This window comes from Heteronotia binoei, chromosome 10, assembly GCF_032191835.1.
Source record: "Heteronotia binoei isolate CCM8104 ecotype False Entrance Well chromosome 10, APGP_CSIRO_Hbin_v1, whole genome shotgun sequence".
Classification (NCBI taxonomy): Eukaryota; Metazoa; Chordata; class Lepidosauria; order Squamata; family Gekkonidae; genus Heteronotia; species Heteronotia binoei.
In genome coordinates, this window is record NC_083232.1 from 71,372,139 (window position 1) to 71,599,936 (window position 227,798).

At 41.9% G+C, this 227,798-nt stretch overlaps 6 protein-coding genes and 1 long non-coding RNA gene across 9 annotated transcripts; 5 read left to right on the forward strand and 2 right to left on the reverse strand.

Annotated features, from left to right (window-relative positions):
* Nucleotides 1–7,739: 7,739 nt before the first annotated feature.
* On the forward strand, nt 7,740–20,216 carry LOC132577925 (lysosomal acid phosphatase-like). The gene is made up of 6 exons (XM_060247715.1): nt 7,740–7,907; nt 12,272–12,367; nt 14,010–14,096; nt 15,328–15,480; nt 16,672–16,770; nt 20,043–20,216. Exons 1-6 carry the CDS (start codon nt 7,779–7,781, stop codon nt 20,214–20,216), a joined length of 738 nt encoding a protein of 245 aa, XP_060103698.1. The 5' UTR covers nt 7,740–7,778.
* A 6,618-nt stretch (nt 20,217–26,834) lies between these two features.
* On the forward strand, nt 26,835–31,422 carry LOC132578672 (uncharacterized). The gene is made up of 4 exons (XR_009555896.1): nt 26,835–26,919; nt 27,868–27,978; nt 30,233–30,408; nt 31,328–31,422. It is a non-coding gene; the product is annotated as an uncharacterized LOC132578672 (long non-coding RNA).
* Nucleotides 31,423–56,149: 24,727 nt separating this feature from the next.
* Nucleotides 56,150–120,035, forward strand: DNAJC13 (DnaJ heat shock protein family (Hsp40) member C13). The gene is made up of 57 exons (XM_060248895.1): nt 56,150–56,455; nt 69,333–69,413; nt 69,584–69,659; nt 70,797–70,946; nt 71,745–71,786; nt 73,875–74,075; nt 74,466–74,672; nt 75,763–75,858; nt 76,152–76,243; nt 76,727–76,893; nt 77,029–77,108; nt 77,190–77,359; nt 79,837–79,936; nt 80,519–80,626; nt 80,863–81,018; nt 81,898–81,954; nt 83,491–83,612; nt 84,280–84,355; nt 85,872–85,967; nt 86,178–86,321; nt 87,991–88,005; nt 88,708–88,790; nt 91,248–91,401; nt 92,936–93,039; nt 93,145–93,304; nt 93,717–93,779; nt 94,221–94,322; nt 94,723–94,827; nt 95,437–95,639; nt 97,246–97,330; nt 97,504–97,658; nt 97,957–98,002; nt 98,558–98,712; nt 98,897–99,098; nt 100,469–100,584; nt 103,095–103,173; nt 103,765–103,900; nt 104,791–104,975; nt 105,650–105,724; nt 106,067–106,186; nt 106,600–106,779; nt 107,394–107,561; nt 108,480–108,593; nt 109,098–109,214; nt 109,607–109,784; nt 110,361–110,452; nt 112,679–112,778; nt 113,634–113,708; nt 114,178–114,290; nt 114,875–115,044; nt 115,354–115,396; nt 115,672–115,845; nt 116,370–116,549; nt 116,944–117,084; nt 117,654–117,797; nt 118,080–118,179; nt 119,180–120,035. Exons 2-57 carry the CDS (start codon nt 69,346–69,348, stop codon nt 119,275–119,277), a joined length of 6,738 nt encoding a protein of 2,245 aa, XP_060104878.1. The 5' UTR covers nt 56,150–56,455; nt 69,333–69,345; the 3' UTR covers nt 119,278–120,035.
* Nucleotides 120,036–120,964: 929 nt separating this feature from the next.
* ACAD11 (acyl-CoA dehydrogenase family member 11) lies at nt 120,965–160,013 on the reverse strand. Of its 2 annotated transcripts, XM_060248880.1 has the most exons (20): nt 159,786–160,013; nt 157,680–157,779; nt 156,811–156,936; nt 155,967–156,128; nt 153,915–154,079; nt 150,701–150,848; nt 149,620–149,741; nt 147,708–147,814; nt 147,443–147,569; nt 145,709–145,786; nt 141,406–141,544; nt 140,924–141,031; nt 139,812–139,910; nt 130,180–130,246; nt 129,377–129,462; nt 126,428–126,499; nt 124,445–124,599; nt 122,693–122,809; nt 121,978–122,087; nt 120,965–121,786 (listed from the first exon to the last, which is right to left on the reverse strand). In XM_060248880.1, the coding sequence occupies exons 1-20, from the start codon at nt 159,920–159,922 to the stop codon at nt 121,672–121,674; spliced, it is 2,340 nt and encodes a 779-aa protein (XP_060104863.1). In that variant the 5' UTR covers nt 159,923–160,013; the 3' UTR covers nt 120,965–121,671. The 2 variants fall into 2 exon arrangements, with proteins under 2 accessions (XP_060104863.1, XP_060104864.1); XM_060248881.1 differs by lacking the exon at nt 157,680–157,779 and having other exon boundaries at nt 159,786–159,925.
* Nucleotides 133,451–139,238, forward strand: ACKR4 (atypical chemokine receptor 4). 2 transcript variants are annotated; one of them, XM_060248894.1, is made up of 2 exons: nt 133,451–133,502; nt 137,013–139,238. In XM_060248894.1, the coding sequence occupies exon 2, from the start codon at nt 137,021–137,023 to the stop codon at nt 138,080–138,082; it is 1,062 nt and encodes a 353-aa protein (XP_060104877.1). In that variant the 5' UTR covers nt 133,451–133,502; nt 137,013–137,020; the 3' UTR covers nt 138,083–139,238. The 2 variants fall into 2 exon arrangements, with proteins under 2 accessions (XP_060104877.1, XP_060104876.1); XM_060248893.1 differs by having other exon boundaries at nt 133,464–133,512.
* Nucleotides 160,014–162,527: 2,514 nt separating the features above from the next.
* On the forward strand, nt 162,528–171,290 carry UBA5 (ubiquitin like modifier activating enzyme 5). Its single transcript, XM_060248890.1, has 12 exons — nt 162,528–162,833; nt 164,362–164,407; nt 164,500–164,589; nt 165,738–165,847; nt 166,205–166,291; nt 166,656–166,737; nt 167,439–167,543; nt 167,717–167,844; nt 167,993–168,128; nt 168,284–168,362; nt 169,003–169,109; nt 169,568–171,290. The coding sequence occupies exons 1-12, from the start codon at nt 162,676–162,678 to the stop codon at nt 169,649–169,651; spliced, it is 1,212 nt and encodes a 403-aa protein (XP_060104873.1). The 5' UTR covers nt 162,528–162,675; the 3' UTR covers nt 169,652–171,290.
* A 3,700-nt stretch (nt 171,291–174,990) lies between these two features.
* On the reverse strand, nt 174,991–214,904 carry NPHP3 (nephrocystin 3). Its single transcript, XM_060248879.1, has 27 exons — nt 214,542–214,904; nt 213,205–213,330; nt 212,823–212,973; nt 208,564–208,716; nt 207,300–207,433; nt 205,158–205,318; nt 203,249–203,396; nt 200,476–200,550; nt 198,838–199,017; nt 198,256–198,359; nt 194,672–194,786; nt 192,636–192,779; nt 192,074–192,171; nt 189,697–189,799; nt 188,195–188,277; nt 186,624–186,762; nt 185,361–185,525; nt 184,673–184,770; nt 183,742–183,864; nt 182,861–183,050; nt 181,900–182,141; nt 181,432–181,507; nt 179,675–179,802; nt 178,274–178,514; nt 177,877–178,002; nt 176,296–176,411; nt 174,991–175,531 (listed from the first exon to the last, which is right to left on the reverse strand). Exons 1-27 carry the CDS (start codon nt 214,893–214,895, stop codon nt 175,351–175,353), a joined length of 3,954 nt encoding a protein of 1,317 aa, XP_060104862.1. The 5' UTR covers nt 214,896–214,904; the 3' UTR covers nt 174,991–175,350.
* Nucleotides 214,905–227,798: the final 12,894 nt, after the last annotated feature.

A 227,798-nucleotide genomic window follows, 5' to 3' on the forward strand; every position in this document is an offset into this window, starting at 1 on the left:
CATGGACGATTGTTGCCCTCAAAGAAAAAATCACACACACACAATTTAAAAATTTAAGACTGCCATCACAAAAGGGACTGCACACCTTTTAAATGCCTTCCCTCCACTGGAAATAATGAAGGATAGGGGCACCTTCTTTGGGGGCTCATAGAATTGGACCCCCTGGTCCAATCTTTTTGAAACTTGGAGGGTGTTTTGAAATGAGGCACTGGATGCTGTTCTTAGAATTTGGTGCCTCTATCTCAAAAAACAGACACACACCCCCAGAACCCCAGATACTCACAGGGCAATTCACTATTATACGCTATTGGAATCGGTCTCTACAGGGAATAATGGAGTGCCCAGCAGACATTTCCCTCTCCACCCCTTTCAGATGACCCTGAAGTGGGGGGAGGGTCTCCAAACCAGGAGATCCCCTATCCCCCACCTGGAGATAAGCAACCCTGCTCCTGTTTCACTGCTACAGACTAACATGGCTGCTCAGGCATTAAGCAAGAAAAGTCTTTTCCAACACCCTGTACTTTGTGTCTTATATCAGGGGGTGAATGTGGTACCTTCTGTATGAAAATAAGCCTTCTCTCAGTGGCTGAGAAAAAGTCACATATATCTGAGGAGGTTCTTGTTAGCATATTTGTTGGTTTGCATAATATAATATGTATAATAAGACAACCTAGAAGATCTGCCTGCTAATCAATGCTGCTACATAACTAGGGCTGAGCTGGAAAGGAGATGGTTTAGGCAAATGTTGTTTGCTATCACTGGCATCATCCTGGGATAAACTACAATCAGTGAAGTAGCATCATTTGATCATCTGATTAACTATCTTCACTAAGCTAGAGCTAAAATGTTCAGGGGAAGAAGTAAGTGCTATCTTTCTCCCTTTTCTGCTCTCAAATAACTGATGAGCACAATCACTTCTTTTTCTCAATAAAGCTATTGAGGCATAGCTTGGTTGCTGGATGGAGGGATAAACTACACACATGGCAGCAAATGGTATAAGTATTTCCAGCTACTAATATGCATAGGAAATCCTCTTTCTCTGCCTCTTTTGCAGGATCAGGAAGAGTTGCCAACCTCCAGGTGGGACCCAGAGATCACCCAGAATTATAATTGATCTCCAGACCACAGAGATCAGTTCCTGTGAAGAAAACGGCTGCTTTGGAAGATGGACTGTATGGTGTTATACACGGCTCGGATACCTCCCCCTTGCTCTCCCCAGGCTACAGCCTCTTCCCCCCCCCCAACCAAATCTCCAGGAATTTTCCAATCAGAAGTTGACAGCCTTAGGATTGGGATATCAAGTGGCATGATACAATTCACATTCTCTGGATGAAATAATGTGGGGAATGTAGTCTGAAGAAGACAAGTAGGTCAAACTTCACTGCATTGAGAAAGACAGAGTAAGATAATGCATAGATTTCATATCCCAGTGTTTTAATTATTTCCCACAGAACAATATTCCCTGACTTCTACTAAATTTAACAGCAGGCTGCTGTCATGTGTGTATCTCTTCTGACTATATGGATATTTTTGGAGAAGAAAAAATCTGAAGATACATTAAGTGGAAACAAAAACATGAACAAAGAGTATTCCCAGAACACCATTGTGTGTGATATTCCATCTAAGCAATCATTAAGTAATAATTTTCACTGTGTAATGATTTCTGGCCAAATATATCTGAAATTGGGGGGGGGGGGGGGTTGCTATTAGCCACGTTAATACATGTTAACAGTAAAGCTTGCTTTCAGTAATAAATTTAACATTGCCTGGGATGTGCTGGATAAGGGTTCCACACAAGAGATGAACTCCAAACATCTGGAACTCTTACAGTGCCATCTTAAGGAGAATTACACCTTTCTACTCCCATTGAACTCAATGGACTTTCAAGGGTGTAACTGTTCAGGCTGTCTTTGTCAGTTACAGAATCTCAGCCATACAAAATAACAATTTTAAATATTAAAAATTCTCATGTACAGAATGGAGTTCATAATATAAATTGAGAATTAGCCAGTTTATTTGTGCAATGGATCGATCAAAATGCCTCCCCAAATATCAGTTCTATTGCTTTCTGGCCACTGTATCAAATTGGGGGATAGTGTGCATATTGCCTGTTTGCATGTGTAATTCTCCATCCATTTATGGACATGTCTATAGAATGTTAGGTGCCCAGATGGACCGGGGTCAATGACCACAATCAATGGCTTGGATCAACCCAGCTTCATCACTCAGTTTCCCCTAATTCTTCTTTTCACTACAAACTCCATCTCACATGGCTTTCAACTATGCAGTTTCCATAATCCCAACATGGTCCTTGCTTTTTCACCAGTGGAGAGGTTGGTTGGCTTCAACCCACTGTAAACTATTATCACTCAACTGTACAATAATTACATGCTGCAAAGGGTTCAGTATGGTCAGTGTTCCATTACTTCTAAACTTTGTAGCACCATCATGCACCAGATCCCTGTAATGTTCTCTGTCCAGTGAACACAATGCACTCATTCTATTAAGACTGTTGTATTGTTTTGTACTTTTTCTCATTGACTAGCCATGCAGTGGAACCTTTTTGTATTTATACTAGGCCACTGATTTCCATGTAGAGATTTTATTTGTCATCACACCGAGGACATTGTACGGGGCACAGTCTGGTTTTTGGGGAATGTTATGGTTAAACTTGGCTTAAAGCATAGAGTTTACCCAAAAACCAGAGCATCCCCCATGTGATGTCCCTATTTAGGAGAAGGGTTTCCCCTGCCAGCCAGCTGGTCATTGGCAGAGAGGAGCTCCCAAAACAAAGGGATCCCCTGCTAGGACCTAGGGACTGGCAACCCTAGCTCCATCTGGTCTCTCCCACTTTCTAAAAACATTTGGCAGACTCCAGAAGAGATGTCAGAAAATGCCATGATACCTACTGGCACTATATTGGGTACTCCTGATCTAGAGAGATTTTCAGACATTTTGGAAATAGCAAACATAATACAGCATATAGTTGCCAAATTATGTTTAAGCAATAAACATGTCCTTGTATAATCTATGGTATAATTATCTAATATTGAAGATTGTCTGCAACATTACATGGAATAATCCATAGTATCATTGTCTGATGTTGTCGATTGCCTTACAAAAATGTTCATGATTCATATTTTCAGTAAGTAAAACCTTGTAGTAAGCATTTCACTCATTAAAAAAGAAAATACTGCTTAGGAGTTTTGTTGGGGACTTGGATTTTGTTCTAAGAATTCCCCCCAAACTGGCCTAGGGGCAGAATTTTAACGTTTATGGGTTCTTCTCCCCAGGCCTTCATATTTTTAAGGAACATTCTAACTAACCCTGCTTTAATTCTGTTTTCATTTTGACTGATTTGCTGAAAAAGTGCAGACAATCACTTAAGGAGAACTGGAGTAACTGGACACTGCTCGTTTGATACATCAGGTAGCTCCTGGAGCACTGAAGTAAGGAGAGAGCTATGGATGCTGTAGAGAACCCCAAGAATGACACAGGATTCACTGAGAGTGAATTTTTAAGAAGGCTGAAACAATACTTCCCATGCCTCACTTCCCATATAGATGAGCGTCTCATGGTGGCTTACTTTGTATAGACATCCGTGAGGTTGTGAACATATGAGGAAAGCCTACTCTCCAGTCTTCCTCAAGAAAATTGTAAAGTTAATATGTTTTTACTAGAGAGAGTTGTTCCAGAGAAAGAGTGAAAAAGTATGATAATATGGAGAAGCTATATTGTAAGGAAGTATTGCTATATCTAATAAATTGATAACAATAATACATGGGCCCAACATCGCTTTTTATTCTCTGGCAACTAGCTATTTGCATAGGTTCTCTGGTTCCTTCAATGGCACACCTCCACAAAATCTTTATTGCCCACACTGAAACTGTGAACTGCCATGATTTCCACAAAAACACACCCACATTCACATTTCTTGCCTTGCCATTCTTATGGCCAAGCTATGCAGCTACAGGGAACATTATTTTTCAAGCCTGTGGGAGCCTAGTTTAGGACTGTGGTGTAGGGAATACTCTCCTCACATACACCATTTTCTCAAGCCCCAATGTCTCAGTGGGGAGTTATTTCATCTTATGGAAAAGGCACAGAGAAGGGGATTAAGAGCCCTTCTTTCCCCTACATCACAGTCTCAAACTGATTTGAGTTCCCCTAGACTTTAAAAAAGATGTATCCCACAGCTGTTTTGCAGCTGCAGAGAAGGAGAGTTGGATCCAGGAAACCCAGACCTGACTCATTAAAAAAAAAACATTGTGTACTTTGGCCCTTAGTAGCCCCGTGTTAATTAAAAGGGATGACCTTAACTGATGTCCACCTTCTTTGCAATCAGTGTCCATAACCAACTGTAATCAGTCCGGCAACCATTGACTCCCAACCCTGAAATGACTGTGCTCAATGTTCCAATAAAGGTTAGTGAAACTAATGGTGCACTAGCTGCTCCTGCTGTTGTAGTATTATGTGCCGACCCCCGTTTTAATCTTTCTTTTTCAAATAATCTATCAAGATAATCTGCCTGAGACCCTGGAGAGCTGCTGCCAGTAGACAATAGTTACCTTGATGAACCAATCGTCTTAATCTGGATTTTTTTTTTTTTTTTAGCAAACAGAGTCAGATACCTTCAAAAAGGGATAGGAGACAAGTCCAGCAGATAGAATATCTAGTATGCCCAGAAGAAATAACAAAAAAGGACAGTATCTGGAGGAGGTGCTGCAAGAGAATGCTCACCATCCATCTGCTGAAGTAGCATCAAGTGGGTCCCCGACAGGATTTGGGGAGGGGAGAGACTTGAAGTTCAGTGGGCTATACCACAGAGTCCGCTTCCTAAAGCAGCCTCTGATTCCATATACGGCAGCTCACCTGGATGCAGCTCGATATGTTCATGGTATTGTGCTGCACTGATGTCCACTGATTGACTATGCTTTGGAACAACTATGCCCACGTATTCTAATGCAAATATTTCAAATGTCTATGGGAATCTGTCCCAACTTTTCAAATAAATAAGGATCTGTATATTTATATTATTATTGATACCTTCATCCCTGACTGTGCTACTCTCAGCAATAGTTAATTCACAGTGCATACACTTTTTGAAACAATTATCCTAAAGAAAAAGGAACAGTGGAAGTCAGCTCTTTTTCCCCCACCTCTTTGGCAGTCTTCTTGCATACAAAAATCAAACCAAAGGAGCCATGGCAACAGGTGACCAGCACATGCTCAGAAAAAGCAGAAGCACAAACCAATAAGAGGAAAGCTGTGAGGGATATTTGTGGATCTCAAGTATTACACTGGTAGAATCTCTCAGAGGGCACTTTCACACACACTAAATAACTCATTTTCAATCCACTTTCAGTCCACTGTGGAACTGGATTTTACTGTGCGAAATAGCAAAATCCACTTGCAAATGGTTGCCAAAGTGGATTGAAACTGCATTATATAGCACGTATGAAAGCACCCTCTGACTTCAGCTGAAAAACTATTGGATAGCTGCCATTCCAGGCAATACCACTAAGAAACCTGTAGACACAAGGTCTTGATTTTCTTAAACACCATGCATATATCTTTTAAAGAGTCATCATTGGGCATCAAAGAGTCCTCATAGCTATATATTTATTTGAACCCACTGTTCAAACTCAGAGTTGGAAGACTGAAGAAGGTAATTAACTCCAACTTTGCCACAGTGCAAGATGATATTGAACTAGTTTTTGAAAACCCAGAGAAATATAGAATAGAAAAAATAGATTTTAAAATGAAGCTTCTTTTGGAAAACAACTTATGACTGAGTTAATCTGCCACTTCATTGACAAAACCAAGAAGCATAGATGTTCTTTTGAATTATAATTTTATATATATGCAGTACAACCATGATAAATACATTGAAGCATCCTTATCAGGCAGATAATTTAAAAAATGTATAAGTTATTTAGTGAGATAAACAACCAATATGCAGAAAATCATATATCCCTATGTAATCTAAATCAACTTTAAATTAAAGTTCAGTATTTCCATTTTTATTAATTCTTGCGGTCTGAGTTTGTTCTGATGTGTAAAAAGGGGGCCCAAATCTGCAAACATTTCTTTTGTGAATGTCTATCCCTGTCCCAAAACTTTCTGGATGTAGAACTCTCCCCCATTAGCCTTGTGGACCACAGGTTCCTTAACCATTTGTCAATTTCAAGGGCTTCTTTTTGCCTCCACGTGCATGCACAATCAACATTTTGGCAGCGGCAAATAAATTTCTCATTAAACAAATCTTATTAGATGAAGTTCTTTTTGGCATAAAATTTGAAAGAGCCATTCCAGGATCCAATTTTATTTTTATATGAATAATTTATCCTGCAATTTTAAATACTTTATTCCAAAAGAGTTCTATGATTGGGCATTGCCACCAGGTGTGTGCAGAAGACCCTTCGTCCTCTTTACACTTCCAGTATTGATTTCATACAGAAGGTAGGTGATACTTTCCTTACCCTTTCCAGTGTTGGCTACATCACATCCATCTGTTAACAAGAGCCATGAAGGGCACTTAACTGGCCAACAAAGGCAATCTACCTAGGACCAGATCTATGTTTTATTGGGGGCGGGGTTAAAAAATGATGCCCCCTTACGGGCCCATTCTATCTCATGGGCTCATAGAATAGAATTGACTCAAAACCCAATTTGGTGCCCCCCTCCAGCACCGCCCAGGGCAAGCACCCCCTCTGCTCCCCGCTAGATCCGGCCCTGAAGCTACCTTGTGAAGGACTGAAGCAGAAGCTTAGAGTCTTGAGAGTGGAACAGCCTCAGAGACACATCTTGGTGGGGAGGGGGGGGAAGGGAGATCATCTGGAGTTGTGGCCCTGCTGGTGGACCTCCTTGATGGCACACCAGGCCACTGTGTGACACAGAGTGTTGGATTGGATGGGCCACCGGCCTGATCCAACATGGCTTCCTTTATGTTCTTATCTCTGGTAGTTATGAAATACTTTGAATGTAGTTGGGCAACTGATGATAATTTGTGAATGTTGTATGGTTATAGTCCCTTCCAAGAAGGGAACCATGACTTCTGGATAGGTTAAGAAAACAGACAGAAATGATGCGTAAACTCAACTTGCATGGCTACAGAGGGGAGGCAAGTGGCAAATTCTGCTCTCTGGTAAGGTTGCCAGCCTCCAGGTGAGGTCTGGAGCTCTTTTACAATTGCCCACTTTTACAAGAGCTCTCGTGGGCAGCAATCAGCTCCCCTGTAGAAAATGGCTGTTTTACAGGGCGGACTCTATGACATTGTATCATGCTGAAGCTCCTCCCTTCCCTAAACTCCACTCTCTTCTGGATCCACCCCCAAAGTCTCCAGGTATTTTTCAACATAGACCTGGCAACCCTATGCTCCCAAATCTTTCCCCTCCTTCATTTGAGACACTAGATGTAGAAAACCAAAGTTAAAGCTCGCTGACAGGACATCTGTGACAATTCCATGCTATTATAAGCAGGCTCAGAATATGCTGACAGGCCCCAAAAGGCAAGGAACCAAGTCTCAGGAGTCAGCAGTAGCCCCAGCATGTCAACAGAACATATTATGAGACTTGGCCAAAATGTATGCTGAAATATCACATGGGTTGCCCAACTGATGTGTTTTCCAGTTTCCAGCACTCCATCATATGAAGCGTGACCAGAAAGAGGCTGGGCAGATGGGAGCAGCATGGAGTCTCCACCCCTTTGTCAGTTCTTTATAAAGTTGCTCCTCAGGGACCACTTCTCCCTAAAAGTATTTTTGTCTTGACATCAGGATGATCGAGTCTGTCCCATATCTGGCACAAAGCCTCAGTGGCTTTCGGTTCTCCCTTCTTAGCCTCTGCTTCTTTCTGCTTTTTCAAAGAGCCACAGGTGCAGGGAGGGAACTGAAGTTTGTGACAACGGTAAGTACGAGGCTCCTTTTACTGCATTGCTGACAATGACCCTGCTAGATGCATGAAGCTACAAGTTATTCTTTCTGCACAATAAACTCTCCCATTCTGTTTATCCACCAAAGGGAAAAGATGTGTTTCCTTTTACTGCGTCCATCTTTTGCAAAATAATTGAGCAATACTAATAGGGCAGTCCCAGCCATCCCCTGATGCCAGTGGACTTAGCCTGGAGTAATTGTTCATACAATTGAACTCATAGGGTTCCCAGTCTCCACATGGTAGCTCCTATTACAACTGGTCCCCAGGTTACAGACATCATTTCCCCTAGAGAAAATGGCTGCTTTGGAAAATGGCTTTATGGCATTATGCTCTGCTGAAGTACCTCCCCTCTCCAACCCTCTCCCCAGTAGTACCCAAAATCTCCAGACATTTCCCAACCCAGAGTGGGCAACCCTAACTGTAAAGCAACAAAATTCCGAAGAATAATGAGATCCTGGTTCATGCATACAAGAGAAGGAGATGAATGGAGCAGAATGGACTTCAGGCTGCAGGAGTCAACCCAGGGCAAGGTTTTCTGTCCTTCTTACAGCCCCTGTTGTCCTTTTTCTTCCATCTTTTTTTCTCCTACTCTGTTTTTCTTATTTCGTTGTCAAGGGGTCTGGTCTGCCGAGCAGCAGATTTTTTTTTTTATATCAAGTTGCATCCAACTTATGGCAACCCCATACAGTTTTCAAAGCAAGAGACATTCAGAGTAAGGGTATGCATTCGGTTCGGCTGAACCGAATCAGCCGCCGAATCACCACTGATTCGGCTGCATATGGAATCGCCTGCAGCCGATTCCAATTGGGGCCCATTAGTGAGAGGACTTTTAAAAGTGCAATGTCCTTTTACTTTTACTTATTTGGGTGGCTTGGATTTCTTGGGGTTAGGGTGAAGGATTTTTTTTTGGGGGGGGGAGGGGTTGGTAAAGTTCCTGTATTGTTAAAAGTTGTTTTTTACTGTTTTAAAAGGATTCTGTGTTTGAGTTGTTGCTGCTGTGTTCTGCTGCTGTTGCTCCTTTTCTCTTCTGGTTCTTGGAAAGGGGGTGCTGTTTGGCCTAATTTTCATTGTTTAAAAGGCCACTTTTTTAACAGTTGTGTTTCTTGGCCTTCTCCTGTTGTCCCTCTTCCTGGTTCTGGTTTTTTTTTGGGGGGGGGGAGCTGGCACCTGGGTGAGAGACCCAGAACCAGCAGGCTTGTTGTGCTTCCCCAGCTCTCCCCGTGTTGTTTGGGGCAGGGCTGGAGAGCTGGCATCTGCAGATTGTGTGTTCTGTGGCAGGGAAGCTGGCACCTGGGTGAGAGACCCAGAACCAGCAGGCTTGTTGTGCTTCACCAGCTCTCCTCGTGTTGTTTGGGGCAGGGCTGGAGAGCTGGCATCTAGGTTTGCTGCAGCCAGGTCTGCAGAGCAGACCTTGAGCAGATTGTGTTTTGTGTGGCAGTGACGTTGGCAACTGGGTTTATATTGGTTCCAGGCCTGCAGGGTTCATAGAGTAGATAGAGGGATGTAGTGCATTTGGGTCCTATAGAGATTCTCCGGTATGAAGTTAGGTTTGGCTTTGGTGCCCCAGGAATTGGACCCCCTGGTCCAATTTTTTTTTGGCCTTGTGGGTTTTGTGTGGGACAGTGCCCTGAAGCTGCACGGCAGTTTGGGGGGCTCTCCTCAAAACCTCCTGCTCACCAGAGCCACTTTTCCCACGACAATTACAGCGAGGAAGTGGCTCTAATTGTTTTTTTTCTCACCATTGGGAGCAGTGTTCCTTTTGGAGTGCCCACAGATGGGTGCAGTCTTTTTGGGCCAGGGGGGTTGCATGCTGGGGAGTCCCCTGAAGCTGCCCTGCAGTTTTGGGGCCTCTCCCTCAAACTCTCCTCTGGCCAGAGCCACTTTCCCCACAGCAATTATAGTGGTGGAAGTGGCTAATTGGGCTTTCCACATCATTGTTGGCAATGGGCCTTTTGGGGAGCCCAAAGACAGGGACCCCCTGGCCCAATCTTTTTGGAACTTGGGGGTTTTGTAGGGGAGAGTCCCCTGTGGGTTTCCTGCAGTTTTTGGAGCTCTCCCTCAAACCCCCTGCCCCCCAGTAGCCTCTAATTATGCCCAATGTTGCCATTGATTTCAATGGCCCATAGGGTATAATGGTGGGATAGGGGCACCCTCTTTGGGTGCCCCTGGAATGGGACCCCCTGGCCCAATCTTTTTGGGACTTGGGGGGTTTGTAGGGGAGAGTCTCCTGCAGGTCCCCTGCAAATTTGGGGGCTCTCCCTCAAACCCCCTCCCCTCCAGGCGGCTTCAAATACACCCTATTTGCCATTGATTTCAATAGCCCATAGGGAATAATGGGGCCGTATATTCGGAAATAGCCTCTCCCCTCCAGGCGGCTTCAAATACACCCTATTTGCCATTGATTTCAATGGCCCATAGGGAATAATGGGGCCGTATATTCGGAAATAGCCGCGCATCTACCGTATATGCGGCTATTCCGACTACAGAATTCAGAAATATACGGGATTCCAATTTTTTTCCCCCCGTATACTTACGAATCTGTGTAATTCCGAATTTTTTTTTTTTTTGCACATCCCTAATTCAGAGGTGGTTTGCCATTGCCTCCCTCTGCAGAGCAGCCTGAGACTTGCTTGGTGGTCTCCCATCCAAATACTAACCAGCTCTGATTCCACTAGCAGCCAATATCACGAGAGCGAGTTAGCCTTCCCCCCACCCTCAAAAATGCTGTAAGTTCCCTTCTTCCCTTAAATACCTTCTTCTTAAGTTTTTGTATATTATACTATAATACTCCCATACAAATGGCTGTGCACTTTCTGTATTTTATTTAAATTAGTGTTTTGCTCTATGCTAGCCATGGGCCATAATAATAAACTGACTGACTGAGAGCAGGTTAGCCTGGGCTATCCAGGTCAGGGCAGCAACAGACTACAGACCAACAAAGTTTTATTCAAGGTATAAGCTTTTGTGCACAAGAACACTTCTTGCACACAAAGCTTAAACCTTGAATAAATTTTGTTGGTTTTAAAGGTGCTTCTGGACTCAAACTTTGTTCAGCTGCTTCAGACTAACATGAGTACCCAAATGAATCTAATTAAAGTGATTCCAATAAGATTTGTTTGATTTAACTTCTATATCTAGAACTTCTATATCTAATTTCTGTATCTGTCTACCAGCTAAAGTAACATTTTCATAGTATTGGTGGGACATTACAGTAATGTTATGTATGGGAATTTAAGATTACATGTGGACTATTGAGGGTATTCCAACCTGGCTCATTGGAGCCATACAGACCAAGCTTGGGGAACTGGGAATAATGGACAGTAGGATCCAAATACCTGCTGCCCGGGACCAATCACAGGGAACCAGCCGGTTTGAATGACCCAATACCGTGCTTGCGCGGGAACCCAGAGTTGTATATAATTCAGGCCCCGTTGACCATTTCCTGAGTCTTATGCTTAGCCTTTACTATGCTGATTCAACAAAGAGCTGATGTTCACTACCACTTTGCCTCATCGATGCATAGAGCCAGTTTGGTGTAGTGGTTAAGTGTGCAGACTCTTATCTGGTTTGATTCCCCACTCCTCCACTTTCACCTGCTGGAATGGCCTTGGGTTAGCCATAGCTCTCGCAGGAGTTGTCCTTAAAAGGGCAGCTGCTGTGAGAGCCCTCTCAGCCCCACCCACCTCACAGGGTTTCTGTTGTGGCAGGAGAAGTTATAGGAGATTGTAAACCACTTTGAATCTCTGAGTATAAATCTGTATAAATCTCTGGGGTATAAATCTGTAGTCTTCTTCTATATTATAAGTAGTTAACATTAGAACAAAGTGGCACCTTAAGACCAACAAAGTTTTCTTCGAAGTGTGAGCTTTTGTGTGCCAAGCACACTTCTTCAGAAAGTATGAAACGGAAACAGAATCTTGCATATCTTATATATTTTACATATATAGTGGGTGGGTAGCAAATTACCATCCAGCATAGCAAAGATGTTTTAAACAGATTAAAAGAATAATAAACTTCGTTATATGGCTATCACTGTTAGAGTTGAACTTGGAGGGGAGGGAACAACATCACAAGGATATAAATGGCAGAATTGGAGATTGCAGTGTCCTCGATGGTAGTAATGAACACTCCAATCCTAGACAAAGCTACATCCTTCCTAATACATTGAAGTCAGTTGGCTCAGAAAAGTGTAACTCTATTTAGCATTGCCCATTGTTAGTTATTTTTAGAAGCCTGGAGTATTGATCTTCCCAGTGGGGATATTAAGCGCATGAAGTTGTTCAACTCTATTTATTTAGTTCCTGAAAGCTAATTCAGTCTACAATCCATTCTACCAGGTTTACCGACATGGCGACAGAAGTCCCATTTCGACTTTTCCCACGAACCCCCATAAAGAAACCACTTGGAATCAAGGATATGGACAACTCACCAGGGTCTGATGTTTGCTTTTGAAAATTATTGAATATATATTTAATCACCATGAAGTTGTTGGCTTTCCATTATGTGATTATTAACTGAGGCTGGCTCCACCAATAGCAATGCCAGTTTAATTATAGTGGAATACAGTGGAGTCAAGAAAGTATCTGTTCCAGTCTGCACTCCTGAAAGACAATTTCTACATTCCTACTTTAACTTTTTTTCTTAAAAGCCAGATTTTTAAGTACTGTAAAAAAAACAAACCCTCAATTTAGTCACATTTGCACCAGATTTTACTGCCATAGGGTCACTTTAATAACAAATTGTTGTCCAGGTTGCAACAGTTAATGGGTTGAATCCCGTAAGTATTTTGCTCAATGTTACCCAATTCAGTCCTTGCTACAGGTCCCTTCCTAGATAGCTTTTGACTTTACCAGTCCCCATGCTTCCTTTGTCACAAGTGGAAAAGCTGGTTGGATCCAAACCATTGGTATTACTGAGTCTGACTGAAAGTTATATTTGATGATACTGTGTCCTCAAGCCCAACAAGGGGACATGGTGTTATTTTTAAATTTATTTTTTAAGTTTTCAAAATGGCTTGAGATTCCAATTCTGTTTGGGAATGTGGTGCAGAGGGATAAGGGGCTTGTCTCCCTCTTCACACCATTTTCAAGAGCCGAATGGTGCCAGGGGGTGGGGTGGGACAGGACTCTAGTGGTTAAAAGCAGCAGACTCTTATCTGGAGAACTGGGTTGGATTCCCCACTCCTCCACATTCAGTCACCTGGGTGACCATGAGTCAGTCACAGTTCTTTCAGAGGTGTTCTCTCAAGAGCAGTTCTCTCAGAGCTCTCTCAGCCTTACAGGGTGTCTGGTTTTGGCCCTGGCCCCGACCTGGTGAAATCAGCTCCCTATGGAGATCCGGGGCCTACCTGGCTTGTTAGCCTTTCATAGGACCTGTAAAATGGAGCTGTTCAGCCAGGCTTTTGGATGAGGCAGCAGGCATCTATCTGTTAGATCAGTTGGACTCCCCTGCTGCACCATCTTGCTATACCATCCTGCTGAACCATCACCTAAATACTGTAATTGATTTTATTGCAATTTTATTGCGATTCTACTGTGATTTTATTACTTATATAGATGTACTCCGCCCTGAGCCCCCAATGGGTGAATAGGCAGAATATTTTTTATTTATTTATATTTAGACTTATATCCCGCCCTTCCCACCGAAGTGGCTCAGGGCGGCTTACAACATTATAATTCACATAGATTCAGCTTAAAAACATTTACATAATAAAGTTAAAACCATAATTAATAAGACATAAAAATAAGAATAAAAACCAGCGGTCTGTAGATGCATTTCTAGTTCCATCCAGAAGATGGAATATAAATAAACTAATAATAATAACTGATAATAATAACTAATAATAATAATAATAATAAATGATTATAAACCACTCCAAGACTCCTTTGAGTAGTGAAGGGTGGGATATAAAACCAACTCTTCTTCTTTGAGTCAACTGTTTTACTGTTTTGCGATTGACACTTGTACAATATGCAAAGTACTTTCCTTACTCTAAAATGGTTTGTCCAAGCAGGTAAAAACAAGTGGCAATAAAATAAACAAAAGCCATAACCCATGTTATTATTGCTCCCACAGATCGGAATAAAGCAGCAGCACAAACTTGGTCGATTCTTTAGGAATAAATATGGAAAATTTTTAAGTGCTGAATACAAAAGAAAGGAGGTGAGTAAATATTTCTATAAATATTTTTATCAACACGTGATGCATCAGCCTCCCAAATAGGGCTGCCAAGCCCCCGTCCAGGTGGAGATTCCCCTGCCAGGAGGTTCCCAACCCACCAGCCCATAGAATAGAATGGACTCCATACCCAATTTGGCACCACCACCTCCAGCGGTGCCCAGGGCAAGCACCCCCTCTGCTCCCTTCTAGATCCAGCCCTGAGGCTACCTTGTAGAGGACTGAAGCAGAGGTTTAGAGTCTTGAGAGTGGAACAGCCTCAGAGACACATCTTGGTTCTTGGTGGTGGTGGGGGGGAAGAGCCTGAACGTTCTAGCCATTTGGGAGGGAAAAACTCTATGGTACATTTTGATGACATCACTTCTGGGTGACATCATTGCATCGTGCACATGCTTTGCTACAGGAAGTTGGAGACTTGGCAACCCTATTCCCAAACAGATGAAAATCTGTACCAGAGGTGACCAACTGGTGGCCAGTGTGACTCTCCAGAAGATCCTGATGTGCAAAGATGAGATGATGGGATAGCTGATTGACTAGTGTAGATTCCTTGGGAAGGTACTTTTTGGAGCTAAAGAATCTAAACTGGTTGGTGATTTGCTTCAAGGGACAATTCAAATGGTTGGCTTTCACCTGTAAAGCCCTCTGTGGCTGGAGACTAGGCTGTTCCCATAGACATCTATCTATTCATTAAATTCTTCCTCAGAGGCCCTCTCTGTGCTCTCCTCAGTTCTAAGGAAGGTATTCACTACAGACAAGGAGGTCATTCTTTGTAGTGGCACTATTACAGAATCCTTGTGTCCCCCACCTTGATCCTTATAGCCAGGAAGACTTTGGGAATACCATGTTCTTTGTAAGATTGCACTGTTCTTCACCTACTGACTTTCATTTACCAACTGACCCCAAGAAAAAAAATATTATTGGGCTTCATTGTCCACTTCACTCAGCATCTAAGATTTGCCTACAGAGAACATAAAATTGAATTTAAGACCATACCATCACAATGTTAACTTTTAGATGTTTTTAAACTGCTTTATGGCTTTTATGTTTTATATGTTTTATTCTCATGCATATGCATGAGCATGTAAGCTGCCCTGAACCTGCTTCAGCGGGGAGGGTGGGATATAAATGAAAATAAATAAATAAATCTTATCTGGTGTTTGGTCCACGGGAACCAAAGTCAGCACTACTCTGATCGACTCATGTTTTGCCTCTCTAGATTTATGTCCTAAGCACAGACGTTGATCGAACTATAATGAGTGCTCAAAGCAACTTAGCTGGCCTCTATCCTCCAACTGGTAGCCAAATATGGAACCATCGCATTGCTTGGCAGCCTATTCCAGTTCATACTTTGCCTCGTAAATATGATCAGGTAAGAAAGGATATTATATATGTATCTACAGCTAAACATTAGATTCTCTCACTCAGAGATATACTCAGGCATCTGTACTCAGACATATACATGGAGTAAGAGGGAGATTTGCAGGTGGGAAGAATTGTACATTCATAGCCTGATTTAGGGATGCCAGCCTCCAGAAAGGACCTGGGGACTTCCTAGAATTACAGCTCATCTCCCTACTACAGAGGTCAGTTCCCCTGGAGAACATGGATGCGTTGGAGGGAAGACTCTGTGACATTGTCCCTTCCTCCCCCACAGGCTCCAGCCCCAAATCTCCAGGAGTTTCCCAACATGGATCTGGCAAACCACCCCTCCCCGATCCCCCACTGGTGGCCAGGAAGCCCCTGGGAACCCTATAACTGGATTATTTTGAGAATAAATACCATAAACGCTGCAAAGGTTTTTGTTAACATTGATGTTCATTAGGAACATCTTGGTTGTACTCAGGTCTTTTTTTTTTTTTTTTTTTAGCAGGAACGCAGTTCCGGCTGGCTTGGTATTAGGGTGTGTGGCTTAATATGCAAATGAGTTCCTGCTGGACTTTTCTCACAAAAAACCCTGTGCAAAACAATGGTGATGTCAGGGGGTGTGGCCTAATATGCAAACAGGTTTCTGCTTAGTTTTTTCTACAAAAAGGGCCCTGGTTGTACTACAAAATAAATAGATCCAGATGGGCAGCCGTGTTGGTCTGAAGTAGTAGAACAAAGCAAGAGTTAAGTAGCACCTTTAAGACCAACAAAGTTTTATTCAGAATGTAAGCTTTTGTGTGCTAAAAGCACACTTAATCAGACGATAGCTGCCTATTCCAAACTATTGTCTGATGAAGTGTGCTTCTAGCACACGAAAGCTTACATTCTGAATAAAACTTTGTTGGTTTTAAAGGTGCACCTTGACTCTTGCTTTGTTCTACAAAATAAATAAAATATAGAAAGACGACTTCATCCTAGTAGTAGCATCTAGCTTGATGAAGATTTCTAGGGAACTAAAAAAAAATATTGTGCAGTATTGTGTGTCATTGGGATGGCAGTAGTAAAAGGTACTGCATGGATTGTGTCCTTGGCTTTCCAACTTTTATTTTTGGATCAACATGACTGTAAACAACTTGAATAGATTAGGGACAAGCCACAGTAACAGGAGCTTGCATTCTATTATTTTTTGTTCCAGCTATTGTCCTATCCTCGCCTTGACTGTCCACGATTTCTTAAACTTCTGAAGGAATCCTTGGACTCAGCTGCATTCAAGGTCAAGCTGAAAGACTACATGGTAAGAAAAAAAAAAGCATTCTCGGTGGATGACCTGAAAACCAGCCTCGCTTCATTTCTTGAAATTACTTTTACAGCTCCACAGATTTTCCTCCCTAATAACATTATGGCATTTCCCAAGGTTGTTTTATTTGTAATAGAATAAATAGTGCAGTGGTCTCCAACAGTTTTGTGAGCTACTGGTAGCTTAACAGATGCTACAAAGTAATTTGTTCATCTCCTAGAAGACTCAGGAGAAGATTGTGAAAAGATCTCCTCGGGTCTTCTTTCAAATTTTTTTTTTATTTCATAGGATTTTTCTCTGTAATGCTAAGTTGACAGCTTCATTTCTGCTGGCGTTCTTAATCCATGTGTTTGTAAAACGGAACAAAACTTGGTAACATGTGAGCAGAGAAGAAATAGCCTAACAAAAAGGTTAGCAACCTTTGCAGTAGCAGGTGTGAAGGAAGGTCAAGTCTCTAACATATCATGTGGCCTGTCCTAGTAAATATGTTAGAAGGAACTGGATTGTTCACTGAAAGAATCTGGATGGGACATTTTTGAGGCGTACCAATCCTATCAATGGTTGAGGCTGCTGCTGTTTCTTCCCGCTTGGTGAAGGTGGAGGCATCTGGACAACACAAACCTGCTTTATTGATCCCCAGCTGGAAAGAAGGTCTGTGCTGGACAGCCACATAGTGCCAACATTTTCTTTGTCTGACTAAAGTGTGGACTTCTTGCAAACTGCATGCACAATGAGTTTTCGGATCACCTGCAATTAATCCCTGCCTCTGAGAGGTCAGTGGAGGAATGTGGCTACTGAAGTTCAGGAACCTGACACTTTTGGAGAGGTATTGGTGAGTGCCACTGAAGAAAAGGAGTTCCTTTTGTATTCTTGTCTATTTGCTCCCTCTGGAAACAGCATGCAGCAGAGATGCACCATGCTGACCTTGTTGCAATTTCAGAATGACAAGACTGAAATATTCCTGCAAACAGAGCAAGTTGTCAAGATGCCGCTCTTGCTAATCAGTGCAGAAAATTCTGAGGTTGGACCATAGGTTGTAAAAAAGGTAATGAGTCAATGTCCTTTGAGACCTGGCACCAAAGAAACCCCAGGCCAGAGGTGCAAATTCAGTATGATTTTGTACACAAGGTGGAATTCTCCAGGGAAACCTCTCCAGCTGCTTGACTGTTTCCAAGCCTGAACAGGGAGTCAATCTTCAGACAAACAAGGATGAGTCCTTTACCTATGGTGAAAAACTCTGTTATGTTCTCCAAGATACAGAAGGTTCATCCAGTGGAGAAAGGGCTAATGAGAGATTCAAATTCAGGTTTCCTGAAACAGGAATGCTTTGGGCAGCTAAATAAAATGCATGTTATTATAAGGCAAGAAAACATAGAGATAGCTTTTGAGTGGACTAATACCCAGAATTTCAGTGGATTTGATCTGTTTCTAGGGAATGGTATGAGAACTACACAACACTGGTGATCTTGATCCTGGGAAAGTATCCATCTACCATATAATCCTCCAGAGAGAGAGAAATAATTCCTACAGCAGCAGTGGGAAAGGTCTGAACAAATGACCATCTTTTGTGGCTCATGAGAGATCTCACACTGGAAATAAACTTTATGTCGCAACTGTGGTAGCACACTCAGTGTGAATGGGAACCTGTTAGGGTTTGGATATACGATTAACATGGAGAGAACCACAAAATAACAGCCAGGCACACAGTTTAGTTTAAGAATAAAAGTAGTTTACTAATGAGGAAAGGGATGACTGGGATTTCTAGAAAACAAGAAAGGATTCCATATCCTATCTAACTTCTAAACTACATCTTGACTCTCTTGAGTCTTAACTTCAACTGCATGGAGATCTAAGGGCTTAACACAAAGGGCAATAGAAGTTACCGTATGCTGTCCCCTAGACCACCACCCAAATATATGGATTAGCCTATTAGGGCTCTCCCTCAATGGTCACTATGCATATTGACACCTAACCTTGGCGGGAAGTACATGCAAACATTCTCATTGGCTCTACCAATCTCACTGGCTAAACATCAGCATGCATATACAAACAATTAACTCATGACGACAGGAAGTGAAATTGCATCAAAAACCCAACAGAACCTCATACTGGAGAGAAGTTGTAGAAATGTCCCAGTTGCAGACATATCTTTAGGTCACAACACAGTGGGCATTACTGAACATTTGATGGCTGGGAGACACTTTTCCACCAGCTAGTCCCAAACCACCATCACACTAAGGAAGAGAATGTCACAAAGAAACCCTCTCACTGCCCTGATTGTGGGGAAGACTTTGCTCACAAATTAAGCTTTCCCAGGTATCAGAGGTGTCACAGAGACATGGCTCAGAATTCAAGGCAAGAGAAAATTTACAGCTAAGCTTAAAACCAGTCTCTTAGCCCAAAGACCCAGTCCAGAAAGAAACCACTTTCCTGTCTGAAGAGAAATCTTTTTACTGCTCTCATTATGGGAAAGGGTTTATTGTCAAGTCAGACACCAGCTGCAGCACCAGCCAGAGATACCCTTCCAGTGTCTTTATTGTGACAAAGGCTACCTAAACAGGTATTACCAGGGAAAACATTCATTGTACGAATGGAGCAAAGAAGGACATGTCCATAGTGTCAGAGTTTCTGTTCTGTGTGTGTTTTGCTCTCTCTAGTGGTCACGTTGATATTGCATCATTTTATCTCCAGCATATTTCCCTGCGGATTCGAACTACATGTTTTTATGCTGGACACTTAACTATGTAAAATAGAATCAACCACTAGAGGAATCTAAACATGTGCAGAACAGAAAAAATACCTGAAGCAACAGGAACACACAAGCAATGAGAATGCAGAAAAGCCTAATGGTAAATGGTAGAAACAAGAATAAACTTCTGGGTTATTTGCCACAGGCAGTTGTGTGGGTCTTGGGATGTTCTGTAATTGCCAGTAAATGCCAATGTTGAGGGCATTTATGGTCATTTTATTGTAATCAGGGCCTTTTTTTTTTTAGCAGGAACGCAGTTCCGGCTGACTTGTCAGGGGTGTGGCCTAATATGCAAATGAGCTCCTGCTGGACTTTTTCTGCAAAAAGAGCCCTGTGTGAAACAATAGTGACATCAGGGGTGTGGCTTAATATGCAAATGAGTTCCTGCTGGGATTTTTCTACCCAAAAAAGCCCTGACTGTACTACGTATCATGTCACTCAGTGCAGGGACAGAGTCTATTATTCTGTTTGCTGATTTGCATCTACAGGCTATTGATCTTTTTTTGTTTTTATCTTCCAGCCATTCTTAGGTGGAATAGCACCTAAACTCGGATATGATGTGAAAACTCTTCTAGATGTGAACAATCACAAGCTCTGGAATGCATATGATACCTTACTTGTTCAGGTATTTTTATTAACTATTATAGCATATCCATCTTCCACAAAAAGAGCCCTTCGGGACCACATCACATAATCAAAGATCACCTCTGGCCATGCCAGAATTCAAGGTGAATGACAACTGATCATGTGAGGGGCAGAAAGTGACTGCTTGCTCTTCTCCTTGGCCAGGCCAAGATGGAGCTGTGCTTAGTTCTTTGACTAATACAAAAGATTTTCATTGTCTTTACCAAACTAACTGCTGGTTTTGGAGGGGGAGAACAAAATGGAGGTGAAGGACTTTTTAATCCCTTTTCTCCCTGCCACTTTCCTGCTGAAATATGCCTCTTCCTCCACATTTAGCCCCACTGAGTACCCACATATTTTCTCAAGCTAAGATAAAAGCAGCTTGGCAGGGGCATTTTCCAGTTGGAAAACAGCCGAGGAGGAAAGAACTTTTAAGATTTGTAATGTCCTAGGTTTGGACATGAGTAAGTCAACATACTTTATTAGCTAGTACATCACAAAGACAACATGGCAGGGCTGGGTCCTTGATTATATACATTACCCAGAACAACCCACTTCCCAGTCCAGTCCAGTCCAATCCTGACCAGTTAAACTTCCCGCCACAGATCGTCATAGGCGGTTAGCATCTGACCCTTACAGTCAGGTGACCCACAGTTTCCCGCTGTTCACCTCAGGGCTCGTAGCTGCGCTGTGTTGTAAATTCAGGGACTGAATCGCAAGACACAACAAGATTCTTATAAGGAAAGGTTCTTATAAGCAGCTGATTATGTGGAAAGACACATACGTGGCTTGGGATGGTCATCCTCTTCCACTGAGCACACAGCTTTGGGAGGGATGCATATGGAGGGGTGAGGGAGGTATAGGACACCCACCTGAGCTAGCCAGATCATCCCTGGTGATCAATGGAGTGACAGATGTCACAGCCAGATCGCCCACACATCACTTCTCAGCCTTTGGGCTACAATCAGGTACGTATGTGACTTGGGTCTGTGGTAGCATCCACATTGTTGGAAGAATGTGCAGGCCGAGCAGCTCTAACATGGATCACATTAAGCTCACTTTTTTAACACTAGCAACTCCATAAGCGTCCAAATCCTGACTGGGTAAAACAGGAGACAATGGACAAGCTGAAATCACTGCTGGAGGTAGCCACAAGTGCAGTCTTTGGGGAGCACAAAAGAGAAGAAAAAGCACGAGTGCAAGGAGGCAAGTATCCAGTAGCCCCCTCCCCCCACTTTTCCTGTGACACATGTGCTATGTGTCCTGTCTTGCTTCCTTGTGTATGTACAGTTTTTGCTGAAGTAATGCCGCCAATGAACGCAGTTTTAAAAATATAAAATGCATTGTTCTAAAAAAACACCCAACCCTTTGCATTCATATGAACTGTGCTCTTGTGTTTTCTGATTATGAAAAAACCTGTAAATTGAAAGAGTGGGGTTCACATATCAAAGTCTAGCACAGGTTTAAGGACTAGAAATTTGGTGTCTAATATACAATTTCACGTGTGGGTTTGTTTGAAGAATACAGAAAAGTCTTAGGAACAAATCAGATGAGACAGTGGAAACCAGCATGGTGTAGTGATTGCAGGATTGGATGAGATTATGGTTCAAATCTCCACTCTGCCATGGAAGTTTAACAGACCAGGAGTAGCCAAACTGTAGCTCAGGAACCACATGTGGATTTTTCACACATACTGGCTTGGAGAAGCATTTCTCTCTTTAAATCATTTCTCCAAGCCAAGCCAGCCAGCCGCTTGAAGAATACATTTAAAGTTGAAGTTGCTTTCTTTCCACCTCCCCTCTACCTCCTTCCCCATCTATTTTCCTTCCTTCCTTCCTTCCTCCCTCCCTCCCTTTCCTTCCTGTCTTGCGGATCTCAAACATCTGACATTCATGTCTTGCAGCTCTCAAACATCTGACATTTATTCTATGTGGCTCTTATGCTAAGCAAGTTTGGCCACCCCTGCCTTAGAATGAGATAGAGTGACTGGCATAACCAACCTCACAGGGTTGTTGTGAGGATAATATGGAGGGACAGGAGAACAATTGATCATCCCTGCCACAGCTGTAGTCTGGTTACCATTCCCATCCACACAAAGGTTCTATTTGACAGTTTAAAAAACAAACTACTGTGGGACAACTTCTAGAACTTTGGTTGGTTGGACCCTATTGCCATGTTTGCTGTTATTCTCTCTGGCTATGAATGGGCACAAAATAGGACTACTGTTTTCACAGTCAGATATCAAACAATACTCTTGAGATTCTGTTAGATAAAATCTAAAAAGGGCTTTGTGACCATTTGAGTTGTAAAAGATTTTTGCTGTTAACATGCTCTTAAATACATTTACAGGGAAGCAAGCCACTGCCTCTAGTAAGGTTGCTAGCCTCCAGGTGGTGGCTGGAGATCTCCTGCGATTACAGCTGATTTCCAGACAATAGAGAGTAGTTGACCTGGAGAAAATAGCCACTTTAGAAGGTGGACTCCATGGCATTATAGCCCATTGAAGTCCCTCCTCTCACAAACCCCACCCTCCCCAGGCTCCACCCCCAAAATCTCCACTTATTTCCCAACCTGAAGCTGGCAACCCTAGCCCCTAGTTTGCTGAAGATAAGTCCTGAAGTTATCTGCTGGATTTACTTTCATATAGAATCATAGAGTTGGAAGGGGCCCCCAGGGTCATCTAGTCCAACCCCCTGCACAATGCAGGAAATTCACAAATACCTTCCTCTAAATTCACAGGATCCGCATTGCTGTCAGATGGCCATTTAGCCTTTGTTTAAAAACCTCCAAGGAAGGAGAGCCCATCACCTCATGAGGAAGCCTGTTCTGCTGAGGAACCACTCTAATTGTCAGGATGTTCTTCCTAATGTTGAGCCAGAAACTTGTCAGATTTAATTTCAACCCATTGGTTCTGGTCCTACCTTCTGGGGCAACAGAAAACAATTATGCACATAAATGCATTTAATTGCATGTTAACATCAGATTCAGCAGGCATAAAAGGGTGACCCTGACCTGGATAGCCCAGGCCATTCTGATCTTGTCAGATCTTGGAAGCTAAGCAGGGTTGACCCTGGCTGGTATTTGTATGAGAGGCCACCAGGGAAGTCCAGGATTGTGATACAGAAGCAGGCAATGGCAAACCACCTCTTGCCTTGAAAACCCTAAGAGACTGCCATAAGTCAGCTGTGACTTGACAGCAAAAAAACAACAGAAGGGTATAATTCTGTTTAGGCTTGTATAGTGTTCTAAAATTCAGGTGGGTAGCCATGCGGGTCTGAAGCAACAGAATAAAGTTTGAGTCCCGTGGCACCTTTAAGACCAACACAGTTTTATTCAAGGTCTGAGCTTTCATGTGCGCACACACTTCTTCAGAAAACATTGAAACAAACTTTCCCAAGCCTTACATATAGGTGGAGGCAAGCCTTGAATTCAGCAGGAGCTCACAGGAGCACAGCTCCTGAACCTTTCTGATGGTCCCCCCTCCTCCTTCCCACCTTGTCCATTGAATAGTAAATGGAGCTGCATAACAATTCCTGGATGAGCTCCACCACCAATTTTTCTACAAAATGATCCCAGGGTGGAGAGTTAGTTGCCAGGAAGGGCTAGTTAGAGTCAAGAAGAAGAAGATATTGGATTTATATCCCACCCTCCACTCCAAATCTCGGAGTGGCTCACAATCTCCTTTATCTTCCTCCCCCTCAACAGACACCCTGTGAGGTAGGCGGGGCTGAGAGAGCTCTCACAGCAGCTGCCGTTTCAAGGACAACCTCTGCCAGAGCTATGGCTGACCCAAGGCCATTCCAGCAGGTGCAAGCAGAGGAGTGGGTAATCAAACCTAGTGCTCCCAGATAAGAGTCCGCACACTTAACCATTACACCAAACTGGCTCTCTGGTTGGCCCTGGCTGGTATTTGTATGAGAAACCACCAGGGAAGTCCAGGATTGTGATACAGAAGCAGTCAAGATGCATATATAATTTAACAATAAGTATAGCTAAGATTGGATTAATGAAGTTGGTAAGACCTGTGAATAGCAACAAATTAGCATTCAAATAACAAGAGTTAAACAGATGATGAAGAAGAAGAGATTGGATTTATGCCCTGCCCTTCACTACCTGAAGGAATCTCAGAGTGGCTTACAATCTCCTCTCCCTTCCCCTCCCCACAACGGACACCCTGTGAGGAAGGTGGAGCTGAGAGAGTTCTGACAGAAACAGCTCTTGAGAGGGAAACTCTGTGAGAACTTGTGACTGTGGTTCTCCCAGATATGGAACTAAGTCTGAGTTCAGTGGCACCTTTAAGACCAATAAAGTCTAATTCTAGGTATAAGTGACTTCTGGGTATAAGAACTGAGTGACTTAGCATGTGTAGATGCAATCTTCTTCAGATACAGATAATCACTCTTTCATTATCTGTATGCTAATTTGCTGCTATTCACAGGTCTTACCAACTGTGTTAGTCCAATTTTAGCTATACTTATTGCTCAGTTACTTATATATCTTGACTCTAATTAGGCCTTCCTGGCAACTACCCTCTCCCATGCAAGGTTTGAGGGAATCTGTTTCAATGTATATGAAGAAGTGGACATGCACACAAAAGCTTATACTCAATTAAATGTTGTTGGTCTCAAAGGTGCCCCTGGATTCAAACTTTATTCTAAACTGAGATCAAACCCTTATAGGTTCAAAAATTAGAGAGAAAGTAACCAAAAAAAAAATAGCCCTGACCTACCTTCCGGGCCAACAGAAAACAGAAAAGCAGGGTTGGCCCTGGCTGGTATTTGTATGAGAGGCCACCAGGGAAGTCCAGGATAGCCTAGGCCTAGATAGCCCAGGCAAACCGGATCTCATCAGATCTCAGAAGCTAAGCAGGGCCAACTCTGGCAAGTACTTGGATGGGACAGAACACGTCCTTGGAATACCAGCAGTCAGGAAGCAGAAGCAGGCTTTATTCAGCCTTCTCTCTGAATATCCTCCAGGCCCCCAGTAGGGGTCAGTCACCAGAAGTCGCCATGACTTCCATGCGCACACACACACATTTTAAAACACACACACACACACACACCAAAAAAAATCACTTGAAATATTTGCCTAAAGAGAGGTTGTCAGACCACTGCAATGAGAAGCCACTTTTATAGGCTCTGGGAGAAAAATGAAAGTGAACACAATATTCAGAGCCTACAATCCCTAATACAATTATTCTTGACATTGGTTACTATTCAGAATTTGCTTGAATTAAGGACAGTAGACTTTCTCAGTTATAGTCATCCTTTATTTGATTTAATTAATTGCCCCATCCTGGCTCATGCTGGGCTCTGGGTGATGTGCGGCTTATATTAAAAACAATATATAGATTAAAACTAGCACAGCAATTTAAGTTAAAAATTTATAAAATCTCAGATGGCAGTGCCCTATAAGTTCTTCTAAATTCTGCACTACCAGGGCATCATACTGGAGGGGGAGGGAAACATAGAAAGCATCTGGAGCGGGGGGTAGGAGAAGGGAGGTGCCTGCCAGATAATAAACCATTGCTGCCCTCAACCAAAAGCCTGGCAGAACATCTCTGCTTTACAGGCCCTGTAGAATTGCATAAGGTCCTGCAGGGTTCTGATGTTGTCTGGCAGAGAGTTCTACTAGGTTGGGGCCAGGACCGAGAAGGCCCTGGCCCTGGTTGAGAACAGCCAGACCACTCTAGGGCCAGCGATCACCAGAGCGTTGTTATCAGCTCAGTGCTCTTCAAGTAGGGTTGCCAAGTCCAATTTAAGAAATATTTGGGGACTTTGGGGGAAGAGCCAGGAGACTTTGGGGGTGGAGCCAAGATCAAAGCTGTGACAAGCATCATTGAACTCCAAAGGGAATTCTTGCCATCACATTTAAAGGGACGGCACACCGTTTCAATGCCTTCCTTCCATAGGAAGTAATGAAGGATAGGGGCACCTTCTTTTGGGGCTCATAGAATTGCACCCCCAGGTCCAATCTTTTTGAAACTTGGGGGGGGGGGTATTTTGGGGAGAGGCACTAAATGCTGTACTGAAAATGTGGTGCCTCTACCTTAAAAAATAGCCCCCCCCCCCACAGAGCCCCAGATCTGATCAATTCTCCCTGATTTTCTATGGGAATAAATCTCCCTAGGGAATAACAGAGTTCCCAGCAGACATTTCCCTCCCCTCCCTCCCCCCGCTTTCTGACGACCCTGAAGCGGGGGGAGGGCCTCCAAACCGAAGGATCCCCTGCCCCCACCTGGGGATTGGCAACCCTATCTTCAAGGGCCATACTGAAGTCCTGCAGATATATTGGTCCCAGACTGCTCAAGGCCTTAAAGGTCAGAACCAAACCCGTGAATCTGACCCAGTACTCCACCGGGAGCCAGTGCAGCTGGCGCAACACTAGTTGAATATGTGCCATCTATGGCATTTCTGTCAGGACTCAAGCCACTGCATTCTGAACCCGTTGAAGTTTCCGCGTCATTCTCAAGGGTAGGCCAGCAAACAGTGAGTTACAGTAGTCTAGTCTGGAGGTGACCATTGTAGATTAACTACTGTGACTAGGTTGGGACAGAACAGGAGAGGAACCAGTTGCCGGGCTTGGCTTAGTTGAAAAATAAATTCCTCGTAACTAATAAAAGATAAATGGCAGCAAGTTCTGAAAGGCTTCTCTTCTTTCTTGGCTTCTCTTCTTCTCATGACCATCTAGGCCTCCTTGTGAAAGCTATTTTAGAAGACATTGTAAAAGCTACTACCACTGCTGACTTCAAAAAAATGATGATGTATTCAGCAGTAAGTATTAACACTATTAAACTTCTACTGAAGGGAAAGGACCCCCCCCCCTTCTGTGATTAAGACAGATCATGTTATATACTAAGTGAGCAATCTCATTATGTGTTGAAAGTTTAGTGTGAATCAAGGCCTAGAAGAATCTGTTTGTATGAATGAAGGCAGGCTGGGCACATATAGTCCCACCTCTTTTTGTAGCAGATATGTGGAATATATTTTATATACAAAAATGCACACATTGCCCCAGTTTCATGTGCAGAAGTATATGTGGCTTATTTAGAAAGCAGGCACAGATGTACATGAACTACAAATATACCGCAACTGCACATTAAATTCTGGATTGTAAGAACTGTACAGAGCCAGCCTAAAGATCTTAAATCTACATAGTTAAAAATTTCTTCACATTTAAGCTCCTTCCTTCTTCAGGTATTCTTGCAAGAATGATCCTTTTATCAGCAATGCAAATCTGAGAAACCCTTCCTGGGAGTAAGCTCCAATGAATAGACCTGAGCAGGAATCTGAATAGAACTACTTAGGATGGTATTGGGAATTTGGGTTTTTCGACACATGTTAATTTTGTTGGTTGTGTGTCTATACTGTGTCCAGGTCCACCCCCCCCCCTTTTTTCCCCCATGCATATCTTGCTCCCTCTGGTGGCCACTTCAATCATTCCTTGCTGTTTCTCTGGGTATTTTACAAGCCAGAAACAACAAAGAAAGATCAAAGTGACCACTAAAGGGAGCAAAACACATGTGGAAAAGGAGGGAAAGACACAGTCTGAGCACACACCTGATGAAATAACACATGTGGAAAGTTTGTTAAAAAGACTGTAAGAAAGGATTCTATTATGACGTCCTTCAACCCAACAAAATTTGCAAAAACAAAAATGGTATTATAACCATATACATACACACACAGTATTTCATTTGAATTTCGTATTCTTCTTCATAGCATGATATTACAATAATTGCCCTCCAATCAGCCCTGGATGTATATGATAAAAAGCTGCCTCCTTATGCTGCCTGCCACATTTTTGAACTCTATCAAGAAACAAATGGGCAAGTATTCACTCAGGCGCAACATGCAACTAGATGACCCTGGAGGTCCCTTCCAGCTCTATGATTCCATGAATCTATGGTTCTATTAACCTTATGGGAGCAAGGATGGAGGCATCCCTGGGCTTTTGAAGGATTCTGGAGACAGCTTCAAGCTAAAGCATCTGTGGTTGGGAAAGAAGAACCCTTCCATGTCTAGAATTGCCAGCTGCCTGGAGAGAAAAAGTCATCCTGTCCCATTAATAGAGACATACTGAAATGATTTACCTCTTTTGTGCCATGAAAAGCTCCCCTCCCCCCAAAAAGTTCAGAATAATTTTATTTCAGAAATCATATACAAGGTAACAAATATACAAAGCCAAAATTGATAGTTTACAAGTAGATTGTTACATGTTAATATAAGATAAAAAGATAATTGGTGCTTATTAATGCCAAATCAATAAACTAGCATTAGACATGCCCCCTGTCCAAAAATACCACAACCAGAATAATCTAGAAAAGGGGACCACTTAAGAAGAAGGGGAGACCTGTGATCTGGTCTCATCCTACCACCCAGATTGTGAGCAATTTTATCCAAGATAAAATATTCCCAGCTGCCCATCTCTACACATTAAACCCCTATTTAAAAGATACGACATTTTTCTCCAGGCTTGTTGGCAAGGGTCTTATCCTGACCCTGAAGTAAGGGTAAAGACATAGACAGCAACAAGAAAAAAAAATGGGGGAAATGTCCTCCAGGAGCTGAGCTAGAGGCCAGGATATAATGAAGGCTGCATCCCCACAACACTGGATCCACACATCATAGAATAAGTGGCCTTTAACCTGACTAAAGGAAGATTGTTGACTTCCTCCAACAAAGTCTTGTGTTTTAACAATTTATTGATATCATATGGTTACAAAACTCAATTATTAATTTTCTACCAACAAAGTCTTTAACATATCCCTTATTTAGCTTTTCCCTGGAATTCTTCGAAAAGGGAACTGGATCATCAACCCTAGAGATTCTTTGGGCAAAAAGAGGGGTACACAAGGTGTTAAAAATCCACACTGGATAAATACCTTTAAGATTAGGATGTGAGGGTGATCTGGCTGCAACATCTGTCACCCCACTGATTGCCAGGGGTGATTTGGCTGATATAGCTGGCTATCACTGTCTTCCCTCAAATGCTCAGCTTTGGGAGGCCCAGACATGAAGCGGTGCTCCCCCCCGCCCCGGTCCCCCTGGTATCACTCTTCTGAGCCCAGTTGGGTTACCAGGTGTCCCCCTTGCTCCATGTGCATCCCTCCTGAAGCTGCACACTCGGTGGAAGAGGACAACCACCCCAGAAAGAAGGAGTATACTGCTCTTTATTCCAACAAGGATTGTCTCCATTCTCAGGCCGCATTCATGTATTGTTGGATATTTTTCTATTGTGGCACTATACCAATAATTTACTGTAATCTTAACAAAATGAAATTGCAAGTGGAAAATCTACCTGCATAGGATTGGGCTGCAAAGATGCAGTCCTTTGCACACTTGTTTCATAGGAAGATCCATTGAAATCTGTAAGACTTCCTCTAAGGGTCAAACTACACATTATGGTGGCGGGGTGTGTTTTTTTTTTCACAATTTGGATTTGGGTTGCCTGGATGCAACTCACTTTCCCCACAGTCCCACAGCAGCAGCAGAGGAAGGCATTTTAAAGTCCCAGTAACCCAACTGGGCTCAGGAGAATGATACCGGGAGGATGGCAGTGGTTCCACTTCATGTGTGGGCCTCCCAAAGCTGAGCATTTAATGGAAGACAGTGACCATCCCAGAGAGAAACAAGGCTCCTGCTTTCAAACAAGGCTCCTGTTTTCCTCCTTGTCTTGTTTTCCCAAGCTGAAACAGCTGGGAGGCAGTATTTACCCACTTTTGGAGATGCATGTAGCGTATTCTTTGCCTTTCCCCACATCTGCAGAGAGACTCTCAGAAAAATATAATGTGTACTTTGGCTCTAAGTCAGTCTACCCAACCTCAGAGTTTACAACTAAGTCATTTTCTTCAAGGCAAATGACATCTATAAACAAAATTTCTATGATCTTTCTGTTTAGTTGAAGACATCAAAAGGTAGTTTTGATATTTACAGTAGTAAGCTGTGTACAGTTCCACAAATCGTATCAGAAAAGATCTCAGAACATTATTTTAGAAAAAAATGCCCATGTTGCATTTCTCTGTGGTACTAAAAGAAAGTAATAACCTAATTCTCTTCTTCTCTTGGGTAACATAAAATCAGCCAGTACAGCATTGAGATGTACTACCTGACCGACATTGCTAAAGATCCTGTTCCACTCACACTGCCAGGCTGCACAAAGGCTTGCCCACTTGACAAGTTTAAAAAATTGGTTCAGCCTATCCTAGTAGATGACTGGGCAGCAGAATGCAAGAAACCATAGGAAGCCATTATAAATGGGAGGTAAGTAATAGTATTATTTGTCTGTCTGTCTGTCATCTGGGAACAATAGGGGGAATGATAGTAAAAAGATATAAATATGAGATGGTGTTCTTAAAATTCTCAAGTTGGTATTCCTTTCAAAAAAAAGTTTATATTTATTTGTAGGTTTGTACCTGCTGCTTTTATAATTTCAGATCTGAAACCCAAAGTTTCTGGTATCTTAAAATCACAGTTTTCTACATAACTCTGCTTCATGTATACTTGAAAACCTTCCCTTTGAACATATGAACATATGAAGCTGCCTTATACTGAATCAGACCTTTGGTCCATCAAAGTCAGTATTGTCTTCTCAGACTGGCAGTGGCTCTCTAGGGACTCTCAAGCTGAGGTTTTTCACACCTATTTGCCTCGACCCTTTTTTTGAGATGCCGGGGATTGAACCTGGGACCTTCTGCTTCCCAAGCAGATGCTCTACCACTGAGCCACCGTCCTTCCCCTTTGAACATTAAGTTTGAGAAGGCTAGTGAGGATAGGGAAATGTGGTGCTCTTCCCACACATTTCACAACCAAACATTATGTTTAGGGCAAAGTGGAAAGAACCTGTTCCACTATTTTAAAGAGTTCTCACCCAGGAACTCCTTTAAACTGCACCCTAGGGGCCTGATTCTAGTTGAGATCAGATCAGCACAGGGGAGGTCAACTGTATAGAAACAATGCATAAACCTGCATAAAGATTGTATTAAACAATGAATTGGGATCAGCTAAGGACAAACGGCAAGGACTGACAATGGCAACATACAACAACAAAAGAAACAAGAGGACAGATTGGAACATACAGTTCTTGTAATAATGATATCTGTATTTTGCTAATATATATTTTTCTACATTTTGAGAGTATTTTTGGCTTTTTGACATGTTGTTATTGTGTTTTATCTGCCAGAAGCAAAACTAAAGTCAAAGGAAGGACAAAACAGCATCAGCATCTTAAGAGGAAGGAAACAAGATGCACATTAAGTTATGTAATAGTAAAACATGCGATAATTGCTAAATCTTTCACATTGTCCTGAGCATCAAGATTTTCCTTTGTCACGGAACTCATCTTTACATTATCTTGCCTATTTGAACCTAGAAATCACTTGAGTAGTAAAATGGAAATCTTACACAGCCTGGTATCATGCTGGCTGCCTTGTTACTATCGTGGTAAATATGATTAAAGAGACACCTACAGGTGGTTTGTCCTGTAGATAATTTGCTTCTCTGGCTTTCCAGTTGACAGTGTTCCTCTGAAATCAATGCAGCATATTTTAAGACTTTCACATTATTCATCACATCAAACTTGTTTGTACCATACTCTTAAACTGGATGGCAAAACAAATATTAAAGATGTCTTTTCCTTCTAACAATATCTGATGGGTTTTATTTATGGTTTTGCTTCAATTTTGCCTCCAGCATTCAAAAAGACACCTTCTTTGAGGTTTTGCACTATATGCATGCAAATTTAACAGATCAATTACAAGCAGGTCTACTCAGAAGTAAGTCCCATTTATTCAATGGAGCTTAATCCCATGGAATTGTTGTTAAGATTGCATGCTATAAATAACTTCACAACCTCTCTGGGAAGTAACAATATTATTTTTATTTATTTCTGTTATTTATAGCTCACCTCCTTCTCTGGGGCTCAAGGCAGATTATACAGAATAAGTCAATACGATCAACATGATGGGACACCCAGTAGACAATGCAATAAGATTTAACTTGTAGAAATCTGGGAAATGATAGGTCAATTTGTGGTTTTGGACTCCTCCACTAATGCCTGGACCCCAGAAATGCAATCTATCAAGGAACAGTTGCATACATTCAAGAACATAGGTTCTTCTATGGAGCCACAATCAAAGTGATATGTGTGTAAGCAGGCCTCAGATTCAGTGGGAGCTCACAGGAGCACAGTTCCTAAACCTTTCTGAGAGTTCCTCCTCCTCCTTCTGAGAGTTCCACCTCCTCGTCCATTGAATAGTATGTGCAGCTGCATAACAATCCCTGGATGAGCTCCACCACCTATTTTTCTACAAAATGACGGCTGTGTGTAAGCAAACGAATGATTTATAGCACTCAGAGTACATGATATCAATTGTGGAAGAACTAATAACCACTAGAGGACACTCATCTACTCCTTAAAATCTCAGTGAAACATTATTCTTTTAACTCAGTTTCTTCTGCTCACAAGCCTCTTGGGGATTTCAGAAGTAATCTTGGGTTAAAAGCAGTGGGAATGTGTTTTAGAGAACTCTAGCTAACATAAGACTGGGGAAGGCAATGGCAAACCACCCCGTAAAAAGTCTGCCATGAAAACAACGTCACCCCAGAGTCGGAAACGACTGGTGCTTGCACAGGGGACCTTTCCTGTTCCTAGCTAACATATGTTTCAAGTTTAGCACTAATTATAGAAAAGCAAAAAAGACTGATGGTGATACAGCATCATTTGAAGGAGATGTTCACTTTTACTTTGAGTACTTTCTAAATACTTAAAATAAAATATTGATATAATGTACATATATAACAGAAGCGCAAAATTTATAGAGGCTTGAAAAATACACTGTTACTTCAATGTCTATGCTTATTATTCCAAAGCACAATAAAATGTCCATTCCTCAAAAAATATACCTGTACTAAAGTCAGTTTCAGACAGTTGTTTATAAGAGGGTTGCTAACAGACCTGGAGAAAAATACCCTTTGCCAGCTGTTATTTATGAGGAAATGCCGTTTATCTCCATGCCATGAAAAACTTCAGCTACCCATTTCCACCCTTTAACCCTCCAGTAAAAGGACATGAAGACATTTTTCTCCCAACCTGTTAGCAATCCTATTTCCAATCTCCAGATTTTTAAAAAAAAAACCAATGAGAAACTACAGATGTATAATCACCTCAAGACCCTACCCAAACAATTATTTGTTGGCGTTGCTAGCACTATGCTCTTTGATTTGTGACTCACTGAACATCACCACACGTCAGGGTATTTACTTTTATTTACATCATTTGGAGAACTTAGCCCCCACCTTTCTGACAATGGTAGTACCCAAGGCTATTTGCAAAGTTTTAAACAAGAATTGTCCTTGTTTCGAAAATGAACCCAAGCTGCTGCATATGATGGGGGGAAGGGGAAGTGGGCAAACTTCTTTACTCAGGCCTCAGACAAGTCCTGCTGCTCCACATTAGGTCTCTACTTCAGCAACAGAGATCAACTGTCCCTGAGGTGAGTAAGCTTCTCTTCAACAGTGTATTTCCACACATTAGGGCTGCGATTGCACACACTAAATAATGCACTTCCAATCCATGTACAGTGCACTTTTCGACTGGATTTTACTATAAGAACTGGCAAAATCCTGTTGGAAAGTGTACTGAAAATGGATTAAAAGTGCATTATTTAGTGTGTGTAATTATTTAGTGTGCCTCTATTAAAGGGACAGGGCCTTTTTTCCCCTGGTTGTTGGCATCCCTAATTATGAATAATAAGCTTCTGACAGACTGCCCTCTTATTATTCTGCCTTTAATGTACATGTCAGAAATACAATATGTGCCACTTTTCCTCCACCGTAAAGATAGTGAAGGTTTCATTTCTTGAATGCCTGCCATAAAAATTATTAAAGCTTCAGGAACACAGCTTGGAAAGTGTTGTGTCTTGTGTTTCAGTCCTGAAGTTACAACACAGCGAATGCTACAGAGGTGACCAGTGGAAGTCCATTGGTCCCCGGACGTAGCTCGCAAATACGGTCCGCCAATCAAGATCTGTGGCGGGAAGTTTAACCGGCCAGGATTGGGCCTGGCCAGACTGAGGGTTGTTCCAGGGTATTTATATAATCGGGACCCGGCCCGCATTTGCTTGCCTTGTGATGTACTTGCTAATAAAGCATGTTGCCTTCAACACGTCTTGTCACTCAGTACATTACAGTGGCGACGAAGGTGGGATTCTAGCCAGGTAACTCCCCAAGTGAGATTTGGCTGACCTGGCCGGAGACGAGGAAGGCACGCAGTCTAGGGAGACTGAAGTGCCCGCCGTCGCCGTGGCTAACCCAAGTGGGACGACGGGCCACCTTGCAGAATTCAACCCCGCCAACCCCAATAGGTGGGAGACCTACACGGAGCGGGTCAACTGCTACCTACGAGCGAACATGATTACAGACAACAGCCATAAGAGAGACATGCTCCTGAGTGTCTGCAGGGAGGCCACATTCGAGATCGCAAAGGGTCTCACGGCCCTGCGAAGATCATGGAGAAAACGTACGAGGAGATAGTCAGACTCCTGACCAGGCACTTCTTGCCCCAGCCATCCATCATCGCCCTCCGATTTCTCTTCCACAAGAGGTATCAAGGGGCAGGAGAGACGGCCGCCATCTACCTGGCCGCCCTCCGCCAAATTGTGGGGAACTGCAGCTTCGACAAGCTGGATGAAGCCCTGAGGGATCAATTCATCTGGGGCCTCCGAGACGAAAGACTGCAGCAAAAGCTCTTCGCAGAAGAGGAGCTCACCCTCCAACTCGCCTTCAACAAAGCCACCGTGTTTGAGAGAGCAATCAAAGCTTACCGCAACCTGCAAGCGGAAGCCGTCCACTAGGAGGAGATGGCACCGGGCAACCCAAAGGAGGAGGAGGCAAACCAGCTCCGTTGCCAACCAGGAATGGGGCTGAGAGCGCCCACTCGGCCACGAGCGACCGAGAGACCAGCCAACACCAAGTGCACCACACGAGAGACGGGACTGCCCCTATCGCAACGTGGACTGCAGGAACTGTGGAAGAGTGGGCCACATAGTGCAGGCTTGCTGGGCCAAGGCCACCCGCAGTCACCAGTCCACCAACCACGACTCGACCGATGCTTACTCGACCGCATCGACTAGCCTGCAGGTAATGAACTTGCCCCTCACCACCCCTGATAAGGTCAGGGTGTCGGTCCTAATTGAGGGCACTCCATGCCTAATGGAGCTGGACTTGGGCTCCTCCATCTCCATAATTTTGGAGGAGTCTCTAAGAAAACTTTGCCCCCGTGGCTGGCCCCGGCTGCGACTGGCTGATTTCATACTGCGGGACTTCCAAAAAAACCCTGTACAGAGTTTGGGTTCGGCCACTGTAAGGCGAAGTTACAAAGTTTCTTGGGCTTATTAAATTTTTATCATTCATTTATGGCCATCGCAGAACCCCTTCATAGGCTCCTTGATAAAAACACCCCGTGGGCCTGGGAAAAGAAGCAGGCTGCTGCTTTTCAGGCAGTCAAGGACCTCCTAGTTTCCAATGATGTGCTCCACCATATTGACGAATCCCTACCAGTGATTCTGGCTTGCAATGCTTCTCCGTACGGGGTGGGCACCGTTCTGGGGCACCAACTCCCGGATGGGAGGGAGGTTCCCGTGGCCTATTATTCGAGGACCCTGACCCCTGCGGAGCGCAACTATGCCCAGATAGACAAAGAGGCCTTGGCAATAGTGGCGGGTGTGCATAAATTCAACGACTACCTGTACGGTAGGCATTTCACGATTGCCATGGACCACAAGCCGCTACTGGGCCTCCTCACCCCAGATCGCCAAACACCGCAAATTCTGTCACAGCGCATCCTGCGGTGGAACCAGTTCCTCAACTCATACACATATGCCCTGGTTCACCGCCCTGGCAAAGATATGGGACATGCTGACGTCCTCAGCCGCCTGCCGCTGCCCTCTATGGACCCAGATCCTGCCCCTGCCCACCATGTGATGCTTATAGAGACTCTGCCAGAGAGGCCCCTCCACGCCGCCGAGGAGAGCCAGTTTGGTGTAGTGGTTAAGTGTGCGGACTCTTATCTGGGAGAACCGGGTTTGATTCCCCACTCCTCCACTTGCACCTGCTAGCATGACCTTGGGCCAGCCATAGCTCTGGCAGAGGTTGTCCTTGAAAAGGCAGCTGCTGTGAGAGCCCTCTCCAGCCCCACCCACCTCACAAGGTGTTTGTTGTGGGGGAGGAAGGTAAAGGAGATTGTGAGATGCTCTGAGACTCTTCAGAGTGGAGGGTGGGATATAAATCCAATATCATCTTCTTCTTCTTCTAGCTAGGGCCACGGGTAGAGACCGCATCCTCGCACGCATTTTAGACTGGGTAGGAAAGGGGTGGCCCGTGGGCAAACTGGACGCAGAATTCAGGGCATTCGCAACACAAAGAGAAGAACTGTCCATGCACAAGGGGTGTCTTCTCTGGGGTAGCAGAGTGGTGGTTCCCCCCCCCCCCCATTACGGAAGCAAGTGCTGGAAGCCCTACACGAAACACACCCAGGGATAGTGCGTATGTAGGCCCTGGTACATAGGTATGTATGGTGGCCAGGGATGGACAAGGAGATAGAAGGGTGGGTTCGAAGGTGCCAGCCCTGCCAAGAGTCCCGGCCTGATCTGCCCAGTGCCCCTGTCCACCGCTGGGAGTCCAACAGGAGGTCGTGGTCCCGGTTACATCTAGACTTTGCGGGGCCATACCAGGGCCAAATATTCTTTATTCTAGTCGATGCATACACCAAGTGGTTGGAAGTGATTCCCGTAGCTTCAACCTCCACCACGGCGGCGGTCAGAGCCTTGCGAAGGGTCTTTTGCACTCATGGGATTCCCGAGACCCTCGTCACAGATAATGGGAACTCTTTCACCTCCCAGGAATTCCAGGAGTTCTTGAATAGGTACCTCATCCAGCACATTCGGTCCACCCCTTTCCATCCAGCCACCAACGGCCAGGCAGAGCGCATGGTGCGCACCACTAAAGAGGCCCTGGGTCGCATTGTACAGGGAGATTGGGACCACCACTTGGCAGCCTCCCTATTTGATAACAGAATCACACCCAACCCCGTCACCCTGCCGAGTTACTAATGGGGAGGAAGTTGATCACGAGGCTAGACAGGTTGCATCCTGACTGGGCTACGGACCTCCGCAGTTCTCCCGAAACCAGGGAAGCCACTAGGGGATTCTTTCCAGAGGATCCGGTATACACAAAGAACTTCACAAGCGGGCCGGAGTGGTTAGCCACCCGGGTGCTGCAGATCACTGGGTCCCACTCCTACGAGGTCTCGTCAGAGGCATATTGACCAGCTGCGCCGTCGCACCTTGTTGGAAGAACCGACAGCGATCGGGGGAGCGAGGGAGAACTAACAGCAACACCCCTGGGAGCTGCCCAGACTATGCCAGCCGCACCGACTATGCGGGCGTAAGAGCACCACAGTGGAGGGAGCGACCCCGCCCCCCAGGAGATTCCGGAACAGCAACAAGTGGCGGACAGCCCTTTTCCGCCATCACCCCACCACGAGGAACCAGCCGCCCCACCGGCCACTCCAACTCCCTGAATAACCCCGAGGAGGTCGACCTGGGAACGCAGAGCGCCAGCCTACTTGAAAGACTTTGTGTCTTGAACTGGGGGGGAGGAGTGTCGTGTCTTGCGTTTCAGTCCTGAAGTTACAACACAGCGAACGCTACAGAGGTGACCAGTGGAAGTCCATTGGTCCCCGGACGTAGCTCACAAATACGCTCTGCCAATCAAGATCTGTGGCGGGAAGTTTAACTGGCCAGGATTGGACCTGGCCAGACTGAGGGTTGTTCCGGGGTATTTATATAATCGGGACCCGGCCCACGTTTGCTTGCCTTGTGATGTACTCGCTAATAAAGCATGTTGCCTTCAACACGTCTCATCACTCAGTACATTACAGAAAGTGAACATTCTTTTCCCTCAACTGCTTCTAAACCAGTCACAAAATTCATGTCTGAGAAGGCAAACTCAATAGAAATTAAGCTTTCACTTCAGTGCTTCTGTTAGCCAAACAATTTGCATCCTATACACATTGCCTTGCCTGGAAAGCAATCCCAGTTAGTTCAAGGGGCCCTGCTCCTAAAAACTAGGATTGCAGCCTTAAGCTTCTTGATACAGGTGCTAGTTGTTCACAGGTGAAGTTGATTCCTTCACTTTTTTCTCTGAATGTCACAGTACCCAGGGAGTTGAGTGACTATCACTGGTCCTCTGTAAACTAGCCACATGGAATGCTAATTATTTCAAGCAGACAGGAAAAGAGTACAATGTATTAAAAGACCATTGCTGATTAACTTTGGCTTATAGCAGGCTATAAAGGAGATAAAGCAAGAACAATGTGGTGCTGAAAGAACATTTGCTATTGGCATTCCCTCATTATTGTGATAGCTTGCCTTAATCTTGGGGACTTCTCTAGGCATGTGCCAATACCTCAGTGGTTCTCAAACCACATCCTTAATGGTTTAAAGGAATCTTATGCTACATTTTCTAGGAAATTCTTGTCAGAAGTGTTACCCAGTTTTTTACAGCCTGTTTCAGTGCAGTGCCTGGAAACCCAAATGGTGATAGTGGTCCATAGCGATCTGTTTGGGATAGGCCAAATGACCCAAGCATATGATCTCAGCCTTGGCCAACTAGTGCTTTCAATGACCTGGTGATGTTTGAAAAGGAGTTTCATGAATGTGGAAACAAAGTACAGGTAATGTGGAGTTCATCTGTAAGCAAGATACAGCTTGATCTCACACTGAAGTGCTCTTTTGGGGCAGACGATTGGTTCAATATTGGGGTCCTCCAAGTAAAAAGATGGCTGCTAGCCTGTTGCCTTAATTAGAACTCCATAGATCTCTGCTGAACATATGTTCTAGTATTCTTTTATATTAACTTCATTTCACCTCCATTGCCAACTTCTAAATTAAAGATGCAAAACAGTTTATATATATATAAAATGTTATCACATGATGTAACCGATGCTCCGTGCTAATGAACCTTGAACAGCTAACTATAAGAGGCCAGACTGAGCAACTAGTATTTTCCTGGCTGGCTCAATAACTCTAGCGCCGTTATCTTCATAGGAGAACAGCTAGTGCCAGCTGTTCCTAGAAGGCTTGGGTGCTCAAATGCACATCCTGGCTCTGAACAAAAAAAGGATTCTTAGAGTCTTCTCACTCTGCTGAGCTTTTTGTGGTGGAGACTGATCATTTTCCCATGAAATAACTGTATCTCGGCCTCTTTGGAACATAGTAACTGAATGCTTCATTCTTGTCCCAAACTTATGCTTCCTTTGTAGGAGATGTGTCGCTTAATAAGCATCTCTGGCATGGCCTCTGCTCTTCTAACAGAGGAGTTGGACATGTTAGTCTGTTTCTGCAAAGAGTCCAGTAGCACCTTTAAGACTAACAAATTTTACTGTAGCATAAGCTTTCAAGAAACACAGTTCTCTTTGTCAGATGCATCCAGCTTGATATTTACCCATTTGGGTACAAGTAGTGGCTTTTAAACAATCCTATCACAACAAGTCATAAAATTCTCTCCTCCACCCCCTACAGTCTCACAGCTAGAAAGCTAACCGGATCTTAGGATTGCCAAATCCAATTCAAGAAATATCTGGGGACTTTGGGGGCGGAGCCAGGAGACTTTGGGGCTGGAGCCAAGAGACATTGGATTTGTAGATTGCAACTTACACTGTAGTAGGGTTGCTAAGTCCAATTTAAGGAATATCTGGGGGCTTTGGGGGTGGAGCCAGGAGATATTAGGGGTGGAGCCAAGATCAAGGCTGTGACAAGCATAATTGAACTCCAAAGGGAGTTCTGGCCATCACATTTAAAGGGACGGCACACCTTTTCAATGCCTTCCTTCCATAGGAAATAATGAAGGATAGGGGCACCTTCTTTTGAGGCTCATAGAATTGGACCTCCTGGTCCAATCTTTTTGAAACTTGGTGGGTATTTTGGGGAGAGGCACTAGATACTATACTGAAAATTTGGTGCCTCTACCCCAAAAGACAGCCCCCGCCAGAGCCCCAGATACCCGAGGATCAATTCTCCATGATTTTCTATGGGAAAAATCTCCATAGGGAATAATTAGAGTTCCCAGCAGACATTTCCCTCCCCTCCCCCCGCTTTCTGACAACCCTGAAGTGGGGGGAAGGTCTCCAAACCGGGGGATCCCCTGCCCCCACCTGGGGATTGGCAAGCCTACACTGTAGTCACACAAGCAGAAAAGGAATTTAACCCTTTGGCACTGCTTGGGGCTTCCTGTACCATCAGCAATTTAAAAGGGGAAAGGTGTCCTTCAAAATCCCATCTTTCTCCCATCTAAAATGCTAATAAAGCATAGGGGACGGCAGAAGATGAGATGGCTGGACAGTGTTACTGATGTAACAAACACGAATTTGAGCAGATTTTGGAGGATGGTCGAAGACAGGAGGGCCTGGCGTGACTTTGTCCATGGGGTCGCAAAGAGTCGGACTTGACTGTGCGACTGAACAACAAAAAACTGCAGGTGAGCTGCAGAGTTTAATTCTGCTTTCCACACATGGCTCCACCACTATTTAGTCACTACTAATGGATAGCTGTAATGCCTCTTAATGGGTGTATAGTTTAAATACTATCGTCTTTCAGCACAGTTAAAAGAAACTAGTAATTAAGTCTTCTGCACTGATTTTTTTAGCCTAGTGCTTATGTGATGCAACTATACCTGCAGTTAAAATTCTGCCTTAGGCTATAGCTACTGGTTGAAAGCAAAAATGCACAGTCCAGGCCTCTATAAATCTCTACCTATCTCACCTTGTAACATTTTCAGGTTTGAACTGTTCATGTAAACCAACAGTGCAGGATTGGCAGCTCTGAGAAAGACATGCTAGCCTAGGGATATAAATCTACTGAATAGGAGGGTTAAGGCGTACAGTCTTTCAAAGGCATCTTTCAAGTGTCTAAGGAAGTGTGTGTGCACATGAAAGCTCGCACCTTGAATAAAACTTTATTGGTCTTAAAGGTGCCACTGGACTGAAAAATTGTTCTACTGCTTCAGACCAACATGGCTGCCCACCTGAAAGGCATCTAATTTCTTATTCCTTCATGGTAGTTTGCATGCTGGGGTTGCCAGCCTCCAAGTGAGGCCTGGAGATCTCCTGCTATTACAACTGATCTCCAGCCAGCAGAGATCAGCTCCTCTGGAGAAAATGGCTGTTTTGAAGGGTGGACTCTATGCCATATGGCATTGTACCATGCTGAGGCCCCTCCCCTCCGCAAACCCTGGCCTCTCCTTGATCCACCCCCAAAGTCACCCCCAAAGTGTTTTCCAACACAGGCCTGGTAACCCTAGCATGTACTGAACACTTCTTGAACATTGCCCAGAGGAAGAAAAGAGGTGTTTAAAACCCATGTAATATACTGAACCTTATTTAAGAATGTTTTTTTAAAGGAGCTTCAGCATTCCTGGAATCACATTTAACACGAGTACTATGGATATTGACTCCAAAGCAGCTTACTAAACAGTTCCCCCACCCACCAGGACCTAATTTATATGCCTTTATTTATTTATTTGCTGTTTTGGCAGAGTTACACACAGGAACCATATAAAAATATAAAACACATAACTAAGTTGATACAATGGATATGCGGACCAATTGGGCAACCTCCTTAAATCCTATATATAAATTTTCAATCCACCCAATTGCAGTTGAGGAGAGTTCAAAGAGCTCAATCACATCACCCTGGAAAGCACGATGCTCACATTCCTGTGACAGATGGAAAATAGTTTGGCAGGCTCCACCACAATCGCATTGGGGTCCTGGTATTTTGCCCCATTTAACAACAGGTCCTCACAACTAGCAAAACCTGTTCTATTAGCTATCTTCCATATTTTATGTGCTAAGTTAAATCTCACAGGCCTCTTGTTGATGTTTATCAGGTTATGGATATTGGGTGAAACTGATTGCACCCATGCCTTTAAATGATTTAATTTCACAACTAAGAATATCAACATATGTGATTAGGCAGCACTGGATGCTTTTCACTCAAGGTACTAAGTAAGGTTCATTAGGCACATATGATCTGAGATGTAACATTCATTCTAACTACACCAGAACTTCTGTAAGATTCTAGTTCCTGATAGGTTGGAACTTCCACATTCTTACCACTGCCTAGCTAACTTGGTTCAAAAACAGTCTGGGTTACATGCAGAGCCTCAGGTTAGCACCTGTCCTCCCTGCATAATAATCTGTGTTTCCTGGTTTTTGGCAATTGATGAAATTGCATGCTTACTTATTGATAGTGGTGAAAATGCAGAACGGCAGATGGAGAGGAGGAAATATACAAGGGTGCGGTCAGACGAAGCGGTTAAAATGCAAGCAGCATGCTCCAATTAAACTCACATAAAAATGAAGTGTTTTTTACCAATCAGACAGATCATTTTGAAGTGGTTGTATCCAATCATTGAGCATGAGTGAAAAAACTGGGAAGGTCTGATTTCTAAAATGAAGATGTATTAAATGAATAATTATTGGAGCGTGACTTATTCAAGCGGTCAGTGCTGTGAGAACACGGTGAGGCAAAACAGGAGAAGCCAATAAAGACACCAGATTCTCAAAAAGACACATCATAAATTCATATTCCCCTCAAGGGACAAAATAGACTATGTAGACATTAAAACTGTTGGGAGAAATTTCAATAGGCACAGTTACCATCAGCTTTGTAAAAGTTTCATTTTTAATTGATTACATCATAGCTCTTTAAGTTGATTCTATGATGAATGGATGATTATATATTGTAACACTGGTGATACTGTAGTATTGACTGCCAAATTGTGTATTTATTATATTCTGAAAATAGTGAATTGTATGCTTATTTACATTTGACTAATAATCACAATACATAGATATTTTTGCACACAGAGAGTTTATTTGGTATTTTGGATTTGACACTCCCTTGGTTCCTGCATTTCCTCTGGAGAAAATGGCTGCTTTGAAGGGTAAACTCTATAGCATTGTACCATGCTGAGGGCCCTTCCCTCCCCAAACCCCGCCCTCTCCCAGATCCATCTCCAGGTATTTTCCAACCCAGGGCTGGCAACCCTAAAACTGAGACAGCTGAACAATAACTGCTACAGATCAAAGGAAACAGTGAAACGTGTTCTGTTCACTTAACTTTGAACTTTGGCAGGCTCCAGTCTCAGTGTGTTTTCTCCCTAATTAGCAAGGTCTGCATTTTGCCATTGTTATGTTGGCTGAACTGAAGGATCTGGCATTTGTCTGCCGAGTCATCATTATATGCCTTTAACATCCGGCCATGTTTTTATGTAGCTAAGTTTGGAGTGGGAATGAAAGCATACAATAATAGTGCTGGGAAATGATGACAAAAGGAGAGGGGAAAGCTCAGTGATAACTGAACAGATATTCTAAAGCATGTTAAAATTCTCTTTTGCCTCAACAAATATTTTAAAATTGCATAACAACTTCTGTTTAAGCATGAGTTTACACTACCATGCCACAGTTCTAAAATAAATGTCTTAGTGCCCCCCCCCCCTTAGACTGGGTTTAACAAATATAACAATCACTTCACATGTATAACAAATATTAACACACTTCACATTTTACTAGTCAGCTCTTACAGACAACATTCAGTCATTATAAATATCCTGTTTCGTGGTAATATCGCTTACCTTGATTCTGTCACAGAACTGTCAAGCTTTGTACCAAACAGCTGCTCTGCTCAAGTTCTAGGCTCTTTTAGCTTCAGAATATAAAATATATCTACTGTTTAAGAAGGTTAATGAACAGTACACTATATTGGGAGCAATATTCCCTCTAAGCTGTAGAGTCTTGTGAGCAAAAACTCTATTTTGTTGGCTACTGGCATTAAAGTTGTGGGCTACTGCATAAATTAGTTTGCTCTGGGGCCATTTTTCCTGAGTTAAAGCTAAAAAACTGTGAAAGACCTCACACTAACTCAGCTTGGAACACTGATTGGGAGTATCTAATTGTTACAGGGCTTAAAGGGCTGAAGAGATATTTAGGCAGTAGTACTCACAGGACTAGCGTTTTGGGTGGAATTTTTGGGTTTGGGGTTTCACCTGTAACAAGTATTTGTCTTGCCTATATTGATAACATTCTTACCTTCTTTCATGGCTGTAGAATCAGGTTATACTATAAGAAATGATAGAAATGTGTATGTGGAGATGAGGAAATGAGATGAACCTGTTCAGTGTTCAATCTATTTTTCACATTTCAAGTATATATTACCATCTAAAAAGGGCCCTCTTAAAGCCATTAGGTAATACTCTCTACTTAATTTTACTGGTTTTTTTCTGGAAAGAAATAAAGCTATTTGTTTCTGGGAAGAAACAAAGGAATCCTCAAAAGGTTAGGTCCAGGGCACTTCTTTGTAGAAAAAGCCCTGCAGAAACTCATAGGCCACACCCCTGACATCACCATTGTTTCACACAGGGCTTTTTCGTAGAAAGGCCCAACAGGAACTTATTTGCATATTAGGCCCCTGATGCCAAGCCAGCTGAACTGCGTTCCTGTGCATTCCTGCTCAAAAAAAGCCCTGGTTAGGTCCACCCTACTTCCAGCAGTACTGTTCTCACATATATAGGACTGGTGCTCTGAGAATGCAAGAGTGGCTTGCTGCCAAAATATCCTCCTTACTTCCTTCTTTCCATCCTGCTTCAGGAGTTACATTTTCTACACCAGAGCTTTATCTCCAGCCAGGGTTGGGGTTGTGGTACAAGTACATCAACCAAATAGATAGCCCAGGGCTGCTACTTTTCCTGTTCTGACTCAAGTTCACCTACCTATAACTTGACCAGGCTTGTCCTTCCCTCCTTGTGTCCTGATAGTGACCACTGTTATCTGCTGTCTTTCTTCCTCACTAGCTACGACTAGATATCTCCCCCACCCTGTGCATCATTACCTTATCATCATTATAGAAATCAAAATGCAGAAGTGCTTTCATGTGAGACATCCAAACCCTGATTCTGATTGATTCTTTGGAAGACAGATGTCTTGTCACAACTGCATTTTCCACTCATCAAGGGAATGTCAGCTTTCAGCAGACACACACACGGCTTTTTAGTCAGCAGACAGCTGTGGAATCTTCTAGCTTTGGTTTGAGCTAGGCCCAAAAAACAGACAGAAGCAAAATGGGTAAAGAAATAACAAAACTATTATAAGTTTGATCCTAGATATTCCAAATAATTTGTTACAAGAAATTCTTAGGCACATTCTCCTGACACAAGATTATTATGGCTGAAAACAAAATATAATTCCATGAATTCTGCTATCAATCCTGTGAAAAAAGTGTATTGCCAGCACAGATTGGGGGTGGGGGTGGGGGTGGAGCTGTTTTTCCACAGTTGTATTTACCAGATTGCTTCAAAGTGGATACAAGAACAAAATAGCTCCAATGAACCACGGCCATTTCTGGATTTTCAGGCCAAGCCACACTTCATGCTGGAGTTTTATGTCTGAATGTCCCAAAGTGTACTTCAGTCTTTAAAAGCAGACATAGAGGAATATGGATCAGGATACGGTGCTGGCGAAGGGGAGGTTCTCTTTACATCACATCGGTGTTGTTTCTTCAGTTAAACTGAGAGCTTTTAGCCCTGATTTTTTTTTGGGGGGGGGGGGGGTAAAGGCACTATTTTCCCACCTATTGGAGCTTGTGGGGTCCTCTTTCTGTGGTAGAAATGATGTGTAAAGGAAGAATTAATTTCCTGGCACCATAGTCTCGGTCCTATAAACACACACACACACACACACCCCCGAACTATCTACCAGCAAACAATAGAATGTGGCTCTGTTCTTGAGCTGGAGTTAGTTTTGTACAAGTGCTTTTTGAAGACTTTAAACACTAAATAAAGTGATATTTGTTGCAGTATTGTCACATTAATTGTTGTCGTATGCATCCTGAGGCACCAGCCCTTTTCTTCCAATGCACAAAGTGAACTGAAAGGACACACACAGTTGGCAACTGTGTTTGCAAGGTGAGAGTTTAAGATAATCAAACAGGCAGTATTTGCTTGAGCACCAGACATGTGATTACATCGTTGAGGCAAATGGGAGAGACAATTTACTTTTTGTAGTGAGTGAATCACCCTTAATCCTTATTCAAGGATCTGGGCAATTACCTTTTCCTCTGTTCAAATTTGTAATGGTGTTTCTGGAAACTATAAATGAATCAGCTACCCTTTAAGGATAAAAGATCCATTAGAAGTCATGATTAATATAAGGGCCAACTCTGAGACTGACTAGTTTGAATTTGTTTTTGAGGAAAGCAATTAGACTGGTCAATATATTCTACATGCATATTCCTGATATGCACTAAGATATGTGCAGAATGATGCAACTGTACCTTTCAAAATTAATCCCATATCCTGCCTGCAATTTAGGTTGCATTCATTGCCTTTGCAGCAGGAGGAGACACCTCATCCATTGGTGTAGTCTTAGTGATTCTTGGGCCCTGGGCAAAAGTCTAGGGCAGCCCCACAAAATCACTGCAACCCCACTACTGGCCCCTGTAAGCTAAGGGGTGGGTGGATGGAAGCCACTGGAAACCAACTGCCCAAGCCCCAGAAGGGGTGGGACATGCTCTTCTTCTTTCCCCCCAGCTGAGGCTTGAGGCCATGGGGCATTGAGTTCTCCCAAGTGCAGAGTCTGGGGCAGCTGCTGCTGTTGTTCACTGGGTAAGACCATCCCGATCAGAATCACAAGACACTGCTGGACTGGGTCTTTTGTGCTGCTCTTATTATGTGTGCTTATTGCTGCAGTAAGCAGTTCTGCAACAGGGACAATTGGGATCAGACCAGCAACAGAAACCAGTTTACTTTTTGACCCATTAAAAGCCCAAGAGACACTGCAGTTTAGGCAGCAAGTGGGAGTCCAGCAACAAAAGTAAAAGCAAACTGTTCTGAAATGATTATATAAATCCAAAATATAACTGAATAAACAGGAGATCACTGACTAGTACATAATGAAGGAAGAGCTGATTTCTTGTTGCTAGTTAACATACATTTGATACTGCGCATGGTTTGATTTTCCATAATACATACAATAATATAATAAAACTGGATTACAAAACATTTTATTAACATTTTTCACATACGCTAAGATGACAACCCCATTCCCTTTATTCAAAAGACCCTGCTTATTTGTCAAGTGCTTTTATTGCACTGTCATCCACAGCAAACAACAGAGAATCATAAAATCACAACACAGTTGCATTGCCAGCTATAGTATAAAATGCACAACCATAATTACAAAGATTAATTTCATAATATCTTGCATAATAATAAACGACACCATAACAAAAATACTTATAAAAATAAAACCATTAGTAGGACACTTAACAATTCTGCTTTACACATTCTGCAGAATGATCAAAGTGTGGGAATGAACTTGTCAACAAAATGTTCCATCTGGTGGGAAGATATACAACAGAGAATGGAGGACTTTCAGACACTGTTTGTAAGGTACTGCAGTCATTTTGTAGAAAAATAGGTGGTGAAGCTCATCCAGGGATTGTTATGCAGCTGCACATACTATTCAATGGAGGAGGTGGAACTCTCAGAAAGGTTCAGGAGCTGCGATGCACACATTATGTCAATAAATTTGGAAAATGCAACAGTGGTCACAGGATTGGAAAAGGTCAGTTTATATTCCAATCCCAAAGAAGGGTAATGCCAATGAATGTTCAAACTATCGCACCATCGCACTCATTTCACATGCCAGCAAGGTCATGTTAAAGATCCTACAAGCTAGACTTCAGCAGTAGGTAGATCGGGAGCTACCTGAAGTTCAAGCTGGGTTTCGGAGCCATAGAGGAACTAGAGATCAAATTGCCAACATTCGCTGCATTATGAAGAAAGCACAGGAATATCAGAAAAATGTCTATTTCTGCTTCATTGACTACGCTAAAGCCTTTGATTGTGTGGATCACAACAAACTGTGGCAAGTCCTTAAAGAGATGGGAGTACCAGACCACCTCACATGTCTCCTGAGAAACCTGTATAAGGGTCAAGAAACAACGGTCAGAACGGGATATGGAAAACTGATTGGTTTAGAATAGGAAAAGGAGTTCAACAACGATGTATATTGTCACCCTGCTTATTTAATTTATATGCAGAGTACATCATGCGGAATGCTGACCTCGATAAAACAGAAGCCGGAATTAAGCTTGCCGGGAAAAACATCAACAACCTCAGATATGCAGATGATACCACTCTAATGGCAGAAAGTGAGGAGGACCTAAAGAACCTCTTGTTGAGGGTGAAAGAGGAGAGCACAAAAGTAGGCTTGAAATTCAACATCAAAAAAACTAAGATCATGGCATCTGGCCCCATCACACCATGGCAAATAGAAGGGGAAGACATGGAAGTAGTGACAGACTTCATATTTCTGGGATCTAAAATCACTGCAGATGGTGACTGTAGCCATGAAATTAAAAGACGTTTGCTCCTTGGGAGGACAGTTATGACGAATCTGGGCAGTATAATAAAAAGTAGAGACATCAGCTTGCCAACAAATGTCCATATAGTCAAAGCGATGGTATTCCCAGTAGTAATGTATGGCTGTGAGAGCTGGACCATAAGGAAGCTGAGCGCAGAAGAATAGATGCTTTTGAGCTGTGGTGCTGGAGAAGAATCTTGAGAGTCCCTTGGACTGCAAGAAGATCAAATCAAGTCAGTCCTAAAGGAAATCAACCCAGACTGTTCTCTGGAAGGTCAGATGCTGAAGCTGAAGCTCAAATACTTTGGCCACCAAATGAGAAGGGAGCACTCCCTGGAGAAGATCCTGATGCTGGGAAAGACAGAAGGCAAAAGAAGAAGGGGATGGCAAAAGATGAGATGGCTGGACAGCATTACTAATGTAACAAACATGAATTTGAGCAGACTTTGAAGGATGGTGGAAGACAAGAGGGCGTGGCGTGACTTTGTCCATGAGGTTGCAAAGAGTCGGACTCGACTGTGCAACTGAACAACAACTATATATATGTGCAACTGAACAACAACAACTATATATATATATATATATATATATATATATATATATATATATATATATATATATATATATGATAGGCGGGCCTAGAAGTATGTGGATCCTAGCCCTGAAGGTCTTTTAGGTGATAACCTATAACCAAGATGATTGGAGAGATTTCTGTAACCGTACTAATGTACTTCCACAACTGCAAGTATAGTTGTCTGATAATTACCATGAAACAAGGATTATTCTGGATGAGAAATTCACTGCTGCAGGAAGTGGCGGCAGCTACAAGCGTAGACAGCTTCAATGGATAAACATATGGAGTAGAGGGCCCTGAGTGGCCATTAGCCACAAAGTATAGATGGAACACTGTGTCTGGAGTAGTGATATTCTATATTCTCAGTGCTTGGGAGACCACAATAAGAAGGCTTCTGGAGTTCTGGCCCGACTGGTGGGCCTCCTGATGACACCTGGGGTTTGGCCACTCTATGATGCAGAGTATTGGACAGGATGGGCCATTGGCTGGATCCAACATGACTTCTCTTATGTTTTTAGGATATAGCTTCTGTGACTGTTTTAAAAAGCCAAAGCTTGATCTTAAAAGGTAGAAAAGTGTTGTAATGAAATAGAAAAGTGTTGTAATAAAGTAATAAAGCAGAAAAGTGTTGCCTTTTGCATGCTAATAACGGACTGCTTCTGGGCACACATCCACTTACTTTTCTTAGAACATTCACTTCCTCATGCTTCAAAGTGCATAAGCAATGCTCATGAAAAAAGGGAACAACTTTAGCAAACTATATCAGTCCTTTCCTTGTCCTCCTGGGAGAGATAGAAAAAGCAGAATAAATTATGCAACACTTTTTTAAAAAAATGACAAAACTGTTTATTTCCAATAGTGCAGTCATCTTCAAAGCCCCCTGCCATCTGTGACTAGAATGATGGCAATTAATCTGTTTTCTTCTATCATTGTCTTCCTCCGGTGGGTGAAGACCTTTTTTGTTTTGTTTTGTCTGGTGTTCCCTCGCTTATTCTCATTGACCCTTCCTCCTGTTCATGTTTTGATTTAATCATTTTCAAATATTTACATGTATTTGCAATCTTGTTCCAATATTTTTTATTGCTTGCTGACTTAGGGACAGTAAGTTGCATGGAAGAGCAGCTTTAACATTTTTTTTTTTAATATGGTGGTTTTGAACACAACTACAGCCTTGATTGCAGCCTTCCTACATCCATGGTGAAAGTGGAAATGTTTAGTAATCCACAGCATCCTGTAAATTCACAACCTGTCAACCCTAGACAATCTGTACCTTATGCCTGCCATGTGGAACTTTGATGAAATAGTTTCCACATTGACTTTTGCATTTCATGTAACAGGTGGAGGGCACTTGAAAGTTCAAACCATCTACACATAAAAAACTAACATGAGAGGCAGAACTCTTACATGCTACTTTTGTGTTTGTATAAGAAAGATTTCAACCCTGTGACTGACTCCCCATCTGTACACTGATGTGATACAGCCTTGGAAAAGCTGGACTTTGATTTTGCTGATTGTATAAACTGGGCGAGTATATGCTTGCTAACATAGCGCAGAACACAGCTGTGATCCTCTAGCTAGGCTGAGAAAGCCATGCTGCTTCTTCCTCCCAGGCTTCTTTTATGAGATCAGAACTGCTTGTGTTGTCTTCAGAATGGAAAGATGAGAAGCTGGCCTAAAATACAAGCAGGGAAATTAGAGTTCCCAGCCTCCAGCTAGGGGCTGGAACTCGCCTGGAATTTCAACTGATCTCCAGATGACAGAGATGGAGAAAATGGCTGGCTTGGAGGGTGGGTTTTATGGCATTATATACCCTGTGAGGGCTCTATCTCCTCAACCCTGCCTCCCCAAGGCTCCAGCCCCACATCTCCAGGAATTTCCCAACCTGTAGCTGGCAACCCTAAGGAAAATCCCTGCTCAACTACCATTGCTCTCGGACTTCTAAAGCAGAGCTGGGGTGTGTGAAACTGTGGACTGATTCCTGACCTCAAAACCAGAGCTGTGTTTTGCACTGTAGTTTGTATGTTGTCTCGGGGAGGGCTGTGTGGCAGGAAAATGGCATTGGGACAAGAGAGAAAAATCTCCTTCCAGCCCTGACTTGATTGGGGTGGGAGTTATAGCTGTTGTATAGCCATACAAAAGAAAACTGCTGCTGATCATCTAACCTATACTTTCATTTCTAAAACTTTCAGGCAAGCCTCCAAATTATTCTTCCTATTAAATGTTGCATGACCTATGGTAACAACAAGAAATTTGTTTGTATCTACACATTGAAATACACAGTATATATTATACCAAATTTTTACTAGTTTGCAGAGTGCAATGATGACTTCTGAAGAAATACTGCACTAGGTTGTTTATAGCATTTCAAAAGAGCTATAAACCAAAAGTATATAGTTTAGATGACCAGCTGTGAATTTCAAAGTATCAGGACTTCCTTTCACATTTAAAATGAAAAGGTTTATGCTATCTGATCTATTTGACACAAAGTCTCAAACATATCCTGAGAACAAAACTCACCTGTTTCTAAGTGGGGAGTGTGAATTGTGGCCTTTGTCTTTAACAAAGAATGGTTCCTGTTGATTGCAAAAAGCCCTTTATTAATATTTACAACCCCTAGTGGCAAATTGTCCACCAACATGCTGCTAATTCAGTCATTGGGCAGCTTATGGCAAATTACTCATCATAAAAGCTGAGAGAATGTTTATAAATAAGAAATAAAGAAACAGCATGAACACTGAAATTCTCGGAAATATCTCCAAAGACTTATCCAGAGAGCAGTTCCTGTCCTGCTCGCTGCATAACAGAACTGCTTGAAAGAGGGCCAGAAGGAAAAGAAGAGAGGTACTAAGTAGGGATGGGCATGAACCAAAAAGCAAACCACGGTTCAAACACGAAGTAGGCCAGTTCGTGGTTCGTTTTGAACTGGTTTGTTTGCTCATGCCATGCCCAAACCAGAAAATGAAACACCTTTTTTCCTTGGTTGTTCATTTGGTTCGTTTTTGCTCTGTTCGTTTTTCCAGACAGTCTGGCACCAATTCAATCAATTCCAAGGCAACACTGGGGGTGGACTTCTGGGAGCCTTAGAAACACCCACAGCAGTTGTCCATAGCTTGCCTGGCAGTTCTGGGAGCCGATCACAGAGCTCCCACTCTGCTCGAAGGGAGCAGACACTCTGCCTCAGCTGCTTTGTAGCACAAAGAAAGAAGCGTTAGCTGTCATGAGAGCTGAAGTTGAGCTTTCCTTGGACACCTACTTTGTGGGGGGGCTATAACTCGGACATTCCAAATCTAATCTTCACCAAACTTGGAGGAGAGCCTGTTGAAGACTCCCAGTGAGTTTGGTGTCTCTAACTCCTGAGGGGGTTTTTCTACACTTCCCAGACCAAACCATGAACCAGTTCAGGAAATCAAAGGAACCATGAACCACTGGTTCAGGCAATCAAACCAACTACAAACCATCTCAAACTAGCATTTTTCCAGTTCATGTTCATGCCTAGTACTAAGTTATGCAAGGAAAGCAAACAAACAAAAAGCAGGAGAGCCCATCATTTCAGCAGTATTCAACTCAGCTTAACTCAGTTTAGAGGGAACACTGGTCCTGGCAACCCTAGTCCTAGCTCAGGTGTGGCCAAACTCGCTTAAGGTAAAAGCCACACATTATAAACATCAGATGTTTGAGAGCCACAAGACAGGAAGGAAGGTAAACAGATGAGGGAGGGGTGGAAAGAAAGCCACTTTAAATCCATTCTCCAAGCTGCTAGTTGACTTGGAGAAATGATTTAAAGAGACAAATGCCTTCTCCATGCTGGCCTACAGGGCAGTAGGAGCTTTGAGAGCCACACAATATGTGTGAAAGAGTCACATGTGGTTCCCAAGTCACAGTTTGACTACTCCTGTCCTAGCTGTAGAAAAGTTTAAAACCACTGCATTATTTGGTTTGTGCTGGGTTTGGTATTCCCCTCCCCCAGCTGCTATTCGGAATACCAGGAATCCACTCAATGACTGTCTCTGCCTCCTACCAGATAATCTTACTATACTGTCATTGGATCTTAAATTTGTACCGGTTTGCATTCTGAGCCACTGACTACCAGCTATGTGTGGCTTTGCTCACTGTACTGGATTTGTCTGATGAAGTGTGCTTAGAGAGCCCACGAAAGCTTACGTTCTGAATAAAACTAAGTTGGTCTTAAAGGTGAAACTTGACTCCTATTTTGTTCTGCCTCTGTGTGACTTTTGCAGCATGCTCAGTTATGAAGAGTCTGCTGAGTCAACAAATGTGATACCAAAAATCCCCCAAACTAATGCTGAAAGAGCTCATCATTTCCTTATGAACCATTTGATTCTTGATGATATCACTTGAATGAGCTCAGCTTGGCTGAGAATACCAGTCAAAAGAGATTTTTAAAAAGCACTTACATGAACTAAGGTGTGAATGCTGTTTGAGGTCATTACAATTACTGTATATTTATGCAATACTGTGATTAAAAATACTTTTACTTTACCCAAATACTAGAGAGCCAGTTTGGTGTAGTGGTTAAGTGTGCGGACTCTTATCTGGAAGAACCGGGTTTGATTCCCCACTCCTCCACTTGCACCTGCTAGCATGGCCTTGGGTCAGCCATAGCCCTGGCAGAAGTTGTCCTTGAAAGGGCAGCTGCTGTGAGAGCCCTATCCAGCCCCACCCACCTCACAGGGTGTCTGCTGTGTGGGGGGTGGGGAAGGTAAAGGAGATTGTGAGCCGCTCTGAGACTCTTCGGAGTGGAGGGTGGGATATAAATCCAATATCTTCTTCTTCTTTTGGTTTCAGCAATGAGTCTCTCCACATTTTCAGAGCTCATCCACTGAAATCCACATTTTCAGGGCTCATTCACTGAAAATGTGACTTGCCATTATGTAGTCATGCAGAATAAAAGCAAGTTAAGAAAGAGGAGATTAGATTTATATCCCACCCTTCACTTGGGAGTCTCAGAGTGGCTTACAATCTCCTTCCCCTTCCCACAACAGACATCCTGTGAGGTAGATGGGGCTGAGAGAGCTCTTCAAGAACTGCTCTTGAGCAGAACAGCTATGAGAGGGTTACAACTGACCCAAGGTCATACCAGCAGGTACAGATGGAGGAGTGGGGAATCAAACCTGGCTCTCCCAGATTAGAGTTGGTGCACTTAATCACTGCAGCAAACTGGCTTACAAAAGACTTAAGGTTTTTTTTGGGGGGGGGAGGGGGTATTTTTGTTTGTGACTTCTGGTGATCCCTAATGGAGCATGGAGAATGTTCAGAGAAGTGGCTTAATACAACTTGTCTCTGCCTTCCACTCCTGATATTCCAAGCCCTGCTTCGTTTTCAAGATCTGAGGAAATCAGGCTTGCCTGTGCTATTCAAGTCGTGGCACTTTTTTCTGTCTGGGAAAGGTATGTTAGACTTGCTTTTGAGCATAGACACAATACAAGTTGAACATTTCTTTCCCAAATGGTAAATTCTGACTCAGGGCAATGGGGGGGGGGGGGGGGTTGAAGTCATTCCTCTACCTACCGCACCTTAATTCTGTCGCATTAAAGTAATTCTGTGTCTCACACAATACAAGGAAGAATACTGAGGTGACAGAATTCTGAACTGCATCACTTCAGACTATAGGTTTGTTTGTGTGGACGTGTGAGGAGATCATTAGCAAAAGAAATTGATTTAACTTGGCTATAATTGTTTTTAATGTTATCACCCTTAAAACCTGAGGTATACAAAGAAAATTGATGCAAGTTCAGGATGCAGTTCATGGTTTCAGATTTGAATTCCTGCTCAGAGCAAAGAGAATGCAAAATATATTCTAGTAATTGCAGCTGCTGTGCACACTTCTGTGTCCCTGCTTTAAAACCCCATTCTATTTAGAGGCCAAGAACGATGGGTAACACAGCGCAATGTGCTGTTTTTCATGAGCAACAAGAGTTCACAAGGAAGGCTGGCCTGTGCATTTAGAATAGAGTGTTCCTTTTTTGAAGGAAGCACAGCTGTTTGACCCTGCTCATATTTTAAAGAAAGGATGAAAGGTACAAAAATGCATGATAATCTGATTTGAAGACCTGAGGTATTGCATGGAAAGCAGGCTGCACACTGATATATAATTCTGCATTTTTAAGTTCAGACACCAGCTTCACCAACATGCCTAGCAGTTTTCAGAGAGGTCAGAGCAGACTCAAAATACATTGCAATATATAATGCAATAAATAAAGCAACATCCAGAGAGCTGTACCGCATCTCCCCACCCCAGTGCTCCTGCACGTAGGAAAAGCCTACAGTGGAATGTGTCGACAGCACACTGTGATAGGACTGTAGGGAGACCAACCTACAGGTGGAGCCAGGAGTCCTGCTGGAATGACAACTGATCTTCGGATTACAGAAATCAGTTTCCCCAGAGAAAATGGCAATTCAGAAAGGGCGGATTCTATCGCGTTACATCCCCGCTGAACTCCCTCCCCTCCTCAAACTCTGTCATCCCCAAGCAGGCATTGCCCTCAAATCTCCAGGAATTTCCCAAACCTGAATTGACAACCTTATAAAAAGTGGACTGCAGTTGCAGACAGAGGTACCTTTAAACGCTTCCTGCAAGTTTTTTTTTTTAAAGCAACAACTGGCCCTTGGAAATGAAGGGTCTAATCCAATCAATTCCCTGTGGAGCTAGTTTTCTAGCTGAAGCGTCTTCTAAAAGCGAACACTGCAAACATACAAGTTGCATGATGCAACCCCACCCACCGCAGTCTACAATGGTGCTGGCCACTCGTTTCTACCTCTGATTTCACACCTCCTTTTCCTCTCTGCGCTTCCCCGTGTCACCCTTTACTCCTCCTCCTCTCTCCGAGCGTGGGTGTTCCCTCCCCCTCAGACGTCCCCGTTCTCGCCGCTGGGTTCACGCATGTCCGCATCATCTCCTTAGCAGGGGGAAGCGAGGTGAGAGAAACCGAACTCCGGGCGACTGAGAAAGGAGGGAGGGACAATCAGCTGAGGCCGTCTCGTGACTGGCTGGAGCAGAGGCGGCGCGTGCGCGGGGAGGGCGGCTTCCCTGCCCGAGCGAAGATGGCGGCCTCCAGAGCCAGGCTCTGAGGGAGGCAGGAGCTTTCAGTTGTAGCGGCTGGAGCTCAGCCGGGGAGAGAGAGAGAGAACCCGCTCAGCCTCGGCGGGGACAGAAGCAGCTCTGAGGCTGCTGGCTTGTGGCGTTCCTTTTGCAGTGCAAGGCTTGGGGGGACTGGGCAGCGCCGCACCCCGGCCAGGTAAATAGGTGGGGTTGCCCAGGAGGGGCTGAGAAAAAGCCCCCCCCCCTGGGTTTGCTAGTAGTGGTGGTGGGGAGGGGGAGCGAGAGGGATGGGGGAGCACCTTCGCTTTCCTGTAACGGACCCTTCGCCCATGGAGTCACACGGTTCATCCTCACCACCAAAGCCACTTCTCTCGAGCGTTTTCCCCTCCCTCCCCTCAGGTCTCTTTGGATAGCTGGAGGGTGCAGTTTTTAGTTTGCAAGAATTCCTGCTCTATTTTTCATCCTCGAAGGAACAGTGAATTGTACAAGTCTTGTTTATGGTTTGGCTCAAAATAGTGTTTGAAAAATTGCATGTTTCTCGAGTTGCATCCAGAAATTGGTGTATAGTATAACTTTGGGTGAGGCTTCTCCTGGTTGCCCCTGCCAAGTGGGCTTTGATAAAGACACTTCCTCCAGAATACAGGCAGGAAGTACTTCTCTCAGAGGGAGTAACTAAACTTTGGCGTTTCTTTGCCACTGGATGAAGTGATGGTCACTATAGCATAGTTAAAACTATCTTCTTTATATTTTGCTTCATTTATATCCTGCTTTTCTTTCCAATGGGGATCCAAAGCAGCTTATATCATTTTCCTTCCTTTTATCCTTACAACAGCCCTATAAGGTAGATTAGGCAAAAAGTTATGTTGAGTCAAAGTCACCCAGTGGGCTTCCATGGTAGAGTGGGGGTTCCAGATCCTCAGTCAGCACTCTAGCCACTATACCATATGGCTTTAAAAGAAAGTAGGATGACCTAATTGAGGATAGGCCTGGCAGTGCTGTTAGCTGTGATAACTAAATGGATCCTCCATATCTAGAGGCAGTCAGCTAGTGAATGCCAGTGCTAGGAATCAACATTGGGGGAGGCCTTGGCCTCTGTGTCTCATATGTTGCCTCCTCAGGGCAATTGGTGACTGTGAGACAGGGTGTGGAACTAGTTGGATCATGGATTCTACTCCATCAAGGTATCTCCTATACTTGGAACGCTTCTGTGTTGTTTTTCTTTCTAGCATAGTGGCTCATAGTGGCTCATGTACCTCATGCAGCATTGGAAAGAGGTCATTAGTAATATTCACATAAATGATTAACTGGCCCAATTGGTATAAACCTCTTATTTTCTAACACCTTGGAGTTGCCCTGAGGTGTGCTAGGAGGGGCTGAATTGTGCTCTTCCAGTTTCACAGTGATGGATGAAAACTTCAAGATGCTGTTATTGATAAATATATGTTCAGTTGTGGTATAGACTGTGTTTGAGATTTTGGGCAAAGAAATTTACTGTCTTATGGGAAAGTGATGCTTGATATGATTCGCCACAAAGTAGAACATAAATTAGTTGCATTTAAACTGGTGCATGGCAAACTGGCTATCACAAGGAATGGTTTCTAATAGTTACTGTTTCCATGTTGAGAGCCAGAGGGGGGAAAAGAGCAATCAGAACATAGTAATTAAAAAAAAAGATATTAGTGGATATGGCTGCCTTTGGCTTTCATTGTACAATCTCCTCAGTGCAAAAGTAATTCCGGAATATCTTGTATTGGTTTTGTGCATAAATTGAATTACATTTCTTCCCACAGGTGGACCTGGGTAAATTCTCCCCCACACTGGTTCATTCTACAAATGTTTTGCCTTTCAGTCCTTATAATTTCTGTCTGTAGCTTGTATATCTTTTTAAAAACCTCCCCATTGCTAACTTTTATGATGGGGATAGGAAATGGATGCATCACTTGTAGAAATGGGTATAGAAGGCAAGGGATTCGCAATAATTTATAGTTCTATATATAAGCATAGGGATCAAAGTTTGGGCTTGTCATTCTTTGAGAGTGCATTTTAAAAGTGAACTGACAATATTGTAGTAAGCCATGTTGGTCTGAAGCAGCAGAACAAAGTTTGAATCCAGTGGCACCATTAATGTAAGCTCTATCTTGAGGTTATCGTGGTAGTGCTGATTTTGATGGAAGATGGGTGCACTAGATAGGAACATTAACATTTAACCATGTTTTTCTTTATTGCAGTAGTGAAGAGTGAGATTACTGAAGTTTTAGGACAGGGGTGTCAAACATGCAGTTCGGGGGCCGAACCAGGCCCCCGGAGGGCTCCTATCAGGTCCCCTAGCAACTGGCTGTCATCTGGTTCCTTCTCCCTCTCTCTCTTGCTACCTTCTGCATAACAGCTTGCTTTGCAAGGCTTGCTCAATTGCACAGGCGCCACAGAGCAAAACCTCTATTTTCTCCTTTGGCTGAGGGTCCTCCCCCCAGTCCCCTGGGGAAGGAAGGAAAGAGCCAGAGCTTCCTTTGTCCAGTTCCCTGGATCGTATGGGAGAAATACAAAGAAAGTGCTATATAAATGAGTGCCAACGTTTTAAGCATATTTTAAGTTTTTTAAAAAATATATATTTGTGATTGTGTTCTTTATAAAATTTATATCTCTGCTACTTAATCTTAAATAGGTACACCCATGGCCTGACCTGACATGGCTCGGCCCAACCTGACTTGGCTCGGCCCCTCAAGGTCTCATTTATGTCAGATCCGGCCCTCATAACAAATGAGTTCCACACCCCTGTTTTAGGATATAGAAGCATTGTTTAGGTCCTTGGTTTTGCAGTGTTTCCTTATAACAAATATATGAACAAATTTGAGATGAGGGGGTAATTTAGGGTAGTCATTGTAGACTTCTGTTGGTGATCTCTCAGCTGCAATTTCTTGCTTTTAATCTAAATACACAAATACTGTATGTTATGAATGGCAACATTTTAAATTTGTTTACAAGTATCAAAAGCATTCATGATTTGTTCCAAAGATTCCCTTCTGTTCTTACTTTTCTTGAATTGAACCCTTTGCTGTTGTCCTACTTGAAGCTTTGTTCTTGATAATCTTACTTGCAACCATCATGTCTTCCATAATAATGAATTAATTAGCTTTTCCTGGATTAAGAGGGGGAACATGGATTCTGTTTCAAAAAGGTTGTTCTTGGTCACTTTAAATTGCCTACTAATACAATATGCAAAGAACAGAAACCAATAAAGACAAATTTGATTCTTCCGCATCTTGTTGGAGAAGTAGCCACCTATTACAAGTTACTTTTAAATAGTATTAAAAACTCATTTTCCTTTTATTATGCTCATTAAATTTTCTCTTCATATACTTCTCATTTCATAACTGGCAAGCATTGTGTGTCTACATGTTGGTTAATATGGCTGTCAAACACATAACCAATCACATGCTAACTGGGCAGTGTACCACTTCAGGTTTGTGGCAAAGAAAATTGTGCCTTGAAGCAAAGAGAGCTCACATCTAATGAAAGATGAAAATGAAGTCAGGTTTTATTTTGAAATCATAAAGAGTTACATAACAATTTTTCATCTGGAAATTTTAATGGGATGGACTTTGAAAGGGTGGAAGTGAAATTAACATAATAGAACTGATATTGACTTCATAATTCTATGAGTGTGAGAAACAAACTGCCTCTCTTTTAGAGGCGAAGCTGTACTAAACTGTTACAGAAACTCATAAATGAGTTTTGAGGCACCTAAAAGAATATGATGCAGTAAATCTATTCTCAAGTGTTACGAGACTCCTTGTTTCTTCTTTTCTTTTGTATTCTCACTGAAAAAAGTCATTGTGGAGTTCGGCGTTAACTTTGTTTAAAACTTGAATGCAACAGCTGTAGTTTGTCTGTGGCTACTGTGAACTGCAAAATTTCATGAAGTGAGAGCATAAATAAATAGATTACCCCCATTAGAATTGCATTGCCCCAGACTGCTTGGTGAATGGAACTGCAGAGCAGAAAGGAGTAATATTTGTATGTGAATACTTTGTACATTAAGTTGGTTGCTAACTCTTACCGGAAGTGCAGTTTTCTTCCTCTTTTCCCATAAACTGTGTTGATCTACAGCTTTAGTTTCTGTTTCAATTTTTTTCTCGGCCTCACTTCATTTTCTTTTATTATTCCTACTGTTGTTGTTTTCCTACTGCCAGATGGCTTTGAGTAATAGGGTATTTTTCTTCTATGTAGTTGCTGGGTTGGTAATTTCTTGACGGATTCTTAAAGGAGTATTCTAAGTGATAAAATGCCATTCCTTTTTTTATTCAAAAATTTTAATGTACTTGCAACAGGAAAAGAAATAACGATGAATTATATAATTATTATAACAAAAAATATTCTGCCCACTATACTTTATGTATATGGATGTCCAGTACATATTAAAAACACCATTCTTTCTTCCTCAGTCTGTAGGAATTCTAAACTATAAAATCTACATTTGTTGTTTTCTTCATTACTACTCAACCACCATTTTAGTAATTAAATTTTGTTTACTCCTTCCAGATTTAGGCAGATATTATTTTTTTCCTGAAACAATCAGAATACTGAGTTATATCCTGACTAACTATAGCTTGAATACAGCAAAATATTTAAAAATTCTTAGGGAGCTGGTTGAACGTAGCCAGTCATAACATGAATAATCTGAATTCCTAATTTGTGGACTCTAGCACCATGCATGAAAATACATATGCTTTGTTTCACATATTTTCCATCATAACATTGTAATGGGCATTTTAGATAGTATACATCAAGATAATCCATCCATCCATCTAGTACTATGAATGAAGTATCAAAAGGATTATCCCAAATATCTACTTCTTTCTCATTGATTAGCATCCATGAATTTTAATTTTTTAAGTAGGAATTGAAGCATGGTTATTACAATAAATAGACCATAATATTTATTTATGTTTATAGTCTCTCTGAGACTCAAGGTGGATTACATAATGTAAGTCAGTACAATCAGTAGTTTGAGGAGGCATATAATAAACAATGCATTAGCCAGTTGGGGAAATTTTAAAGTGCAAGGATAGTAAATATCTCACTGGTGATCTAATGGGATCACCAGTACAGTAACAACCGTGTTATAGCTCCTTATTTAAAGTGCTTAGGCAAAACTCAGTTATCTCTTTAACACTTAATATGGAAGAAGCTTAGAGATATTATTGGAACAAACCTTATATGTTGATGTTTGAATAGCTATCCTTTTTATTTTTGTAAAACAATGTTGTCATTTCTTTGTTTGCCTATATACTACATTTTATGTCAGTGGCTTAGATCCAAAGATGCTCTACCTGTTGAAGGCATCTCCAGTATTATACCTTACTCTCGAATGTTGCATGAGGATAGTGCAGCTCAGTCTTAAGATATTGTTCCATGAGCAAGAGGCTGGCAACCTGTTGGACATGTGGAAGCAAAAGAACTACTAAAGAACTTGCCTGTTCTAGTACTGCAAGAACATTTACACAAGTGTCTGTGCAACAGCTTTAGCAGCTGTGTGCTTCTTTAGAAGTAGATCATGACTGGGCATGAAAGCTTTAAGCAGAGCAATATTTAGAAGCTGAGATTCTGGTTAAGGATATAGGATCAAAGAATGGAAATTTGCCAATATCTGTAAATGATATTCCACAATTCACTTGAGGCTGTATTCTCTGTGAGGCAGTTTACCTGGCAGATGTACTATTTATTTAATTTTGGTAGACTTGGTTGTTTTATAAGTTTCACTTGGTAGTACATATTGCTTACAGCACAATATTTTCTAATGCCTTGGTGCTTGTAACAGGATATAAATCTCTCATATACATATATGGTCATTTAATATCAAAGTAGCCTATTCATGAAGGGTTTTCCAGTACAACACAGTAAGTAAGTGACCTATTGGGTAGAGTGCAGATGCTGACAACCTGCTCAAGGAAGACCCTTTGTCTTTTGTATCGCTTGCAGTAGTTGTGCTTTTTCTTATCATAACAAAGGGAAACTTTTGTTGTGTTAGTTCCCAGGACTTTAAAGGGTCTCTCTCTCCCCGTTATAGGGTAGTGAAAGAGAACTTTTAAGACAAACTTAAAATGCTAGAGAACCTATGAAAATTGTAGGCTGGAGGTAGAGCTCTCTAGTGTGTCATTACAGATAGAAATAAGTTATTACATTAGATGTTGGTTCACAAATGAGTCTGTATTCTATAAGATTTTCAGATTTTGGAGAGCCCATCTACCTCAGCTCATTTGTCAAAGTCCTATATGCTTCTCAATTGATCTTAAATGTACCCCACAAAAATATCTGATTTGTGTTCTAGGACACATTCTCAATTTCAAGTAGGGTGTGTACCTGTTAGTTGTTACTGCCATCCTTTATGAATAGAGCATAATCTAGAACACACCCAGAACTATGGCTGCAGATTTCAGGAAAATGTTTATAAGGGAAGCCAAGCTCTTGTTCATTATTGGTCTTCTGACAAATTTCCACAGAATGTTGGAGAGGGACAGTGGCTCAGTGGTAGAGCATCTGCTTGGTAAGCAGAAAGTCACAGGTTCAATCCCCGGCATCTCCAACTAAAAGGGGTCCAGGAAAATAGGTGTGAAAAACCTCAGTTTGAGACTCTGGAGAGCCTCTGCCAGTCTGAGTAGACAGTACTGACTTTGATGGACCGAGGGTCTGATTCAATATAAGGCAGCTTCATATGTTCACTGAAAGTGTTTTAAAAACCATTACTGAAATTAATTTAATTGCTATATAGCAATAGCATGTGTGCCATGTTGAACCAGCGCACGTGAGTTCTCTGCCTCAAACACCCCCAAAGTGCTGGTATCACTGCTGGTATTCAGTTTGTTCCTTGTGTGCTGAACAAGGTACTTCCTTGCCTCTTGCTGCCCTGCTGTCTTCACAGGTAGATACAGTGGGGGTTTGGGCACTTCGGTCAGAGATGTTGCCTACCTGTATTATATATAAAAGATCATAGGCATTGTTAGAGAAAATAGCTGTGCTCTGAGAGGGAAGTTCATAAAAATTCGTGCACATAATCATACCCAATTCTTATGCAAGTTGCAAATGGTGAGTGGTATGACAGTTGCCTTGCACATTCACTCCAAGATGTTAGTTCTTTGCAATCTTGTATTTATGTCTACAAATAGACAAAATGAGTGCAGCTTAAATTTGTTTTTGTTTTTTTATTGGCAAGTTGCAGCTGACATTGGACCCTGTAGGCCAGGGGTGGCCAAACTGTGGCTCTTTCACACATATTATGTGACTATTGAGGCCCCTACCACCCCATCTGCTGACTTGGAGAAGGCATTTGTCTCTTTAAATCTCTTTGCCAAGCCAGCTAGTGGCTTGGAGAATGAATTTAAAGTTGCTTTCTTTCTACCTCCCTCTCCCCATCTTCCTTCCTTTCTCCCTCTCTCCCTCCTTCCCATCTGGTAGCTCTCAAACATCTGATGTTTATTCTATGTGACTCTTACATTAAGCAAGTTTGGCCACCCTTGTTCTAGGGTTTTCAAGGCAAGATACTTTTAAAGGTGATTTGCCACTGCCTGCCTTTGTGTAGCAATCTCCCATTCAAATACTGACTAGGGCAAACCTTGCTTAGCTTCACAAGATCTGATGAGATTGGGCGAGCCTGGCCTATCCAGGTCAGGGCATGTATGTAAACTAAACTAAAGCAGTTTGTTGGAGTAGAATATTTACATATTGAGGCATGACAGCTGGTCTTACAATGTTTGTTAAACATAGATTTCAATAAAAATGGAAATGTGTAAAGTTGGTTGTCAAGACATGACCATCAAGAGGAGTGCTTAGCTTTAAAAGCTGATGCTAGGAATTGCAAACAGATTAACAGGAGAAAGAGGACTAGAACTAAGAACATTATTGGATAGCTATACGTCAGTGGCAGCATTCTAATTTTAAGAATTGCAAAAGAAATATTAGTGCTAGCATTGTTGCTTTTATTTGTCCTTTGACTTTATAAAGCCAAGATGAAAATTAAGCAAGTCATTTAAGATTGTGTTCCTCTTAATATATATAAAATAATTCTGCAAATCTTTACTAGCTGATTGGCCAGTACAGCATGTTAGGTGTTAGTTGTGCTGCTGCTGAGGCAGTTAGTGACAGTTTTGCCTTGGCTGGCGTTGAGATAAGATAGTGTGGAAAAACTGATACTTGAGAGTGGCTACAGAAGGGAAAAATAGTTGGGGAAATAAACCACTCTTTTATAAAGTAACTATCTGACATTCCACTATTTAAAAAAAAATCCATCCAGACATCGTTTTTCTGAATAGCAGCATGTTTGTTTCTGCTCCCCTCCCTTCTGCTCAAGTTGTAACTGTAGTTAACATGCTGTTTACATATGTCAGAACTTATGCTCAGTATCACTCCCTACGAGTCAAATTTACACACCCTCTCAGATTTATGGGCTGTTACTTCTGTTGCTGGAGCTTATTTGCCCTGTAGCATCTATGCTATGGTGGTGTTCAGGACTGTGGTCTCTCTCACTATTCTATAACTATGGGAGATGACTGGCAGAGGTCATCCAGGAATTTGGGAATGAAGCTTTATATTATTAGTTATTTAGTTTATGTAGGTTTATACTCCATCTTTATCTCCAGTGGGGGCCCAAAGTGGCTTATATCATTCTTCTGTCCTCCATTTTATCCTCACAACAATCCTGTGGGGTAGGTTGAGAGTGTGTGATTTGCTGGGGTCATCCAGAAAGCTTCCATGGCAGAATGGGGATTCACACCTGAGTCTCCCATATCCTAGTCTGACACTGCACCACACTGGTTTTCAGTTTGGATGATACCCAGTTCGGGGGGGGGGGGTGTTTAAAACTTTTTTTTTTCTGATTTAGGAACTGGTGTCCTGGTGCCTGTTGTCCTGCAGGTGCTGTCCAACCTTTGTACGAGGTGCATGGAGCTTTGACTGCACAGGCAGTCCCATCACAACTGCAGTCTGTCCATTTCCCCATTGCCTTTAGCACTCCTCGGAACTGTTGAGGAAGTGGCATGGGTAGGGTGGCCAGACCGTCCCGGTCTCCCGGGACATTCCCGGTTCTGGCCACCCAATCCCGGCTCCCGGGCTGCCTATACCGGGACCATTAAAGGTCCCGGTTTAGGCAGCCCCGGAGCCGGTGGGCCGCGGGCGCCGGCGGGGAGTGAGGGAGGGAGCGTCCCTGCGCACGCGCAGGGACGCTCCCTCACTCACTCCCTGCCTTCCGCCCGCGCGCGGGGCCCGGCGGCAGTGGTGGAGGCCTCTCCGTGGCCTCCGCTGGTCGCTGGAAGCCCTCCAGAGACTCTGGAGGGCCTTCAGCGACCAGCGGAGGCCGCGGAGAGGCCGCGGGGCACCCGGCGCTGGTCCCGGAAGGCCTTCCAGAGCCTCTGGAAGGCCTTCCGGGACCAGCGCCGGCCAGCGAACGCCTCCCCGCGGCCTCCGCTGGTCCCTGGAGGCCCTCCAGAGTCTCTGGAGGGCCTCCAGGGACCAGCGGAGGCCGCGGGGAGGCCGCGGGGCACCCGGCGCTGGTCCCGGAAGGCCTTCCAGAGCCTCTGGAAGGCCTTCCGGGACCAGCGCCGGCCAGCGAACGCCTCCCCGCGGCCTCCGCTGGTCCCTGGAGGCCCTCCAGAGTCTCTGGAGGGCCTCCAGGGACCAGCGGAGGCCGCGGGGCACCCGGCGCTGGTCCCGGAAGGCCTTCCAGAGCCTCTGGAAGGCCTTCCGGGACCAGCGCCGGCCAGCGAACGCCTCCCCGCGGCCTCCGCTGGTCCCTGGAGGCCCTCCAGAGTCTCTGGAGGGCCTCCAGGGACCAGCGGAGGCCGCGGGGAGGCCGCGGGGCACCCGGCGCTGGTCCCGGAAGGCCTTCCAGAACCTCTGGAAGGCCTTCCGGGACCAGCGCCGGCCAGCGAAGGCTTCCCCGCGGCCTCCGCTGGTCCCTGGAGGCCCTCCAGAGTCTCTGGAGGGCCTCCAGGGACCAGCGGAGGCCGCGGGGCACCCGGCGCTGGTCCCGGAAGGCCTTCCAGAGGCTCTGGAAGGCCTTCCGGGACCAGCGCCGGCCAGCGAAGGCTTCCCCGCGGCCTCCGCTGGTCCCTGGAGGCCCTCCAGAGTCTCTGGAGGGCCTCCAGGGACTCCAGGGACCAGGGGAGGCCGCGGGGCACCCGGCGCTGGTCCCGGAAGGCCTTCCAGAGCCTCTGGAAGGCCTTCCGGGACCAGCGCCGGCCAGCGAAGGCTTCCCCGCGGCTGTTCTTTTGAGGGGTTATAGAGTGTTTCGAGCCCGTCCCTGTGGCATCGGTCCCATCATTGTAGGGCCCAGGGGGCCGGCGCAGCGGCCTGCTGAAGCAGCCTGTCGGTCACTTCCGGGTTCCTGTCCTGCATCTCGACCTGTGTTATTAGTGACAGGCTGCTTCGGCGGGCCGCTGCGCCGGCCCCCTGGGTCCCACAACGATGTGACCGATGCCACAGGGACGGGCTCGAAACACTCTATAACCCCTCAAAAGAACAGCAGTCTAGCTCGCTTCCCCCGAGCCCTGCCGCCATAAGCCTCAAGGGGGCTCATTTTGCGGCATCTCCCGGCGGGAGGGTGGCACCCGCACGGGACACATATCAAATGAAAGAGGGGGCGCAGGGCTATCAGAAACAGCCGGCGGAGGGAGTCGGGAGACCACCCCACTGGGGGATCCGCACCCCGAAAGTGATGAAGGTGGCGCAGATAGAGCCAACAGAGCAAACAGGACAAAATAAATAGGCTGCATTATGCAGCACAGTTGAGAAAGTGCCTTATCCCATATACTGATGAAGTATATACAGGATTTGAGAACAAAATTGTTTCCGGCGGTGATATTTGGGGGATTTTTGGGGACGTCACAGGAAGTGCTGTGAAGTCACTTCCTGTTTCCGGCAGTGGCATTTGGGGGAAATGATGTCATTTGGGGGAAGTGATGTCAGAGGAAGTGATGTCACTTCCCGTTTCCGGCAGGTGACGCGGGGAAATGATGTCACAGGAAGTGGTGTCACTTCCTGCTTCCGGCGGTGGCATGACATCACCGGAAGTGACGTCACTTCCTGTTTCCGGCGGCGCGCGCACCCCTACCTTCCCCCCCCCCCCCAGGTGTCCCTGGCTGGCCTTCAGACATTATGGTCACCCTAGGCATGGGATAGGTTGAAAGACAGATGAAGAAGAAGAAGATGTAAAGGTAGTAAAAAGAAAAGGAGGGAACATGAATTAGGTGAAGGGAAGTCAGAGAGGACAAAGGAATGTAAAGGAGGAGTATAGAAGAGGTCAGGAAAGCAAGCAAGTGCCAGAAAACATTGGTTGGCAACCTGGCACTCCTGGGCCTCAGTTTTTTAATTGCTGGCCTAGATTAAGACTAAGAAGCCTAAAACAGTCCAAATAAAATGGAGGTTCTGTAGGTAGTTGGTTACATATAGTTTAGGAGAAGTTATTTGATCTATTGTAGATGGGATTGTAGCCCCCCCCTTAACAGGCAAGTTCAAAGTCTGAAGGTGCCTTCTGGCCTTTAGTTTAAGTACATATGTGCCATTTGTAGTCTGAATTTTTTTACTCAGTTCAGTTGGTGTGTCAGCAGTAATCCTCCTGGACAAAAATGGTTTGGTCCCAGTTATCTCTGTCTTGGTAATTCTCAGGGTAAATAATTGCAGTCCATTGCTGTATTTGAATGCTGCTTGGAAACTTCAGCTAGTTCAGTGAGATCTCTGAGCAGAATTTTCCAATTAGAGCTTTTCTTGCTAGTGATAATCATCCCCACTGGCTTCCATTTTGTTTCCAGCACAGTTCAAAGTGTTGGTTTAAGAGTCCTATGCACCTTGTGCCTGGGTATCTAAAGGAACATTTCCTCCTATACCTACTGCTCATGAACTAAGGAATCCCAGAGAAGACATCTGTAAAGGAGAGGAGGATTGTAACCAGATATGGTCTTCTGTGGTAGTGTTCCAGTTACAGAACTCATCTCTAGAGTCTGGCACCTGGGACCTTCTCATGTAGCTGTTAGACAACTGAAGATCAAACTCCAGTATGGTATAATATCTGGGAGACTCAGGTTTGAATCCCTACACATGCCATAGAAGCTCACTTGGTGACCTTGGGCCAGTCATACTCTCTCAGCCTAACCTGCCTCACAAGGTTGTTGTGAGGATAGAACGGAGGAGATGAGAATGATGTAAGCTGTGTTGGCTTCCCATTGGGGAGAGAGGAGAGAGATAAATGAATTAAATAAATTAATTAAATCACCTGAACATTTATCTGCGTTGTATGCAGTGTTCCCTCTAGGCTAGCTCACAGTATTTTGGCCTCTGGCTCACACATTTTTGTCTTCGTTCAGGAAAAATGGCCCCAGTGCAAACTAATTTATGCAGTAGCTCACAACTTTAATGACAGTAGCTTACAAAATAGAATTTATGCTCACAAGACTCCACAGTTTAGAGGAGGGAGTACTGATTATATGTCCTTTTGCTGGATTGGTTTTATTTTTGGTGCTTTTATAGATGATGCTAGTTTTTATTTAACTGTCTTGGAAATGGTTTAAACCGTAAGACAAAGGTAGAATATTAGTAATATTTTTATTTATATATATATATATATATATATATATATATATATATATATATATATATATATATATATATATATATATATATATATATATATATATGTAGATTGCTATCTTGAGTAAAGGTGGCTTGATTTTTTTTAAACATACTTGGAGCTAAAATTTTAAATATTCCACTATGGTAGTTTTTAAAAAATATATAATATATTACAGGAGTGATCATTTTTTATTAAAGAAGTCATACAATATTAGCAGATATGAAAACATTCCTGGTGATTATTGAAAGGACAGTGTCTCTCATTTAAAATGGCTATTAATTTGGAATGTTGTTGAGCAATAAATGGTCCCTTTAGAAATAATTTGCATTACATGCTATGTATATGTTACATTATATTATACATTATACATATATACATTAATATTTTGCATTAAATGCTTATGCCTAATGTGTTGATGTTCAATAGCATGATATTTAATTAATATGTTTTGTTACAGGTATCGGCACAAAATGAATATAATTAGGGAAAATAAAGATTTGGCCTGTTTCTACACCACAAAGCATTCATGGAGAGGAAAGTAAGTAGCATTCTGTTTTCTAGTTTGAGATTGTTATTCCATATTGTAGCATGTTCCTGATATCCAGCAGAGAGTTTTAAAAGTACACTTGAAGCTGCCTTATACTCAGTCAGACCACTGGTCCATCAAAGTCAGCATTAAACCCTTGCCTCCTGTTTGTATATTTTTAGGTATAAGCGAGTTTTTTCGGTTGGAACTCATGCCATCACTACATACAATCCTAACACATTAGAAGTTACAAACCAGGTAATATATATAATAGAAGTTCTTTTTTAAATGTTAAGTAGTCCTCCAATTGAAAATATATCAGCTTCAAATAGAATGAGTTGAAGACTTTTGTGGGTGACATGTAGTGGTGAAAAAGAATTGGATAACTTACTATTCTGGTACATAGCCGGATGCCCAGGTGTGTATCAGGATATGCATTTTCCCAAGTATTTTTGTTTGTGGGCAAAATGAAGATTTTAAAAAATCTGCATTATAAGTATTGTGTAAGTAGGGAACTGAATCTGGAGTATAATCTGCATTAGCAACATAATGTTTCTCATTACTGACCACAGAGCAGATGCCCATCACAAAATAATTAGGTCAGCCAGTGTTGGAAGATAAAACATATGTAAAATATTGTAGAACTTAATTTAGAATCTGGTAGGCTGGCACTTGGTCAGTAACCATCATAATTTCAGTCAATTAAATGTTTACTGTTGCTTCTGAAACTAGAAGCCTAGTGTGTCTAGTCCATTGTGTGTCTAGTCTTGTGACTTTTTACTCAATGAAAAGCAATTTGAGAGCTGTGAAAATCAGAAAATCAGTAACCAGCTTCACAAGCTGCTCCCATTGTGTATTTTCAGCCCAAACTAGATATGTGATGGTACAGCTAGATTTCCAAACTCTAAAATGGCAGATGGAGGGCAGTGTTTGGAGGGGCAGAGTTGTGGTTAGTACTACTTTTTCACTCCCAACTCCTTCCCTCTTCTAGGTGCTTTCCACCCAGCCAGGGCTTCTAGGTTGCTGTGGGTGTTGAGAAAGCTGTAAGACTTTTCTCTCTGGCCACAGCTGTTTTTCAGATAGTTTGGGGACATAGATCTTTGTCAGCATCTAGATTATCTGACCTTTGTATGGTGGAAGAGTTCATAGACCAGTTTCTTGAAAATTCTGTTACAGCTTTACTCATGGACTTTACTTTATAGAGGAAGATCCCATAAGCCCTAGGCTTATCCAGATTATACTTTTGTATGCTCTAAATATGAAGGGAGCATATTCACTACTGAAGATCCCATTAGCAACAAGACAGTCTTCTCAGCAATTTGTGTTGGTTACAGGTATTAGTGTTTTATAGGAATTAAACAGCATATTTTCTGACTAAGTGGTCTTCTACTTCAGTGGCCTTATGGAGACATCTGTAGTATTAGTCCGGTTGGAAGAGGACAAGGAACAGAATTCAGTCTCACATTTCGTAAGGGGAGTGGGAAGAAGTCTGAAACACTTAAGTTTTCTACAGAGCACAGAACAGAACTCCTGACTGAAGCACTGGTAAGGATTTACTAATCTGAAGACCTGAATACACTTTTGTTTTGCAGTCTGCTTTGCCAGCTACAGTAGAAATGAGAAATGTTTACTTCCTACTCAGTTGCACTAAAATTATACACACCGTATACTGAGAAATTCTCATATAGCAGTTGGCTTCATTTATAATGGGCTTGAATCTAAACCCATCCTTGTACTCTTCCTTAGGCCCTCACACATTTCAGTTGCTTCCCATGCCCCTCTCTGTATTTTATATTAATCTTCAGTTTTCCCAAAGAGGTTATGATGGTAAACAAAGATTTTTCTTCCTCCATTTTATATTCACAACAATCATGTGGGGTACATTAGGCTGAGAGAACAGGTGGTCCAAGATCACCCAGTAAATCTCAAGGCTGCACTGCAGCCTGGCATTCTGATCAGTACAAGACACTCTTCATCCAAGCAAACCATAGTTTGTGTTTTTTTAACATCCATAGTGTGAAAAATATGGTTAGTGTTTGACACTGAAGCCGGAATAGAAAACTTATATTTTGTAGCGGGTTTCTAATTCTGGCTTGGAGAGCCATATTTTTACTGATTTGGATGTGACAACAACCTGTGATTTGCTAAAAGCCGAGAGGTAACTGTGAAATACTCAGAGGGAAGAAGAATATATGTATCTGTTACATCTTTCATATCAAATGCTTGGGAACTTTTCATCTGAACCTGTCAATCCTTGCACTCAAAGAGGCATGCCTTTGATTGAATTATCTACCTTAAATCTAGAATTGAACCTTTTACCATTAATCTTTTTCTTTTCCTCAGAGATTCAGAACTGATTTTGCTGAAGGAAAAATCACTGGAAGGGCAAGTATCTTTCACCTGTAAATGAAAATGTTTTTCTTGTTTTTAATTTAGAAGTTGATACAGAGAAATAAAACAAGGTACTTCTATGCTCAGGGTCTTACAAAAGAAACTAAGCTCACCAGAGAAGAAAATCTTTTTCCAGGTTAAATTATGTGTGTGATTCCTTTCTCTATTCTAAGCGCTATAACTAGTTTCAGCTGTATATAGTTGTTAGATATATTCTTTCTTCAACCACCTTCTAAAGATCAAAAGTGAGGGGGCTAGGTGTACCACCCTGGGAAGGTTGTTTTGTAATAATGGGTTGCCAGTGAAAAGGTCCCCTCTCATGTACCCACCAAATAAACTTCTTGGATTGATGGGAGGGCCTCTCCCTGTGATCTTTATTCCCAGGCAGGAACATATAGAAGAAGAGAGTCCTTCAGATACCCTGGTCCAAATCATGTAGGGCTTTAAAGGTCAAAACCAACACTAGAATTGGGCCCAGGAAGTTCCCACAAGATAATGACTCAGCCTTACCCCACCTGCCCGAGTAGATATAAATTACATGACTACCAACTTGTCAATTTGACCCAGAGAGAACTCAAGTTTTCTGGGTTACACCTCTGAGGATGCCAGTCACAATTGCTGGTGAAATGTCCGGTCTCACAGTGCCAAGACCACAGCCACACAGCCTGGAAAATCTACAGCAATCAATGGACTCTAGCCATGAAAGGCTTCGATAATATATAAGACATGAATCCCTGTAGTTAGATCTGACTGAGCCCGAAATGGACACATTTGATGCACCAGCTGAACCTGGGCAAAAGTACTCCAAACCACCACAGCTACCCGGTTTTCAAAGGTGACTGCTGTGTTGAGTGGCACTTCTAGACTGCAAATGTGGCTTTTCAATAACCCCATCCAAGACAGGAGAAATCTCAAGTCCCAGGTCTACCTTTCTGATAGCCCAAAGGACTTCTGTCTTGCCAGAATTAAGTTTCAGCTTGTTCACTCTCATCCAGCTCATAACTGACTCCAAGTTCCAGTTCAGAACATCAGTAGCATTCTTGGAATTAAGTCAGAAAGAAAGGTGTAGAGCCTGGTATCATTTGCATATTGGTGACACTGCAGCCTAAATCTGATGGTCTTTTCCAGTGGTTTCATTACATATTAAATAACATGGTAGATAAGATTGAACAGTGCAGAACCCTACCAGTCAGCAGCCATGGGACAAAACAGGAATCTCCCAACAATGCCCTCTGAGACCATCAGTTCCTTCCAAGAGCCCCTGAGGCTGAGAAACAACCACACACTCAAGCACCTTGCCCATGAATGAAAGACTGGGGATTGGCCTGGGGATTGGGGGGAGGGTTTCAAATCACTGTCTCCTGGAAGAGTGCTTCCTGCTGCTCAGCTGTTCTGGCAAAGTATTTTATTCTTTGTTGTCTTGTGCAGTCCCTTTTTTAAAACAATTCTTATTTTCACAAAAATCAAGTATACAAAGAAAAATAGTAGTCATCAAATTATTAGTTACAATTTTTTCTATTATAAAAATTACATACTTTAAGTCAAAATTAAAAGTATATCATTTTTACATATAAAGGATTGGTAGGCAAGATTTCTTGTTCCATCAAATAAGTTACCACAGGATACCATGGTTCAATAATTTTTTCCCTCATGCAGTGATGGTGGTACATTTGAAGAAAATGCTTTAAAACCTTTAAAGGGACTGCACAAGGAACTGGAAAAACAGCTGAGCACTCAGCTGGTTTTGCGGCTTTCTCAGGGAACAGAAAGCAGGGATTTAAAGGAATTAAAAGTCGCTTTAAACCCATGCTTTCTCTTCTATCCATAAAGCAGCACGAACTGCTTCAAAAGTTCATAGATGTTCGTGATGGTAGACCCGTCACAAACTTCAGTTTGTGAACAACGAACAAAGCAAAATTCATGATGAGTTTCAGTTTGTGGCTCGGTTTGTACCATCCTTACTGTTGAAATGTATGACATGCTGTTTTGGCAAAGTATTTTATTGTTTTTGTACTAAATAACTGCTCTGCTAAGGCGTGGTGCTAATTTTTTTTTTAACTAACGGTTACTTTTCCCCCACAGAGATATAATTGTTATAAGCACCACTGGAGTGATACAAGAAAACCTGTAATTCTAGAAGTGACTCCTGGAGGCTTTGACCAGATTAATCCCACCACAAATAAAGTTCTGTGTTCTTATGACTACAGAAATATTGAAGGATTTGTTGATCTCTCTGATTATCCAGGAGGTTTTTGTATACTTTACGGAGGGTTTAGTAGACTAGTAAGTATAATATTTACTGCTTATGCCTGGATCCGATTGCTAATTGCCTAGAATTTTATAGATACTGTCAGTTGGTTTGGCAAAATCAGGAAGTTATCCAGTATCAGTAATAGTTCTACATCATTTTTTAAGAATTGAAAAAAAAAGTGTATCCTTAATAAAAGATTATTATAGGTACTTTGGGTCTGTGGGTGGGTATTAGAAGGTTATAAAAATATGGGAAATCTATCTTTTGAACTAATTAATGCTCACTAACACTATTTATTCTGTTTGGTTTTATATAATCAGTTTGCAAATACCCATTGGATTCAAAATTATGGGTTTTTACATTTATGTGCTTTAAAAAAGTTATGTACAAAATAATTTATTTGAATCTGTTGTAATTTTCAGCATTTATTTGCTTCTGAGCAAAGGGAAGAAATTATCAAGAGTGCAATAGAGCATGCTGGTAATTACGTTGGCATCTCCTTGAGGATAAGGAAAGAATTATTAGAATTTGAACAGTATTTGAGTCTTCGCTTTGGGAAATACAGCAATGATGAATCTATTACATCTTTAGCAGAGTTTGTGGTGCAAAAGATAACCCCTAGACATTCGGTAAGGTTTAATAACTTAAATGCATCACTTGTGTGCCAGAGTTTAGGAAAAGACCCTCTGTTGTCTTTCTCCTTCACTGTTTTTAGTAATTGATTTATAAATGTTGTTTACTGTTAATATATATACTTAACATGGTATTTCAGGAAAACTGTGCATGCTGCTGTAGTATGAAAAATTGGCAGAGGAATATTAAATGCAGGTATGAAAGGAAATACACAGATTTGTAGTATACATAAAATTTCTTTTAAAAATACACTGAACGTTTCATTGATATGTAAACACTGTACTCAAGGCGAGGCATATGCAAACAAATGGCTACAATTTGAAGATCAGTCAGTGATGTCCCAGAGCAAACTCAATTTACAAGCAGTTTCCAAGGATTAGCTATTGGCAGCGGTGGGGGGGAGGAGATGAACCCAAGTTGAACTTGGGTGCCATATGTCCCTTGCAGGAACCACAGCAGCTCCTTGGGTCCCAGCCTTGGTGTCTTCCATACCGAATGATAAAGTATAGAGCAGGAGCACTGAAGTGTGTTTAAATTCTGTATGGTGGCCTGGTTATAATAATTTTTATAACATTTTGTTACAAATTAAGCTTCTCTTTCTAGTATTATGCATTACTTGTGGAGAACTTTTCTGATTGTGGGCATTGTCATTTTTGTTATTGCCTAGATTGTCATTGTCTAGATTGAGAACTGTCATTGTCTAGACTGAGAACTGGATCCAGTCTAAATTAGTAAATTCTACTGATTTCCGTTTCTGACTACAAAGCGCCACCCCTTCACCATGTCATCCCTATCCCTTAGGCTACTTATCCCCCAGGAACAGCATTTTGTAGAGATCTTTGGGCTGCAGTGGGAGCGGGAAGGCTAGGAGAAATTAAATTATGTTGTTGTAAAATTTGATCTGTATCCAGCTCTGAAATTTCTTATACTCTGGAATTTTGTATCTTTTCCCAATTAACCTAACAGCTGCATCTAAAATTGACATAACTTCATCCTGTTGATTTTTAATAGAGAGCAGTTGCCTCAAATAAATATTTACTGTAATCTTTGATCGTTAGACTGTAATGCACTTTCCCCGTTTTTAAGGAACCGGTGAAAAGGATATTGGCTCTTACAGAAACTTGCTTAGTGGAACGTGACCCTGCTACATATAACATTGCAACACTGAAGCCCTTAGGAGAGGTAAAAGGACAACTTTGTTATGGGTTAGAAAATAATAAAAGTAACAGGTCAGGTACAGTGTCTAATGTGACTCTTGTTTAAGCTTCAGATTATGGTGCTAAAGCTTAAGGCTTAGTTTTAAGATTCATGACAAGTCTTTGTATGCACCAGAGAACGGACTGGGCAAAAAAAATCAAAAGTATGTCTGCAGGTTACATTCAGACCTGTAATTTCTAAAATTTGATTGTCAATAATACAGAATAATAAAGCTGTAGCATGGCCACCTATTTGATACAGGGGTTTTTATTTTTTAGGTATTTGCACTAGTGTGTGATTCAGAAAATCCACAGCTCTTTACCATAGAGTTTATCAAGGGACAAATCCGAAAATATTCTTCAACAGAGAGGTATAGTTAAAAGTTCTTGAACTTTTCTTTATTTGGGATGTTGGCAGAGGAATGATAGTCTCAGGCAACCCGTATTCCAGTGGTATTGTGGAATCAGTAGTGGTTGTCTTCATAGCATTGATGAATGGTTGCTCTATATAAAACCTAATTGTGACTTAGTGGAAGAGCCTCTGTTTTGCAACTTCAATCCCCAGCAGCTCCTTTTAGAAAGGACCAGGCAACAGGTGATGCAAAAGAGCTTTGAGAACCTGGAAAGCCACTGCCAGCCTTAGTAGACAACAGTGACCTTGATGGCCCAATTCAGTATGAGGCAGCTTCATGTGTGTTCCCTAGAATAATATTTACATGTTCTTGAGTGCTTGTGAGCATAGTAGGCTTTATTCAGCTTCAAAACTATAGTTCTTTAGCATCAAATCAAAATAGTGATTTTAATAGGTAACAAAAGTAATTGAAACTGTTTTTCTCCTCCTCCCGCCTTCCCAGGGATTCATTGTTAGCCAGTTTACTGGATGGTGTAAGAGCATCTGGTAATAGGGATGTTTGTGTGAAAATGACACCAACAGACAAAGGCCAGCGATGGGGTCTGCTAAGTATGCCAGTGGATGAGGAAGTTGAAAGTCTTCATCTGAGATTCTTGGCAGCACCTCCAAGTAAGTCTTCAATTTTGGCTGTATAGTATGTTGCAATTTAAAAGTCCCTTTAAACATGAAGCGGTCTTTGTGTTGTGTATGAATGTCTTATAATATCCTCACCTAATACTTTTAGCCCTGCTTGCTGTATTGCAGATGGCAACTTTGCAGATGCAGTCTTCAGGTTTAATGCTAACATTTCATACAGTGGGGTTCTGCATGCAGTGACACAAGATGTGAGTAAAATTCTTCTGTTCCTTCTTTAATGTTCTGTTTTTGAAGTCAAGGTTAATATATTTTTTCCTTCATTTCTTCAGGGCCTGTTTTCAGAAAACAAAGAAAAATTAATAAATAATGCCATAACAGCATTACTCTCACAAGAAGGGGATATTGCGGCATCTAATGCAGAGCTTGAAAGCCAGTTCCAAGCTGTTAGGAGATTAGTTGCTTCAAAAGCAGGGTTTCTTGCTTTCACTCAGCTTCCGAAGTAGGTACTTGATTTTTGACATCAGCTTTGTAATGGACAATCTGTGTAGCATATTCTATCCGTTTTATTTCTGAACTCTTTTACTAAAGCTTGAATTCTTCACAATAGGCCAAGATGCTGTGGTGCTGATCCTTTGTTCAGGGGTTTACTTTAGGTGCTTAATTCAGGAGTTTATTTATAATAGTTCTATCTAGGGTTGCTATATCCAGGTTGGGAAACTCCTCAAGATTTGGGGATGGAGTCTGAGGAGAACAGTGATCTCACTGGGGAACAATGCAATACAGTCAACCCTCCAAAGCATCCACTTTCTCCAGGGAAATTGATCTCTGTAGACTGGAAATGAGTTATAATTCCAGAAGGTTCCCAGGTGCCACCTGGGGTCTGACAGCCCTATGTGAAATATTTCTTTAGAATCCTGCTTGAAGTGGTTCACAAAAAAAAAGTATTGCAAAGAAGCCATCTAAGCTTCATTAACTGATCTAAATGTATGTGCTTTTGCATGTTATCTTAATAAATGGAAAGGAATTATGTAATTACTGTAAAGAAAGATAGCTGGTACTTTAGAGCCAGAATCCAAATTTTCCTCCTTTTCCACTGGAGGTTTATGAATAGGAATATTCATAAATTGTTGTAGTCGTTCCTTGCACAGAAGAAGGAAGGAAGACCTGGTCAAACTATGCAGAGAGTAAATAAAACGTGAAGTAGGGTACTTTTGTTTTCCTTACTATTAGGAATTCTTAATGATGAAATAAGTGCAATTTAGGGGTGTGCAAAAAATAAGCAAACTGTAGTTTGGGTATATTGGTCCTGGAGAATATTTGTATTTCCCAATATTCCAGAATCCCAATATCAGCATGGTATTTGTATTTGGGAAGTATTCAGGTTTGTAGATTTTTTTCAGTTCCCAGATCCTATGAAAAGCATTATAGTCATTGGCTATATCTGGAACTTGGGGGGGGGGGAGGGTTAGGTAGAGGCACCAGATTTGCAGCCTCTCCTCAACCCCCCACCAAGACTGAAAAAAATTGGACTGGGGTCCAATTGTATAGGCCCAGAAGAAGGTGCCCCATCCTCCATTGTTTCCGATGGAGGGGGAGAAAGTTTCTATTGTTTAAATGGAGGGGAAGAAAGGCATTTAAAGAGATTATGACCCCTTTAAATGCCTTCTCCAAGCTGAGAGTTCACTCCAAGGCATTTAAAGGGACTGAGAGCACTTTAAATGGCCTTTAACTGCAGCTATCCAGTGTTCCTGAAAAAATCCTGAATATTTTTGGAATGTTTTGGGTCAGCCATTTTCTATAGATGGATAAATAGCTCATTGGCTAACCACCTGAAAAAATACCCCAAAATATTGATAACGTATTTTCAGGTATTTTTTCAGTTTGGTTTATGCTGCATGCACACCCCTAGTGCAGTTAGAGGGCAAGCACTCAAAATTGCTTTCTCTGATTGCACCATCAGTTAAGTATGAGAGGCTTAAACACAATACTGACAAATCCTCAAACTTGCTTGCATACATGTTTCTCTGTAAAGTGGATGAAGAGATAGGAACGGATTTCTTTACGGTGAATGTTTACTTAGAAGGTAAGTCTTACAGTTCTCTGTGAGTCTTGAGGAGATAATGCTTTCATTTCCCCCTAATATTCTTAATGAATATTAAACAAGAATTTTAGTTTGGCCAGTTCTGTGCTGTCCAAAGCTGCCAAGCGTATCTTCAAGTTCCTGGAAATAATTTTGCAATCTGAAACTAGAAAGTAATTAACATTGATTTCCTGTAAAGTTCAGGGTTACTGTTCACAAGAGATCTCTGAATAGGCAGCATATCAGTGCTGTTTTCAGATGGAGAGGCTGAATTAAACATGTTAAATTGTGACAGTCTGCATTAAGGTGTTGCAAATCATGATTTATGAGGTGAACAAGCTTGGAAGCCTTTGTGTTGTGTATTCCTTCTCTTGTAATCACAGCCACAAATTAGTGTTCTGGTTTAAGAATAGTTAGTGTTGCTTCCAGTTCATTACACTGTCCAAATTTGGGCACCTTAACAAATTTAGAATACAATATGAGTATTCTAAGCTACAGTATATTCCTGGTGTAGAATCCCAGTTACTGGAAAACAATTAAATCCTATTGTAGCATTCTGAGATTAAGGGCGCCAGGGTTATATTCAAAAGGAGTGCACTAATGTTCCATGCATCTGCTGAAGTGAACTCTGCTAGAATCAGTTTTGTTGATCTTTACAGTGCCATCGGATTGGTTTAATTTTGCAACAAATTGGAGAGAAGTCCTAAACCAGGAAACCTTTTATTGTTGCACTATGTATGATGTAGAGGAAGGACAGAATGCATGAAACAAGGCATGTTCATTTCACAGATTGTGGTTTGTTCATTGCATGGAAGAGATCATTGGAGTACTGTTCAATATTGGTTACCTTGCTGCTTGTTTTTAGTATTTAGTGTAAAATCTTGTTCTCTTAAAAGATTTCGGGAACGCCTGGGTGTGAAGGTAGTGAAGGCTCTTAAGAGGAACAACGATGGAGTAACTCATGCTTCCATTGATATGCTTTGTGCCCTCATGTGTGTAAGTACTATATTTTGTCAAGTATGATGAAGTAGGATTTTTATCAGTTATCATGGTTTCTTGAGTTAGTGACAGGATTCCTTAAGGGAATGAGAATTGTTAAGTGACTATTAGAACCTTCTAAAGAAACAATGGTTTACTCCTTTATGTGTCCATGGTACAGAAAGCTAAAATAAGTGGAGAAGGAATTGGTGTTTTTGTAGCTTTTTGCCCTCTTAACCTACTTAAACCTGTGGGACATGTGACTGTGTTTTCTTTTCCATGATGGCAGGAGAAGAATGGGAGAGGATTTAAGAGCCTGGTGAAAGCTCTGTTAACTCTTCAGCTTGTGAAAGAGGCGCTTTGGCATCTTAAAGATCTTAATTTTCAAATGAAAGAAAACTGGTTGTCTTGGCATGTGACATCCTGAATAAAGTCTAATTGTAGTAGAACAATGTATCTTATTTTGAATCATTTAATTTGTATCATAGTTTTACTAGTATTTTTACAGCCATAGCCGTATTACATTAGTGTTCATATACTAAGATCTCTAAAAGATGGTTTGAGGAACGGTTCTGTTTTAAATGCTTCGTTTATCCATAGCCCATGCATGATGACTATGACCTGCGGCAAGAGCAGCTAAACAAAGCATCCCTTCTTTCTTCAAAGAAGTTTCTGGAAAACTTATTGGAGAAATTTAATTCCCATGTGGCAAGTATTTTTAGATCACTTGAATGAGGATGTTTTGCGTGTTGGGAGTAGATGGGAGACAGTTCCTGCTTGTTAGAATTTGATCACATGTCTCCTTAATTGTTAAATGCTTTGTTTTTATAATGGCATGTGGAAGCTTAACTGAAGGCAGTATTAAGCAGAAGTTTCAATAGAAGATGGGAGGGATTTGCAAATAAATTTCTTTACCTGAAATAATCAGATCTTCTTAATTTCAGGAACATGGAACGGGTGCCCTAGTTATTAGTTCACTTTTGGACTTCCTTACCTTTGCTCTGTGTGCTCCATATAGTGAGACAACAGAAGGGCAGCAGTTTGATATGTTACTAGAGATGGTTGCATCTAATGGGAGAACCCTCTTTAAACTCTTTCAGGTGAGACTGGTAATGAGAAATAAGATGCTTGCAAAAATAATTCCACTTTTTCTATCCTTCGTTGAAAGCATTTTATAAATGTCATACTAAAGCAATATTTGTGGAAGGATTGACTAAGGAAAATTAATATGTATTTTAAAGTTTAAAGATTAATTTTATCTGAAGTTTTAATGCTGTATGATTTTTTTGTTTGTAATTTTTTAATACAGGCCATTCATGGAGAGGGTGGGTTATAAATAGGAAATAATAAATAAATGTCTAAGTTTTAATACACTTGGAGAAGGTAATTCAGCACAGTAAATTATAAAAGCTTTCCACATTTTTTTCTAGAATGGTCTGTTCTGGGAGGCTATGGATGTGTGTATTATAAGACCAGACACCGGTTAATATATCTAACAGTTTCAGATAGTCAGAATGGCAACTGCAGTTCTAGATCATTTTATTGTTCTTGATGAGAACAACAAAAGATAAAAGAGGGGGGGACTTAACCCAAAAGAAATTGAATTAAGAATCAAAAGGTTAAGGAAAAAAAATATAGCTCTATGTCTGAACTTAAAGCATAAATATTTTCAAATATACAAAAATATGCATATATTTATTACAAATGTGTTAATTACAAATATTTATTAAAAACAAATATATGCCCAAATAATAGCCTTAATTCAGAATAAAATCCTATGTTAATGGACCATTATTGACTCTGGCCAAGCATGTTTCATCCAGTTGGCCTTCCTCAGTGGTCAGACGGTATCGTTACAGAATAGCTCTGGACATTACAATAATAGTAATTTCTTGATGACAACATCTCATCTGAGATGTCAATACTATACTAAGAAACAGTGAGATAATAGTTGCTTTCTGTATCATTTTGTTTTACAGCATCCTTCCATGGCCATTGTGAAAGGAGCTGGGTTGGTTATGAAGGCAATAATAGAGGTAAGATTTATTGTGTAAGTGTTTTAATATCATAGTGGGAGTAGCCGTTTTGATCAGCAAACATCTTGTACAAACTAAATATTGGAGAAATCATTTTGGGAAGAACAGTTTCTGATGTTCTCTTTGCTACAACAATTGCATGCATAGTATTTCAATTTCTGTGTAGCTATAGTTCAATCCAGTTTTTTCTTGCATGCAGATCAAGCAAGTGGGTTGCTTAGTACTTGGAGTGCTGTAGGTGTAATCTTCATAACAAAAGGTTCTGATTTGAGACACTTTCTTGTTTGTGTGTTCTGTTAGAGGTGAATAGAACAAGCTTTCGAGTAAATATGTCTAGTACATTTTCTATCCCATCCTTTCTGCCAAGGAACACAGGAAAGAGCACACATGATTCTCCCTTCCCCATTTTATTTGCACAACAACTTGGGCAAGGCTTGCCCAAGGGATCCCAGAAAGTTCCACAGTAGAGTGAGGATTAGAACCTGGGTCTCCCAAATCATAGTCCCATAACTCTATCGCACCATGCTGGCACTACAGCAGGGGCAGGGAACCATTTTTCTGCCAAGGGCCATTTGGATATTTATAATATCATTCGCGAGCTGTACAAAATTATCAACTTAAAAAACAGTGCTCTGCCGAGGGAGAACAATTCAGGCAAGCAAAATTAATGCAAATAATTGTTTTTTTATTTTAAGTCATGTGGAGAGAGCCTAATTCAGCACACATACGCACATCCACCAACCTAGGCAAACACCTAGGTCCAGGTATATTAGACCACATCCCCTAATATTAGCATATTAGGTCACACACTCATTAGCATAGTAGGCCACACCATCTGAGATAATCATGTGCAAATTGAACTGGTGGTAGCTGGCTCCCACCCCACACCCCTGCCACCCTTCCCTCCCTTCAGCTGCTTCCAGCAGACCTTTAAAGGCACCCACATATCCCAGCAGCAGTCCTTCACAATGCTCATGAGGGGGGGGGGCTTGGCTCAGCAAGCCCCGAGGGCCAGACCAAGTGATCTCGAGGGCCATAAACAGCCCTCGGGCCTGACGTTCCCCACCCCTGCGCTACAATATCCACCTCTATGAAAAGCTAACCTACTTCCAGATCCTTTAACTGGATATGTCAAGGATTGAACCTGGGACCTGCATGTCAAGCTGATGCTTTACAATTGAGCCACGTCTCCTCCCATCTGCAGTACATTACAATTAACATGATCCAGAATTAGCTTGGGCCCAGTGCAAAGTATTAAGACAGTACTCCAGGATATATTGGAATAAAGAAGCAGTAGGTACTCTCTCTTTGAAAATGTAAAAGTCATTGGTTATACAGGTAAATTTGAATTGAAACTTCTGGAGAAATAGGTTTTAAAAGTAGTGATTCAGTAAAACATCTTTATTTCACGTTAAACACAGAGGCAAGGCTCATTCTCCCCAGTTTCAAATGCTTCAGTAATTTATATTGTAATGTAAACGCAGAATAACTTAACTAAGATTTTTTCATAGTTATCTTCTTGCCCTGTTTCCAAAGGAGGGAGATAAAGAGATAGCAACCAAAATGCAAGATCTTGCCCTCAGTGAAGGTGCCTTACCTCGTCATTTACACACTGCTATGTTTACAATAAGCACAGATCAAAGGATGCTTACAAATAGGTAAGTCTAGAATTAATGTCGCTTGATGTTGCTTTTTTGGCCTAGTTACCCTTTCCTGTAACAGCCTCTTAAGTTCTCTTTCACCCCACTTAAAACTGATCATTAAAGAAAAGTTTTATGGTGACTAAACAGTGCTCCTTTTTTCTTGCTTGACCTTCCCAACTATGAATACAATACCTGAAATGATCCTAACATTCACAGAGGTCCTGGCTGTAAAGTCTGAAAGGCAAAAGTATTACATATAACATCAATAAAATGAATGTCTTATGTTATAGCAATAGAAAGAACTTCCTCAGGAGGTGGGGGGTCTCTCCTTCCTTGGAGGTTTTTAAACAGAGAATAGATGGCCATCTGACAGCAATGATCCTGTGAATTTAGGGGAGGTATTAGTGAGTTTCCTGCATTGTGCAGGGGGTTGGACTAGATAACCCTAGAGGTCCCTTCATACTCTGATTCTATTATTCTAATTACAATAGGTAGTAAGGTTACATTTTTAAAAAATCTACACTGATTTTGGAGAAAAACAGTCATAAATCAAACAAATACAAAGTTAGTTGGGGCTAGGTTGTAAAATATTCAAACTGAGCAATAGTTCAAATACTGTGAAATGGACAGAACTTTAATTTGTTTTCTAGCAAAGAAATAATCAGTTTTTCAATTTTCACAGACAGCTAAGTAGACATTTAGTGGGCCTATGGACAGCTGAAAATGCAACTGCTCTGAATTTGTTGAAGCGTATTTTGGTAAGAGAAACTGTTTTAAGTGTTGCTCTTATTTATAAGGTTTTGCAAGTTGACTTAACTGCCCTTTATACAACAAATGCTTTAATAGCAGGAGAAACACTTGCTGAGTGAATGTTGCACTGCAATTATGCTAATAGAAGTATCTCACACAGATTAGGACTGCAGTGAGTTTTAGAGGGTTTTTTTTCAAATCACAGTCCTTTGTACTATCAGATGCCAGTTCACAGCTTTCAAGAGAAGCACTCTTTGGTTATGTTTTGAGAAGTGGAGGTGCCTCTAAATACGTGTGTATTTTATAGTGAAGCACAGATAAAATCTGGTTATCTAAGCCTGGGTCTGAAGAACTGTGCAAATAATTCTGCGGAGCAAAACAGGAAGTCCAGTGGTACCTTAAAGACTAAGTTTCATGGTTTCATGGGACATAGAGTTCACTTCTTCAGACACAGCAGCAGAAAGAAACCCCTTTATCTTAGTTTTAGAGAAATGGGGGAGATAAAGTGGTTTCTTTCTCTAATAGTATCTGAAGTGGGGTCTCACTAAAGCTCACAGTAGAATAAACGTTGTTAGTCTTTAGGGTATCACTGTATTTTCTTTATTGTTATTATAGACTTAAGATACCTTCCCCACTGGAGTAAACTAATTCTGCATACATGAGAAATTTGGTCTTGTGTTTCTTAAAAAGCAATTCCCTCATTGGAGTAAAAACATCTTTTGAAACTGAGGGTAGCTTTAAATGCAGTTTGTCATATTTTATCAGGATTCTCCTGTTCAAAGGTGAAGTTAGTAATTCTATTGGGTATACCCAAACCTTTTGGTAGTTCTTAAGTAGTTCTTTCGATGTCAGCCCCCAAATAAGAAATGGCTGTGCACAAAACCTTAATATTGTACATGGAGATAGATGTAATGTGAAGGCTGCTTTACACAATTATCCTATATACAGATGACGATCTCCATTTAGGGTGTCAGCATTTACAGCGTCACTTATGTGTGAAAACAATGCAAGCGCATGTGGTGCAACAACCTGTTTAGAAATCACTCTGTAGCGTATGTTGGGGATTTGGGAAGGATAAGTAGGTATGGAATTCCCAAGTCAAAGGTCAAATTATAAACAGGGGAAAAGGCAGCAGTGAAAAATGGGTAGCTATGGAAAATATTCCAAATATCAGCAGTGAAGAGAAGGAAGTATGGTAGCAATCTTAAATTGGGCCAAAACCTCTTAACCAACATTCAAGCAGAGGACAAGTCCTAAATATTTTCTGTAAAGAGACTTATAGCTCAGATAAGAAAAGTTAACTATATATTGGATTGTATCCCTTATATTTCAAAGAATATTGTCTCAGCCATGTTCATGTCCTTGCCTGGTGTCTGTGTATACATTTGCCAAGTAGTTCTTAAAATGCATTCTGGTTTGCTTTTGGATTCAGGAACTGAATGTTGTTTAAAGAAATGTTACAATGTTGTTACAGTATTGTAAAGAATCTAAAGAAATGCTTTTTTCTTTCTTTTGTGGCTTAAGCCATTTGGCTTGCTGTCATACCTAGACAGCAATGACCCAGTTCCTGAAAAGGATGCTGATCGGATGCATATTAGAGATAACTTAAAAATTGCAAATGTAAGTATAAATAGGAGGAGGTTTGAATTCTTTTTGTGCATTTTGTTATTTGCCTGTACCTATTTTTAGGGATGAGGATAATTTAAAATAATGAGGGTTTTTTTTAGGGATGAGGATAATTTTAAAATTTTAGGGATAGTTTAAAGTATGTTTCAGATGTGCAATTTGCATACTCCCAAAATGAATTTTGATCAGACCTTTGTTCTGTAGGATCAATATGGCAAGTTTAATAAAGTGCCAGAGTGGCAAAGACTTGCAGGAAAAGCTGCTAAGGAAGTTGAAAAATTTGCCAAAGAGAAGGTTGATCTTGTTTTGATGCACTGGAGAGACAAAATGGGAATAGCACAGAAAGAGGTAAGTGCATGTTGCAAAGCGTGCTTACTTGGAAATGAGGTCTCCTGGAACTCAGTGGGGCTTGTTTCTCCTTCTTTACAGAGAGTGATTAAAATCTGGAATTTGCTGCCAGAGGATGTATTGATGACCACAGGAATAAACAGCTTTAAAGGGGGATTAGATAGACTCATGGAGGAGAAGTCTTTCAATGGCTATTAGCTATAATGGCTGAGGGGAACCTCCACATTCAGAGGCACTAAAGCCTAAGAATCCCAAGCCAGGATGCAATATCAGGGGAAGGTCTTGGCCTCTATTCCCTGTTGTTGGCCACTGTGTGAAACAGGATACTGGACTAGATGGATCATTGGTCTGATCCAGCAGGACTCGTGTTCCTATGTAAACATGCATAAGATTGTAGCCTTAATATTCTGTTCCTGCATTTTAACATCTTCTGATTGATTAGCCCCCGCTCCTCAAAACACTTTCGTTTAATTATTGATACTATTGGAGCAATTCTGAAGTTCTTATGTGTTCAACTTTGTCATCTTTTGCTTTTATTGCGTTCATAATAATTAAAAATAATGGAGATATGGCTAGTCTTGCCATATAGGGTGTTAAAAATTAGGAAGTGGAGTTCCCAGCTTATTCATAGCTTCAGTGACGGATTCCAGCTATTGGAATGTTCCATATGAGGAAATTTTGAATACGAAAGATTCCAGTTCTTAATGCTGGACAAGAATATTTGCAGTTCCCCAGTCCCCCCCCCCCCTTTCCATCATTTTTAGGGATTGTGAAATTTATTGGACTTGTACATGGTTATCTAGTTGAAACACTGCTTTTAGGAAGTGGCCTCCTTTTTTTCCATGGCTGTTCTTGATTGGTTAGGTGGGTGATGAGGGGCAACAATCATACTTTTGACAATAAATGTGCATAGACTGCATATACCATCCATACTGGCATATTTTGTTGTATTTGCCTTGATCCTTTATTTTTCCTCTTGTTGTGATTCTGCTGTGGGGCTGAGTTAACTGTGCAGCTGGGTCTCGTTTCCCTTTTCTGCTGGGCCATGCTTTCATTCCTCTTTGTGCATCTGGCTAGCTTGTGGTTCTCTTAGAGCAGCCAGGAATTGATCTGTAGAAACAAGCACAGTCTGAGTCAAAATGACTTGTTTGCTGAAGTCACATTCTGTTAACACGTCAGGGCTTTCTACTTTGCTCTTGACATGGCAATAGAGAGGGTAAAATGCATCTCAAATGCTTCATAAGTAAATAAGCTCTATGTGGAAGATTGAGCTTTGCATCAAATTATAGTCACATTGAGTTTGATACTGAATTATCATATTTTTGATGGGATAAAATGAAAAATCAGGCACTAGTTCAGTTTTTATATATAGAAACTGCCTTTTGAATTGCTCAGTTTATGGCATGTTCTGAGGAGTGTATTTAAACTTTCCAGAACTGCATGTATTACAAGCAAAACTACTAATGATCCCAAAAAATGCAGTCTGTTTTAAGTTACCTGTAGACAAGATATTGGCTTGTGGATTCAGGTTTTTGCCTTTGCTGTTTAGTGAGCATGTTGACAGTGAGGCTTTTTGTGCAGTATTCTAACTAACACAAACTTTTGTGGACCATCTCTTCTTGTCAAATATTGAATTTTGTTTCTTCTTCTGCTCCCCAAATACAACCAGGACAGAAACAATATGGTGAGTTTGAGTCCTCCTTCCTTTCTGTAGACTGCCTTGAATTATGCTTGGCATGTGGAGACTTCTCTCGGTGCAAAGTAGAATTCCTAGTATCCTTTAGCCAATAGGGCACGTAGTTTTCTCTGTAGCTACTTAATGTCTTCTGCAAGGAAGTAATTGTGTCAGCACTAACTTGATGTCCTCCCTTCTTATTGTGGGTATTCCATTCCAGATTAACAGGTGTGATTGTCTTTCCCAATCATTTTGGTAAAATTCCAAAGGTACAACTTACCTGTGAACTAGTTTGTCAGTAGCATGGTACTACCTTGATATTCTGCTGCCTCAGCACCTGGCGAAGAGATGGGTCTCATTAACAATAAAAGCACCAGTTTGTTAAAAGAAGCTGGAACACGACCAAACTAATCCCTTGCTTTGCTTATCTGGCTTCCATAAAACTTATTCTTGCAACACAGTGACCCATTTTCACTTTCTGTAATAGTCTACTTTACTCTACTTTCTTCTTTGGCTAGAAAAATAACCTCACATATCTACTGTGGACTTCAGGTATCTCCATTCAAATAGAAACATACGATCAGATATTTTGTGTGCGTGTAACTCTTGGAAATGGTTCTACTTGTGCAGAACCATTTCTCAGAACCAGTCTCATCCACAATATTCTTGAAGGGTTGTGGCCTCCAGTTTAGTTAATTTTCTTTTTGGCAGAATATTAATCAGAAGCCAGTCATATTGAGGAAACGAAGGCAAAGAATAAAAATACAAGCAAACTGGGATCTCTTCTACTACAGGTAACCATTCTCTGTGGTTAAATTTCTGTTCTTTTCGTTGTGCATATAGATTGGGCTGTTTCGTTAAACTTTGGTCAGATCTGCAGTTCTGAGGTTTATGTACTGACGCATGCCATTAAAATCTGTAAAACAAGATAGGTGTTAGGAAGTGAGGCTGAGCCAAGAGTTCCTTTAGTAATGCCAAGAGTCTTCATGTGCCAGCAGCCTTTTACATTTGAACAGCAGTGGTTAGTTTAGAATCACTATGATCAATTTCAGGTTTTGGATTGGACCCTTCAGAGGTCATGAGTTAAGGGGGGGCGGTGTTTTCATTTGATTTCTTTGCCATGTGTTGGGTTTTCCTTACAAGAGTCTCCCAAATCTTGGAGAAGAGTTTCAGGATGAATGGCAGACTGCTTAGGAAGAGAAAGTCAGGGAAGGAGCCATTCTTCCAACACCTTCTTTGAACTCTTTTGGCAAAATAAAGCCACACTTCAGAAATTATGGCAGAAAGTTAATTCTGTTATTTCCTAAGTGTAAATACATGCACTGAATCTCACATGGTATTGTGCTACTGTGCAACTTAAAAAAATACATACAACAAAGTGGGGAGAGATTAAGACCTTTCTTCCCTTTGTGCTGGCTCTTTGTCCCTCATGGGCGCTTCCCCCTGGTGTCAGATGCTCTTTAGCTCATTGGAAGATACTGCTGCTGCATGAATGGAAGCTCCTAATGTTACCCAAATAGCCCACGTGTGTATATACTCTCTGTAGAATTGTTCTCCTTTTAAAGTGTCCTACACCTATACACACATACGCTCAGGGCAAATATTGTTGCCTGATGTATACCAAGGTCCAAAATTTGATCTAACATCTCATAAGGGTGTTCCGATTCTTAGATATAAACATGCATGGATTTAAAGGTAAGGATTTACTAAGAAAAAGAGTAAACAGCAAAGAGAATTAGTGAACTGAATACACAGTTTGAAACGCCTGCCCACAAATGTTCTACAAATCCTGATTTCTGCTAAATCCTAATATAAGCAAATGTTACTGATCTAAGGAGAAATCTGAAGGAGGAGAGAGAAAGATATATAAGCCTGCCCTGGGGAAGTTGTGTAGAGTTCATGAGAGGTAGGAGGAAGCAGCATGGAAGAGGATGAAGTGGAGGAGCTAAGTAAGTCTTCACAGAATTGGAAAGCAAGTCATGCAGAGTCTCGCACACATTCCCCACTATGCATTCCCACAAGTGGAGTTTGGAGCCAGTTGTTGCTGCCCAGTATTGAAAATGCAACCAGTGGCTGGAACAAAGAGCAAGGGATCTCTGGGCTAACTTTATACCCCAGAAGTGTGAAGATGGAAGGCAAAAATAAGATAGTTCTGGAGCCACAGGTTTTAAAGTTCTTTGGTAGATCAGTGTAATAACCATTGCATGGTGAAGATATCTCTCAGGGAAGGGGGGAATTGAGGATATTGATGCCTTCTTTGATGTACAGCTCAATTGGAATAATAAGCTATGCTATACAGTCATTATTTGGTTGAATTCGGGGGGAGGACATAGTAAAGGAAATATATCAAAATAAGAGATGAATGAGATGACATGTCACTCTTCTTAGCTCTAGGAGAGATCCTGTTGGTGTTTATGTAATGCCAGAATCAGTTAACTAAGAGACTCTTATTACCTTTTTAATGATGAAGAGGATGAGCACGCTGTCTTGCATTTGTCTGTTCCCAGGTTGTCTGATTGCTGCTTGTTCAGTCACCTTGCTCAAGAATGCTAAATTTGAGACTGGACTAGTAGTTATTTTATTCTCCTGTGTCCACACACCATTGCACACTTTATGGCAGGGGCAACCACCCCTCTCTCATTTATTGTCTTCTGGATCCAGCCGATCCCACCCCCTGCCAGCAGATTTAAACAGCCAGGAGGAGTAAGGGTTGTTACATACAACTGGGTGATCTGTCACTCTGGGACTGTCTGATCTTGTCACTGCTAATGTAGACTCCACTGATATTTGATTTACAAAATTGTTGCAATGGATTGCAGAGCAGTCTGCTTCCTCCTGTAGGTCAGAACCCAACAGGCCCTTGACCACTTGAAAGAGTTCCACAAGTCTACACTGTGTGGATGTGGTGGTGGTGGAGAAAGTGTTTCTTCTTCACTATTACTGCCACAGAATAGGCTTTAAAATGAGCTCTAGCCTATGCCTTAATGGATTTGTAATTAGTGTCTCCCTGCTTTCCCTCTAGCCATCTCCCTTATCTTCTCATTATTTGCAGTCCCTCAGTAAATCATGTTGTTGCTTGGGCTTAGTACTGACATAGACTACAATCCTATTTTTATCCTCTTGAGCTGTTCCATCATACTACACTTCCCTCTGTAAAAATGCCCTCCTGAATTACAGTATCAAATAGAAGTGAAAAATGTCTGCCAGTATCAAAATATGATGTAAAAATGGCTTCCCATATCTTTGTATAGATTTCTTCAAGATCATGCTAGATCCAACTTGATTTGGAATTTCAAAACCCGAGAAGAATTGAGAGACACCCTAGAGTCTGAAATGCGGGCGTTTCAGATTGATAGAGAACTTGGTAGTGCTAATGTCATCTCATGGAATCACCATGAATTTGAGGTATGTCTTAGAAAACATTTGTTTCCTGCAAACTCAGTTTGTCATATTTTAAAATGCAGCTTTATTAATATCTGTAATATTATAGTGCATATACTACTGATAGTGTGAAAATAGCTTCTCTTTTAAAAAAATGCTTTTTGTAGTTACAGTTCCATGGTCTTGCATGATTTGTGTATTGTAACATGATGCCATTATTAGCATTATTAATTACTCTAAGGTAGAGAATGTAGCACAGACATATCCATACTGACTTCAGTACTGTATCCAAAAAGATACATGTAAGCAAAATTTTAAAATCCATTGTAGTCAGCTTCAGGAAATGTGGAGGCAAAATTTCTAGTGTGGTTGTTAAAGCAGTAGCAAACTTCCGCTGTGTAGTGCTTAAATACTTGCAGATTTTAAAAAGTGTGTTAATATAGAAATATGTACCTCTGGTTTTGCATTTTAAAACTCAAACTGATTAGAATTCTCTCTCTGGTCATTCATTTAAAAAGGAAGCATAATGTATTCTTTAATCTTGACTGAATGGCATAGTAGTTACAAGGTATTAGTAGGTGGATTATCAACAGGTAATCCATGTGGGGTGACTTTAAATATGCACCCTTTAATGTGACATTAAAGAATGTTGGATATATGAAGGGTTTAGACCTTTCTCTTGAGCAGAATGCTTCTCAAATAAGCTGCTGCTTTGTTCTGTCTCAGAGTTGCTATGTACCTAGAAACAAACAGGAGAAATAGGGGTTCCCTAAATGCTTGCAATAGATAATCAAGACTTTATTAAATCCCCCTAAATCTGTTTTGGAATATCTGCTTCTGAAAAACTTCCTTTTTAAATGCATGACCTGAGAGAGAATTCTAATCAGTTTGAGTTTTAAAATGTATGATAGAAATACACTTTTGTTAAATGTTAACACAATAAAAGAGGAAAGGCCATTTTAATTATCAGAACTACAATGCTATACTTCTGAATAAACATCAATAGAGATCAAGTTTGTAAATCAAAATATGCTATAGATTCCCCAGTGCACACTAATATTTACATGATAATCCATCAGTATATTTGAAGGGTGATTCATAACGTTTATGTAAACACTGCTATCTTGTACCACTTGTATATTTTATCTATAAACTTGACTTTAATTCCTCCATTGAAGTTTACACTTACATCCTCATCCATATACAGCTGCCTTATACTGAATCAGACCATTGGTCAGTATCATCTATTGTGATTGGCAACAGCTGCCCAGGGTCAGAAGCAGAGGTCTTTCACTTCACCTACTGGTGATGTCAAAGACTGAACCTGGGAGGTTCTGTATACAAGGATGATGCTCTATCACTAAACCATATCCCCTGCCAGGCTTAAGCCATTATCATCAGACATACTCCCTTTTCTCTTCAGATGGGGAACTATGGAGACAATTATATCTAAGTGGTGTTTGAATTCTGAAATGTTATCATTGAGCTATTGCATTTCCAGGAACCCAACATAGCAGTAATGTAGGAAACTTTTGTTTTCCTTTTTTTTGTGCAAAAGGTGAAATATGAATGCCTATCAGAGGAAATAAAAATAGGAGATTATTACCTGAGATTGCTGTTGGAAGAAGATGAAAGTGAAGAAAGCGGAGCAATAAAAAAATCGTGAGCTGCTGTTATGATCCTAAAGTATCTCCCCCCTTCTCCCAAACTCTTAATGTGATCTTTTCTGCACTATAAACCTTTTGGGTTGTTACTGCTTTCTTACAGGTATGAATTTTTCAATGAATTGTACCACCGTTTCCTGCTTACCCCTAAAATAAACATGAAATGTCTCTGCTTGCAAGCCTTGGCCATTGTTTATGGCAGATGCTACGAAGAGATAGGCCCATTTGGTGACACCAGATATATTGTGGGGATGTTGGAAAGGGTAAGCATTTCTTAGTTAATGTGCAGGTGCTGGGGAGCAGGGAAGGCAAACATGACTCTCCTGGATGTTGAGCAAGCAGCTTCTTACAGCTTGCCTGTGCTGTCTCCTGAATGTCTTTGTTAGTATGTACATTTTTGGAGTGTAGGTTCCTGAGCCAAACACACCTGATAACTGCAAACTGTAGAAGATAAAGACGCCAATAAAAATTGACTACTATGAAAAAGTTACAGCATAGGATTCTTCCTAAGTTTTGTATTTGCACAATACAAAATTGGAAGCGATTGGATGATTGCATCTTTAGTCTGTCTGCTAAAGTATAATTAAAAATAAAAAGGGCTTGATAGTGATAGCATTGTACCATTGTTCTTTGACTTGTTCTCAGTAAAGTTAACTTTTCCATCCTTTTTCATAGTGCACTGACAGACTTGAGCGGGACCGGCTGATACTCTTCCTTAACAAACTCATTCTCAACAAGGTAATCAATCTTACATTGCAGTCTCATTTATTCATTCATGCATACTCTGCTCTATCCCCAGGGAGCACACATAGCAGTTTACAACCACTTTCTCTCCTCTTCTATTTTATCGTCACTACCACCACCCTGTGCATTGTGTTAATTTAGTGTGTGACTGGCCCAGGGTTACCCAGTAAGCTTCCGTGGCAGAATGGGGACTTCTGCAAGCTGTTTTTCTAGTTGATCTTTTCTGTTGCCAATCCTCAACCCTATAACTATCAATATTTAGTCCCTTTCTGCAATAAATTGCTCAGGATTATGTTTTAAATTCTATCTGTAGCAATAGTTAGAGAAGCAGGGAAGAAGAGAATGCCACAAACTTTAAGCCATGGCAGACTTTTCACCAAAATACTTAAAGCATGGTTGATATTCCATTCACAATAATGTTGTTTCTTCTTACAGAAAAATGTCAAGGAGCTCATGGATTCAAATGGTATCAGGATCCTTGTGGATCTTCTCACTCTGGCCCACCTTCACACAAGCAGGGCTACAGTACCATTGCAAGTATGAGATCTGTAGCTTATTACCCTTCATTGTAGGGTTTAAAAGCACGTGCCTAAAGTATTGGTCCCTTGAATTTAAAAGCTGTGTAATCGCATTGGAATTTTCTGAAATCAACTCCCAATTGAGTCACTTCAAGGTGGGGAGGGGATATTTGTATTGTTGGAAAATTTGTGGTGTGTGGCTAGCATATTTGAGACTGATTGTACATCTTCTATGTGATATCTGCTGGACCCTCTGGTGTGAAAGATTGCTGCTACTTAGAAGTTAATACCTTAAGATTGCCTGCGTGTGATTAAAATATGCCTTTACATTCTTGCTGAACAGAGAATATTCTAACTGGAAATCTGTCATTCCTTCCTGGATTAATGTAATGATCTGGTTTGTCTCATATTCTTCTTAGAGCAATGTAATTGAAGCGTCACCTGATATGAAGAGAGAGAGTGAGAAAGAGTGGTATTTTGGCAATGCAGACAAAGAGAGAAGTGGTCCGTACAGCTTTCATGAGGTAACTTCCATTATAAAATATAGATGCAATAAAACTAGCACTACATCATGTTGTTAGTAGATGATTAACATGATTGTCAAATGTGGTCTGGTTTGCTTCATGCAGTCCATCTGGACCTGCTATCTCTGTGCATCACGGGCTTTAATCCAGTGAGCTGGTGGGATGGAGCTGAACATGAACACATGCAGAGTGGTCTGCGTGGCTGGTCTTATGCTAGTAGTGGTGGTGACGTTCCTAATCCACAATCATGCTGAAATTTCCTTGTTTTTAGACATGTGGGACTGCCAGGGCTAGTCTCAGAACATTGGTTAGCACAGAGTTGTACCCAATCAATTTTTTTCTCTTTGGACTGGCATTTCTTTTCACTGGTCGCTGTATTTGAAGCTGCGAAAGAGAACTCTGCTGAGTCATATTAGCTAGGATTGTATTAATTTGGTGTGTCTGGAACAGCTGATTTGGGGGGGGGGGTTGGCAAGGGGATTTCTCTGTGCTCTGTGGCTTGGCTGATTTTGGGGGGTGAGCAGGGAGCTTGCTTTATGCTCTGTGGCTTGACCTTAGCTGCTTGTAGCCATGCACATTGTTCAGTCTTGCAATCAATCTCCAACTTAGATGCAGGATTTGTGGACCAAAGGGAAGCTGACGTCGAAAACTCGTTGCTGGGCCCAGGGCATGGATGGGTGGCGCCCACTGCAGGTTATCCCTCAGCTGAAATGGTGCCTCCTTGCCACTGGACAGGCTGTACTAAATGAGACAGATCTTGCTACGCTTATCCTCAACATGCTGGTCACAATGTGTAGCTATTTTCCTAGTAGGTAAGATATCATCTGGAAGACTCTTCTGTATTTGCTATAGCTGATATTCCCTCTATGGCAGAGGTGTTGAATTCATATATTTTGAAGGCTGGATCTGACATAAATGTAATTTTGTGTGCCACAAAATGTAACACCAGGTACTGGAGATATGAACTTTGTAAAGGTGATTTTAGGTGCCAAATGACAATAGCAACCTTGATTGGATTAGGTGTGATATGCAGAGGGGTAGTAGGCATGGAGATACCAAGGAAGGAAGGAAGGAAGGAAGAGAGAGACAGGAAAGGTAGGTCTTAATTCCATCCAGAAGGATGCAAAGAATAAATGGACATGTCTGACATTAGAAACCACCACATTCAGTTGCTGACCTAAAAGTAACAGTTCTCTTACAAAGGAATTCCAAGGGGAGATTAGAAAGAGAGACTGCTGAATTGCAATTGATAATAAAGCTCAGCTGAAATGGTGCCTCCTTGCCACTGGACAGGCTGTACTAAATGAGACAGATCTTGCTACGCTTATCCTCAACATGCTGGTCACAATGTGTAGCTGGACTGAACTGAGACCTTGTTTGCCTGTCTCATTATCAGTGTGCACTATTATCATTTGGTATCTGAAATCACTCCACTCTCCATGATATAAGGACCAACCCAAGTGTTCTAATTCCTAATCAGGGTCCTTTTGAAAGAAAATAAATCCAGATAGGAATAGAGAAACCCAATCTTCTTTTTTTAAACTACTTTTCAGAATCAGCCAAAATAATTTCCTCAATGCTTGTCAGGAGAATCCACCCACCCATCCACTCTCCAAAGAAGAAGTGTGCTTGTACACAAAAGCTTATACCTGGAATAAAACATGGTTGGTCTTAAAGCTACCATGGGAATCCAACTTTGTTTTCTCTCCCTCTCTCTTCCCCCCCATCCTTCCTCCCAAAAGAGAAGAAGCAGCCTTGGAGAATGAAGCAAAAGCTGTGTGTGTGAGAGAGAGAGGCTTGTCTTTGTGTATCTCCTGCATGAGCAGAAAGCAGCCATGGAAGTTTTCTCTGTATGTGTAGGGGCGGCGGGGAGGAGACAAGAGACAGGGAACAGGGTGCAGGAATCAAAGAGCCACTGAGGGAGCTGGGGGGAAAGCAAGTTTCAGTGCAGGTGCAGCAGCAGCCCTGGAACAGGACACAGGATAAGGAAGTTGCTCAGGGGACAGATTTGAGTCCTGCATGGGCCACATCCAGCCTGTGGGCTGCATGTTTGCTAGGGGAATAATTTTGTGCAAATACTTCTACCATGCACAGATTCACAATCAGGCCAGTCTACCGTTGCTACACAAAGAGGGATAGAAGCATATTTGTACCAACACTGTGGAAATGTGTGAAAGGGAGGCTCTGGTCATCTGAAGCAACAAAGCATCTCCTAGGCTGATACACCATACTTAATAATAAGTAAAACCATTACAAAGCTGACTTCGGGACAGAACTGGAAAGGCATGTATTAGCATGGTGGATATGCTGATGATTGTGAAGCAGAAAATGGTGGGGAAAATACCTGAAGTGAAAGTAGATAACTGTGTATTTTGGATTATATATGCCCATTGATAAGGAAAAACCTGTCATTTTTAGAGATCACGACAATGCCATTATAAGACCTCTACCTAGAGTGAAGAGACTTCTTTCAGACAGCACTTGCCTTCCCCATATCATTCAGGTAAGCTGATTTTTTTTGTTTTTGTTTTCTTACCTTTATGAAGGAAATATACTTCCGTTATTGTGTTATCCCCAGCATCTTATTTTATCTTGAAGGATCTTCTCTTCATCAGACATTAGGAGGCAGTAAGTTATTGGGATGTATGGTCTAAATAGTGTTATATTTCATTTCAGCTGTTGCTGACTTTTGACCCCATTCTTGTTGAGAAAGTGGCCATACTGCTTTTCTACATCATGCAAGACAACCCACAGTTACCTCGTCTTTACCTTGGTGGGGTATTCTTCTTCATCATGATGTACACTGGTTCCAATGTACTCCCTGTTGCAAGGTGAGAAAACAAGGAATGTTATATTTGTGTGAGGTTAGAAGGGGTAGAATAGTAGATTAAAACTACTTCCCCGTATACTGATGTACAGTAAATGCTCAAAGCTACATTGAGTACTGAGAGAGAGGGTTAAGTACTGTGGAAAGGAGTCCCAAAAGGAATGTTACTCTTGATAAATTTCTGGGGAGAATCCAAAGATTAAGGGTTCGAGCAGGCAGGAAATCATCCAAGTGTGTTAATCTGTGTGTTTTTGTGCAGCTCATGGTAGTTAGCTAAACAGATGCTTGAACTTGACTTCTAGGTTTCTGAAGTATACACATTCAAAGCAGGCTTTCAAGTCGGAAGAGGTAAGCAGTAGTACAAAACAAATTTGTAATGGTCCTTCTGATGAGAAGTACTGATACGTGTTTAACTTCTGTTTAGCAAGTGTGTGCAGTTTTAGCCATTTGAATGTTTTACTTTGTGCTGTTATGGTATTCTTGTAAGGGCAGAAATGGCAGGATAAAAATTTTATAAATAAAACCACATACATCTCCACAGGTCATCTGTTTTGAAAGCTGTTGGTCTCTCAGACGGACAGATACATTACAATTGACAGAATAAGAATTAGAGCCAACTTCATTCCTTATTCAAATTCTGTGCTTTGGAAACATGCAGCTAACACAGTATTACATCAGGCCTTCCATGGTGGAGTTAGTTATGATGGGTGGGGTGGGGGATTAAAATGCCCTGTTCATACTATGTCACAGGTAGTGGAGACTAGTTTATTGGTCTTAGATAGTTGAAGGTCCTGGCATCCAGTAGTGGCTTGCATAGACTGATACTTGTTATGCTAGTTATGTAAACATTCTTATTTAATTTGTAAATATCATTTAGATGGTTTCTTCTGTTTTGTGCTTTAGACAAAAGGGCAAGATATTGTTCAGAGGAGCATTCTTGGACACATCCTACCAGAAGCCATGGTGTGCTACTTAGAAAATTATGAACCAGAGAAGTTTTCTGAAATATTTTTGGGTGAATTTGACACTCCAGAAGCTATTTGGAGTAATGAAATGAGGTAACTGACTTATTTATTTCATGCTAAAAGAAGGGATTGGTACATATTTCCTGTTAGTTTGCTGCTTGTTTTCTAAATGATCCAGATGGCTTTGTGGTTTGCGTTAGATTTAATTGAATGCCAGTCAGTGCCTGGAAGACCTTTCAGCATCTGTTTGATTGAAGATGTCTTTTGCAATTCACAGGCGCCTCATGATAGAGAAAATTGCTGCCCATCTTGCTGACTTCACTCCCCGTCTTCAAAGTAATACAAGAGCACTTTATCAATATTGCCCGATCCCAGTTATCAACTACCCTCAACTGGAGAATGAGCTGTTTTGTAACATATATTACCTCAGACACCTTTGCGATAAAGTGCGGTTTCCTGACTGGCCAATTAAAGATCCTGTAAGTCACTTTAAAAAAACAAAAAAACACCTCTGCCTTATTTGTAAACACAACAGAATTTGGGAGCAGTGGGGGAGGAACAGATCAATCACTGTGTAAGCCGTGATTGTTTGACTGGGTTGCTTAGTATGCTCCAGGACTGTGATCTTGACATGCTTGTCTTTAAATGTATTATTTATTTGTTATTAATACATTTATTATTTTCACATTTACACTTTCTCAGTTAGATCAAAAGGGGATTACATAATGTAAGTCAGCAAAATCAATAGGGTGTGGAGACATCTAATAAATAATGTAATAGGATTATTGTTTCAGAAATCTGAAACAAGATGTAAGTATTAAACATGACATGTTTACCAATGTAAACAGTAGTACATGAGTAGACATACAATATAGTGAGAGTAAGATAAGACAACAATAACAATAGATAATACATATAAGTAGTATGGTCCACAGTCCCATTCCCTCTGTCATGATTCAGCCCTATACCTTCATTTAAACAAATCTCTCTCGAATAATTCAGTTTTGCGTAGTTTTCAGAAATAAAGATGAAGAAGCAAATTGGTACAGAGACCATCACAGATAATGCACACCTGTGGGCACTTGTTCAGCTTATCTGTTTGCAGTGTCATCTGTAAAGGCCTTGTGCAGATGATTGAAGGGGTCATAGGAGGAGATACATCCTACAGATATAAGGGTCAGAAGCCATGAAGGGCTTTGCATGTGATGACACGTAACCGAAATTGAACCTGGTAACTAACAGGCAGCTGATGACATGATTACAGAATTGCTGTAAAATCATGCACAAGCTAGTTCCTAATGCTAACCAAGCTGCAGCGTTCTGCAGTAACTGGAGTTTCCAAGTTGATCTTAAGGGAAGATCTACTCAGAGTGCATTTCAGTAGTCTAGTGTTTATCATGGTGTGCATCCAGGTGACCAGATCAGCTGAGCTATCTTCCGGGCTTTAAATTAAGTTGGAAGAATGGTTTTTGCAGCTGCATTAATTTGCTTCTGTAGTATTAATACTGGGCCCAGTATAACCCCTGAGCTCTTCAGAGAACTCTCAAGCATCAGTGTATTGGTGACATCCAGTTCCAAAGCTATGAACAATTTATCCTAAGTGCTTTACATAGCAATTGACTAGCATGGATGAGAAGACTGCACCCTGTGGAACCCCACAGGAGAAATCCCACACTGATGATAACTGGTTGAATTTATAATATTTGATAGGAGTTCTTTCACATTTGTTTAGGTCAGTGTTCAAGTAGTAAAAAATGTATGTTTCCTGAAGACTTTCTAATTCAGGACTAGTTAGGTTACAGAGTAGAGGTGCAAAATTAGGAATTTCTTTTGTTTTTTTCTTTTACAGGTGAAACTATTGAAGGACACCCTGGATGCTTGGAAGAAGGAGGTAGAGAAGAAGCCACCTACAATGTCAATAGATGATGCTTATGAAGTTCTCCATCTTCCAAAGGGACAAGGGCAGTAAGTTGTCATACATTCTTCGTTACTAGTAGAAGTGGGGCCTGTTGACTCCCATTCATTTAATTGACTCCAGCTGTTCTTTCACCTAGGGAAACTACTGAATCATGGTGCAGCTAAAGGTTTTACAGAGTAGCAGTAGGATATTAATTTGTAAGGATGGGTATGAACTTAAAAATTCTGGTTTGGGGTTCAGGGTGGCTCCTAAACCAAACAACAAACTGAGCAAGAAATGCCCTGAACCAAACTGGCCAGTTTGGATCTCCCTTTCTCCTAGCCTCAGCCAGCCACAGCCAGGAGAAAGGAAAGAATAGCCTAGGAAGGATTAAATGGCTGACAAGTTTAATGGCTCACAGCCATTTAAACCTCATAGTTGATAGTTGGCAGGCATACCTATCTGTTGTTTAAATGGCTTGTAGCCATTTCAGACTAAGAGTGGAACAGGTGCACCCATCTGCTGTTAGGCTGAAATGGCTGCCAAGTTTCCAAGTGGAATGGGAAGCAAAACTAACTGGTGAAATGGCTCACAGGTTAGGAGCAGACCTGTGCCACTCAGCTGTTAGGTTTAAATGTCCCAGTTAAATTGGACAAAAGTCCAGTAAATGTTCAGGGATTGTGCCTTCCCCAAACATTGGTTCATGGTCTCCAAACCAAACCAAGTTTGTGCTGAATTTTGGCTCATGAACCAGTTTGTGCCCATCCCTAGTAATTTGGCATTGGAGCAAATTTTGTGTGGGAATATTCTGACCCACTGATTTTGGCTCTGTGCCACTTAATCAGAAGTGCAGGTAGTATAACAGAAAGGGAAAAGTAGCATAGAATCATAGAGTTGGAAAGTACTTCCAGGGCCATCTAGTCCAACCCCCTGCACAATGTAGGGACTTCACAAATACTTCCCCCAATAATGCAGGAAATGGGGATTCTGTGTCCAGACAACTGATGTAGGTGTAGCTTCTGCCATGTTGAAGGTCTAGTGAAATGGAAAAGCAATTGCAAAAGTCTAGAGTTTTTGGAATGCATGTGTTGGATATAACCCACTAAGATCTCTTTCATTGTGCCATTATGGCTTCTGCCTCTATTAAGAAAGAGGCTTATTTATAGATGGTGTGTAATGTCTGTAATAGGGATGGACGTGAATCAGGAAAACAGAAGTTTGGCTTGGTTTATGGAGCCGCACTAACTTTTCCATTTAACAAACCAGTTTGTTTCATGAGGTTTGTGATGCAGTAGCATGCCCCTCCCCCCAAATCACAGTAAGTCTCCAGCTGACTCACCTCTACCTGCACTCAAAGTTTGGTGAGGACTGGATTTGGGGGGGGGGGGGCATCAAACTCGCAGTGGACCTCTCCAGGATGCTCCTCTATATATCCTCCAAGTGTGGTGAGGATTGGCTTGGGAGGTAACAGCTTCCAAAAGTAGGTACACTGTGGGAAATCACAACCATAGGACTAGGAGTGTAGCATTTCCCCCATAGAGCTGAATGGGAGCACTGTTGGTGTTTCCAGGGCTGCAGTAATCCATCACCCCGTTGCTTTGAGGATCGTAATTTATTTGTGCCAATGCGTCTGCTGCAGACGCTACCAACACACACCAGCATGAACTGCCCAAACCTCTGAAAAGGTTGTGGTTTGGCTCATGAAGCTCAGCTCACAAATTAGGCAATTTTAATCATGAATTTGTGTGGGAATATCCTGACCCATTTGTGAGCTGGTTTGTGCCCTTCCCTAGTCTGTAAAGATTTAGCTAATGCATCAAAAGTGCCTGGAAGTAGGGCTGAAACCTGCAATTCAAAATGTTCGTTTCTAGACTCACAGCTTTTGCCTCCAGAACATTAAGACAGCATTTTCCATGACAGCAGCATCTTCTTGAGCAGAGGTGGCCAAACTGCAGCTCAGGAGCCACATGTGGCTCCTTCACACACATTGTGTGGCTCTCAAACCCCCGCACCACCCCATCAGCCAGCTTCAAGAAGGCATTTCTCTTTAGATTTCTTCTCCAAACCAGCTGGCAGCTTGGAGAATGCATCTAAAGTTGCTTTCTTTCCACCTCTCTCTCCCCATTTTCCTTCCTTCCTTCCAACATTTGACGTTCACGTCTTGTGGTTCTCAAACATCTAACCTTTATTTTATGTGGTTCTTACCTTAAGCATGTTTGGCCACTCCTGTCCTTGAGGCTCACCTGGCATCTATTTTCATGTTCTTTTAGGCACAGTACCCAAATACATCTTTCTTTAAGCCAGGCTTTTAGTTAGGGATTTTTTTTCTTATAATATTTTTTTCATTGTCTGCTTCTGTTTTATGGGTAGTTTTTATGATGTTTATGTCCAGTGGCTTGTTTTTATATTGTTACATTGTTTTAATTGTTAAGCTGCCTTGAGCAGGACTCTGGTGGCATAGAAATAGCCTAATTAAACAAACAGCTTTAGTTAGGTAGGTATAACTAGCTAGATTTTGTTTTTTTTTTCCCTGGATGAATGAACATATAGGTAACCACATCCTTTCTGTATTTGGCAGGCATGATGAGAGCAAGATCAGAAAAGCTTATTTCAGATTGGCTCAGAAATATCACCCTGACAAGAATCCAGAAGGTCGAGTAAGTGATATGTTATAGCCATAGAATATGTGTGTGTTTTTCCAGAGATCACTTATGAACGTAAGATCTGCAGGCCTTACATAGAACACTCCCACCTGCAGGGATCATTCTCATTTTCTTCAGTGGCAGGAAGAGATCCATATCTGCATTCCTGGGAATTTGCTGATCTGTTGTGTAATTTGCATGACTGAGGTAGCCTATGTGCAGGAGCACCATCATTAAAATGCAGCTGGCTGTTTTGGAAAGCTGCTAAGTATATGACTTTCATAGCCATCTGTTGGGTTTTGGGAATAGCTTTAAATTTCCTGTAGTAAGCCAGGGATTGGATTTACCAGGCCCCTTTTGAGTCTAGATTAAATATACGTTAATTCTGTACCCTTACAGTATTTGTACACTACTCAAAATATTGTGCCTACTTGACTTCCCATAACAGTCTGATGTGTAAATGTGACCTCCAAACGAAAAGTGTTTTTCTGAAGGTTGTATAGAAGAAAGGCACCTCCCTTTAAAACTTGTTTCTTTTGCAGCATTAGCAAATCTGTTTTGAGATTAGATTCACATATCCTTCTCCATAATGCACTTCATCTGCAGGATATGTTTGAAAAAGTGAATAAAGCTTATGAGTTTTTGTGTACAAAGTCAGCCAAAGTAGTGGACGGTCCAGATCCTGAAAATATTATTTTGATTCTGAAAGCCCAAAGCATCCTCTTCAACAGACACAAAGAAGGTAATTATATTATGACTTCTAAGTATATGCATTTCCATTTGGTATTGAACATATTGAAAATTGACACCTGCACAGCAAAGTTAAAAATCTGCAGTGCTGTAAAATATTATAGCCCTCTACCCCCAAGTAATGTAAATTGACAGCCAGAGCTCTAGACTTGAACCATTGCAAGAAGCAGCAGATATGCAAAATTGCAAATGGTTAAGCTATATTTTGTCTTCCAAGGCAGAAAACTTGGATATAGTTGGGTGCATTATAGTTCAGTTTTATATCTCAAACTGAAAGCATTCTTCAGACATATTAAATACTTGTGCAGCTGTGTACACCAGGTTTTGAAAAATATCTTTGTAAGTAAAAGTGCAGACATTTCAAGAGGAAAATTTTCTTGATAGAAAGCCCAGAATTTGCAGAAAACGGAAAGTGTAAGGTTAAGTAGCAAGATCCAGTGTAGTTCAGAGCCCTCTTTTCCAAAGGAAGTCCCCTTACCAAGCTGCATCTTGAAAAATGGTCCCAGAACCTCAGAGAGCTCCAGTATCGCCTCAAACAGTGTCAGAGCCCCTTAATGGTAGGAAGAGAATGAAGCCGAATTACTATGTGCACATGGGGCAGATCTTTGGTGAGCAGCTACTGCCTTGTGGCAGCTTCCTTTTCTGTTTGCTCATTGATGGACCAATAATAATGTCATAATTTATCTCATTAACTCCATTTCTGAACTTGTTATCAGTATTTTAGGTTGTTGTGGTTAGATCAAGAGAATTTTTGTCATTGTTCTCTGGCAAAAGAGATGTAAATTGATATAAGCGGTGTAGTTCAGACCTCAGAATCTTCCGGGTTTTGCTGGCAGGTGATTTCAGATGTGGATATTGATTTCTGGTATTTTCTTCCTCCAGAGCTGAAGCCCTACAAATATGCTGGATATCCTATGCTGATCAAAACAATCACACTAGAAACTTCAGATGACCTCTTGTTCTCCAAGGAGTCTCCTCTGTTGCCTGCCGCAACTGAGCTGGCTTTCTACACTGTCAATTGTTCAGCGCTTAATGCAGAAGAGCTCAGAAGAGAGAATGGAATAGAGGTAAACCTGGGGTTTTGCTCTGCAGGCCAGTGTTTGCTTTGGACTTTACAGAAGTAGAGGTAGATGAATTTCTTTTTCTGATAAACTATTTGCACTTTTACTATTTATGGAAGCTCTCTGGAAATGTTTTTCTCCCAGCTTGTTAGCCATATATGTGACAAGCAGTCCCAGGACTGCTATTGCTGTTAGTTTATGAGGGTTTTGTGGATGCTGTTTAATTTGCCCAAATAACAAGAAAATAGCTTACTGCAGAAATGATGAGGACTCTTACATAAATTGAGCTACTGAAGTGCCAAATAGGAGAAGCAATAATGGTGATGCTAAGGAATATTTAATATTAGTAATTGTATATAATTTCAGATAATTGTTACCGTGGTTGGCGCAATTGAACCTACTGTTCTGTAGCAAATGGCTGCCTTTCTTTTCCTTCTAATTAAAAATACATTTGGGTACATAAAATGAGGGGAAAGAAAACTAAGGTTTTTCATAGTTCATCAAAAATGCATACGAGTAAACTGTGTCTTGTACTTTGTTATATCAGACATTCTTTTGGCGTACAAATTTAGCACTGTGGCTTTAGAACAGTATATTGAAGAAAATCTTTTCTGTGTGATAAAACAGCCTCAACAGATTTAGATACTGACAACCTACTGAAGAAATGTCTATCTCCACAGGTTTTGCAAGAGGCATTTAATCGCTGTGTTGCAGTCCTGACGCGCTCTAGTAAGCCAGATGATATGTCAGTTCAGGTGAGTATAAAAGAAATCCTTGTCATAGAAGATGTGGCCTGTGTGTATGAGCTGAAACAGAACCTGCATTTGGGAGTCCACCTTCACATACGTGTTTGCTTGGTTTATGGCTCTCTAAGGCTCGGTTCATTAAATGGAAATTATAATAGCCCTCTTACTTATTGTAACATTAGACACTACACAAAGACATAATATTAATTCTTCACAAGGGCATTGGATAGTAAGCCCTCTGCAAATCTACCTTGCTTTTGAGCTTTTATAAAAAGTGGATTTACTGTCTCCAGTGTTACACAGTGAGCCAAAATTCCATGTGGTGTAGAAAAGTTTTTATTCTCTTTATAGGTGTGTGGACATATATGTAAGTGCTACAGTGTAGCAGCTCAGTTTGAAGATTGCAGAGAGAAAATCACTGAAATGCCCAATATCATCAAGGACCTCTGTCGAGTGCTGTATTTTGGGAAGGTAAGCTCTTCTGAGGCTTCTGTTTTGCACTTCTCCTAGCTTCTCTCTGTGTGCTTAGAAAAGGAATAGATCCTCAGATGCCTGCATCAGATTGTAAAGGATGCATCCTTTCATCTTAAATTCAAATTAGGTGTCATCTTGCCTGGATGTGCATACACAGCAGACCCGTATCTTGCAGAAGCTGCTGATATTAAACCCCAGGAGTTCATTTATTTAGCTACGCTACACTCCAGCATGACTTTGTTAAAACGCTACATTAAGAAAACTAAAGAAAAGATCTGCACATCCTTAGGATTATACTATAGCTAAGCAATAAATGCAGTTTATACTAAAATACCATTTGTCTTCTTCCTGTTGGGCTTCACTATTTCTCATTAATTATTCAAAGCTGTTCTTTTCCCCTTCTGCTGTAGACCATACCACGTGTTGCTTCCCTGGGGGTAGAATGCGTCAGCTCGTTTGCTGTGGATTACTTGTTACAGACACATCTCTTTGGAGCTGGAGTTCTGTGGTATTTACTTGGTTACCTCTTCAACTATGATTACACACTGGAAGAGAGTGGCATTCAGAAGAGTGAAGATTCCAATCAGCAGGTAATATTAGAAAACTCTTTTAAAAAAAATAATTTTTATTAAGAGAGAATTTTTCCATTACATACAAAAGCAAGAGGAGAAACATAATCCAAAGGCTAAAAAGGCAAACTACAAACACTAAAATCTTGTTGAAAAAGAGAACCGCATGACCTAGTTTATCAGGGTACTTCACGACTCTAAATATGCACAACATATAAAGTATCAACGGTATAAATAAATCAAGTGAAAACGGAAAACACACCATTACAACATAAACCACAATCTATATTCATTATTTCTAGGCAAAAATTTATATTCACTTAGATAATCTACAATAGGGTTCAACACTTCCTCAAACGACCTTATCGAAAGGGTGGACTGACTCTACAAAAAACGGATTTTGGGCTATTTTATCCAAATTTCCAATATTTTAATGGACGGTGAAAAAGAATTTAAGATATAGCAACATATAACCCGAGTAACCTTGTTTGCAGTATTTTAAAGCTTGAGCAGTATTTTAAAGATTAATTATGCTTGCTTATGCATATTATGTGCATGTCCAAATAGCCTGCAGTGTTATGAAAACAACTCAAGTAACATAAGTGTAGATTTGAATCTCTGTTTTCTGTTACCAGGAAGTAGCCAATAGCCTTGCCAAACTTGGCCTCCTTGCTTTGAGCCGTCTTGGAGGATATCTTCCTGGAGAACAAGCTACACCTGAAAATCCAGCCATCAGAAAAAGTCTTGCAAGCATGCTTACTCCTTATATTGCAAGGAAGCTGGCGGTAGTTAGTCCTACTGAGGTATACAACCCAGCGTTTAATGTTCATATTAACACTTGTTCGCTTTACTTCAGTAGTTAGGATTATTCTGTGAGCTCTCAGTAGACTGAATAATGGCAATGTGGAAGGACATTTCTTAAGTCATTAATTTATTGGAAACTGAGAGTATTTGACAGAACCATTTATGAGAACAGTTTGAGAACCGATTAAATTTTTAAACAAAATGCAGGAGTATGGTGGAGATCTGTAGATTTCTTCTGACAACTATAGCACAGTATGTTTTTCTTTTGGGCCAGTGAGCTAACAGGTATGATCTCTAGTACTAATGGCTATCACATAGTCCAGATGCCATGTTAAAGCTACTGAATATAACTTTGGGAGCTTGATTACTCTGTCTGGCAGACTTTTGCTTTGGCCCCCATCATGTTCATGGTCTATATAGCCACTGCCCTTTGTATATACTTGAATCTTTCCCTTCAAGGAGCTTGAGGTTGCTTCTTCCACTCTCATTTTTTTTCTCACAATAACTCTGTGAGACAGATGAGGCTGAGAATGACTGGCCCAAGACCTCCTGGTGAACTTCATAGCCAAGGAGGAGTTCGAACTGGTCTCTCTCAGGCCCTGATCTGGAGGCTGATGGCAGTGTAGAAGAAAACTATGTAAATCTGAATGTAGTGAGACAGTATTCACAACAACTTAGTGCATACAAGAACTGTGAAGCAGAGGCTTCTGTGGCAGCCAGATCACGATGGGGTGAACCTAAATCAGTGCTAGCTCTCCAGATTAAGAGAAGCATAGATGTGTTAAAGATTAAACACCAGAGAGGACGTGAGAGAGCAAGATGATGTTCCTGGAGTTAAGATGATTTGAAGAAAGTGTCTGAGGGAGGAAATGGAAGTTATTTTGAACTAAATTTTTGTCCTTATCCTTTTCCCTCAGATTCTGAAAATGCTCAACAGTAACACGGAGAGCCCTTATTTGATTTGGAACAATCGGACAAGAGCGGAGCTCCTTGAGTTTCTAGAAGCTCAGCAGGAAAGCATGATAAAAAGAGTGAGGCGCTTTTTGAAATTGTCAGGTTGGCTAGTTGGGAGAGGCTAAGGCAGGTACTCTTAAGCAGCATGCAAGCCAGTTGTGTTTTTTCTAAATAAGTAAGCAAATATTTACAAAGGTGGTGCAGCTTAAAACATTTAAGCTCAGGTCCAAGTAGTACCTCTTACAAGAACTGTGCAGGAAAGGACAGAAGCAGTATCCATTGTAAGCCTTGGACAGCTCTCCTTTTCGTTTCCTCTGTCCATATTTTCAACCTCTCCTGCAAAGAAGTCCAGGAAAGCTGGAATTCGTAGCCAAATTCTATCATATTCCAAAGACACACAAAATATGTGTACAGCCCTACTTGTGGCTGCAAAGACAATTTTCTAAAAAATTATGTAAAGGATTCTTCTGCTGTTGTGTTGGGTCAGTGCATGATTCTCCCTTATAGGAAGCTGCACAGTATTATTTCTGTATATAATTTATTATGTAAAGATGCTGAACTAAACTTTTTTTCCTCTGAAGGGTGACTGTGACAAAAGTTATGGGTCAGAATTTGTCTTCAGTGACCATGCAAAGGAACTTATTGTTGGAGAGATTTTTGTTAGAGTTTACAATGAAGTCCCCACATTCCAGCTAGAGGTAAGGTTCTGCTTTTGCTACTAGCAGACTGAAACCTTTAATACTTTTTCTAAAAGTAACTTTTTAATAGTCAGTTGGGGTTTGCAACATAAAGGGTTTGTCAGTGACTGAAATTTCCCCGCTTGTGTCTACAGTTAAATTATAGGCTGTGCTCAGACATCACAATCAGCTGTGGCTTCCTTAAAAGAAGCTTGTTGATCAAACCCTTGTTAGTCTGCCAAATGTGCAAAACATAATGCCAGTTGATTTTCAGCATGCATGTCTCTGTCTCCAAGCATAATCCTAATCTGTCACTCCTCATACAGGATTTGATTTTATCACTGAATTTTAAATCTTTAACATGCTAACAGGTAATTTATTGAATATAATTACATTGTGTTCTTTTTCTGCAGCTTCCTAAAGCATTTGCTGCAAGCCTTCTAGATTATATAGGTTCACAAGCACAATACCTTCATACATTAATGGCCATCACTCAGACAGGGAAAGTAGAGTCTAACCAACATGGAGAAAGGCTCAGAAGAGTTGAAATGGCTTTGGAGGCTTTGCGGAATGTAATAAAACATAACCCAGGTAAGTGACATTTATCTTGGTTGATATAGCACCTACTGAGCATAGGACCCACAGAGCAATAAAACAGTGAGGTAGGCACAGGACTGAAGTTATTATTTTAAGCAGTGTCGAGTTGAGGGCTGGAAATTGGAAAAACAAGCTGAGCTCTAGCAGGATCACTGCGTTGAAGAACGTGCCAAGGATCAGAACTATATAGACAGATCCTCTGTGCTGCTGAATGGCCTCATCTTGTCCTATTACTGCTGCTTTCAGTAAGAGAGGCAGGAATTCTCCATGCATGCCAGTAGCAGGTCCTTCCAAAAAGTCATCCAAAAAAGTCTCTACAGAAACTTTCAGAGCAGCAGATAGAGCTTCTGTCTCCTACCAAAAATGGTGCTTAACTTTAGGTTTTGAATGTACAAATGAAGATACAGTTGAATAGCTTACCCCCAAGCTATTGGAAGATACATATAATCATACTTAAACAGTTGTTCCAGCTTTTTTTTCAGATAGATCTTCAAAAGCACTGTTCCTTTGCCAAAAATACGTTTCACTTCCTTTGTTGATTTATTTCTTTTGTTACTTCTTTTCATGTAGGTTCAGAGTGTGAATGCATAGGGCACTTTAAGTTGATATTTTCTCTTCTACGTGTCCACGGAGCTGGTCAAGTACAACAGCTGGCTCTGGAGGTAACAAACCACTAAAAGTTGTTTGCAGTAGTACAGTGTTGATCAGCTGCTTGAATTCTGAATGCACTGTGTAGATGGATGAGGGTGAAGTTGACTTGCTGTGTGGCCAGAAACTATCTATGCACCACTACTTCCTTTGTGTAAAAGGAGTACAAGGATTCTTCTTTTGATTCCCATTAACAGAACTAACAAACTTTACATTTGATATGATGAAAGTTCATATGCTGCCCATTTGATAACAAAATTAATAATACAACAAGAAAAGCTAAGAAGGAAAATGAAAATAAAAATGAGGCCATGTCTTGTTAACATGTTATGTATATTTAGAAAATGTGCATGGTACCTCTCTAGACCCGCTTAAAGTGAATTACAGCTAAAGCTCTTTCCTATATTATTATGCTCCTCTGAGCAAAGATCTTGAGCAAAGTAAACTAGGAGTATGCAAAAAAATTCATTTTCCCCCTGATTCAGATCTATTGAAACCCAAAAATATCAGTATTCCCAAATATTCCTGAATCCCAATATCAGTATTGTACTGGAATTCAGGTTAATATCTGAGAAACCTGAATTTATTCAGATCCATTGTAATGGAGATCAAAATTTAAATGCCTTCCACCTGCACCCAAATAAAAGCCGAATAATATTGGCTTTTATTTGGGTGTGGCTATTTTGATAGCCAAATCAGATTCTCTAATTTGATCTGGCTGAATAAATATGATGAGGTTTTTTTTTGAAATTTATTTGGCTCAGTATATACAGAGCACACACACCTAGCCAGTACAGATACAGGATAAAAATACAGGACAGTAAATACAGCATGGCAAATTAAAACACATCTTTGTAACAGAATAAAGAAGCCAAAAATACTAAGAATTTGGCAACAAAATGCATTATTTCTAGATGCTGTCTGCCAGCAGAGAAGTTATGCAAGATTTGACTATCAGCTAATATTTACTCAGGATATGTATAATCCAGAGGTTTCTCAGTTGCATCCATTGATCAAAGAATAAGATAATGTGATCCACTGGCTGTGTTATTCCAGATGCATGTCAGGAGTTTTGGTGAAGGGCCTCCTAAGCTCTGCAGCTGGTAGGACATTCAGTTTGCCCAACATAAAAGCTTGCCTTCGGCCAAGAGTTCTAAGGAGGCTTAGATATGGGGGAAGGGTCATGGGGGAATAAACCAAACCAAAAAAAACAGTAAAACAGAACAAAGAAAACAATAGTAAAAGCAATTTTAAAAACCCAAAATCAATTACGAATAAATGAAAATAAAATAGCAACACGCCAGTAAAGTCAGTCATTAAAAACCAAGGCATAAAAGTGCACAAAGTAGTCTAAAGTGATTATGACTAAAAACAGCCCTCATATGAACATATGAAGTTGCCTTATACTGAATCAGACCCTTGGTCCATCAAAGTCAGTATTATGTACTCAGACTGGCAGCGGCTCTCTAAGGTCTCAAGCTGAGGTTTTTCACACCTATTTGCCTGGACCCTTTTTTTGGAGATGCCAGGGATTGAACCTGGGACCTTCTGCTTACCAATCAGATGCTCTACCACTGAGCCACCGTCCCTCCCCTCAAGCTAGGAGCTGACCATAAGAAAGCTTTAAAAAACAAGGAGACCCCTTAATTGAAAGCCTAGGTAAAGAGCTGTGTTTTGGCTTAGTGCCTAAAAGAAAGTAAGGTAGGTGCCAGGCAAGCTTCAAGAAGGAGGGCATTCTAAAGGCAAGAGGTGTATATAGAGAGAGAGCCGGTTTGGTGTAGAGGTTAAGTGCACGGACTCTTATCTGGGAGAGCCGGATTTGATTCCCCACTCCTCCACTTGGCAGCTGCTGAAATGGCCTTGGGGTAGCCCTAGCTCTCACAGGAGTTGTCCTTGAAAGGGCAACTGCTGCAAGAACTCTCTCAGCCCCACCCACCTCACAGGGTGTTTGTTGTGGGGGAAGGAGATAAAGGAGATTGTAAGCCACTCTGAGACTGATTCAGAGAGAAGGGCGGGGTATAAATCTGCGTTCTTCTTCTATATGCAGCAACATCCACATCCCTCTTTTGATTGGGAGGGATGCTGTATAGTTCACAGATGAGTAGAAGAGATGATGGCCAGTGAACATGCAGCACAGTGTGTCAGAGCAACCTTGATCCCATCTTGATAGAGTTTATAGAAATGGCATGCTGCCAGTTCAAGCTTAGCTGGTGTTAACTTTGTTTTTTTCCCCCTGACAGGTGGTGAACATAGTAACTAGTAACCAGGAATGTGTTAACAATATTGCAGAGGCAATGGTTCTTTCCAACTTACTGGCCCTTCTACATTCACTGCCTTCAAGTACGTAGAGCTTATATGAAGCATTCAATGACAAAAAGACCATCTACAATAGAGATAAATCTAGGAAACTTTTTAAAAATGCCAACAAGGAAAACCATGCAAAAATCAAGCATTTCTGTAGCACAGTAACTCTAATTCTTACACCCCAGTCTTTTCACATCATAAGTATATACAGCTTTGTAGACCCAGTTCCGAAGAAGATTGTTTTTAGAGTCTGGAGTGCTTAGAAACTATGACCTCTAATAACCTTAGACTTTGATCAAAGATATGTGGGGTTAATTATGGTTATTTGCTAGTGATGGATCAGGATCCTCTGATGGCCAGAAGCACTCATTATTTTTGGGCTTTATGACTTGGGCTTGGCATTCAAAACAGAGGCAGAGTCCTAAGCCCTGATAGCCTTTGTTGTAAACTATGTCCTGACACCTGCTCAAGGCTGCAGATATCATGTTTAGAAAAAGGCTACAGGGTACCATCTGCTACAGTTCCCCACCAATATTTATTGTATTATTCATGCATGGTAACTTACTCATAGTACAAGAAATGTTATGAATTATTGGACAGTGAGAAATGGGTTGATCAGTAATATTAACACTACTTCATTTGTGCAACACATCCAAAACTATGCAGATATAGTTCAGAGCATTAACTCAGTAAGAAATAGTGATAACACTTCTAATCTGCAATAGAATTTATGTCTGTGGACCTAAACTCCCATGAAAGCTTTTTGCTCCAGTTCTTGAATTAGGGCCCTCCCTGTAAGTCTGACCCATGCCTTGTTGTGACTTGTGTTGAATTTCTCTCTTAAGAGGATTTAAATTTTGAGCTTTATTAAGAGTTGCTTAATCTTGGCAGGCCGGCAGCTTGTTCTTGAAACTCTGTATGCTTTGACATCTAGTACCAAAATTGTGAAAGAAGCAATGGCGAAAGGTACAGTGGTGTTTGTTACTTATTCTTACTCTTTTTAATCAATGTGAAATTATTATGTTTAACAGCAATGATAGAAAAGAGAAATAATATATATTAAAAAACCCACGCTCTGGCATTCATGAAAGACTAAATTCATTATAGTAGGAAATCATGCACAAGAGAAGACAACCCTAAGATTAAATTGAATGTCCTCCTTCTGATTTCACAGTTCAGTCTTCCTGCAGGGGACTAAGGAAGAGAAATGGGAGGAGAAAAAGCAGGGGAGGGAAGAGCTGTGCATCAGCCAGGCAAGCTGCTGAAAGTGAAGACGTCACAATGGCCATGGGGCACTACTTTTGTCATCAGAGCACTTTAGAAATGTGTCCCTACATGTCCGTACATTAATATATTACATGATTCTTGTTGCATCCAGTGTGTCTTCAAACTTGCTGTGACTGGAAGAGCCAATTGCCATTCTGTCCTTTTCTAGGTGCTTTAATCTACTTACTTGATATGTTCTGCAACTCGACCCATCCACAAGTTCGATCTCAGACAGCAGAGCTCTTTGCTAAAATGACAGCAGATAAGCTGGTGGGTCCAAAGGTGAGAGAGCGTAGTTTCCTCTATGGCTGTTCACACAGCACTCCAGATGCAGGCAGCTGAGAGCATGCCATAATGCATGCCAGAGTATAGTCTTGTGGCTTGGATTGGACTAGCAGCTCCCTTATCAAAAAGGCTGCCCATTTTATCATTAGGAGCAGATATATGGGTTGGATCACAAGAACCATGAGTGGAAGGAAGATCAGCTGCTAGTGCTGTTCTGCAAACACATGCAACATCAACTAGGTGGTGGCCTTAAATACACTCTATGGAGACCCTGCCTGGTGTCTGGAGAAATCTCTGTCCGGAAATGCCTAGTTTTAGTATTCAGTTGATTCAGAAGGATATTGCATTTCTGGGCTTTTTCAGCAACATGGGACATTTTCAGAATTTTTTTTTTTTTTAATATGGAGGCATCCCCAACACAGTTCTGGGGACAGTTGAAATTTCTTTCAAAACTATTTCTTAGTGCTTTGCTTATTTAATTGGGCACATTTAAGTGCAGGTTTTGTTACAGCCTTTTTTTTTTACTGTATTTTTGTACAGTATTTGTATTTTTACTGTATTATCTGTATCTTTCTTTTCAGGTTAGAATTATCCTTATGAAGTTTCTGCCTGGCGTTTTTATGGATGCCATGAGAGATAACCCTGAAGCTGCCGTTCATATTTTTGAAGGGACACATGAAAATCCTGAGTTGATATGGAATGACAACTCCAGGGAGAAGGTGTCCACCACTGTTCGTGAAATGATGCTAGAGTATGTCTCAATAGTAATGTGATAACACCTGTTTTGTGTAGCCTAATTCATGATAAAACTCAACAGAATGTAAAAGCCCCACCTAAATGCATCTGGGAAGGAACCCTTCCGTTCTCATAAGTGAAGCTGCAGCACAGTTATTGATCTGCCAGTATCAAGTGGAATAATGCAAATATCCTGTACTAATCAAAATTTTGGCAACAACCAAAGCAGTGTTTAGCTTATTTGGGTTTGGATGGCAACTAAAATCCATTTCCTTTTTTAACCCAGTTAATAAGTTGTTACCCTGATTTTCTTTTTGTTTTAAAGGCACTTTAAACTACAGAGAGACAACCCAGATATTAACTGGAAGGTAAAAAACCCTTTCAATGTTAAACTTTGGTTAACAGAAGAGATGAAACAAGAATGTGTGGGGGGGGCAGGGTTGTGTTCATGCACCTTTTTCTTTCTGGGATAGTGGAAGAAAGAGCTGAGAGCACTGCTCTCACTGCTTTCCATTGCTGTAATAATCTGGTACTAGCCTACAGAACTTGCTCCTTAACTGTAGCGATGGGACCTGCAGCTTGCATTAGCCACATCCTTCTAGAGGCCACCAAGAATAACCATTTTCCTTTCTGATTGATCCAGTTGCCTGAGGACTTTGCTGTGGTATATGGTGAAGCAGAAGGAGAATTATCTGTAGGGGGAGTCTTCCTAAGAATTTTTATTGCCCAGCCGGCCTGGGTCCTTCGAAAACCTAGAGAATTTCTCATTGCACTGTTAGAAAAATTCACTGAACTACTGGAGAAGAACAACCCACATGTAAGTGGAGCACATTCGTTTTGCATTAAGTTTGTGCAGTTATTGAATATTTGGAAGCTGAATAAGTGCCTTGGTTACCTGTCAAGTTCTGCTTCTGTAATTAATGATAAAGAAGAACCTTTGTGTGCGAGAACTGTAAAGACCACTAAATTGTGTTCATTTGCATAGGCAAATAATTAGCTATACAAAACAGCTTATGCAAAGATTCTGCTGATATGGTTTGATTTTTCTATGCAAAATTCTTCCCCTAGAAAAGTTATAATTTAAAATGATTATTTGGGTTATGATGCCCCCCCTCCTTTACTCATAAAAGGATAAGCCACCCTGAGTTACCATCAAGCTGTCTTATCACTTACCAGCCTGTGAAGTATTTACCAGATTTTAAGATATTAGGAACACATAACTCCTGAGTGGTATTGTCTTCCAAAACTGGTTACTCATGGGCTTGCTGTAGAATTTTACCTCTTACCAGTCTGGAAATCACACTGATGTGCTCTGTGGTTTGTTTGTTTGTTTTGAAACAGGGGGAAACACTCGAAACCATAACAACAGCAACGGTATGCCTCTTTAGTGCTCAGCCTCAGCTAGCAGACCAAGTTCCCCCACTTGGTCATCTTCCCAAGATTCTCCAGGCCATGAATCACAAGAACAATGCCATTCCTAAAAGTGCCATGCGCGTCATACACATACTGGCCGACAACGAGGTACATGGGTTGCAGTCTGTTCCAAATGGGATTAAATTTAAAGTCACACTGATTAAATATCTCTGTAGCAAGAACAAAGGACTACCAGGAGACTTGTTTGTTAGTAGAACATTAGAGATCTGTGCCTCTGATCATAGGGCTAACAGTTAAAGACACAGAGGCAAGCAGCAGACATGTTAAGACTGCTTGATACAATATTAAATGGGGTATGGTTAAAGCACACCCACATTCTCCAGTATGCACTAATTAGGTGGAAGCAAATTTCTTCAGTGGAAGTACTAGGAGTGTGACTTTTTTTGCTGGATCTGTTTTGCTGGATCTTTATTCACTCTTATGTGTCACTGTAACATCTGTTAAATGTGAATCTGCATCCTGTCTCCCTTTTTTTGCACAGCTTTGTGTTCGTTCAATGGCAGCACTGGAGACCATTGGCCCTATGATGAATGGAATGAAGAAGCGGCCAGATATTATTGGGGTGGCCTGTGAAGCGCTTAACCGAATGTTTCAAAAAGAGCAAAATGATTTAGTAGCCCAAGTAAGCAAGCTTTCATAGCTTTTATGGTCGATATACATTTCAAGTAGAGTTTCTTGTGCTTCTTTCAGTCCAGTTGGGGCAGGTGGAGGAGTGTGTGTGGAGGAGTAGCAGCTAAAAATTTAATGCAGTGATCTGAAAGCACTGTATGCAGCAACATAAATCTGTGACTGGGTGGTAGATCACTTAGGAATCTTGTGTAAACTGAACTGAGTTCTTTGATGGGTGGGATGCAATGGAAGTGTAAAAGATAATAAAAATGCCTGTTTTGCCAAACTCTGGTGTGTGTGCATGTGTTGATAGAAGTGCAGGCCACAGCACTAGACCAGAATGTGGAAAAGCTGTCATGAGTGTTGGAAAGTTAGTGAATTCCTCCTTTAGTAATTCTGCTGTATAAGGGAATCTTCAGATGAGTTCCGCTAACACACCTCTCTGAAAGATGTTTATTTTATTAAAATCTTCCCAGCAGACACGTAAATCTGTGATTAATGCCCAGCTGGATTCAGAGATTGACATGAGTCTTTCCCTTTTTCTAGACCAGCATTAAGTAGCTTACAATCTTGTTTTTGTAGGCATTGAAAGCAGACTTGGTCCTGTATCTGCTAAAATTGCTTGAAGGCATTGGCCTTGAAAATCTGGAAAGCCCTTCAGCCACAAAAGCTCAAATTGTGAAAGCTCTGAAATCTATGACTCGCAGTCTACAGTTCGGAGAGCAGGTAAGCATTCCATAGCAGACTCCAGAACTCCTTTTTAAAGCATGTCCAAGAGTTTCTTTGCATTTTCACTCTTTTACAAAGAACAGTATTTAAAACCTGCATCGTAAGAGAACACCACCTCATGTTCTCTACAACTTGCAGTGAGGAAAGGGAACACCACCTCAAAAAATTTAAAATATTAGCTGATTCTTGTAATAAATGACAGTGTTCTCTATAACTCGCAGTAAGTAAACAGCAAATAAAATAGGTAAAAACCCCTTCTGTGGGCTCTCTGTTTTCCAGGTAAATGAAATCTTGTCTCGTTCCTGTGTGTGGAGTGCCTTTAAAGATCAGAAACATGACTTGTTCATTTCTGAGACTCAGACAGCAGGATACCTCACAGGTTGGTAATGCCTCCTGAAGCCAGGAGTTTCTTCCCATTCCCCCTTTGTTTTGAGTGTTCTGTCTTATTAACTATCCTGAAATAACACCTTCATTCCCCATCTGCCTTGGGTTTTACCCATTGAATGGAGTGAGAGGCTGAAATGGGTTGATGTATTTAAAAACAACTCCTGGTAAAATTGGGGCTCTGGCACAGTTCTGTTTCATCACTGAAGAAAATTAGTGCGTAAGTAATCACCTGGTGAAAAGACTTAATATCCCTGTAGTAAATTCTGGACTTAATTCTGAATTTGCAGTTCTGAAGGGCCTGGATGTACCTTATGGAAAGAAGCTTATAGGAATAAACAATTGTCAATTCCAGGCCTTCGCAGACGCTACTGAGTTGTGCTTCACCTTTGCTTCAAAGTGCTTTGCTGTCTGTACTTCCCTTGCTTCTGGTTTCTTTCTCCCTCAGGTATCTCCTCTCCTTCCCTTCTCTCTGGTAGCAGTCCCCTTCATCTCAGAAGTGGGCTTTAGATCTACTCTGGCAGGCAGCTTGCTAAACTTCTCTCTAGCACTCTAAAGCAGGTAGATACCACTTTGCTCAGTGCATGTTGCATCTGCTCCATTCCTCTAACAAAATGCTGATTAGGTGCATGGCCTACCGTTGTAGCAAACTTGTATATTATAGACTGTTGCAGAACTTCTAGCCTTGCTTTTAGCAACAGTGTCTTTACTTGTTCTGGGTTCACATTTTGTTTTCTGAAAGAAGCTTGCATTGTTTAAAATGCACATTGTTAATAAAGAGCCTTTTCAGTGATGATGGAGGAACAAAAAAATCTGCTCAGTAAACTGATTAAATGCATTCTAGAGAGATTTTAAATCAGATTAACATTGACATGCTATAGAGAGGTCAAACCAGCTTAGTTGTCTGAGCTGAAGAAACAGCTTGAAACATACTCAGTTGCCCATTGAGGGCCTTCTAAAAATATTCTCTTCTCCCTGCCCCTTTCCTCAAATAGGTCCTGGTGTTGCTGGCTACCTTACTGCAGGGAGGACTTCATCTGTCCTGCCCAGCGTCCCACCACCGGTGGATCACGAAGCTGGAGATACCAGTTAAAGGACATGAAATGCCTGTGCGAGTGAGAGTCTCCGATGGCAGACTGGCCAGTGATGAGGAAGGCCCCTGTTCCTTGGTCTAAATAGTTGAAACGAATTTTGCCTGCCTTTCCAGTTTCACGACAGTGTTATTCCTTTTTCTATGAATATATTTTTTTTAGAAAAAAAATTCACAGTTCTATCACATTGTAACATAAGAAGAAAGTACTCTGTGGATCAGCTTAAATGGGGTACAGAAGAATTTTTTTCTTGCTGTACGTGAGCACATTTTTGTTCCTTTATATTTTTGTTTACAAGACTGTGAATCAAACAACACTTTTCCTAGTTTTTTGTATCTTATGAACTTAGTGTGACTGGAGTTGAACTACAGTCTTGAAGAATTGGGCTAAATCACTTGATCCTTGATCCTCCCATCCTCTCCAAGAACACTTTCCTCCTTGTCTCCAAGTCAGATGTGATCGTCCCTCTTGAACTTGGCTGACTTGATGTTTACTTGTGTCCTCAATCATTAACATGACCTTTCACAAGATCTAACAAGATATTTGTATGTATAACTGGCTTTACCAAATTGAAAAATTAAAGTGCAGCAAAAAAACTATTTAAAAAAACATGTTATATAAAAGCATAGTGTAATTGTGATATGTTCTATACATTATCCCGTATATAAAACTTTCTATATTGAATGTACATTATACAGATCATTCATATGTACATAAAATTTTAAAAAAATAAAGGGAACTGAAATCCTTGTTAATGAGACAGACTTCAATTATAGTGATTCTTTGTAAACTTGAAGTATTTAATTGCCATTTTTCTTTCCCCTGAAAGTAGAGTTTTCATAAATGAGATCTACGTCTGTTGGGATAAGCCAGACAGAATCTGTGTAAAAACAACTGAAATTGTCACAGTCTCAAAGGAATCCTGGAAACCACTACTTTACGTATCTATTACAGCAGACAAAAGATGACTGCTCCAAGCCACATCTTCTCAGCTGTAGTGGAAAAAACATACACTGTGCTTTTCTTTAGACACTGCAAGAGCATCATGGGACAGGTAGTTTTGGTGGAAGCCACAGAGTGGAATTGTATTCAACCACTAGCTGGGCATCTCTTACAGAAGACCAATTTTCCATCTTCAACTGCAGCTTCCTGTGGCTTTTATCCACACAAGTTGCACAACTCCAGTGTTATTTTTGAAGGGATCAAAAGGGATGATTGGGAAAGGGAAGAGACTATGGTGAAAATCAAATCTGTTAACAATTTCAGTCGGATAACTGCATCAGCTCATCACATTAAGCCCCCCTTCTCCAAAGGCAGGGATGGTCTGCTGTAACCACTAGATCACTATCATCCGAGTGTCAGATCCTCTGTTGGAACTGAGTCATGGTAGAGCTGAGGACTTTGAATCCCGTTTTTGTGGATGGTTGATAATCTTGGTTTACACTGAAGAAGCCAATGCAAATTGCTGAATAGAAAAAAGGATTCAAGAATCAGTCCCTGTAAAGCGAACTGAATCTGTTTAATCTGTTGTCTTCACTATCTTTGGGATGCTCTTCTGAGAGTCCAACAGGATAAGGCAGACTGACAGTAAATACTACTTTCAACAGACCAGGTGTTTTTGATGCTGTTGCAGCACAGGAAGTGGGCCACACCTCAGCAGTACAGTTCAGAAAAGAGTAAGTCCAGTAGTAGTGAAGAGTGGAATTTATTAAGACTGAAAATGTAAGAAAGCCAACGCTGTCCTGTTAACAACATTGTATTCTTCACCAGCTGAAGTGAGGACGGTATGTCAAACTGTAGACCTTTGCTTACTGATAGATTTAATATTGTCTCCATTCAGATGCTCTTTCAGCGGCAGAAGTATTAAACCTATATATGAGTATCTGTACATATCAGTAGTGTAAATGATGGTTGTATTTAAACCCAGCTGGATGTTATACATTCTCCACTGCTGCAGAACACACACATTGCTGTTTCCCTTATTAAACAGTGTTTTAACAAAATTACACACTTTCCAGTGCTATGTTATTAATGATAGAGAATGTCCCCCCACATCTACTTTTTTGGCGTTGGTTATATGTTTGATAACTGACCATCTATGTATGGGTGCCAAAGCATGTATGGGACCCAAAGCAATAAACATAGTTTTCATTAATTTCTTCAGTTTAGAAATATGAGAATAGTTCAAGTAATTCCACATCAAACAAACAAATGCCCAAACTTGAATCTAAGCCCTTAGCTGTGTTACAGGTTTTATTAATTGTGCCAGATTGGGGTGTTCTGTTGAGTTATTTTATTTAATAAAAGTTGTATTGGTGATCACTTCAGTGAACTCTTTCACTTTATCACTTTTCTCGTGTGTGTAGACCAGGCCTAGTTATGATGCTATCCACAGTCTAGAGATGTGCAGTCAACTGCTTGGCTTGATCAAGCAGTTCTAGTTTTGCAATTGTCGAGAGATGAACTTCATCAGGCCCATCTGCTACACGTAAGGTCCGAATGTAGGCAAACCTGCACAAGAAAGTTAAGAGTTCAGGGTCATCACAGAGATGATAGGTAGCTGATACCTTACACCTTAAACTTTTAATTTTGCAGCTCTAGGCAAGCAGCAGCCGTTTTGCTTGATCTAGTCTTTGCTAGATCACTGCACACGCCTGCTGGGATGTGATAACTAACACACACTTCCTAAGCCTTTTACTTACATCTGAGCCAAAGGGAAATCTTCAGAGAATCCAGCACCTCCACAAACTTGAATGGCACAATCAATCACTTTGAGGACTGCTCGGGGTGCTGCCACTTTGATCATAGAAACCTGCAAAGGTAAGTGAGATTTACGTTGTTTTCCAAACTAGCACAGCAGAAGGGGAGTTACCACATACAGGTGAATGGATTTTAGGTTTTTTAGCTGTTAACTTGCTAAGGCAGAAGGATTGGGTGGACAGCAAGACTTAGAGATGCTGATCATTGCTAGATTTTGCAGTTTCTATTTTGCTGACCAGGTGGTTCTAGGTTTTTTTTTAAACTAATTTTTGAAGCAACCTCACCCCGTACATAGTCAAACTTGTCAACAGTCTTTATATGTAGCAAGACAAAAGAAGAATAGAGGTGTGAAGTTAAACAACAATAGAGAACTCTGGTGGCTCTGAGCAAAAAGGCAGGATATGAGTTTTGTAATAAAGCTTTATGCATCCATATTGCTCAAACAGTGTTGAAAGCAAAAAGTATATGATGATCTACAGTGTTGTATTCACAACAAAAAGGAACCATGAAAATCACAAAGAACTAATCCATTTACACAGAGATGGAACAGATTGTATGGAGTGGATATCTTGTCTTTAACAGAAAACTGAAGTTCCACCTCTTTTTAGGAATGCCGCCTAACTTTTTTCTGCTCTGTTTCTAGAATCGTCCTGTTACCTCTTTTCTTGCTGCTCTGTTTCCCATAGTGTCTATGCAGCTGGCAGCTTTCAGCGTGAGCAATCTTGCCTGTTCAATAGCTATCCGACATTCAGCAATCCAGTGAGCGACAACCTCCTAGAGGACCACAAAAACAAATGGTGATTTTAGTTGTTTTTGTAAAAGCCACAAGTAGTGGTCACACTTTAAGTCAACGTTTTCCAAACACACAGATCAAAACAGGTACAAGAATCCATCATGGCATGTGAGGTACTTTGAAAAATCAGGTCCATTGGTAAATTAAACAGGTATGTGAACAGCTAACGGATGTAGGATCTGTAGGGGCTAAACTGCACTACTAATTTGGAAGACTGAAAATTCAAATTCAGTGCCATTGGGTTTAATTGCTGTTGCTACAGTTATACAATTCCATTCATGAAGGGTTTGTAGACATGAAGATGAACCTACATACTTTGCACATGGCATGGCTACTGTTTTGTTAAAAATGGCCCTCTCTCAAAGCTGCCTTTCTTTGAAAAACACGGCAGCAGAGATGTGTCACATGCATTTGTGTGTAATGTCTACTTGGCTGGTGCTAGCCTGGTTATGTAAACAGTACCTCTCTTGCACAATATAAGGTAAGCTAGTATGGTAGGAATTCTTCATGAAGACAGTTGAGTAGTTCCTCTGAAGCCATTTGCAATGTGCTGGTGTCATAATGGTGAAAACATGAAGCTGCCATAAGTCAGAGCCTTGGTCCATCAAGATCAGTACTGTCTACTTTAGGGATGTCAAACATGCAGCCCAAAGCAGGCCCCTGGAGGGCTCCTATCAGGACCCCAAGCAACCGGTTGTTATCTGTTTTCTTCTCCCTCTCTCTTGCATCCTCCATCACAACTTGCTTTGCCAGGCTTGCTCAATCGCACAGGAGCTACAGCGCAAAGCCTCTATTTTCTCCATTGGCTGAGGCTCCTCCCTTGGGGCGGAGGGTTATCTTCCTTTGCCAGGGTCTCTCAGTTGCACAGCACAGCTACTGTGGCAAGCTTCTCTTCCTTCTATTGGCTGAGGCTCCTCCACCTCCTGGATGGGAGGGAAAGAGCCAGAGTTTCCTTTGCCTAGTTCCGTGGATCACAGAGAACTGCAAAGAAAGCACTTTTAAGACCAACAAGTGCTAATGTTTTAAGCATGTTTTATTTTAAGAGCTTTTGAAAAAAACTTCAATTGTGTTTGTGTGCTTTATAAAGTTTATAGCTCTGCTACCTGGCAGTACATTTTATGACCCACATGGCCCAGCCTTACAAGGTCTCATTTATGTCAGATCCGGCCCTCATGAGTTCAACACCCCTGGTCTACTTATTGCCTGATTCTTTTAACTAGATCTGTGAATCTTGGACCTTTTACATACAAAACAGGCATCCTACCTCTAAACCATGCCCCTTCTCTCCAGCTTCTGACAGCTGAGGTTTAATCCATGATAGTTAATGTTCTTAAAATACTAGTGTTATTCTGGTGTCATCTATATGTCAAATGCTCTAAGAAAACCATGGGTCTGTTCAAATCCCCAGGGGTATTTCATAATTTCTGTCTTTTCCTAATGAGGCATATAACACAACAAATACACTGTCCCCAGTTTTTGGATATGAACCATTGTATTGGCTACCGAAACCTAGCTGCACTCTTGATGTCACCATTTCACCTTAGGAACGCTTGCAGCTTTAATCTTAGGAAAGGGTCATGTGTAAAGCATATGAAGTAAGATGACTGTGAACTCACATGTTTGTACAGCTTCTTCCCAAATGTCATCCTCTTAGCTGAACGCTCACACAGGATCTGGAGAGCCGTTTCAGCTGCTCCTATTGACCTCATACAGTGATGGATACGACCTGGTCCAAGTCTCCCTTGAGCTATTTCAAATCCTCTTCCTTCTCCTATAATACAAAAAGGAGAAAGGGCAATCCTCCAAATGATCATTTTCCTTCCTGGGGAGAACTCTTTGGGTGAATGACTCCCCGCCCCCCCCCCCCCACACACACACACACACCTCAATCTGACTACCCAGCAATCTCATCCTGAGTTCCTTGGTGTGTGTGTGCTAAGTGCCACCAAGTTGCTTCTGACTTATTGGCAACCCTATGAATTAATGTCCTCCCAAATGTCCTATTGTTAACAGCCATTCTCAGATCTTGCAAACTTGGGGTGTGCACAAAAAAAAATTAGTATATTTTTGGTATTTCCCAAATATCAATATTGGTATTTGGGCAATATTTGGCATTGCTGAATTTTTCTGTCATGCAGACTTAGCTGAGAGCCTTCTCCTACCCAGCAGTTTAAACCCCTAAGCAGGAGAAGCTGGTCCCAGGGATCTGCATGTGGAGGGGGAGCTCTCTCCCTGTCACATGCAGACTTAGCTTGGAGCCTTCTCCTGCCTGGTGATTTAAACCACCAGGCAAGAGAAGCTGGCTCTGGGATCTGCCTGCGGTGGGAAGGCCTCTCGCCATCACATGCAGACATAGCTGGGAGCCTTCTGCCTAGTGGCACAACGCAGCCTGAAGAAGGCATTTCAAGAGACTGTGGTCCGAGAGACCTTCTCCAAACTGCACCTGAATAAAAGCTGAATGATACCAGCTTTTATTCAGGCTCAGCTATATTTATTTATTTTTATTTAGTATATTTCTATTCTGCGCATTCCCCATAGGGCTCAGGGCGGAGTACAGCATATGATAAAACAATAAAATACAATAAAAACATTTTAAAAACAGACAGCTCAACAGCACTCAGAAGTTACCCAGCCTGGACGTCTCACATCATGATATCTCACAGGTGATAGTGCCAATAGGGGAGGCCAACCAGATCAAGAATAGATGCCCAGAGCCTCAACTAAAAGCCTGGCGGAACAGGTCCTATGGAAGGCTAATAAGCCAGGTAGGGCCCAGATCTCTGTAGGGAGCTGATTTCACCAGGTTGGGGCCAGTACCGAAAAAGCCCTGGCCCTAGTTGAGGCAAGGCGGGTGTCTCTTGGGCCGGGGATGGCCAACAGATGTTGGGAGGCTGAACGTAACAACCTCCTGGGCATACCAAAACCTTGAAGCTGATCTGGTACTCAATGGGCAGCCAGTGCAGACTGCGGAGTGCCAGCCAAATGCCCACCCCTAAAGGTGGTGCAGTCAGCAGGCGAGCCGCCACATTCTGCACCCGCTGCAGTTTCTGGATCAATATCAAGGGTAAGCCAGCATAGAGCAAGTTACAGTAGTCTAGTCTGGAAGTGACCATTGTGTGAATCACTGTAGCCAGGTCCTGGGGGGATAGATACGGTGCTAGCTGCCTGATCTGCTGAAGATAACAAAAGGCAGACCTGGCAACCATCGTGATCTGGGCCTCCATGGAAAGCGAAGCATCCAAGGTCACTCCCTTGGATACTGGCAGTTGAAAAGAAACTCTAATTTTGGCTTTAAAACCCCTTGAAAATACTTGTAAGGATGAATGCTAACAGAAGTACTTTCTCCAGTGGAAGGAACCTTTCGCCTGTCTGATCTTGCAACAGAAAGAGGCTTCCTCCGCTGTTGAAATGTTCCTTTTCTATTGCAACAGGTCTGCAAGATCCAACCCACTGCAAGATACATATCCAGCTTTGGGTTCCTGCAGATCTGAGACATGACAAGATCATGCTGGTTAAGTTCTTTTCCTTCTACAACCATGGAAAGCAGTCAGAATCAAGCACAGACATGCTGTCCCTAGAAGGGCAATGTTAAAACTTACCAAGAATTAAATGGGAAATGGGTACTTGAACATTGTCAAAATGTACTTCAAAATGTCCACCATGAAAATAATCTATAACACAGAAAAAAGATCAAAGGTAAATGTCATATTAAGTCAATATTTATAACAATGACAACAGTTTGGGTCCAACATCCATTTCATGCAAGGGCTGTGGACTCTCCCTGTTTGCCCCTTCCCTCATAGGGTTGCCAAGTCCCATTTTAAAAATATCTGGGGACTTTGGGGGTGGAGCCAGGAGACACTGGGGTGGAGCTAGGGGGTCCAATTCAATAAGCCTCCAAAGAAGGTGCCCCTTCATTATTTCCAATGGAGGGAAGGCATTTAAAAGGTGTGCGGTCCCTTTAAATGTGACGGCCAGAACTCCCTTTGGAGTTCGATTATTATGCTAGTCACAACCTTGCTCCTGGCTCCACCCCCAAAGCCTCCTGGCTCCACCCCGAAAGTCCCCAGATATTTCTGGAATTAGACCCAGCAACCCTACTTGTGCGTGTTCGGGGTTGGGAGCGCCTGTTCTCTTTGATCCTCTCCGCTCCAATCAAGGGCAGCAGCCAAGTTAGCATCAGCTGAGGCGCAAGTCCCGCAGTCAACCTGCAAAGCTGCCGCTGTAAGTCGGCGCGCCCGCTCCTCTTGCGCTTGGTTGGGAACTAAAGCAGCGAGACCGCCGCTTTGGGATTGGGGGTCACGTGGAGCTGCATGACTCCTCCCCTCCCCCCCGTCCGGGGCGTTGCGAGAAAATCCGGAGGGGGGGTGTTAGCTGGGAAGTTGCGAAAGGCCTGCGATGGAGAAGTTTTATTTTATTTTATTTTCTCCTGGTTTGTGAGTAGTGCCAGGCAGAGGCCGCTTGGCAGGCGACTGGACAGCCAGCGGAGCGACGCTAATTCTCCCCGGGAGGCTAATCGGGTGGAGGCGGCGGGCAGAGTGGGGGGGGAGGAAGAAGGGCAGAATCGCGCCCGGGATCGAGGGACAGAGCCCTGTGCTTTGCACAGGCTCGAGAGGAAGAGCGTGCGCGCCCTGGGCAGAGGCTCCACGAGAACAACTTTCCTCCCAAGGGAGCTTTTGCAGCCCAAGACCGGGGCTCTTGGAGGAGCAGGTGGGGGGGCAGCGGCGTGGAGGCGGCGTCGCCCGCTCCGGGATGGGGCGCCCGCCGTTTCCCCCCCTCCCCCCGCTTCCGTTTTTGGGGGGAGCGGGGGAAGAGGGTGGAAATCCTGGGGTCTCCCGCCAGAGCGGGAGGGTTGGGAAGCCTATTCCCCCAGCAGTCCTCTCCAGTCCCTGAAAAAATAATTTGCAGTGTCTCAGGTCTTGCACTGAGAACCAGCCATGTGGGTCAGTGAGTTTCAAGAACAGTCATTTTATAAGTATTGTGCCGTTTTCAAAACCCATCCAGAAAAGCTTACAGTGCAAATAAATCCTGTTTGTCTCTAATTTAATGCCACTAGGCTCTTAAGAATCCTGAATCTGAGACCTTATAATCAACAAAAGTTTAGAAGTGCATGACTATGGCAGAACAACCCCACTAACCTACAGGCACTCCTTTATCCTGCCCTCCAAGGCATCTAGGCCCTAGCAGGTCTGAGTCTCCACCCAGCACCACAACTACCCTCCTGGCTCTTCCCAACCCTTCCTCTTTTGGTACTATGACCCCCTTGTAGCCTTTCTAGGAATTACCCACCAAGGAGGCCAATGCGCCCAGCTTCCTTTCCCTGCCTTACCATTCTTGGGCCCCAGCTTGTGCCTGTCTCACCAATAACTGGTTACCACAGGGACAGCTTGCACACCACTGGAGAATAAACAATTTGCCAACTGACTGCCCCCCTACTCCAGGAATCCATTTAAAGTAATGCATTCAAACAGTGGAGGTCTATGTGGTATGGAGAACTACCACCAGGATTCAAAATTATAAAGTTTTTCTTAGAATGTCCATGTACACACTCTCAGTACAGCAACAGATTGAGCAAGGAATCCAAAAGAAAGGTGGCAATTCCTCTGTCCCTCACTCTGTACATGCACTAGCTGAGCTTGTTCTAAGACAGGCTCTTTAACTTAGTGTTCTGAAAGCTTCCTGTTACATTGGTATCTTTGTTGAGGTGGCCAGCAGGAGCCCAGATATGACACCTCTTTCTCCCAAGCTGGAATCAGCCACAAAAGAGCCCCTCCCCCTCTATGCCAATTATCTCTGTTTGCCTACATCTTCTGTGGGCAAAAAACCTTAATCCTCTTAAAACCTTCAAAGTCTCTGGCTTCCTTCATATGAACATATGAAGCTGCCTTATACTGAATCAGACCCTTGGTCCATCAAAGTCAGTATTGTCTACTCAGACTGGCAGCAGCTCTCCGAGGTCTCAAGCTGAGGTTTTTCACACCTCTTTGCCTGGACCCTTTTTTGGAGATGCCGGGGACTGAACCTGGGACCTTCTGCTTACCAAGCAGATACTCTACCACTGAGCCACCGTCCCTTCAACATGTCAGCTTCTAGCTGGAGATGTGAGCTGACCATTTCATTATCTGGCCAGGGAAGCCATTAGCATTGCTGCATGAGGCTGAAGAGCAATTGACTTCCCACATCCTGCTAGTTCTCTGCTAGAGAGAAAAAAACTTATTTCTAAGCTAAAAGTGAAGGTTTTGTACAGTACAAAGGACAGCATATTTCTCCACAGTTACTCGACATGTCAGACGGCTATTCTTACTCACTGGAGGCAGGTGTCCTTGCCAGATGGGATGTTACTCCCCCATGTCTTGGGCATAGAGAATCAGACAGCAATTTCCCTTTTCCACTGCCAGAACTGGAGGAGTAGGGTCAGCGACAATGATCTTTGTTGGGCCAGTTCTAAGGTTTGCTAGGTTTGTAGATTTCTGTAATGGTTATGTACTAGAACATACTTTAAACAAATCAGATCACTAAAATAATAGCTGGCGGTCAAACCTACTTACCGAAATAACCAAAGACCGAAAGAGGTCGTATAAGTTTGACTCCAGGGGTATCCATTGGCACAATAATCATGCTGTGCTGTTTATATCTAATCAAAGCAAAAATAATATCAGACAGTGAATTTCCCTCTTTTTTAAAAACACAGAACATGGTATCTAGGAAATGAGGCTCTCCAGATACAGAGACGATTTATAAGCTTCATTTCCTGTGGTGTCCAAGTAGGAGCTGCTTTTGCATCCTAGGAGGGGACAGTCTTGAGCCCTTACTGGCAGGCACCAGCAGAGGGAGGCCTGGATCAGCACCATGCAGGCATCAGCTCCTGAACAGCCAGGTAGAGGCAGGGTTACCAACATCAGTGGCCCTATTTGAAATCTACTTGTCACATCAGTCACTCACTACATGCCTAAACATAATGAATTCTGAACACAAAGGGTTCCTTATAAGCTTGCAGAAAGAGGGTGGTTTTGCAAGCCCTACGGAACTGATTAAAGTCCCGCAGGGCTCGCACTTCCTCCGGTAGTTGATTCCACCAGTGGGGGGGCCATTATAGAGAAGGCCTGCTCCCTCGTGACTTTCAGTTTGGCCTCCTTTGGTCCAGGGATCCTTAAAAGACTTTGGGAGCTAGATCTTAGTGCTCTCTGGGGAACATGTGGAGAGAGGCGGTCCCTAAGGTAGGCAGGTCCTCGGCCATATAGGGCTTTAAAGGTGATAACCTGCACCTTGTAGCGAACTCGGAATATAATTGGAAGCCAGTGCAGTTCCTTCAGCCCAGGCCGCACGTGTTCCCACCGAGGTAGTCTCTTACCTGGGTGCAGAGGTGGTTTTGTGTCTGGCCATCACAATTGCAAATTTGCAATTTGTATTCCCAGCTCCTAAAAAGATATGGGACAGACAATCTTTTAGTGAACGAGTTTAGGATTGGTATGTTAAGTCTCCAGTGGTAATCATCTTAATTTGGAAATAAATTTCACTGAAATCAGCACAGCTTACTTTCAAATAAATGTGCATAGCTCAGAAACCCAAATGCCCAGCAACTATCACAGCCCTGATAAATTCCTTGAATTGAAACTGGATTGGGGGTATCAGTATTTTACCACTGGTATACTTGAAACTTAGCAAAACATTTTAAAATCAGATTTAAGTTAACACCTCTTGAACACATGAACTCTTCGGCCTATATTGAAGCAGACCACAACTTGCATTGAACATAACTTTCTGGCAGGTACCTAGGCGGGCGCTTAACAGAGTACTCACTGGTCACAAAATGGTCTAGCACCTTCCACAGCTGCAGTAGACATAAAAAAGTACTGAGCTCCCAGCTTCCTTGTAGATTGGTATTCATATCCCCCCCCCTCACCTGAAGTGCAATTACTGACAGAAGACAAACCAAGCCCATCACCAAAGCTGTGATCTGACAACATCATCCCTCCCTCTGCCACCAAGAGAACAGAATATTAAGATCTCCATATATCCAACATGGGCTGAAGTTCATGGCTTACAACACTTCCCAATAAAGCAGGGGTGGCCAACGGTAGCTCTCCAGATGTTTTTTGCCTACAGCTCCCATCAGCCCCAGCCAGCATTGCCAATGGCTGGGGCTGATAGGAGTTGTAGGCAAAAAACATCTGGAGAGCCGCTGTTGGCCACCCCTGTAATAAAGGCTTTAACAAGTGTCACATAGTGAAGTGCATCACAGATACTGTTCTCCACTGCAGTACTACACAGTCACATCCAACAACCATGACTTAACAAGATATTCAAGTGAACTGCTCTCACTGTGTCTGTACACCCAAGAAGCTGAAATCATTACAGTCATGGAATCATCAAATAGTAAAGCAAAAGACTGTCCTTATGAAACATTACTTCAGTGGGCACCACAGATTACTCTAATGCAGGGGTGTCAAACATGCCCCCAAGCAACTGGCTCTTGTCTGCTTCATTCTCCCTCTCTCTTGCATCCTTCTGCATCTCTGCTTGCTTTGCAAGGCTTGCTCAGTCACACAGGAGCTGCAGAGCAAAACCTCTATTTTATCCACTGGTTGAGGCTCCTGGTCCCCTGGGGGGAGGGAGGGAAACAGCCAGAGCTTCCTTGGCCCAGTTCTCTAGGTCCCATGGGAGAAAGCACCTTTAAGATCAACCAGTGCTAATATTTTAAGCATGTTTTATTTTAAGGGGTTTTTTTTTAAAAAAAATCTTTAGTCATGTTTGTCTGTGTCCTTCAAAAAGTTTATATCTGTGCTACCTAATCTTAAAAAGGTACACACATGGCCCAGCCCAACAGATTTCATTTATGTCAGAGCTGGCCCTCATAACAAATGAGTTCGACATCCCTGCTCTAATGCAATAGCACCCTCCATTGCTGCCATTTGATTGAATGCAGGAACATTCAACTATAAGCAAACTTGTAGGTATCCCCTCCAAGACCCCTGCCCAGAGACCAATAATGGACAGGAACTGAAATCTCAGTCAAATCAGGCACAAGGTTTATTATTGCAATAGTAGGAATAGCCTCCCTATTCGGGAGAACAGACTGTTCAAACTTCCCCTTTTGGGGAGATGTTCTTATACCATTACAATAGTGCATGCTGTGTTCTGATTGGTTACATAGTGCATAATGATTGGTTACATTTCTGCTGCAGTTGTAATATTAGTTTCTGCATGCTTGGTTAAACTACCTTTGCTCAGCATCTCAATCCTTATTTGGGCCATATTCCTGTTATTGATCAGCCGACCCCATCACCTCTGACCCATCAGTATCCCCTCTGCCGGTGCTATCTTGTCACCTTTATCCCATTTCCCTCTTTTTCCCTTTGGTCAGCTTGACTGGAGATGTTTTTCTAGACAAATGGCTTTGTGGTTTCCTGATATCTTATTTCTGGACTTGCTCTGAGACAATATAGGAAGTATCTGCCCCTTTGCCTGTCTGCATCAGCCTGCCTTGAATACACAGCAATTCTTGCTTGTCTAAGCTTTTAAGCATTATTCCGTTTTGGTTGCCTCAGCTAGCCAGTCTTTATCCATTAGCAAAGAATCATGTAGTTTTAATCTCAGCACAGAGCGGCCTCCATGAAAATATACTAGCTTCCATTAAGGCATGATAGGCTTCATTCTTCTCCCTCAGACTTGTCATTTCTCTACTTTGTAAGTTTTAAATGAAGAATCCCAGCACTGTTTATTTTTAAAGGTCGTTTTTTAAAAAATTATTTAACAGATTTATATTGTGTACTCTGGTTGGAGGACAGGCATCAAAATTCAGTGAGCATGTGTTTCCTGTCTTTGATGGCCACATGGAGACAGTGGGCTGCAGTGTGAGCTGAAGTTGTTTTAGCTTGTAAGGGGAAAGGGGGGGGGGCTTAAAAGTGTCATAGGAGTGCTGCAATGTGCAGGCTGCCCTTAAAGCATATTTTTTTTTAAGTAGGTGGTCCATTTTCATCTTCTTAACTGTCTGGAGTTGAAGAGCAATAGGGCAGAATTTAAATCAGTAGATTCCAAGTCATTAGGGGGGACAAGAGAGCACCTCTCCATCACCAGCCTTTCCTCACAATTTCACCTACAAGGCCCCAACAACAGGGCAGAAGCCTCTCAAGTGATTTCTCACCTCCTGTTGAGGACATGTGGACCAGTCAGAGGTGAGCAGTGGGCCCTTTGCTGGGCTGTGGTCCCAAGCAGCCGTATTACCATGTCATTCCTTGATGGCAATCAGCCTGTTATTTTAAAGTCTACTTCTAGAGGCTTAAAGAGATCTACATTTTAGAAAAATCATTATTATCTGAACTAAACTCTGCTTACAGCTAGATTCAACTATTTCCATTGCCCTATGATAACTGCTTGATGCATCCTTAAAATACACAAGTTCCTTGCCACTAAGTGGTTTTCCAAAGAAAAAAATTGTTATTCAGGTTTGAGGCAAACTGACGTCCAGCTGAACAGCTGGTTTCCAGGAAAGAGCAAGCAAACGCTGGTAACAAATGACATTTAAAGGAAAATACAATTACATGCATGGTGGTGCTGGAAGGCAGACAAAATTAAAGGCGTGGTGGTGCTGGAAGGCAGACAAAATTCTTGAGTCAGTGCACAAGAACTGCATTCCACAAGACGGAGTTCTTAATTGCAGCTCCTGCTATAAGAGTAAGATCAGGTCAGTCATTAATTGTTCCTTTAAAATTTATTATGCTTGCCAGTGTTTCCTATGAGATCTTTATCAGTAAAGGCCATGACATGTAGTATCTGGGGCAAAGGGAAGTGTTGTCTTACTGTTACAGTCTCTTTACCTTTCCAATAAGGAGGAGTGGAAGGCAATTTAACTTGTGAGGAAGAAACAAAGGAGGTACCATACTTTAAAGGGAGAGTGCATAGCTGGAGGCTCTGGTCCTTGCTTATGCTGCTGCCAACCCCTGGGAATCAAGCCTGCTTCTAGGCAGGCAGAAGCATCCAGGATTCAGCTGTTAGTACTTTCAGGCACAGAGTGGCTTTTATAGAGAAGAGATGATATACACACATGGCTTACTGTACAGTTTAGGAAAGACCTGACTGGGAATGACAAAGGTATACAAATAATGTAATCCTACCTTCTGGAGCCCAACTGATTTCATTTGGCTTTGAAGGGTGAATCTATTGAAGATTGCACTAATGTCACCTAGAAAGTTCCTGTGCAGTTGTTTGTTTTTTTAACTTTAAGCATGTAGCTTACAAAGCACATCCACAGCAGCCCTTTAAAATTAGCCTCCACTACATTTACTATGGTGCACTAAAGTATTTTAGTAAACCCCTTATCAAACAAAAAAAGAAAAGGGGACTTGTAGAAGGGGGAACTAATTTTCTTATCTATTTTCTACAATTCCATATGCTGCATATTCCTCAGCCTCAGCAAGTCGATTGTCTTATGTTTCATGCCCACTTGTATTTGTTCTGTAAACTGCAATGTCTGCTCCGACAGTGTTGGGGTCATTCACTTTCCCCCATGCACTGAATGGGAAAGTGAAACACACATAAAGGAGAAAGGTGACAAAATTGGATTTTTCTGAATTTCCCCTGGTGTCTTTCCTGAAATTCTCTCCTGTACTGCCAAAGAAAAATACTCAAAGAAATTCAGATTTTTTTTTCCTTTGCAGCTGGTGCAATGCTTAGTTATTTTTAAAATCTCTATGACTTACTTGGAGTCCATTTCACCACCTCTGGATTGGAAAAGTATGTTTAAAAAAACCTGGTTAATAATTTCTTTGAAAATTCAGTAGGTTCTCATTGCAAATTTTGTTGTTAAGCAAAATCTGTCAGCAATTACATGCTTTGTAATTCATAAGGCTAATGGTTTCAAGACGTGTTCCCAATATTATGGCAGAGGAACTACAGGTGTTGCTCAATTCTACTCCCATCTCCCACCAGGAATGTCTCTCACACCTTCCACCTCTTAGTCAGAGATATACTCCTGAGGGTCTGATCCAGACAGTAAATAAGCCATAGATACCACCAAAGTGGAAACTTGAAACAGAGGGGCCACTATGGTATGAGTGGAATCCTGCCAGTTCAAGTTGTCTGAGGACAATTCTTTCCATTTGGGATTGTACATGTTTTAAATTGTCTCTTACTATTGTGATTTGGTTTGTAGTTTTTGCTATGACTATGCGCTGCCTTGGATGCCATCTCCACAGCACAGAATGTTACCACATTTTGTATATGCATTCAAAGTAAACAAAGTCAGAGTACAGCTCCAGCTACTATAATACTAGTTTCTACAAGCTACTAGATAAAACTTTTCTTTACATGCCTTCTGTATAACCATCCAAGTAAATCACAGCTCTTTATATTAGGAGGGAGGTAACAAAATCACACAACACTTTCACCAGGAACTCAATACCTTCATGCTCAAGTCAAACGCAGCCACATCAGCAGCAACACCAGGCTTGGTGAGCTGAGGCATGCCTTATTTCATGAGTGTCAGTGCAGTTTATGCAAGCATGTTAATATCATGCGTTGTAGTGTTCAGCTAGGATCCAAAGAGGGCTCATGAGCAAATCATTTGCACACAGGAATGGGTGTGGATTGCCAATTGTCTCATTTGGCAGTTGTCCCTTGCGGATCACCATGCCAGATAGTCCCCTGATCTTTAAGCTTGCCTTTCCGGAGGATGTGGGAAGGCTGAAAAATCCCCATGGGTGTTCCCTCCCTAACCCCCACTGTAGCTCACGCAGACTCCAACCTTTGGGGAAAAAATGGAAATGTTGAAACCTCACCAACTGCAATTAAATGGATGCTGTAGACTTAACATAAAACAAACGCCTAAACCCTTAATGATATGTTTGCTTTGTAAATACTTTTTAAAAGGGCTTCCCACAACAGGCTGCTGCCTCAAGGAGGCACAATAATCCATCAGGAAACGGAACTGATGCTCAGCCAAACCAGCTGATGTTCGTTCCTTGGCCAGAAGCCACATTTTCAAGGACAGACTGTAGAGAATGGCATCCCTCTGTTCTCTGACTCCTTACTCTTCGCCTTGAAATACTTTTCTGTTGTTTTTAAAGTTAAATTTAGGCTAGTTCTGTGAGCAAAAATACTCTTGTTTAGAAGTGAATCTCATTTAAATCAGTAAGACTTTCTTCCATATGGATTTGCTTAGCATTAGGGCTGAACTAGATGTTGTGTTAAAGACATGATTGTTACTAGTCCTTACAATCTTCCATAATATCTAGCACAGAGGTGGCCAAACTTGATTAATATAAGAGCCACATAGAATAAATGTCAGGTGTTTGAGGGAAGGGAGAGAGGGAGGTGGGGGGGAGGTGGAAAGAAAGCAACTTTAAATGCATTCTCCAAGTTGCTTACTGGCTTGGAAAGTGTTTTAAAGAGTCAAATGGGGGAGTGGGGGCTTTGAGAGCCACACAATATATGTGAAACAGCCACATGTGGCTCCCGAACTGCAGTTTGGCCACCCTTGATCTAGCACAACACACCAAATGTCTTCGTGTCAATGAAGTTCTGCATTTCCCCGGTCTTTCACATCACTAACTGTTTGGGGGTGGGGTAAGGTGAAAACGCAATTATAGGTTAGGTTCCACCAGCATGTTCCCTTTGCCTTGCCCCTATCTTCCTTGTGAAGCTGTGCCCTTTTCCTTATATCTCTGCAAGGGAGGGGAGTAGTGTGTTGTTTATTTTTTTAATGAAAGCTGAGGATTCAGAAAACCTGCTGCTACACCTGTTGATACAACACTATATAACAATATTCTAGTGCAATTTTTTAAAAGCCTCCCAGTGGCAGTGGTAAGAAATGGCTGCTGCAGGAACAGATTAAAGGAAAATGGCTGCCATATGGGCCATAAAATCCTAATTTTCCCATTCACACAGCAGCCATCCACACTTCACTGTGATCTTTCCCAAAACTTCAGAGCAAAGCAGCTTTGAGAAATACTGGAGAAAAGCCAAGGAATCCTCAGTATCTGCACAAATGTACCGCAATACTGTAGGGAAGGAGAAAAACCTGCTTCCCAAAAGCACTGAATTCAGGGCAGGTAACCCATGTGAAAGACCCCACTGTAATGTCCAGCTTGGTTTATGCCTTTGATTCAAATATCATCCTGTATTTATAAGGAAAAAGGAAAGTGTTTCAAGATGGAATTAACGGGTTTTTTCCCCTATCATTAACAGCTTTCCACATGGAACCACATATAAATTCTTCAGATTACTCTTACAGTGATGAGGAATGGAATGATACTTTTGAATATGCTTTGTATGAAGAGATATGTGTCAAAGAAGAGGTAAGACGTTTCAGAAAGTCATTTCTACCTGCATTTTACTCCATTGTTTTCCTCGTTGGACTGGCCGGAAATTCTTTAGTGGTTGCAATCTATGCCTACTTCAAGAAACTGAAGAGCAGGACAGATGCATACATCATGAATTTGGCCATTGCTGATTTGTTATTGCTTTTCACTCTCCCATTCTGGGCTGCAAATGCTGCACATGGATGGGTGCTTGGCCTCGCTTTGTGCAAAATAACCTCTGCTATGTACACCTTGACTTTCAGTGCCAGAATGCAGCTTCTGGCTTGCATCAGCATGGATAGATACAACGCCATCATCAAACCCCAGAGCCAGCAAAGAGTTACAAAGAAATGCAGCAAAACCTGTTCTGTCGTCTGGATGGCTGCCATGTTGCTATGTGTCCCTGAGCTAATGTTCAATACTATCATAGAGCTGCATGGCAGATCTGAATGTCTTCCTGTATTTCCGAAGAGCCTTGGGGTAATGCCTAAAGCAACCATTCAAATCTTGGAAATCACTCTGTGTTTCGTATTGCCTTTCCTCATCATGGTGATCTGCTATTCAGCTATTGCCAGAGCTCTCCTTAAGAGCCCCAGCATTAAGAAGTCCCATCCCCTGAAAGTTCTTGCAGCAGTCGTCTCTGCCTTCATCCTCACCCAGCTGCCTTACAACATTATCAAGCTTTGCAGAGCCATAGATATTATCTTCCACCTGATTACAGACTGCAACATAAGCAATACCATCGATGTTGCCTTCCAGGTCACTAAGAGTATTGCCTTGTTTCACAGCTGCCTAAACCCCATCCTGTATTTTGTTATGGGAGCCTCTATCAAAACGTACATGGTGAAAATAGTGAAAAATTATGGCTACTGGCAAAGACAACAAAGCACAGCAACTGAAGAGATTCCCATGGGCCACGAGGAATCTGCAGAGCAAACAAGCAGCTTCACTATCTAGAAGACTGGGAGAAGGAGGGTAGTTCACTGTACCCCCTGTTAGCTACTCAGTGTTTAGACAGTGGGGGCTGACTTTGAGATAACAGAATGTAAGCACTCCTTGGCATGGGACTGCATCTTCAAATACTTGTTTAAACTGGCAGGGTGATGCAGGCCAAGTCAAGCAGAAATCTTGGCGCCATCGGTTTTCTGAACACTCCTAGCGTGGCACAGCTTTTCTGATCTTGGTTTCAGTTTATTGTACAATATATCATCTGCTTTCTATAGATTACTCTTTGAGGAGCTAAGGATTGGAAAGACAAAAGTCAGACACAGCTTAAAAAACATGGGAAGGGATGCATGAGAGATGTGCGCATGTGGAGAGGAGGGATCAAAAGTACCCGAAAAGTTGTTATCTGCAGGGCTGATTTTTTTCTCTAGCAGCCTGGATCAGGGAAAGTCAGGTTTTCTTTTTTCGTGTATTGTACCCAGCATCCTGATGCTGTGGGCAGTATGTCTTCCTGCTCCTGCCAACCAGCCACATGGATAGGGAAAGGTGAAATTGCACTGTAATTAGTGCAATCTTAAACAGAATTACATTCTTCTAAATCTGCTGAGTTCAATGGAATTAAAGGATGTAATTTTGCTTAGGATTGCACTGTATGTTTTGTCACATGTTACAGATGTTGCTTTTAAACACAGCTTTAGTCTTATGTCTTGCCCGGGCAACCACAGTTAAAGCAGGCACTTAGCTAAGTTTCTCAACTGAATTAACAGCTTATTTTTGTTAACTACAATCTGTTTAAGGCACTAAAAATATCTTTCCGGTTACTAAGTTGTTTAATGCCAACAATACATAAATGCAGACATCTGTATTCAAGTGGATTTTTATCATTCCAAAGTTTTTAAAATTAAAGACACAATGAATTTCTGCATTTTGATGCAACTAATTACATCAGAAACAGAATATAGTCAGGATTTGCAGAATTTTCTTGGAATTTATATGTAAAGATGTCTACATCACAGGTAGTAATGGTCTTGAAGAATACTGCTAATGTATTTTGATACTTGACACAAAACGGCGTTTCACAATCAAGACAACGTATAGTTGTACACTTTGCCAAAATGCTTTAAACACATTTTTAAAAAACATAATAAATAAAAGTTTTTAAAAACTGCTTGATGCATCTGTGGTTTCACACATTCTTCAGGAGTATGTTTCATGTACATTATTTAAGGGGCATAGGGCTCTTTTTCTAGCAGGAGCTCCTCTGCATATTAGGCCATGCCCTCTGATGTAGCCAGTCCTCCTGGAGCTTACAGGAGGTCTGTACTAGAGCCCTCTAAGCACTTGGAGAACTGGCTACATCAGGGGAGCATGGCCTAATATGCAGAGGAGCTCCTGCTCGAAAAAGAGCCCACTTGGGACAGAGGACTGTGAATGGACTTACGTATCCACCCCCTCTGACATGGAACATTCAGCAGGATCCCCTCTGCATGTGGATCCTAATGCTGATATCATACATGGACCAACCTATAGACAGACTTAAGCTGGATCTTCTAGCATGTCAGTGCAAAAGGTCTTTTCTAAACACAACATAAATAAAAGCTATCTCTGTAGTATTTATGAAACAAAAACAAGAACACAGAAGGGATGGATTAAGAGGAACAACTTTCAATGAGACTCATCAGATTCTTTTTCATACAATAACAGAATCAACCCATACCTTCCACGAAAGGCTTTTACTCACCACTGCTCCACCACTTCTTCCCATTAATTATATATCTGTCTCCATCTCTCTGAATGCTGCATTCCATGTTGGTAGCATCACTTGAAGCAACATCTGGTTCTGTAAAAAATAAAATGACTAGAACATGTAGTGGACATGGCACACAGCTAATAAAACAACAATACGGCTATGGAACACCCATCGTATCAATCACATACATCTACAAATAGATCCACTTGAGTCTACACAATGAGTTTCCTGTGTAGTTTCCATTCAAAAACAGTCCCCGTATTCCATATTATTGCCCTCACAAAATGTCCATGCTTCCTGACAACCCCATTCATGCAGGGGGTGCTTTGCAGGGGAAAAAAACCTTCATGTTTTAAAAAATAAAATAAAATTAGTGCAGATCAATACACTCAACAGATCCAAAAAGCCATATAGTTAAGATTTTAAAAAGAAAAGGAAAAAAAACTGAAGAGGGACCATGGCTCAGTGGAAGAGCTTCTTCTTTGCGTTCAGAAGGTTTTAGGTTCAATCCCTGGAATCGCCAGTCAAAAGGACCAGGCAGTAGGCGACAAGAAAGACCTCTACCTGAGACCCTGGAGAGCTTCTGCCAGTCAGAGCAGGCAATACCAACCTTGATGGACCAATGGTCTGATTCAGTATAAGGCAGCTTCATATATGTCTTCAGACACTTCCTACAACCACCCAACTAGCTGGTACATTAAAGATTTGGCATACAGCTAACTGGCTCTTGAATGTTCCTATGAAAATGCAGTGATTTACAATCTATCAGGGATTCTTCTGTCAGACTGATTCTGCCACATACAAATTTAGAAGGATGAACCCTTGTCAGTTGCACTCTATTAGCAGCACAATATTCAAACCCAGCAGTACCTCAAAGACCAAGATATTCGGGGTATAAGTTTTCAAGAGCAGAAGTTCAGACAGCACGTTTATTAGCACTTTTGAAACACTGGATTAAATGTATGCGGGGAAGGGCACAGGAGATTTTGTACTGGGTTGAGGTTATGTTTAATAGTAATAAATTATTACAATGCAGTTAAGAACACAGTTTCCCCCCTACCCACACACCTCCCTTTCATACCTTGAAAATCAGACATCATTACCTGTCATGCAGAAGCAAGAGCTAATTTTCCCTTCAAGAAGAGGCTCCAGCCATTTTTTCTTCTGCTCTTCTGTCCCATACATATGCAGAACCTCCATATTTCCTGTGTCTGGATGATATAAGAATGTTTGTTTATTGCCGTTTCTATTCTGTCTGGTCTGGCTCCAACAGTTCCATTACAGTAGGAACCTTCCTTCTACCAAAGGAACATGCCTGTTCTGCCAGAGGAAGGTTCAGGGTTGCCAACCTCCAATTATAATTACTCTCCTTCCCAAGTTCCACCCCCAAAATCTCCACGTATTTCCCAACCCAGAGCTGGCAATGCTAGGAAAGCTGCAATCATAATGCACTTTCAATCAACTTTTCTACTAGATTTTGCCAGTTCACTCAGTAAAATGAAAGTGCATTATTTAGTGTGTGTGACCACAGCCCTAGGTTCCTAGTCTCTGTTTACTGTATACAAGATGTAAGACTTTAGCTAACCTGGTGCATGACAGTTGAATACCTCAGGGGCAAAGAAGCACTTCCCAGTCTCTTCAGCAATCAGAGAATAATCCACCTGGCCAAGACCACTAATAGCTGGAAGGAAAAGGTTCCAGAGACCTTCTGCTTTTGCCATCTCCTGTGGAAAGAAAGATCCATGAAACCCATGATGTTAAACAGTCATTCTACCCATTACAACTGCAAGCTCTGCTGATTTCAGCATTTCCAAGTAAATATGCCTAGGGTTGGACTGTACATTTGTCTTGAGCTCTTTTCTCACCCTCTTCCATATATCTTAGCCAACTGCATCAAACACTATCTTTTGGTGCAGTCTGGCATTTCACTGTTAAGAACAGAAGCCATGTTGGATCAGGCCAATGGCCCATCCAGTCCAACACTTTGGCCAAAAAACCCAAGTGCCATCAGGAGGTCCATAGCCACCCAAAATTGAGTTGGAAAAGAATCTAGAAATGCAACTGGATCTCTCTGTTTAGTGTTTTGTGCTGTAGTTATCAGCAAGGCCTAATAAAATGTGTCCAAGTTTTCTCAAATGAATTTTAAGTGTACCATCACCATTCCAGAATGAGCTGCTCTTCTGCATTATGCTGCAGATCCCATGCTTACAAGAGAAGCCTAGATTTTGGAAACCCTGATATGCATTTAAGAATAAAGATCTTCCATGAAATACCTAGTTTCAAAGGAAAAACAAAACAACTCCAGCTCCTAGGTCTGCCCCCAAAGAGACTATTGCAGTTCTTCTCTTACTCTTCCTATCTTTGTAAACTGGATGTAAGATAACTGCTTAAGTTGGTGATTGCACCAGAAAACTTTAGGGTGCACTGTGATCCAATAAACAGCATTCATTCTTTAGGAGCAGATGCTAGTGTCCATAACTACTGACTTAGCTGTCACCAGTGAGAGATAGCTTTGAGGTTCAGGGCAAGGCAACTCAAAGTCCCACTAAGTCACCCTCATTCTCTTTCTCCCACCCACTGCTCATATGATTGGCAGGAGAAAACTGGGGACATGCCATTGATGTGCTGATGTAATCTCCACCTAAAGCCCAGAAATGATGGCACTGATGCTCTAGGATTTTGTTGATCTCTTTGGTCCTACAGTGTGGGCTATGTTCTGTCTGGGTTTTAGCCAGAAGTTATATCAATAACATCTTTTTCCCCATGCCCCTAGGGCACCGTTTGGATACAAAAAGTGCAATCCTAAACGTAATTTCACCTTTCTAAGATCATTAACTTTAATGAGTTCAAAAGTGCATAACTCTTCACAGAATTGCACTGAAAGTATGATTTATTTTATTTATTTATTTTAGTATATTTCTATTCCACCCATTCCCCGTAGGGCTCAGGGTGCAGTACAGCATATGATAAAACAATAAAATACAATAAAAACATTTTTAAAACAGACAGCTCAACAGCACTCAGAGAAGTTTACCATATCACATATTGCCCAGCCTGGCCGTCTCACATCATATCTCATAGAGACGGCAGATGATAATCCATTTTGTAACACAGGTGACAGTGCTGATAGGGGAGGCCAACCAGATCAAGAATAGATGCCCACAGCCTCAACTAAAAGCCTGGCAGAACAGCTCCATTTTACAGGCCCTACGGAAGGCTAATAAGCCAGGGAGGACCTGGATCTTTGTACGGAGCTGATTCCACCAGGTTGAGGCCAGGACCAAAAAAGCCCTGGCCCTAGCTGAGGCAAGGTGGGCGTCTTTTGGGCCGGGGATGGCCAGCAGATGTTGGGAGGCCAAACGTGATGACCTCCTGGGCATATATGGAAGGAGGCAATCCTTCAGGTATGTTGGTCCCAGGGCTTTAAACATTAGAACCAAAACCATGAAGTGGATCCGGTACTCAATGGGCAGCCAGTGCAGACTGCGGAGCGTCGGCCGAATGCAAAGGTGGTGCAGTCAGCAGCTGAGCCGCCGCATTCTGCACCCACTGCAGTTTCCGGATCAATCTCAAGGGTAAACCACCATAGAGCGAGTTCCAGTAGTCTAGTCTGGAAGTGACCATTGCATGGATCACTGTACCCAGGTCCTGGGGGGATAGATATGGTGCTAGCTGCCAGATCTGCTGAAGATAACAAAAGGCAGACCTGGCAACCATTGTGATCTGGGCCTCCATGGAAAAGGAGGCATTCAAGGTCACTCCCAAGCTCTTCGCCTCTCGGGCTGGCACCAATGTGGCACCGTCCAAAAAAGAAAATGTGGCCCATACCCACCCCACCCCAACTCAAGTACAGGACCTCCATCTTAGCTGGATTCAACTTCAGCCGGCTCTGTTGTAACTACCCAGCCACGGCTCCCAATGCCTCCGACAACTGGTCAGGGGCAGCAACAGGCCAGCCACTCATCAACAGATACAGCTGGCTGTCATCAGCATACTGGTGGCAACCCAGCCCAAAACCTCGGGCAATCTGGGCAAGGGGGTGCATATAGATGTTAAATAATATTGGCAAGAGAATGGCTCCCTGCGGGACTCCACATATAAGTGGATGCCGCAAGGAAGTCTGCTCAGCAAGCACCACCCTTTGTCCCTGTCCCTGGAGAAAGGAGGAAAATCATTGTAAGGCCACCCCCCCACCCCGAACTCCGGCAACAGCGAGGCAGTGGGTCATAAGGTCGTAATCGACCTTGTTAAATACTGCTGACAGATCAAGAGGTATCAGCAGCGCTGACCCGCCTTGATCCAGGTGCCGTCTTAGAGTTAAGAAGATCAGTGAAAAGGGAGAGCTCTGGTTAGACGCTCCAATGGAAGAGATATATAAAGTAATGGCCAAACAAAGGAAGGGTCTAGTGGGGTTACTATACAGGAAAATGATTTCAAATAAAGATAAAATAATAGTACATTTACAAAAGATTTGGAGTCATGAAGGTCAGTTAACAGAGAGGTTGGCTGGGAAAATCTTGGAAGGACTAGAAAGGATTAAAGTAATCAAATTTAAAGAACTGGAATATAAATTTTTCACAAAATGGTACAAAACTCCCGCTCAAATAGCCAATATATTCCCAGGAGTGAGTTCCAAGGGCTGGCATTGCAAACAATTTAAGGGTTGGTTTGCACATATGTGGTGGGAGTGTGAAGAGGTTAAACCCTTTTGGGGGGAAATTACTCAATTTATTAGAAAAGTCTGCAATGTACCATTAACCATTGGCTTTAATATGATGTTGTTAACCACAATAGGAAATCCGGCACTAAGTAGACCCACTCAAAACCTTGTCAAGGCAATGATACTAGCGGGGAAGGCGGTCATCGCTTTGGGGTGGAAAGATAAAAGTAAATGGTCAATAGAAATCTGGCACAGCTATTTATTTGATTACATACAGTCTGACATCGTGGCAACAATCAATAAGGATTCCACGTGGGAAGATAAAGTCAAGGAAATCGAGACCAGATGGAACCCTTATTTAGAGTGGATCTCAGGAGAAACAAGGAAGGACATTCAGTGGAAGATCCAGACTTTGTGCCCTTTGCTGAGGGGAAAAGACTAAGAGAAGATGGGGAGGGTTGGTGGGGGGGGAAGGGTTATTTGTAATTTCAACATTCATATGTTGTAATGCCCAATTCTACTAGAGTCAATAAAATATAAAAATATTTATTTTTTAAAAAAAAAGGTAATCTGTGAGAGCGACTAATTATAATTACTGTACAGGTAGAACCCACTCTCCACCCATTTCCCATCTCTACCTGATCTGTCCACATGACACAGCTAGCCCTATTTTGAGCAACAGATTTCACATGATATGCTGGGAGAGGCCAGCCATGCTGTAAACTTGATAGTGTCCTTGACCCAATGCACAGGCCTGCACAGCCCAGCCCTTGTGTGGCTTTACTATCAAATGAAGTTCACTGAAGTAAGCAAGATTTCTTCACGAATGAACATGTGCTGCATTACAGCCCCACTTTGAAAGTGCTTTTTCTGCTTAGTGCATTCAAATACAAAATAAATAAATAATAACTAAAATAAAACATTATTGACATTTTTGCCTTCATAGTATTATTTAATGCAGCCTTTGTTATTAGCAGCCTCTATGCTGGAGAACCTGGGAAAGAGTTTGGCTTTCACAAGAGATCAACAAGACTTACCCTGGCTTAAATTCAAGTTTCTAGTCTGTGGATAAGAATAATAAAATTCTCTCTTTAAAAGCATTAGTTATAGTAATTAGAATAAGAGCCACAAACATGCTTTTAAAAACCTATTGTTAATGTAAAACGTGCACATAACTCTGCACCAGCTCCATCTTTCCATGAGCTGGAAGATGAGAAAAGACTTTTACCTTCAGTTTTTCAATGAGTGCTGGTTTTTTCCATATGTCTGGTGAATTTTTATTTCTGGCATAATATTCTGCCATTTCCTAGGGGAAAAAAATACAATAACGAATACTCATGAAGTATTACATTTGTATTCTCTCTTCTCCACAGGACTTAGTAAATTATTATTAAGTTGAATTTCTATGTGTTTCTCTCCTGCCATAAAAGATAATAAGTGCTCCAACTATACCAGTCTTTTACAAAATCCACAAGCCCATTGGCCCTGATCTATTGGTTTCCCAAATGACAGTAGCGAAGGCAGCAACCACAAAAGATACAGGGCAGAACCACCACCCTCTGTTAATCTGAACACTGAACTGGAGGAGAAAGCCATATATGTGTCCTGGGATTGCGAATTCCAGTATCTTGATTTCTACAAATACAAAACAGCACTCTGCCACATTGTAAAAATGGTTTTAATACTGATCTTTTCACAGTTGTTACTTTTACAATTCTATAATGTTGCTTTTACTTTGCAAGCTACATCAAACAGGTCTCAGGAGAAGTAGCATATCAGTTTTCTAAATAAGTGATAGTAATAAAGATCTGTGCAATATTTTCACTATTATTGGTATAACCATAAGGAATTGGTTGTATAATATTATCTTGATGCTTTTCATTCAAAGATTTAATATATTTCATGGGACAGTTTGTATAGAGTTGCCCAGAAAAAGGTTTGAGGCTGAGACATGATGGGGGGTGGGAACTTTAAGTTATATGATCTAGCATTCTGTCAGTGGTTTTACCCGTGACAGCACAAGTTTTAGGCAGAGATGGCAACTACATGCCAAGGGGAACTGGGACTTATATTTTTAAGAAGAGACAAATTTGCAGAGACAACTTGTCACTCCAGAGACAAGTTGGAGAAACGTCAACTGCAGGGTGACATGATAGAGGTTTACACGATTATGCATGGGATAGAGAAGGTAGAGAAAGAAGTACTTTTCTCCCTTTCTCACAATGCAAGAACTCGTGGGCATTCAATGAAATTGCTGAGCAGTTGGATTAGAACTGATAAAAGGAAGTACTTCTTTACCCAAAGGGTGATTAACACATGGAATTCACTGCCACAGGAAATGGCGGCAGCTACAAGCATAGACAGCTTCAAGAGGGGAATGGATAAGCATATGGAGCAGAGGTCCATCAGTGGCTATTAGCCACAGCTTATTGTTGGAACTCTCTTTCTGGGGCAGTGATGTTCTGTATTCTGGTGCTTGGGGGGGAGCACAGTGGAAGGGTTTCTAGCCCCACTGGTGGACCTCTAGATGGCACTTGGGGGTTTTTTGGCCACTGTGTGACACAGAGTGTTGGACTGGATGGGCCATTGGCCTGATCCAACATGGCTTCTCTTATGTTCTTATGTTCACTCATCTGCTCCAGCCAAAGTTCACTTTTCTACACAACTTTTAACGATACAGAAAACTTGCTGTCCTGTGCATGTCGTCATTCACTCCCTTGGAAACTTTTTGCGAATAAGGGTAAAACAAGGGCTGTAAAAATCAGCTAAGGATTTAAAGTTATTTATATCTAATGTTCACAAATAAAATGCAGTTTATTAAGGGATGAATATTTTATATAAAGAGTCGGTTGGATTTTCTTACCCAAACTTAGTTTTATAACCCACAGCAAAATTAATCCCTATTTCTATTAGCAGATAATAGTAACTGGATTTAGGCCTGTGTCATGCTTGGCAATCTGACCTTTTGAGCCGGAAAAACATGTTTTTCCATGAAATCCTTCACCTTCTGAAGCACTTCTTTACCCTTTTGAGTCTGCTGGAACAATTCTCCCACACTATAGGACTGGAAGCCAGAAGTAAACAATGTCCTAGAAGAAAAAACCAGATGGGTTAATAAACCCTCTTTTCTTCATCTATCTGGCCTTAAACACGCACAGGCACACCACAGCCTCAACTGATCTGAAGGGAATTAGTTCCATTTTTAAAGTCTTCTGAAATATTCTTACATTGTTGTGAGCTGTAATCCTTTTTCTGCCAAAGGTTTCACCAGATTGCCAAACTCATGGCTATTTTCTGCAGCAGAATTTCCTAAAAGATATCTGGCATAGATACCCTAAGCAAAAAATAAGACAGATTTGTGTGATTTAACTGGCAGCTTCAAAACTGAAATTCAGACGGGCCTGCTTTGATTGCCGCCTCATCTGAAACATGCAAGAAGACAATAAAGTACAGATGGAGATAAAATTCCCCATCTTCCCTCACCACAATTCCTTAAAGTAGATTTATTTGAAATGCTAACAAGACATAACATGGAAGAGCACAGCTATTTTGCACAAACTATCCAAAGAAGCTACAATTCTACCATGATAACTAGTAAAATTTAAACTTGGAGACTCTTAACAGCTGAAATAATACATGATGATTTTTGTCATGGTCCTATAGTCATATGGCCAGTTCACATAACATGAAATCCTTGCGGATGCCATTTGTATTATGAAGAAGAATTTATACCCGCCCTCCACTCTGAATCTCAGAGCAGCTCACAATCTCCTTTATCTTCCTCCCTCATAACAGACACCCTGTGAGCTGGGTGAGGCTGAGAGGGCTCTTATAGCAGCTGCCCTTTCAAGGACATCCTCTGCCAGAGCTATGGCTGACCCAAGGCCATTCCAGCAGGTGCAAGTAGAGGAGCGGGGAATCAAACCCGGTTCTCCCAGATAAGAGTCCGCACACTTAACCACTACAACAAACTGGCTCTCAACTGACGCTCTGTGAATACAGCTGTAAATACAGCTGCCAACCTCCAGGTGGGGTCTGGAGATCTTCTGGAATTACAACCAATACCCAGACAATAAAGACCAGTTCCCCTGGAGAAAATGGCTGCTTTTGAGGGCCAACTCTATGGTATTATACTCTGATGAGCTCCCTCCTCTCCAAAAGCCACCCTCCCCAGGCTCCTCTCCCAAATCTCTGGGAATTTCCCAACCAGGAGTTGGGACCTCTTATTATAAGATGGGAGTTCTGTATCTCTCAGATGCACACAAGCCCAATTCTGATTACAAACAGAATTGTTACTTGTTCTGTTGCAACACAAATTTTCCAATAGAACAAACAGTGGCTCTCTAGGACTGTTTTGATCAGAAATACTATTTGGGAGTAGGGTTTACAATTTATAGTTGAGAAGAAAAATACTCTATTTACAATAATGGAAGGCTAGGGTTCCCCCCCCCCAGGTGTGCTATCAAAAAAAGTACCGTATGTGTGTTTCTTAAATTTGCATAAAGTAATAGGATGATATTACGGTATGGTAACAGGGTAATAGAAACTTGCTTAATGTACAATTTTTGTTTAGGAGTGTCATCTTACATGCAGGGTTGTCTTCTTTTAGGTTAGATACAATATCTGTTCTTATAATAATGGGTGAGATCAGATCAGTAAGGCAGCAAAGGAGAAACATTCCTGGAAATATTATATCTTGAGAGAGGGCGAGTTAAAAGTACTTGTACCACTTAGACTCAGACCTACATGAATCTCAGTCAGCTGGCTGCTGAGATTCAAGACTAGGTAAGCAGGGAGTTACTCACCTAAGCCTAGAGGTAACAGCCAAACTACACAATATGCACAGCCCCACAGTGGGGCAAAAAGCACCTCCTTGAGGTCCTTTTGACTCAGGAAAGTGGCACAGGAGGAAGCATGGAGCTCTTCCTCCCCTGATCCTAATCAAGCCCTATGACACTTTGGGAACTAGGGATCTTGCAAGGAAAGCAAGTCAGGTGGGGGGGGGGGGTGTCATATGGCCAAATGTATAATGTAGTTTGGCCCTAATAGTCTCATGTGTATGGGGGGGGGGCAGGATTCTGAATTCTTAACCGGCCATGATTCAACTTGCATTAGTAAATTTGTCACAATCTAGATTACCTGGCATATTGAAGCAATTTTAAAAATCGAAAGGGCAAGGAAAAAATTCAAGTTGGGTAGAGAAGTGGCGATACCTCTGCAGCTAGTATAAACAGAGACCATTTCTTCAAAGGAAGGGATTCCTAGGAAAATGAAACTGAATAATTAGAAACTTAAGCTTGATATGCTACAGTTTTAAAATTCATTTGTACCAATTACACTTTCCTTCAATGATGTGGAACACTGATACAGTGAAAAGCAGATTTCTTTTCTCTTTTCTCATATACTGGGAAATGACTAGATAATCCCATTGGGGTTGTTCAGGTTTTAATGAAACTCTGTGCCCCAACACTGAGACCGATTCTACACGAGGCTTGTTCTGGGTGGAGAACCCTTTTGCTCCCGGGGCTTCTCTCCGTTTTTGCACCAGTTGCCATGGAGCTGCGAGTTGGTGTGGCGCTCTTCCGCAGCAAGTAGGATCCTCTTCCAAGCGGTTTCTGCTTGCCATGGGAGAATGGCATGCCAGCTTGCAGATCTGGGGCAACTTGTGTGAAAAGGAAGAGAAGCGGTGGGATCAAAAGGGTTCTCCACTCAGAACAAGCCCTAGTGTGAAATTGTTCTGAGAATCAACAGCTCCTCTCCTGATAATTCAGGCCCCTTCCATTTTGATCCAGTTTCCACCTGCTTCTTTAATGTTAGAAATAGGGCTTTTTTAAAGCAGGAACACACAGGAACACGGTTCTGGCTGGCTGGTGTCAGGAAGTGTGGCCTAATATGCAAATGAGTTCCTGCTGGGCTTTTTCTACAAAATAAGGCCTGTTAGATATTATCATTTCTAAAATTTTATAATCACTTCAAAAGCTATGATATCCTGGAACAAAATAATAAACGCAGTGATTCTATCAATCAGTCACACAGGTCTGCTGGGTAATTTCTTGAGAGCAAGCCTAGACCGAACGTGCTGAGGTTGCACAATACTCAGCATTTTACAGAAGAACATATCTGTCAATCATATGCTTATAAAAATGATAAGCTGTGTAAACAAATATCACATTTTAGTGTGGAGGGGGAGCACATTTTGTTTTAACAGATGGATGCATACCTGCAATGCTGCCTAAATGCTGGAAATTCTTTATATTCAAATGTCTGAATTCTTTTGGCCAAAAATAAAAAACAACAGAATAAGTAAAATCTGCCATTGGATGCCCTGTGGTTGAAAGTTCCCAGTCCAGCACTGCCAGGACACGAGCCTTGAAATGGAGAAATAAAGAAATATTTTAAAGAAATTTCAATAATTAAAAAAATACAGATCAGTACCTCCCAGCCACCTCCAATGGTGTCAGTTTGTGACAGTGAGAAAGGTCAATGCCTATACAAAGCAGCGGGTTCTCTGATGTCTTCCATTCCGCATGTACCTCTGCTGGCCCTGTATGGAGCTTTCCTAGACTGTACCAGAAGGTGGGCAGAATCCATCTCCATTAAATGAGCACCTGCCAACCTTTAGCACTCTGCAATACACAATACCACCTATCACATTTTTCAAAAATGCAAACATGGTCCCCATTGTATCGACCAACTGCCTCAGCTCTAGGGTCAGGCAGTGGTTGGAGATCTACTGGAATTACAACTGGTTTCCAGGCTACAGGGATCAGTTCACCTCACTCTCAAACTCAGCCTTCCACATGATCCACCCCCCAAATCTCCAGGAATTTTCTAGTTGGCAGCTGGCAACTCTACTCAGCCCTAGTAATACCACTGGGCCAGGGAGAGGGGGCATTCATTCTGATTCCTTCCTGACAACTCTTGCCTATTCCTAGCTAGTTCCCTGGTTTCCCCATGCTCAAAGGAGAGAACCTGTTTAGAATATCCTTGCTGGAGGAATCTGCATGAGAATTTGGCCCAGGTGGTTCTACGTGGGAAGAGCTTTGACTTATAACCCTCCCCTACCAACTCTACATCTTCTAAATGGACATTTGTCTTCACACCCTGCACTCTACAACAAGTATGGGACTCTACCACTTGACCATTTTCTCCTGCCATGAACCTCCACTAATATCTCCTGGCATCTCAGGCTGCACCCAAGCTAGATATACCCACCATCAGAAGCATGATAGAACATGGTTACAAAAGATTCCTGGAGATCTGGATTAAACAAATATGGTTGGTTTGCTTTTTGCAAATACTCTCTGAATAATATTTCTCATGAAAAGCTTTGCATTTCAGGGCCTGTTGCAAATTCAGCTGAAACCAGCATAAATGTCTTGGAAAACAACAGTTTGCCTCTCTGTGCATGGTATTGTAATGTTCATCCTCCAAACAACAATTTATAGCATGGGACTTGAAATTTCATCTCTCAGTAAAACTTAGCCATGGTAATACTGGTTTGGCCAGAGACAGAGCTTATCGCATACAAAGGCATGGGTATCTTTATCCTCTGGAACACAAAGGACATAAACACACAGTCTTTTTGTATTTTTCATGGCAGGTGTAGGTCTGCAGTCTTAGCACATTTTGGCTGTAGTTATAATAGGCGTTTCAACATGTGCTGCAGCTATAAACCAGCAGAACAGAAGTCCACCTTTGATAAGTTACTGACATGAGTGGGGCATCATTGGTCAAAGAGAATTTGAAATTAAGCTGAAAAAATAAACTGACAAAAAACTGAACAGTCTGGTTTCCATCAGAAACACTACTTTAGGTGCCTCCTGTAGTTTGAAAGATAATCCATTAAACTACTGTAATCCCATTTTATGGAGAGGGGGGCAGCCCCTGACTGATAGTGGCCATACTGTAGCCAGTGTCATATGGAGGACTTCAGTAGCCACCATTTTAAAAAAAAAAAAAAACCTCTGGATTTGGGCTCTCTCTCTCAAATCAATTTATTTGAAATGTATTGCACCATACTGGAGAATGACATTGTCAATTTGCAATGTAAAAATTATGCAACACAAACACAAGCCACTGAAAGACTGCTGTGTGTTAGACTAAAATGAAGGGAATTTATGCAGGGACATCCTTGCTTAACTGACAGATTGTGCCCCATGGCATGATCTACTACACCCAATTAATAGCTTCCCATTTTGCAGAATGAAATTCACCTTTAACTGTTGTGATTCGCTAAAGATTTTATAGCAGAACTCAAATCAGATACTGCTTACTGGTATATGATTAATTATGCGCAGTCTTGACCTTTATTCTGCAGGCATTGCACAATTTGTTATTTGTGTAAGAAAAGTTTAACTCCACAAACTAGATGGCACAGAAGTACAGGAAAAGAGCTCCAAAGGCTCCTTTTAAAATAATCTTTATCCCTTATTACAAAAAAAATCTGAGGGACCAAGAGGAATCATGGTTTCGTTGTGTGGATGACAATTAGGAAATTTGCAAACACTTGAATTGTCTTATACTGAATCAGACCATTAAGGTCAGTGCTGTCTACTTTGATTGGCAGCAACTATCCAGAGTCTCAGGCAGGGGTCTTTCACACCAGCTACTATCTGGTTCAATTACCTAGAGATGCTGGGACTTTCTTCATGCCAAGAAAATGCTCTAGGACTGAGCCCTGACCTTTCTTCAATGATGTGCCCACCATGACAATGCCAATTTCAAACAGGGTCGACAATCTCCAATTAGGGGCAGGGAATCTCCTAGTTTGGAGCACCTCCCTCCAATTCAGAGCTATCAGAAAGCGGGGGGGGGGGGGGGAATAGCTGCTGTGTGCTTCATTATATCCTATGGAGACTGGACCCCCCAAAGGGTATAATGGAGATTTGATCCATGGATATCTGGAGCTGAGAGGGGCTTTTTTTTTTTTTTGCTAGAGGCACCAAATTTTCAGCACAGCTGCTGGTGCCTTTCCTCAAAAAAAGCCCCAAGTTTTGAAAAGATTGGACCAGGGAGTCCATTTCTATGAGCCCCAGAAGGAGGTGCCCCCCTCCTCCATTGCTTCCAATGAAGGGAAAGCATTTAAAAGAAACACAGTCCCTTTAAATGTGAAGCAGCTCACCTGGAACTTGCTTCAGAGTTCCCTGTCCTGGAGCCACCTTCCCCTCTCCTGGAAAGGACCCAGGAGGAGTCCCCTGCCAGCTGCCAGGATGGATCTGGCAACCCTAATTTCAAAGTGGCCAAAATCCAGCAACATCCAGAAGTGGTGGTCTTGCTTTGGATATCAAATCCAAAAACATGTTTGGATGTTTGAAACATTTTTCTTGAAGGAAAAAGATTAGCCTTTCTGAAGCACTCAGAAAGGAACTGCTTTTGACATCAAAACTCTTGACAAACATGCTACAGCCACATTTGAAATATATGCAAAATACCTCTGTTGGATGAAAGATGACATTGTCTATTCTAAAGTCCCCATGAACCAAATGCTCTTCATCATCTCCACCTGGCAGGTTGTTCATTAACCATTCAGCTAAATCATTCATAGCTGGAATGTCCATATGAGCAGCTGCTTTGTACTGTTTTCCCCAAGTCAATACCTGAAAACAAACCCCCACAAATTACTTAACGAGAGGAAAAAACATGCCTGGTTGAGGTCCAACAGTACACCATTAAGATTAAATACTGCCAATGGGATCTAAAGCTAAGCTCAGGCTCAAACCAGAAGTCTTTGCTAGCCCAATGGAATTTCTGACTTCTTTCCTTCCAATTGCTGTCTCCAATTAGCACATCATATCTTGGGTGCATTTTTGACACAGTTTGTAATGGCAAGGGAGGCAGTCTTAACAAAAAAAACAACCCCAAGCCTGAAGTTGCCTTGTGCTGGGCAAAGGAAAATTGTTTAACTGTCTGTTATATCCTGGCCATAAAACTATAAATCCAATCCTTCATATGTTTCTGTGGAAGCAAATCCCACTGGTTGAATTATGCATGCACCCAAAAATGAGGTGACTGCACAATAGAGATTCCCTCAAGTTCAGTTTTATGCTAATGCACAAAATGAAAGCAAAGTAGACAAAACTGATAGATCCAGGTGGATAGCCATGTTGGTTCTGAGGCAGTAGAACAAAGTTTGAGTTCATCGGCACTTTTAAGACCAATGACATTTTATTCAAGGTGTGAGCTTTCCTGTACCCACACACTTCTTCAGGCACAATGAAATGGAAACAGAAATAACAGGTCATACTAACTTATTATTCTTTTAACCTGTTAAAAACATCTTTATTATTACGCATATTAATTCATTGCCTACCCTCTCTATATATGACAATTCTATTTCCATTTCATTGTGTCTGAAGAACTGCATGTGCACATGAAAGCTCACACCATGAATTAAACTTTGTTGGTCTTAAAGGTGCCACGAAACTCCAACTCTGTTCTAGATAAAACTAAAGCATAGAAGAAAGCACCTTTCCTACACATGCCCATTTATAAGAGTCCTATCTCAATTGAATGGCCCATGCTGGTCCCATACTGGACTCTTGGCTCCAGTGTAGGCAACAAAGCAGAACAGAGGGAGTATTGCAAGCTAAATTAGGGTGTGGGTGTATATTCGTACGTGTCTAGATGTGCACAGCCTCCCCCTCAGACAAGTACATTTAGGATGGCAGTCCAAAGGTGCAGTTGGCTTTTGTAAGTGAGCTCAAAGGCTGAGGCTGCCTCTCTCTTCTATTCATGTCAGTTCATAAGTTTACTGCCTCTTGTAGGAATGATAAACCGGCATGGCTAGGTAGTCAAGCAATTTAAGGAAGGAAAAAATACCAAAACATCAGATATCACTTCAGTACTTCCAGTCTGATTAATAAGTAACCAGGTAGTCAGGAGCTATGGTGAATCTGATCAATTTCCAGGCTTAAAATACTAACACATTATCTTAAAATGTTGCACCCTCTGCAAACACATATATGCTCACTCCAAGGACATTTTTAAAAAAATTACTGGACAGGTCTACCTGAACAATTTGCAGCTGTTGAGCAAGCAACTTATTTTCTACTTCCCATCTACCTGAAAAAACAAACTCATTTTCTCAGAAAACATTTTGCCTTTTCTTCTAATTTAATTTCTGGTGCCATCTCCAGAATGCTATTTTTATCCCCCTTAAAAAAAATGTGGAGTATGGAGTATATGTGACATAGAAAACATTTGCAAGCAGAACATTTAAAGGCAGTGTAAAATCTAATCCCTAGAGTTTTGGACTTCACAAGGGTCAGATATCTACCTATCCGTAAAGCTCACTGGGTGATCTTAAACAACACACTTTCCCTTAGTTTTATCTACCTCAGAGGGTTGTTGAGAGAATTAAAGGGGGTAGAAAATCCTGTTTATGCAACCATGAGAAAACTGAAGAAGGGTGATAGATTGATATTGACCAGTGTCAAAAAACTGCCATAAAATAAGGCCGAGCAATCAATTTGGGAGATCTTTACCTGCCTCTTACAGTAGCCTGGTCCTCTTCCATAGCCTTGGAGCCCCAGTGAATTTATGTTGAATGAGTGCAACTGGGCCAGAGTTTGTATTGCAGCTACATACAATGCTGATCTTTCCGCTGGGCTTACTTCAGGTAAAGCAATGTTTCGGAAAATGCGTCCCTAAAGATAAATATTGATAGAAGAGGAGAAAGGAGAAAGGAATTGTAGCTCTTAATATGCATTTAATAATGTACACAAGTGTGAATCACAGGATCAGAGATTTTAGTGCTGATGTTCAGAAAGATTCACACACAGCTTCTTCCACACTGAGCGCAATCTTCCGCCCACACAAGGGAAGATTGCTTCACATCTCATGCTATGAAGTTGGATGAGTAAAGCAAAGTCAACCCAGTAATTACAAATCCTCCCCCCTCTTTCAAGTGGAAACACCTAGTAGGTTGACCCTTAGCAGTGGAATCTTTCACCTGGTCATATAACAAAGACAACAGCAGGGGTGGCTATATTTCAGTAACCACACATTATAACACTGGGCTTGGTATGCACTTAAGGATATATCTACCGCATTTAAACTCAAGAATTCAGTTATTACTAGGTCTGAAAGAGCTTCTTTATGCAAACCCAAGCTCAGTGGCTTTTCTGATGCAAGATGGGTGAGGGCAAAGACTCCTTGAGGCATTGAAATATCTTCTCATGCAGCAGAGGGTGGCTGTGGTTTGGGAACTACAGATCTGCACACCACCACCCCAGGCAGATAAAACAGGTTTGCAGGGATCTTTGAAGCCTATTGCCAGTCAGACCTCAGAACAGTGTGTAGTGAATATACTGCGATGGGAATACAAACCTGTACATGTTGCATCACATAGAATTCTGTTCCAATCACAGAAACATCACTGCAGTATAAAAGGGGCTCAGGAACAGGAAATCCAGCTGCAAACAAAGCTTTCTGGACCCGATATTCTCTGTCAATCTGAAAAGGATACAATGGGATATGCAGCAAGGTAAACATCAAGAACATAACCCACAGGAAATTATGTGCTTAATGTAACACTGAAATCAACAATCTAACTAGGTTCTTAAGTTCTTAGAGAGTTCAGCAATTATCACGTAAAATATTTTAACCATTTTTCCTCCTCTATATGGCTAAAAATAATTTACAGAAATAATCACAACAATCAATAAAAATATCCACACATCCAGTAAAATCAGTACAACCTGAATAAAAACCAAGTCAATTACTATTTTCAAAAGCCCTTTTGTCCAAGTACACTTTGCACAACTTCCTAAATGACAAGAGAGTGGGGGCTTTCCTAATACATTCAGGGAAGTAGTTTTACTAATAGTCAGGGCTTTTTTTTGTGCTGGAGCCTACAGGAGCGGAGCTCTGGCTGGCCCAACCTGCCATGTGCTCCCAGGACAGGCTGTGGCTTAATATGCAAACAAGCTCCTGCTGGGCTTTTTCTACAAATGCCCCCCCCCCTGCTAATAGCGTAATCTTAAACAGAAGTACACCCTTCTAAACTCACTGACTTTGACTGACTTGGGTGTAACTCTCCTTAGGACTACACTTTAAATGAATTTTGTACATATTATCCTTTATGGTTTTTATCTAAGGAGATCCACTAGGACCCAGGATATAGGAGTGAAATCAGTAATATTTCCAAAGAGAGACCAAATTATGGTAATATTTCATACCAGCTAGCTTTGCCATACCTTGTGAGCTTGTGGTAGGAGAGGCCCATGAGGCTTTTTCCTAAGGACATAGGTGCTAAGGCCTTTCTTCAGGTAAAAGGTTGGGTTGGACTGCCCAGAACTATGCAAGTAAAGATAAATATTATTGATAATGAACATTTTAAATGAGAGAATTCTGTTGGTTGAATAGTTTAAACATGAATTTAAATATCAACAAATTGTCAGAAAATCAGTAAAGTTATTCTTCCTTCACTGGACCAATTCTACTTTCAGAATAAAAGCTGCAAACATTTAGATCACAATGAGGTTCTTTAGTAGGTGTACATGATGAAAGCAAAAGGCAAAACACAAATCTCCAGGAGTTTCCCAGGCTGAAGTTAGAAACCCAAGACATCAGCTTTTTCTATGGATCCTGTTAGTGCAGCAGTGCTCATGGAAGCAAACTCCCTGCACCACAGCCTGCTATGCTCCATGGAATTGTGCCCCAAGGGTCAGCAGACTCACCGGAACACATGGAGATAGGCCAGTAGCGAGAGGACTGTCACTCAAAAACTCTCCTAAATAATTCTGTTTTACAGCCCCCCCCCCCCAGAAAAAGCTTGTAAAGTAGGATGTTTCTACACTTCTTCCAGAAGGCTATTCCACATCTGGGAGCAGACAGACTATGTTGGTCAATTGTTAGTGTAAGAAGAAGAAGATATTGGATTTATATCCAGCCCTCCACTCTGAATCTCAGAGTGGCTCACAATCTCCTTTATCTTCCTCCCCCACAACAGATACCCTGTGAGGTGGGTGGAGCGGAAAGGACTCTCACAGCAGCTGCCCTTTCAAGGACAACTCTGCCAGAGCTATGGCCGACCCAAAGCCATTCCAGCAGGTGCAAGGGGAGGAATGGGTAATGAAACCCGGTTCTCCCAGCTAAGAGTTCACACACTTAACCACTACACCAAACTGGCTGTAAGGAGGGAGAGTGAGAAGGAGGGAGAGAGAGAGAAGGAGTTACCATATAGGTTCACACATAGGCAGGTGGGCCAAGTGACTTTGAAAAATAAAGCACCAACATCATGAACATGACACAGCAACATATTAGTAGCAAATCCAAAGATTTTAAAACTGGGCTAAGAGCTGGCGAGAATGTTATAAAGGTAAAAAAGTTAGTCCCCTGTGCAAGAACCAGTCGTTTTTGACTCTGGGGTGACGTTGCTTTCACAACGTTTTCACGGCAGACTTTTTATGGGGTGGTTTGCCATTGCCCTCCTCAGTCATCTACACTTTCCCCCCAGCAAGCTGACCTCGGAAGGATGGAAGACTGAGTCAACCTGGAGCCGGCTACCTGAACCAGCTTCCACTGGGATCGAACTCAGGTCGTGATGAGCAGAGGGCTCCGACTGCAGTACTGCAGCTTTACCATTCTGCGCCACGGGGCTCTCTTGAGAATGTTATATCCCTCACAAAAAAAATAAACCATTCTCTAACACATAACACAGTAGGATATTTGAGTCACGTAGCACCTCAAAGATCAACATTTCCCATGGTATGAGCCAGCAGTGGCTAAACTGCAGCTCAGGAGCCACATGTGGCTCTTGAAGCTCCCACCACCCTGTCGGCTAGCTTGGAGAAGGCATTTCTCTCTTTAAATCACTTCTCCAAGCCAAGCCAGCCAGAGGCTTAGAGAATGCATTTAAGGCTTCTTTCTTTCCACCTCTCCCTCCCCATCTATTTGCGAGCCACTAGCCAGTATTTAACACCTTCCTTCCCTCATACATTTGACACTCTATGTGGCTCTTCTGTTAAGCAAGTTTGGCCACCCCTGGTATAGGCTTTACGGAGTCAAAGCTCGTTTTGTCAGGCTGGATATTTGTTTCTATGCAAACAAATCTGTGACAAAAATTCGTTGTATAAGGACAATGGGACCAGAACCAGCCACTTGCACGTCTGTACTCTTTCTCTCACAAATGCTTTGAGTTTGATGAAGCCCCGCCAACGGCTGTCTGAGCCTCTACAGATATGTTGCAGAAAGCTGTGGAAGGCGCGACTCAGCCGCCAGATTTCCATGAAACGTCTCCTGCGCTCCCAGCACAGTCTGCCCGCATAAATCCATTTATGTCTTGGGGGCGCCGGCGTTACCTGTACTGCCTGACGAGCAGAGCTCCAGGTGGCTGCAGAGGAAAGCCTGGCAAGTGCTGGCACAAGTATGCCTCCAAGGCCGCTTGGTCAAATTTGTGCCGCGCTCTCACTTCAGTGGTGTCCGGCTCCGCTGCCATTTCCAACCCTCCGTCGCCAAATGCAAGCCGCTGTCAAATAGCGCCAGGCTGCCGAGGGCGCTGCTAAAGAAAGGCAAAAGCAAAGGGGTTCGGCCCCTACGGCAAAAGCGTAACTCCGGCAACTGTTTTGCCCATTGCCAAGCTGCGCTAACAGCGTAACCTGTTCGCGCGAGCCATTTGGAACTCTGCCCAGAGCCTGCTCCTCCCGCAGCAACACTTGGCTGCTTATTCTTTACTACATTCTCTTCGTGAGTGGCTTGAAGCTAGCGGGCAGAGTCTGTGAGCGTCCGTCCGCTAAATGTATCCGCCACCAAACACTATAAATGTTGATGCCCCCCAAATATAATAGGAGTCTAAGTTGGGCGTGGCCTTTTAAAGACTCACTAAATGTATTCCAGCAGAAGGATTCCGTGTTGTTAATTGAAATACTGTTTAATTTTGCTACCAAAGACTGAGAGGGTGACCCCATAAGACAAGATTTGTTTTAAAAATACTCAAACTTGTGGACTTGAACTTTATGATCTTGTAAACGGTCTCTGTACTTTTCTTATCAGATTCAAACTTCACCTAATTGCAATATGCCTCACCCCTTCTCTATTTCATGGTCCTTTGATCCCGTTGTTTACACATATAAAATGTCTGGTATGTGAAGGTGTGCTTCTCTCTGCTATATTCATTTGAAGATATGGGCTCTAGTCCAAGAAAGCAAGTGCTTTTCCAAGTTGGTAGCCTTGTCACAAAAAATCCTGTTTGTTCTTGCAACAGCAGACTTAACACAGCAGTGTGGACTTGTATGAACACTCTTATCAAGTCTCAGCTGATTTATGGTGACCCCATAGGCCAGGGGTGGCCACACATGGCTCTTTCATACATATTGTGCGGCTCTCAAAGCCCCCACTGCCCCATTGGCTGACTCGGAGAAGGCATTTATTTGTCTCTTTAAATCACTTATCCAGGCCAAGGCAGCCAGTGGCTTGAAGAATGCATTTCCAGCTCTCTCTCCCTTCCCCAATCTATTTGCTTTCTTTCCAACTTTATTTCTTCCCTCCCTCCCCTTCCTTCCTTGCGGCTCTCAAACATCCGATGTTCATGTCTTACAGCTCTCAAACATCAGACGTTTATTCTATATGGCTCTTTGGCCACCCCTGCCATTGACTTTTCAAGGACAGAGACAAGCAGGAGTAGCTTTCATTACCTTCCTTTGCATAGAGACCCTGGAATTCCTCGGTGGCCTCTCATCCAAACACTAACTAGGGGCAACCCTCCTTTGCTTCCAAGCTCTGATAAGATTGGGCTAGCCTGGGCCATCCAGGTCAGGGCTACCACAGTTATAGGTTTAGAATTACTACTATGGAAAGTGCCGTGACCATAATTTGTATCCACCTATTACAGACATACACTATTTTTAAAAGTCTGTTATTCTACCTTCTCCAGCTGCAAACTCCTTGTAGTGGGTTTAGGTTAGAGTACTCTTCAGTACAAATACTTTCTGAGGAGTAAACCTCATTAAATATACCTGAGCAGTGTTCCCTCTAAGCTGAGTTAGCGTGAGCTACCTCACAGATTCTTAGCCTTCAGCTCACACATTTTTGTCTTAGCTCAGAAAGGATGACCCAGAGCATAATTATTTATGCAGTAACTCACAACTTTAATGCCAGTAGCTCAAAAAGTAGAATTTTTGCTCACAAGACTCTTCAGCTTAGAGGAAACATTGGACCTGAGTAGTCCTGTTTAGGATGGCACTATCTTTGTAGGAGTTCACTGAGCGTTTCTGAAGACAGAAAACCGAAAAAGGCAGAATCAGAGTTATGGACAGAAAGATATTTCTATTCTTTCTGGAGAAATGAGGTAGTCACACCCCAGCAAAGGAGATGGGTGCCGGACAGGGTAGTTTTTAAAAGAAGCTGCTGTCAAAGATAATATGCTTCCTCATAACTCCCAAGAATTATTAAACTGGTTTCAAGAATACAGACAACAATCTCAATAGGAACTACGCTTGCATAAATGACTTGAACACTGAAAATGTAAAAACAGGCTTGTGGCATTTAACAGATTTCTTGTGGGATTTCACACACACAAACCATTAGCTGTAGTTGTATCACAGGACTGTGTGTGAGAGAGACTCTTCTCATTTGACTTCAAATTCAGCAATCCTCTGCAGAGTTTCCCATCCCAGGTTTAAGTCCGTTGCTTTCAATGGGTTTGGGCTGAAAAAAAATTCTGCATAGGTTGTGCTGATGTTACATCAAACCAACAAAATAATCTTGTAGTACTTTCAGGCCTAATGGGTTTATTAGGGAACGCCACAAATCTGTCTTCATGTTACCAGAATTCACAGGTGCGTAGAAGTCGTGCAATGTGGGCTGAAAGCCTGGAAGTCAAACGCTTTTAAAACATGCCAATTATGCTTGTGGTGTTCTGAGAATCTAATTGTATAACACCTGTAAGCAGTTACAGTACCTTAGAAGCAAACAAAATTTATTCCCGCCCAAGAATTCATAACTTCTCAACACCTTCTTTGGCACTAGTTGAGGAATTGAACAACCGCCGTTGCTCCCCCGGATCTATTCGCGCCCGGAACTTTGGTCGCTGGCATGGGATTGCAGCCGGGGATAGTTTTTGCTGCAACTTCAGGAAGCGCTCGAGGTAGAGACGTGTCTCTGGTGGCGGGGCCGGGTTGATCTGCTGTTGGCTGCCGGTGAGTCCCTGGACCTTTCAACTGCTGTGATTGCTTGTAATTTTGGGAGCCGGCCATGGCTGACTCGGCCAGCGTGGTGGAACAGTTGCAGAGACGCATTCGAGAGCTGGAGGAAAAACTGGCTCGTGAGACAGGGGACAGCGGCGGTAGGCAGACCCAGAGGGTGCGGATCGAGAGGATGAGCCCGGAGGTGACGGACTCCAATCCGTACAGGTGAGGCGGATCTCCTCAAGGCCGTGTTTAAAGAGGAGGGAGGGGAGTGCCCTGGGGTGAAGGGAGCCCTGCTGTGTATGAAGAAGAATGTCTTGTGGGTGATTTTTTTTTCTCTTGTCGCCCATTATTTTGAGGGGTTGAGATGGTGGTGGATGATGCAACTGAAGTGTTCAGGGAAGCTTTTGGACGAGAGTTCTCTCTCTCCCCTCTTCACCCGTTTTTCTGTTCTATAAAACCCTCCTTTAAAAATCGTAGTGGATTGATTTCTTTACAAAGTTTATATGCTGCCTTTTAATTTCAGGGAGTTGCCGGAAGCATCTCACAAAGTAAAAAGAATACAATAAAAATATGAACGTTATTAATTAAAACGAAGAAACAGGCATGACGCTATGTTTGATGACCTAAAACCCTCAGGCTAGAAGGAGGCCATAAAAAGAATCCATTAGTTAAAAAAAGTTTTGGCTAGGCACTAAATGGTGGTGCCAGGTGAGTGGTGCAAAATGGATTATGATTTTGTGCAATATGGCCAAAGTAAGTGGGATATGATAGTATAATTATGCCATTTGGTATTGGCTGTTGGGAACACATTTGTACACTAGATCATAATTGATTTTATAAAATTTTAACACACAGGTTTTATGCCAAATACTGTTTCTTAGAATACAGTTATGGCAGCCTAGTTGCAGGACTTTCAAACTTAAAACTGTTGAAGGTGTGCTCTTTCTCTATCCATTTTCATCATGCCCACTAATAACTGTTTGTAGAAGATGCTGACATGCAAGTCTTAACTACCACATTTTTGTTAGTGTTCATGTGAAGTATCATAAGAAAACTAGAACTGAGCTAATACTACCCAGTGGGAGTTGTTAATGGATAGAGTAACAATCCCAAAGCAGCAGGTCAATAAATGGACCCACCAGTTCCACTGCTGAACTAAACATCAGTAGATTTGTGATCTAGGTCTTCCAAAAACCTTTAATAAAGGCATTCTAATCTTCCTCAGTTTCTTGTGCCAGCTAGGGAATTATTGGATTCTGTTCCAACTTCAAGACTACCACTGCGTATAAACTACAAGCTGTACAAAAGCCAACAACTAGGGATGCCTGGCTACCAGCTGGCATCCCTGAGAGCTTTCTGACCAGGGCTTGGGTCAGAAGTGACATCCAGCGACACATGATGTCAGATCCACTAGAAAACCTGCATGTGACATAAGTGTGTACGGAGTGCTCTGTCTGCCTCAGGGAAAAAAAATCTGTGGAAGATCTAGAGCATTGCTGAATATAATTTCTGTCCCAGGCCTTTCCCTTGCTGTTAGAGGAGCAAGGGCCCAGTCACTGGAAGGCCTCTTGCCAGAAGTGGGCACAGTATCCCTACCACCAACAATAAACTGTTATATTGAATAGGTATGTCACTGAAGAATTTCAGTTACAAACAATGGAATGGTCATTTTGGTTTTTAAATAACTGTATCATCTGAATAAACTGACGCGTTCCTTGACAAAACGCATCTGTCTTTTCTCCCCCTTTAGTCGCCTCATGGCACTGAAACGAATGGGAATTGTGAAGGATTATGAGGTGGGTTAGTGTTTCTTGCAGAAGATTGCCTTAATTATTTAATTGGAGGGAACAAAAAAAACCTGATTGTGGGCATTGGTTTATTGTTGCAGAAAATCCGTACCTTTGCAGTAGCAGTGGTAGGTGTGGGTGGAGTTGGCAGTGTGACGGCTGAAATGCTGACAAGATGTGGCATTGGTAAGGTAATATACATTTATTTATTATAATATAGCCCTGCATAAGTTTTATGTGTGGGGATGAACTTTTGGGAAAGATTGGGTTTCCATTTGTCAGCTGAACACATCCTGGGTGACTTCTGTAATGTGTGAATGGCAGGCAGGCGTATGAATATGTCTGGGAGCTGTGGCTGGCTGATGTTCTTCAGGGTTTGTCTCCCAAGTGTTTCAGAACATGATTTCCCTGTTTCATTTATATATATTGTATTCCATTCTTCTTCCAAGAACATAGAGTTGCTTTATTTAACCCTCACAACAACCCTATGAGGTAGGATTAAAGGGATTGCCTTAGTCAAATCCACAGCTTTATGGCTCAACAGAGTTGAATCTGTATTTCCTTCCTCCAAATCCAGTACTCTTAGCATTATTCCACACAGATTCACTCATATTACCATGTTGGTTGCAGAGACACTTGGCAACAAAGGAGAACTTGTCTTTCCACATGTGAAGGTTTACTATTCTAATTTCCTAATACTACAAATAAGTACTGATTCCCCACTAGCCTTATGCCGCTCTCATGCTCCTCTTTTCTGCGGGGCTTCTATTGGATTTCACGTTATCTGCCCCGGGGCTGCAACTCGCTTTGCCCTTTTCACGCAGCAAACAGAAATCAGTTTTTAGAGGATCTTGTTTGCTGCGCAAAAGAGGCGGAGCAAGTTGCTGCCTCGGGGCGGATAGTGTGAAATCTGACGGAAGCCCCACAGAGAAGAGGAGAGAGCGGCATAAGGCTAGTGGGGAATCGGTTAAGGTTCCAAGTATATTAGCGATATGCAAGTTTGTCATCCCAAAATCTGTTTATGGGCTCGGATCCAACCAGCTTTTTTCCACTGTGAAAAGGGGAGGATGAATGGAACTGAGCGAAAGAGCTGTCATGATCTTTTCTTTAAAGGAATCATGCCTACATAGTTGTTTAACAAATACGTATTGTTTTAGGGTGGCTTTTATCTATAACACCTATGACTTGTTCATACTGAAGTATTGCATGCTGAACTGTGGAACCATATGCAGGTCAGTTTGCATAAAAAGTCCTGCAGAACCACAGAGCTTGATCAAGTGTTTGTTCCAGCAGGGCCTGACTGGAGGGAATTCATGTATTATTGTAATCTTTCTTTTAGCTACTCCTGTTTGATTATGATAAGGTGGAGCTGGCAAATATGAACAGGCTCTTTTTCCAACCCCATCAAGCTGGGCTAAGTAAAGTACAAGCGGCAGAGCACACCTTGAGGTACGTGGTGAGGGATCTGGGCATCCGCACACCATGCAAGAGGAACACTCAAATTTATGGATTTTCAAGTGGCTTAGAAGTAATTTTTTTTCTGGAGAACATGCCTTGTATATGTCATACAGCCCAATGTTATATGTGTTTACTTAGAAGTTAGTTCTAGTGAATGTAATGGGGCTTACTCTCAATTAAGATTGTATATGGTCAGTCTAATCATTCCTTAGCAGGTGTACTCAGACAGTAATTCACTGCAGCTTGCTTCCTGGAAACTGGCCTTAGGACTGGAGCCCTAAAGAGTTAGCACATAAAAACACCATTTTCACCTTATTCATAATAATAAGTGTTTGTTTTGTCCTTAAGGAACATCAATCCTGATGTCCAGTTTGAAGTGCATAACTACAATATCACAACAGTGGACAACTTTCAACACTTCATGGAAAGGATAAGGTAAAATATATTTTGGGGGTGGTAGTGGTGGTCAGGGTTTGTTTACCTTCACTTTCTCAAAACATGGAAGGGAGTATGTTAACAGGCAATGATCCCACTAAGCTGTGGAGTCTTATCAGCAAAAATTCTACTTTGTGAGCTACTGCATAAATTAGTTTGCTGTGGGGCCATTTCTCCTGAGCTAAGACAAAAATGTGTGAGCCAGAGGCTAAAAAACTGTGAGCTAGCTCACTCTAACTCAACTTAGAGGGAACGCTGGTTACAGGCTGCTTAGCGTGTCCTGCTTGTTTGTGCTTGCTGTGTATTGCTTGTGTATTTTATATATTCTATATTGCTCTGTGTTAATGGCTGTTTTTATCTGCAGCAACGGTGGATTAGAAGAGAAACCTGTTGATCTTGTATTGAGCTGCGTGGACAATTTTGAAGCTCGCATGGCAATTAACACGGTGTGTCTAGAATCCAAAATGTATGGCTGATGTTTGTACTGTGCCAGATAGCAAGCAGTTGTAGATTTCCTGCATTACTTGCCATAGCAGCATGTGAGTTGCACTTCTGCGGCTGCTTTGCAGCCTCTGTTCATTTAAGTGGTGCCACAGTAGTTGGTTCTCTGACTGAAAATACATTCCATTTATCTTGTGAATATTAAAGGCAAAAAATCCTAACACGTTTAGAATAAAGTTACACGGTATTGATGACATTTCTATAGTTAGGTTTGTCTAAATAGACTTTGACACATGACATTTGATTTGAAGGCTGCGGTTCAGCAGTAGAGCATTTGCTTGGTAAGAAGGAAGGCTCCAAGTTCAGTCCCCAACATCTCTCGTTATAAGGCTCAAATAGTAGGTAACATGAAAGACCTCTGCCTGAGATCCTGCCAGTCTGAATAAACAATACTGACTTTGATGGACCTATGTTTTGATTCAGCTTCATGTATTCATGAATGGAAATGTTAACATTCTTTTTGTAGTGGTGGATAAGGTTAAGTTAGTTCTGAAATCTGGTACAAGGTTAAGTGACGGAGACTGCATTATTTTTCCTTGGTTTTTTGTCACTTGCCTCTTGTTTTGACAAATATACCTGTTCATACTTTGTACTGAAATACAATTATGGTATAAGTGTTTTATTTTTTTTTTTATTTTTTGATAAGGCCTGCAATGAGCTTGGACAAACATGGATGGAATCCGGAGTGAGTGAAAATGCAGTCTCTGGTCATATTCAACTGATCATACCTGGTGAATCTGCTTGTTTTGCGGTATGTGATGTTTGAGTCAACTGTTGTAGCATGTTATCCTCTTAAAAGAGTGGGCGGGGTGAAGGTCACTGGAGCTCAGGGCTCTTTTAGTTTAGCCATTCTTTATGACTATTGTCTTTTATGTGTATCTTGTTTATCTTCCCCTGATGTTCCTTTTTTCCCTTTCTGCCCAGTGTGCACCTCCCCTGGTCGTAGCAGCAAACATAGATGAGAAGACCCTAAAGCGAGAGGGAGTTTGTGCAGCCAGCCTTCCCACCACTATGGGAGTGGTTGCAGGCCTTCTGGTACAAAATGTCCTTAAGTAAGTGATCGAATGTGTGACACCTTGATGTTGTAAAAGAGGCAGAGCTTAGTTCATTTTAAAGAGTAGTATTGTAAGCCCTATTGCAGGGGTCTTCGCTTTTGACAGGAAGCATTTCTTCTTTCTTATTCCTCTCTCATTTTCTCAGGTACTTGTTAAATTTTGGCAGTGTGAGCTTTTACTTGGGCTACAATGCAATGCAGGATTTTTTCCCCACCATGGCAATGAAGCCAAACCCACAGTGTGATGACCGAAACTGCAGAAAGCAGCAAGAAGAATATAAGGTAAAAATAAAGGGGAGGGGTGGTGGTTAAAGCCACAAAATCCCAGACCTCAGTGCTTTTCAGGAGAGTTGGTGATTTTGTTTGGCATAGCTCAGTCTGACAGTTTTTTAATGATAGTGGGGACTGCAACAATTACAAGAGAACTTTCTTTCCAGAAAAAAGTAGCAGCAAGTCCAAAAGAAGACATCTTTGTAGAAGAAGAAGAAGTAGTAGTACATGAAGAGAATGACTGGGGTATGTACTGAGGTTAAATCTATAGTCATAATGTCAAGACGGCTGAAATTACTTTTTTAAAAACAAACTGCCTAATGATGTGATTGGTTTATTCACTTTCTTAAAAGCAAAGGACTTCTGTTGACTTTCTTTGAAGAGAGTAAACAGACTAGAAGTTTGGAAATAGATTGGGGGGGAGACTCTCCCAGCCTTTCACTGAAGATCCTAGCATCAAGAGAAGGGTGCACATCTGGACTTCATTTTAAGTCTCTCTATTTGTTGACGTCTCCAGAAGGATATGGTAGATGAAAATGGGGGAGGTGTGCTTAGTGCAAAAAAGTAAAAAGTTTTAAACTTCTAAGCAGGGAGTAACTGTTATTGCTCCTATTGTCACTTCTTAACATAGGAGGAGACTTGGCAATGCTGACATTCAAAGCTATAACAGGTGTACCAACACTTCCATAAGGTTAAAATGGTAGCATAGTAGGGATGCATTCCACACAATCTGGATTGCCTGCACTGAAAAAGTATTTTTGGACGTAAGCATCAGTGTTTAAATCTGTCATGAGACTTGCTTGCAGAGAATACATGATAAGGGATACCATTACTTTCCTTTGCATTCATACAATTTTATTTTTATTTTTGGGGGGGGAATACACAGGCATAGAGTTGGTTTCAGAGGTTTCAGAAGAAGAGCTGAAAGCTGCTTCTGGCCCAACTCCTGATCTTCCAGAAGGAATCACGTTGGCATACACAATACCAGACAAGGTAACTGAAGTTCTTTTCAAATAAAACAGGCAGTCAAAAAAGTCATCTAGCATTTCTTTGGGGAACTAGATTTTACTAGTCACTGCTAAGCAAATGTGGAAGAACACATTTAAATGTAAGAGTTTCTAGTCCATATTTCAGTTTCATAGGTGTGTATATCAGTTAAGTTATCCATTATAATGGGAGGATAAGCATTACCTTGCCCCAACTGTCCTCAACCTGTCCATTTCTCCCATCCTGCTCCATTCTTCCCTTGTATCTTCAGGTCTGGCTAGCACCAAAAGGTGATCTGTCACATGCCTAGTTGAATTTTTTAAATGTAACGTATTGGTATTTGATAAATCTAGAGATTTAGTGGCATGTGATGAAGCAAGTCTAAGTGGCTTTTCACAAGGTGAACTTTGTGGGGGCAGGAGAAAGAACAAGGGGGTCTTTAAACTTCTTTCTGTCGTTAACAGGAACAGAACTCTATAGATGGAGCAACTGTCACAGAGTCAGAGGAGAGTCTAGAGGAACTAATGGCTAAAATGAAGAGCATTTAACACAAACATCAGCAGCTTATATTGTAGTTCAAACACTTGAAGATGAGTTTTGTAACCTGTTTGCTGTTACAACATGAAAGGTGGTATTTGATCATGTACTTATTAATTATGTGACATAAAAGATTTGCAAGCTTAAGACTCAAGCAATGAAGGTCCACATTTCCAATGAAACAATGCAAGATGACCAGTAGACCGATTGTGGCACATTACACGGGGCTAGCAGTCTTTTCAGATCAGTTTAAGTATGGATAAGTTGACTGGTGCTGAAAACTAAATACGTGCTGTAGCCTTAAATGTCACTTTTAAAGTGCCATCATTATCACTTGAAGAGCATCATACTTGCTTGTTACATGTCCATAAAACTGTTTTGGGTATACTTCTTTCTGTATATTTTATGGACCCCTCTGTGTTTCTTGATTTGAGAATCAAAATTATCATGCTAGTTTGAAATGAGATGAAAAACAGCAGTAAGTAAGTAAGAGGTAGAACAGCAACAAAAATAACCTCTGTGGCCACTCTTAGTGAAAGGGGAAAAAAGGAAGGGGGTGGATTTAAGAGATTCAGTTATCCACTTGAACAAGTGCATTCTCATCTCTGTTGTAGTGACAGTGATTTAACTTTTACACATCATGTTTAACTCAGCATCATACATGCAGCAAGTACTGTTATGATAGGCTCTGAAAATTTAGCAGTCTGATGGCTCCATAACCATTGCGCTGTCCAGTCCCATGTGATATCCAAGCAGAGGCATAAATAAAGGGCAAACCTGAAGCCAGAAAGAACCATAAGAAGGTGGTTTGATGCTACAAGCAATTCCCTGCACAGACGGATCTTTTCTGGGCTCCTTCTCTTTAATTTAAAAACACTTTTTGTTACTTTAGTAGTATTTATTTGTATGTTATGGGTACATATTAAACTAGTGACAACCCAAAACAGAGAAGCATGTTTAGAATTAAAGAGTATTGTTATATTTTAACAGTTAGTATTGTGACTGCTTTTTTGTTTTTTAGACACTTCCAATAAACTTCCAGCTTTGTTGGCTTGAAAGACTTTTAATACCAGTCTATAGATATCTGCTGAGTGTTAATGAATGTAAAGCAACACTGATGCTCAAAAAGTGTTGTGACGTCTATACTGAAGCAGTTGTTGGTGAACTGCATATGAAGATATCTGGAACAGTACAGGATTAGTTTAAGCTAAAAAGGCTTGCCTGGAAGAACTTTAGGAATGCTGATATTTAGTAAAGTCTCTTAATTTATATTGTGACTTAAGTTCTGCATTTTATAAATGTGCTGCACTTTTTTGAGGAACTTTTTGTAGCAATATGCTATAAATTTAAGTTTTGCTCAAACATAAATTATCAATTCAAGGAGCTCTGTGGCAGCTAATTAGCTATTTCTTGGCCAATACTTTATAAAATGCAAAATTTCTGCTAACTGTATTTACAAAACTACTGTAGCAAGGAGGGAGGAGGAAATTAACATTTCAAAAGCTCTTATCGCATCCTTGTAATGTTTACTTTTGTTCTGAAACTGGATCATCTTGCTGATAACGTTCCTTTTTTTTTTTTTTACAAAGTCCTTTCTGTTCATGTTTGAAAAAAGTGAACAAATTATTAAAGGAGTAAAAATAATGCTAAGTTGGATATTAAGTGGTCTGTTTTTGAATAATCAGTTTCAGGTCTGCTACTGGGCTGCTTCAACGATACCTAAGTACGAACTTTAAAAAAAAAATTAATACTGCAGACTTAATAGCCTAATTTAATTATTAAGAAGAAACTGGTAATGCTTATTCTAGGACTTGTTTCTTAATAGGCAGCTGTGGTGGTTAGTCTGTCATTCTATTTTCAAAGTGTGGTTTTGGGACAATATGTAAAATGTGTCACAAGGGGAAGATAGAAGGTTGTCAGTGTTGTGCCAAAGGAAGGCTACCATAGTTGCAAAGATGACAGAGAAGAGAATAAGTATTAAGAACATCTTTAAAATGTGGGATACATTACAAATGATCCCTTTTTTCTGTGCCCCTACCCCACAGTGTGGGGTTTGTGTGTTATGTCTTTCATAAAATTCCTCATGAAAGCTGATGGCCTCCTCATGAAGCACAGTGCCTGCACTAGATGCAGGCAAAGGGCTTCTTTGGATCTCAGCCTGGACTTCCAGTGTGTGTGACAAATAAACAGCAGGCTACTTGGGTAAAATGCAAAATAGTTTTTAATTCCATCCACATTTGGATATATGTCTAAATAATGCACCATTACAGAAATACTGCTTTTCTTGCTTAAATTAGTTGCAATCTGTGGTAGTAAAATGTCTTGTTTAGTTGCCACGATTCATACAAAGACCTGTCAGGCATTTTTGTTCTGCTTATTGCTTTTGAGGTAAAAAAACAACTGGTAGGTGTGTGGGGGAGAAAGCAGCAGCAGAAAGAGATATCATTCCACAGAGGTCTGGTTTGACAATTCCTCTGTACTAGCTGCTTAGAGATTGTACATGATTGGAATTGCTATTGTTTACAAAAAGCAGTTTTTCTGTTTCAAAAATATATATATGCTACATTTCTACATAATTACATCTCCTGCTTTCTGTTAAGTATTTCTTCAGCAAAATTTAGTCTTGTATTATTTACATTATTTATAGTCCACCTTTCTCACTGAGACTCAAGGCGGATTACGCAGTTTAAAACAGTGCAACCAACAATATGAGGTATAACAAGCAGTGTAATAGGACTGGGACTGCAGAAATCTGAACAAAGCATAAGTATTAAATGTGACCTATTAAGCAGTAAATGGTATTACATACGTAGAAATACAATGCACTGAAATCAAGATAATGCATTTAGCAATTGGTAAGATATACCATGCACTTCGGAAAAGTCGACAGACCTATCCCCTTCCTTGAAACATCTGAATCATTGTGTTATAAAACAGTCCTATCATGTTTATAAAAATGCCTTCCTGAAACAATGCTATTTTATGTAGTTTGTGGAATGGCAGAAGCGGGGGTAGGGCATTCCATAAGGTGGGGGCCACTATAGAGGACACATGTCTACAGGTAACTGCAGGGTGGTATGTGCTGAAGACTGTTCAGCTAAGCAAAGTTGTCATGGCAGAGCACAAGAGGAGAGGTGCTAACACATATATATGGACCAAAGCCTTGAAGGGCTTTATATGAGATGGCCAGCACCTTACAAGTGCAGATGACACCCAGCTCTATCTATTGATGGACGGCCGGGCTGGTGATGTCCCTATAAATTTGGACCGGGCATTATAAGCCGTGGCTGACTGGCTCAGGCTGAGCGGGCTGAAGTTGAATCCGGCGAAGACTGAGGTCCTTTGCGTGGGCCGCGGCGGACCAGGAGGGGAGATTACCCTACCGGCTTTTGACGGTGCGCCACTGGTACCAGTGCGCAAAGTCAAAAGCCTGGGAGTGCTACTGGAATCCTCTCTATCAATGGAGGCCCAGATAGCCGCCACTGCTAGATCCGCCTTCTTCCATCTCAAGAGGGCGAGGCAGCTGGCTCCCTTCTTGGAGCGCAGCGACCTAGCAACTGTGATCCACGCAACGGTCACTTCGAGACTAGACTACTGCAATGCCCTCTACATGGGGCTGCCCTTATACCGAACACGGAGACTTCAGGTAGTCCAGAACGCGGCGGCCAGGCTGCTGGAGGGACTACCACGGTGGGAACCTGCGCGGCCTGGGCTGCGGGATCTGCATTGGCTGCCGGTTGTGTACCGTGTTCGCTATAAAGTGCTGGTTATTACCTTTAAAGCCCTATATGGCCGAGGACCTGCCTACCTAAGGGACCGCCTCTCCCCATATGTGCCCCAGAGAGCACTGAGATCTAGCTCTCAGAACTTACTAACAATCCCTGGGCCAAGAGATGCTAGGTTGAAGGCTACTAGGGAGCAGGCCTTCTCAGTGATGGCCCCTCGTTGGTGGAACCACCTTCCAGAGATGGTGCGAGCCCTGCGGGACCTGAACCAATTCCGCAGGGCTTGCAAAACATTTCTTTTCCAGCTTGCTTTCGAGATAGAACCCGATTAATCTGACATGTGGACATCTAGCCATCTTGTGGATATTATGATTACAGAATTTAGCACCCATTTTATACATTTTATCTATTTTAAATAATTTATTATGCAATTGATATATTTAAAATTGTTTACATTGTTTTATATGAATCATGGGATCTCCATGTCTGTTAGCCGCCCTGAGCCCGCTTCGGCGGGGGAGGGCGAGATATAAAAATAAAGTTATTATTATTATTACACTATCTGTCCTCAGAGCAACATGCAGCTAATCAGCTGATTAAAAGGTGTGCAGACATTAATTGTACTGTTACTGTTCTTTTTACAATCAGATACAGTTCTTCCAATATTGGCTTAGGTCAAGCCTTCAGTTAAGGTGCTTGGATTTATGCACACTCCTCTTCATCCCCCCACCCCCAAATAATTTATGGACCTAAAGTCAAGCAGCTGGTATTGGAGGGTTGCAGAGAGAATGGCAAAATTGCAAGTGTAGTGCTGCTAACACAAGGAGGGGCAACTTCACCCTCCTCCTCCCTTCAGCCCACCCCCAACCAGTGCGACTTTTTGTCCCAGTGGTTAACCAATGATCTTTTCAGGAGACAAAAGGGACTGCTGTGCGAACAGAAGCTTAGGAAAATCCTGTATCCACCAAAGAGCTTTCAACAGATGGCTGGACCCAGGGCTTTGTTTGTAGAACAAGCCCAGCAGGAACTCATTTGCACATTAAGCCACACCCACTGATATCACCATTGTTTTACGCAGGGCTTTTTGTAGAAAAAGCCCAGCAGGGACTAATTTGCATATTAAGCCACACCCCCTGACACCAAGCCAGCTGGAACGGCGTTCCTGCTCAAAAAAAGCCCTGGCTGGACCTAAGTCAATATTATAAGAACTATATCTGATTACCAAAAGAAGAGTAATAGTGAAATTATATATGTTTTTCCCATCAAAGGTTCTACAGTTTAGACATAAATATATACATCCATTCATACAACAAAACATTTCATCTTAAGTTTAAATATTCCTTTTCTGCCAGCTATTGATCTACTTCAAAATTATTTCCTAGCAGGGAGTGCTATTTTCTGAAGAAAAATATTCTTTTAAAGACAACTGATCCATCAGGATAGATGCTCACCCAGTATTATTTACTTGTAACAGGTCACGCCATTTGAATTGCTTCTGAAAGGAGGTAGTCAATACAGCAACTTGACAAATGCTGGAGCTGTCTTAAGTGCTCAGTGCAGACATAAAGGAATGAGAAAACTCTCTGCCCAGTGAGGATTTGCTTAGTGCACTGGAAGAAATGGGCTCAAGTCCACGAAATCTTGTGCTAAAATAAAATTTTGTTAAACGTGCCCCTAGACTCGTGCTTATTTTTGTTGCAAGGGACTGGCATGGCTACCCCTCTGCAATGAATGTCCATGGTATTATAGAAGTCTGAAAGCCACTAACCAATGGCCTTTACAAAAATCAACAGGTCATAAGTCCATGTAACGCACTAAGGAGTGGTGTGCTGGTGAAGTGAACACTTATGCTGAAAACACAGTTAAGCATTCTGGAGGCACATATAGTCCCTGGAGTTAATTTATCTCTTACCCTTTGAATTCCCGTAGCTTCAGTATATGCCACTGATGACCAACATGTCTTGTGTTGCACATGTCATTCTGCATCACCTTTGCCCTTGCTGTAGAAAAACGTTGGGAGAGAAAGCACTCTTCAAACTGAGCGTGTCTCCACTTGATGAATGACGGGAAGCTGCTTTTTCCCCTGTCAGCAGTGATTCTGCTTCTTTGATTTCCATTGCTCTCTTATAAAGCTCCGCAGCTTTCTCAAAATCCCCTCCTTCGTAGCTTTGAGGAAAAGAAAATGAGGGCTTAACAAAGATGAGACCTAAGCACAATATCGACAACATAAAGACCAGTGGCTCAACTGTAGATAAATGAATGCCTTCTGCAGAGGGGTGTGCCACTGGAGACCTCAGGGTTGAAACAGACCATCTGAGGAGTGCCAGCAGCCAACACAGAGGCAAGAGGCAGGACTGTGAAGGATAGGGTGATTGCGGTGACGGGATGTAGGAGAATGCAGACGTCAGCCCACAACATGCACCACCTGTTCCTCAAAAAGGCCTTGCCATGAAGCTAGGTTCAGGAACTATCAGGAGCATATGAGTACTTGTAAATCCTGCCAATCCAGCTCCATTCCCAAGAACCAGAAAGTCTCCCTGAGTTGCTGGTTTCTACGTACATAGAACTTCTTTGCATACAGGCACATCCAACCACCTAAACTCTTGCCTACAGGATCAATATAACACATATGACTTATTCCTTAGTGAGAATTAGACCCTTCTCAGATTAGACCCTTCTCATAATCTGTTGTTCTTCATAAATTCCCTTTTGAGGTCATTTCCACTTCCCAAACTTCCTAGATACACTTTTTAAAAATCCCCTTTTACTACTATTTAGACCATTTTATTCCACCGTTTTCTACATTAACTTTTTTAAAATGACCTCTACGAAACAAACGTGGTCTGTAATGTATGCCACACCCATTTTTTTTGTTAGTGGAAATCTACTGCCAGATCCAGCCCATGGCAAGTTCATCAGTTAAAAGTTACCTCAGCACTGCCAAATTTTTTAATGTTTCTCCAACACGAGGGTGCATATGTCCAAAGCTGTCTTCATAAATCTTCAAGGCCCGTTCATAAAGAGGCAAGGCTTCAAGCTGTTTTTTCTATAAAAATAAGAGGGGAAAAATCCTTAATAGTTCTAGTAGTCATAAAACATTTGCTGTTTACAGTAATCTCAGTAAAAACATCCCTTAGATTTGAGTCAACATTGGAAGCTTCCTTAAGGACCTAAATATCCAATTTTATTAACATTTGTACCTTCTAATTCTGTTGAAAATCATGAAAAGTCGAAGTGCAAGGGAATAAACTGTTTCTGTGTTTCTGCTGAGGGACCATAAAAATATTGGGAAGATGTGATGAGGTATATAAACCTAGCGTTGCTGCCAAATTGGAAAAAAATTGCATACCAATATGCTTAATCACATCAAGAGAGGCCAGAACAAATACAAAAAGCATGACAGCCTAAATACTGAAGAAGAGAAAGTCGTGTTTCCATAAATCTGTCCAAATGTGGACCTTGTCTGAACGTGGACCTCATCCAATGAAATTTTCTGATACGTAATAAGATACAAATATTCCATCCCATTTTTGGCATGGTCAGGTAAGCTTCAAAAGGCTGCCTCTTCATTTTTCCAAAATCTTAATAGAGTTAGGCTCACTGCTGAGTCCATGTAAGCCAAAACTAACCCACTGGGCACAATCCATCAAAAATCCACGTGTAATCCCACTGAAATAAGAATTGCATAACAGCATGGTAGATGGAGGCTTGCATGGGAGAATTGCTTGTTAGTGGTACAGAAAGTATCATTTGGATCAGACACTCAGGCATTGCAAATCATTCTGCCTGACACTGAACCATGACAGTACAAGACTTGGAAATGACCAGGCATCCACAAATCCACTTGCCATGGCTCTCTGGAAAAAAAGATGCCTAGCAGCACACATCCCTGCTCCAGGTCTGCTTCTACTGTAGTAAGATTTAAAAAACAGCAGGAGAGACTCCTGTTGCTTCTGATCACAGTGCAAATGAGAAAAAAATGTCACCCCAAGCTTTCCAGCCAGTGTGCTAGAGGTCGGCAGAGTCTAATTATCGCTGATGTGTGAACAGAGAGTCTTGCAGTTTCTTATTCAAACCCCAGCATAAGGGAGATAAATCCCTGCTGCTCCCTAAACCCATCTGTGCATGCTCATAAACCGAAACAAAATTTGTGGACTTCTGACAGTGACCTTCCCTAAAGAAGCCTGGAGTTTTCCAGCTTGCAAGGACTAATGCTGGTTTCTAAAAAGTGTGCAAGAGAAAAGCAGGCAAAAACTAAACTACAACTGTTACTAGCTTATTGATACTGTGTAGTATAAGACCCCCTTTCCACATGCTTCCGATCCATCTGAAGGTAAGAAATATGCCATAGCCCTGCCTGTTTTAAGTCACTGCTGAAGCTGCAGTAGGTTTGGTCTGAAACCTATTTCCTCATAGGATTACTCTACACTGAGCTGTAGAATATTTTAGAATACATCTAGTCACCTATGGGTAACGTATGTCAAAAAAGAGTGTGGAGTGGAAGACCTTACCATTTGACAATAAAGAACAGCCAAGTTTACCAAAGCAGTAGCCACACTTGGGTGCTTTGGGCCAAAAGATTTTTGCCGGATTTCAACAGCCAGCTCATACAAAGGAACGGCTTTGTCCAGTTTTCCCTAGGAAACAAAGCAAATATGAATCATATGTCACAGACTACTTTGGGCCCAGCAATGCACCACACTCAGTGTGTGGGTGGGGAGGGGCAATTTCCATTTATTCCTCCCACAGAGCCCCCTTACATTATGCATGGGTGCCCCTGTGACACTTTGAAACGGGGAGATGGTAAAGTCCCATTCTCATTGGATACAAGCCGATATGTTAGATGGGACCTTAGTAAGACTTAAAACAAAGAAAGCAAAAATTCATGAGAATTACATCAACTCTTACCATCTTCTTGTAGAGAACAGCAAGGTGTTTCACAGTGTAAGCCAAAGAGGGATGGTCAGGTGCCAATGCTCTCTTCCGGATGTCCAGTGCCTTTTCATACAGCTCCTCTGCCTTGTCATAGTGCTTCTTCTCATTATAAAGGGCTGCTAGATTATTCAAACACTGGGCACAGTCTGGGTGGTCTGGTCCAAGAACTCGCTCTCGCATTTCCAGGGAGCGTTTCAAGAAAAGTTCTGCTGTCCTAGAAGCACAAGGTCACATGATAATATATCTATGCGTACTGGCACAACTGTTCAAAGAGTCTATCTAATACTACCACTATTAGAAACTTGTTTTGATAGAAATGTTCACTTTCTATGAGAATTTTGTCAGAGTCAGACTACATGTGAAAATCACATATTTGGTTTCCAACTTTAGTTCTTTCGCAAAACGCAGTCATGGAGATTGCAGTTTTCCAAGAAAGACAGGTGGAGGGGTCTCCTGTTCCACCAAGATACATTTTGCAGCTTGCTGGGAAATTTTTTTACCAGACAAGAAACCTCTACAGGTAAAGAAGGCTCCCCCTTCCATCCCAGTCTTCTGCAGCCATTTGCAGCTTCTGTGGATGAATTTTGAGGAAGAAAAAGCCTGCGGTGGGAGACAACTGAGCATTACATGTAATGTGGCAGATTCACACAATCTGAAGTACATTGATGCAAAGAGAGGTTAAGAGGTTAGTTTACATCATGTTCAATTTGGGAAAAAAACATGACTACCTCTAATGACAAGGCTAGTCTTCCAAAAAAACACTATGGCTTTTCTTCTACAAGGAATGTGACAGGTGGAAAGAGAGACCACAGTATAATTTTATGTGTTGCACATTACATCTAGATATCTGACTGGCTTTGCCCTTTCTTGGCCTACTACTGCAAGAAGGATGACCATTTGCAGTGGCAGATTCATGCACAAGATTTTGCTTGCAACATGAGCAATCCTGACTGTCTTAGACACAGAGCTTGAATATGTAGACATGATGTGTACCAAGCAAGTCTAGAAACAGCAATTCCTGTAACTTCCAGAAGTTTTGCATATAAGCAAAATAGTTCTATGACTTCTCTGAGACACAGCTCCCAATTTTGCCAAAAATCAAGCAACTCTCAGTGTAGGAAACAGTTCACCAAACCCAAAAGGACAGTTCTGCAGGCAGCAAAGAGAACAAAATCATGCTGCCTGTAAAAGAGGGCATATCCAGACAGAGCCCAGTGCCCTCACAATAAGGGGAGATTGTATCCACGAAGCTCTTCCTATATGATCCTCATTACATGGATATAAAGCAGCTTTGGGTCACTGTGGGAGCACTAGGCAGTGAAGCCTGCACAATAAAACCTATGCTCAGATTTGTGACTTTGGACCATTACTTACTCAAGGTTATTTTGAAGGTAGTAGAGGACACCAAGTTCATTGAGAGTCCGAGCAGTGTCAGATGAGTCTTTCCCTAGAGTGAGCTCCTCTAGCTGCAGGGCTCGTTGGCGAAGAAGAGCAAATCCATACTATGAAAGGGAATAAAGGGAGAAGTCATTGCTTTAACATTCTGTGTTTAGGATTCACACTTCTGCTGTGCTTAGGATTCATTTTCAGATCACTTCAGAAACCATTCCTGTGGATAAAGCTCAACCAGCATTAGCTTCTAAACTGAAAACAGACATCTGCTAGAGCCAGTCTGCCCATTACCTTACAACATGACAAGCACTTTTGCACCAATTCTCCTAGTCCAAACAGAACCTCTGTAAAAATAATGCTGAATATATACTACTTCATCCACTCACACATCATGCCTTCTACCAGAATTTGGTCAATAGTTCAGGTGCCCTCCTGGTACCACTATTTTTTTTTTTGTCCTGCATTACTTCAATGGTCCCTCCTTCCTGCTCTCTGTTTTAATTAGCAGTATTTTCTTTCATACATGATTTGTAGCTCTGGCTTTTAATTGGCTTCATGATGCATTTTTATCATGCTTGTTTTAATTTTAGTCACCTTAGTGGCTATGACTAGGCAAAAAAGCTGAATATAAATGTTGTTAAATATATAATAAGTTCTGACTGGCAGTGGTATGGGATTTTAGGCATAATGTTTTTCTCAGAGATCCTTTAGCAATTGAGAAGCTGAGGACTGAAGCTGGGATCTTCACACTCAATGGAAGTTTTAGCAGGTCCCCATTTGATGAAGCATATTGTTCAGGATGGGATTTTTATAAAAGGAACAAGGTTGCAACAAATGCTCAAAATGGTATGTTTTATAAATTGAATAATAGGGATTTATAAATGGAATAATTGGCTGATTACGGACCAGCACTTTGGGTCGACTCAGAGACCCCTTTGAAGTCGATCCAAAAAACCTGGCCAGATGGCAACATCTGCCACCCGCCCCTGTCCCGCACTTACCCCGTCCTCGAGCACGCTCCAACCGCCTCAAAAAGGCACCACTTGGTAAGTGGTCTCTTTTCACTGGGGTGGCTCCGAGGCAGCATCCGGCCGTCTGGAAGGCACCTTACAAGTGCCTGGGGAGCCGCAAGCGGGACGCGTGAGTGTTCCAGGCGCTCCCCGGCTGCCCAAGACCCACCCTTTCTTTCAGCACCGTCCGGAAGTTCCGGGGTGCTCTTCTTTTGGCCAGCTTTCCTCGAGGCGGCTGCAAGCTGCCCCAAACCGGCTGTCTGGTTTCAGCCATAGGGTATTTTAATACAGTGAGCAGGATTTTAACATCTGTGGAAATTTTAAGCAGTTTAATTTTATTCTTGTATTCTTTGTTGTATGAATTATACCATTTTTATTGCATTGCCTCTGAGTTCTGTAATCTGCCTTGATTTTCAGTTAGAAAGGTAGACTATAAATGAAGTATGTAAATAAATATCACAAACAATGGACACCTTTCAAATGGGAGCGTTGAGCAGCATTCCAGGAAAGGAACATCTCTATTAAAGAAATGAAAAGAAGAAATCCATCTGGTGAAAGGGGTATATACTCCTTCTTTAAAAAATAAAGCACCAAATTTCTAATGAGAGATTCAACACTGACCAAAATACCATCCCATATGAAAATAATCTTATTTTGTTTTTATGAAAAATATCTTTAAAAAAAAAAAAAGGGTAAATGATGAAAGTAAAATATCAGAAATATTTTTACCAGGCTGCCTTTCCGCCTCACAGCTTTTTGTTGAATTTTGAAGGATTTTTTCCTTAGATGTTCAGCTTGTTCGTACCTAAAATGAATAGTGCAAATTACATTTGTGAGGCAAGTCGGGCAAAGAGAAAAAGACTGACCCAAATTTCATAGTAAGATGATATCTGAACCCGTTTTCCTGTTCCAGTCGAAATCCACTTCTATCCCATCTTTCCCTGTTTCTTTTATCAATATGATATATTCAAAACCATTTTAAGCACCACCCATTACAATAATTTGCTCCACCCCAAATTACTCCACTCATCAAGGGTGGGGGGAGCTCTTTTCTCAACCTAAAAACTCCAACAACCTCCCCACCAACGTCCCTAATTCCTTGCCCTACGAATTTTCAAGCCCAACTGCTAACAAATTCCTCCACCACCCAAAGCAATTTCCTTGATAAAACCAGAGGGAAAGGGGCCTTTTCTTAACTTGTTTTGTTTCTGGTACAATGTTGCAAGAGCATCAAGTTCACGAGCCACCCTGAGATGTTCAGTTCCATAAGCATTTTCAGAGATTTCGAGAGCCTGCTTGTACAGCTGCTCGGCATTACCAAACTTCTTCCACTGTACATAAACTCCCGCCAACTGATGGAGAGATTGGGCTACTCTAGGATGATCTGGATCAAGGGCAGTCTCTCGGATCTCCAGGGAGCGCTGCAAAGGAGCAATAGCCTAAAAAAGAAGGGGGAGGATGGATGTCAGTTTTTAAAAGTCATAAATACCAGGAGGTAGGAAATTTTCTGCCAGAAACCATTAAAAAAAACTGGACTTCACAGAGTGCATACTGGTTTGAGTCCATACTATAGAGAACACCACTCACAAAGACAGATATACTCCTTCCTCTGAACACTGGAGCCTTTTGGCATACTGCATATATTGAATTAAGTCAGATTTTTCATTCAATCTTATCCAGTTCGCCTCCATACTAGAAGGGAGGGGCCATGGCTTGGTGGCAGAACATCTGCTTTGCATACAGAAGGTCCCAGATTCACTCTCTGGCATCTTCAATTGAAAAAAAAAGGATCACATAGCAGGTGATGTGAAAGGCCTCTGCTCAAGACCCTACAGCATTGCTGCCAGTCAGAATAGACAATGCTGGCCTTGATACAACAATGATCTCACTCAGTCTAAGACAGCTTCATGTGTTTAGTACCCTCCATCCCACAACATCCCATGATCCTCAGCACAACATTTTTGGTGGTCAAAGATAACACCTCCTTCCTTTTTCACCAGCAGAAAAACTGGTCGTATCCAGCACTGTGTATTCCTTCAAATTAATCATCAGAAACAGAAAGGGAGAGGTAGTTTGTTTTTTAATTGTTGAAAACAAAAAATGGGATCTGACTCTGAACAAGGTTGCCAAATGTCCTTCACCTTGCAACCACACTCACCTGACTAAGAAGGCCCAAGTCCCTAAGAAACCGTCCCAGGGTCTCATAAAGATCAGCCAGAGAGATCATACTTTCCTCTCTCACACAGCTTTTCTCATACAACTTCAGGGAGCTGAAATACTCTGCTGCCATTGAGTTCTTATCTTTTCCCAGAAGCTGCCAATAGCTCAGCAGTTCTGCAAAATGGCCCCTGTAGGCAACAGAAAACAATGGATGAGGAGTGCCGAGGAACCAATCTTAATACAAAAATACTTCAGGCCCTAACTGGAAAAAGAAGCTCCTACAAACTATATCATAGACATTATCTGGCAATTATGAACCAAGATCCAAAGAGTGACATGGTGAGCTTGCTTGCCTTTCATAGCAGGACGTTTCAAGCCTCCAGTTAAGAACAGATTGCTAGTTTTACCAGTGGTGGCCAGTATAATACATTGGATCTAAAGGGGTTTTTTTTAGCTTTTCCTTTAAGAACCATTGGATGAATGATTCCTTAGAAACGACACAGGCTAGTAGAAAGTATTTATCAGTATTTATACTCAGACTGAAGGACTGAGGTAAAAACTTTCATAAACTATCTCAACCACTAAAAATTCTTCCTTTTGAACACGCTACCATCTCAGCTCCTATCTGTGAGCGAAATCACATGGAAATAATCTTACAGGGCCGGGTAACATACAGAACCTTGGCTACTGGTTCTTGCTCTGAGCAGCTAAAGTACATAAATAATAGCTGCATACCAGTGTAAGTTAGTTTGTCTTGGCTATGCAAGTATTTTTGTGCTTCTGTGTTTTTGTTTTTTGAGATTCCACTTGAAAGCAAATTCATGAGCTCACAGACAACAGGGATCTGCAAATAATACTATAGTCAAGGACTTTTCATACCTTTTATAAAGATTTTGGGATACAAAGAGATTCAAGAGGCACTTGTGTAACTTCTGTTTGTCACCTTGCTGCTGGAACAGCCAGGGGAGTTCATCTGCACTTCTCCATGTCACTCTCTCTTGACTGACAGCAGATTTAGTACAAAAAAAGGGGAGAGAGAAATTAGTGAAGATATGGAGCATAATTTGCAAAAGTCCTAATTTGCATAATGCCTATTTAATCAGTGCAGTTACAAGATAATTTGGAAACCCAACAGCATACAAGCTATCATGTACAACTCGCATCTCTTCAGTCTTTGGGGCATTTTGTTCTAAGGCAAGGAAGGGAAGAGCATTTTTCTCCTGCAGGCTAGATCACTTGAAGCATGCTCTTGATCTGGGTGAGAAAGGGGTGCCCAAGTTCAAATTCCCCCAGCCATGACAATTCACTGGCAAGCTGAGGCAAATGACTAATTTTTTTAAATAGTCCCAATTCTGCACCCAAGAGCTTTACTAACCTATAAAACATGGTGAGTTTAACAGTGAAGTCACTGGGATACATGGTCATGTCTCAAAGCCTACAACACCAAGTGATGGCATGTGAATGAGCCATCATGGAGAGAACCAACATTACCAGCCAGCTTTTTAGAGTGACCTTGAGTTCTAGTCTTATAAGAGAGGACTCTGCAATTCTGTATGTATGCAGAAGGGGAGTACACCAGGAGAGAAGAAGCTGACTTGCCTCTGAGGGCAAAAATAACCTGGAGCCAATCCTGAAGTAACAGTTAAGGCCATCGATCAAGTTCATGGCTGAGGTGAAATTTGAAAAGAAGATTTTCTAGTTCACAGTCTCTTTACAGCTATAAGAAATAATACCTATCAGAGCATAGGTATAAGTAATATTAGGTATAAGTAATATTAGTTTCCTTTTTTCCATATCCTGGAAATTCTACCTGAGCTGCCTGGTGAAGTAGTCAATCAGTTTTTCTCTGCAAGCAGCAAAAGCATTGTGACCTTCTTCCATGAATTCTAGTTTTACTGTTTCCCAAGCCTAAAAAAAGAACAGTGGTCGCATAAATTATAAGCTTTTCAAACTAGCATGTCACAAACTAAGAGTCTGCCAGTCCACCAGATAGGAAACAAAAGAGAAAATACAGACTCATGCAACGTACAACCTGAAGCCTTTGGCTAGCAAAGCAAATATCCAGTGAGGAATTCACACTCTAAACCTGTGAAGATTTTAGGTGACAATATTGTCCCATAGCGTGGTTGAGACCTGATGCCACACAATAGGATCCTCAGTCTTGTTCACATCACTCCTCCTATTCCCACCTTCTCCAGAGCTTATTAATCAATGGATTCTGATGCCAGAACAAAGAACTGAACAGACAAACTCCAGAGTCCTTAAATGCTTGTTCACATTGAGTCACACAACGTTTGTCATCACATATGAGCCTTGTGTGTATGTGCATATGATGCTTTCTACCCATGCTGTGGCAACACAGTTTCTCTTCCTTTGGAGCACAAACTTTATGACTTGAGAAGCAGCCCAGATTTCAAAAGATTCTGTAGATTTCTCTTTGAAGATGAGCAGAAACTGTCACGGGACCAATTCAACAGTGTCAACGCAGAGAGTCTTACCTGTAAGTGACAAAACTTCAACAAGCCACAGCCGTATGTTAAAAAGCACATATTGTGCAGACTGTGAACGACTGAGGCCAGCACTGCCCAGGAGAGCTCAGGACAGAGTTCCATCAGTTCTGACTCGCTCACTCCATTGTGGCTGATGCTGATGAGGCAAAGTATCTGCACAACAAGCATGTAGGGAAAACGAATCAACATACTATCAACAGTTTCTTATTTTATCTGCCTTGCATCAGTGAGACAAATATTGGCCACTAAGAATACAATTACTAACAACAGCAACAAAATCTGTTAGTACTTCAAGACAAAATTACATGCTGTTCTGATGTTCTTTTTCATCAAGGGTCCTCCCTTTGCCCCCCCCCCCCCGAAAAAGGAGGCTAGAAGGTATGGCTGAGCAGAGAGAGCACCAAAATTCACAGCCCATTAGAATACAAGAGCACATGAAGGAATTAACTCTTCATAGTCGTTTATCTGCTTACACAACCCTTTTAAGCTTCAAAAAGTACAATATGTCACACTACCAGTCATAGTTTTTTAGGGCCAACTACAATAGAAGACAGCTACAAAAGAAATATGTACCACTGTAAATTTTCCAGCTTAAAGTATATTACTTCAGCTTAGAGTAAAGCATATTACATAGATATTTTATCTAAAGAAAGAAAGTAGACAGGAACAGCAGTGGAATCTTAGCTAGCCACATGGGAGCTGTAAAGTCAGTCTAGATTTGATTATATAGGAAAACATTCCTACTGTAAACCCCACTCCCTTTTTAAAAATGTCACACATTGGCAAGTACTTCAGCTATTCTGAGAGTTTCATATTAGCCAGGCAAAATCAAATTCTGAGAGAAGTTAGATTTGTGCATTTGACCACCGAAACTGAAAATGTTGCTTGTGTTGTTTTGAACTAGCCTGTCTTCCATCATCATTGTAAAACATTTAGATTTTGGGTGGAAGCACTGTATAAATAAAACATTATGTTATTAAACATGCGTGTTGTAATGATGGAGACAGAGAGCTCCTGCTATGTGCCTTTGTATACAAGATCTATTGGGTGTTTATCCCACTCTTCCTCTGAGAACTATTGGTGGCATAGATGGTTTTTCTTTCTTTCATTTTATTCTCACAACAACCCTGACAGGTAGGCTAGCCTGACAATGACTGGCCCCAGTCCCTCCTTTTTAGCTGAAGCATGAAAACCACTACCCATGAAAGTGTACTTATTTCTCCCAATAGCTACATCAGGCTTTGCACTTACCTCTTTCAGAAGGCCTCTGTCTTTCTCACTTTTAAAAGATTCTTGAATGGATTTCAGAACTAGCTTGTAAAGCAACACCGTGTCTTGGCACAGAAAACACTTCTGTAAGATTATGTCAATATTTTCTATGCTTCCAGCACTGTGGGGGAGAAAACAATAAAGATTTAAAAGCTTGAAATGTCACCTGAAGCTAACCATTTTTTTAAAAAATGGATGATAACTGCCCTTATTATCATTCATTTCAGGAATGGCTCAGTGCTTGTACATTTAAAGCCCAAATTTCTTAACGCTTGAAAACAACTGCTGATGTATGTAAAACACTGTTACGGGGAAGGGGTAGAGGAGGCAAAAGCGAATGCATGACATTTAGGCAAACTGTGAAGTATGTTTATCTTACAAAATGCATGGGCCTTAACATTTTATGAGGCACAACAGCAAGTGCAAAAGCCTCCAGTTAAAAAACAAAAGAACCTTGCAAAATAAGAGACACTTTAACCATTTAAAATTAAAGTTACTAGCACAGAAGTGCTTTGAGCAAGGTAGGCACAGATACTGCTCGAACTGAGTGAGTCCCATTTTACATTACAACCAAAACAAGGATAGCTCATAAACCTTTGCACGGTGAATGTTTTATAAGCTTGATCTGTGAGCCCTGCTGCTGACCGACTGCTGTTAAAAGAGGGTTACAATCACAGTGCCAGCATCTGGGCATAGCTGATGCATGATTGATACCACAACCCCCTTTGTGCTGTAGCATCAATGTAGACAGTTAGGCAGGCAGCAAATGCCACCACAGAATGCAGTATGGTGGTGTCAGGGTTATTCTAAGCAGTTCCGGCTGGCTTGGTGTCAGGTTTGTGGTCTAATATACAAATGAGTTCCTGCTGGGCTTTTTCTACAAAAAAGCCCTGAGTGAAACAAGGGTGATGTCAGGGGGTGTGGCCTAATATGCAAATGAGTTCCTGTTGGGCTTTTTCTATAAAAAAGGCCCTGGGTGGTGTCATGCAGATGGTCTCTGCCACAACAACCTGAAGGCTGGATTAGGAACAAAGCAAATAATGCTTTCATTACCAGACATGGAGTGTAATTCAGATCCCGTTAAAGCTAATGATAAAACTCCTGTTGATTCAATGGGATCTGGATTCCACTCTCACAAGTTCCATGCAAATATCATTGTCTGAGATTCACATCTGGCAGACTGGTTCTGTGGAACTCTGTCCAAGGAGCACTTATGGAGCTACTCTCATCTGGCCATAGCCTCCACCTTAAAGACAGGCGTTAGAATGCACGTGTGTGGGGAAAGGACATCAGAAGTGGCCTTCACTTGCACAGCAGGCTGAAGGCATTTCAGCCTTCATAAATAAAGAAGGCCTTAAGCAGAGTTACATCCTTCCAAGACTCAAATGGACTTTAAAAGGTGTGACTCTTCTTAGGTTTGTATGGTGTCACCAACACAGAATAGTAACCATTTTTCTGTGGAAGCATTGTAGTGTGTATTAGCTTTATAATCCATAGTGTGTATTGGCTAGCAGAGATGCAGAGTGCAAAAATGTGCAGGTGTCTGAACTTACCCAGCCATCATTCTAGCCAAAAGAGTGACGTACAAAGCACTGCAAGTCGTACTAGAATGACAGAGTTTCTCAAGTGTCTTCTCCTAGAGAATGTGAAATTGTTTTACAGAGTGGATAACTGGACACAAAATATATATGTTGAAATACGAAAAAATAACGTTTATTTTTTTTAAAAAGAAATACAACTCAAAAGTACAGAAGTACATTGCAAGAGGAGTATGAAATGCCTTCACAACTCTGCAATGCACAGGGAAGGCTAGTTTCAAATCCATTAATTATAAAAGACATGTTAAAAAAGTATGTTAGGCGACATCAATCCAGAAGACACGACGTCAGATATCTCCAAATACGTTCATAAATTTTTACATTATGCAAAAAAAAATCTAATTGAAGAACTACTTGCTGGTATTTGCAGGCATTTATAGGCACAGGATACAAAAATTCTAACTTTCATAAGCAATACACTCACAGGCTTCTGCTGTGGCAAATAAACTGCATAAATGCCATATTCAAATAATGCAGTGATTAGTTCCCTCAATTGACTACCAAAGCATGGTTTGCACTAGCCATTTTTTAGAACTTGAACTATTTCCAAAAGTATATACACACCTGCTTTCATTTTCCACCAGTTCAACACCCCCATTTCTATGATAGAAAGGTCTATTCTGCCAATTCAGAAATTACACCATACCACAGCCAGTGCAGACCACAGATTACAAATGAATTTCAAAGCATGGTTTCCAGTTTTGGATTGCAAACAATGATGTGTCAGTTTAGACTTTATACCAAACCCTGGTTAAACTTCATTAATTTTGGTATACCTTTCTCAATTGAGCCAACATCTTAAGTGATAACCCAGTGTGGTGGCAACTGAATGTGGTCAACTGATATTTACTAGTTTTTGTCTATCCTAGCTACTGAGATGCAACTTTGAAAGCTTAAATCCAAAGTTGAAAATCCAGAGAAGGATCAGGCATGTTAAGTAATAGTAAAATCTACAAGGTAAAGGTAATGGTAGTCCCCTGTGCAAGCACCAGTCGTTTTCGACTCTGGGGTGATGTTGTTTTCACAATGTTTTCACAGCAGACTTTTTACGGGGTGGTTTGCCATTGCCTTCTCCAGTCATCTACACTTTCCCCACAGCAAGCTGGGTCCTTGGAAGGATGGAAGGCTGAGTCAACTTGCAGCCAGCTACTTGAACCAGCTTCCGCTGGGATCAAACTCAGGTCATGAGCAGAGGGCTCCGACTGCAGTACTGCAGCTTTACCACTCTGTGCCACAGGGCTCTTCAACAGGGAACACAACTAAGCACATACAATCTGTTGGATTTCAGTGGCATTTCTGTGCATAATGGATGGTGTCTTTTGAGTGTTTATTTTTATCAAAATGTTGCCAATTTCAAATTATATTAAAGAGAAAGAATTTGTTTAATGTGTTAAAATACAGTTAAGCTTGTTCTCAACTATGGCAGCTGAGAACTTCCAGGATGAAAGCCACCATACCTGTTCTTTAGTAAGCTTCAGATTTGCAGAACTGCATTCCTCATTAATGAGCGATTTCACATCCTTCATATTTAATGGATCAAGATGAAGAGTTGGCCACAGCCTTTCCAGTAAGAGAATGGAATATTATTTTTGTAGCTAGCATGCATAAAGTGAAGGTTTGAATATAACAAATTTTTTTTTAAAAAGACCTTACTGCAGAACTTTGAAGCCTATACTTCTGTCCTGAATTGTAGCTTCTTTAATCAATACTATACCACACTGAAAGTCCACTTGTACATGTAGACCGATTTTGCATTCACCTTACTCCGCCCTCACGTCCGTCCTCTCCGCATGGCGTCCTCCCGATTTCCCACTATTTGCGCTGGGGCTGCAGCAAACATCGTGGTTTTCGCACAGCAAACAGAAACCTCTAAAAACCAGTTTCCATTTGCTGTGCAAAAATTGCAATGTTTGCTGCAGTCCCAGCGCAAATAGTGGGAAATCGGGAGGACGCCGCGTGGAGAAGACGGACGTGAGGGCGGAGTAAGGTGAGTACGAAATCGGCCGCATTGAAGAATTATGCACAATACATCATGCAGTATATAACCTAGTAGCAATCAACAACTAATTTAAGTCAAGGCATGTAAGGGGCTTCCCATGCTGCACACATGTAATGAATTCCCTCTCTCAGGAACTGAGCATTTCCATATTCACAAAGAGAAGTTTCTGGATTTGTACAGCATTCCAAGCACATCACTAGAGCTGAGAAAATGCCTAAAACTCTTGAAATCATTTTTCACTAAGTGCAGCACACTCAATTCTCAACATTTTCAGTGCCACCTTAAGCAGAGTTGCACCCTGCTAAGTCCATCAAAGTCAAAGGGCTCAGAAGACTGACTCTGTTTAGGACTGCACTGTCTCACAAAAACAGTAGTTGCTCATTCTGTGCAAACCAGAAAACTTCCTGCCATCTACTGAATCAGAACCTTGGTTCATCAAGGTCAATATTGTCTACTGAGACTGGTAGCAGTTTCCCTGGCTTGTGGGCTGAGCTCTTTCACATCACTCACCACCTAATCTCTTTAAGGGATTCCAGGGATTGATTTTGAACCTTCTGCATCCCAAGAAGATGCTCTACCACAGTCTCTCCCTGCTTGAGCATGTAAACTGGAGATTGCACACCTTAATGCTACTCCATGTCAAAAATTCTCACACATACCAAAACCTAGCTTGCAAGGAAGAAGAGTTCTAGTCTAGCTTTTTCCTAAAAGGATAACTTTATAGATGCAAGTCATTTCTTACATTCTCCTGCTTGTACTCCCAAATATAAGTCCTCATGATTCTGAATCAATTCCAGCTCAGTTTACCTCTCTCATCCTGTACTTTGAAAAGCAGCTTCACTCCTCCCACTATACTATTATTTATGCTATTTCTAATCCACCTTTCTCACTTGAACTCAAAGCGGATTTCAGAGAGTGAGTCAATACAATCAACAGTAAGAGGTATTTAATGAACAATGCAACAAGATTAGGGATGCAGAACCAACTGGAAGTCTAAAAAGCAGAACTGAAGCCAAGTGTTGGTATTAACATAAATGCATTAAATGATGCAAAAATTACATAGTAGGATACTGATTTCAGCAAGCTAGGGTTGCCAGCCCCCACATCTCAATGGAGGATCGCCCAGCGTTGGGGGCTCCTCTCCACGGTGGACCAGCTGGCCAATGGGGGAAGCTTCTCCCTTAAACAGGGACGTCGCTACATGATGCCTCCAACATAATGACATCACCTGGAAGTGACATCATTGCATCAGGGCTATCATTCAGGGGACAATCCAGTTTTTGGGCAAACTCTATGGTTTAAGCCCAATTTAACCATGGAGTTTGCCCAAAAACCAGAGTGTGCCTCACACAATGTCCCTACCCACCCCCAGAATGCCCCCCAAATCCCCTGCTGGACAGGCAAGGGGACCTGGCAACCCTGCCACAGTCCCATATAGTTTATCCAAATAACTTTGTGGTTCATTTTGTATAGTGCAACCCTATTGAATTAGACAGTGGGGTGGATTCTTTCCAGCACAAGCAGAGCACAAGCAAAGGCATGCTAGAGATTTTTTTTCTGCCTTCCTCTTCTCATTGCAGCTTGCTCCAGTTCCCAAAATCATGCCTCTTGGGGAAAGTGTGAGAGTGTAATCACTCAGCTTGCTGCAATTAGAAAAAGAAGTCAGGAAGCCAGCTACACTGTTTGTGTTAGAGTGAATATAACCCTACATCCGATAAACCTGGCAGAATATTAAGTATTCTGTGTTCCTTCCTCTTTTGGGAGCTTTCTGTGCCTGCATCCTGCCAACTAAGGCAGTTTTATCCATCTTTTCAAAATCTCCGAATTAAACTCACCTCCATGCTTGTGGACACGTTTCAACATTCACAGATACTACGACCCTGACATTAACTGGCAGGGGGTCGATCAGCCACTTCATGTGCTTTTCAGCTTGCTGAGAGAAACAACAATTTAATCTCAGAAGTTAGAACTGATTAACATGCTAAAAGACCACCAAAATCCCACAAAGAATTAACTGGCCTATTATCCTAGTCTCCCACAGCACATGTGTGTGAATCCCATAAAATATTAATCTAAACCCACATGTCTCAAGTCAATGGGATTGCAGGCACTATCTCCAGGGACCTCTCCTGACTCTTCTAGATAGCAAGATGCAACAGCATTCACCCTCTCTGTTACCCAGCACTGAAATATCTGGGTGTAATCTGCTCTCCACTCTCCCAAGTGCAACTAAAACCCTTAACAGATTTTGACTGACTTCAATTATCTGTTTCATAGATCATACAGGACTACATGAACAGCATTATACAATCCTAAATATGAGAAGTTTAAATAGGAAAAACAGAAACAGCTACTGATTATTCCATGAAATATTAAAATCAAGTGTGAAAATGTTACCTGGATTCGGTCAACAGAGTCAATAGTTATTATAATGCTGCCTTGGTGATGAGCTGAGAGTTTCTCCAGCCAACGAGGAAATTCTTCTAATAGTTTTGCTGGATCCAGTGTCAGGGGTGAGACCGACCAGGAATGTTGCATAAGCTGCAAAATAGTTACTGTGGTCACAAAAGTTTTATCTAAAATTCTAACACAGGAGCCACCGTAGCAATAAAAAATACACAAAGCCAAGGAGCAAATCGTCCTATGAGCCCAGATAAGATGATGTTTCTGTTTAAATGTTTTTTCATGTTATTGAAAGACAGCAAATTAAATGAAACTATGCTTATTTTTTCAAAAAAATAGAAAATCAGTATAACTGAGCAAAGAGGGAAGAGAAGGGAAGAACGGAGGTGTGAGAGATGTCTGAGTTAAGCCATTTATCACTTATAAGACATCCTCCTTCATATATGAAGCACACTTAGCGATTTGGCCAGATATTCTCTCTGCATAATGTACCTCACAGGTTATTGTGAAGATAAAACTAAAAGGACAGGAGCCACATACAGTGTTCTGAGCTCTTGGAGGAAGGGTGGATAAAATATGATAGCCACATAAAGAGGTGACATGTCTGGAGTGAGGTACAGAAGAAAGAGGGCTGGCAAGAGAACAGCATTTGTTTAACGAAAGATGTTGTTCAGTCACACAGTCGAGTTCAACTCTTTGCGACCATTCAGTTTTGAGAACTGTACACTGTTCTCTTATTTTATGACTGATGGTACCAATCCTATAGTAACTGTTGCAACCCATACAATTGCCATCGTACCAAACAGCATCCTATTGAAACTTCTTTCACAAAGAAAAAAGATTTACAGTGTTCTTTTCAATAGGGCCAAAACACCCTTACAATCCCGCACTGGGGATGGGTAGGATGGCCACCAGCCCAGAACAGCAAAAGGGATTCTTCTCTCATCAGCACAGACTAGAACCATTCCACTGGTGCTCAGCTCACACATGGACCTGGTATTGTGGTTGACTTGTACACCACGCCTTGGCTTGTCATAGCCAAGGCTCTGTGACATAGGTCTGGGAAATGATTAAATGATGAGAACACTCAAGCAAAACTCAGGGCACAACCTTTTAAAATGGATTTTAGAAACTTATATTATATTGAATGACCATCATATGGTTCTCAGCAGAGCTTTTTTTGTAGACGGAACTCCTTTGCATATTAGGCCACCCAGCCCTGATGTAGCCAATCCTCCAAGAGCTTACAGTAGGCCCTGTAATAAAAGCCCTGTAAGCACGTGGAGGACTGGGTGCATCAGGGGTATGTGGCCTAATATGCAAAGGAGTTCCTGCTACAAAAAAAGTCCTGATTCTCAGGGGGCTTCCTATCCAAGGTAGCCTACATGGCCCACCCTCCTTAACTTCAGCAGCAAAACTGCATCAGGTGATTTCAGACCATTCTCTAGACCTGGAATGATGATTTTTAAAAAAGATGTGTGTAAATACAAATTAATAAAGAGAGGCCAGTCCTGTTAGTGTAGACTGGGGTTGTATAAAGTCAGATGTCCTAACCTGGACAGCACAGGCTAGCCTAATCTCGGAAACTAAGCAGGGTCTGCCTGATTACAACTTGGATGGGAGACCACCAAGGAAGTAAGTTTGGGGTTGTTATAAAGAGGTAAACCACTTCTGTTCATCTCTTGCCTTGAAAATCCTACAGGTTGCCATGAATTGGCTGCTATCTGATGGCATTGTCTGCTTCCACAAAGCCAACCTGAAGTACCAGTGTATAGTACATGGTTGGAAATAGCCAGAAAAGGGTATTACTGTAAGTAAGTTTCATTAGTAGTATTAGAATCCAAATTTCTAATACATTTTCAGATATACCAGAATATGGTTTCATAATTTATTAAGATATAACATCATAGATTCAATCTAAGGGAAAAATCAAGATCTTACTGTCATACAGGTAAATTGCATTATCATCATCATATTCAGGTGTTCAGGTTGATGAAAATGCATGCTGATCAGAAGTAAAACAAGATTACCTTTAATGTGAATCGTTTGAGGATGAGGGCAGGCTCTGCACTGCTTGATGTAGGTTTCCCAACAAAATGATATAGAATTAGTGTATTTGATGAATGCTTCTGTTGCAGCTGAATCCTAACAAATGAAGGGAGGGAGGGAGAGAAATATTCCCAATCAATTTACCTTTTTGAAGCTGCATTCTAAATGACAGCCAGCTTGGTAAGACATCCTTTTTCATATATGTGAAATCTCTGGGAGATTTCATGTATAGTGGTTATGATAGGCTTCGGGAGATATTGGTGCTTTGAAGTTTGCTGAGTGACCTTGGGTCAGTCACTTACGCTCAGCACAATTTAACTCACAGGAGAACAAAGTAGGAGTCAAGTTGCACTTTTAAGACCAACATTCTGAATAAAACTTTGTTGGTCTTAAAGGTACAACTTGACTCCTACTTTGTTCTACTGCTTCAGACCAACATGGCTGCCCACCTAGATTTATCTCACAGGAATCATTCCAGAGGAGAGACTTTGTTGCAATAAAATTAAACTGGAATCTAGTAGCATTGTAAAGACTTATAAAATGTATACACTCCAAGCATTCAATGAAGTGAGCTTGTAAGAAAAAGCCCCCCACTTTTCGTACACATGGACATCGTGATCACCAGTATGGTTGCCAGGGTGCCTGGAGTTTTGACTCGCACACATCTGCTCTAAGAAGTGGACTTTGTCCACGGTTTCTAAAGCTTATGTGGATACTATAAGCCTCAGCTTTGCAGCAGCATTCTACATCTCTGGATGGGTGTTAGCCAGAACTACAGACGAGCTTCCAGCTGCTCCTTGCGTGCCCAGTCTTGGCCGCTGCAGTGGAAGAAGCCACGCCGCCATAAACTGTACAGCAAACAGTTTCAAGCCTGTTTCCATGAACCAAAGGCTAACACCACCAGAATCCATCTTGTTTTCCTGACTCCATTACAGCAAAGCAAGAGACTCACGTATCCAACAGCTGCTTCAACTTCTGCATAAGAGCCATCAAGCTTATCTTAGGTGTGGACCCTGTCAGACTGCCTAAGCCTTTGTCTAGTGGAACTCAAGACAAAGACTGGTGCCAGGAGAAGACTGAAGAAGACGACCATCTTCAGCGAGCCAAGTTCCTTTGTATAAACCAGGTATTACTTTAGGTAGCAATTTGGCCATCTATTGTCACCTTTTTAGATAAGTTTGGTAAACTCAAGCACACCTCCACCCAGTGATTTCCCCCATTCTTCTCCCCAACTGTCATCCTGGAGCCTCCCCACCCTGGTCCATTGTAACCTGAAAGTCCAACCAGGTAACCAGGACCCAAGTTTGTTCATTGGCCAGTTATGGGCACCCAATTAGGTGCCACCAATTAACTTGCTATTGGCTACTGCAGAAGTCCAGCCTTTATAGTCACTGCAGAGCCTCCCCTTTTTCCACCCCTGTACCTCCCATCTCCTAAGGGCTCAAGGTAGTCTTTATAACCTGTGATACAGCTCCCCACGTGTGCATCTAGCAGTATTCCAGTTCCGCTGTCTACCTCCATCCCCGATTCTGGCCACAGTTCAGGGTCCCATTTCCCCCGTCCTCTTTCGTCGCCATTGGAGCCTTCCTTGAAGACTACGATTGGTAATTATCACCCTGTTTGTCTATCCATGTGTTGTCTCTATATCTCTCTCTATTTTTCTTAGGACTGTATATATGTTTCATGAGCACATTGCCTTGTATGTATGCCTATATTTTCTAGAATAAATTTTAATTGTTTTGCTTAGAGTCCTTGATAAATTTAAGTATTAATTTTTGGACGTGGAATCCTGTATACACAGATAAAAGATCCTGATTAAGCCAGGTGCCCACCTGACAATTCCCCATCCTCGTTTTGAGGGCATTTTGGCTTACAAGCTCTGAGTCATGAAAAGTTTGAATTGGAATAAATTTTGTTAGTCTTTAAGGTGTTTCTGGACTCCTGTTTAATTCTACTACTCCATATGATTGTTGTGAGGATCAAATTTCTCTCCCTGATATTATTTAACATCTACATGCACAACCTTGCCCAGCTAGTGTGGAATTTTGGGCCAGGGTGTCATCAATATCCTGACGATACCCATCTACTTCTGTTGATGGACAGCCTGGTCACAAATATCCTCAAATTCTTAAAGCAGTTTGTGGAGGTTCGTAGGTCCGTGGGGAGTAAAAAGCAGGAGTTTAAACCCTAGCTTTCTCTGCCCCGCGAAAGCCACCAAAAAACACTGCAGAAGCCACTAAAAGATCAGAAACAACTGTTTCAGTTGTTTAGATCAGAAACAGCTGAGTTGAGGGGGCAATCTGCTCCCGCAACTCCACTGTTTAGAACCTGAAACAACTGAGCCATGGAAGCAGGCTACCCCGCCCCCGTCCCCCAGCTGTTTCAGACACGAACCTCACAAACCTGGTTCAGTTTGTATGTGAGTTGACTAGGTTCATGGGGGGTCTGTGGTTCGTGTGAGCCATGAACCATAAACTGGAACCACATTTTTGTGGTTCGAACCCATCCTTAATCATGTCTAATATGCAATGCTTGTTCAGATTTATGTAACCCAAGTCCTGGTACCTTAGACGTCTCTTTAAACCAATTATAGCAATTTACACTGTGTAAGACTCTTTGAGTCTTTGAATGAGAAAGGCAGATTATAAATATAGTAAATAAACAAATGATAAATTATTTTAAGCTAGAGCAGTCCTATGCCACATTACTAGAGCTAATAGTGCAGTCCTATGCCACATTACTCCTGTCTTTGTCCATTAATTTCAGCAGGCTTAGTTTGGAGTAGCCATTGTACAGGATTGCTCTGGAATCTGCCCATGTTTACATGTGAAAAAGGAATAGCAAGGGAAGTTGAAAGAGCAATTACTAACATGTGAGTAAAGTGGTGGGGCTGGAATCCCCAGGTCGCTGAGACAACTTCTCAACATGTTGTGCTGCTGGTGGCATTCTGTCTTGGAATTCTATAATCAGTTTTTATTATGTTTTAGAAAGGTGCTTTGAGCAAAAGACATGTGCCACATAACTATTCTCAACAAATAAACTGAGCAGCTGGCAAGCTGAACAGAGCACTCTGTCCAAAGAGACTTTATGTGCACGGTGCTTAGCACCAAAACACAGTGGTAGCTATCAGTGGGAGAGAAAGATTTTCGTAGTCACCTAACATTCATCCACTTCCTGCTCCAGCTACTGCCGGGTCATTAAAGAAGGGCTGAAAAGTGTCATGTGAAGCACTTCTCTGTTTCCATTGGAAGCTGGCTGCAGTTACTAAAAAGAGCACAAACATGGAAGCACAAGGGACTAGAGAGGTCACTGGGACGGCCATAACCTGTCACAGCCATAACCTGGAAGGCTGCTGAAGTGCTCAGAGTTAGCCAAAGCAAATCATGTCTTAGTTAACTTGGTCAAATATCAGTTGCTGTCAGACAGTGCAAGAAGATTTTATACTCTGATTTCTCCACATTGACACCACATGCTGGGAATCACCATTACATACTGTTGTTATCTGTGGATATTTCTTATTCAGAGACAAAACTGTAATTGTTAGGAACACTTTAAAACAAAATACCATTTTGATAGCAGAAGAGATTTTCCAGAGCCTGGTCCTCCAGATACAAGAAGGGGTGGAATGGGTGCCGGTGCTGCCACTAAGTCATTTAGACGTTCGTAATACTGTGGACAAGAAAAATCCACAAAACAATGTAAGAAGTCTGGAATAAAACCAAGAAATAATGTGTCCTGTGACTCAAATATCACAACCCTGAATCAGCAGGATCTGAACAAGGGATGGAGAAAGCCCTCAGCACTCTAATTTAACAAAAAGATTTTAAAATATATATTTCAAGAAGTATGACTCATTTCAACAGCAGAAGATTCAAAAGGCATTGGCTGTGTAATTACAGCAAAACCTCCTGCCCAAAGAGAAACAAGGAAATCCGAACTGCATCTCTTGAATATAGGCGCTTCTGGCATTCTTCCCAGATCCAAGTGCATCATCTGCCTAATGCATATGGCCTCCTTCAGCTTAAGGAGCAAAAGCCCCGAGGATGTTCTCAAATCCCGCTCCTTCTGCGGAATGGCAGCTTGGATGCCTGCAAAAAGGAAACAGACGCAAATGCTCATTTGCCTCAAGCGCTGGGTACCAGCTTACCTTCTCAAATCCGAACTCACAAGTTGAACTGGAAGCCTGCTGGAAAGCCTCCATCTGTTCTTGCTCATCGTGAGCATCCCACAGCACATCGCCAAAGAGTTCCTCTTCAGGAACAGAGGAGTTGCCATTGTCAGCTGCATCTTTCCTTTCCAGTTCTGCCACTTCACAGCCTAGGATATCCTGGGTAAGGATGGAAGTGAGTCTTATGAAGAGAGAGCCACTCTTCCCTAAAAAGAGACCAACTTCCAAAGAGCAAGGTGATGGGGGCTTTCATTTAACAAAACTCCCAACCTCCTGATCACAGAACTTTGGTGATAGGAAGGGAGGAAAGGTGGTGCTCTGTACACACTCAGAGGCACTGTTCTTCATGCTTTGATTTGATTCCTATGTACCACTGGCATAACGTACCGGCAACAGCTGATTTTCCCCTCCAGCAGCAGCCTGTAAGCCTCAAAAGGTGATACTAGAAAATGGAGACCAAGATGGGTGAAAAGCTGAGTAGTATGGATGAAAAGCAGGAAGGAAAAGTGGGTGAAATTGCTCCTCCTGCTGTTCTGGCAGCAGCCCTTTTGTTGGTCCAAGAGCCCCACTGATGAGGCCGAGGCAGCAGTTTTGCTGATTTTCCTCTCCTCAGTGCAGCTGCCAGTGTTGCAGGGTTTTCACCCAAATGGATCCCCCAACACTCATCATTGCCTTTTTGAGATTCACAGGCTGCTGCTGAGCCAATGGGAAGGTGAGAATAAGCCACCTTCTGCCACTGTCTTCCATAGGATCCAACCTGGCACTGAAAAAGGTTTCTAGACCAAAGACCTTATGAACACATATTCAATTTAAGCCCTGGTTCTAAATAAATCTAGTGGCATTTTATAGGGGAAACAGATCACTCATAGACATCTATTCAGACAGTAGCTGCTTCCACATAGTGATGATGCGCTACAAAGCTCTCAGAGAATCCATATCAGTTTTCTCTGTACTTTCCTTGCCTCAACACCGCCTGCCCCCACCAGCCACCATTTCCCTCCTGTACCCCCAGAGGGCTTTTGGGGAGCATCCTTTTTTTTTTTAAAGGCAACTGCCAGATTGTTATAATTTAAAGACTTAGAAATTCAGAGGACCTACTAGATCATGGCAATAGCGCATTACAATATTATTGTACTTTAGCAAGGTAACAATTGCTAATTTTTTTAAAAGCACAAAAAAGATCTCAAAAGGTGGGCTCAGGCAAACAAAATGGCACACAAATACACATCTTCCCATCCACATGGCGTGCAAAGACGCTACTGCATTTTTTTTCAAAATGACTGTATCAAACCAGGTTTGAGAAAGACACATCAAAGCAGAGGAAAACCCAGAAAGTGAACAATTAGAGGATGATGTCATGTGGTCGCTCCCTCAAACCCCTCTTCTGGTTTCAATGCCAAACCAAAGCAAAACTTCAGTGTGTAAGCAACGAATAAGAAACTGAAGGCACTTGTAGCTGACCTTGACAGAAAACACTTTTGCAAAACATGTTTATCTCATTCTCCTTTTAGATTTTTAGTTGTAATCTTAAAGCATCTTAAGCAGCAATCTTAAAAAAGAACACATTAAGTGGCCTTAAGTCACGCAAACTAAGAAATGTGCTGCATAAGAAAGTACCTGCTTTATGGTCTTTTCCACGTAACTGAAGACTGCATGTGCTCCCTCTTCCGGTCCCCCCATGTGACTGATGATCTTGAAAAAAAGGAAAAAATCTGTAATGAGGAGGTATCCATGTGGCTGTTGAGACTGAAAGGCAAATATTTTACATGGATGGTGTAAGCACCATATCCTATCAAAAAGGCTCTCCTGTTTTAAAAGGAAAATCAGATAAGAACATTATGATCCATGGTAATAATAAACTAAAAGTCACATTGCAACAATAACCTAAAGGACCCAAAGTTCTTCTAAAACGGAGAACTGGTCTTTGGTAGGATCAGGATCAAAGTATTCACTATAAGTCTTGAGACAGTCCAAGTTGTTTCAAGAACTTTTGGCTTTTATGCATGGCTACAAAGCACCATGCAAGTACTGATTCTCATCCAGTCCAGCAGCTCCGCTGCACAGAAAATGTATCTAATGTACACACAGAGCTCTGCATGAGGACAGGTTAACCCATTTTCTTCCTTGGGGAATTTTTCATGCATATGCAGAGATGATAGATAGATAGATAGATAGATAGATAGATAGATAGATAGATAGATAGATAGATAGATAGATAGATAGATAGATAGATAGATAGATAGATAGATAGATAGATAGATAGATAGATTTATTGTCATTGTTCTCAATAAAAAGAGAGCAACGAAATGAGGTGCTCTTCCACAAAACATACCAACACAAACACACATATTCATATTCATACCATTTAAATACATCTAAAACCATTTAAACCATTTAAATACATCTAAAACAGATAAACATTCATAAAACCATTAAAACCATTTAAATATATCTAAAACAGATAATCCTTCATAACCCTGCATTTAGCCTAACCACAGCACTTGGATAGAAACTGTCCTTAAATCTGTTTGTTTGTCATAATCATGACATTCGCCAATAGTGAAAAGAATCTGTGCAGAGTTTCATGGATGCACAAAGATCTGCCAGACTTCTGCCTCAAAACCTTTGGGGGGGGGGGGGAGGCAAAAATCAAGAGCTTTTGAATGGCACAAAAGCTACCTGAAAGCAGTTTCATTAGCTGAACCCTAAGGACTGCAAGGGGAGCTGTTTTTAGAATGCTTGCCACCTTCTCTTTTTCACTGCAATCCCTTGTGCCCCCCGCCTCCAATTGCCTCCTGAGATCCTGGTAGGTCCTCAGCAATGATGTCATATGCTGTACGTAGATCTGAAGTGTAAAGGAGGAAATAATCAGAAATCTGTCTGCAGGAAGGGATTTGGATCTAACTCTATATTTAATTAGTGGCCAACTTTTTAAAAAAACAAAGATATTTTTAAAATTAGGAAATACATAAAACTCTTCTTGGTTAAAAGTAAACTGTACCTCATTGTGGGACAGAGCTATGGGAACATCCCATCCTTTCCTGTCCTTAGGGCCCAGGTGTGTTACAATGGGAATAATTTAAAACCTAAACCACAAGAAACTGTTCTAGGTAACACTCTAGTCATGTGAAATGCTGGTCACATGTTCAGTCAGTCAAATGGATGGCTGATTTAGACATCATAAAGAGGTTTGTCTGTAATGGGAGTTTGTGCACTCCCTTTCCCTCCCCTCGTGAGAGGACTTGAAAATGTCCTGGTCTGACAAGGCTTCAATTAAGTTCCAGTTCCTTATGGTGTGAGAATGAAGGCACTTGGGCCAAACTGAAGTCTGGTACTTCCCTATAGAACAAGATTTGAAGTATTGGCTTAAATCTAGTTTAGAATGGGGAGGGGAGGGGGGAAAAGTCCAACTTTCCTGCATTTGGATATGTTGGTAAATTGGAGCTTGATCCAAGGATTCCAAACCCAGAAGTCTTCAACTGTGCTTCACACATGAAGGGTGGACAGCAACAAGCTGTGCTTGTGCCCATCTGTCAGTCATGATACCTGAATTTAATGCAGGTTATGCAACTCATGCTTTTTTTTAAAGTGCAGCAAGTGGTGAAACTGGTGGATGTGCACAGCAATCTGCCACATGGAGCAGCCAAAGTTGACTTGGATTCGAAGAACAACAGTAGAAAGGGCAGCAAAAGAAAACAGAACAGCAATACTAATACAGAAAAACTAAATGAAAATATTGACATTATTTGAGCTTTTTAAAAAATAAGGATAGAACTGTTGCCGTTTTTAGAAACAGCAACAATATATTTTGCAGTAAGTCCTTCATCAGAAATAAGAGTGAAGGAGAGTCGTCATTGATTCTACAATAGAAGCAAAATCTCTTCTTGGATACAACAGCTTGGATCCTCCCTGCCACAAGTGGAGAAGAGTTCAGGGAGTGGAACCTTCCTGCCTCCACCTCCTCCTCCTCCTCCTGATGCAGCCCACTTGAGTCCCCCTGAAATTATGCTCTTGGGGGTCAAAATAGGGGGGGATCTGTTGCGGCGGGTGAGAATCAGCAGAAACTGCCCCTCCCCACCAACAGATATCCTTCTCCATATAGGACATATTATTCTCTCATAAATCTACTAAGTCTTTAAAGGCACTCAAATCCCTTGTAAAATGAGGGCTATAACCTCTACGAAGCTAACTTTATCCGGGATTCTTTGAACACAGAGTAATTTGAGTGGTTTTTTTTTTTTTTTTTAATTTGAGCAGTCCCATTTAGCTTTCCACCTCTGAAACATGAGGTTCAATTTCTGTTAACACCAGACCTTACAAGTGCTGCAGTCCACCTTAATGAGAAAAGCAATCACGGAAAATATACCAGCCCTCGACAATCTCTTATTACCTTTGCCTTGTTCACATAACGGACTTCTTCAACTAACTGCTGCACAGAATCCAAGCAGGTCTGGCCGTCTTCCAGGCGGTGGTAAAGAAGATGGGGCTTTCCCTCCGGGTTTTTCAAAAAGGCTTCTTCACACTCCTCCAGCAGACAGCTAAATTGGAAAGCAGCATTCTTGTGCTATACTATTCTGCTGCAGTAAAGAGTTCAAGCAACATCAGCCCCAAGGACAGGATCTTTTTTTCCTGCTGAAGCCCCAATCAAAAAGAGTAAGGCTTTTCTCAGGACCTTAAGGTGGGGGAGGACTTAATGGCAAAGCCTTGAATAGAAAAACTGTTGGGTTTTTTTTGGGGGGGGGCTATCCTCAAAATAGCAGTTATTCATTTTGAAAAAATGCAACAGCTAGACCCCCCCCCCCCAAAAAAAAAAATCTAAGATAAGATAGCTGGGTTTTGCTTCCAGCTGCAGCTCCTCATGACGCTTAATCTTGATTCACTTCATGCATGACACTGGTAGGGTAGAAGGATTTTCATGAACCCAGCCTCTGACACTGCATGAACCCAGCATCTTGCTTTAACTGGGCCACTGTACATGCAATCCCACCACATGTGCAAAGTTAGCACATCAGTGCCATGCCAGCCCAGGCATGCTAACACTGAATATGCAGTAGCTGAGGGCCCTTACGCAAAGTCATATGAGTAAGTTTTCTTTGCTCACTAGTAAAGAGGCCCATAGAACGTTGCAGTACAGGATCCCCCTCACCATGAGGGGCAGTTGCTACTGTAGTAGAAGACTTTCAAGTCCACTTTCATTGGCTTCTTGCAACACTGCTACTAACATCCCCTAACTTTTAAGCCCACCCCAGCCTTCTCCCCTTGTATTGTCTACCATGGTGTGTTGGTGGATTCTCGAAGATTGGTTTTAAAGTGGTATAAAATCCTTGCTGCAGAAGCAAAGACAGAAATAGTTAGATAGGTTCCAGATCTGGTGTTCTTTGGCCTATGGCTACAAGCGAGTTAATGTAACCCCACCATTCCCTTGAGCAGTTTTGAAAGTTCTTTTGTAAGCCAACTTACTAAAGGTGAAAAGCTGCTGCATAGGATGAGCAAAGAACAAAGATAACAGGTAAGTTTTTCCTCAGTTCCCAGGAAGATTTTGCCTAACTGGGAGACAAAGTCAGGCTGCTTCTCTGATCCTTCACCAAATGGGCTTGTTTGTGATTGCGGTGGACGTGTGTGTGTTGCAGGCCTTTACATACGGAACAGTATTTATTATGCATGTATATGAGAGTTAGTGCATAAACATTGGGAGGAGGATAAATGTGCTGCCCCCTCATGCCTGCCCAAATAGGGATGAATGCCACTGAATCTTGGAGAAGCAGGAACAAAAATGAGATGCAAGGATTCCTGGGGTTTAGATTGCAAGGATTAGATGCAGTTGATCGTGCAACACATGGGTATCCTCACTTGCAAACAGCCATGCTCTAGGGCTCACAGCATGGAAAAAATTATAAACCTTTTAGAAAACATTACTTTGTATTTATGTTCTGAGATCAATAGCAGCCACGCTTTGAATGATTTCCACTCATCTTCTGCTGAAAGCTACCTTGAATTAATGTACTTTCCATACAGAAAGGCAAGGTTTTATTTTGAAATAAAACAAGCAAATATGCATCTAACAGAGCATGCACCGCTGTTTTGAAAAGTCTTGTATTATTCTCTTGGGCAAAAGGGTCTGGCATTGCCTTTCATATATAGTTTTATAGCCGTAGGCAAATTCAAAAGGGATTTTTATCAGTATGTGTCAAGACAACCTGAGGGGTGTGGGAGGTCTCAGCCAAAGCAAAACACAGACATACATTTTAATGGCACCACTCTGGTTTCCCTTGTTACAGTTTCCCAAGTAGCTCACTCACCTTGGCAAACTTAAATGCAGGAACAAAACAGTTAAAGAACTCTTCTCGATTTCCCATTTCCTCACAGCCTGAGAAGGACTTTCAGTTTCTACTGGAAAATGGACAGCTTGGAAGAAGTACTCCATTGTCTCACAATATTTCTGAAGTTTTGGAGAGTATTTCTGAGAGTTAAAGAAAAAAATGTCACTAATTGGGGACACCAAATTCCAGTCTCAGAACTGTTCTATACACACACCCACACACAAAAATGTTGTTCCCAAATACACTCAAGGAACTATAACAAGGTGATTAATACTTTTAGAAGTTGAAGTAAAAACAAAGGTTATCTATACTGCATTCAATTTTTTTCTTCACTTAAAAAAAATCTTTACTTGGAGGGAAGGGAAACCTGAAGGGGGTGAGGAATGGTAAAACAGCAACATTGTCTATTTTCACCTGAAAAAAATGCATAGTTGCAGTAACTTCTGCTTCAGAGGGAGTAGCTATACTTGCCTGGTATATAAATGTCTATGAATTATGTAGGATATTATCAAGAGGGCTCTACCAGTTTTCTCTATCAAAATAAAACCCATATAAACAGCACTCTGCTGTATTTAAAGTCAATGTTAAGATTCAGAATAAACCCAAATCTATCTAATAATCAATAGACTGAAACCATCCCTTAAAAAAAAAAAAGCACTCTGACTCCCAGAGTGATCTCTTCTGTGATTCTTATGCTAAGGTGAACATTGCTGACATACAAAGAAGCTAGTCTTGATTTGTTTTGCCTAACCACAATCGGTGATATGAGTTATAGATAAATGTCTTGAACTGGAAAATTCTGGAGATGAATTTGCACAGCATGATGTGAGCTTACCATGCAATTCAATAGGGATCTAACTTAGTGCAGTTATTTGACTTATATATTTCACAAAGATTATTAAAAATGCATCATGGGTTGAATCAAAGTACTGTCAATGGAGTGGAACCTTGCTGTCTCTTTTCAGCCAGTTTGGTGTAGTGGACTCTTATCTGGGAGAACCGGGTTTTATTCCCCACTCCTCCACTTGCACCTGCTGGAATGGCCTTGGGTCAGCCATAGGTCTGGCAGAGGTTGTCCTTGAAAAGGCAGCTGCTGTGAGAGCACTCTCAGCCACACCCACCTCACAAGGTGTCTGTTGTGGGGGAGGAAGATAAAGGAGATTGTGAGCCGCTCTGAGATTCGGAGTGGAGGGCAGGATATAAATCCAATATCTTATTCTTATTCTTCTAGTGCAGCCCACAATGCTTCTTGACAAGCTTCTCTCATGGGGATGGGGATGGGGACAAGCTGCAATGGGAGGGAGAAATCTGCTTTGATAGATCCAGCTCTGCTATCCAAGATCCTTTTAAAACTGGAAATGCCAAGGGTCAGATCAGACTCTTCTACAGATTCTCCACTACTGCTGCTGAAATAATGCATATTTCTGGTCTTCTGCCCATCCTTCGAAGCCTTCTTCAGTAGAACAGTTTAAAATACATTAATAAACTAAAGTTATACTTCACAAGATCAGTGTCCAGAGCTTGAGCCCCAAGGCTCATCTCTGGCCTTGATCTCCCAGCCCCCACTCAGGGGATCAGCGAGCAGGGGCAGTGGGCCAGACGCTGCCTCAACCAATGCTACTTTTAGCTCCAGCAGCAGGCCAGGAGCGAGCCTGCTATCATCTGGGAACATCCCTCTCCCTGCGAGAAAGCCTGAGGGCGATCCCTCGCCCCTCATGTACGCAGGCGATCCCAATAAAGTCATTGGGAGGGGGCGGAGGTGGGAAGGATGCTGATTTAAGGGGAGGAAAGGGGGCACACCAGGGAGGAAGAGCTCGGTGCTGTTGAGGCTGGAGTTACCAAGAAACAGGGAAGCAACAGGAGCAAGGTCTGTGCCAGGGGGCTCAGGTGACGCTAACCTCCCCCGCCAGACTGATCTGAAGTGTGCCTGCCTCCCAGACAAGGCATCCTGGAGCCATCTCCCGGCCCCTCCCAAGGCCCTTGATCTGAAGAGCCAGACAATCAGGTGTTGGTTTCTAACCCGCATGGAGGAGACTGCCCCCAAATCCTGATGATGGAAACCTAGCCAGTATGAAAATTTATATGCTGATCATTCCTATAATGTGTATATATCATTCTTACCTGTATGAAGATGTCTAATTCTGATTGAGTCTCCTGTGTATTAATGAGGTACACCCTTACTGTGTTACTCCACAAAGAGTGGGAAAACAGTGGAGTGACCTGCAACAAACTGGCAACAGCTGCATCCCAATCATCTGCAAATTAAAAGAAAGAGCAGAAATGAAAGACCTACACAAAATATTTCATTACCTAGTAAAAAGGCTCTAATGTGTTGCAACAACAATTGACCTTGGGGGTCTTTTAATATACTTAAAAATCTAATCCACTTATGGGGGTAATAAAATGCCCATGATGGACAGCTATAAAATACAACAGCAGCTCTTTCAAAATTAGGTGTAAAAATATTATTAAACTATCAGGCACTTGTGAACCCCCTAATAACATGCATTACATAGAGACACATAAACTGTATACTGCATGTTTTAATTGCAAAAAACGAAGTAATTAAAAGTCTAGTTGTAAAAGTGTCATCCTGATACCAAACACGTTTACTTGGCAAACATTAATTCAATAGTCCTAAACTGTTTCTTGCAGAAGGCTCAGTGGTAGTCAGCTATTAAAATTAACAGTTCATATCTTTAAAGAACTAACATTAGCCATAATTAATTTAAGACATTTCTTCTCTTTTTAAATGACCATCAAATTTTATTCATGGGAAACAGCAAAACTTTAATCATTATTTAAGGAGAATGCCAGCATCGGGAGAATTAAAGCACACTGTGCTACCAACCTCTGAATAAAAAGGGAGAACACACTGAGTTCATTGGTCTATCAAAGTCAATAATGTCCATTCTGACTAGCCGTGGGATCTCCATCATCTCAGGAAGAGATTTTTCACATCACTTGCTACCTAATCCTTTTAATTTAGGTGCTGGGGATAGAACCTGGGCCCCTCTGCATGCAAAGGAAATATTTTGCCACTGAGTGAGTGAATCACAGCTCTTTTCCTGAGCAGGGAAGAACAAAGGCTCTTTGAAATACGGGGCTTTTAAAGGGTAGCCACTTTTTAAAAAACGCATCCATTGATTTTACATATGGTAAAACTACAGAAAGAAGAGACTACATCACCATTTTATTGCCAATAAAGAAGCTACATTTTAAAATCTTAGTGAAGATCTAATCACCACCGTAAACTGCCTCATGTTTCAACACAAATTTAGTTTCCCAGAAAACACCCTTATCCAAGCCAAAAGTCAAACCTTGCAAGATTTTGTCTTAGCACTATTGTTAGACTTCTTGCTTCACAGAACCATCAGCTCCTTACCTCTGTTGATATTTGCAAACGGCCCTTCCACATCAATGGAACTGTGTGCAAACTCAGGGCCTCGAAAAGACTGTTGAAGCTGCATCATACTGCCCATGGATGGCTCGCTTCCCAAGGCTCCACCAGTCCAATACTCAGCCTGAGCCCCAGTCGCTTAAAATAAACAAGCAGGTAACTATTTACACCAATTTAAATGAATGGGCTAAATCAGAAGAGTGCATCTGCATGTGGGAAGCAATACCCACATACCTCATGGAAAGATACCCTGACAGCCATTTTCCTTCCACTCACAGTTCTTTGGCTCCAATCTAATAGCCACATTCCCTAGGCGTACTTTCTCTCCACAGCTGGCATACCCCTAGTAGAATATTTTTGTCTTAATCCAAAACATGTTAGTCCCCATCCAGCTCAAGCTGGTCATGATTGCCCCATTAAAATTATGCCAGTCCCAATTAATGTTGCTCTCCTTTTTTTTGCAGTTGTATCCTCATATATAAAGCTCAAAACTACACACTATGGCTGCAAATCTGCTTAAGATCAAATCAGGTACACAAAGAGCAACCATAGGGTCCAGCTGAGGGGAGCTCAACCCATCTTAGGTCTACTGTTTATTTCATTTAACCTCTCCCTGCACCAGAGGTGTTTGTGTCCCTGCTAGGCTTCCTTTTAGTACTTCAGCACAGCTGTGGGGTAACAGCATTAGAAGACAAGCTGTGGAGAGATGAGCCATTGGTAGAGGAAACATTTAGTATCCCACTGCTATGTTCCTCCAGTACTCCAAAAACAAGGGGCCCATCTTTCACTTCAGATGTGACTGAGATGGATCCCGGTTGCAACAAATAAGTCTGTCACCATCATATAGAGGTTGAAAAAAACCCTGAAGCATCTTGGAATCAATGACACAGAAATCAGTCCCACCAAGCTCAGTGAGAAATACCATCTAATCAGCCCATTTCACTTTGCAGTCTTTGATTCCACCTGTAAGGCAGAAGACATTTGTGCCATTGTCACAACCAGTGTATGAAAGTGCTCTGTTATGCAGTCAGGCCAGGGGATATGTTGTCCAAGGTACACAAGCCTAAAGTTCTGCCAGGCTTCTAGAGTATGCATCAAACTATTCTGACACTTGAGGAGGGAAATTCAGATGCTCCCCCCCTACACACACTGCCACTGGCAGTAAGAAAAACACAACACGATAATTGACAGTTTGTCATCCTTTGCCTAATAGTGGAAATAGCCTTGCACACAGTTCTCTGGAGTTTAGCCAAAGTCATAACTGAAGCTGAAATTAGCTGTCAAAATGTACTTAACACTTGCATCATGACAGATTATTTTTTTCTTTAACTACAGTTCTAAGTCAAGGCCTTTCTAATATGTGTCAGTAAGATGTTTGATTTAAGAAGCACAGTGATAGTATTCATGTACAAACCTCCTACAGTAGCCAAAGAACACCTTTATTAATGTTAGTGTGGAATAGTGCTTAGAATGTTAGAGCAGGCCTGGAAAGACCTAGGCTTAAATCTCTGCTCACCAGGTCTTGGACACTTTGTCTCAGACTACCTCACATAAATGATTGTTTATTTATTTAATTGAATTTTTAAACCACCCTCCCCTGTAGAACAGGGCTCAGGGCAGTATACATCAATGATTAAAACTTTCATATAATTCCACAGTTAAAGGCAATAAAATACACTACAATACAATAAAATACACTAAAATACAATAATAAAATGCATTTTAATTATTGGTTATTGTTTTAACTGTTTAATTTTAATGTGGTATTTTAACTCTGTTTTTATAGCTTTGTATTGTTTCTATTATATGTTGTGATCCGCCTTAAGCCCGGTTACGGGAGAAGGCGGAATAGAAGCCTACAAAATATAATAATAATAAATATACATAGTTAAAACAATAAAATGTAATAAATTATTCTAATAAAATGGCACTGAACTACCAAAACATGCCACTGTCTTGTGGCAGGGGGAGGTAAATAGGAGTGCCAAACCAAAAGAAGCTGTTTCTGTCCTCAACCAGACGCCTGGCAGAACATCTCTGCCTTAAACGCACTGCGGAACGGCATTAAGTCCCAAGGGGCAAGGATGTTGTTCAGTACAGAGTTCCACCAGGTTGGAGTCAGGGTGGAAAAAGCCTGGCCATGGTTGAGGACAGCCAGATGTCTCTCAGGCCCAGTACCACCAATAGATTTTTACCTACTGAGCACAATGCTATGTGAGCATAAAATCCTGAATGCCATGGAGGGTCTGAGCAAAAATTAACTAAATAAGATGCTCACTTGTGGCTCACATGATAAGAAACTTTACACTGCTTCTTCACTTGTTAACACAACAAAATAATCACACTGCTGACTCACTGTATTCAAATAAAATAGCAATCATCAGTGGCAGGGCTGCTGAGATGGGGTGTGGGGAGACCACAGAGTTTTGTTTTTTTAAACTTCTAGAGGTCCAGATTTGCCATGGGACCCAAGCTCAGTGCTGTTGGGGGACAGAAATGATCAACTATCTTATATATGTTCTTCTGGATGTGAGAGTATGCCAAATGTAGCATAAGAGGGGCCCCAACAACAGCATGCCCTGGAGATCCACAGTGGCTTTCAGTTGCCTTAATCTGCTAAAGTGCCATCAATGGACCATGAAGAAATATTCACCATTTCTGGTTCTGCTAGTAACTACTGGTTTATTTACTTCATACAGTCAGAGAGCTGGAAGAGGCATAGACCATCAAGTTACCGTCAGAGAGCCAGTATACAACTGCAAGTTACCCACCAAGCACATATTAAAATTTCTCACAGTCCACTAGAGTATTAAAAGTTATGAGGGGGGAAAGTTAAAAGAACAGAAGCAGGCAACTAGCGCCCCCCGCATTGCAATTACCACAATAATTTAAATGGTGAGAAATGTGTGATTTTGTCAGATACTGTCACACTGCAGCTTTGATACTAATAACTGTAACCATGACAAACACGCTCACAACAGAATCAGGAGCAAGAATCTTTGTATCAGACCTTTGAAAATAATGGGAAATTAATAGGCTGTAGTCAACCAATGACAATTTCATATGGATTTTCTCCATGTTCCCCTTACCTCAGCAGTCCCTTTGGACCCCTAAAAAGATTATGTCTGCAGTCATAAGACTTGCACTGACAAAAAGTCTCATAGGTTGGGGGCGTGCCGTGAGGCTGCCCCCCTTCTCCTCTTGCACTTGTGGAGCCTCACAACTCATATTGCAATAGATTTGCTCTTAAAGGGCTTTGCTGGTGGTGTCAGCTTTTGTGGCAATTATACCGCAGCCCAATCCTTTGCTTTGCTGACATGTGGTAGCAGAGTACAAAAGTTCTAAGCACATTTCATTTTTCTATGGGGAAGCATTCATTCGTCATTTGAAGTGGTACTGTCCAAAAAAACCCCACGCAATGTATGATTCTGTTGTCTGCCTAACTCAGGTTTCATTGTTGTAGGAAGAGAACTGTGGAGACTGAAAACACCATTGGGGGGTGGGGGGAAGAGCTGTATGTGCCTTGCACAAATGCTATCTTAGCTTGCACTACAACTGGAAACTGGAGAGGGAGACAGCACACTGACTTGAATGCTGAATACTAAGAAGTCATGGTTAGATGTGATGTGGAATTCTGTCTGTTTCCCCAATAAACCTTTGGTGTAAAGGAGGCAGACAGTGCCATTTAGTATTCTTCTAAGTCTGTTGAAGTCACTGCACTTAGAAGGATGTACAATGTCACTGTATGCCTCTGTTCCCCCAAAAGTTTGTTTTTCAAATGAAATGCAAACTTGCAAAGATATAGCCAATAGCTAAACAGCAGCAGAGAGCTTTTCCCCTCCTGCAGTTATGTCCATTAAAACCTCACAAGAGGTTCCCAAGATAATAAAGAAGGCTTAAACAAGTTAAGATTTAGAAATCTGTATTCCGCTTCTCAACTTACTCTTTTATTTTCCATTAAATTTTGCTCCTAAGAGATGACATGCCCAAACTGAAATGTTACCTTTAACCTAGAGGGAAAATCAACAGCCAAGATTTTCAGAATGTGGAGAGAGGGAGTAATTTTAGAAATTGTAAGGCAGCTTGTTTAAAAGTTTAATGACACAAAATATTTTAATTGTTTCAAAATTACATTGTGACATTTTAGCAGAAAGAACAGCCACTAGATTTTTGTGTTTTATATTTCACATATTTATATAACATGCTCATGTGACCATGTTTAAAACTGTATGAAAAATCCTTACCAGCAGCCTCTGTATAGCTATCATCTGAGTCTGTTTCCTCAGGGTCAAATACATGGATTCCTTGAGCTTGTAGTCTCTGCAATTTTGCCTCCAACTCTCGCTTTGCCCTCAGTAAATCCTGAATTTCATTTTCCTTGGTTTCTCTAAAAATCTATAAAAGTTAAAGGACCAGTCACAAACTGCACCTCCAAATGCAAGAGCCTCCTCTGAAAACTCAACCAATGTTCTAATTTGAGTCAGTCCATAATGGCATGAAATTAACACGCACCTGCTGTTCATTTATAAACACTTTTCAGTGGTCTCACTCAAGGTCCAACAACTTGACTAAGAGTTTAAAGTCTGCAATGAGCTGCCAAAGACACAAGGAAAATGGAGACCTTACCTTGAACTGCCTCTTGACTTTGTCTCGGTCATGTTCAAATGTAGCAGCTCTCTCCATGGCTTGATATTTAGCCTCTAAAGCAGTTTCTTTCTCTCTGAGTATTTTCTGATATGTTTTCTGAAGTGCCTGTAAAAGACCATTCTTGGTTTTGGTTTGTTTGATTTTTTCCCCTTGGTGGTAGAAAATCCCAATAAGTCACAGCTTTTCAAGACAAGAGACATTCAGGGGTGGTTTCCCATTGTCTGCCTCTGCATCATGACCCTGCTATTCCTTGGAGGTCTCCCATCCAAATACTGGCCAGGGCCGAACCTGCTAAACTTCTGAGATCTGACAAGACAGGGTTAGCCTGGGCCAGGGCGGCCAAACTTGCTTAACGTAAGAGCCACAGATGTTTGAGAGCCGCAATAAACATCAGATGTTTGAAGACGCAAGGCCTGAACATCAGCTGTTTAAGAGCAGGAAGGGAAATAGAGGGGGAAGAGAGATGGAAATACAGGAACTTCTAATGCATCATCCAAGTCTCCAGCTGGCTTGAAGAAGTGATTTAAAGAGAAAAATGCCTTCTCCAAGCCAGCCGATGAGGTGGTTGGGGTTTCAAGAGCCACACAATATGTGTGAAAGAGCCACATGTGACTCCTGAGCCACAGTTTGGCCACCCTTGACCTGGGCTATGAAGTCTTTGCCTGCTAAATCTCCAGACTAAAAAAACCAGCACATAAAGCTTTCATACTTAATTCTATTTCCCAAAAAGTCATTGTGTTGCATTTGGACTTATACTCTAACACGCATTTACCACAATCAAACCAACTTTCTTCCAAATACGTATCTTTAGAAGCAAGGCATTAAATACCTAAAAAAATGCAGTGCTAAAACTTGCTTGTTTACAAACTCTGATCCTGAATACAATCTGCAAAGTTGTATTACTATGGAAACCCCATTAATTACAATATAGTTGACTTGAAGGGTTTCACCTGCAGTTACAGTGAAATACAGCGAAATCTTCATAGGCACCTGGAGTGGTCACCACAGGTTTCCTGGAGTAGCCCTGAATGTGGAGGAATCAGCTGCTGTAGTGGATCGTGTAGGACCACATCTTGGAATTACCTTCATATTAAAAAACACCCTACAAATGAGTCCAGTACAGGATAAAACAGAGGACAGATTTTTTAGCGCTTGTTTTCTCTCTGAACAGAGTTCTTCGTGCAAAGGAACACTGACATATTTTAAAAAGCAGTGCAGTCCACTCTCTACCTCTGGCTTGTGTGAAGCAGGCCTAAGATTCCTCTATAATTTTCACTTCCTTTTTTGGCCAAGATGTCATGATCTTTCTAACTTACCTGCAGCTCTGCCCGCAGGCGTTTGTTTTCCTTATCCAGTTTGGCCTCTTTCTTCATCATAGATGCCACTTCATTGTTCTTGCTGATACGGAAGATCTCGTATTCCTTCTTCAGGCGTTCGTACTCTGCCACACACTCCAGCTCTTGTACAGAGGCAGTGGATTTGAAACTGGCCCCAATGAGACCTCCAGGTCGTGATGTCCCCACGCGGCGGAAGGAGCTGCGCAGGAGGCGGGCTTTGGGTTTCACCTCCACAGGGATCTCACAGGCCTCACCCCCACCTCCCTCACATGTGTCTTCAATCACCTCCCCAACAGTGCCTACTGGGTTTACCAAAGATGAAGCAGTCCCCATAATGGAGGCTTCACCTTGGGATAGGAAATATTAACTAACTGAAGGTCACACCATAATGTTCAGTTTATCATTCGTAAGTATTTATGCCATGGCATCAGCCACATCGTTTGGGACAGCTAGATTTGAGTCCAGATGACCACAAGCAACCCTCATTTCCTCTAATTAGCCACAAGGATCCAAATTCTTCTTGGCCTGCTTGTTCTTTCGACTTTCCATACAACCACAGTTAGTACCCATGTCAAAATCTTTGAGCCTCTGAGTTATTCAACAGTTATTGAATCCAAGTTAATCAGTCTATGCATATTTCATTTAGCATGGGCAAATTATTGGTGTAATCCCATGCACATTTTTCTGGATGTAAACTCGATTGAACACAGTGAAGTTTACTTCTGAGCAGACGTGGCTAAATTTGGTCTGGAAGACTGCCGGTGCCATTCCCCTCCCCCTTATTTTTTTTTTCAAAATTACCAATAAATGTAAGGGGGGGAGTTCACTCTGTTTTACACTCCACAGGCCAGATCACGTGCTCCGTATTACAAGGATGTTCATTACACAGCAACAACTACCACACTCTGGATCTGAATTCACAATGACAGCAGGTGACCATCCCCATTTCACCCATAAGGAAGCATTGAAATTGGAGGGAAATTTATTTCCTTCCCTTCGGTTCTGCCGCTGTTCTATGGATTCTTAATTAGGTAAAGCACCCCCACAGAGGCTTACTTGCAAGTGTCTTAGGGGAGAGTTATAAAAGAAGCCGACGGGCATTGTCGTAGAGATTGCAACACCTTCATCCCAAATCACTAGGCTACTCCTCTCGCAACTGTCCCCACCCCGTTTCTCGATCTCTTAAGAGCTCCGACGGGATAGCGGGGGGGGGGGGGGGGCGACCTTGTCCCTCAAGCGGTGGAGGCGGGAGAGACTGGAGGTCTCTACTCCAGCAAACTCACGGCCAGCTCGCCAGGGGAACAACCTCCTAAGTTTCCTGGTGCCAAAAGAGGGAGTCGCCCGCCGCCCTTTTCTTCGGATTCGCAGGGGAAACTAAGAGCGGCGGGGCAGCCCCGGGGCTGACCGAGAGAAGGAGGGAATGGAGGAAGGAAGGAAGAAGGCCGGCCGTGACGCTGCTGCTTCCGTCCCTCCCCCGGTCTCCCCTACTGAGACAGAAGCGCCCTCTCACGAGGCCCCTCAGACGCCGGGAAGGGAAAACAGAGCGGCGGCGGGATGAGGTGTCCCCTCCACACACTCTCCTGCACAGAAAAGTTAAGAGGCCCGTGCAGGTCCACTCAGAATAGTTTGTCTTCAACAAAACTCTCAGGAAAGTGGGTATATATAAAAGAAATTACATCATGAGAGCAAATGCAATTCAAGGTGGTACAGCTGAACGTGGACGCTGTCCAGAGACAGTTCCCTCCTTCGTGTGTTCAAAATAGAGGCTGCACCGTCTTTGAACAAAGGCCACGTTGGTAGACAAGAGGTGACTGTCTCCTTTCATTGAGGCTAGGTAGGTGCGTTCAACGAGCAGCAAAATATGGTGGTAGAATTCTGAAGTGGCTATACCATTTGAGAATGCAAGAGAAAGCGGTCATACTCATAATGCTTTTCCATGTAAAAACTCCCAGTAACTTAAGCGTATCTATCCGGGGAAAGATCCAACTTAGCCTTTGCCTACTTGTGCTGATTTTCCACTTACAGGGAATTTATTCATGTAGAGAAAATTTGAAATGCCATCTGAAGTGGTACAGTACATTCAACCACATTAGCACTCTGCTGCCTCCTTATTCTTCTGCATCTCTAGACCTGATTTGAAGGTCTTAGAAAATATGTTGTTGTCTCCTGCTGCACAGTTTGCCCAGTTGGTAAAATTGGATTTAAGGACAGTATGATGGGAGCATAGGGGAGATGTCTTTTCTTAAGCTCACCCATATTTCTTAAAAAAACCAACCTCCCTGCAGTTTAAAATATAGTATATCAAAGGGAAAGGTTCAAGTCCACTCTGCTGTCTGCTGTACTAATATTTTCTGTATAGCAAGGAAATCCTGGAAATTGAGCCCATTTGCTTTCCCTTTTTGTACTCCAGCAAAAATGTTAGACAGAAAAAAAAATCTAAAATATGTTCCACATCCTAGAGATGAGGAATCACATCCTAGAGAAGAGGAAAATATATAAAGATTAGTAGAAGGACATCAGAGCATCAAAATAGAATAATATATGCTGGGAAAGAGGTTAGGTCTGATTTTTAACATGACTATATGTACAGCAAAAATAACATGAGAGTTTACATTTATGCAGCATTTTGTGTAAAAAGTTACTAGCCATCCATAACCAATGTGTGTTTAGCATGCCAGAATTCCATAGCATGAGCAGCTGATACACTGGTGTGGCAATAAAACATATGCACTTGCCACACACAGGCAGCAGCCCAGTTTATACAAGGTGCTGTGTGTACGAAGTACAAGTGAGTTTGTTTGCTTGACAGCACAACATCAATATTTATGTATTTATTTCATTTATATCTGACCTTTCTCCCCAATGGGGACTAAAATCAGCTTACATCATTTTCCTCTTCCATTTTACCCTCACAACCACTATGTGAGGTAGGTTAGGCTGAGAGAGTGTGACTGACCCAAGGTCACCCAGAGAGCTTCCATGGCAGGTTCATACCTGCGTCTTCCAGATCCTGCTCTGATACTCTAAGCACTATACCACACTGGCTCACATAAATATCAGACCTCAGTATGACAATGCCACATGTCAGCCACTTATTTATTTTATTTTATTATATTCTTACGCAGAGCTAATTCTCCATATCTAGCTACTTTCTGAGAAGCCAACTCCTTACTACAAGCTTATGAAGTTGCTGTTTGCGTGGATGTGTCCTTCATGAGACTGCTATATGGACAGTGTCATATGCCTCTCCTGAGAGAGCTGCACCCATAGATTAGGGTTTCCCAACGTGGTACCTCTGCCCATAGATCAGGGTTTCACAACATGGTGCCTGCCAGTACTTCCCCTGCTTAGCTTCTCTCAGAAAGTGTGCATTGTAAGACAGGCCTTGTTATTGGTTGCCCCCATTCCAAAGAAGAAGAGTTGGATTTTTAGTGCACCCTTCACTGGAGGGGGGGAGAGGTGTCAGCTACAGTTGTTTGAAAGCTCTGCCCTTTGTACTCGCTCAGAGGCAGCCTTACCAGGGTTCCCCAAGGTACTGGTTATGGGATAGGTTGGCTTTTATAACCTGAGGTGGCGGCACAAAGAAAAACATGCTTTTACATGGGGGCAATTACACAACATGCATGTGAGAACACACAGACTGATTGTGAGTTTATGACACTTACCACACTCTCTCAAAACTTCAAAAGGTACTCATAGGCTCAGAAAGTTTGGAGACTTCTGCCATAGAGATGTGTCACATTGCCCAAAGCTTTCCTCACATTTATCTGGTTCATCAGTTTTGCCCCTAGAATTTAAAAGAGACTTGTTTTCTTCTGTACATATACACATTCAAATGTGGCAGTGAATTTAGAAGGTATAGACACTGATGCGAGCAAAGCAGCTTGACAGCAAAAGACAAAAAGATTAAATATGTACACATCTGCTTAAATTCACAGCCTTCAGCGAATGCTTTTGGCTTTAAAAAATTGGATAAAGTTACAGGTGTGTAACATAGTCTAGCCCTCATGTGGCATCAGAGGCTTGTTCTGACCAATTAGTTGCATGGGAATTCTTTTGGAAATATTTCTGACAAATACATATAGAAAAAAACAAAAAGTAAATATACATTTTCCAGAAAATGTTAGTCAGACTAACATAGCCTTCTGATCATATACCTTCCCTGTAAAATGTGCAGTTTCAGTTTTAACTGAATGCTTTCCACATGTAGCCTTCTGGTAAGCTTTGTTCCAGAAGCATAATGCAACCAGCTGTAAGCTAGACTCCCCGATCTTTTGTTAAATTATTGTATTGCATTGCATTCTGTAAAGGCTGGAAATGAGTCACAGTATAAATAACTTTTTCTGCAATAATAAACTTTCAAATATCCCTCTGTAATTTAGCTTGCAAATTTCAATTGGCAGGGATTAGTGATCATATCGCCCTGTAGTATAATTTAGCATGGCATCCAGCTGTTCACATTTTTGCACAGCTGTTGAAACCACAGCCTCAGCGAGTGTGAAGGTAAAATGCTTTACCTTGCAAAGAGTTTGAAATTATCTGGAGCAATGGAAGTAGCTCAGGTCCAGATACAATACCCCTCCATGTTCCTAGAGCCTACTGATTCAGGATTTAATACCATCTCTCCAAACAACTGTGGGTTAGTTGAGACATACCTACAGCATGTAGTTTATACATGTAGCACTTGCATAGGGTTTTTAAGAGGTGTTAGTATAGCTATTGTATCTTGTAGAATGGAACTACCTAAGCAATGCATATATGAGTACATTGGCACAGCAGAATTAGTCGGAGGGCGTGTCTGCCACTTCTCTATACATTCCTCCTCCTGCTTTACTCCAGAATTAGACAGTCTTTCCAGTCTCAGAATTTGTAGGGGAGAATCACAAGACAGTGAATGACTAAGAACTCCCTGCCATCCACTTATAACAAATATAGAAAAATATTTTCAAAACACAGTATGGTAAACTTGTTGGCTTTAATCCAACAAAAAGGTAAAAGGTAAAGGTAGTCCCCTGTGCAAGCACCAATAGTTTCCGACTCTGGGGTGACATCGATGTTTTCACGGCAGACTTTTTTATGGGGTGGTTTGCCATTGCCTTCCCCAGTCAACTACACTTCCCCTCCTCAGCAAGTTAACTCATTTTAGGGACCTCGGAAGGATGGAAGCTGAGTCAACCTTGAGCCAGCTACCTGAACCCAGCTTCTGCCGGGATCGAACTCAGGTTGTGAGCAGCTTTACCACTCTGTGCCACGGGGCTGCTTAAATAAACCATTAGCCAAATTCTCTTAATTCAAGGAATGGGGCTTTTCCTGCTGCAGCTTCCTGTGCTCCCTAAAAGTCAGGTTTGAAAGTTAGGAGACTCTGGAATTGAATGGAGTGAGGCACAGGAGCTAGAGTAGGAAGGGGAAATTGGCAGAGATTGTGTTGGCAGAGTAAGTAACACAGCAGTGGTGCACAACCTGATTAAAGAGTAGATAAAGGTTTATTTAGAACAGGGGTGTCAAACTCATTTGTTATGAGGGCCAGATCTGACATAAATGAGACCCTGTCGGGCCGGGCCATGTAAGATTAGGTAGCAGAGATATAAACTTTATAAAGGACACAAAAAAAACAAAGATTTTTTTTTTAAAAAAGCCTTAAAATAAAATATGCTTCAAACATTAGCACTCATTAAAGGTACTTCCTTTGTATTTCTCCCATGGGATCCAGGGAACTGGACAAAGGAAACTCTGGCTCTTTCTTTCCTTCCCTAGGGGACCAGGAGGGGAAGGAGCCCCAGCCAATAGAAGGAAGAGAGGCTTGGCTCAGTAGCTCTGCTGTGCAATTTAGAGAGCCTGGCTGTCAAGTCGGCTGATTCAATAACGAGACCTTTTGATAAAAAGTTTCTAGTTTATTGAAATCATTGTATCCAACAGCTAAGAGATTGAGAGACTGAGGAACATACAGTAAGGATAATCATATAAGGTATTCTTCAAAGGAATTCTTTAGGGAGGGGGTACTATGCAGGGCACATTCACACATTGATGTTACAAATCGTTCTCAGGCCGGCTGGCCTTGGGCAAGGCGCCTCTCCCCCATTGCCCAGTCTGAGAAGGCACCATTATCTCTTTCACATGTTTCCATTGCAGAGCAAAACTACATAACAAAAGACAGGAAGGGGGGAGGAGGAAGAGTAGAGCTAGCAGCATTAACATACAGTATGGCTTTTACCCAGAATGCTTTCCCCTGAACCAAAGATGTTATACAGGCTTGACCAGAGCTGAAGCAGACTTGACACTGGCAAAGCAAGCTATCCCTCCCCACCCCCCCAAGAGGGAAGCCTCAGCAAATGGAGAAAATAGAGGCTTTGCTCTGTAGCTCCTGTGCGATTGAGCAAGCCTGGCAAAGCAAGCTGTGATGCAGAAGAAAGCAAGAGAGAGGGAGAAGGAAGCAGATGACAGGCAATTACTTAGGGGCCATATAGGAACCCTCTGGGGGCCTTATTTGGCCCTCAGGCTGCATGTTTGACACCCCTGATTTAGAAATTAACATACTTGATAGAAAAGAGGAAAGACAGAGATAGGTTCCTAACCACATCTCCAGCTGAGACAGAAGGTAAGATTGAGTGTGGAACTTCTGAAAAGAAGGGGAGAATGGCCCTGAGAGTAGCAATCTGAAGACAGACAAGGAATGACGCTTAACAGGAGAGAAGGTGATGCTGCCCTCACTATCTTATTTATTTATTTATTTATTTATTTATTTATTTGTTCGATTTATATCCCGCCCTACCCCACCAAGGCGGGCTCAGGGCAGCTTACAATACAAAAAGCTAACAAAGATCAGTTTAAAATACATTAATAATTATACAATAAAATACATAAAAGTACATAAAACTCACATCAATATGCACTATGCTACCTTTTCCTTAAATCAATTCTTCAAGTATTCCAGAGTTCAATATTCTGATGTTCAAAGTTTAAATATTCAGGCATCCCGATATCAATTAATTGTATGCCAACCGGAAGAGGGCTGTTTTACAGGCCCTGCGGAACTGTTCAAGGTTCCGCAGGGCCCTCACCTCTGGGAGCTGGTTCCACCAACAGGGGGCTGCAATCAAAAAGGCCCTGTCTCTGGTCGCTTTCAGACGGGCCTCCTTTGGCCCAGGGATTATAAGGAGGTTCTGAGACCCCGATTTCAGCACTCTCTGGGGAACATGTGGGGAGAGACGGTCCCTAAGGTAGGTAGGTCCCAGGCCATAAAGGGCTTTAAAGGTCATAACCAGCACCTTGTACCGAACTCGGTATGTTATCGGCAGCCAATGCAGTCCCCAGAGCCCCGGCTCCGTCTAGGGAGCCCTAACAACAGCCGGGCAGCGGCATTCTGCACTAGCTGCAACTTCCAGGTTCGGCACAGGGGCAGCCCCATGTAGAGGGCATTGCAGTAGTCCAGCCTCAAGGTGACCGTTGCATGGATCACTGTTGCCAAATCGCCGTTCTCCAGGAAAGGGGCCAGCTGCCTTGCCCGCCTAAGATGAAAAAATGCGGACTTGGCAGTGGCTGCTATCTGGGCCTCCATAGTTAGAGTAGGCTCCAATAGCACCCCCAGGCTCCTAACCCTGTGCGCCGCTGTCAGAGGCACACCATCGAGGGCCGGTAAGGGAATCTCCCTCCCTGGACCACGGCGACCCAAGCAAAGGACCTCTGTCTTCGTTGGATTTAGTTTCAGCCCGCTCAGCCTGAGCCATCTAGACATGGCTTGCAATGCCAGGTCCAGGTTTTCTGGGACACAGGCAGGCCGGCCGTCCATAAGCAGATAGAGCTGGGTGTCATCAGCGTACTGGTGGCAACCCAGCCCATATCTCCGGGCAATCTGGGCAAGAGGGCGCATGTAGATGTTAAACAACATCGGGGAAAGAACTGCTCCCTGAGGGACCCTGCAATCAAGCGGGTACCTCCGGGACAGTTCACTCCCAATCGCCACTCTTTGTCCCCGACCCTTGAGGAAAGAGGCAAGCCATTGTAAAGCCAACCCTTGAATCCCCACGTCGGCAAGATGGCAGGTCAGCAACCGATGGTTGACCGTATCGAACGCTGCCGATAGGTCTAACAACATCAGTACCGCCAAGCCTCCTCGGTCCAGATGCCGCTGGAGATCATCTACCAGGGCAACCAGCACTGTCTCCGTCCCATGACCCGGGCGGAAGCCCGACTGATGGGAGTCAAGGACGGAAGCATCCTCCAGGAAGCTCTGTAGTTGCAACGCCACTGCCCTCTCAGTGAGTTTACCCAAGAAGGGTAAATTCGAGACCGGCCGATAGTGTGCCTATTCGGCCGGGTCTAATGTTGGTTTTTTTAAGAGGGGGCAGACCACTGCCTCCTTAAGAGGTGTTGGAAATTGCCCTTCCATCAGGGATCTATTTATGATATCCCATACAGGATACCTAAGCTCCCTCTGGTAGGATTTAATAAGCCAGGAGGGGCAAGGGTCCAAATTGCAAGTTGTAGGGCGTGCAGACAAGAGGATCCTGTCAACTTCCTCCAGGCTGAGAGCACTGAAACCATCCAGGACACAATCTGAAGACAGGCAAGGAGCCTCGGGTTCGCATACTGTCTCCAATATGGCGGGGGCGTCGCAGCGGAGCGACGCGACTTTATCTGCAAAAAATTTCGCAAAAGCCTCACAGCCGATTTCCAATTGACTAGCGTTTGGGCTGCCCTGCGGCAGTGTTATAAGAGTTATCTAATTGTCTTCTTGCTGCAGGGTCTTCTTCTCTTCTTTGTACACCAGACATTGCCTTTTCCAACAATATGAATGTTTACAGTAATGTTCTATCTGAGCCAAGAAATTCTGGGTGGCATTATATTTGCTTGACTGTGTAGAAATGTATTCAAATAAGACTGTCTCCAAGTAGTGATTTATTGTGCAATGGATATGAGAGAAGGAATCTACAAGGAAGCTTTTGTGTGCCACATGAAGGGCAGCAAACAGCATAAAATTGGCTGTGAAGGCAATAGGCAATATGATTAAATGGATATGCCATTGTTTTGTAATAGAGTGTTGGGTTAGAACCTTGGAAATCTGGGTTCAGATCCTCACTCTGCCATGAAACTCGCTGGATTACCTTAGGCCAGTCACTCTTAGCCTAACTTACCAAACAAAGTTGTATTTGTGAGGGAAATACCATGTACATTGCCCTGAGTTCCTTAGAAAATGGTGGGATAAAACCGTGAGAGTATAGATAGGCTGACAAGCAGTGTTGATCCCATAGACAAAGAATCTCAGCTGTAGGGACAAGCAGAATGAAGAAATCTGAATACACGAGTTGAAAGACAGCAATAAGACTTGCAGAGGATGTCAGCGTAATCAGTGAACAAGAAGAATCCCTGCAGTCATGTTACATAGTTGATATGTGACAAATTACGGGCCACACAAAGCTTGCAGTCAAAACAGGTAAATAATTTTCAAAGATGCCATTAGAGCCGACATGAAATGCTAGGTAAGAAGGCCTCATTGCTTCATAACAAGGAGGAAGAACTATGCTTGCAAGCAGCTCAGCGCATATGAAAGTAGTTAGCACAGTACAGTGTTGTCAGTGCATAGTTAATACTTGAGGAGCTAACAGAAGAAGATTCAAAAACACCACCTGCTCTTCATCAGAGATTCCTATGAACTGTATTCATAGGTTCCTGGTAAGTAGAAAGGCAGCCATAGAAGAGGGTTGTTTCATCTTTTACAGATGACAGTGGCACTGTAGATCATCATAAAAATAACTGTTGTGCTTAAAAGATTCTCTGCTCAGTGTTCTGAAGTTCAGTGTTGCATTTGTGGAGTGAACTCCAGCTTTTTCATAGAAAACAAAGGTAGATTTAGAGCATTGGCTTTGCAAATTAAATTGCTGCTATTCTTCACACATATCATGATGCAGTTTGTTGCCATGAAATCAAGCCGAGCCCAGAATTAAGCAGATGTTCAGCTTACAAAGCACACCAATTCTGCAGCTGGTCACATTAGTATGTTTCAGTAGAAGTATAAAGAGGTATGGGAAATGACAAAGAGATAATATGCATTGGAAATCAGCGTTTCAGAGGTGGAGCTGTTATGCTCATTTTTGCATGGTAGGACTTAGTTTTTCACTAATTACTGTGCAGATAAATTATAGATGTAGGTAAATTAGATGCACTGAGCAAAATGCACACATATCACAACTCTTTCCTTTTAAATTTAGGACAATCCTGTGCATTATTCAGCATCCTTAAGACCAAATGAAATCAGTGGAAAATGAGCATGTTTAATAACCAAATTTGTTGGTGTGCTTATAGTACAAAATGAGCCCCATGGCACAGAGTGTTAAAGCTTCAGTACTGCAATCCTAAACTCTGCTCACGACCTGAGTTCGATCCCTGGTGGAAGCTGGGTTTTCAGGTAGCCAGCTCAAGGTTGACTCAGCCTTCCATCCTTTCAAGGCTGGTAAAATTACCCAGCTTGCTGGGGGGAAAGTATAGATGACTGGGGAGGGCAATGGCAAACCACCCCGTAAAAAGTCTGCCGTGAAAACATTCTGAAAGCAACTTCACCCCAGAGTCGGAAACGACTGGTACTTGCACAGGGGACCTTTCCTTTCCTTATAGTACAAGCCTGGGCACTTGGTAGTAAGACTAGTGATTTTAATAAAAAGTAACATTTTTATGGAGGCACCTGGGAGTGCAAAGCTTTTGTTTCATTGACTAGCTTTTTATGACATTAGATATTATTAAGTAGCATCTGTCTTTTTTTTCTTCTAGCACTTTGTGAACAAAGATTATTGAACAAAGAACCATTAAAATGGGCATTTTGCCTTATTTATTAAAAAAGAAGAAGAACAGATTGGATTGATACTCTGCCCTTCACTTGGAGTCTCAGAGCAGCTTACAATCTCCTTTCCCTTCCTGCTGCATGTGGAGAAGCGGGGACTCAAACCCGGTTCTCCCAGATCAGATCAGAGATTGTAGAATTCTCTCACCCTGCATTTAAATCTGAACACATGAGTTCAGTGTGTAGAACCTGAAATTAATTGTTAGGGGAGAAAATGAAATTTAGATAATTGACTTTGCCCTTTGGAATCCATTGTGATGATGGGCAGCTCTCCCACTATAGAAAATAATTGTTCTTCTTGTAAATGTTACTTCTTCCTATGCTAATTTATCACCAGTAGCTGCTGTTGGGAGCGGGTGTTCCAATTTTATCTTGTTTATATTTGGCCTCTGCAAATTTGAACTAACTATTGCTCTACTACTGCAATTCATATTAGCAAACTTTTTTTTCACTTTTCTGCCCTTTAGGATACCATTTCCATGCATCTAAAGGAGTTTGGCTGCTGTTCACAAAAGCTTTTATGCTACCAAAGGAGTCATTACTTTCTAAGATGACATCAGACTGCTGTTTTTGCCACAACAGGCAAGTTCTGTGGAATTTGTTCATTTCTGAAACTACATCTTGACTGCAGATTCTGATTTTCAGAAGTACGAGGGATTCAGGAGGCTCAGCCAGCAGAGGTCAGTTAGCACAGCATCCTTCGAGAGAAGCATCTTGGAAGCTCCCCATGCAACAGAGTTTTATCTTCTTGGGCTGTTTCCATTGCCATCTTGTTCCAGACAGTAGGTTTAAGAGGCTGGCCCATTTGATTCCTCCCTGCAAAAGGCATGAGTAAGTGAGCAGGAGCCTTTGTTGGACCAGAGACCTTTCATTCACATATGCTACTGAGGAGGGATTTGGTTCATATATGGCCCCATATGACAGCAAGGGTATAGGAGTGCTGCACATGGAGGATCTCACAGCTTGATGTCCAGAGGGTTGCTTGAGCCACCACGAGGGGTGTGTTGGTGTCTTTGCTGCTATTTCCCTTGCAGCTTTCTCCAACCACAGGAAGGTATAACTGAGCCAGCTGGTTAATCAGCATCTCAGTTAATCAGTTTTACTCTTCTGGCAAAGCCTGCCGAAGCTGATAAAAAAACATTTCTGTATCTTAAGTGGACTTTGAATCTTTCACCGTTTTCGTAAAATATACCAGGTATACATGTAGAGATGTAAGTTCGAACATCTGCACTGTCTTGCTGTTCAGAGAAGTGAAGTGCATCCTGTTATATGTCTGTCCTGATGGCTACCAGCCCAGGTCTGTATCTATAAAAAGTCATTTTTCTTAAAAAGCATAAATAATATGCATATTTAATAACTTTCAATATTTTAAAACCATTAATTTGTTCAGTAGAAGATGTTGTACTGTGCGTTACTATGTATCTGCACCAGTTAAATTTCAGGGGGCAGCCTTATCTACAGGATCTCCCTCTTTGAATAAGCCTTTTCCTAATTTAGGGAGGTTCTTCTAGCAACAGCAATGACAATGTGCCAGCCAAAGAACCAGCCATAAATGTCTTACCTTCCTTCTGTGGGTCAATAAGGTTACAAGCACCCTAATCTTTAAACTCAACAGTGTGGACCATTAGAGGGCAGCAAAATTTAGGGAATAAATGGGCAGGAGTTCCAAGCTAGGAATAAGGATGAATCCAGCTGTGTTAAATAAGGATGAACTGGGTTCCATTAAATGTTTAAAATGGGGATTTCAGGAGAACCAAAATGCTCTGTTTGCTGCTTTGACAACTTGTTTTTTCCCCTCACAATGTTATCCTTGCCAGCTGGAGATCAGTATATGCACGTTTTGAAGCAACTGAAACTGCCTTCTTGAAGGCATTGCCTTCACTTAGAACAGGCACCCTGTCTTTCAAATCAAATTTATTTGGCAGTGTTGGGATATTAATGCCTTTAATTCACACTGAGAATATGTTGGCCCTAAGAACTTTTAATGAGGTGTTCCAGGTTTACCTAGAGATCTCCTGCTAGGGTTGCCAAGTCCAATTCAAGAAATATCTGGGGACTTTGGGGGTGGAGCCAGGAGACATTGGGGCGGAGCCAGGAACAAGGGTGTGACAAGCATAATTGAACTCCACGAGAGTTCTGGCAATCACATTTAAAGGGATAGCACACCATTTTAAATGTCTTCCTTCTATAGGAAATAATGAAGGATAAGGGCACCTTCTTTTGGGGCTCATAGAATTGGACCTCCTGCTCCAATCATTTTGAAACTTGGGGGGTACTTTGGGGAGAGGCACTAGATACTATACTGAAAAATTGGTTCCTCTACCTCAAAAAACAGCTCCTCCAGAGCCCCCGAAACCTCCAGATCAATTCTCCATTATACCCTATGAGAATCGATCTCCACACGG

Excerpts from the sequence above, each read along its gene's own strand:
- ACAD11 (XM_060248880.1), bottom strand. The coding sequence starts at position 159,922 with ATGGCAGCGGAGCCGGACACCACTGAAGTGAGAGCGCGGCACAAATTT. Across the intron at positions 157,780-159,785 it reads CTGCTCGTCAGGCAGTACAG|TTCTGGGCAGTCCAACCCAA; the intron begins GTAACGCCGGCG and ends TTACTTGCATAG. Across the intron at positions 139,911-140,923 it reads CTCTTGCTTCTGCATGACAG|AACCAGATGTTGCTTCAAGT; the intron begins GTAATGATGTCT and ends TATTTTTTACAG.
- NPHP3 (XM_060248879.1), bottom strand. The coding sequence starts at position 214,895 with ATGGGGACTGCTTCATCTTTGGTAAACCCAGTAGGCACTGTTGGGGAG. Across the intron at positions 213,331-214,541 it reads GCCTGCGGGCAGAGCTGCAG|GCACTTCAGAAAACATATCA; the intron begins GTAAGTTAGAAA and ends GGTCTTTTACAG. Across the intron at positions 175,532-176,295 it reads AAAAATTTGGCAGTGCTGAG|CTACGAAGGAGGGGATTTTG; the intron begins GTAACTTTTAAC and ends TTTTCCTCAAAG.
- UBA5 (XM_060248890.1), top strand. The coding sequence starts at position 162,676 with ATGGCTGACTCGGCCAGCGTGGTGGAACAGTTGCAGAGACGCATTCGA. Across the intron at positions 164,590-165,737 it reads CAAGATGTGGCATTGGTAAG|CTACTCCTGTTTGATTATGA; the intron begins GTAATATACATT and ends TCTTTCTTTTAG. Across the intron at positions 166,738-167,438 it reads CTCGCATGGCAATTAACACG|GCCTGCAATGAGCTTGGACA; the intron begins GTGTGTCTAGAA and ends TTTTTTGATAAG.
- LOC132577925 (XM_060247715.1), top strand. The coding sequence starts at position 7,779 with ATGATCGAGTCTGTCCCATATCTGGCACAAAGCCTCAGTGGCTTTCGG. Across the intron at positions 14,097-15,327 it reads CTGAATACAAAAGAAAGGAG|ATTTATGTCCTAAGCACAGA; the intron begins GTGAGTAAATAT and ends TTGCCTCTCTAG. Across the intron at positions 15,481-16,671 it reads TGCCTCGTAAATATGATCAG|CTATTGTCCTATCCTCGCCT; the intron begins GTAAGAAAGGAT and ends TTTTTGTTCCAG.
- DNAJC13 (XM_060248895.1), top strand. The coding sequence starts at position 69,346 with ATGAATATAATTAGGGAAAATAAAGATTTGGCCTGTTTCTACACCACA. Across the intron at positions 91,402-92,935 it reads GGAATCACCATGAATTTGAG|GTGAAATATGAATGCCTATC; the intron begins GTATGTCTTAGA and ends TTTGTGCAAAAG. Across the intron at positions 106,187-106,599 it reads GAGTGCTGTATTTTGGGAAG|ACCATACCACGTGTTGCTTC; the intron begins GTAAGCTCTTCT and ends CTTCTGCTGTAG.
- ACKR4 (XM_060248894.1), top strand. The coding sequence starts at position 137,021 with ATGGAACCACATATAAATTCTTCAGATTACTCTTACAGTGATGAGGAA.